This window comes from Lemur catta, chromosome 7 (assembly GCF_020740605.2).
Source record: "Lemur catta isolate mLemCat1 chromosome 7, mLemCat1.pri, whole genome shotgun sequence".
NCBI lineage: Eukaryota > Metazoa > Chordata > Mammalia > Primates > Lemuridae > Lemur > Lemur catta.
Window position 1 is genome coordinate 96,125,548 of NC_059134.1, and position 288,358 is coordinate 96,413,905.

General features: G+C 40.1%; 6 protein-coding genes and 2 long non-coding RNA genes across 9 annotated transcripts; 5 read left to right on the forward strand and 3 right to left on the reverse strand.

Annotated features, from left to right (window-relative positions):
• Positions 1-21,115: 21,115 nt before the first annotated feature.
• Positions 21,116-53,161, forward strand: LOC123641859 (fatty acid desaturase 2-like protein FADS2B). Its single transcript, XM_045556794.1, has 12 exons — positions 21,116-21,436; positions 29,049-29,159; positions 32,186-32,383; positions 33,713-33,814; positions 37,405-37,530; positions 41,043-41,103; positions 46,667-46,743; positions 46,939-47,036; positions 48,062-48,158; positions 49,946-50,025; positions 51,242-51,367; positions 52,700-53,161. Exons 1-12 carry the CDS (start codon positions 21,116-21,118, stop codon positions 52,749-52,751), a joined length of 1,449 nt encoding a protein of 482 aa, XP_045412750.1. The 3' UTR covers positions 52,752-53,161.
• Positions 53,162-67,152: 13,991 nt separating this feature from the next.
• On the forward strand, positions 67,153-70,095 carry LOC123641860. Its single transcript, XR_006736350.1, has 3 exons — positions 67,153-67,461; positions 69,095-69,175; positions 70,069-70,095. It is a non-coding gene; the product is annotated as an uncharacterized LOC123641860 (long non-coding RNA).
• Positions 70,096-94,713: 24,618 nt separating this feature from the next.
• LOC123641861 (fatty acid desaturase 2-like protein FADS2B) lies at positions 94,714-124,874 on the forward strand. Its single transcript, XM_045556795.1, has 12 exons — positions 94,714-95,364; positions 103,210-103,320; positions 106,180-106,377; positions 107,693-107,794; positions 112,831-112,956; positions 115,816-115,876; positions 118,873-118,949; positions 119,144-119,241; positions 120,266-120,362; positions 121,708-121,787; positions 123,010-123,135; positions 124,397-124,874. Exons 1-12 carry the CDS (start codon positions 95,044-95,046, stop codon positions 124,446-124,448), a joined length of 1,449 nt encoding a protein of 482 aa, XP_045412751.1. The 5' UTR covers positions 94,714-95,043; the 3' UTR covers positions 124,449-124,874.
• LOC123641862 lies at positions 122,144-125,003 on the reverse strand. 2 transcript variants are annotated; one of them, XR_006736352.1, is made up of 4 exons: positions 124,906-125,003; positions 124,217-124,435; positions 123,460-123,552; positions 122,144-122,447 (listed from the first exon to the last, which is right to left on the reverse strand). It is a non-coding gene; the product is annotated as an uncharacterized LOC123641862 (long non-coding RNA). The 2 variants fall into 2 exon arrangements; XR_006736351.1 differs by lacking the exon at positions 122,144-122,447 and having other exon boundaries at positions 123,332-123,552.
• A 12,913-nt stretch (positions 125,004-137,916) lies between these two features.
• LOC123641863 (putative olfactory receptor 5AK3) lies at positions 137,917-138,846 on the forward strand. The gene has a single exon (XM_045556796.1). The coding sequence runs from the start codon at positions 137,917-137,919 to the stop codon at positions 138,844-138,846; it is 930 nt and encodes a 309-aa protein (XP_045412752.1).
• A 10,624-nt stretch (positions 138,847-149,470) lies between these two features.
• Positions 149,471-150,403, forward strand: LOC123642132 (putative olfactory receptor 5AK3). The gene has a single exon (XM_045557043.1). It carries the CDS (start codon positions 149,471-149,473, stop codon positions 150,401-150,403), a length of 933 nt encoding a protein of 310 aa, XP_045412999.1.
• A 10,562-nt stretch (positions 150,404-160,965) lies between these two features.
• Positions 160,966-196,389, reverse strand: LOC123641864 (fatty acid desaturase 2-like protein FADS2B). The gene is made up of 12 exons (XM_045556797.1): positions 196,069-196,389; positions 186,897-187,007; positions 183,836-184,033; positions 182,415-182,516; positions 176,739-176,864; positions 173,368-173,428; positions 167,904-167,980; positions 167,611-167,708; positions 166,502-166,598; positions 164,043-164,122; positions 162,713-162,838; positions 160,966-161,385 (listed from the first exon to the last, which is right to left on the reverse strand). The coding sequence occupies exons 1-12, from the start codon at positions 196,387-196,389 to the stop codon at positions 161,334-161,336; spliced, it is 1,449 nt and encodes a 482-aa protein (XP_045412753.1). The 3' UTR covers positions 160,966-161,333.
• Positions 196,390-216,005: 19,616 nt separating this feature from the next.
• On the reverse strand, positions 216,006-220,173 carry LOC123642134 (olfactory receptor 1002-like). The gene is made up of 3 exons (XM_045557044.1): positions 219,886-220,173; positions 219,219-219,738; positions 216,006-216,061 (listed from the first exon to the last, which is right to left on the reverse strand). Exons 1-3 carry the CDS (start codon positions 220,153-220,155, stop codon positions 216,006-216,008), a joined length of 846 nt encoding a protein of 281 aa, XP_045413000.1. The 5' UTR covers positions 220,156-220,173.
• Between the last annotated feature and the right edge of the window lie 68,185 nt (positions 220,174-288,358).

Here is a 288,358-nt window from a genome sequence, read left to right on the forward strand (position 1 = left end):
GGAATAATAAAGCCTACTTGGGGATACACTTAAAGGAATAATGTGAAAACCAATGAGATGTTCAGCTCCTAACATTAGACATCAGAGAAAGGTTAAGGAGAGGAGTTCCTGTTCTTAGTGAATAATTAGTAACATCCTAATGTTATGAGGACACAATTCACATACGTGTGTATTAGTCTATTTCCTATTTCCCCTTATAAAAGGGTGTGTAAAAGATAATATACACCCTTGACTAAGAGGTGGTTCATTCTAAAGATTACTAGAAACAAAAGATAGTTGTTCATCCTCATAAAGCTCTTCCCTTAAAAAAGACAGAATAGATTTACTCTATGACAGATGTGAAGTCAAAAGAGGCTTGAAGAACCAAAAATATAATATGATTTACTGAAAGCAAAGGACAGGAAGCTAGAAATTTCTACCAATCACATAATTCCAATAAAGGAATGGCATGCCACGGAAGGAATTGAAAGGCCTTGCCTTTGAGATCAAGAGATCTGGCAAAGGTTGTACAGCAATTTGTGATGGAAATTATACAGAAAATTAACCATCTGCTGGGCTAAAATAACATAGAATTATTTTACATGTTTTTCCATATTTTATATAAATTTCTTTTAAGGCATTTATCCTGAAGTCTGAGGCAATATCAATTATGGTAATAATACACCAGTCTCAAGTGCATAATATTTCACACATGAAAAACCCTCAAGAAAATATTATCTTTGTGACTCATTAGTCAAAGAAGAACAAATAAAACTGGTTAAAATTTTAGAATACTATTATGTAGGATAATTTATAAGAAAATATCTGGTTTATACACCATCGCTTCAATTAATGTCCTCTGCAAGTAAAATAAAAACAACATGCAACTCTTGAGTTATGTGCTAATTAATATGTGAAGCTCAATATATATTTTGAAATAGTTAATAATAGTGACTATATCTATTTGATTTATGATTATTTTTATTGTCATTATTATTTGCTTCATGCTATGTGTAGTGTATTTTCAGCTGTCACAAAGACAATTCTAGGCTTATATTAAAAGCATTATTAATTTCAGAAGTGTTTTTTTTTTAACTTCAACAAACCAGAAGTTTACTAGGTTTGCATTTAAAAATGGACCGTCAACATTTATTAGATTTATATTAATATATTCAATAAAATATATTGAGCAGTGTACTGGTTCTATGTAGTATGGGATTATATGGAATGAGAAATGTTTTTGTTTATGCTCGTTCAAACATGCCTAGATAGGTGTATTACAATAAGGGGCAGTAATGACTTCTAGGTTTAGTCCAATCACTATTTATTACTTTATTTTATTATAAGTCATTTTGAGTCTTCTAGAAAATGAAGAGGCTGATCTTCATGCCTTTCAATATCTAACATTCTACAACCTTAAATTCTTCATGTAAATTACAGTATCTTTCTCTTTTTTATTTTACAGAATTATTTATTTTTAATTGACATATAAAAATCATGTATTTCTCATATATTAATACAACATAATTTTTTGAAATAAGTATACCTTGTAGAATTGCTAATTCAAGCCAATTAACTTATACATAGCTTCACATACTTATCTTTTTTTGTGTGAGAACACTTAAAATCTCCCTTAGCAATTTTTAAGAATAAAACACTTTATTATAAAAAGTATAGTATTAGAAAAAAAGAGGAAATTCAATGTTTAGTCTCACAAGGTGTGAACAAAATGCCAAAGTCTGCTCTCTTTATAGAACCTGATGTGGGAGGTTATGTTCCCAAAATCAAACTACTCCTGAGATTTCTCTACCATATTTCAAAAACTTCATGTTTATGTTTTCCAAAATGCAGTGTACTCACTTCTTTAAGGATATCCTTTATGTATATAACTGCTTAAAGGAAATGATCATTCTCCAGAAGTAAAGATGGAAAATTCAGCTTCCTTCATGGTGATAACCTTTCCCAAGAGGCACGACTTTCTAGGCACTTGGTGAAGAAGACAAAATTCCCATCTTGATGAGCCTAGCAGTTCAGAGGTACATTTTGATCCGCACATTGATTCACAGCCTCACAGAATAAGGGACATCTTCTTGGCAGTTTTCAGTAACTTAGAGTCAGGCCCCCAAAGTATTTAAACCTCAAGAGCTTCCACCTGAAGGGACTAAAGTAAAATGATCTCAGTAGCACTTGGGCCAAGTATAATTTCCTAACTGTATTTTCTCTCAAAGAAAGGATTTCTGGGAAAACTCCGTCTTTGTGTGTGTGTTGGCGGGGGGGGGGGTGTTCCTCTTTGAGATCCCCCATGTCGAAAGGAGCCCTTCAAAATTAAATCAGGGAGTCCACATTTTTAGCTCCTATTAAATATCTGTCTCAGAAAGTTGTCAACAGTGTAGTATATTTGTTCAATTAGATGAAAATGAACTCAAGAAATGTATAATTCATAATGTTTATGTTTAGCAATTAAAATTATACTATATACTGTTGATTAAACATATCAAGACAAAAGTATTTCTACCTGTTTTCCTGCTTAAACCTAATCAACTGAAACACAAATCAATGACTTCAGCACCCCTAAAGATATGAGGTCCTAATCCTGGAACCTGTAAATGTAACTTTATTTTGTAAATGAGTTTTTGCAGGTGTGATTAAAGTAACAATCTGAGAGAAAGACGTTATCCTAGATTATCGGGGTGGGGTGTAAATGCAATCACAAATGTTCTTATAAGATAGGAAGAGGGGAACAGGAGAAGAAAAGAGAGGGGAGGGAGAGAAGAGAAGAGGAGAGAAGGGAGAGAAGAGACAAGGAAAAAAAGAGAGGAGAGCTCCATATGAAGACAGAGGCAAAGTTTGGAAGCCACAAGCCAAGGATTAGTGGCAAAGCTGCAAGAGGCAAGGAATGAATTATTCCCTGCTGCCTCCAGAGGCAGTGTGACTTTGCAGCCCCCTTGATTTGGGCCCAGTTTGTGATGATTTGTTACAGAAGCCACAGGACACTAATACAAAGAAAAGAAGGAAATAATAAAAATAAGAATGGAAAACAATGAAAGAGAAAACATAAAAATAAGAGAAAAATCAATGAAATCAAAAGCTGTTCTTTGAGATCAATAAAATCAATAAACTTCTCACCAGCTTGATCAGCAAAAAGGTGAGAAGACACAAATTACCAATATCAGCCAATGAAGAGGTGACAACACTATATATTCTACAAATACTAAAAGGATGAAGAAATATTATAAACAATGCCATGCCAATAAATTCAATAACTTAAGTCAAATAGATAAATCCCTCCAAAGTCACTAACAAAGCTCACTCATGAAGATATAAATAACTGAACAGCCCTATATATGAAAAGAAATTGAATTTCAATATAAAAACCTTCTCAAAAATAACATTTCAGGTTCAGGCACCAAATGTTTAAAAAAGAAATAAAACTAGTACTGCATGTATTCTTCCAGAAAATTGATGAAAAGGAAATATTTATAAAATCACTCTATGCCAAAATGACTCTGATACCAACACCACACCAATACATTGTAGAAAAAGAAAACTACAGATAAGTGTCATTCATGGATAAAAACATAAAAATTCTTTACAAAATTTTAGCAAGTTGAATCCAACAATATAACCAACACATATATAGTCCAGGAATGTAGTTTCGCTATCACATTTGAATTTTTAAAAATGTAACTCACCATATTAACAGAATATAAAAAGAAAACATGGTAATTTCCATAGATGCAATAAAAGCATCGAAAATTCCAACATCCATCCTTGATAAAAACACTTAGCAAAATAAGAGCAGAAGACAACTTTCTCAATTTGATAAAGGCAATTTACAAACAAACAAACAAAAAACACCTACAGTGAACATCATACTTTACAGTGAAATACTGAATGATTTCTCCCAAAGATGTGGAACAAGACAAAGATACCTACTGTCATTATTTCTACTCAACATTACGCTTGAGTATATAATAAGTGCAATAAGTCAGAAAAGAAAAGCAAAGAAAGAAAAGAAAAGTAAAGAAAGAAAAGAAAGACACAACCATAGAGAGTAAATTGTCTTTATTTACAAATAATATAATCTTTCATGCTGAATATACTATGGATTCTATAACATATTAGAAGAAATAAATGAGCTACCAAGGTTGCAGGATACAAAAGTAATATACAAAATCTATTGTATTTCTATATATTTGCAACAAGCATCAAAACTGAAATTTTAAAAATACCATTCATAACAGCATCAAATATTTTCAATACTTAAGAATATATCTGACAAAAACTATTCAACATCTACACATTGAAAACTACAAAACATTGCTAAGAGTAATTTTAAAACCTATTGTATGGGTAGGTATACCATGTCCATGAAGTGGAAGATTCAATATTGTTAACATGTCAAATTAATGTATACACTCAATGCAATCCCAAACAAAATTCCAGCATTATTTTTTATAGATATTTACCCATTGATTCTGAAATTGACATCGGAAGCAAATGGCCTAGAAGAGCCAGAAGAATTTTTAAAAAGAAATAAGGTGGAGGAATCACACTTTATTTACTTGTGTTTAGGACTATGTTTTTTTTAAAATTTTTAATTAACAGATTATACTTGTAAACATTTATGGGGTACAAAGTAATATTAAGATATATGCTATATGAATACATTTTGGAATGATTAAATCAAGCTAATTAACTTACTCATCACCTAACCTATTTATCGTTGTTTTGTGGTGAGAACATTTTTAGCAATTTTGAAATATACACTATGTTATTATTATTTGTAGTAACAATGCTGTGCAACAGATCACTGACACTTCTCCTGTGTAAATGAAACTTTTCATCGTTTTACCAACACCTTTCCTTCACCCTCCTCCAGACCATGCTCTGTCTCTGCTTTTCCTACCTGTTATGATGCGAATATTTTCTCGGTCGTTCAGTATGCAGGAGTCTTTCAGCTAGCTTCTGCTTTCTCTCAGAGGTAGAGAGTGATCTATGTATGTTTATTAGATGCATCTGCCAGAAGGCAGATAGTCAGAACCCTCCTATTCCATCATGTTGCTCATATCATTCTCCCAAGAATTTATTATTTTACAGTTTTGTAAGCCAAAAGTCAGACACAAGGATCCACTGAGTTCTTACCAAGGTGCTGATGACAAGATTGCTCTTCTTCGAGAGGTTCTAGGGGAAAATCTGTTTCCTTGCTTTTTTCAGTTTCAAGAGGCCACACATATGCCTTGGTTTGTGGCTCCTTTCCTCCATCCTCAAAAATGGTAGTATTGCTTATCTCTGACCATTTTTTCCTAGTACATCTCCATCTCACCACAACATGGAAATGTTATCTGCTTTTAAAGACCTGTGTAGTTAGATAGGGCCCACAGGATAATCTGTCCATTTCAAGGTCCTTAGTTTAATCATATCTGCAAAATTCCTTTTGCAACGTGAGGTAACATATTCACAGGTTCCTGGGATTAGCATCTGGACATCATTGAAGACCATTATTATGCCTATCATGCTATCTCATCAGGTGCTATACTTTGTTCTCTCCTACATGAAACTTCATTCCAATCAACTTGAGTGCTATGTCCTCCCTGCCTGTGTTAATCTCCTTAGTCTTTCCTGGAATGCTTTTTCTCTAAACTATAGATAATCTCAATTTTATTTGTCTTTCCAAACTAACTCCTTCCATAAAATTTTTGCCAACCACTCCAGCTCACAATGATCAGTCCTTCTTCTAAAATCTGGTGGCACATTATGACATCAACAAAGCAAATGATACTTTGAACTGCAGGTTTTCTTTTTCCTTTTTTTAAAACAAAAGATGAACTTTATTAAGTAAGAAGAATTTTTTTATTTTAAAGCTTTTAATTGGAAAATAAAGATTACATATCTTCAAGGTATACAATGTGATGATTTTATACACATATACATTATGTAATGATTACTGCAATCAAATTAATTAACACATTCATCACCACCCATATTGTACATTAGATCCCCAGAACTTAATCATCTTATAACTTGAAGTTTCTTTCAATTTTGACCAACATCTCTCCATTTTCTCAACACCTAGTCTCTGGTAACTTCAATCTACTCTGCTTATGTGAGTTTGACTTTTTTAGACTTTACATATAAGTGAGATCATGAAGCATTTGTAATTCTGTGTCTGGTTTATTGTACTTAGAACAATGTCCTCCCAACACCCATGTTGTCACAAATAACAGAATTATTTACTTTTTAAAGGCTATATGTAATCTATTGTGAATATATACCACATTTTCTTTCTCCATTTATCCATTGATGAACATAGTTGCTTTGTTCATATTATAACATGCCATAAGATTTTAGAAGGATTGATCATTGAGAGCTAGAGTGGTTAGTAAAAAGTGTTGATTCCATGTCTTAGCTATTGTGAATAATACTGCAATGTATATGGGGGTGCAGATATCTCTTCAACACTCTGATTTGAATTCCTTGGGATATATACGTAGTAGTGGAATTGCTAGATTATATGGAAATTCTACTGTTAGTGTTTTGAGGAACCTCCATACGGTTTTCCACAATGACTGTACTAACTTAAATTTCTACCAACAGTGTACAGGGTTCTCTTTCCTCAACATCTTGGCCAACATCTGTTATCTTCCATCTTTTTGACAATAGCCACTCTATAAATTGTGTGGTGATATCTCTTTGTAGTTTTTAATTGTATTTTCCTGATGATTAGTGATTTTAAGCTTTGTTTTTCATGTATATGTTGCTCATTTGTATGTTTTCTTTTGAGAAATATCTATACAGGTCTTTGCCCATTTTTTTAATCAGGTTATTTGTTTTATTGTTATTGAGTTTTTGAGTTTCTTATATATTTTGGATACTAGCCCCTTATCAGATATATGGCTTGCAAATATTTTCTTCCAATCTGTGTGTTGTCTCTTCACTCTGTTAGTTTTCCTTTGCTGTTGTTGTTCTTTATGTTGTTTTGGGGGTCAGCTAAAAATCAGAAATGCAGAATGTTTTCAGTTTGATGCAGTCTCATTTATATTTGCTTTTGTTGCCTGTACTTTTGGGGTAATAGTCACAAAATCATTGCCAAGAACAATATAATGATGATTTTTCCTTATGTTTTCTTCTAGTAGTTTTACAGTTTCAGGTCTTACATTTAAGTCTTTAATCCACTTTAAGTTATTTTTGTATATTGTGTGAGTAAGGTCCAATTACTTCCTCCTATCTGTGAATATCCAATTTTCCAAAACCATTTATTAAAAAGACTGTACTTTCGCTATTGTGGGCTCTTGTCGTCTTTGTCAAAAACTAATCAACCATAAATGTGTGGATTTATTTCTGGGATCTCTATTCCACTGGTCTATATGTCTTTTCTACGAGAGTACCATGCTGTTTTTTTTACTATACCTTTGTAATATATTTTAAAATCAGGTAGTGTGATGCTTCCAGCTTTTTTCCTTTTGCTCAAGATTGCTTTATTTATTTGGGGTTCTTTGTGGTTCCATATTTGTCCATTTCTCTGAAAAATTCCATTGAAATTTTGATAGGCATTACATAGACATTTTAACAATATTAATTCTTCCAATTAAGAAACTTAGATATCTTTCTATTTATTTGAGTCTTCTCCAATTTCTTTTGCCAATGTTTTATAGATTTCAGTGTAAAGATCTTCCACCTTCTTGGCTACCTTTACTCCTAAGTATTTTTTGAAGGTATTATGCATGGAATTGTTTTCTTAATTTCTCTCTCAGATAGTTCTTTGTTGGTACATAAAAGTGCTTCTCATTTTTCTACGTTGATTTTTGACTCTCCAACATTATTGAATTTGTTCATTATTTCTAACAGTTTTTAAAGGAGTATTTAGAATTTTTTATAAATAAGATCATATTGTCAGCAAACAGAAACAATTCATTTCCTCCTTTGCTATATGGATGCCTCTTATTTCTTTTTCTTTCATAATTTTCTGACTAGGATTTTTTTGTGTGAATTTTCTTTTACAAATCTTATCACAACTTACACAGACCATCTAGGACATGCTTGGACTTTTTTGTTTTGTCCTAAATTTCCCTTTTGCTATATAACCAGTCATTTTGTTTTAGGACAAAAATTTACATGCAAGTGTTCTTAATACCAAATTATCTTCTTTTCTCTTTAATCCTCCTCATCAAAAAATACATCTTCACATCCAAAACTTTCTTGACATCTCTCTTCCTACTTTCTGGTTATTTTTTATCTTGTTTTATTTTTTTTCTAAAAATATGCACCCTGGGCCATTCATTTCAGTCTGTTCTAGGTACCTTATCTGGTAGAATTCAAATACACTGTGATGTTGTCTGGTGGAAGTCAAACCCACAAGTGCCTTGCTGCTGGGACTCGAACCCACAGCATTTAGGTCTCACAAGGGAGATGTCTTTCCATCTCCCAAAACTGAGTCCTCAGTCTCACAATGTAGCAAAGGGAAGGAAAGTACTTAGGGGCTTTAAATGAAGTTGCAAAGTCAAGAGTCAGGGTGTCAGAAGACGTTTCTCTGCCAGAGTTCAGGGGAGAGGTGAAACCAGATCCTCTGCCTGCTAGGGTGATCAGTCTTGGGGAGTCAATTCCCTTATAGACAACTTGCATGGATGAATATAAGTCAACTCAGTGAGAGACAGAGAAAGAGAATGTTCTTGTGATTATTAGACTTCCAGTCATGACACAGTTTGAGGTTTATCTCTCCATGAGTTTCATCAGTCCCTTGTTAGGGACAGCCTGTTTGACAGTGATCTGCACAGTGTAAGACAAGCCTCTCCTTGTCTTCTACTGAGCACCTCTCCAGGTAAAGCTGTTGCCAGCCAAAGGGAACACGTTCTCACAGTCTGAGAGGAATCAAGATATTTACTATTGTCTTGTAGTCACCTTTAAGTCTAGTTACCAAAAAGTGAGTAGGAGGGGAAAAAGATGCCAAATGGGTCCCATCTGGGTCGTGAGAAAATTAGATTATGGGCATAGGCCTTTGGGCTCTTTGAGCAATAGAAATTGACCAGAAGCTGAAGGAGTAACAGGTGAGGCTGTGTTGGGGCTTATGCTGGAGCACAAGGGCAGCAGCACAAAGGACAAAGTTTAGGATAGCTCCTGCAGTGGAGTTTGGAGAGAGTATTAAGGAGGCTAGATGAGAAAGGGGTGACATGTAAGCATGCAGAGGTAGAGATTGTCTCAAGCTTGAGCAGTTTTAGTACATGCTTCTTCATGGGTCTCATACCTCAGTAGCATGTTAAATCTCCGCCCTGGGCATGGTTTTCAGTGTTATCATGAGGGAATACGTCAGTACAAGGTCAGTGCTGGGGTCCATCTTGGTGCAGACCAGTCTTGTCTGATTCCAGCAGTGGGAGTTTCTCCTAATCTTTGGGTAAACTATCTGGTCTCTGCATTCCTGAATGATACAGTTTAAGAGATATATGGCCTTGGGCTTCCCATATAAGGGCATGTGCCAGATTCTGTGGCTGGAAAACTGGGTCTCAGCCCTCCGTAAATAGCTAACAAGAGTGAGGGGTCTGAGTGCAAGCCCTCTTCTCTCTCAAAAGGAAACAACTGAAAAATGAAGCACAGGTTTTTCTCAGAAAAATAAATATAACTGCAAACATAAGCATATGAAAAGATACTCATCCTTCTCATAACGTTAAAATTACAACTATACAGAGAAAGTATTTCTCACCTATTTGATCTGTGAAAGTTCAAATTTTAAGAAATTTGATGTGTAGAGACTTGCACTGTCTTACATTGCTGGTAAGCGGGCAGACTAATTCAGCCTCTAAGGCGTGCGGTTGTGTAATATCTACCAAAATTATAAATGCAAAATGGCTACTGACGGATGAGTGGGTAAAGAAAATGTGACTTATACGTAAAATGAAATATTATTGAGCCTTAAGAGAGAAGGAGATCCTGCCATTTGCAATAATGTAGATAGACCTGAAGGTCATATCCTAAGTGAAATAAGCCAGAGGCAGAAAGACAAATACTGCATGGTCTCACTTAAAGTGGAATCCATAATAGTCAAGCTCATAGAAGCAGAGAATATAACGGGGTTGCCAGGGGCTAGAGAGAAGGGAGAATAGGGAATTGATGGCTAAATGGTACAAAGTGTCAGCTATGGAGGAGGAATAGGTATTGGAGATCCAATGTACAGCATTGTGCCTATAGCTAACAGTACTGTATTGTACAGCAAATTTTGCAATGGGGGTAGATTGTAAGGTAAGTGTTCTTACCACACACAATAATAATAATAATAAAGGGAGCAGAATGAAACTGTGGGAGGTGATGGATAGGTGAGATCTTTGTGCCAAAGTAATTGATAAATGTTTCTTTATTGCCTTCCCCTGGGATAGTAAATTTTTGCACTCATTAGTACTTCATGAAGTATTTTCCCAAAAGACTACCACAGAAGTGCTTTGTAAACTTTTGTATGTTTCCCTTCGGATAGGTGAAAGTGGAATCTCTTCGCTGGTCTTAATTTGTGTCAGCTCTTCTTCCATTAAGGAAAAAAACCTTTTGTCTAGTATATGAGTTGAAATTTTCTTCTCAATTTGACATTGTCATTTGATTTTATTTACAGTGTTTAGGGGGTTTCTTTGTTTTGTTTTCTTTTGTTTTTTGCCATGTGTAAGATGTTATTTTCCCTTTTATTAGGTTATTTAGTGAAGTGTCCTATTTTCTTAAATACTAATTTTGACAGTTGCTGTCTCTGACATTTCATTTTGACACTTCTTGTTTTATTTTTACTGTAAATGTACATCCTCTTTCTTTCAAACACCCCATTTGACTTCTGATTATCTTTCATATTTTTAGAGCAATTATTGTGAAACCATGCATAAGTCAAAAATTCCTGTTATTTTTGACTATGAGTTCTGTCATAGAACCAATGCAGGGCAGACATCTAGAAATATCAACAAAGTGTTTGGGAAAGGTGTGGCTCATGAAGGCATAATATAAAGATGGTTTGAGAAGGTATGTTTTGGTGATCTATATCTCAAAAATGAACCACATGGGTGACCTGAGATCAAGGTGGATAATGATGAGCTGAAAGCTATAGTGGAAACGAATCCATCCCAACCTACGTGTGAATTAGCAGCAAGATTTGGTGTTATTACTCCAACAGTGCTGAACCATTTGAAACAAATCAGCAAGGTAAAGTCTTCTAAACACACATTTTCAACTAAATTGTGCTCATAAAGAATAGCATTAAAATACTATCAGAATGAAAAATAAAGTGAAATAAACAATGGGCACCATTAGCTTTTTTTGATGAATATTTGGTTTTGGACTGTGTTTCAGCACTTCATCTTTTTCTGATCATTGTGCCGAATGCATGTGATTGTCAAAAAAAATCCATTTTTCATCACACATAACAGTACAGTGTATATATGGTTCACTTGTACGCGTGACAGTAAAGAAAGGCAAGCTTCTAGACAATTTCTCTTCTGACATTCATTTAATTCATGTGGTACCTATCTATCCAGCTTCTTTACCTTGACACTAAGTGTCACAGATTTCGGGAGGGCTCTTGACAGACTGTTTCAGACAACTCCATTCTTCTCTAGCCTGTCCTAAGAGGTAGGAGCCTATGTGACCTGGGTGTGCAAAAGAGGTTGAGGCAGAGAGACTTAGCACCTACTCCAAGCAGCCTTCCCTCCAGCACAGTCATGGGATGGTGTGCTTGAAAGGCCCTTCATTTTCCATCAGAAGACCTGGGCTTTAGAGCTACTTTACACCCTTCCCAGCTGTGAGATTTGGACAAGACACTTCATTCCCCAGGATCTTTGTTACATTAACTCTAGGAGATGGAGGTTAGACCCTTTCTGCTTTGATGTTCTTAGTTGTTACTTATGGTCTTCAATGGTCCAGCCAGAACTTCAGTCCAGTGGTGTGTCTACCATTTGATCTATTTCTAGGTATAGAATAACAATAGCATAATAAGCATATGCTGCATACCAGGGACTGTCCTAAGCATGTTTCATGTATGAACATGTTTTACCCTCATAACAATACTGGGAGGTAGATATACCTATAACTCTCATTTTGTGGATAAGGAAACAGGCACAAAGCCCTCAAAACATACCCAAGATGAGGGAAGGTGTGATGGAGTGAATAGTGAGAGAAGAAAGATATAGCAGTTATAAAGGATTTCAGCAAAATGTCTTACTCTCTATAATCTCTACCCATTTTATGAGATAACGTGATTGAGATCTGTGAAATTTTCTCAGGATATTTTAAATTCTTCATTGGCCTCAGTGGAAGCTCGAAAGGGATAAAGTAAACCTTTAATAACTATAATTATACCAACTGGACCTTCCACTAGAAATACTACTTCTTGGAATGTCAACAAAAGACTTGAAGAATGATTCCTGTGATTGGATGAAGAGGTGAGGAGGTGTCAGCACCTCTCCTCTCCCTCCCATCTCCCCCATCACTCTAAGTAAGGTCCTCTTTGCCTCTCACCCAAAACTATTGCGCAGACCAGGTTGTTCTCGCCACCTCCAGGCCTCCCTAACTCCAGTCTTCCCTCCCCAGTCTTGCCCAAGTCATCACCTTTCAAGTGAAATTCTTACTAATAATACTTTATGTGACATAGTCTAAGGCTCTCTTACCAAATAAAATTGTAGAAATCTCTAGTTATATTAAATGCACATTTGGGAATAACACCAATTGGGTGTCAGGCAGATGTGGGGGGTGGAGGGAGGGGATGGGTGTATACCTACATAATGAGTGCAATGCGCATTGTCTGGGGAATGGACACGCTTGAAGCTCTGACTTGGTGGGGAGGTGAGGGGGCATGGGAAATATACATAACCTAAACTTTTGTACCCCCTTAATAAGCTGAAATTTAAAAAAAGAGCCAATTACCTGCACTTGGCATACACAGCCTTTGACCACTCAGTGCTGACATAGCTCTCATTTTATCTTGAATTCCTGTGTTAATTTATGCTGTGATTCAGAAATTATGAGCAATCCTCAATCCCACTCCATGCTCCATATCGTCCCAATTGTAGGTCTTAGTTCATCTTGTTACCTCTGCCCTCACGTCCTGCCCTGACCACTGCCATTAGAAAACTTCTCTATCTTTCATCATCTCTTTCAGTGTTGTCCCCTGTATGAAGCCTTCTTCAATCATGTCAAGTAAATGAGAATTCTTCCAAGTTCATCTGACTCCTTATGGAAGTATTAAGATGCTGCCTTCTGCCATCATGAATTGTGACATTATTTTGTTCCCATTACAGTTGTGAGCTCTCTAAGGGCAGAACTAAATTATCAAAGTTTTTACCTCTTGAGGGGCCTAATACAACTCCTGGGGCACACAGAGTGCTCATTACCAAATTTGATGAAAGGACAGGGAAAATATTCTTTAAGGTCCCTGAGTCCTCAATTTAAGAATAACTTTGTCTGATGCGATGCCTCCATGGGAGATGAGGATATGGAGACCCTGAAAGGGGAAGTAACTTTTTAAATGCACCCAGCTACTAAGTGCAGGGACTGGCACCCAGGTGCTTGACTCAGTGATTGCTGCATCACTGTCCAGCCACTGCTCCTCTGAACAGGCAGGCACCAGAACCATGACTTTGGGTTCTCCAAATACAGATCCAAATTTCGAACTACCTCCTGATTCACAATGCTGCAATTGACCTTCACAGTCAGAGTTTCAGTTTCTGGTTTATCTGCAGTATGTGTGTTTCCCACTTCTCTAAAAGTCTGAAAAGCAGGCAACAGGTCAGAATAAGTAACTCCAGCTTAGGGTAATAAAAATAGCTTTTTTCAAAAAAAGAAAACCACATCCTCTGACCCTCTCATACCAAAGAATTTGTGATTTCACACATATAGGAGAGATTTTTACTTACATTGTGAGGAAACAGTACCATGAAACTTCTGACTCTGAAGAAAAGATTGCTTTTCTTGTTCATTGAAATGGAATGGTAACTGCTTTCCTGTTTGGAAATTTTAATATCAGAGCAAACAATCAATTTGTGTTGTGTTTTATATATATTTGATAATAAATAGTCATGGAAAATAGGAATAAATGACTAACTGATATTATAAAAATGCCCACCGAATGCATAAGTAGCTTAGAAGTGGGAGGTGACTGAGCCACAGGGTGTGGGGATTTGTGGAAGTGAGTGTTCAGCAGAATCACCTGTGGAACTTTTTGAAAAAATGCAGACTCTGGAACACCACCCCCGTACCAGATTTCCACAGGAAGAACCTGACATTTAGAAAACTTTTCCAGGTCACTCTGATGATCATCGAGCCCATACAAATGAACTTGTGCCATATTTCCAGAGCGAAGGTCTAAGTTAAAATGATGTAATGAGGCTACTGTGGCCTAGAGGAAAGGAGTCACATTACAGGGGCATGATGTTCCCATGGACCTACGTCTTTGGAGAGGGGTTGAGGCAATTCTGTCAGAAAGAGATGACGAACAGACAACGCAATACATTTCAAGGGCACTTCTCTGAGGACATGTATGCACTTCACAACACGATTGCCGTGCCATTAGTTTGGGCTGCTCAGAGTTTTATTCTGCTTACTATCTGAATTTTGGCTCTATTCCGATAATTGAGGTTTTGTTTTGTTTTATTTTTTCATTCTTTCGTTATTCACTCATAAAACTTTTATTGGGCATTGATCTGGTCCAGATCTTGGTGTTAAGAAGAAGGAAAAAGAAGCATCACATTGTTCATCTGAGAGCTCACAGTTTAGTAAAGGAGGCAACATATACACACGTATTGATAATTTAGTATGAAAGAAGCAAGTACCAAGTACTAAGGAAGCCAAAAGGAAATTTAGGGAAATTCAAAGATTTTCCTAAATGGGTCCTAAGAGATACAAGAGAGTTTTCTAAGTTGGGTAGAGTAAGGAAGCTCCCAGAGTATATTATGAAAACAAAGTTAAGGTATTTGTGGCAGAATGAAGTCTCATGACTGAGAAGTGAATTAGTGACTACAGATGGACCATTAGGCAAAAATGTCACTATATAAGTAACTTCTCAGCCCTACTACATATGAGCTATGTAAACTTTGGCAAGTTAACAAAATTGTACTTACCTCATAGGATTATTGTTAGAATTAACTTTTCTAATGCATGCGAAGGGTTTAGAATACTGCTGGCATATCTTGAGTGTTTAGTAAATGTTTTATTATTGCTTTCATGATCATCATCATTATCATCATTATTTCAAACAACTGTGATACTCCCAGGTATGCTTATCAAATTCTACTTGTGAGAGGAGAGCCCATTTTGTTTATCATCACACCACAGAGGTGGTGATATGAACTTGGCCCAGGATAAAAAGTAGTAAGTTCAGAGATTACGTGCATTAGATTGCTGATAAGGCCATGGTAGCTTCCATAGGATTAGGAAAGAAAGTTCCACTATAGTGTGACCTCAGTACTCCTGATACCCGATCCCACACAGCAGCAAGTTCAGGTGAGGACACCTGCTACTTTTGCACAGTTACAGCCTCTGATCAGGAGATGCTGACTTCACTTTGTTTGGTAAAGACCATTACTGCATACACCAATCACTCAGCCCAGCCCCCACCATGAAGACTGTAAACTTGGATCTAACCATTGTCTTCCAGAAGAATGTTCCAAATATGAGCCAATCTTGAAGAGCACAACACCAATATTCTACAAGGAAGTAAGTATCTACTTCAGAACAATTGCCTATATGTTCTCGGGACACTGGCTCAAAAGGTGAGATCAATGCCCTTTCAGGTTTTGGTAGAAATTACAGAATTCTTTCCATTTCTTCCTCCCTTTTATCTTTTCAATCAATTACCAACAATAAAGACAGTGACATTTTGAACCAGCATGTCCATCCCAGAGCCACATTCTTTGCTCAATTCTATTCACATTTTCTCCCAGCTTAACCAAGGACCCCAACCATTTCCAGGCTGCTGCTTCTGCAAAAATAATGCTTTTGCTGCTAAATTCGTCCAGTCACCATATAGGTGGTTGGGAATACAGATGGGAAACCCATGGTTTCTGCCTCTAAGTGTGTATGTGTGTGTGTGTGGGTGTGTGCGTGTGTGTGTGTGTGTGTGTGTGTGTGCGTGCTCCTGTGTTTGTGGAGGAAGGGTGTCCTTGTGTGGCAGCAAAGCCAGATAAGTAAATCGGCACATGCAGTGTAGTAGAAACCAGCACAAGCTAGCACATAATAGACACTCCATGGTGTATGTTCAACCGATATGAATGTATTTGTTACACAGAACCCTATGAAACTAAAGATATTTGAATGACTTGACATGCAAAACTGTGGCAATTATATATGATTTAACCAAATACAGTTTCTGATAGGATTAAGCATTAGGTGTTATAGGAGTATAGTGAAATGATTACATGGACCAAGGGGCTGCCTTTTTAAAATTCAACTGTATTTTTTTTTTCTTATTAGAAAAGCAATATATCAGAGAAGCCTCTTGAAGGATGAATTCTGTTGTACAATCTCTCCATTTCCTCTGACACTCGCCTTATCCAATCTACCATCCCCTCTTGCCTGAAGCCCTGCAAGAGCTTCCTAGCTGGTCACTTATATTCTTCTCCAATCTCTTTCTACACCATTTCCACAATGAATGATCTTTGAAAATCTCGGATCAGATCATTTCCCTCAGCTACTTACAACTTCTCAGTGATGACCAGTTGTATTGATACTTCCAATAAAATCCAAACCCCATGAAGGTACCAAAGTACCAAGATACCAGCACAATCTTGCATCTGTGACCTCTTTCCTCTTTCCAAGCCACTGCCCTCTCTCTCTCTCAAAAACTCTGGGATCACAGGCCTTCATTTTCAGTTTCTCCCTGTAAAGAGCATATTTACTTGCACTCTTTTTGTCTGTGTGTTTTTAGTATATAGTTCTGTGACATATTATCACATGGGTAGACTCAAGTAACCATCACATAATCAAGGTACAGATTGTTCCAAATCCACAAAGAAACTCTTTCATGTTACCCCTCAATCGTCACATCCTTTTCCCAACCATAATCTCTGATAACCACTGATCTGTTCTCTACCACTATAATTTTATCATTTCAACAATTTTATATAAATAGAATCATATGGTACATAGCCCTTGTGGTTTTATTTTTAATTTTCACTCAGCATAATGCACTTAAAGAGTCATTCGTGTTGTTGTGTGTATCAATAGTTTATTCCTTCTTACTGATAAATAATACTCCATTATATGGATGTACCAAAGTTTATTTACCATTTACATATTGAAGTACATGTGGGTTGTTTCCAGCTCTTGATTTTTATAAATAAAGCTGCCATGAACTTTTGTATACAAGCTTTTTGTGTGAACTTAAGTTTTCATCTCTCTAGCACAAATACCCAGGAGTGTGATTGCTCACCATTCACATGGTAAATGTATATTTACCTTTATAAGAAGCTAACAAAGTGTTTTCCACTGAGTCTGCACAATTTTACATTCTCATCAACAGTATATAAGTGATCCAATTATAAGACAGGTGGTTTAACATGGAAAGTGCTATGTCTGAATAACCCAAATGAGACTGTTTTAATAACTAAAATGACTGCACAGCTAAGGCATTTGACTGCAATCATATTAATGGAACCCACTGCTAACCTGGAAAGAGAGGTTCCAAAGAGCACAGGAGACAGCAGATTTTAAAGAAGATACAACCAATTATTCCTATTCCTCAACAAGTAGTGACTCTCCAAATCAAGCATATCATATCATTAAATACCACTTTCTTTAAAAGGCAAATTTCTATTTCCAGTTTTTATTTCTGAACTACGTTAAGTTACTGCTATTTGGAGCTTCTGATTACCACGTGATAACTCATGGTATTATCCTAATTCTAACCAAGTGCAAAGAACCTGAACTGCTGACTTCCGATTGTAGGGGTATTTCTAAATAAAAGATGATGTATCCTTAGTGTAGAAAATTAGGTAGCCATTTAAAATTGTTTTTTGTCAAAGAATATTTTACATGGAGAAAGTGTTAAGAAAACATATGTTAGGTGGATATAAACAGGATACAAAACAGCAGTATAATTTAAGTTTTGCTGCTTATTTAAAATATATGAATATATGTGCATACTCTCGTATATATATTAACATGATTGCGTATGTGTGTGAATGTGCATGGGTCTAATGATCTACCTAAAAGGGAAGGGACCATCAATGTTTGCTGGAATTACAGGTCATTTAAAAAAGTGTTCTTCTTTATGTTTTCTATAGAGTCAGAGAAATATAAAGATGGCTAATAAGTTCCTATCCTTAAAAAGAGCTAACAGCCTGGCAGAAGAGATATAATTTACACATGACAAAATACAAATATAAAGCAGAATATAAGAACTAGATACCTGCTGTCTCATTCTCTGTTCCTCCACATATTTTCTGTTGGGGAAATACCTGTCCCTGATCAACATGGATGTATCTCAAGGGAGGTAACCTCATCAGGTGGCCTTGCAACTTTTTGGGCTCAGTTCACAAGTAGGGTCCATGATCCAGGCCAGCTATCCCAAAATCTCTCCTCCTTAGGCCACAGAATGAAAGTCAATCTTGTGTCCTTGTTTTCACTGCAACAAAAAGACTAGCCTTTTGTATGCGCTGAAAGTTCAAACGTCTAGCTTTTACCAAGGAAGTAATATTTCTGAGAATGAAGCCAACGTGGAGAAGAAATGAGGTGAACACTGAAAAGGGGAGATAAGAACGTTCTGAAAAAAAAAAAGATTTTTGCCAGCAACAGCCAGGCATCACTATCTACAGAAGACATGTGTAGTCCTGGACTTTTGTGCATTTGGACCCAATCAATTCTGTTTTACTTTCATTTTGTGAGACAGTAAACTCCATTTTATCTTGAGTCAATTTGATTTGCATTTTATCTTTCCACTCACAGAGTTATTATTGATACATATAGCATCCTCAAGGGTATAGTAGGAAGTTATTGAATCAGGAGAGAAAGAGGTCACTTCCAGCCTGGATGACTGAGAAAAGCTTCTCTGAGAAGAGGCAGTTTGAGCTGGATTACAAATGCAAGGTGTTTACTAAGAAGTTTTTAATGAAGTAGAGAGTTTGTGTTGGGAACCAGGAAGTGAAGTTGGCGGGGCCCACGTTGTAATTATCAGGCTGAGTTTAGAAATCATTCTATAGGCAAGGAAATATCCTTTAAACGTTTTGTAATAAGAGTGAGACCTGTTGAAAATCATCCTTCCAGAAAAGTAGATTAGTGGAAGGGCCATATCTAATGCAAGTGTAAACCTGCCACCCTTCCCACCCTTCTTTTCCTCCTGTGATCTCTTCCCAGGGAAATTGACTAGCTAAGCTCCTGCCCATCAATTTTCTACACTGACATATCCTCCACATGTTTTTTAGATAGCTCTTTATAAAATATGTCTAATTGTGACAGTTAAAAAGCCAGATGATTCTTAATGTACAAGCTGCAATATGGAGGAATCTCAAAATAATTATGTTCAGTGAAAGAAACCAAACCAAAGAAAAAAATACATAGTGGATGATTCCACTTATATAAAATTCTAGAAAAATGAGAGAAAACAGATTATTGGTGTCCTGGGGATGACGCCAAGACTGAGGAGGAGGAGTGGGATGTCTCTAAAAGAGGATAGAAGGGGACTTTGGGGGAAATAGCATGTTTACTATCTTCATTGTCGTGATGACCTCACAGGTATATACACGTGTCAAATTGTACACTTTAAATATGTTCAGTTTAGTGTATGTTGAATTGTGCAGTTCTACCTCAATATAACTTATACCTCAATAAAGCTGTTTTGAAAAAAAAAAAAAGAAGAAGAAAAGTAACCATGTGATCCAGTCTTAAAGTAGTAAGCAAAAGAGTACGGCAAAACAAAAAATTAGTTTTGGAAATAGTTCAAGTTGTTTTCTTGTATTTTCTGAAATCTATAGCATTAACTCTTGAAAACACCCTTATGTTTTTCTGATCCCACTTCTTCCAGATCCCTCCACTATTCCAACATCTTTGTGTTTTAAATTCCCTGAAAATGTCACCTTCTACACACAGCCTTAGTGAATACGTTCTGTATTTTTTCCAATCATAGTAAATCTAATTCCAGATCCTATATATTACCCAAAATGTGCTAAATAGGCATTTTGGCTGCTAATTCTGGCCCTATTGTGGTTCAAAAACCTCAGGATATTAGGGCAAAGAAATGATAGAAGATGCCTCCTCTTCATTCTGTTAATCATTCTGCTACACAAAACTATGTTTTAGCAGTCAGAATTCATTGACGCTTCAATTGTGCCAGTCATTAAACTAAAGGCATTTTCTTACTCCTCATAACAACTCAATAGGAAAGGTGCTAAATGACACCATTTTCTACTCACTTGCTGTACAACTTAGGGCCAGTCACATATCTTCTCTGATTACCATCTTTCAAAGAGAAATGAAAAGAAAAAAACCTATTTACATAGAGCTTCTTTTTGGGTAAAATAAAACCCAAATCTTTTTTTTTTTTTATTTTATATTTCAGCTGTTCATGGGGGTACAAAAGCTCAGGTTACCAAATCTTTCTTTAAAAAAAAAGTTTAAACGAATTTAAAAGCCCTTGGGAGAAATAACACCTGTCAAAAACACATTTCCCAAGTCCACCAAGCATTGGTGTCATCTTGAAGATGTTGAAAGCTTTTGCTCATATGTTGAAATAATACACTGAAACATCTCCATTCAGAGGCAGGTCAGGGAGCCAGTGCAGACAGCCCACCTCCACGCAGTGCAGGAGAATCACAGCGGCCAGACCTTAGTCCCTCCTCCCTCGGGGCTGGCCAATTAGGCCAGACTGTGACCAGCTCCTGCTCTTTAACAAGGGGCATTCTTGAAGGAGGATGCTGAAGAGGAGGCCAGAAAGTAGGGAGTGGAGTGAAGAGAGGAAGGTGGTCTAGCCTCCATCAGGGCAGGGAAGATTCAGGACAGACAGAGAAGTTTGAACCCGGAAAGCTGCTCACTACTAGGTCTGTGAAGAGACAACTTGGCTGAAAAGTGTTCAGTGCAGGGATCATACTGAAGTAGAGAGAAAAGGGAGAAAAGCCACAATCTTGTGGTCCAAGCAGAGGCAAGGGTTAGACATTTCAGGAGTTGACCCAGAAATCCTAGGGATTCAATGACAATGAAGCTCCAAGAAAAGTATGCGGTCAACACGAGCCTTGTGGGAAGGGGTCAGCCACACCTGGGTGAGGAGCATCAGGCACTCGGGAAAGCAGTGGCAAGTGCAGGGGCTGAGGTCTCTGGGAAGCAGGAGGCAGATGGGAAGCAGGAGGTTCCCAGGAAAAGCCTCAACACGTACACCTGGCAGGAGATCCAGAGACACAACCAGCGAGCTGACCAGTGGCTGGTCATCAACCGCAAGGTCTACGATGTCACTGGCTGGGCAGGCAGGCATCCAGGTGGGCGCCGGGTCCTCACCCACTATGCCGGGGAAGATGCCACGGTAAGAAACTCTCGCTCTCTTTCTCTCCACCACGCCGAGCTGCTAAGTGGCTGAGATCTTGGCTGTCTTTCCCTAAAGCATGTGAGTACATGCTCAGGCTCCATGATCACTTCTCCTCTCCCAAATCAATTTTTCAGGATTCCTATCTGTGAATAGCAAGAACTTGGAAGCAAATGAAGCCTCCAGGTCTGGTTATAAGCTGCACCCAGTTTGGGATGAGCTCAAGCATTAACAGTAAATCTTCCATTCGTGTATTCTGGGTTTTGTTTTATTCCTTGTATCTTGTTTGGCTTTGCTTGGAAGTGGAGTCACTGTCTTGTAAGAAGAAAGATACAAAGAGGTAAACGTAATATGGGGGACAAAAAAATCTACACCCAAGTAGACATTTCTGAAACTCTTACAGAGTGTCTAAAAGAAAGAAAGTAATCCATTCAGTCTGCTTCAAAATGTCATGAATAATGATGAAAGCCTACAATTTCCTAGGCTTTGAGAGCTTACAGAGCTCTTTTGCATCCTCAAACTCACTCCCTGGGATACAGGTGATACAACCCACTTTTATGGGCGCATTCAAATGCATCACCTTGCATAGACCTACCCAGAAGGAGGCTGACTATTATTATCATATTACAAATGAGAAAATTAATGTTCAAACAGGTAAATAATGTGTCAGACAGCCAGCAAGTGATAGTGCCACATTTTGAAATACACCTGGATCCTTAAGAAAATAACATTTTCACTGAATATTTGAAAAGGAGGTCTCCCAAAATCCTAAGTGCATTTTGGAATCCTTTTTAAAATATTCCATAGGAAGCTTGTTTTCTTCCTTTCTGAATACACCCAGGTACATCCCTACCATTTCTCTCAGATTTGATTTTTTTTAAACAAAGTTCAATCTTTTGTTTGGAAATGTGCATGAGCTTGTAGTAAGGGATTTTCCACACATATGTAGAAAGCTGCAGAGGAGAGAACAAAAGAATCAAGGTGAAGAACATTTGTGTGAGAGTAACAGCAGAAAAATTAACAAAAAGAAAATGAAAAATAGAACAGACCCCTAGCTATCCATCCCCTCATTTCCCCAACTCACAGAAAATATGGAGGAAGCTCTTCCAGTGTGAGTCACAGAATCACTTCAGAGGCCATGCTGGTGAGGACATGGGGCTCCAACCACCTTGGAAATAACTGATCACCTCACTGGGTTCAAGGCAGCCCGGACGATAAATCTGTAATTTGTTGGTGAATTTATTCTCAGAAGTCAGGAAAAGACCCTGGTGTCATATCCACCTATAGCCAAAGAGAAGGAATTAATGAATATAATAGAAACCATCAGGATCTTAGGAACAAATATTTATGACACCTTAGGATTCATATATGATTTTTTTTTGGGGGGAAACCTTTTATTTTACATGTTTCCATGTTTTTAAAAAATATTTTACAATAAGCAAATATTACTTTAATAATTAAAAGCCCTACTTAGGCCGGGCGCGGTTGCTCACGCCTGTAATCCTAGCACTCTGGGAGGCCGAGGCAGATGGATCGTTTGAGCTCAGGAGTTCGAGACCACCCTGAGCAAGAGTGAGACACCCCGCCTCTACTAAAAATAGAAAGAAATTAGCCAAAACAACTAAAATACATAGAAAATATTAGCCAGGCATGGTGGCGCATGCCTGTAGTCCCAGCTACTCAGGAGGCTGAGGCAGGAGGATTGCTTGAGCCCAGGAGTTTGAGGTTGCTATGAGATAGGCTGACGCCACGGCACTCACTCTAGCCTGGGCAACAAAGCAAGACTCTGTCTCAAATTTAAAAAAAAAAAAATTTTTTAATAAATAAATAAATAAATAAAAATAAAAGCCCTACTTGGAGTCTTTTATGCAACAAAATGGGACCTTTTCAAATCCTGTTCCGGTATCTAGATTTTGGTAGTTTTTTTTGTTGTATTGTTTTTTAATTCAGCATATTATGTAGGTACAAACATTTTAATTATATGAAATGCATTTGCCTCACCCAAGCTAGGGCTACAAGCGTGTCCTTCCCCCATACAGTGTACCCCGTTTCCTATAGCTGTGGGTTTACTCCCCGACCCCCTCCACAATGCCCCCCCAGCAACCCCCCCTATGTGACCGGCACCCACTAAGTATTGCTACCATGTGAGCACCTTAGTGTTTATTAATTAGTACCAATTTAATGGCAAGTACATGTAGTGCATGTTTTTCCATCCTTATGATACCTCACTTCGAAGGATGGGCTCCAGTCTATCCAGGATAATATAAGAGGTGCTAGATCACTATTGTTTTTTGTACTTGAGTAGAACTCCATGAGATATATATATATATATATACCATACCACATTTTATTAATCCACTCATGTATTGATGGGCACTTGGGTTTTTTCCACATCTTTGCAATTGTAAATTGTGCTGCTATAAAAATTCAAGTGCAGATGTCCTTATAATAGAATGTCATTTTTTCCTTTGGGTAGATGCTTAGTAGTGAGATTGCTGGATCAAATGGTATTTTTATTTTTAGCTCTTTGAGGTATCTCCAAATTACTTTCTACAGGGGTTGTACTGTCCCACAAGCAGTGTAAGAGTGGTCCTATCTCTTCATATCCTCGGCCAGCATTTATTATTTTGGGACTTTTTGATAGAGGCCATTCTCACTGGAGTTAGATGAGATCTCATTGTGCTTTTGATTTACATTTCCCTAATGATTAGAAATGTTGAGCATTTTTTTATATGTTTGCTAGCCATTAGTCTGTCTTCTTTGGAAAAGTTTCTGTTCATGTCTTTTGTCCATTTATTGATGGGGTTGTTTGATTTTTTTCTTGTTGATTTTTTTAAGTTCTGTTTAGATTCTTGTTATCAGCCCTTTATTGGATGTGTAGAAAGCAAATATTTTCTTTCATTCCGTAGGATGTCTATTCACTCTAATGATAGGTTTCTTGGCTGTGCAGAAGCTTTTTAATTTGATCAGGTCTATTTATGTATTTTTGTTGCTGCTGTGACTGCTTTGGGGGTCTTCTTCATAAATTCTCTGCCTAGGCTGATGTCTAAAAGGGTCTTCTCAACATTTTCTTCCAGAATTCTTAAGGTTTCATGCCTTGGGTTTAAGTCTGTTATCCATCGTGAGTTAACTTTTGTGAGAGGTGAGAGGTGGGGTCCAGTTTCAATCTGCTGCATGTGAATATCCAGTTTTCCCAGCACCACTTATTGAATAGAGATTCTTATGCCCAATGGATACTTTTGTCTGCTTTCTCGAAGATTAGAGGACAATATAAGGATGGTTTTATATATGGGATCTCCATCCTATTCCAAAGGTCTATATCGCTGTTCTTGTGCCAGTACCATGCTGTTTTGGTTACTATAGCCTTGTAGTAAAGTTTGAAGTCTGGCAGACTGATGCCTCCCAATTTGTTTGTTTGTTGGTTGGTTGGTTGGTTGGTTTTTTTTTTTTTTTTTTTTTTTTTACTTAAGATTACTTTGGCTATACGAAGTCTTCTCTGGTTCCAGACGAAGCATATAATTATTTTTTCTAAATTTGTAAAGAATGATGGTGGAATTTTGATAGGGATTGCATTAATTCTGTAAATCATGCTAGGTAGAATGGACATTTTAACAATATTGATTCTACAAATCCATGAGTATGGTAGAGACTTCCATCTATGCACACCTTCTACAATTGTTCTCAGTGTTTCATAGTTCTCCCTATGTATGTCTCTCATCTCCTTCATTAAATATATTCCTAAGTGTTTAATTTTCTTTGATACTATTGTGAAAGGTGTTGTGTCTTTCATTTGATTTTAGGCTTGACTGTTATTGGCATATATGAATGCTACTGATTTGTGTGTATTAATTTTGTATCCTGAGACTTTACTGAATGAATTCATTTATCAATTCCAGGAGTCTCTTGGTTGAATCCTTGAGATTTTCTAGGTATAATAGCCTATCATCAGCAAAGAGTGAGAGTTTGACCTCTTCTGTCTCCATTCAGAAACCGTTAATTCCCTTCTCCTGTCTGATTGCTCTGGCAAGGACTTCCAGCACTATGTTGAATAGAAATTGGAGAAAGTGGGCAACTTTGCCTGGTTCCAGTTCTAAGCAGGCATGCTTTCAATTTTTCCCCATTAAATAAGATACTGGCCGTGGGTTTATCATATTTGGCCCTAATAATTTTAAAGAATGTCCCATCTATGCCTATTTTGTTAAGAGTTTTTATCATAAAAATGTGCTGAATTTTATCAGATGCTTTTTCTACATCTATTGAGAGAATCATATGGTCTTTGTCCTTGCTTTTATTTATGTGGTGAATTACATTTATAGATTTGTGTATGTTGAACCAGCCTTGCATCTCTGAGATAAAGCCCACTTGGTCATGATGAATTATTTTTTTGATGTGCTGTTGGATTCGGTTTGCTAAGATTTTGTTGAGGATTTTTGCATCTATATTCATGAGGCATACTGGTCTGTAGTTTTCTTATTTTATAACATCCTTTCCTGGCTTTGGTATCAAGGTGATATTGGCTTCATAGAAAGAGTTGGGAGGACAACATTTATGAAGAAGACCCCCAAAGCAATCACAGCAGAAATAAAAATAAATAAGTGGGACCTGATCAAAGTAAAAAGCTTCTGCACAGCCAAGGAAACTATCATTACAGCAAACAGACAACTTACAGAATGGGAGAAAATATTTGCTTTCTACATATCTGATAAAGGGCTGATAACAAGAATCTATATAGAACTTAAGAAAATCAACAAGAAAATATCAAACAACCCCATCAATAAATGGGCAAAGGACATGAACACAAACTTTTCAAAAGAAGACAGAATAATGGCCAGCAAAGATATGTAAAAATGCACAACATCTCTAATCATTAGGGAAATGGAAATCAAAACTGCAATGAGGTATCACCTAACTCCAGTGAGAGATAGGAGCACTCTTACACTGCTGGTGGGACTTCAGATTAGTACAACCCCTGTGGAAAATAATTTGAAGATACCATAAAGAGCTAAAAATAGAAATACCATTTGAGCCAGCAATCCCACTACTAAGCATCTACCCAAAGGAAAAAAATACATTCTGTAATAAAGACATCTTCACTCAAATGTTTATGGCAGCAAAATTCACTGGTGCAAGGATGTGAAAAAAACCCAAGTGCCCTTCAATCCATGAGTGGATTAATAAAATGTGATATGTGCATACTATGGAATACTACTCAACTACGTAAAACAATGGTAATCTATCACCTCTTATATTATCCTGGATAGAGCTCGAGCCCTCCCTTCGAAGTGAGGTATCACAAGAATGGAAGAATAAGCACCACATGTACTCACCATCAAATTGGTACTAACTGATCAACACTAAGGTACTCACATGATAGTAATATTCACTGGGTGTCTGTCAGGTGGGGGAAAGGGTGGATAAACTCCCAACTAATTGATGTGATATGCACTGTATGGGGGAAGGGCATGCCTCTAGCCCTGGCTTGAGCGAGGCAAAGTAATTACTTGTAACCAAAATGTTTGCACCCCCATAATTTCCTGAAATAAATAAAAAAGAATATTATAGGACCACCTAACCGCCTTTGTTGTACTGCCTCATCAGTGCAAGCAAATGAGTTCCATGGAGCAGATCAATGCCTCCCATTCTGAAAAACTATAGCTCTGCAGTATCTATTGTCACAATACTGACCTGTGGACTTTCCTGGTAATCAGAAGAAACAATAACCCCAGAAGAATACTATTGTCAGGACATTGTTTCAGGGCTCTAGATAGCTGCTCAGAGCACAATGAAACTGCAAGAGATTATACTGTCCTGCACTTTCATCTTGATCCATCAGGTTGTTTTCTATCCTAATCTGCTCCAAAGCAACAAGCTGAACATGATTTCTCAATATGGATCACTCTGAGACACTTGAATCACCCCTTTAATCACTGAAACACTGCCTTCCTGCCTTCTTGGCTAGAAGAACTAAGTTTAGTATCATAGAATGTGAAAATTAGATAATACCTTTGCTGTCCTGTGGTCCAGCATTTTCCAAGGGGGTCAGAGGAAGTGTGCATAAGCAGAATGGACACCAGTGTCTGGACTGGTTCTAGAAGATAAAAGCCCATTTTGCATCTTTTCATCTAGGGACCCTTAGGTGAAATAAATCTGAGTAGATATGACAGCCTTCTAATGAACCTTGTTCATTATATAAGGACCTTCTTATAAGTAGGCTTGTCTATAGTTCTTGAATGTATCTAAAATTGCTTCAGGATTTGAAGATGTCAGATTCCATATATTCACTAACATAATTCAGAGCTCACTCCACATTAGGTATTGGTGTACAGGAAGAAAATCTCTGAATTGCTGTATTGAAGAGAAAGTAAGTAGTAAGTTCTTATCTCTAGAGGTATACATGTAAGAAAGATCTAATGTGCATAGAAAAATTAATCTATACTATTCAATATTCTCATTCGTTTATTTAATCATTGTAATAACTTTATGAAACGAGTGACTAGTATCATCATCCCCATTTAGGGAAGAAAATATAGATGTACCATGGACAACTTAAAAGACTTGTCCACAATTATACAGCTAGTGTGTAGCAAAGCCAGAATTTAAATGTAGGAATTCAGCTATGGGCTCCACTTTTTTTAATCAGTACTATGGAACAGCATCAACCCAGAGTACTTTGTATGGCACCTATGTCTTCAATGTACAAACTTGTTGATATTTTATCATCCTTAATCATCCACAAGCATAATACCAGGAAGTCCAGATCTTCCTTTTGAAGAATCTTTCTTCCATTCAAAAACTGTTTCAATCCATGAAAGTAAAGAATCTCTAACTTCCAAACATCAGCAGGATATAGGAACCACTGGTGCTTTTTATAGCCCATGGAATTGCTGCTTAACATGAACCTGAGATGAAAAACGTACAGTTGACCACCCCTATTCTGTGCCTGGCTGTTGCCTAGTCCCAGCACAGACAGCCACAGAGCTTTTTACAGAAGGTAAAGAGAGGGACAAACTTAGCTAAGAGTGTACTACTTCAGACAACCCAGGGATCAAGGGCTGTGCTCCCATGATTTCTCATGCTGCCTTTACCTTAAACCATCATAAACTTTAACCTGCCTTTGTCTAGAAATAACTAGAGAAGAAATAACTGGAGAAATAACATCCTCCTGGGCCTTGGCCAAGAACTGAGAGGGAGCCCTCAATGGAAGATGACCTCAATTGCTGCATGCCTCAGAGAGTATGAGCAACTTCCACAGCAAGACTGATGCTGGATTTAAAGACTCATCAGGGCTGATAAACTCAAGCAACTATTTCTCCTGGGTCTCCACAAAATAAACAGCAATCTTGTCAATGCTCCAGGGTAACCTGGTTATGTCATTGTGCCTAGAGAAGGATTGTGTACGGTGGGTGGGTTTCTAGCATGAGACTTTCATAAAGGAGCTCTCAAGGGCAATTTTGATCAATCAACTTGACGCACCAACCTGAAGTTAGATGCAAATGCTCTGTAATGGACTCTGTGCTGGTTGCCAGCATGGGCACAGGATCAGGTAGGCAAGGGACGATCTGTAGATAAGCTTGTCTCTTCTAAGCCTCTAACAGGTCTCTCTAATTTACAGGATGTCTTCAGGGCTGTACACCCGGAGCTTGACGTTGTGCAGTTGTACCTTAAGCCACTGCTCATTGGAGAGCTTGCCCCAGGAGAACCCAGCCAGGAGAGACACAAAAACGTGAGTGAGGTTTCAGGATCCAAGTGTGTGGAGACAAGGCGTAGAGGACAATTTACTCTTTTCTGTGAGAAAGCAGCTGCTGTGCCTGGGTGTGCCCACAACAGAGTAAATGAGTGGATTCTGTATATTTCAAAACAATGTCTTCTTCTTTTGTCCTCAGAACCCTCTGTGAAACAAAAGAATGGAACTTTTGGTCTTGTATCAATGAGTAATGTCATTGCTGTAAGCACCCACTTCATGCCACACAACTTACACATACAATTTTTTTTTTAGTGGCTGCTTGTGATTATTTTATGCCTGTGTCTATGTTCCCTGCTCAACTAAGTTCCATGACAAGAGAAAATATGCCTATCTGGCTTATTGCTGTGTCCTCAGGACCTCCCTGCACAGGATCAGACATGTCGTGTCTGAACTCCATGAATAGCCACTGAGTGAAAGATGTAAATATTTCCTAACTACAGCTCCTTTACATTTGTGGAAATTGACAGTCAGGGAGAATAAATTACTTTCAGAAAGTCCATGGCTTGTATATGAAAGAGTTGAAACTCCACATGACTTCTTTCTGCCTCTATCCCTTGGGTATTCCCAATGATGAATGCCATTCTTTCTTTAATAATTTGATTACATGAAGTATTGTCTTCACAGGGTCTGCATAAAACTAAAAATTCACTTGAATGGTTTTACATAAACCTTAAATGGATTTTACTTAATATGTAGCAATTCCATTTTTTGCAATTTATTTTTTATAAAAGCTTTCATTTGTCTGATTCTTAATTCTTTTGAAATAATTAGTACAAAACACTGGTCCATATACAACTATGAAGGAGAAATAGTGAAGATTTTATTCCCTCTCTAAGAAATGAGGAGACAGTCTCACAGACTGAGGCTCATCTGAGGACACACAGCTGGTTAGGTGCAAATCTGACTAATGCTTAGGGTCACTCCATGGGCCCATACGCATCCTGCAGCACAGCTCTGTTGGAAGGACTGGGCTCTGAGGGTGGACAGCCTCAACTCACCCCAAGCCTGCCATTCTCAGGTTGTGTAAGTTTAGGCCAGTTCCCAAAACTCTGTATGGCTCAGTTTCTCTCCCTGTAAAATAGCAACTACAGGACCAACCTGAGAAGAGTTATTGGGAAAATGACGGAAAGAAGTAAAGTCATTTGTAGTGCTTACAAAAGTCTCTCAACAAAATAAATGCTTGATAAACTTTAAATATCATCCTTATTATGAACCCAATGCTGATACTAGCAATGTACAAACTTCCAGATAGAGCTTCATCATTTGGGTCAGGTGGCACTAGGTTAAAAAGGGAAGATGACACAAAGCTCTATTGATTTTTCTAAAAATTCCCTGTAAGAAAAAATCCCACTAATGGCTGAGAGATATAAGGCAATCACTATATAAAAGACTATTGGTCTCTGGGGTAAAGATGTACTATAAATTTTTGTTTTGTACATCTATGGGGATTCTCAACTCACTATGTATAGAAAAATTAGTGTATGAGCATGAAAGTGGGTGTCAGGGGTGGGTTTAGGTCCAGCATCTGTCACTAACTTCCTTATGACTTCAGATCAGTCACTCTTCTGGGTTTTGATGACGGCCTACCCTGCAATAAATGGGCAGGAAAAAATGACTAGGTGGGAAGCAGCCTAGATATGACCAATTAATATTACTAAATTATTGAAATGATCTACGGTCACAAGAATTGCAAGGTGGATGGGGGCTTCGGTCAATGAACCTATCCAGACTTTTGCCAGGCATTGTGTCCTTTCAAAGTTGCATCAGGCTTGGCGTCACAGTGCATGCCTATAATCCCAGCATTTTAGGAGGCCAAGGAAAGAGGATCACTGGAGCCCAGGACTTCAAGGCTACAGTGAGCTACCATCATGCCACTGCACTACAGCCTAGGAGTCAGACCAAGATCCTGTCTTTAAGAATAAAATGAAATAATAGTTTCAGCAATGAATTTTGAAATGGTATTTTTGACTTCTATAGCTGTTTTCATAGCTCTTTTTATTTCTAGTTTCTCTCCTTTCTTATATCTGTAAAACCCTACTGTCTTTCTTATACCCTGGTCACTTTCTCAACTGTCTTGGTTTGAAACCCATTATACTCAATAAGCCAAGAGCTATTTCTTTCCAACTTTGCACACTCCCCAGTATGCCATGGTAAGCTTATAAACTAATGCTAATATTGTACATGAACATACACACATGCACATACACAAAGTGTACTTACACAGGACCACTCTAACCAGTAGATACACACTAATGCCACTGGGGATGCTGTCTCATTTGGGGAGATTTACTGAGTAGCTCTCAGAAAATTCATCCTTATAGCTACTCTAAGTGAACTACGTTGCTCTTTGTTCACCAACTTCTATGAAAGAGCCCTTTATACACATTAAATACTTGACTTGAACAGCACTTTGTAAATTATACCAGTAATTATGGTAACACAGAACCATATAGATGACCAAGTGCTCCAAAGCAAAACCAGAGCTTAATCAACACCTAAAATAATACCTACTGATGGCTTAAAATGCAACTGTTAGGCTTATGTATCCTTCTACCAAGCCCTTTTTCCCTTCCTCTTCCTCTGCCAAAACCTAATTCCGAGTTCCATAGCAGTTTGAGGACAGTTTGCAAGTCACTAATCATCTTTCTCCTCTCCAGGAAAAGAAAATTTTCATCACCTTTTTTTGAAAGTTTTGGTTACTGGTTCATTATTTGTTGTTTTTAATTCTGGAAAATTAAATTTGTTAATATTAAAAAAATTCTATTCAAGATTTGCCTGGGGGATGGACACACTTGAAGCTCTGACTTGGGTGGGGCAAAGGCAATATATGTAACCTAAACATTTGTACCTCCGTAAAATGCTGTAATAAAAAAAAAGAATTAAAAAAAATTCTACTGACAAAATAAATTCATCACAAATTAATAAAATATAATATTAATGATGTTAATTTCTATTCCCTTTTCCCTGAATGAACTAATTATTTTCTTTAAATACTTATTTCACAGGCCCAGTTGGTGAAAGATTTCCAAGAATTGCGGAATACAGTAGAGGCTATGAACATGTTCGATGCCAACCTGGGGTTCTTCTTCCTTCACTTAGCCCAGATCTTGATTTTGGAAGTCCTGGCTTGGCTAACAGTGTATCATTTTGGCAGTGGCTGGCGTGTTACAATATTCATTGCCTTTCTGCTCGTGATTTCCCAGGTGAGCAGATACCCTAAGCCCAGGCAGTGTCCTCACAGGATGGCTTGGATCCTTTTCTTCTCTCTTTAGATTGGTGTCAGCTGCTGTCTGAGGATTCTTGGCCAGATACTCATCACTGTCAGGCATTAAACAACAAGTTACAAAACGTCACTGGGCCCAGTTCTCTCATCTGTAAAATGGGGATAAAAATGAATATGAAATTATTCTGAGGACGACTGAACAAACTACAGTGTAAAATACCTAGCTTAGTGTAGGGCTTGTGGTAAATGTTTAATTAACGACAGTTGCTACTGGCTGTTCCATTTTATTCTCACAATTTCAGTAACTGAGGATCTGTCCTTGGCCATGTAACATTGACCTTTATCTTTCATTGATTAATGGACCAATATTTATCAATGCATCATACCATTAATTCTCCAAGGGCATAGAGTTTATCTTATAATATGAGAATAAGAACATATAAGTCCTTCTGTAAATGACAAACAGCAGCTGATACTTAGAAGAATATCTGAGAAATCCTTGTGGAATAAAGTACGGATCTCTGAACATGGCCTTCTATGAATGCTACACTGTGTTGTGAGTATGAAGGGAAATTCACATGCTTTCTGCTCCAGAGAAAGGAGACATCTAGTGGAGCAGAGAGTCACTCAATGAGCTAAACATACTGCATGAAAGGATGGTATTAATGCCAATGAGAGGAACAGTGTGTGCCCTTGGAGTACAAAGGAGCATTTCATTCTCATTGGGAAAAGTGCAGAAGGTTTTGTAGAGAACTAACAGCAATGTGTTACCAAATTATAGAATTTTGAATGTTAATTTTTTTTCCTGAAAAGCCATGATGCTTTATATCTTAAAAAGTGACTTTTGGAAACAACAGAAGAATCCAATAGTTGTTTGGTGCTTAGCAGGAGCTGGGCACTTTGCATCTATGTAAGTTGCACAACAGCCCATGAGTCAGGTATTAGTAACAATAATCAGATGAAGAATTGAAGGTCAGAGCTACCAAGTTACTTGCCCAGAGTCATAAAGCTCAACAGTGGTGAAGAACATTTAGAATCCAAATCTGTCTGACTCCCAAGACCATGGTCTTTCCAGTCCATCCTGGAAGATTTTGACAGTGGGAAGGGGAGCATTCAAGGCTGAGAGAACCACTTGCACTAGGGCACAGTGGTTAGAAAAAGCAGGCCAGGGTGGAAAATAAAAGCTTGGCTTAATCTCAGACGAAACCACCCAAAATTCTCAAATGGACTCATAAATGTACTATGGGGCTCATTTATTGATTTCTTCTGGAGTTCCCAACAACTCTAACAGCAACTTCCTCTCTCCTAGGCTCAGAGCATACTTTTGCAGCATGACGCGGGACACCTTTCCATATTTAAGAAGTCCAAGTGGAACCATCTGTTGCAAAAATTTTTGATGTGCCATCTCAAGGTACAGGCTGTCAGGGAGTATGATGGGGATTCTTGAATGTCATTTCCTCAGGCACTGGCTTTCACGTTTGTTTGACTGTGCACTGGTATCACTAAAAAATGTTTATCATACCCTACTAATAAATGTAAATGTGCTAATACTGTAGATAATATAAATTCTAATATGTAATGCAGTGTTATAAAATATGTGCTAAAATAAGAATTTTATGAGAAAAATCTTTAGTTTTATGATAGACTACTTGCCCCAATCCCTGGCACCTCTTTGCCCTAAGGAACCACCTTGCAGGAGAAAGTTTGTGCCTTTAGAAATGAAGATGTGCACTGTAACATCATGAAGGTGGATATTCTTAGAAGGGATTTGAACATTTATTGCTGGGAAGTTAGGGGATTTCAGCAGGCTTCATTAGTCCTTGAAGAGTGGGGCTGTCAAGAAATAAAGAAAAAGATGCAGAAGAACAGATAAAAGTGAAGAGAAAGAGAAAAAGTAGCCAGGGAAAGACAGGTGGCTCTGCTCAAGAGTTCAGGAATACACATCCCAGACCACTGGAAAAAGCAGAGAGTGATATGACAGCTGGTCTAATCCCCCCAGTATAAGCTAGGAAGCTCCAGGAAGCAAGTACACAGTCCTGTCCACCACTGCAATGCAGCACCTAGGAGAGTGCCTGGCACATAGTAGGACTTCAATAAGCATTGTTGAACGAATGAAGGAATGAGTCAGTGAGTTCATGAGCAGACAGGACTCCTAAGAGCAGCTTCCAGCCCCAGCTGTGACAATGCTCATGGTGTGGTCCTGAGTAAAGCATATTCTATCTCTGGCCATCTGTAATATTAGGAGTAAAACTAGATTTCTGCTTTTCTAGAACTTTCTAGGATTTGGTGACTCTGTCCTCTGGCCCAGAGGGAGGCCAGAGCCTTCCACTAAACAAGCCTGCATTCAAACAAGGGCCTCTTAAGGAAAACTGACTGACTCAGAGCCCATTTGTTCTTCCTTAACTCAGCAGTTTCCTATATGTTTACCTGTCTGGGTATCTGGCTCCCCCACCTGCAGTGGTTGGAAAGTGTCCCCTATAAAAGGGTGATAGGAACGCAGGGGACAGGCCCACAGAGAGCCATGAGCAGTAACCACTGCCAGCACATGGTGAGGAAAGGCAGATGGGACCCACGTCAGATGACAGCCTGCCACGTGCCAGGTTCAGAACAAGCCGCATTGGGCTATTGCCCCGTGTAATTCTCATGAGGTGGGGATTATAGCACCCCTATTTTTCAGCTGAGATTGATGTTCAAAGTGGTTAACTATTTACGCCAATGTCCACAAGCTGGTAAGTGGAAGAATTCTAGCACAGTATTAAATAGTGCAGGCTCTAGAGCAGTACTTTTCGTTTTTGGCTATCATTTGAAGTCACCTGAAGAAATTTAAAAAAAAGAAAGAAAAAGAAAAACCCTGATTCCTAGGCACCATCTCTATATATTTTGATCAAATTCATCTGTGGTGGGGCCTCATAGGGATGTTGTCATAATTATATACAATACCCATGTGTCATGCTCAACACAGTGCCTGGCTATGGAAAATGCTCAATAATGGTTAGCTGCTACTAATAGTAGGAACAAACTTCTATAACCAAATAAGGACCAAGAATCATGAAGACACCTGGTGTGAGGATGATAAGTCACAATATTATTGAGTGGCTAGACACTAGCCGCTGTTCTCATCTTACACTCTCTCCCGTTGAGCAGACTGAACCTTAAATAGATAAAATAACACTGATTTGGAATGAAATGTGTATTAGAGACATATCTGTCACTAAAATGATTAGAATGAATAATAAATTGTCATTCTATGTGACAAGTCTCACCTAACCAGAAAATTCCTGTAGGCACGTTATTCCACCCTTTATCCACCAGCGTTAGATAGATGAGGTGTTTCTGGATACCCTCAGAAACACCCCAGAATAAAAGCAGAGGTTTTTATTATATCATTGTGCTTTTCAGGTAATGCCCCTTCCCATTTTCCCTCCTCTGTTCTGACGAGTCAGGGGAAAGGCAAGGCTCACATGCCCTGGAGTGACTGGCAGTTGATTTGGTGCCAGTGTGTGGAATATTTTAGATCATTCCCGCCCTTGGGGGCACTTTTAAAAATCTCTACTATCCCATTGCTCCAAATTTAAACATGGTTCTTTGTATATAAATTGTGTCTCCAGAAACAATTTTGCACTAGCTGAAATGAATATAACCTTGATAACTCATGAGCAGAATAAGAAAATGGGAAATGGCTTTTAAAAGGAGTCGCCAAGAGAGGACTCTACGAAGAAGGCTATGGAAGGCAGTACTAACGCTCACAAAATTTCAAACCTAGGCATCCTTTCTCCCATAGATGTGTAGGGTCTAGAGAGGCATGCTCCAAAAAAATACAAAGCAAATCATGTAAAAATGACATATGCATTTTAAATTTTCTAAGAGCCACATTTAAAGGTTAATTATTATAGCATATATATTCAAAATAATTTCATTTCAACATCCAATCAAAATAAAGATCATTGAGATATTTCACATTCCTTTTTCTGAGTCTTGAAATTCCAGTAAGTTTTTTCTACTGACGGCTCATCTTAATTCCACTGGCCACATTTCAAGTGCTCAATAGCCACATGTGGCTTGGACATTGTTTTGGACAGTGCAGAGTAAAACACGTATAGACTGGTTACTAAGAGATGTCAGATATGCAATCAAAAACTACTGCTACTGTTTATTCTTCTGTAAACTATTGATGTGAAGGAGGTAAAATTGAATGTCTCAGTGTGCCAGCATTTCACATATAGCATCTCATGTCTACGCAAACAACCCATTGGAGGTAAATGTGCTTTTCCTGGGTGCGCTGGAGATGGAGCTGAGCCTCACAGAGGGTGGGTGATTTCCTCAAACCACACAGCAGTATTTGCACATCTACTTTATGTAACTAGGTTGTTGTGCCTCCAAATCCTTTGCTTTATTACAACTTTCAGACTTTCAATGAGAGAGAGAATCACAAACAAGCTAATCAGAGGTGATTCAAGCTTGGCATCAGCTAAAATATTTTTATTCTCACTCAAGTTGATCTGAAAGCATTGAAGCCCGAACATGCAATGATCTGAGCCAAACCCCACAGAGAGATCCCTTCAGATCCATTCTTTGAAATATTCATTGAAGTAGGAAACCTGGGGCCACTTCTTTTCTCCAGAACTAATTAAAGTCTTGGACCTGAGACTTCTTTACATGTTAAGCAGCAATAATACTGTCTGCCCCACCTACCTTCAGATTTTTTTGGTGGGGGAAATGAGGATCAAATAAGAGAAGGACGGAAAAACATTTTGTTTCAACAGGCTTCTATGATTGTCACTATCAGAAGTTGTTTTAGCCTGAAGTTATGTTTCTGGATGAGGAATTTTTTTGCTTCATAAGCTATGAGAGCCTCTGTCCATTCTGTGACCCAGCAGTGGGGACAAGATCAAGAAACTCAAATATCTTATTTTGACTTTGAGGGTGGATTCAGAAAACTCTGACAGTGAAGAGATTTCTGGAGAGAAGTCTTCCAACTAACAAGCCCTCTCTTCTCCTCAGGGCCTGTCAGGAAACTGGTGGAATTACCTGCATTCCCTACATCATGTAAAAACAAATGACTACACCAAAGACCCGGATGCCAGAATGGGCCCACTTTTTGTGCTTGGAGATTTGCAACCCGTCGAGGTACACTTAGAAATGCTGGCAGCTGAGAAATGTTCCTGGAAGTGATTCCTGCATAGGGTGACCTTTGGCCTTACCTTGGAAAGATCAAGCTGAAAGTTCTGGTTTCACACACAATCTGGGAGCATTGATCTTTCTTTTAGGTCCAAAATATAGACTTGAAATAACTGAACCTAGAGTTAAAATTTGGAATCATGACTCCTGGCTTTAAAGGTCATCTGGTCCAACCTCCTGCTCCAGGAACTAAAGAACCCACATCACTCTTTTTGAGCCATCCCAGTGACAATGGGTCCCTGCCCAGTGCCTATATCAATACCTCTGAGGCAACACCAGCCAGGAAGAGATAGTGGATCTAGAGGAGTGAGTTTGGCAGTGACTGTGCAGAGTTTAATGAGGTAATGGAGAAATGTTCACCAAGAGAATACAGGAGAGTATGTTCTATAAGCACTAGATCACAAATATCTAAATATCTAGTTATCCCAATTACTTCTAGTCCAGTTAAAAGAGACTGTGCGGTTATATTTAGTTCATATCAATTTTGGTACATTTATAAATAAACCACAGCCTAAATCCATCTTAACTTAACTAGAGATGCCATCTCTAAGCTTCTTAAAGTACAGAAAAAGGAGGAGAAAAGTCATCTTTAGAATTTCTCAGTTATTGATTCTTTTAACTTCAACTTAAAACCATCATGTTAAGTAGTACTTAAATTGCCAAGTATTTTAGGAGGGAGACTTCCTTAAACAAACTAGGTATAAGGATAAGCAAGGAAATGTATCTCTTCTCAAAGGGAAATGCTGGCTCCTGAATGTCAAGTACTTAGGCAGAGGTTGCTATCTCCTTCTGGAAAAACTTAGGAGATTTATAAAATAGCAGAGTATAGCTTTGTCAGTTGTCACCTAGGCCTATCCCAAAAATACTGGGACCTTTCAAAAATAGTTTTTCCCAGTTTGGAGAGACTCACCCTCTTCCCCAGCTGAAATAGCAAACAAAGTATCTTATTTCAATTTTTTAAAAAAAATTGTTGGCTGTGATCAGAAACCATTTGCTTTTGACAGTGACTCTCCAAACAAGTTGGACTTCCTGATGTTTGTGTTAGGGTGTGAGCTAGTGCACCCAGGTCTGAGAAAGATTTCTCCAGACAAAGGTTAGGATAGGAAGAAGTTTATTTACTTTTTCCTGGGTGGAGATGGGCCAGAGAAAGGGCCAGCAGGGAGGTGGGGAAAGGAAGAATGTGCTGGCCTTGAAAACCAGCTATTCCAACATTTTAAACAGGGAGGTTGTAAATCAGTGGGGTACAGTTGAGAAACTGCTGCATCTCCTGCTTTCTTTCTTCTCTATGACAAGATGATAACTGAAGGGGCAGCAGATGTCACAGTCTAAGATTTGGCTCCCCTGCCTTTCCTTGGAGAGAAATTACGTCAGGAGATATGACTCTGCCCTCCAGATATGTCTGAGGCCTGAAGTTCGCACCTGCTGTTCACTCTGGGACCTTTTAGGCAGTTAAAAAAAAAAAAAAACGAACAAAACCAAATTATAAGAGCAGTTTTGAAAGAGAGATATTTATAGTTAATATCTCTTTTCCATCTAGTCAGCTATTTTCAGAGGTTATGCCAAACAGAACCGATGGGTACCTGTTAGAGAGAACTCATATTATTGATCTTTAACAGTTACTAGGAAATTGCAAGATTAGATATTTTCCCGTTAATTTTGCAAGGACACCCCTTTCACTTTGTCAAGTTCTAGGCTTATCACTAGAATCGAGACATGTTAATTTCTCTAGTTTTTCCCCCACTGCCCAGAGCAAGGGACGTTGTCCCACTACAGTTCATGGAGCAGCCTGGCTCTCTCCCGCTCTGCCTTCCCTAGAGCTATGCTCAGTGCACCTGCTGCCTCTGCACAGATGAGGGAGGCCCCTCTCCAAGTCTGCATCTGCTCCGGGGACACATGACTAGAGCCTTAGAGTTCTATATAATATAGTTTCAAAACTACTGTACAGGACATTGTTTATACTCTGTTTAAATGCTAAAATTAGCTGGGCATGGTGGCACATGCCTGGTAGTCCCAGCTACTCAGGAGGCTGAGGCGGGAGGATCGCTTAAGCCCAGGAGTTTGAGGTTGCTGTGAGCTAGGCTGACGCCATGGCACTCACTCTAGCCCAGGCAACAAAGTGAGACTCTGTCTCAAAATAAATAAATAAATGCTAAAATTATTTAGATCCTAAAACTCAGCAGTTTCTCATCAAAAACATTTCTGATGAGCCCTGAGTTTTCCTTCCTTCCATCTTTACTGAATGTCTTTCCACTACTTTCTTCAGACATTAATTTCTTCAACAAGCATTTATTGAATCTTCTATGTCCTGAGCTCTCATCCTGAAAGACTTGGAATCCTCCTTTGAAGTGATAATCACAATCAGACCAATCACTTTCTACCTAGCCCCTTCTCCATATTTCCCACTACTGAAATATTTGGAGATTTGGGAGTAACTCCAAATAGCTATTATTACTTCATCACCATGACAGTTCTTTTAATTTGTAATAATAAGAGATGGAGAAACCAACCACACCATCCAAATAAGAGAAAAAATCTATCCATAGGAGGAAAGATACCTAAGGAATGGGGGAAACAAGAGTCAAACACTGTTTGTAGTGTTGCAACTCAGGAAACACAGGGAAAAATATGGAGTGGGTGTGAATTATCATTCATTCATTAATTCCTTCAATAAACATTTACTGAATGTCTGCCACATACTGGAGATATAACCATTACTTCTATTCTCCTCTCAAAGCATTTGCTGTTTTTGTGCCCTAAGCACAGCCAGATTAACTATGGGGACTTCTAGAAAAAGAATCAAATTCTCAATAGTAATGATAATATAACAATTATATGATAATATGTAATAAATAATTGTGCATAATATATAATAAATATTATGAATATTAGCATCATGCCTTAAAATAGTAACTCATAGTGTGAGATTCATGATGAGAACACAAAAGAAGAAAAATGAGATGGATTAGAGAGTCTCATGCCTATATCTTTTATCATGACCATTTGGTATTTGTTGAATGAATTAATGAAAATGGAGTCTGAGTTACAAACAGGATCCTAAATCACACAGTTGAAGAAGAGCTAGAAAAACTCATTAGAAATATTCCTTCTCAGTCACCATTCCACTTTACATAAGGAGAAAAAGTTTCAAAATGGTATTCATGGGAATAAAAAAATGATCACAATTCCCATAATCAAATGTTCACAAATCCCACAATCCATTTGTGCAAGAATTGCTCATGTGTAAAGCAAAAAGATGCCACAAGATTTACTCCCATCCCAGTTTTGATTCTTATAGTGACTCAGGTTTGACAGCTAACAAAAACTGATGGCTCTTTCTACAGAGATTTTAGACACAAACAGGCACACACTGACACACACACTCAGACACACGCATGTTCTTGAGTGTAATGAGCAGAAGCGTTTTCTTCTATTTCAGTTTTTTTCTCTCTCTCTCCATTCAGTATGGCAAGAAGAAAATCAAATACATCAACTATGAAAAGCAGCACCTGTACTTCTACGTGGGTGAGTCTGCCAGAGGCACATTCCTTACCATACCATTTCCTTGAAGCCAGCACTTGTCAGCCAGAAGGCTAACTGCAGTTCTCTCACAGAAACCCGCCAGGTCTTACTGTTACTGGGAAAAGCAGCATGTCTTGTTTCAGACTCACAAAGGTAGAAATCTGCAAAGGGAAATGGAAAAGCAAATAGAGGTTTTTAACCAGCATCTCCTCACTCTGTGTCATGAGCAGGGAAGGAGGGAGATACCCCAAGAGGGAGGGAAAGCAGCTTCCAGTCCAGGGGTCCTGCACCTGGGACTCTCATCCTGGAAAGACGAAACACTTGTCAAGAGAAAAGGAGAGGAGTATTTGAGCAGGGAGGGAAAGGAGGTGGAAAAACAATCCTGAAGCATTTAGTGTGACACCAGGAAAAGAAGAAGCCCAGGAATAAAAGGCATCTCCCGTGACCAATCACGTGATTGGTCCTGGACATTGTTTCTGCTGACTGGAGCTTATTGAAGATGGGCTCCCTCCTGCCCTCCCACACAGACCAGGACGCAGAGGCCTCGTCCTTCTTGATGACTGTGTCTCAGAGGGATGGCTTTCATGTCTCTGAGGAAGACATTTCTGGGAAGTAAGATTTTTTTATTGCTGCTTCAATGGCATTGCTCATTATTGATCTGTTCCAGAGTCCTAGTTCTTCCTGATTGAGTCTTTTTTTTTTTTTTTTTTTTTGAGACAGAGTCTCACTCTGTTACCCAGGCTAGAGTGAGTGCCGTGGCGTCAGCCTAGCTCACAGCAACCTCAAACTCTTGGGCTTAAGCAATTTTTCTGCCTCAGCCTCCCAAGTAGCTGGGACTACAGACATACGCCACCATGCCCGGCTAATTTTTTTTCTATACATATATTTTAGTAGGCCAGATAATTTCTTTCTGTTTTTTTTTTTTTAGTAGAGACGGGGTCTTGCTCTTGCTCAGGCTGGTCTCGAACTCCTGACGTTGAGCGATCCACCCGCCCTGGCCTCCCAGAGTGCTAGGATTACAGGCGTGAGCCACTGCGCCCGGCCTTCCTGATTGAGTCTTAGGAGGTTATGTGCTTCCAGAAATTTTTCCATTTCCTCTAGGTTTTTGAGTTTGTGTGCATAGAGATTTTCTTAGTATTCACACATAATAATTTGTATTTCTGTGGTATCAGTTGTGATATCTCCTTTTTCATTTCTAATTGAGCTTATGAAGTCCTTTCTCTTCTATTCCTGGTTACTTTGCCAAGATGTCTATCAATTTTGTTTATCTTTTCAAAGAACCAACTTCTGATTTCATTAATCTGTATAATTTTCTTATTTTCGATTTGGTTTAGTTCTGCTCTGATCTTAGTTATTTCTTTTCTTCTGCTGGCTTTGGGTTTGGTTTGCTCTTCCTTTTCTAGTTCCTTGAGATGTATCATTAGATTGTTAATTTGTAATATTTCTGTCTTTTTGTTATTGGTATTTTTGGCTATGAATTTTCCCTCAGGACTGCTTTTCCTTCATTGAATAAATTTTGGTAGCTTGTGTCTTCTTTGTCATTGAATTCAAGGAATCTTTTAATTCCCATCTTAATTTTTTCATTGATAAAATGATCATTTAGTATCAGGTTGCTTAATTTCCATGACTTTGTGTGGAATTGTGTGTTTCTCTTAGAGTTGAATTCTAGTTTTCTTCCACTGTGTCTGAGGAGATACATGGTATGATTTTGATTTTTTTGATTTGTTGAACCATGTTTTGTGGTCTAAAATGTGATCAGTCTTGGAGAATGTTCCATGTGTTGTTGAGTAGAATGTATACTCAATTGTTTGGGGATAAAATATTCTGTATATATCTATTAGGCCCCGTTATTTTATAGTCTCATTTAGGTCCAACATTTCTTTATTTATTTTCTGCTTGGATGATCTGTCCAGTTCTGTGAGTGGAATGTTGAAGTCCCTGGCAATTACAATGTTGCTGTTTATGTCTCCCCTTAGATCTAGTAGAGTTTTCTTTATGAATCTTGCAACAACAACAACAAGAAAGCCCTGGGCCAGATGGACTCATAGCCACATTGTATAAGACCCACCAAGAAGAATTTGTACCTATTCTGCAGAAATTATTCCATAGTATCAAGAAGAAGGGAATCCTCCACAAGTCATTCTATGAAACCGTATAACCTTGACATCAAAGCCAGGAAAGACACAACAAAAAGGAAAACTATAGACCAATATCCCTTATGAAAATAGATGCAAATATCCTCAATAAAATTCCAACAAACAAAACTGAACAGCATATCAAAAAAATAATCCACCATGAACAAGTGGGCTTCATCCCAGGGATGCAAGAATGGTTCAACATACATAAGTCAATAAATGTGATTCACCATATAAACAGAAGAAAAACAAAGATCATATGATCATCTCAATTGATGCAGAAAAAGCATTCAGAACACTTTCGTGATAAAAACTCTTAACAAACTAGGCATTGAAGAAACATACTCAAAATTATAAAAACCACAGATGACAAACTCATAGCCAGCATCATACTGAATGGAGAAAAGTTGAAAGCATTCCCACTAAGAACTGGAACAAGACAAAAATGCCCACTGTTGCCAATTCTGTTAAGCATAGTGCTGGAAGTCCTAGCCAGAACAATCAGGCAAGAGAAAGAAATTAAGGGTCCCCCAATGGGGAAAGACCATTTCAAACTATTGTTTTTTGTATCCAACATGATCTTACATCTAGAAAACATCAATAATGAAACCAAGAGACTCCTGGAATTAATAAATACATTCATCAAAGGCTCAGGTACAAAATCAACATATACAAATTAGCGCCATATATATACATCCATAACAATGAAGCTGAGAATAGAATCAAAGACACACTGCCATTCACAATAGCTACAAAGGAAATATAATACCTAGGAAAATACTTAACCAAGAAGGTGAAAGATCTCAACAAAAAGAACAACACTGAGGAAATATATCACAGATGATATTTATACAAACAAGTTGAAAAACATATCATGCTCATGAGTTGGTAGAATCTACATTGTGAATATGTCCATACAACTCAAAGTGATTCACAGATTCAATGCAATCTCCATCAAAATACCAAAATCATATTTCACATACCTAGAAAAAAAATATTTTTATGCTTCATGTGGAACCAGAAAATAGACCTAATAGCCAAAGCAATTTTAAGCAAAATAAACAAATCAGGAGGCATTACATTACCAGATTTAAAAGTATACTACAAGGCTGTAGTAACTAAGTCAGCATGGTATTGGCACAAAAACAGAGAAATAGAGCAATGGAACAAAACAGAGAACCCAGATATAAACACACCTACATATAGCTATCTGATCTTTGACAAAAGAGACAACAATCTACACTGGGGAAAAGAATCCCTAGTCCGTAAATGGTGCTTGGAAAATTGGTTAGCCCCATTCAGAAGAATGAGACAAGATCCATATCTCTCACCACTTACAAAAATTAATTCAAGATGAATAGAAGACTCAAATGTAAAGCATGAAAATTTTAGAATTATAGAATAAAATGTTGGAAAACTCTTCTGCATATTGCCATGCAAAGAATTTATGAAGAAGAATAAAATGGCAATCACGGGAAAAACAAAAATAAATAAATAGGACTCAACTAAATTAAAAAGCTTCTGCACAGCCAAGGAAATAATGAACAGACCAAATAGACAACCCTCAAAATGGGAGAAAATATTTATTTAATATACACCCAATAAAGGACTAATAACCAGAATGTACAGAGAAATCAAGCAAATTACCAAGAAAAAAATCAAACTGCCTTATTAAAAACAGTGCAAAATACCTCAATAGAAGTTTTTCAAAGAAGATAGACAAATGCCCAATAAACATATGAAAAAATGTTCAACATCACTAATAATCAGGGAAAGCAAATTAAAACCACAATGAGATTTCACCTTACCCCAGTCAGAATGTCCTTTATTAAAAAGTCCAAAAGTCCAGAACAATAGATGTCAGCGTGGGTGCAGAGAGAAAGGAATGCTTACACATTCTTGGTGAGAATGCAAATTAATACAACCTCTATGGAGAACTGTGCGAAAGTACTCAAAGAACTAAAAGTAGGCCTACCATTTGATCCAGCAATCCTACTACTGCATATTTACCCTGAGAAAAAGAATGCATATTATCAAAAAGACACCTTCACTCAAATGTTTATCACAGCACGATTCATAATTGCAAAGATGTGGAATCAAGCCAAATGCCTGCCAACTCATGAGTGGATTAATAAAATGTGGTATATGTATATCACAGAGGTACATGTATAAATGTGGTATAGGCATACCAGCCTTGAAGAGGGATGACTTAATGCCTTTTAGAACAATTTGGATGGAATTGGAGTCCATTATCCTCAGTGAAGTATGTAAAGAATGCAAAAACAAACACCACATATACTCACTATTAAATTGGAACTTATGGATGGCCACAAATGAGCACAGAGGGAAGTAAAACCCAATTGAAATAAGCCAAAGGGGTGGGGTGATGAGACGGGCAAAATCTGACATGAAGGTTACAATGACCACTATCTGAGAGTTGGGCACACTTATACCGCTGATTCAAGCATTAAAAAAGCAACCCATATAACCAAAACATATGTACCTCTGTAATATATTGAAATAAAAATGTACAATTTAATAAAATAAAATGGAATAAAATATACAAGAGGGAAAAACAGAAAGACATTTCTGGGTTATAGAAGATATATCTCAAAGCAAGAGAGGAAGGATTTAAAATTGTAAGTTTTCTAAAGTAAATGCTCTAAGAAAAGGAGATCAGGTGCCTATAGTTAGGTCTGGGCTGAAACAAACAGTAAATTTTTTGGCAGCATTGAGCTCTCTCAGGCTTAAAGGGGGCTGGAGTCTTCCTAGAGAGAGGACACTGAGCTTTGAAAAACAATGCTAGTGTTTATTCAAGTTTCTTAGTGTGTGGGTGCATGAAATCATTTGTGCTGAGAGTTTGCAGTCCTCATAAGACAACATTGAGAGCCTGTCCAGGACAAGACGGTTCAGAGGAGCCTGACTAGAGTTTGCCCAAGGAGCGAGTCTTTGTTGAAAGTGAAAGGGTCTCCATAAGACTCCTGTGAGATCTGGGCAGCCTCAACGGTGCTGGGGGAGAAGCAGGTAAATTACTCTTTGACCAGGAAACGAGCACATCTTCTCTATTTCCACCACCCTAACATTGTGACAGGGCCCAATCCAAAGGATTTTGGGAGACTGAAGGATCCCAAGGACCTTGAATATACTTGAAATCTCAGAGCAGAAGCTCTTTGGAGATGCTCCATCAAAAATGACTCAAATCTTGAAGCTTCCCTAGCCTCTGTAATGGAGCTAGAACCTGGAGCTGTTGACCAAATTCCTGGTTCAGCTTCGTGAACCTGGAAAGTCCAATGGAGTCCAGGATGTGGACTTGCATCCCTTCTCAGGGCCAGCCCTGCAGAAGTGACACAGTAAGGAGATGACACTCCTGTGGACTTGCACTGGGGTCACATTCTGATCATTTATTCACCACGTTTTTTGTTTCTTTTCAGTTATGCTCCCCCTCCTCATGCCTGCACATGCCAACCTGAAATCCTTCCGAATGATGTACCTTAAAAGAGACTGGGGGGTGAGTAACTTGGCTCATTCTCTGAAACCAGATCAACTGGAAGAGAGACCGTGAAAATGCTTGGATGCCTCCAGACATAGCTTCCTTGAGCAGCAGGGCACAAGATTTAGCCAGTACCTGAAGGGACCCCAGGCCAATGAAGAGCAAATGAAATTATGCTCAGGGCATCTAACTTTCAAGTGCTTTTCTCTGCAGGACATCGCCTGGGTTAGCAGCTTTTATATCCGACATTTCATCACATTTGGCCCTTTCTATGGAATCTTCGGAACCCTGTTGCTCATATACTTTGTCAAGTAAGAATACTCTCTTATTACCATAACCCAGGTGGCCCTCTTACCTTCCTTATCAGAGCTATTTGTCTTTAGCAGATGATGATGTCACCATGCCCCATTTCCTACAACTGAGGTATTTTCAAGCAAATGTGGAAAAAAAAAAAAAAAAAACAGTTGAAATAGTTGAACAAGAAGAGCTCCTTGCAAGAAGTGTCACCCTGATCTCCACTTTTTCCGACTGGCTTGATTCTAGTGAAGCATTTCAGGGGATGCCCAAGTCCTTACAAAACATAATCTATTGACACCCATCATCATCTCTGCCAAAGGAAATGACAGAACAGAAATATTTTAAAGTTCTTTTATGACTAGAGATTTTCCCAGAAGCAAAGTGACCTCAGACTATTCCTTTTGCCTTAATGGCCCTATACAACTTTCCAGTGTATTCCTCTCTCATTCTGTTGCATTATTATTCTCAATCCTAAATAGTTGTAAGGATAATGGTAGCTACTATGCTTCAGGCACATTGTTAAAGGCTTCCTATGTATTATCTTATTTGATGTAATCCCCTCGCAACCCTGTAAGGGAGTATCATCTTCATTTTTCTGCTGCAGGAATTGAAGTTCAAAGGGATTAAATGACATGCCCAAAGGTATGTAAGAGCAAGTTAGGGCTAAGGCCAGTGCCAAAGCAGAACTTCAACCCACTCTATCTGAGGACAAAGCCCAGGCTGTTAACCACTTTGCATATGCCCTGGAGTTCCCCTGGTGTTTGTGGTCTTTGCACCAGAACTACAGAAAACTTAAGAGGCACAGCTCTAGATGTCTGGCAGCAGGGCAGGTCATGTGGCTGACTCCTTCGTGTGTCATCTCTGGTTATAAAGGACACAAAGGGCTTTGGAAGAAGAAAAAGAATGAGCACCATTTTACTGGAAGCTTCAATTTTCCAATGCTCAGCCAGGTGTTCCAGGGGTTATGCAAGCCCAGTGATGTGCCTGCTACTGAAAAACCCCAGAGAGTCCTCACCTGCTCCTTTTATTTCCCCAAAAGGTTTCTTGAAAGTCCCTGGTTTACATGTATTACCCAGATGAGCCACATACCAATGAAAATGAGTGTAGAGGAGAACCAGGACTGGCTCACCACTCAGGTAATGGTGGAGGGAGAATCCTTCAAACCACACTGATTTAGAATCTGGTTACCTCAAAAGATAATGACTCACACTTAAAAAGTATGGGCAGGGGGCCAGGCACCATCAAGTGATTTGAATTTATCTACAGGAGGTATTATTTAATTGTAAAAAAATATGATTATTGTTACTTTACAGATGATAACTTTGAATAACTTATATAAGGTCACACAAGTAAGTGGTTGAAGCATATTTTAAAACCTAGGCAGTTGGATTATCAGGACAACTTATAGACTTCTCATTTCATTTATTTAATCATTAGTAGGTTGAATACTTTTCATGTATTTATCATTTCTTTGTATTTCTTTTTCTGTGAGTCACTTGCCAATGTCTTTAATCCATTGTCCTATCTGGGTATACATATGTTACTTATTGAACTTCAATTGTTCTTTATAGAGTAAAGATATCAACAGACTGTATGTAACGTGTTATAAATATTTGCCCAGTTGATTTTTTTGCCCTGTAATTTTATTGCGGAAAGCATTTATTAATATTTTAGATGGTCTTCCATGTAGGATCCTTGAAAATGTCTGTGATAGTGAACTGGTCAATCTTCTTTTTCCACACAGCCTACCCTGTGATGATTATGGCACAAAGTTATATTAGAAATTTAATTAAAATAATATAGTACTATATCATATCTGTAGCTTTTATATGATGTTAGCAGACCTCTTCACCAGCCTGCCAGATTCTTGGTCCTCAGAATGCCCTCCATCTCACTTACAATGACCAACGATTGTAGGACCACCTCACTCTCTTAAAAGTTGTTGAGAACCTCAAAGCTTTGGTTTATGTAGGTTATATTGACTTATATCTATTGAATTTGAAATTAAAATATAAATCATACAATCTGTATTTATTAATTTTAAATTAACAAAAATAAATTCAATACATTTTGACATCAAAGTGATGATGGCCATCCTATGTTCAGTTGCCTCTGGAAAATTCCACAATACAAGCATGAGAAAATGCGAATTAAAAAGTCAAATGACATCTTAGATTTATTATGAAAGTAGCATCAACTTGGCAGATTTCATTAAGGTATCCTGGGGAGCCTCAAGATTCTCTGAACTACATTTTGAGAAACACTAACATACAGCAATAGTAGATATAGTATTTAAAATGGCAACAACCCCAGCTAGAGTGAAACCTTTAAAAAAATTGAATAAAATGATATTCATAAGGGTTCTTAAACTTGGCAGCGTAGAGAAGCTACAAATTCCTTCCAAGGATAACGTTTTTGAGTGCATAAACAACATAAGGTTACAAAGGAAACTGCTTAAATTGGAATGCACTTCCATGCAAAAAATCCTTGGATAGAACCTTCAAACGAATTACTTGTTATTTAGAAGTCCATCAAGTCCACTGTATACAAATAGTATTCTACCCCTGCAATCCCTACCAAAATCCTACAACCCTACTTCCATCTGCCAATGCCCTCATTTATGATACCTCAGTCTTCCATATCTCCCTGTCAACAGAGAATTTCCCCTCAAATCAGACATACATTTTTATTAATATATGGATCGCCTTGTATGTACTTCTTAGCAAAACATCTAAATTTCTTCTTGAATTGTAAGCTCTTGAGACTAGGGACTGTGTATCTTCTATATACTTCATAGTTTCTCACAAAAATAAGTCTTCCGTAAGTACTTGATGAATGGTTCACTAAATAGAAGAACAAATAAACATTTTCTCTGTTTGACACTTGGGATCATTTATATCTAATATAAGCCTTTTCTTTGCAGGTTTTGACCACCTGTAATGTTGAACAGTCTTTTTTCAATGACTGGTTCACTGGGCACCTGAACTTCCAAATCGAGCACCAGTGAGTAACAGAAATAGTCCATGACAGGGGCAAGAGTAGTCACTTATAACAACCCAAATGCAGTCTAGAGCAGAGCCTTAGGCTCAGGACCTCAGAGGGGAAAAAATGAACGAGGATTCTCTAAAGGTTGCTATCTTTCTATTAGCATCAGTGGTAAGGGAGGGAAGAAAGGAAGGAAGGAAGGAGGCATTAACAATTCTGAGTATGGAGTGGAATCTTGGAAAAGTACCAGTGGCTCAGTTTTCAGACACCTGCAGGCTTAGGAATTTGTGATTGTTTTCTATATATTTGGTTTGTTGGTGAAACCACAAACAATCCCATCACTTGGGTAAACAAGTTGTCTTGAAATTTAATTAGAATTTAAATACCTGTCCCTTTAAAGCCAAAGTTACAAAATAATCAACAATGAAACCCAGTCTCTGATGCAATTTCCAAATGGTATCTGGCAATACTTCACCAATGGGTCAGGTATATGGACATGCAACAAAGAAAGAGAAAACAATGACACCTGGAGAGCCAATTTCTTTAGAGTATTCAGGGGAAGGACTTTTCACATCCTTTTTATCTAAGGCATATCTGGGAGAGGCAGAGAAGAAAAAAGATCTTTTAGCTGTGCACAGAGTTCTCTCATACTTTTTTTCATGTTAGTCCTTTGAAACCTCATCAAAACAATGAATGATTATTACCCATATTTTATCAAAAAGGAGGTTAAAATCCAAGAAGTTCACCTGGCTGATTAGTAGAAAATTTTAGTTAAGAAGCCATTACCGTATTCCTTTCCTAGGGCTTTTCCCTATATGCCATGACAAGAACTTATTGAATAGTCATTATTCATGGGGTAGGAGTTAGGTGGATAGAGAGAAAGAGACAGACAGAGACAGAGACAGGGAAGGGATTATCTCCAGCTCTCCTAACTAATTCAAAATGATAGACAACACATACCTTCATTTGATTTGGCCAAAAATAAACATATTCTATGAGCTAACATTCATTCTATTAGCATTGTTGAAATCTTTACCACTCATGTGGCTCACAGAGGTGCTAAGAGATAAGATGAGAGTATTTTAGTAAGAGTTTTTGAACTTCACAGAAGTATTATGCAAGGTCAAGGTTGGGTCTGCATTGGTGTTATAATTTTATTTGGTAATAGAGGAAAGAAAAGTCCTTTGGGCTTCTCTTCAGATCTAAGTTTTATATTTCCCGTCTGTTTCCCTAGCCTGTTCCCCACAATGCCACGCCATAATTATCACAAAGTGGCACCTCTGGTAAGGTCACTGTGTGCCAAGCATGGATTGCAGTATGTGAATAAGCCCATGCTGACGGCGTTTGGAGATATTGTCAGGTAAGAACATAATTTCTCTCGGCTCACAGCTGTCACTTCTCTTCACTGCCAGTCCCCAGACTACGCACTGGCTTGTGAATCATTCACCCAACACCCTGAGGGGCACCTGCGTAGGCAGCATGGACACAAGACTCTATAGAAAACCATCTCAACAACAAAGCTATCAAAAACAATAATAATACCACTCACCTGTTGCCTTCTACAGGTACTTCTTAGTGAAAATGCCTTATTGCTTACTAAATGTCAACTTTCTTGAAGCCAAATATGTGTGTTATGTGCTTTTCTATGCCCCACAGAGCTTTGCACACACTTTAGAACTTACGTGGTGGGAGGGACTGTGGAATCATCTGGTCCAGTGTTGCAAATGTAGATACCTCAGGGTCCAGTGGGACATAAACCTGTGAATCAGGCTGGGCTCACTGATTAAGAATAGCCAAGTGAGCAGGAACTGAAATCCACACTCATCCTTAGTTGTTCACATTAAATTACCTAGAGAACACTGATTGTGCTGATCAAATTAACAACTAGAGGTCTGGGTTTAATAACTTTCTCCTTCTTTTAGGATTGGAAACAAAACATATCTTGAATCAGGCTGGCAGCAGAGGCCTGGTCTGACGTTATCCCTGAATAATTATCCAATTTCAGACTCTCCACCACCACCCTCTCCCTTCCTGCCCTCTAGATATCTGGCCCACCTTCATTTGCTATAAACTCCCTGCCACCGGCCGTCTCATGCTTTTGCCATTTTTTCTTCCAAACCACCACCTCCCCTCACATCATCTCATCAATTCACTCTCCAAGTCTCATCTCAAATGCCTTTTCCCCATGTCAGTCTTCTCTGACCCCAGGACTAAATCCATCACATGCCTCTTAGCACCTGGTTCTCTTCGTTCGTGACCTGTATCACAATCATTTTTAAATAACATACTGGGTAACAAATTGTTTCACATGTGTCTCTCAAGCTAGACCAGGAACTCAGTGGACAGAACTTACACCTACCCTAATCATTACTGTACCCCTAGAGCCCAGAAAAATATCTTCCACCTTATAAAATAGGATAGGTAGGTGGATATAAGATGGGTTGTTATACAGGTATGTGGGCACAGCAGAAAAAAAAATGAAAGAAAATCTCAATCTCCTCCATAAAGGAAAGGTGAACTCACCTGCTAAAAGCAATTTGATGACTCATCTCCACTGGTGAACAGAGAATGACATTTATCAAATGTAGCTGGAAATGATGATATTGCCCTGAACCAGGCAGACGAGCAAACTGAGAAGCCCCTTTTACATTGCAATCTCACCTACTGATAATTTTATTTACTTCTCCCACAGGGCTTTGAAGAAATCTGGAGCTCTCTGGAAGGATGCTTACTATGAAACATGATGCATGCATGCAATTGCATCTCTGAAGGGGGGTGGTGGGTGCGCAAGAGCCCTTCCCTGCTTAACTAGAAATTAATTAGCACCACTCGCGTATCTGATTGTGCTAGGAATGTGAATCCCAAGGATAACTGATGACTCCTTCCCGAAGTTATTCTCTGCAAATAAGAAGCCAGGAAACACAAGATGACCTTGGCCAGGGTGACAAAAAGGAAGTGGGAGCCCAATGTTTCTATTGTTTTTATTTTTTCATTAGAATCTTAAACAATGTGTTGCTTCTTTAGGGATTCATAAACATATAGAAATGCTATAAGAAGATCAAGAGAATAGTAAAACAAAATTAAGGATCAAGAGGGAAAAAGGGTGCTAGGTAAGAATGGAAATTTATTGATGGAGTACATTTTAATTTGCTTAGTGGGTTGCTACTCAATAAAAATAGTCATTTTTCTGAATTCACCGTCTCAGTTGATTTGTTTCACTCACCCTGTGCTGACTCGTATTTGCACTGGTGAGACATTGACTGTATTTCCATTGCTTGTTCAACACACTTCCCAGAGGAGAAGAACCAAAGCCTGCTGCTTTCACAACCTCCCAGATTGCTGAGCATTGTGTTATATATAGATGACCTGTCCTGCAGGTCTTCTTACCGCTGTCCTTCATGCTGTGGGGCTTGGCTCCAAGGGTATATGAATAAAGGTGGCTTCATCAGCCAGGCTCCTGCCTCTTTACACTAAGTGACTTCCAAGAGTTATGTCATAGCCCTACCCGAAACTCTCCAGTGGATTCCCATGGCTCTTGGTATAAAGATCCAACCCTGAGACTGCCCCACCTGGTACCACTCTGGCCTTGTTCCCTCTGCTTCAGCCCATGGGCTGTCTTCAAGTCTTCATGCCCCCTTCTGCCACAGGGCCTTTGCATCTGATTCCAGTCTCAGAACCACTTTGTCACCCTCCCGGCCCTCACTCCCTCTCACCTGGCCATGCTGCCACTCACCTTTACATTCATTGGTATAATTCCTTAATTTGTTTGTCCTCCCCTGTAGCCTGCAATAGCCATGACAGCAAGAACTGCCTGACATGTGGTAGACTCTCAGAGAAGATGCACTCAAGGTACCTCTGACCTGTCTCCTCTCCTGCCTTCCACAGCATACCTCATTTTGTGTTTCCTGCCCTGCACTGCTGAGGGAGCTCCACAGGAACTGGGACTGAGCTGTGCAGCTCCATCTCCTTTAGGAAGTCCACAGAGCTCTTCCTTCCTGCTCCCTCTCTGCGTTGCCACCTGGAAACTGTCCTAAGGAAGTGAGCAGGGCAATTTTAGAGCTCATTTGTTTCTTGACTCTCAAGGTTTATTGTTCTTTATTGCTTGGTACACAGTGTCTTACAAAGTATTATTTCATATATTTTTGTCCAATTTTCTTGTTTTAGACAGGAGGGTAAATCCAGTTATTGTCACCCTATCTTGGCTAGAAGTAGAAGTCCTGGAAAGGATTTTTAACTGGATGAGTATAAGTGTTTTGAAGTTGTTCAAACTATTTTGTATCCAAGCCCCTTTGAAGCTTTACTTTGTGTTACCTACAGTGGAAAGTAAATAGCTTTGCAGTTACAAAGTTAGAGATAGCTAGGTTTGAATATTGGAAATACCATTTAGTTGGTGTGTAATCTTAGGCAAAAAAAGTAACTTTCCTCAACCTTAGCTTAATTTTTGATATAATCAGATTGAAAAAATTTAACTGAAATACAGGGGATTCCAGGCAGTATTGCTATGTAGCAAAATATTGGAAATAGACAAGGTGATGCTCAAATAAATCAGAATTAGTTTATCTTTTTTCACTTGCATTAAATAAGTACAATAATGAGACAGATCTATATGCATTCTTATGGGGAAAAGTTAATGAAATACTATTAATTGAGTAAAATATTTCACAAAAAAATGTATGAGGGTGAATCTATTTTAATTTTAAAAAACTCTGTGTGAGGCCGGGCGCGGTGGCTCATGCCTGTAATCCTAGCACTCTGCGAGGCCGAGGCGGGTGGATCGCTCGAGGTCAGGAGTTCGAGACCAGCCTCAGCAAGAGCGAGACCCTGTCTCTACTAAAAATAGAAACAAATCATCTGGCCAACTAAAATATATATATAGAAAAAATTAGCTGGGCATGGTGGCGCATGCCTGTAGTCCCAGCTACTCAGGAGGCTGAGGCAGGGGGATCACTAGAGCCCAGGAGTTTGAGGTTGCTGTGAACGAGGCTGACACCACGGCACTCACTCTAGCCTGGGCAACACAGGGAGACTCTGTCTCAAAAAAAAAAAAAAAACTGTGTCTGTGTGTGTGTGTGTGTGTGTGTGTATGCATGTGTGTTTATGTGAGGAAAATACCGTTTGGAAGGATACATGACAAATTTAAATGAAGGAATAGATCTGATGGTCCCTTTTAACCTTTAAAAGCAGCTGAATTTTAAAAAGTAATGAACTCATATGAATTAATTTTGCAATAAAAAGTGAATAATAAAAATAAGCTGGGTGGAAGAGGCATAGTAGATATACCCAGCACAATTCACACTGTTGATACCCAACAGCCAACCAGTGCCAGGAACACATGTGCAGTCTCATAGAGTCCGGCTCATTTTCTGGGCTGCAGCAAGATAGAGCATGCACCAAAGGGACCAGAGTGTTGGATAAGAGGAAATTGGGAAGGCCTGTGATAGGACTTAGATTTGTGCTGGATGATTCCAAGAAGGATTTAGGAAGTAGAGGGGAGTTCTGAATTGAGTGTTATCAAAAAATTGGTGATTGAATGTCTTGGTAATTCATGTCTAAGAGGCAGGAAAATTAAAGTAGGAAAAGAAGGAATATTTACTCATGTTCATTGCAAGAAGGGAATGCTTAGCTATTTTTGTGGGTTTCAAGAGTTCTTGTTCCTGTTTGATTTCACATATAACCACAGAGTAGAATTTTCTCTGTCTTGTTCCTTTCTGGTCATGGAGTAGCCTTGTCTAATTATTGCTTATAGTCTATAATGGTGATTTATGTTCAGCTGGGAATATTATGGATAATACACTAACTGCGATTTCCAGGGTGATTTTGCAATTGCTCAATACCATTGAGAGCCTCCCCTCTCCATTTATATTTTACTTCGCCAGACACAAGATTACTCTACCCAACCTTGGAGTTAATCATGCTGACATGCTGGCTCTAATTCTGTAGATTTGACTATGGTCCTCACATGTCAAAATAATGCACAGCTGAATAGGAAAAATGTAAATTTATTTATAGGAGATTTTCCTTTAAAATTTTTTTACAGAGTGGTGCAGACTGATTGCCCACCAAATGATTTCTCCACAGATCGTCACAGAGCATTTTTAGCTGAGGTCTATTGGATCAATACCAGTTCCCTTGGGGGTCTGTGGCTCTAGGTGCTGAGACAGGATCAAAGAACACAATCTATCTTTAGTTTTCTGTTGAAGGAGAGGAGCTTCCCAGAGGGGAAAAGTTTGCACATTAACAAATGTTAGGTGATTCGTATGGAGTCTGCATGTGGGCACGTGTGTGTTTGTGTGAGCATGTGATGAGGGTGTTCTCATAGTGTCTGCCACACCCATGTTGAAATCATATTGCTAATATTACTATTAACATTTATTGAGGGTTTATGATTTCTATACATTATCTTATCTATTCCTAACAGATAAGGAAATAAAAAAATTAAAACATTTTATGCAATATGTATTACTAGGAGAAACAAGGTCTTAAAAGCGCAATTACCTTGCAAAGAGACACTGCTGGTGAGTGGCAGGGTTGGGACATAAACCATATTCTAAGAGATTCCAAATCCTCTGCACTCTACCGCCATCCAGTGGAACATGTGGTTAAAGCAACATTCTGCATACAGAGTTACTTCTAGATATTGGGCTCCATCTAATATTACCGAATCAATATTTGCGGGGATGGGCTATCATTGTATACACTTTAAAAAAGTTTTCCTCGTCATTTGAATGCTGCTGTCCAGAGATTAATATTTAGAGACCACTAATGTAGCTACACACTCACCTGCCTTCCAGTTAGGGAGCTGTTCATATTATTCTCTGTTTTTCGTCACTCATTCATTCACCCATTCATTTAATATGTACAGAATATCTACTTTCTAAGCCTCTAAACCACATGTTAAGAGATCATAGAAAGAAAATGTATCTCAACTGCCTTATACACTGTAGGGAAGCTCTTCTACCTAAATAAATAACTGAGAGAGTGATAAATAATATTTATTTATACAGTTGTTAAGTACTAAGGGTATTCAGTTGAAGGAGAAATTATTTTCAGGGGTAGAGAGCTGGCAGGAAACAAACATTGACCTGGGAAAACTTCAGGGACAGACTGAATCTTGAAGTAGTTAAGTAGCAAGGTGTGGTTTTCACGTGGCAGATGTACTGATGGACTGTATGTGGCTTCCTGGCTGTGAAGAACAAGCTGCATTGTTGTGAGAAGGACTAGTGAGAGGGCCAGGTGGCAAAAAACTGAGGACAACCTCTAAGATCCCAGCGTGCCCAGCTGACAGCCAGGAAGAAGGCAGGGATCTCAGTTCTACCACTGCAAAGAAATGCAGTCTGCCAATGTGAGGGAGCTTGGAAGCACCTCCATCCCCAGGTGAGTCTCCAGATCAGAGCCTCGTCTTGGTTGACACCTTGGTTACAGCATTTCAGAGGGGGCTGTTATGCAGCCATAGATGAATAATACAGGTTTTGGAATTATGACAACACAGATTTATCTCCCTGTTGGGAGATATTCACTTTCTAGGTCTTGACTTCCTAACAATGCTACCATAAACATCCTTAAACATATGGCCTTGTAGACTGGAACTTTTATTCCATCAGTTTTCAGGGCTGAAATTCAGAATTGAAGTGTTTTTATTTTCTTTTAAAACGATATTGCCAGAAACCTTTTAACATAAGGTAAAACTTAAAGTGTTTATTAGCAATATGCAAGAGTATCCTTTCCTTACACCACAGCAAGTAATAGGCATTATCATTCCTTTTCAGTTTTTGTCGGCTATATTGGTATAAAGTAGTTATGTCATTGCCCTCTGAATTTTCAGTTAGGTAGTATATTAGGAAAATTGAAGAACTTGTCTTATGTTGTTTGCAGTTTGGTTTTTTTCTTAAAATTTGGCACTGTCTGGTCGTCTATAAGTGTAGAGAACCAGAAATTGAGGCTCAAACCAAAAGTGCTTCTTTCCTGTTCTTTTTAGAGCTTCTCTCACATTTTGGTTTCTCAGGTTGTAGAATGAGGGGTTTAGCATGGGAACCATAGTGTCATAAAATAGAGGTGCCACTTCTCCCTTCTCTTGAGACCCTCTTGGTCCCACAATGTAGACTCACATAAGAGAGTCCCACAGAAAATGGCGACTGCTGTGAGGTGGGAGGCACACGTGGAGAAAAGGCTTTGTCCTCCTCACAGCAGAAGACATCCTCAGGATGGCAGCCAGGGCACATTTGCAGGAAAAGACGACCACCACCACCGTGGTGGGATAGGAGTTTTCAGCCCTCATCCCCCACAGAAACACAGGTTGACAGCCACCCACAGAGGATAGTACCCTTGTTGGGGCCGGGAGGCCAACAGAGCAGTTCAAGAAGCCTGTTGGAGAAACATATCTGAGAACAGACACATTGAAAAGGGTAAGAAGAATAATTTCATTTTAACCACATCAGCCCTCTGGCAAGGCGGCACCACTCAGTGCCAGAGAGACCCTCTCGGGCAGCGCTTTCTCGCAATGGGGAAAGTGAGAGCAGAGTGAGCGACTGGCCTTCCCAGCCCAAGGCGCCCTCTTCTTCCTCGCCCCTCCTAGAACACTGAGGGGATCCGCATGCCTCCAGGGGCAACTAGGTGCAGGGTAAAAGGGCTGCAGTTACAGCAACAGCTTGTGGAACTTAAAGCGCCATGGTGTCTACTAATTGCCTTGCAGACTCCCCAAGAGGCCTGTCCATGAACCTCCTAGAACACCTCACCTGTGGACCCCCCAACAAGCCCACGTTTGTCCCCAGCACTCTGTCCCTCCTTTCCCGGAAGGCACCTGTAAGCAGCTCTGCAGGTCACACGTGAGCACACACAGACCCCCGAGTGGACTTTTCTGGATTAGGAGAAGATGCCTAACTTCAAACACTTCAGGCCACTGCCCAAGGAAAAATAAACAGGAGACTCTCAGTACTCAGCCTGGCTTTTCAGAATGAAGAAAAGGCGTACAATCCTAACCCTCCCCTCTCAAGGGGGAAAAGGGGGGCGGAGCAGGTGCTTTCTTAGAAAAGGCCTGAGATTCCATACACAGGAGTGAGATCATGCAGTACTTGTCTTTCTGTACTCGGTTTATTTCACTTAGCATGACGTCCTCCCAGGTTCATCCGGACAGGGTTTCCTTCTTTTTACGGCTGAATAATACTCCATAATGTGTGAACGTGTGTGTATGTGTGTGTGTCCCATTTTCTTTATCCATTCATCTGTTGACTGACACTTAAGTTGTTTCCATATCTTGACTCTTGTGAATAATGCTGCAATAAACATGCAGTGCAGATAATTTTTGGACATACTGACTTTATTTCCTTTCGATACATACCCAGTAGTGGGAATGCTGGATGACGTGGTAGTTCTATTTTTAACTTTTTGAGAAATCTCCAGAACATTTCCCATTAGGGCTTTACCAATTTACATTCCCACCAACACTGTACAAGGATTTTCTTTTTGTCACACCTTCCCCAATCACTTATCTTTATACCTTTTTAATAACAGCCATTTTGTCAGCCATGAGGTAGTATCCTATTGTGATTTTGATTTGCATTTCTCTGATAATTAGTGCTGTTGAGCACCTTTTTATATACCTGTTGGCCATTTTTATGTCTTCTTTGGAGAAGTATCTATTCAGCTGCCTCTTGATCATTTTTAAATCAAGGGTTTTTTGGTTATAGTTTTTGGTTTTTTGTTGGTTTTGCTGTTGTCATTTTGTTTTGTTTTGCTTTTTCTGTTATGCTGTTCTCTCATTTTGTACATTGCATTTTCACTTTGCTGATTGTTTTCTTCGCTGAACAGAAGCTTTTTAGATTGATGTAGTCTCACTTTTTCTTTTTTGTTTTTGCCTGTGCTTTTGATGTCATATCCAAAATAATATTTTCAACAGCAACGTCAAGGAGCTTTTCTCCTATATACTCTTCTAGGAGTTTTATAGGTTCATATCTTATATTTAAGTATTTAATACATTTTGAGCTAATTTTTGTATATGGTATAAGACAAGGTCCAATTTCACTCTAATCAATTGTGACACTTAAGTTTGCAGGATACAAAATTCTAGGTTGAAAGTTGTTCTTTTTTGTAGGATTGAAGGTGGGGCTCAAATTCCTTCTGGCTTTTAAGGTTTCCACTGAGAATTCTGCAGTTAGCCTAATGGATTTTCCCTAGTAGGTTAGTTGTTGCTTTCTGCTTGCTGCTTACAGAATTTCCTCTTTCAATTTGACTTTGGCCAGGTTGATTACTAAGTGCCTTGTATGTTCATCGGGATATGGCCTATAATTTTCTTATCTTTTAGTGTCCTTGTCTGGATTTTGTATCAGGGTACACTGGCTTCATCAAAATAGTTTGGAAATATTTGCAATATTTGCAATGCTAGCCTTGCAAAATACTTTGCAAATATTCCTTCCTTTTCAATTTACTTTCAATCTTTATCAGGTACAGGATAAGAACCAGTTCACATTCCCCTGGAAGAAATAGCAATATACATTAATAGTCTTGCTACATGGATATTTTGACTATCCTGCTATCATACACAGAATACTTTGAAGGAAACTTGATTTTCTGGGCATTCTACAAGAAATCATTATGCTAGAAGACAAGGCAGAAGTGAAAACTTCTGAGATGTTACAAATGGTTTGGCTGGTTGATCAAGTACCTTGGAAAAGCAAGATTGGAAGATCAGAGACAAAGAGATCTGAATGAGAAGCGTGTTGATGTAACTATGGATGTGTGCACAACACATGCAGATCTTGTTCTCTCATATCAATGCCAACCAATGCTGCTCCCTGGCAAAGGTACTGAACAGGTAGACACAATGACTCTACCAGTTGATGTCAGCTGGCCTTTGTCCTCAATCACCTCAGCGCTAGCACAATGGACCCATGACCAGAGTAACCATGGTGGCAGGGATAGAGGCTATCTATAAACCCAGTAGCAGGGGCTCTCTCTCACCAAGGCCTTGCTGATACTGCTGATGTCGCTGATGCTGAATATTCACCTTGTCAGTAGAAAAGACTGATTTAAGGCCTTCAGTATGGTTCCATCTTTTGAAGCTACACCATATTAAGCTACATCCCCTGAGCTACCCCATATTAAGTTGATCATAGCAGACCCCTTCCACATTGGAGGAAGCAATATTTTGCTCTCACTGGGCTAACACAAAGTGCAGATATGGATTTTCCCTCCCAGCCTATGACTCTTTGTCTGTTATTATAATCTAAAGCGTCACAGTTTGACATATCATCATGGGATTCCACCTAACCTCTCAGACCAAGGGATACAGTTCATGGTGAGAAAGGAGCAATAAGCACATGAGCATGAAACCAATATGCCCTCCTTTATGCCACGTCATCCAGAAGCGACTGGCCTCATGAGTAGTGTTAGGGTAACAGTTTGGGGGTGATGCCTAGCATTATCGGGACAGTGTTTTTTTAAGATGCTCTACATACTTTGAACCAGTGGTCACTATAGGGCGTGCTGCGTTCCTGATAGCAGGAATACATGGGTGTGGGATCCAAGAGATGGAAGTAGAAGTAGCCCCTATGATGATTATTCACAAAAACCCACTTGGGGAGTTTGTGTTTCCTGTGTTGCACATTTAAGACTGATAGACCCTGAATTTCTTTGCCTGAGGGCATTCACTGCCACCTGCCTGGCAGGCCCAATATGCAGGTAACTAACGATCCCCAAAAGCAGCCTTCCCTGTATGACTGATGAGAACTGGCATATAAGTGTCCCAGCTCACTCGCTGCTCAGATGGGTTAACTCTGAGACGTATGTCTTCTACAATCTCTCTCAAGCTGTTTTAAGTTCCAGTTGCTTACAGCATTAGCTGCCTTTTATTGGCACCTTCTCTTCCCTGTCTAATTTCCTCTCCCCTGTACTGGTGCTTCCTTCACCTCCCAAATAAATTATTCAAACTCGAATCCTTGTCTCAGGTTCTGCTTCTAAGAAACAAACTAGGAAACTATCCTGGACTGAAAATAAATAAAAGTAAAAATATTAAAGCTTAGATGGTTATGAAGAAACAAAACATCTCTGTTCTTTTTCTTTTGCTACGGTAGTTCCTAAATCTCTCACAAAGATAGTGCAGACTTCCTTTCTCTGACAGTTACAATGGAGCTAAGCTTTTGTCTGTTTATGTGTCTATGTTTGAGTATGTGTGTATATGAGTGTGTGATATTTAAGCATTAAATATGCCTTGTTGTGTGCTACCTACAGTTGACCTTATATCTTGGGGGAAAAAACAGATATACATTTTAAAATAATTAAATATTTAAAGTTATTTCTATTTGGTAAAATCACAGATTTATTCTCTTTTTTTCTGCTTAGATATATTTCACACAGATTTACGATAAGCATAATTACTTTTGTTATTTAAAATCAAATTTGAAAGTTTTTAAAATAGACGATCCCTAAGTAATGATTGAAATGAATGCTAAAGGAGTTATATCTATAAATGCAGACATTTTGGACTGAATGTTTGTGTCTTCCCCAAATTCTCATGTTGAAATCCTATGCCCCAACGTGATGGCATTAGGAAGTGGGGCCTCTGGGAGTTAATTATCTCAGGAGGATAGAGCCCTCATGAATGGGATCAGCGCCCTTCTAAGAAGAGACAGGACGGCTTGCCCTCATCCCCTCTGCTCTTTACCATGTGAGGTGAGGATACAGCAACAAAATGGCCATCTGCAAACCTGAAGTAGGCTGTCACCCAACGCCCCGGAGGGCCTGAGGTCACCCAACGCCAGAGCTTCAGGCATCTTGGACTTCCAAGTCTCCAGAACTGTGAGAATTAAATGTTTGTTGTTTAAGCCACCAAGTCTCCTGGTATATTTGTTATAGCATCTGAACCAACTAAGACAATAGACATCTAGTCCTGATGTGCTAAATCGCTATGTAATTACGGCGTAATGTTTCCTGAGTAAATAAGTAGGGCCTCTCTAATGTTTTGTGGCAGAAAGAATGGCGCCGATTCCTGCTAAGAAGATCAAAGTTCTGATAGTGGAAGGGCCCAGACTTCACCATGCACAAGCTTTGCAAAGGAGAAAACCACCATTCAAAGTAGTTATGACTTGGCCAAGGTCACAGAGCAAGTTAGTGGCATTGTTAGAACTAGAATCTATGCCTTCCTGATTCCTACCCATGCAAAAAAGACAGGAAGCCTCCTAAGATACCAAGAGAAGCGGGAAATCTGGATCCAGCTGAATTGAGTCTCCTGAAATAGCCTTCAAAACCTGGCCATTGACAAGAAACGACCAACAGGTGGCAGCACCTGCACATACAAAGAGGTCAGCTGCACTGATTTCCTGTCTGCAAATGTTTTCCTCTTCCTGTTCAAAATCACAACAGAAAACCTAGAACTTTATCATCAATATCGAGACCATAGCATAGTATCTCTTCTTCTTTTGTAAGCTTCCAATATCCTCATTATGAACTCTGTTACCAACTCGGAACAGAATCTCTCACAACAATTTGCTCCTGAAATCCTTCTTGTTAGTTAATTGATTTGCAGAACCAAAACAACCTTTTAAAAACTTAAGGAGCATCACTGCACCTAGGATGTAAGTAGTAAATCATTCTGGTGTTTATAAACTAGAAAATAATAAGTAGCTCATGGGAGAAACATTAAGGTGCCTCTTCTTAACTCCCACAGCCCCTACCCCTGCCAAAACAAATCTTTGAAATGAAAGGAAATTAGGGTTGCCCGTTTTTAGAATAAAACCACAACTGAGTGAAAAGTAATTGAAAACAAAAATATACAAAGTCACTTTGAAAGATCTGTTCTATTACATTCGACAGGAATAAGATTACATTGCTGCTTTAGATAAAGATCAAATCCATTAGCGGAAGAGCTTGCCAAATGGAACCATGAAAAAAAAAAAAACTCTGCAAACAGTAAAGGGTAAAAAGAATATGGAGTAAGAAACTCTGCAGTATTATTCTTAGAGCAGCTGAGCCAGTTGCTACCAAATATTCAAATTATGGCAACAGCTCCCATACCCATTTCATGTCTACACGCAAGCTTCACACTACTGTACACACGCTCCCTCATCCAGTGTAGATTTTCCCCAGGAAGCCAGAATAAATCACACTCATGTGAATGTGCATGCCTATGGAAACTACATACCTAAGATACCTGGCATTCTGCTTTTATGTATCATTCTCTTGTGAGCTTGGGGGCCTTTTAGGTATCATCATCTTGTGATATTCTTTGACTCAACTCAGCACCCTTAAATCCAAATACACTTGAGATAAAGATCCGTACTTAGAAACCTAACTACATTCTACAAAGTAAATATATTTTGTAAGTTATTTGACAACAACTTAGCTTCCCCTCATGACACTTGAAGTCCACAGGATTTAACCTGTCAAACATCAACTCATCTGCTTTGGGGAATATTCAGTTTTTCTTATATATACATATGCTCTTATTTTTGTCTTCTGCATGGAAATATTCACCTGCATACTTCATAGACTTAATAAAAGCTATTAAATCGCCATGTAGTCTCTTTCTCAGCCATATGAGCAATCAGATAATTGGATGATGTCAGAAAGGATACAAAGAACCAGTCGTGAAGTATAATCCAAGGGGAAGCAACTTTGGTGTAATATTGTTTAGGTCAAATAAAATGACAACTAAAAATGTAACACATTTTTTCCAATGAAATATTACTTGTTAATCCTCCATGTATGACTCCTTCCTTCCATTTGCCAAGACAGTGAAAGGTGATTGATCTCACTAATTTCACACAAAGCACTTCTTTCTAATCAAATATAAATGAGTGATTATTTTTCTCATGGTCACATAAAACATTTAGCTGATGGACATTTCAGAGATTATAGATTCCAACCTCTTATCTTACAAATAAGGAAATGAAGGTTTCACACAAGCAACTTGACTCATGGTCATGCAACTATTTGGTGGCAGAACCCCAGGCTGACCATAGTGGACACTGGTGCCATGTTAGAAATGACCTCAATAAAATAATAGGTTTGGCTGGGAGTACCAGGGACCCAAACTTAAACTAGATGAATATTCATTGACCATTCCAGGTTCAAAAGTGGATTTATGGTCATAGTAATCTACGTGGCATCATTCAACGTTTTTGTGTAAGTACCAGGTGGCTCTACTTTCAAATACATGCAAACAGCTGATCTGCCTGAGACACCTAGAGATTGGCAATGTTTGACATGCCATGATTAAAATAGCATCACTTTAGCTTAAGGTTTTATCCACATGTTCCATCTGGAATGCAAATACACCTGTGAGATATGTTAACAGAGTCAACACTTGAATAACTCCTCAAAGTACAACAACTACTTTCTCTCTAAAGAGCTGTTTGTTAATTCATTGATTGTCTTTTGATACTACATTTAATGAGTGCCTACTCCCATCAGAGACTGTGCTAAAGAGTCGGAAATGAATAAGATAAGACAGGTTGGCTGTCTTCACAGATTTCACAGTGTATATCAGGTGAGAAAATGATTTAATAGGATGTGATATGTCATAGAAGTTTTGTAAAAACACAGTCTGTTACTGCAGAGGACTAAAAACTAATTTTATTTAATGGGGATAAGGTAGAAGAGAATTAAGAAGGTTTCTTGGAGCAGTACCTCTGGGAAGGCATTGATGGGAGAATGTAGGAAAAATTATGAGGGCGTGCTAAACCAAAGGGGGATGGGGAGAAGGGAGCGTGAAGGAGAGAGAGTTGAAAATCTGATATTTGGGTTGCTCAATGGTTGACTTTGCCTACTGCCATTGGACCTAGTCCAGCTACACCTAAGACACTTGAGAGGTGAGCTGAGAATACATAGACGTTTTACTGTATCATATTCCAGAGTGAAAACAAAACTAGCATAATGCATCAATTACAGAGGGTTGGAAAGCTGAAATGACTTATGAGACTCCACAAGGTACACCCTTAATAAAGGCAAAGAATACAATAAAGCAGAAAAAAGGAAGCGCAGGCAAACATCAGAAAGGTCCAAGACTTCCAGATCCGGCTTCCAGACCCTGTCTCAGTTTTTTGGGATGTGCCTTGTAACTGAATCATGAACTACCAAGATACACACAAGTAACCTGGGCTCTGGAGAGCCACAGTTTTGTCCAAGGAGAGGTCTTTTACATCCATCTGGTCACACAGCCAGAATTAGGCTGCACGACCAAACTCAATACCTACTCTTCCTCCTGGAGCCAGACCTAGTAGTGACAATCACCGGTACATCCAACTCATGGCCGACCACTCTCTTCTCTGTTGCTGGAGCCAGAGGTTTCTCTCTTCAGCCTCAATAACTGTTGAGCATAAGAATAAGAATCACTGCCTCGCTCCCTGCCACAGGTGAAACCTTTTGATCTGCCACGGTTAAGGCTGGATACTCTGGGCCTTGGCTGCTAATTAATATTCAATTAGGTTCATATTAAGCTTTGGAGCCACTGGTATAAATTGCTTTCTACCCAGATTGCATGGATTCATGTGACAAACTTTCAATGGTAGAAATGGAAAGGACTTTGAGTCATGATTAGAACACGGAGTAGTCAGCACAAAGATGCACAGGTCCAGAGATGTCTCTGGTTTTGATAGTTTTCAAGGCCCTCTTCTAACAGCTCTTGATGGACTAGAATGCAATAAAACTCCTCCTTCTCTGAAAGACTGACTCACTGTCATAGAAACAATGTACATCAGGATGGACTGCAACTAGGATTTGGATGACAAGTTAGCAATTCAGGTCCTGACTTGAAAAACCATGATGGCACGCCATTCTCCAACCACAAAAACAATAATGCTTAGAATCTCATGAGCCAGAAAGCTGAGTTTTTGATTGAGCAATATACAGTCAGGACTCATTAAATGATGTTGGGAATTATCCCTATGCCAAAGAGCCAGCTGCTACTTGAATGTAAACATGACTTGGGTACAGAAGACGCGATTCTCATGCAAAACAGGATGCAGAACTGAGGAATAAAACTCAAGGAGGACCTGCAAGAGGAGATGAGTAAATGCCATCCCCATTCCACCGCCAGCCTGGCTACATGTTAGAGACTGCACACCCGGGTTCCCTCCTACACAGCACAGGAGGCCATAAAGGGAATGGTCAGAGTCACACGGGGATTTACACCCACGGTCTGACTCACTGGGAAGCCCAGAGGACATGGGCTAAATCTCAGCAGTGAGGAGCTGAAGATGGAGATCTAGTGGCTGCTTGTCTCTCTGCTCCTTTTCCTACTCACAGCAAAGCGCCTGGTCATGGAGAAGGAGACTAAATTCTATTCTAATGACTTTACTCTTGAACAAAACTGTTTCCTAGCCCGAGGTTTTTCCAGGGACTGTGAAGCATTCAGCCCGGCTCTGCCCAGCAGCAATTCCAGATGAAATCACACTTCAGTAACAGGCTACAGAAGCAAACTAGGTATGGATATCACTCCACAGGAATACACAAAGTTTGATCCTGGTGAAAGTTAGACAGACAAAAACTGTCCTTGTAGATAAATTTACAATTTTCTTCTCTCTTCTGCTCCCCAGCCCAGGCAAAGCATTTAGCCGTGGTCTATTTAGTGCAGTGGCCTTTTTCTTCACCCCAAAGAGAAAGGTCAGAGTAGTGTGCACAGACCCTTGCAAGGAGCAGTTGGAGTGGAAAATAAACTTCCCTCTCCAAGGAGCTGAAACAAGAAAATACATACATCATCTGAGCAGTTCATCGTGTAGAGGCAAGAAATACAGAAAGACAAAGGACACCAGGGAAGGGATTCCAAATGTGAAGGAAAATTCTTCGAAAGTAGAAAGCTGAGTGACTCTTGTAAGTTGAGAGTGTTAGAAAATAACACAGGACAGGCAGGAAATATGCACTTTGAATTTGGTAGGCTGTTGGTAAGCATAAAAAATATGGTTCCTTCCTTTGAAGGGCTGAAAATTTTAAAAAAGAAAGAAAGAAAAAAATTAAAAAGCAAGATGTTCACAACGTCTATTAACATGTAAAAAAAATGTGTTAAAACAAAATTGAGATAAAGAGGCATCATGTTTGACCTATAAAAATGTAAAATGGCAGCAAGGAACCCACAGAAGAGCTGCCCAGTCTTAGGAGGTTCGTGACTCTAACTAACTGCTGTGCTGTGTGACTACGTGGTTAATTTGCAGCCTCTGTCCTTCCAGCTAAAATGGCTAGACATGGAGGCTCTCGGCACAGATATAGACCCTAAATGATTAACACTAAATTCTTTACATCAGGAGGGGGATAATCGAAGTTTATAAGAAAAAAATACCCATTGTCATTTGGCAGTTTGTGAGATAAGCTCATCATACCCACTTTGAACACATGCTCCCCAAGAATACTGAGGTCCTTAGGCAATCTTACCCAGACTTACTGCCTGCCACCATCTTTAATTTTTTTCCATCATGAATTATCTCTCTGTATGTTCAAAGAGGATCACTTAACTAGTGATTATTAAGCTTTGCTGTTTTATCTTCATTGTGAATATTGTCACTCACATAAAGGGATGGATCTCTTTTTCTGGGGGGAGGGGATTGTGATTTTAAAAACTGCCCTGTGAAGAAAGCCAACTTCTAGCATTGGAGATGCAAATGAAGAGTAAGAAAGTAATTGATTCTCAAATGGAAAACAAAAGGTTTGCTTGAATGTAAAAGTGGAAAATCAAATTTAGTAATAGCTTGTATCTACAAAGTGAATGAGTCCAAATACTCTCTACACAGAAATAGCAGAAGAATTTAACAGAACTATTTTGGTAGTGTTCCTTCCTGTGAAAAAACTACTTGTGAAGTGAGAGGTACAACAGTAGTGACATCTAAAAAAGTGGTTTACTTTTCACACCAGGATAAACACAAAAAAACAAATGCCTCTTGGTAGAAATGCACTTCAGGACAAAGTCAGGACCTTGCAAATACACATTCTTAAACTACAAATACTAAAGGCTCCAGTGAGACTGCCCAACCAAAGATTACCATTGAGTAGAAGTTCACTACTGAGTTGGCAGGAGAATTTTAAAAACTGTTTTTCCTTGTTTAATATAAATTCAATTAAAGCCCTCTTTGATTTATCAGTTATTTTTCTTTTTATGTTTTCCCTTAAGTGAAAAGCTGGAATGGCTCATCGCAGAAAAGATTATAGGCCAGGATAAATGCTCAACACAGACAACATTTATCTATATTAGGTAAGTACACATTAGAAAATGCTTTGGCACAAAAAGACACCCAGGATAAATGAGCTTCTGGGTTTAAAGCAGGTAGGAACTGACTTATTTTCTTTAGGGCAATGCTGCAGGCTTCATTATTAACCCGGACTTGTTTCATCGTTTTAAAAAAAATCCCACATTAAGAAAGAACAGTAAGAACTTACTGCAGGCATATTGGCAGTATTTAAAAAAAGGGAAAGAAAGAAAAAGAAATTTAGTGCCACGTGGAATAAATTTTAGTAATATTCTTAATTTTAGTAAATTTACAGACTACTTTAATAACATATTATAGAATTATCAATGTCAAAAGTGTTGCCAGCAGTGGCCTTGGAGCAGTCTGTGCAACAGAAATTGACCAGAGGCTGAACAGAGTCACAGGCAAGGCTTTAATGAGGCTTATAGTGGAGCACAAGGAGGCAGCACAAAGGAAAAGTCTTCAGGATACCTCCTGGAGGGGAGCTTGGGGAGAGTTTTAAGAAGGCTTAGGTGAGAAAAGGGTGACATGTAAGCACTCAGAGGTGGAGAGTTTGTCAAGCTAACACAGTTAGCACAGTTTCAGTACATGCTTCTTCATGGGTCTCATGTCTCCGTAACATGTCAAATCTCCACCCTGGGCATGTTCAAGGTCAGTGCTGGGGTCCACGTTGGTGCAGATCAGTCTTGTCTGGTTCAAGCAGTGGGAGTTTTTCCCAGTCTTTGGGTAAATCACCTGGTCTCTGCATGCCTGTAAGATACAGTTTAAGAGATATATGGCCTTGGGCTTTCCTTATATAGCATGTGTTGGATTCTGGTGTCTGGTAAACTGTCTCAGCCCTCTGTAAATATCTGATGGGGTGAATGGCCTGAGTCTAGTCCCTCTTCTCCCTCAAAAGGAACCATTTGAAAAATGGAGAACAGCAACTTCTCAGAAAAATAAATACAACTTCAACACTAAGCATGTGAAAAGATACTCATCCCTGTCACAAAATTAAAATTAATACTATGCATCAAAAGCATTTCTTACCTATTTGATTGGCATAAATTCAAAAGTTTAACAACACATCAGCTGCCAGGGAAACTGTGTGGAAACAGACACTCTCTTACATTGCTGGTGCATGTGCAGAATGTTTCAGCCTGTAAGGAGTGCAATTGTGTGATATCTAATCAAAATTATAAATTCAACCAATCCATGAGTGGATTAACAAAACATGACATATGTGTGCAATGGAATACTACACAGCCATGAAGAAGGATGACTTACTGCCTTTGCAACAATTTGGATGGAACCGTAACAATTTGGATGGAACCGGAGACCATTATCCAAAGTGAAGTATGTAAAGAATGAAAAAAAAAAAACGCCACATGTACTCACTATTAAATTGGAACTAACTGATGAGCACACATGTGCACAGAGGGAAGTAAACCTCAACGGAAATCAGGCAGTGGGAAACAGGGAGGAGGAGATGGGAGAAAACCTACCTAACGGGTACAATGAACACTAACTGGGCGACGGGCACACATATATTGATGTCTCAAGCATTATAAAAGTGATTCATGTAACCAAAAATATCTGCACCCCCATAATACTTTAAAATAAAAAAAAATTATAAATTCAAAATGTCCGTTGATGGATAAATAAATGAAGAAAATGTGGCATATACATAGAACAAAATGTTATTCAGCCTTAAAAGAGAAAGAGATGCTGCCATTTACAACTTGGATAGACCTGAAGGTCATAAACTAAGTGAAATAAGCCAGATGCAGATGGACAAATATTTCATTCTCTCACATCTATGTGGAATCTAAATAGTCGAACTCATAGAAGCAGAGAACAGAATGGTGTTCAAAATGTTCTGTGTTCAGGAAAAGAAAATTTAAAAACATAGTAATAGAATGGTGGATGCCAGACGCTGGGGGAAGGAGAGATTGGGGAGGTGATGGTTAAATGGTACAAAGTTTCAGCTATGCAGGATGATTAACTGTGGGAGATCTCACAGAATAGTGCCTACAGCTAACAATACCATATTATATACCTAAAATTTGCAAAAAAGAGTAGATCTTAAGGTAAGTGTCCTTACCACACATCATCATCATCATCACCGTCATCATTATCATCATAAAAGGGGCAGAAGGAAACTTTGGGAGGTGATGAACATATTTATGGCCTGGGTGATGGTGATGGTCCCACAGGTGTACACACATTCCAAAACTTCTGGAGATGAATACATTAAATATATACATTTGTAAATATATATGGCAATCATTCATCCATAAAATGGTTTTTAAAATTAATATAAATGCATTTACACTTTGACCTTGGCATCTTACTTCTGGGACTTTACATGATAGATACTCCTGCACATGTACAAAATAACTTGTCAGTTATCCACTGCAGCACTATTCCTAAGAGAAAAAAATCAGAAACTTCCCAAATGTTCATCTGTAAGGGACTGATACCTATATTGTAATAAAAAAAAAAATGAATGAAGAAGCTGTCTACGTATTGATCTAGAAAGATGTCCAGGATATATTATTAAAAGTAAAGTCAAAAATTACAAACATACTATGTTGCATTTATATAAGAAAGAAGTGGGGACAAGCAAATAAATCCATGTTTATGTTTCCATTAAAGAAACACTGAACAGATTCTAAAGAAAGTAATATATTAATAACTTGTTACCAGTATGAGGTGTTGGGGTACGGGATGGAATAGATAGAAATAAAGCTTCACCTCAAAGAGCACATCCTGTGAACATGGGTCATGGGTAGGAAAGGGCAGTTATAGAATTTTTTCTCAGGACTTTTAGTTCCCTGGTCCTCAGGGCCTCCTTAGAATGCCTTCTCATGATATTATTCAAATCCTCCTACTAGCAGAAGTCCTGGTCACTCCCCCTAAATTCATTGACTAATGGAAGAATTTTCACCACCTCTCCTAACCTTCAACTCTCTACTCAGTATACTCAACTCAGTATAAGCTAGTTTGGAAAGAGTTGTTGTAAGATGGGGGGGAGGGTAGTAGGTGATCTCTTAGGACTAATGGTAGGAACAGTGTTAGGTCTAGTTTGCTTTAAATAATTAACGATACCGATCTTGTCTACAGACTGACCTGATAGATACCTGAACTCTCCCACATTCTCTGCACCTCTTCTTGTCACACCTGCTACTATCACCAGCAAGAACAGAGTGGGGCCTTGAAAACAGGGAAGAACACAGTGTCCTGCCTGTGCTGAAAGAGAAGAGACCAGGAGATCACCAGCTAAGGAACCAGGAGGGTGAGATACAACTAGGTTGGCAATGAAGTTACCATAGAGACCTGGGAAGCCAGAGGACTCACACATGAAGCCAAGAGACTGTCCCATTCCATTCACCACAAAGTCTCCTAACACCTTTCCCTATATCTCCAGAGGCCAACCTGGGGAGGAGTAGGGAGAAGAACGGGTATCAGGAATACAAGCTTTTGGAGATTACCAGCTCCATTGCATTTAACAAATTGAACTCATTGTAGTGGCCCCTACTATTCAGCAGTATGTGGGTTCTTAATGAAGATGAAATTATTAATAATTATAGATAAAAATTTTACATGCAGATTACTTGCACATCGGAGTGTAATATGAGTGAGTTTCCCTCCCCTGCTGCATTGGGGATTTGTAATCTGTTACCAACAGCCTGGATTTCTCAGGGGGATCCTGGTGGATTTTCTGTCTGGGTGTTCTTTGCCAGGCTGGCTTCTCCAGCCCAGAGGCATGGCACTCTGCTCTGGCCATCATTCTTTTACTCATTCATTCATTTTTCTTCCGATCGTTATAGTTAATGAGGACAGCTAAGGCAAAACAACAAGAGAGGATTCAGAGGCAGAAGTGCCAATGCCAGACTCAGAGTCAATCACTGTAACCTGCTCTGTTACTGTGGGCAACTCCTCAACTTCTCAGAGTCTGTTTCCTTATCTGTAAAACAGAGATATTGTAACTAGTCTTGAACAACTCACATTCGTATTAAATAAGATAATAAATGTGAAAGATCTTTGTGCATTTCAAAAAGCTTTGTAAACTTAAAGCATTGTTATTCTGAATACTAAAAAAAAATTACCACCAACTGACTGCCCACTAAATGCCACCGGAAGGTGCAAATTTGAACAAGACACATTCTCTGCCTTGAATTTCTGTAGTCTAATGCAACCCTGTCTTGGGCTCACCTTGCTTACTCTCTGTGTCCTGCTCTGCCTTATCAGAAATCAGTTTATTTCACACTGGGAAAGAAGGTTTAGACTGAGGAAAATTACAAGGTTTGGCTCCAGCACCTTATCCTGAAATGAGTCACTTGATTATCTACAGTTTGCTAATCCACAAATGCAGCACCTACACAAAGAGCCATTTCCTCAGGTATCAGGGACACAGGAAATATAACACAGGCACACACAGTGTCAGACGGGGCTAGAGACTGAAATGAACCTGGCAGAGAGCATGTGCCTCTCCAAACTCCCATCTTAGAAATCGCTGTTATGCTCCAAAGTGCAAAACAGAATCTTTAAAAATTCCCTTGCATGACATTTGTAATATTGAACCTAAATCTCCCGGCTTACTTACTTGATTCAGTCAGTATTTGTCCAGGTAAGCTGCTGCTGACATTAGGCAAGATGGTTGGAAAATAGTTTCTCTCTCTACCTCATTTTGTTAAAATCATACATACACATGCACATTATGTGTATGTAATTTTATACTATTATAATACGACATAATATACATTTTAAATTAAGCATGAGAACAAGCTTCCCATCAGTCCTGCTGTGCTTGGGTGTGGGAACAGTGAGTTCAAAGGAAGTAATATGTGAATTAAAGAGATCTTAACTGACATCACTGCACATGTGTTACATGTTAGGTTTAGGGGTCTAACCCCTTTATGCCACTCTAAATATCTATAAAACCAGAAAAACAGAGGTAAAAAAAAAAACTATTTGTACAAAATATTAAATATGTATATGTGTGTCTATGTCTGTTTGTGTAGTTTTTTCTCTCCAGCTTCCATACCCAAGATGAAATCAGGTTCAGGGCCGGGCGTGGTGGCTCACACCTGTAATCCTAGCACCTCTGGGAGGCCGAGGCGGAAGGATCGTTTGAGCTCAGAAGTTCAAGACCAGCCTGAGCAAGAGCGAGACCCCGTCTCTACTAAAAATACAAAGAAATTATCTGGCCAACTAAAAATATATATAGAAAAAATTAGCCGGGCATGGTGGTGCATGCCTGTAGTCCCAGCTACTCAGGAGGCTGAAGCCGAAGGATCGCTTGAGCCCAGGAGTTTGAGGTTGCTGTGAGCTAGGCTGACGCCATGGCACTCTAGCCTGGGCAACAGAGTGAGACTCTGTCTCAAAAAGAAAAAAAAAAAAGAAAAGAAATCAGGTTCAAAGATATTATTTTTCTCAAAAAGGAAAAAAAAAAGAGAAAACAGACAAGGAGTTTTCTCTCAAGAAACTTTGCCAAAGGAGGAGATAATTAGGCTTCTTCTCTCTGGTAAGACATGCAATTAGGAGCAAGGATCTGATGCTAAGGTACAGGCAGCTGCGGGGCCAGTTTCACTCTGAGACCACGTCTTAGGGAGGGCATGGGCCATGGGCTTCTGACTGTTATGGAATGAAATCAGGGTAAGAGTGTAACGAGGCTCAAACAGAGGTCTAATTAAATATTAAAAGCCAGTTCAAGGAAGAAGAGGGTAACCTTTCTTTCAGAAAGTCTTTCAAAATTATTTAATTCTTGCTCCAAATGCTATTCATATAAGTTAAATTTTACTGTTCAGGCTAAACAAAGAAATAAATGTATTCTAAAGATGGCTGACCAGAGACATCAGCAACTAGACCACTCGGAAAGAAGGAAAAGTTTTAGATAAAAACGAAAAAGAAAACATAGAACAGGTGTCATGCTGAGAGGAAAGTGCCGAACCTACCAGAGAGCCCACAGGAAGAAGTTGCAGAGCAGAGCAAGGAGCAAGATATCAGCAGAGATCAACCTCGCAGAGGACTGGATCCTGGCAAAAAGGGTAGGCGGGGGGCTTTGTTTCTCCCTCCCTCCCATCTCTGGCAGTCAGGAAGCTCTTGAGCTGCTGGAGAGCCTCTCTACCCTCATGAGCCCAAAAGCTGCTTCTGCCAGTGAACTGGGAGCTTCTTGAGGACAAAGCACCAAGCTGCCAGCCCCGCTGGGGTCACTGCCCAGCTCCACAGACCTGAGCCGAGATGTCAGGCACCATATTGCTTCTCCATCTACTGTGCACCTGTGTCCTCCCTAGGGACCTTCAGCCCCTCAGTTCTCGTCTAGCTCATCCCCACACAAACATTTACCAACTCTGGCCCAGACTGCAGGAAACGCAGGGGCCAGTGGATCCCTGGGGATCTGCATGACCCCAGAATTTGAACATTCTGGGTGGGCTGCCTTCCAGAAAGAGGGACAGAGATGGCCAGAGTGCTAGCTGTCCTCCTTTCAGACTCTTTGTCTCCCCTGGCCCTCCCCCACCTACAGTTGCTGAGAGAGGTGATTGAGCCGGGGCTGTGGGAGCGGCTGCTTCCCCTCTCTTGCTGTGTCTACCAAACCAAGGCTTCCACAGAGATGGGGCTCACACCTTTCCTCTATATTTTCACCAGTGTAGTTCATCTTGTTACCTCCGCCCACACATTCTGCCCTGACACTGCCGTTGGAAAGCTTCTCTGTCTTTCCCTGTCTCAGCCAATGTCACTGCCTTTATGAAGCCTTCCTTGATCATGTCAGACATATGGGAATTATTCCAACTTCATTCAACTCCCCATTAGGGATTGTTTATACATTTTCATGCCAGTTTTAAGATGCTGCCTTGTGTCATCATGAATTGTGATATTGTTTTGTTCCCATTATAGATTGTGAGCTCTCTGAGGGCAGAACTAAACTATTGATCTTTATAGCTCTTAAAAGGCCTAATATTAGTACAAGTCCTGGGACACACATAGTGCTCATTACCATATTTGACAAAAGGACAGGGCTGAGAGATCCTTAGTATTTAACTCCTTCATTTTAGAACCAGCCCATAACAAACAGATCAGGAATTGAAAAGAGATTCCTTTATAAAACATCTAAAACCTCTGCCCAAAAAAAGGAGGAAAGATGAAGGCTTATTAGGATACAGCTTGACAGTACATAAACATGCAATAAAACTAGTCATAGCTGGCTGACATCATGCCAAAATGGAAAGTGCTTCAGCAAGAAAACCAGCTACAAATATCTTAGAATTCTAGTCACTTTCCAGCTGTGTAACTTTGAACAATTTCCTGTCTACTCTGAATCTCACCTATAAAATAAGGCTACAAGTCAGCTGTAAAACCCGCTTTAGAAATTGCAATTAACATTTTGGAACATTATAGTTATTCAGTAAAGGGCAAAATGACTACAAGAATTAGAAAATCAACCACAAAGTTGAATGCGTATTACTGACCCTCAGCCTGCAGAGGCATGAAACTGCCACTTGACGTAAACATCTCTTAAAAAAAAGAAGCTTATGTTTTTATCTTGTCACCTGAAGGATTCATTAGGCCTTCAGAAAGCACCTTTTCCCCTCCATGAGAATTTCTTTTGCAGGCTGTGCAATTATCATCAGAGTTAAAGATGATAAAGCAAATAACAGGAGACTGTAAATAGCACATCCAAAGGAAAAAAAATTAAAAGGAAAGTATGCACCTAGAATGAAATACCTGATGATGCTTCTAATTAGAGAGGGAGGGAATAATCAGGGATGGTGCTGAAAGGAGGCATAGGGCCTGCAATTGCCACGATGAGAAGGGAGTTGGGGAGTTATTTTAGCTGAGACTTGCACCCATCCACCCAGCGCCCTCCTTCCCAGAGAATATATGGCAGAGTAGAGTGTGAACATCTCTGGACCTTAGTTAGCATTGAAATATTCATCACTCTGTAATCAAGTATTGAGCACTAGTTAGTTGCAGGTTTGAGAAATGGAGAAGTAAAGATCTTGGTCCCTGCCTTCAAACAATTCATAGTCTGGTGGAGAAACAATAAAACAGTAACAACAATGAAAACAAAGTATAACAAGAGCTATAATCACACCATGCCCAGGTACAGTAAGGACACAAAGAAGGAGTTCCAATTCTACTGAGGGTGTTCATGATAAGACAAAAGTTATGTTTAAATTGAATTTTGAAGATTGAGCAGGAGGTTCCTTAGGAAGGCAGGATGATACGGGGCACTCCAGGCAAGAGGAGCCATGCAAGCAAAAGTATGGTGGCCTCCCTGTGACCTCATGCATAGTCTAATTCCTGGCAAATGACATGAGCACAGAAAATGCAAGAGAGCAGCAGACAGCAAACCACATGTGGGCAGGGAGCACACACTCGTCCTTCCTTGTGTATCGTCCAAGCATTGTCTGGCACACAGCGTGTTCTCAGGAGATGAATGTTATTAAATCCCATGTTATCTGTAGGCTTGATCTCTCTGTCTCGTAGGGCAAATTCAGATGTACACTTTGTCTGTGGTCAGGAGGAAAAGACTAATTGCCTAAAGATGATCTAATAGCAGGGAAATCAGGTATGGGTAGAAGGAACTACACATATCCTTCTCTAATGTATTATTTCTTAACTTGGCATCCTCAATGACTATGAGAAAAAAAATGGATTTTATTCAAATTGTAAAAATAATAAGTATATTAGAATAACCACCCTTATTATCAAGTTTTATGATGCAATTTTGATAGTCAAGTTTTGTGTTTGTAATTTTGAAAATACTGATGTCAAATGATCAGCCAAAGTGGCAGCTTTAGACTTCTAATTCAATATTCTCTAAGGTCCCCAAGTCCTCAATTGAAGAACAACTTTGTCTGATGTGAGGCCTCCATGGGAGATGAAGATACGGAGACCCTGAAACAGGAAGTAACTGTGTAACGCATCCAGCTACTCAGTGCGGGGCCTGGCACCCAGGTGCTTGACTCAGTGGTTGCTGGATCACTGTCCAGCCACTGCTGCTCTGAACAGGCACCAGAACCATGACTTTGGGATCTCCAAATACAGACCCAAACTTGGAACTACCTTATAATTCAAAATGGTGCAATTGACTTTCACAGTCAGAGTCTCAGTTTCTGGTTTATCTTGGACTATGTGTGTTTCCTGCCTCTCTGAGAAACAGGCAGAGCAGGTCAGGATAAAGAACTCCAGCCTAGGGTAATAAAAATAGCGTTTTTAAAAATCGCATTCTCTGACCTTCTCATGGTATGGAGGGATTTTTACTTACATTATGTGGAAACGATACCATGAAACTCCTGACTCTAAAGAAAATACTGCTTTTTTGTTCACTGAAAGGGGGTAGGAACGGCTTTCCTGTTGGGAAAATTTAAAAGCAGGCAATCAATTTGTGCTGTGTTCTACATATATTTGACAGCAAGTAGTCACCAAATAAATGATAAATAACAAAATGATATTACATAAATGACACTGAATGCAACAAATAACTTAGAACTGGGAGGTGAGTGAGCCACAGGGTGTGGGGATTTGTGCAAGAGAATGTTCAGCAGAATCGCCTGAGGAACTTGTTGAAAAATGCAGACTCTGGAACCCCACCCCCGATGCCCACAGGCAGAACCTGACATTTATAAAAAGCTTTCCAGGTCATTCTGATGATTATCTTTTCCACAAATATGAACTCCTGCCTATTTTTTAGAGCAAAGGTTTCTAAGATAAAATGATGGAATCAGCTATGGCAATTATAATCCTATACAAAATGCAAAACCTCCCAAGATCAAGGTAATTGGGACCATCTGCCCCTTTCCTTCATCCAGCTGTTTCCTCTGTTTGACAAACTCCTTATTCATTCACTGAACATTGAACAAATGATCATTAAATTCCTACCGTGCTACACTTTGGGGTACAATAGTGAATATATGTAAATGGCCATTTTCTCATGGAGCCTGTATATCTGTCGCTGGTTTACAACAAGAGCTATATCCAGGACTTTTTTCTCAATTTATAAACTTGACTTTTTTTTTCCCCTGGCACCTCGTTTGTCACATTTGCTACAGACAAGCCTTCTTGGCTTAATGGGCCAAATGCTGGAAAATAACCACCACCAACAGCTCTGGAATTTACATCTCCTCCACTCACGACAGCAACCACTTCCAAAAGAAACTCACAGGCTCAGCGTGGGTGGGTACCTCTCCTGGACCAGCCACTGTGGCCTAGAGGAAAGGAGTCACATTACAGGGGCCTGATGCTCCCATGGACCTACGTCCTTGGAGAGGGGTTGGGGCAATTCTGTCAGAAAGAGATGACGAACAGACAACGCAATACATTTCAAGGGCACTTCTCTGAGGACATGCATGCACTTCACAACACGATTGCCATGCCATTCGTTTGGGCTGCTCAAAGTTTTATTCTGCTAACTGTCTGAATTTTGGCTCTGTTCAGATAATTGAGGGTTGTTTTTTTTTTTTTTCATTCTTTGCATTATTCACTCATAAAACCTTTATTGGGCATTGACCTGACCCAGATCCTGGGGGTAAGAATAAGAAAAAGGAAGCATCACATTGCTCCTCTTGGAGCTCACAGTTTAGTGGAGGCAGCAACATGCACACACATATTGATAATTTAGTGTGAAAGAGGTAAGTACCAAGTACTAAGGAAACAAGAAGGAAATTTAGGGAAATTCACAGATTTTTCTAAATGGATCCTAAGGGATACAGGAAGTTTTCTAAGTTGAGTCGAGTGAGGAAGTGCCCAGAGTATATTATGGAAACAAAGTTATATGTAGCAGAAGGAAGTTTCGTGGCAGAGATGTAAAGTAGTGACTACAGATGGATGATTAGGGGAAAAAAGGTCACTATATAAGTGAGTTCCCAGCCCTGCTATTTATGAGCTGTGTAAACTTTGACAAGTTACTAAAATTTTCTGCACTTACCCCATAGGATTATTGTTAGAACTGACTTTACTAATGCATGTGAAGTATTCAGAATACTGCTGGCATATCTAGAGAGCTTAATAAATATTTTACTGTTATCATAATCATCATCATCATGATTTCAAACAAATCTCCCACTCCCAGGTGTGTTGATAAAAGTCTACTTGTGAGAGGAGAGCCCATTTTGTTTATCATCACACCACAGAGTTTGTGACATGGACTTTGTCCATGGTAAAATGTAGTAAGTTCAGAGATCACACGCATTAGATTGCTGACAAGGTCATGGTGGATTTCATAGGATTAGCAAAGAAAGTTCCTCTGCAGCGTGACCTCACTGCTCGTGACACCCCATCCCACACAGCAGCAGGCCCAGGTGAGGACACCTGCTCCTTTTGCACAGTTGCAGCCTCTGATCATGAGACGCTGGCTTCACTCTGTTTGCTAAAACCATTACTGAGTACACCAGTCACTCAGCCCAGCCCCCACCATGGAGACTATAAATTCAGATGCAACCATTTTCTTCCAGAAGAATATTCCAAAGTATGAGCCAGTCTTGAAAAGCACACCACTCATATTCTTCCTACCTATCTACTGTGAAGAAGAAATAAAATAACAAGTGTGAAGCATATAGTCAATAGCAGAAATCCCATAAACATGAGCTGAATGTATTTTTCATTTTGAGTGTTTAGTCCAGGAGGTGCCCACGATGCAGAATTAAAAACCAACACTGGAAGGAGGCCAGTTTAAAATTCACCTGATTGTTTCCTCAATGCCTTTGAATTCTTTTTCCTTTTGAAGACGATAAAGATTTCAGATAGGTTAGTGATCATGTTCTCCTAGTTTTTTGTGCATAATTGTGTTTTTTTAAATTATTATGATAAAAGAAACACTCACTACTGGTAAAATTATCAAATGATAAAATAAGGTAGAAATTAGAAAGTAATAGATGCTCCCAGCACTCTGGGAGACCAAGGCAGGAGGAATGCTCGAGGTCAGGAGTTCAAGACCAGCCTGGAAAGGAGGGAAAATGGCAGACGAGAGGCAGCCTGCCAGCAATCCGCTCCCAAGGAAGGAAGTGAAAGGTGCAAGCAGCTGCCTAGATATGGATTGCTCACCCCAAAAGTAGCATTGTGAATTCACAGAGAAGCAACGTGGGACATTCAGTGTGGAAAGAAGGTGATGGGGTGATACAGACACAAAGATTAGAAAACATGAGGAGAGCAACAGATAATACAGCGTGGGAGCACCGTGCTCAACTTGTGGTCCCAGTGCGGTCTGACCTGCAAGAACGCACCCACCACCCCACAGACCTGCTACCTGCTCAGGCAGGGACACGCCTGGAGTCGGTGTGGAGCCGTTGCACCAGACCACAGGTGCTGTGGAGATGAGGCAACAGCTAGGGCCATCTTTGACTCTCAGGTGCACCATGCCAGGTCTACACCAGGCTGAGGAGGGACTGGACTGATCTGCGGCTTCCTTGAGCTGTGCCCTGGAATTTAGAACCAGGCACTTCACCCTTAGACCACAGCAGGTCCTGCGAGTGGGAATTGACTGGAGAGCAGCAGACACCGATCTGAGAGGCTCTGGGCCACCACTTCAGCAGGTTCTGGGTGGGCCATGGAGAGCTGCAACCCCTGCATGTCTGACCTGGCATCCGTGGGACCCTTGTGCCTAGGAGGCAGCCTGCAGCCTGCTTGGCCCCAAACCCATCCTCCAAGCCCCAGCCACCTCCTGCCTGTCTGGCCCTGACCCTGTCCTCCAGGCCGGGTTGGCCCTCCATCCACACTACCCAAGGCTTGGAGGCTCTGGTCAGAGGCCTATCTTCCAACTCCATTGCAGTCTTGGCTTGGAGGCTCTCATGCTGGGGAGCAACAGGCTCTGCCCTGAGAGCCCCCAGGCTACCCCTTCAGTGGGTCTTGGGTGGGACAAGGAGAGCTGCGACCTCTGTACACCTGACCTGGTGCCTGTGAGACCCTTGCACCTAAGAACCAGACGGCAGCTTGCCCAGCCTGAAACCATCCTCCACTCCAGCCACCTGTTGCCTGTCTGGCCCTGACTCTGCCCTCCAGGTCAGGCTGGACCACCATCTGCACGCTCCCGAGCTGCTGGGATGACCTTCTACCCACATGAACTGAGATATTGCTGCCACCAGTGAGTGGAGAGTTTCTTGGGCACAGGACACCAGCCTCCCAGCCTCTCCAGGGTGCCTCCCACCACACAGACCCAAGCCAGACAGCAGGTGCCATGTTGCTTCTCTACCCACCATGCACCTTTGTCCTCCCCATGGGGCTTCAACCCCTCAGGTGCTATCTTGCTCATCTCCACACAGACATTTCCCAACTCTGGCCCAGACTGCAGAAGTCACAGAGGTCCAGTGGGTCCCAGGTGATCTGCATGACTGCAGATCCTGGTCATTCTGGGTGATCTGCCTCCCAGAGAAAGGGTCGGAGATGACCAGAGTGTGGACTTTAATCTACCCAGACTCTTTTTGTCCCCTTCCACTCCCCCACTTGTGGCTGCCAAGAGAGACAATTGAGTTGCCACACACAGGCTTCCACAGGGAGCGGGTCTCAGACCTTTCCTTTTGGGATCCTGCAGCCTATACTGCTCAGGGGTGCTCAGACTGTGAGATCGCTGCCTGCAGGCCCTCCCTTCTCTTCTTGCCTGGCATCCCCATCAGACATGGTCACACCACGAGGCAGAGGGACATCAAACCACCTTGGGCACCTGTGAGTGACTCGAGACCAGTACCCTTTACCCTAGCACAGTCAGGGATTGATCTCCAGGGCCTGCAGGCCAGATCCTGTACACCCAGGTCTTGATCACCTTGCCCAGGGGCACAGAGGGGATATTTGTGAATTAGTCTCAGGAGGTGCAGGTGCCTGCAGGGCAGATCAGGGGGCAGAATGCAGTGTGGGTCCTAGCTACAGTGTGCACGTGGGGCACCCTCCTCCCACAGGAGGGCCACACTCCCAGTGTTAGGTTGGGACAAGGAGGAAGGGGAACAGATGCTTTGTCTAAAGGAGGTTTCTACTGAGAAATAGATGGCACTAGGAGATGCTTTGTCTACTAGAAGGAACAAATTAATCAGAAGGGGGGCTTCCAAGAAGGAACAGATGATCTGTGAAGGGATCCCCAAGGACTGAACAGATGTTTGGTCTACAATAGAGGGACTCCAAGGACTAACTGACCAGAAAGAGGTAGAAAGGCCACAAAGTGGAGATATGATGAAGGCCACAAACGAGGGTCTCTGGATCATGTGTACATGTATCCTCAAGTGACCTACCCTCATTAACATAGTAAAAATCACACCCATCTGCACCATGACAGTTTACAAATACCATGGCAACCCCCAGAAATTGCCTTACAAGGTTAAAAATGGGAAGGGCTCCCAGTTCTGGGAATTCTCCACCCCTTTCCAAGAAAACATGAATATTCCACCCCCACTTAATATAAAATTAGGGAATCAGGATAAAAGAGAAAATCCTCTTAAACTCAGGGTTTCTTCCATGTGAGGGGGTTGACTCATTCCTTCTCTGGAATGTACTATGCTTTAATAAACTTTGGCACTTTGCTTGCTTGCATCTGCTTTTTCTGTGCATTTGCTCTATCAGCTCAGTACCAGTAACCATTCTTTAGTACTGGAAACCAAGAACCGGGGAACACAGGGACCTGACATCTGGTCCCCACACCTGACACCAACTCAGGCCAGGATCCTGGGCAGGGAACCTCCTAGCCCCCAGCACAGTCATGGGGGAGCTCAGCTGGCTTGAAGGCCTGCCTGGCAGCAGAGGCCCAGCAGAAATCATGGAATAGGGAAGGGTGGAAAAGAGTGAGGCCTGCTCCAGACTGCTGGATTGCAGGTCTCAGACAGCCCTGCCCCCACACGCAGACTTTCTGGTTGAGTGGGGCCACTTCAGCCCCTCCCTGCAAGCTTTGCACAGAAGTGGAGAGCAGACCTTTTGACCTCTGCCAAAGCAGATCCCCTGCCAGAATTTGTGGAGCTTGAGGGCAGGCTTACCCAACAAAGCCCATCCCAGCCTCACTCCCCAAACTGCTTCTCCTGTGGTGGAGAATAAGGACTCACCTGGAAGTTCCAGGACTCCACCCACAACCTGAGGCATTAGAGTGCTTCTCCAGAGGAACTAGAGCTGGTCACAAGACCCAGAAACAGTATTGCAGCTTGTACCATCAGACAAGTGCCACCTACTGACACTGAGGTCAATCTGCACATCCTTAACAGTATTTACTGTCTCTATCATAGAGGGTGTGGTTGATTCTCACCCACAAGTACCACCTATGGACTCAGACATTAAATTGGGTGTGTCATTAATTAAATAAAAGAAAATCCAAAAGTAGGAAGCAACAGCTTCTCCAGATGACAAAGAATTCCAAAAGTATGAAGAATCAGAGTGAAAACACACCCCTAAAAGGGAACACCAGCTCTCTAGCAATGATACCATCCAAAAACAGAATATTGAAATGACAGATAAAGAATTTTAAGCATAGATTGTAAGGAAGCTCAATGAAATACAAGATAAAATAGAAACACAACATAAAGAAACCACAAAAACAATGCAGGAAATGAATGAAAAATTCACTAAATAAATTGAATTATTAAAGAAAAATCAAACAGAACTTCTGGAAATTAAAAATTCATTCAAGGAATTACAAAGCACAGTGGAAAGCCTGAAGAATAGGTTAAATCAGGCAGCAGAAAGAATCTCAGAGCCTGAAGACAACACCTTTCAATTAAATAAGTTAGTCACAGAGATAGAACAGAGAAATAAGAGGAACAAACAAAGCCTACAAGAAATATCAGATTATGTAAAGGGTCTAACATAAGAATTATAGGCATCCTTGAGGGTAAAGAATACAATACACAAGGGTTGGAAAATCTACTTAAGTGAATAATTGAGGAAAATTTCCCTGGCCTTGCTAGAAATCTAGATATACAGATACAAGAAGCTCAAAGGACTCCTGGGAGATTCATCACAAAGAAGAAAATATCATGACACAAAGTCATCAGACTGACCAAAATAAATATTAAAGAGGCAGTCCTATGAAATGTAAGGTGAAAGCAGCTGGTAATTTACAAAGGAAAACACATCAGACTAAGTGCAGACTTCTCAACTGAGACCTTCCAGGCCAGAAGAGACCAGGGCCCTATTTTCAGTCTTCTCAAACAGAATCATGGGCAGCCTAGAATGTCTTATCCTACAAATTAAGTTTCATATATGAGGGGGAAATAAAGACTTTCTCAGACAAGCAAACACTCAGGGAATTTTTCAAGACAAGACCTGCCCTGCAAAAAATACTGAGAACTGCATTATATGTGGATCAGCACAATAGACACCCACCAGTGTAAAATCATCAAAAAGCTAAGGGTCAAAGGCCACGTAACAACAAAGGCCCAAGAGATAAAACAAACAACAAAGTTCTACTCTACAGGATGAACAGAAATCCATGCCACATATCAATTCTTTCAATAAATGTGCATAGCTTTAACTCCCCACTAAAGAGACATAGGATGCATGAATGAATAAAAAAATACAAGCCAAGTATCTCTTTTCTCCAGGAAACATATCTAACCCACAAAGACTCATTCAGACCCAAAGAGAAGGGATAGAAAACAATATTCTATGCAAATAGAAACCCGAAGAAAGCTGGTACAGCAGTTCTCATATCAGATAAGTTCTCATATCAGATAAATAGTCTTTAAATCAACAAAAGTAATGAAAGACAAAGAAGGTCAATATATAATCATAAAGAAAACAATTCAACTAGAAGACATAACAATTCTAAATATTTATGCACCCAACACAGGTGCACCCAGATTCATAAAGCAAATCCTATTTGATCTAAACAAAATGATAAACACCAGCACCATAATAGTTGGGGATTTAAACACCACTCTGATAGAACTGGAGAGATCCTGCAAACAGAAAATAAACAAAGAAATAATAGACTTAAATAGGACTCTAGAACAAATGAGCCTAACAGATATTTACAGAACATTCTACCCCCAAACTCTTCAATATAGGTTCTTCTCATCAGCTCATGGGACATTCTCTAAAACTGATCACTTCCTAGGCTGCAAAACGTGTTTCAACAGATTTTACAAAATAGAAATTATATCATGCACTTTCTCAAACCACAGTGGGATAAAATTGGAAATCACCTCCAACAGAAACATTCACCTCTACATGAAGTCATGGAAACAGAATAACCTACTGCTCAATGATAGGTCAAGGAGAAAATTAAGATGGAAATCAAAAGATTCTTTGAATTAAATGATAAAGGGGACACAAGCTATTAAAATCTGTGAGATACAGTTAAAGCAGTCCTGAGAGGAATATTCATAGCCTTAAATGCCCATACCCAAAAGACAGAAAAATCACAAATCCACAATCTAATGAATTATCACAAAGAACTGAAAAAGGGTTTGCAAATAAATCCCAAATTCACCAGAAGAAAAGAAATAGCCAAGATCAGAACAGATACTAAATGAAGTTTATAATAAAAGAACTATACAGAAGATTAATGAAACAAAAAGTTGGTTCTCTGAAAATTAAACAAAATTGATGGGCCTCTTGCTAGGTTAACCAGAAGCAGAAAAGAAAGGACTCTAATAAGCTCAATCAGGAATGAAAATGGAGAAATTACAACTGACACCATGTAAATACAAAACATCATCTCTGAATACTGTAAAAATCTCTATGCACATAAACTTGAAAATGTGAAGGAAATGGACAAATTCTTAGAAACACATAGCCTCCCTAGGCTCAAACAGGAAGAAATAGAATTCCTGAACAGACTAATATTAATTACCACAGTTGAAGCTGCAATAAAAAATCTTTCAAAAAAGCAAGATTCCTGGACCAGATTGTTTCACACCCTAATTTTAACAAACCTACAAAAAGAATTGGTACCTATTGTGCAGAAATTATTCCACAACATTGAGAAGAATGGAATCCTCCCCAACATTTTATGAAGCCAACATCACCTTGATACCAAAGCCTGGAAAGGACTCAACAAAAAAAAAGAAAACTATAGACTACTATCTTTTATGTGTATAGATACAAAAATTCTCAGCAAAATCCCAGCAGACCAAACCAGCTGTTCATCAAAAAAATAATCCATCATGACCAAGTGGGCTTCATCCCAGAAAAGCAAGGATGGTTCAACATATACAAATCTATAAATGTAATTCACCACATAAATAGAAGCAAAAACAAAGACCATATGATCCTCTCAATAGACACAAAAAAAGCATTCAACAAAATTCAGCACCCATTTATGATAAGAACACTTAACAAAATAGGCATAGACAGGACTTACCTAAAAATGATACAAGCCATATATGACAAATCCACAGCCAATATCATACTGAATGGGGAAAAAATTGAAAGCATTCCTTCTCAGAACTGGAACCAGACAAGTTTTACCACTTTAACCACTTCTATTCAACATAGTGCTAGAAGTCCTAGCCAAACCAATTAGACAAGAGAAGGAAATCATGTGTATCCAAATAGGGGCAGAAGAGGTCAAACTATTGCTCTTTACTAATAATATGATCTTATATCTAGAAAACCCCAAGGATTCTCCCAAGAGACTACTGGAATTGATAAATAAATTCAGCAAAGTCAGAGTCCACTTGCTCAAGGTTTCCAAGGTGTGGCTCTGGGTAAAAAAAAAGAAAGAAAGAAAGAACAAAAAGAAAAAGAAAGAAAGAAATGAATTCAGCAAAGTCTCAGGTTACAAAACCAATGCACACAAATCAGTAGCATTCTTGCACACCAAAAGTCAAGCTGAGAACCAAATCAAGACTCAATAGCTTTCACAACAGAAACAAAGCAAATAAAATGCCTAGGAATATATTTAATTAAGGAGGTTAAAGATCTCTGCAAAAAGAACAACAAGCACTGGGGAAGGAAATAGCAGATGTAAACAGATGGAAAAGCCTACCATGTTCATAGATCAGCAGAATCAATATTGTTAAAATGTTTATAATATCCAAAGTAATCTATAGATTCAATGTAATCCCCATGAAAATACCAACATCATTTTTTGCAGATCTGGAAAAAATAATTCTCTACTTCATGTCGAACCAGAGAAGACCCTGTATAACCAAAGCCACTTTAAGCAAAAAGAACAAAATGGGAGGCATCAGTTTACCAGACTTCAAGTTATAATAACCAAAACAGCATGGTATTGGCATAAGAATAGAGACATAGACCAATGGAACAGAACTGAAAACCCAGATATAAAACCATCCTCATATTGCCATCTGATCTTTGACAAAGCACACAAAAACATGCACTGGGGAAAAGAATCCTTATTCAATAAATGGTGCTGGGAAAACTGGATAGCCACATGTAGAAGACTGAAACAGAATCCACACCTATCACTGTTCACAAAAATCAACTCATGGTAGATAACAGACTTAAACCTGAGGCATGAAACTCTACGAATTCTAAAAGAAAATACTGGAAAAACTCTTATAGACATTGGACTAGGCAAAAGAATTTATGAAGATGACCCCAAAGGCAATCACAGCAACAACAAAAATAAATAAATGTGACCTGATCAAATTAAAAAGCTTCTGCACAGCCAAGGAGAAACTATCATGAGAGCAAACAGACAACCTACAGAATGGGAGAAAATATTTGCTTGTTACACGTCTGATAAAGGGTCGATAACGAGAATCTATTTTGAACTCAGGAAAATTAGCAAGAAAAAATCAGACAACCCTATCAAAAAGTGGGCAAAGGACATGAACAGAAACTTTTCAAAAGAAGATAGACTAATGTATAAGAAACATATGAAAAAATGCTCAATATCTCTAAGCATCAGGGAAATGCAAATCCAAACCACAATGAAATATCACTTAACTCCAGTGAGAATGGCCTTTATCAAAAAGCCCCAAAACAACAAATGTTGGCATGGATGCGGAGAGATAAGATCACTCATACACTGCTGGTGGGCCTCCAAACTAGCACAACCCCTATGGAAAGGAGTATGGAGATACCTCAGAGAACTAAAAGAAGAACTACCATTTGATTCAGCAATCCCACTACTGGGTATTTACCCAAAGGAATAAAAGACATTCTATAAAAAAGTCATCTTCCCTTGAATGTTTATAGCAGCACAATTCGCAATTGCAAAGATGGGGAAATAACCTACATCTTGGGTTGGGAAACAACCCAAGTGCCCATCAATGCATAAGTGGATTATTAAAATGTGGTATATATATGCCATGGAGTACTACTCAGCCATAAAAAGCAATGGTGATCTACTACTTCTTGTATTATCCTGGATGGAGCTGGAGTCCATTCTTCTAAGTGAAGTATCACAAGAATGGAAAAACAAGCACTTCATGTATTCACCATTAAATTGGTATTAATCGATCAACAGTTATGAGTAGCACTTTGTATGAACTGAAAGCTCAAACATGTAGCTTTTACCAAGGAAGTAATATTTCTGAGAACGAAGCCAACATGGAGAAGAACTGAGTTGAACACTTAAAAAGAAAGATAAGAACAACATTCTAAAAAAAAATGACTTTTGCCTACTATAGCCAGGCATCACTATCTACAGAATACATGTGCAGTCCTGGACTTTTCTGTTTTGGTAGCCAATCAATTCTTTTTTTAACCTTCATTTTGTGAGATAGTAAACCACATTTTATCTTTAGTTAATGTGATTTGTGTTTGTCTTTCAACTTACGGAGTTATTATTGATACATATAGCATCTTTCAAAGGTATAGTACAAGTTATTGAATCAGGAGAGAAAGAGACACCTTCTGGCCTGGATGACTGATAAAAGTTTCTCAGAGAACAGGCAATCTGAGTTTATCCTTAGAGAAACAAAGAGGGGTAAGTGTAAGCACTAAAAGTAAGCTGGAGTTTACAGAGGTACAAATGCAAGGTGTTTGCTAAGATGCTCTTACTGAAGTAGAGAGTTTGTGTTGCAAGGCAGAAGCAACAGAGGTGGAGCCAACATTTTAATTATTAGACTAATGAATTTAGAAATTATCCTATAAGCAAGAAAGATCCATTAAAGGTTGTAATAAGGGTGTGACCTGTTGAAAATCATCCTTCCAGAAAAATAATTTAGTGGGAGAGCCATACCTGACAGAAGTATAAAATTGACATCGTCCCCACCCTTCTTTTCCTCCTGTGATCTCTTCCCAAGGACATTCACTAGTCTCCTGGCTTTCAATTTTTCTCTGGATTTTTTTTAGATAAACCTTTTAAAAATATGTCTAATTGTAGCACTTAAAAAGCCAGGATGTTTCTTACAGTACAAGCTGAAACATGGACAAAACTCAAAGTAATTATGTTGAATGAAAAAAACAGTCCAAAAAAAAAAATACATAGGGCGTTATTCCATTTATATAACATTCTAGAAAAATGAGATAAAGCAGATCAGTGGTGGCTTGGTGATGAGGACAGGGCTGAGGAGGAGGAGTGAGAGTGTCACTACAAGGAGACAGAAGGGGACTTTGGGGATGAGGGCTTGTTCACTATCTTGATTGTGGTGATGGTTTCACAGGTATAGATATAGACACATGTCAAATTGTACACTTTAAACATGTGCAGTTTAGGGTATGTCAAATTATTGTACAGATATATCTCAATATAAATTATATCTCAAAAAGCTGGGTTTGTTTTTTTTTTTAAGTGACCATGTGTTGAAGTCTTAAAGCAGTAAGCAAAAAAATATTGTATAACTAAAAATTAGTTTTTGAAATTGCTCAAGTTATTTTCCTGGATTTCTGAACTAACATTAACTCTCTAGAACACCCTTATTCTTTCTTGATCCCACTTCTTCTAGATCCCTCCACTATTCCCACACCTTTGTGTTCTAAATTCTCTGAAAATTTCACCTTCTACCACCAGCCTAAGTGAATACATTCTCTATTTTTCCAAGTCATATCAAATCTAGTTTCAGATCCCAAATATCGGCAAAACTGTGCCAAATCATGCATTTTTGTTCCTAACCCTTGCCCCATTGTGGTTCAACAACCTTAGGGAACTGGGGAAATGAAATGATGGAGGATGCCTCATCTTCATTCTGTGGTGGCCACCCTTGTTACTGTTCATCATTCTGCTGCACAAAACTGTGTTTTAGCAGTGAGCATTCACTGGTTCTCCCATTGTGCCAGGCATTAAACTAAAGGCATTTTCTTACTCCTCATAAAAATCTCATAAGAGAAGTGCTCAGTGCCCCCATTTTCTATTCCCTTGCTGTGTGACTTAGGCCTGGTCACATATCTTCTCCAATTACCAATTTTCTCTTCTAAAGCATGATGATAAAACTAGGTGGCTCTTCTAACTCTGACATTTGATTTTTTCTTTCTTTGCTGTGTATTAAAATATCAAACAAGGGCCCATAAAAAAGGAGACGGGAGGATTTGGTCCTGTAAATTGGGCCCATTTTTATGGACTGGCCCTATATGGACCTTTACTGGCCTAAAGGAGCTTTATCACTTATCCAACATACTCATAAAAGATTGTGAATAAAAGGAAAACTTTGAACAAATAGACACAATCAAAGTTCTTGGAGACCTCCTGGCTCCTGCTCCATTTCATCAGAATATTTATTTTGCCATCTATAATTCTTATAAAAGGTAAATTGTTTTGATATGATAATTACAAGATGCATAATATGTATTTTAACCCTGCTGAAATGAGGTTAAAAAAATGCTAGCATTCAAAAATAGCAATTATATGTATTTTCAAAAAAACTCCATAACCTCCCCTCTTCACATACCGTATAAATCACCATAGTAGATTTCTATCTTCACATTCAAATATCAGTCTATGTTTTGCTTGCAGAGCAACTTACTCTGGCCAGTTAATTCTTCCCTTCTTCACCGTGAAACACACACACACACACACACGTATCTGTGGTTTTAGGGGAAGTATCATCAAGATCTTGAGAAACACAATGCTACTTTTCCATTCATCTGAAGAGACATGGGGAAGAGAGATACTTTATTATTCTCTGAAGTCATCACGAAAAGGAAGAAAAAATCAGAAAGAAATAGGGAGATGGGAAGAAAAGAAGAGGATGGGGAAAGGTGAAGAAGGAGGGAAGGAAAAGGAGAGAAGAATCAAGACATAAATTGTGAGGATAGGGTCTGTTTCCATAAATCATCATGTTGCAATCATATTTGCCCATAAACTTGACCCCATACATTCACAATGCGCACGTACAAACAGGGTATAAATTCCTCTAGATGTGGCCTCTGCACCCCGGAGGCCAAATGATATTATAGAAGGCTCCTTAAACCTGGGATTGTGGGCCAAGGACATCATGAAGGCACAGGGTAAACCTACAGCATCTCCCAAAATTGAGGGGAGACTAACCTGGATATTACTGAGCAGGAAGCAAAATCGCTAGGAAGGTTCACAGTAAAACTGCACCAGCCAGGCATGTGAAGCCACTTGAAGCATGACCCCTACGGCATGCATTTATTTTCCTTGAATATTAGAGAGTCTTTACAAGGAAAATTTTAAGAAGCCATCTTAAAGCCACTTTTAAGCTCTCTGATCTCAGCATGATATTTAATCATGAGTCTGATTTTCCCTCTGTGAGAAGTGTCACTGATGACACTTATCATAGACTGCTACTGTGAGAATTAAGTAAAATGAGGTCAGCAAACATGAGGGATGCATGGCAAATGCTTGGCAAGTGTCTCTGCTCTTCACTTTCTCTCTACACATGGCATCCCTTAGACATCAGCCAAAGGTCACTGGCAAACCTGAAACTGAACTGTGTCCCATGCCGCTAGCCATTCATTCATGCATTTATTCATTTATCTAACAAATATTTAGAGAAGGCTTAATCCTATGCCAGACTCTGAGGACCCAAATGGAGTAAGGAAGATAACAGGCGAAAGTCCCTGCCCTCCTGGATGTTAGAATGTAATTCCCAGCCTTCTTCATCTCTTTTGTGATTAGTGGAGCCCAGAGTCTCAGGTGTTTCTGGAACTAGATCTCCATTTCTTTTTTCTCCCCGCAAGATAAGGCAGCCACTGAGACCACAAAAGTAAAGGATTGTGTTGATTCTGTGAGAAAACAAGGCCATACTGCCCTACTTGAATCCTGCTCATGGCAGAACCAGGACCAGCCAACCGCAGGCTGTCAGGGTGCCAACTAAAGCAGTCTTTCCTGAATGTCTGCCTTGAGACAATGAGATTCTTTTAAGCCAGGGCACCAGTAGCTAATTGGGATGTTTTTCAAACAAACTCTGTTGAATGAGAAAGCAGCACTTCAGAATAGTCGTCCTGGGAAAAATGGTTGTGCGGTGTAAACAGGAACTCACGCACACAGAGCCAGGGCTTGCCCCAAGTTAAACAAACCCATCTGGAGAGCAGATCAGCCCCAGATAATAGCTACACTCACATGCACTTGTATCATGTCAGACTTCAAGGAGATCAAAGCACTTTATAAATAGATAGATCATGAGTCAACAGAAGAATTGAATCCCCTTATGCTCAGTTCAACATTCTACATGGTTCTGTAGCTAAGAAGAATGGTTGTATTTTTCTGTGTGTGACACAGTGGATCCATTGGAATAGTTCCCATGGAAAACTTGGAAAATTTTACACTCATTGTAAAGTCACAATTATCATGATGATAACAAAATTCTGCATTAAAACCATATGTCTACCTCCATTATCTCTTTTGACACTCACAACAACCCTTTAAAGACAGGCAGAATAGGTATCATACCCAATTGAACAGAGAAGCAAACTGAGGTTCAGAGAGGACAAGTGCCTTATAAAAAGATGCACAGCTTTTAAGAAGGAAGTAGTGTAAAAGAGACACGAACAGTCCTGACGATGCTAAGACCAGGGTTCCTTTGCTCTTTGAGCTATCCTCAAAGATGATCTTCTTTCTCTGCTCATTGCAGAGCTTGGATCTACAGTACCTAAAAGTGGCATAGACTGGCATCTGAGCCTGTTGTAGAATCTCTTTTTAAGTAATTTTCCTTTTTTTTTTTTAACCTAAAAGAGTAATGCTCTGGTTTTAAGGGCATTACTATAGGATTGCTCATGAGCTTGACATTTTTGTGTCGGTTTATAACATTGCAGAGCCAGAGAATGTGCACTTATTGATTTAAAAGGAGACAAGGAGTCTGGGGAAGAGAGATTGAAAGCGATGCATGGCTGTGGTTCAGAAAACCAAGCACCTGTCAGTGGGAGAAGAAAAGATAAGCCTGATTCTTTAGTCTGAGATTTCCGCTTTGATACTTTTTCTCCCACTTCCTTCACTAGAAGAATATGTGTTTGTTTCTTTTTCTTGCTCATTGGCTGTCTTTACACCTCCATTAGGAACACCAAATTATTGTAATGGTGCAATACCTGGCAATTGCAGGTACTCATTGAATATTTGCTGTGGTTGAATCCCGGTAAATCTTCAATAAGTTATATAAAGAGAAAAAGGTCCGAAATGTTGAAAGCTTTTGCTCATATGCTGAACTAACCCATCCAAACATCTCCATTCAGAGGCAGGTCAGAGAGCCAGTGAAGCCAGCCCACCTCCACCCAGTGCAGAAGAATCACAGCAGCCAGAGCTTAGTCCCTCCTCCCTCAGGGCCTGTCAATCAGGCCAGACTGTGACTGGCCGAGGCTTTTTACCAAGGGACATTTGTTCGTGAAGGAAGTTGCTGAAGAGGAGGCCAGACAGCAGGGAGTGGAGTGAAGACAGGAAGGTGGTCTAGCCTCCATTAGGGCAGGAAGGATCCAGGACAGACAGAGAAGTTTGAACCTGGAAAGCTGCTCACTACCAGGTCTGTGAAGAGACAACTTGGCTGAAAAGTGTTCAGCGCAGGAATCATACTGCAGTGGAGTAAAAAGGGAGAAAAGCCATCATTTTATGGTGCAAGCAGAGGCAAGGGTTAGAAATTTCAGGAGTTGACCCAGAAATCCTAGGGATTCAACGACAATGAAGCTCGATGAAAAGTGTGGGGTCAACGGGAGCCTTGTGGGAAGGACTGAGCCACATCTGGGTGAGGAGCATCAGACACGCGGGAAAGCAGTGGCAAGTGCAGGGGCTGAGGTCTCTGGGAAGCAGGAGGCAAATGGGAAGCAGGAAGTTCCCAGGAAAAGCCTCAACATGTACACCTGGCAGGAGATCCAGAGACACAACCAGCAGGCCGACCAGTGGCTGGTCATCAACCGCAAGGTCTACGATGTCACTGGCTGGGCAGGCAGGCATCCAGGTGGGCGCCGGATCCTCACCCACTATGCCGGGGAAGATGCCACGGTAAGAAACTCTCTCTCTCTTTCTCTCCACCACACGGAGCTGCTGAGTGGCTGAGATCTTGGCTGTCTTCCCAAATGCATTCAAGTACGTGTTCTGGCTCCACGATCACTCATCTCCTCCCAAACCAATTTTTCAGGATTCCTATCTAGCCTTCATTTGGAAGCAAATGAAGCCTCCAGGTCTGGCTATTAGCTGCACCCAGTTTGGGATGAGCTCAGACACTGACAATAAATACTATATTTGTGTATTCTGGGTTTAGTTTTGTAGTTAGTATTTTGTTTTGCTTTGTTTGTAAGTGGAGTCACTGTCTTGTAAGAAGAAAGATACAAAGAGGTGAGTAAAATCTGGGATTAAAAAAAAAGAACATCAGCACCCAAGTAGAAATTTCTAAGACTCTTATAATTGCAGTGTCTAAAATAAAGAAAGCAATCCATCTAGTGGATATCTAAATGTTGTGAATAATGATGAAAGCCTACAATTACCTAGTCTTTGAGAGCTTAAAGAGCCCTTTGCATCTTGCAGCTCACTGAGTGTGATACATGTGGTACAACCCACTTTTATGGACACATTCAAATGCATCACCTTGCTGAGACCCACCCATAAGGAAGGCAGCCATTATTCATTCTCATATTGCAAATGAGAAAATTAGTGTTCAAGCAGGTAAATAATGTGTCACACAGCCAGCAAGTGATACTGCCACATTTTGAAATCAGGTTAGATTGACCACAAAGCTCTATATACCTAGATTCTTAAAAAATAAAATTTTCGCTGAATATTTGATAAGGATATCTCCCAAAATCTTAAATGCATTTAGGGATCCCTTTTAAAATATTCCATAAGGAAGTTTGTTTTCTCTCAATTGGGAATGCTATCTTTCACACTGTACAGATGAAGAAACCAAGGGCTAGAGGAACTGAACAACTAACCCAAGGTCAAAAAGTTAATATATGACAGAACAGAAATTTAAACCCCAGTTATTGCTTCTTTTTTTTTATTTTGTTGCTCTTGTTGGTTTCCCAGTTTAGCATATCACTTCTCCAACTGGTTTCAAAACATAAGATTGAAAACATCGCTTCACTAAGCACCATTTGGTAAATGGTACTTCACTCATAATAAGAGAATTTGCAAGTACCTGGTAAATTTGTAAAGTATGCAAAATGTTGTTTTTTGACTCTATGAGTATCTTCTCTTACTAAATCCTCATTTTTTCCCCCAATTTCAAATCTCCCTTCTCTGCCTAGGCTCTTGTTCTTCTACCATCTTCCTGTCTTGATTATACAGTGAGGTGAATGCCTTTCTGAACACACCCAGCTGCATCCCTACCATCTCTCTCAGATCTGATATGTTTTTAAAACAAAGTTCAGCCTTTTCTTAGGAAATGTGCATGAGATTATAGCAAGGGATTTCCACATACTACATAGAAATCTAGAGAGGAGAGAGTACAAAAATCAAGGTGAAGAGCATTTGTGTGAAAGCAGCAGGAGAAAAATTAATGAAAAGAAAATGAGTGTTCCTATCTCTCCGCATCCACACCAACATTTATTGTTTTGGGACTTTTTCATAAAGGCCATTCTCACTGGAGATAAGTGATGTCTCATGGTGGTTTTGCTTTGTATTTCCCTGATGATTAAAGATGTTGAGCATTTTTTCATATGTTTGTTAGCCATTAGTCTATATATTCCTTTGAAAAGTTTCTGTTCACATCCTTTGCCCACTTTTTGATATGGTGTTTTGATTTTTTCTTGCTGATTGTCCTGAGTTCTATATAGATTCTACTTAGCAGCCCTTTATCAGATGTGTAGCATGCAAATATTTTCTCCCATTCTCTAGGTTGTCTGTTTGCTCTCGTGATAGTTTCCTTGGCTGTGCAGAAGCCTTTTACTTTGATCAGGTCCCATTTATTTATTTTTGTTGTTGCTGTGATTGCCATTAGGGTCTCCTTCATAAATTCTTTGCCTAGTCCAATGTCTATAAGAGTTTTTCCAACATTTTCTTCTAGAATTCTTATAGTTTCATGCCTTAGGTTTAAGTCTGTTATCCACCATGAGTTGATTTTTGTGAGAGGTGAAAGGTGCAGATACTGTTTCTGTCTTCTACATGTGGCTATGCAGTTTTCCCAGCACCATTTATTTAATAAGGATTTTTTTCCCCAGTGTATGTATTTTTTTTTCTGTTTTGTCAAAGATTAGATGGCTATATGAGGCTGGTTTTATATCTGGGTTTTCAGTTCTGATCCATTGGTTTATGTCTCTGTTCTTGTGCCAGTACCATGCTCTTTTAGTTACTATAGCCTTGTAGTATAGCTTGAAGTGTGGTAAAGTTATGCCTCGCAGTATGTTCTTTTTGTTTAAGATTGCTTTTGCTATACAGGGTCTTCTCTGGTTCCATATGAAGTGTAGAATTATTTTTTGTAGATCTGTGAAAAATAGTGTTGGTAATTTAAAAGGGATTGCATTGAATCTGCAGCTTACTTTGGGTAGTATAGACATTTTAACAATGTTGATTCTGCCAACCCATGAGCATGGTATGGTTTTCCACCTGTTTATGTCCTCTGCTGTATCCTTCCTTAGTGTTTCATAGTTCTCCCTGTAGAGGTCTTTTGCCTCCTTAGTTAGACATATTCCTAGGTATTTTATTTTCTTTGTTGCTATTGTGAAGGATATTAAGTCTTTGATTTGGTTCTCAGTTTGACTGTTGTTGGCATATAGGGATGCTACTGATTTCTGTACAATGATTTTGTAACCTGAGACTTTGCTGAATTTGTTTATTAATTCCAGTAGTCTCGTGGCAGAATCCTTGGGGTTTTCTAGATATAAGATCATCTCATCAGAAAGGAGCAATAATTTGACCTCTTCTGCCCCATTTGGATTCCCTTGATTTCCTTGTCTTCTCTGATTGCTCTGGCTAGGATTTCCAGCACTATGTTGAATAGGAGCAGTGACAGAGGGCAACCTTTTCTGGTTCCATTTCTAAACAGAAATGCTTTCAATTTTTCCCCATTCAGTATAATGTGGGCTGTGGGTTTGTCATATATGGCTTGTAACATTTTTAGGTAAGTCCTGTCTATGCCTATTTTGTTAGGTGTTCTTATCATTAATGGATGTTGAATTTTGTTGAATGCTTTTTCTGCATCTATTGAGAGGATCATATGGTCTTTGTTTTTGCTTCTATTTATGTGGTGAATTACATTTATAGATTTCCATATGTTGAATCATCCCTGCATCTCTGGGATGAAGCCCACTTGGTTGTGATGGAGCATTTTTTTTGATAAACACCTGAATTCAATTTGCTAGGATTTTGTTGAGAATTTTTGCATCTATGTTCATAAGGGATATCAGTCTAGTTTGTTGTTGTTGTTGCATCCTTTCCTGGTTTTTGGTATCAGGGTTATGTTGGCTTCATAAACTGTGTTGGGGAGAATTCCTTCCTTCTCAATGTTGTGGAATAATTTCTGCAGGATAGGTACCAGTTCTTCTTTGTAGGTCTGGTAAAATTTGGGTGTGAAACCATCTGGCTCAGGACTTTTCTTTACACTGCTGGTGGGACTGCAAACTAGTGCAACCTCTGTGGAAAGTAATATGGAGTACCCCAAAGAGCTACAAGTAGAACTATCATTTGATCCAGCAATCCCGTTACTGGGCATCTACCCAAAAGAACAAAAGACATTCTATAAAAAAGACATCTGCACTAGACTGTTTATAGCAGCACAATTCACAATTGCAAAGATGTGGAAACAACCCAAGTGCCCTTCAATACATGAGTGGATTAATAAAATGCGGTATATGTATGCTATGGAGTTCTATTCAGCCACAAAAAAAAATGGTTATTATTAGCACCTCTTGTATTCTTCTGGATAGAACTGGAACCCATTCTACTAAGTGAAGTATCCCAAGAATGCAAAAACAAGCACCACATGTACTCACCATCAAATTGGTATTAACTGATCAATACTTAAGTGCACATCTAGTAATAACATTCATTGGGTGTCAGGCAGTTGGGAGGGGTGAGGAGGGGATGGGTATATACATACCTAATGTGTTGGGTGAGCACCGTCTGGACACACTTGAAGCTCTGACTCGGGTGGGGCAAAGGCAATGTACGTAACCTAAACATTTGTACACCAGTAATATGCAGAGATAAAAAAAAATTAAAAAAGAAAAAGAAAATAAAAATGAAAAATACAACAGACTGCTAGCTATCCATCCCCTCATTTCCACAACTCAGAAAAAATGAGGCTTTTCAAGTATGAGTCACAGAATCATCTCAGAGGTCATGCTGGTGAGGTCATGGGTCTCCAACCACCTCGGAAATATTTAAGATGGTGCAAAAGTAATTGTGGTTTTAGACCTGTGAATTTTACATTATTATAACTAGGCTCAAACAGATCTTCATTAATCAAAATAGGAAATATTACAATCGACTCATTTTTGCCAACAAGAAATAAATTTGTTTATTTGTATAGTGTAAAAATCCGTGCTTCAGGATGCAAAGAACTCTTGGAAAGCATTTTCTGCATCCTTCTGGTTGCCAAAGTGTTTTCCCTGAAAAAAGTTGTTGAAATGCTTGAAGAAGTGGTAGTTGGTTGGCAAGAAGTCAGGTGAATATGGCAGAGGAGGCAAAACCTCATACCCCAATTCTTTCAACTTTTGAAGTGTTGGTTGTGCGACGTGCAGTTGGGCATTTTCATGGAGAAGAATCACACCATTTCTGTTGACCAATGCTGGCTGACGGTGTTGCAGTTTTTGATGCATCTCATCGATTTGCTGAGCAGACTTCTCAGATGTAATGGTTTCACTGGGATTCAGAAAGCTATAGTGGATCAGACCGGCAGCAGACCACCAAACAGTGACAATCACCTTTTTTTGGTGCAAGTTTGGCTTTGGGAAGTGCTTTGAAGCTTCTTGGTACAAGCACTGAGCTGGTCATCACCAGTTTTTGTATAAAATCCAGTTTTCATCACATGTCACAATCTGATTGAGAAATGGTTCATTGTTGTTGTGTACAATAAGGGAAGATGACACATTGAAACAATGATGTTTTTTATTTTCAGTCACCTCATGAGGCACCCACTTATTGAGCTTTTTCACCTTTCCAATTTGCTTAAAATACCAAATGACCGTAGAAGGGTGGACCTTGAGTTCTCTGTCAACTTCTATGTAGTTGTAACAGGATCAGCTTCGATGATTGCTCTCAATTGGTCATTGTCAACTTCCGATGGCTGGCCAATGTGCTCCTCATCTTCAAGGCTTTTGTGTCTTCTGCAAAACTTCTTGAACCACCACTGCACTGTACGTTCATTAGCAGTTCCTGGGCCAAATGCGTTGCTGATGTTGTAAGTTGTCTCCGCTGCTTTATGACCCATTTTAAACGTGAATAAGAAAATCACCTGAATTTGCTTTTTGTCTAACATCATGTCCGTAATCTAAATACATACAAAATAAACAGCAAGTAATAAATCATTAGCAAAAAAAAAAAAACGGAAAGTGAGAACTGCGAATTAAAATGATGTATAACATAACCACATTTATTTAAAAATGTATTCCAATATCAAAGGGCAAATTTCAACAGTGCTAAAACCGCAATTACTTTTGCACCAACATAATAACTGATAGCTTCACTTGGTTCAGGGCAGCCCAGATGATAATCTGTAATTTGCTGGTGATGTTTATCACAGAAGTCAGGAAAAGATCCTGATGTCCTATCCAATTATAGCCACCAAGGAGGAATTGATGAATATAATAGAAACATTCATGCCACCTTAGGATTCATACATGTCAAGGAAAAAAAAATTATAAGTTTGGTCAGCTATATATGTTAGACTTTAGGAAAATAAATCCAAAAATGTTCAGAGAAAAGATCCTCCAAGGGAAGATGGCTTAAGAAGACTGGGAGGTGCCAGGAGCATCCACAGTACTCTGCTGGAGTTCTGCAATATCTATTGTCACAGTACTGACCTGTGCACCTTCCTTGTAATCAAAAGAAACAATAAACCCTGAAGGATATTATTGTCAGCCCATTGTTCCAGGGCTCCAGATAGCTGCTTAGAGCATGATGAAATTGCACTCTTCTGCACCTTCATCTTGATCCATCAGGATGTTTTCCATCCTAACATGCTCTGAAATAATAAGCAGAATGTTATTTTTCACTATGGATCACCGTGAGACACTTGAATCACCCCATTAATCACTGAATCAGTCTCTTCCTGGTTAGAGGATCTAAGCTTTAGTATCATAGAATGTGAAAATTAGATAACAACTTTGAAATCATGTAGTCCAGCATTTCCCAAGGTGGTCAGGAGAAGTGTGCAGAAGCAGAATAGACACTAGTGTCTGGACTGGTTGTAGCAGATAAAAGCCCATTTTACGTCTTTGCCTCTGGAGACACTAAGGTGAAATGAATACAAAGAGTTGATACTGCACCCTTCTGATGAACCTTGTTCATTGTATAAGTACCTTCTTACAAGTAGACTTGTATATAGTTCTTGGATACATTAATATCTAAAGTTGCTTCAGGATTTGGAGATGTAGGATTCATTATATTCACTAACATGGAGTGAGCTATGAATTAGGGTATAGGAAGAAAATTTCTGAATTTCTGTATTGAAGAGAAGGTAGGTAGTGAGTTCTTATCACTAGAGGTATACATACATATAATAAAGATATCTAATGTGTATTGAAAACTTAGTATATGCCATTCAGCACTTAATTAATTTCATTAATCATCATCATAACTTTATGAATTGCATGGCTATTATCATCACCTTCATTAATGGAAGAGAATATAGAAGTAGCATGGACAAGTTAAGAGTGTTGTCCACAATCATACAGCTAGTGAGTAGCAAAGCCAGTATTTAGGTGTAGGAAGGCAGCTCCAGGGTCTACTTTCTTGATCAGCAGTATGCAACACAATCAACGCAGAGTAATTTCTATGGCTTCCGTGTGTTCAATTTACAACTCTGGTGGTATTTTGTCATTTTTAGTCATCCTCAAATCGTAATAGCAGGAAGTCCAGAATCTCCTTTTTAAAGAATCTTTCTTACTTTCAAAAACTGTTTCAATGCCTAGAGGGGAAGAGTCTTCTCCTAACAAACATTAGCAGGATATAGGAACCACTGCTGCTTCCTACAGCCACATGGAATTTCTGCTTCATGTGTACCAGAGATGAAAAAAATATAGTTGCCCACCTCTATTCTGTGCCTGGCTGTTGCCACTCCCTGCATAGAATGCCACAGAGTTTTTCACAGAGAGTGAAGAGAGGGGAAAACTTAGCCAAGAGTGTTCACACAACCCAGGGCTCCGGGGCTGTGCTCCCATGATCTCTCTCATGCCTTTGCCTTTAGCCATCATCGACTTTAACCTGACCTTCTCTAGAAATAACTAGAGAAATAATGTTCTCCTGGGCATTGGCCAGAACCAAAAGGGACCCCTAAATGGAAGATGATCTTGATTGCTGCATGCCTCAGACAGTCTGAGCAACTTCCACACCAAGACTGATGCTGGATGTAAAGACTCATCAGGGCCTATAAACTCAAGGAACTATTTTTCCTGGTTCTAAACAAAATAAACAGTGAGGTTGTCAATGCTCCAGGATAACTTGGCTGTGTCATTGTGCCTAGAGAAGCATTGTGTACAGTGGGTGGGTATCTAGCATGAGACTTTCATAGAGAGGCTCTCAAGGGTAATTCTGATCAATCAACTTGAAGCATCAACCTGGAGTTAGATGCAAATCCTCTGTAATAGACCCTGTGCTGGTTGCCAGTGTGGGCACAGGGTGAGATAAGCAAGGAGACGATCTGTAGATAAGCCTGTCCCTTCTAAGCCTCTAACAGGTCTCTCTGATTTACAGGATGTCTTCAGGGCTGTACACCTGGAGCTTGACGTTGTGCAGTTATACCTTAAGCCACTGCTCATTGGAGAGCTTGCCCCAGGAGAGCCCAGCCAGGAGAGACACAAAAACGTGAGTGAGGTTTCAGGATCCAAGTGTGTGGAAGGATGGAGACAAGGCGTAGAGGCCAATTTACTCTTTTCTGTAAGAAAGCAGCTGCTGTGCCTGGGTGTGCCCACAACTGAGTAAATGAGTGGATTTTGCATATTTCAAAACAATGTCTTCCTCTATTGTCCTCAGAACCCTCTGTGAAACAAAAGAATGGAAGTTTTTGTCTTGTATCAATGAGTAATGTCATTGCTGTAAGCACCTGCTTCATGCCATGCAACTTACACATATAATTTTTTTCAATGGCTGCTTGTAATTATGCATTTTCTGCCTGTGTCTATGTTCTCTGCTCAACTAAGTTCCATGAGAACAGAGAACCTGCCTATCTGGCTTATTGCTGTGTCCTCAGGACCTACCTACATAGGATCAAACATGTCATAAGAACTCCATCAATAGCCGTTGAGTGAAAGATGTAAATATTTCCTAACTACACCTCTTTTACATTTGGGGAAATTGTCCTTCAGGCAGAATAAATTACTTTCAGGAAGTCCCATGGCTTGTATATTAAACAGCTGAGACTCCAAATGACTTCTTTCTGGCCTATCCTTAGGTATTCCCAAGGATGAATGCCATTCTTTTCTTAATATTTTGAATGCATGAAGTATTGTCTTCACAGGGTGTCTATAAGACTAAAAATTCACCTGAATGGTTTTACATAAACCTTAAAGGAATTTTACTTAATATGTAGCAATTCCATTTTTTGCAATTTATTTTTTATAAAAGCTTTCATTTGTCTGATTCTTAATTCTTTTGAAATAATTAGTACAAAACATGGGTCCATATACAACTATGAAGCAGAAAGAGTGAAGATTTTATTCCCTCTCTACAAAATGAGGAGACAGTCTCACAGACTGAGGCTCATCTGAGGACACACAGCTGGTTAGGTGCCAATCTGACTAATGCTTAGAGTCACTCCATGGGCCCATGCGCATCCTGCAGCACAGCTCTGTTGGGAGGACTGGGCTCTGAGTGTGGACAGCCTCAACTCACCCCAACCCTGCCATTCTCAGGTTGTGTAAGTTTAGGCCAGTTCCCAAAACTCTGTATGGCTCAGTTTCTCTCCCTATAAAATAACAAAAATAGGACCAACCTGAGAAGAGTTATTTGGCAGATGACTGAAAAAAGTAAAGTCATTTGTAATGCTTACAACAGTGTCTGAACATAATAAATGCTTGATAAACTTTAAATATCATCCTTATTATGAATCCAGTGGTGATACTAGTAATTTACAAACTTCCAGATATATCTCTATAATTTGGGTCAAGTGGCCCTAGCTTAAAAGGGAAGATAATGGAAACCTATATTGCTTTTTCTAAAAATTCCCTGTAAGAAAAAGAAAATCCCACTAATGGCTGAGAGATATAAGACAGTCACTATACAAAAGATTATTGGTCTCTGGGGTAAAAGATCTACCATAAATTTTCTTTTGTGCATCTATGGGGATGCTCAAGTCACTATGTTAGAAAATTAGTGTTTGAGCATGAACCTGGGTGTCAGGTGTGGGTTTAGGTCCAGCATCTGTCACTGACTTGCTTATGTCTTTAGCCCAGTAACTCTTCTGGGTTTGGATGACCCCCTACCCTACAATAAACGGGCAGAAAATTATGACTAGGCTGGGAGGCATCCTGGAAATGACCAATTAACATTAGAAAATTATTGAAATGATCTATGGCAATAAGAATGCAAAGTGGATGGGGGCTTGTGAGATGAACCTATCCAGACTTTTGTCTGGCATTGGGTCCTTTCAAAGTTGCATCAGGCTGGGTGTGGTAGCGCATGCCTATAATACCAGCACTTTGAGAGGCTGAGTCAGGAGTATGGCAGGAGCCCAGGAGTTCAAGGCTGCAGAGAGCTACTACCATGCCACTGTAGTCCAGCCTGGGCAACAGAGCAAGACCCTGTCTTTAAAAATAAAATAAAAGTTTCATCAATGAATTTTCAAATGATATTTTTGACTTCTAGAATTATTTTCATAGCTCTTTTTATTTCTAATTTCTCTCTTCACTTATATCTGTACAACCCTACTTTTTCAACTGTCTTGGTTTCAAATTCATTATAGTCAATAAGACAAGAGCTATTTCTTTCCATCCTTGCACACTACCCAGTATGCTGCAGCAAGCTGATAAACCATTGCGAATACTGTACATGAACACACACACATGCACATACACACAGTGTACTTACACAGGACCACTCTAACCAGTAGATACGCATTAATACCCCTGAAGATCCTGTCTTGTTTCTGGAGATTTACTGAGCAGCTCTCAGAAAATTCATCCTTAGAGCAAATCTAACTGAACTATAATGTTCTATGTTCATCATCTTCTATGAAAGTGCCCTTTGCAAACATGAAAAAATAACTTACACAGCACTTGGTAAACTATGCCAGTAACTATGGTAACACAGAATCATATAGACGACCAAGTTCTCCAAAGCAAAACCAGAGCTTAGTCAACACCTGAAATAATAATGATGCCTTTAAATACTGTTAGGCTTATGTATCCTACTACAGAGCCCTCTCTTTCCTTCTCCTCTGCAAAAAACTAATTCTGAGTGTCATAAAAGTTTGAGGATAGTTTATAAGTCACTAACCATCTTTCTCTACACCAGAAAAAAAATTATCATCACATTTTTTCCAAAGTTTTTGTTTTCTGGTTCATTGTTTTTTGGTTTTAATTCTGCAAAATTAAATTTGTTAACATTAATAATTCTATTGACAAAATAAATTTATCACAAATTAATAAAATGTAATATTAATGACATTAATTTGTATTCCCTTTTCCCTGAAGGAACTAATTTTTTCTTTAAATACTTATTTCACAGTCCCAGTTGGTGAAAGATTTCCAAGAATTGCGGAAGACAGTAGAGGCTATGAACATGTTCGATCCCAACCTGGGGTTCTTCTTCCTTCACTTAGCCCAGATCTTGATTTTGGAAGTGCTGGCTTGGCTAACAGTGTATCAGTTTGGCAGTGGCTGGCGTGTTACAATATTCATTACTTTTCTTCTCATAATTTCTCAGGTAAGCAGATATCCTAAGGGCATGCAGTGTCCTCAGAGGATGGCTCAGAGTCTTTTCTTCTCTCTGTAGGTTAATGTCAGCTTCTTGGCCAGATACTCTTCACTGTCAGGCACTTACCAGCAAGTTACCAAACCTCACTGGGCACCAGTTCTCTCATCTGTAAAATGGGGCTGATAATGAATATGGAATTATTCTTAGAAGGACTAAACAAACTAATTGTAAAATACCTAGCACAGTGCCAGGCTTATGGTAAATGTTTGATTAATGGCAGTTGCTACTGTTTGCCCCATTTTATTTCCACAATTTCAGTCACTAAAGTTCCGTCCTTGGCCATGTAACACTCATCTTTATCCTTCATTCATTAAGCAACCAAGGTTTATCAATGCATCAGACCATTGATTATCCAAGGGCAGAGACTATACCTTCTTATTATATATGAGAATGAGAACATATGAGTTCCTCTGTAAATGACAAACAGTAACTGGTACTTAGCAGGGTATTTGATAAATCCTTCTGGAATGAAGCATGAATCTCTGAACATGGCCTTCTGTGAACACAACACTGTGCTGTGGATACGAAGGGAAATTCATGTGCTCCCTGCTCCTGAGAATGGAGTCAGCTAGTGGAGCAAAGAGTCACTCTAGCAGCCAAACATACTGCATGACAGAATGGTATTAATGCCAATGAGGGCAACAAGCATGTGCTCTTGAAGCAGAAAGGAACATTTAATTCTCATTAGAACAAGTAGGAAAGGTTTTGCAGAGAATTAACAGCAATATGTTTCCACGTTCCAGAATTTTGCATGTTGATTCTTTTGCTTGAAAAGCCAACCTGCTTTATTTGTTGAAAAGTGACTTTTGGAAACAAAAAAAGCATCCAGCAGTTGTTTGGTGCTTAGCAGGAGCTGGGCACTTTACATGTATGTAAGTTGCACAACAGCCCATGGGTCAGGTATTAGTATCCCTGTTTATCAGATGAAGAACTGAAGGTCAGAGCTACGTAATTTGCCCGGAGTCCTGAAGCTCATAAGTGGTGAAGAACAGTTTAGAAACCAAATCTGTCTGACTCCAAAGCCTTTCCACTCCCTACTAGAAGGTTTCGACAGTGGGAAGGGGAGCATTCCAGGCTGAGAGACCCACCTGTGCAAGGCACAGAGGTTAGAAATAGCAGGACATGGTGGAAAGTAGAAACTTGTCTTGAAGTCAAAAGAGATCACCCAGTATTTTCAAACGGGCTCATGAATCTACTATGGGGCTCATTTATTGATTTCTTCTGGAGTTCCTAGCATCTCTAACAACAACTTCGTCTCTCCTAGGCTCAGAGTGGATTTTTGCAGCATGACGCGGGGCACCTTTCCATATTTAAGAAGTCCAAGTGGAACCATCTGTTGCACAAATTTTTGATGTGCCATCTCAAGGTACAGGATGTCAGGGAGTATGATGGGGATTCTTGAATGTCATTTCCTCAGGCACTGGCTTTCACGTTTGTTTGTGCACTCATATCAGTAAAAAATGTTTATCATACTCAACTAATAAATGTAAATATACTAACAGTGTAGATAATATATATAACATATTACCTGTTATTATATATTACACATCTACACTGTTATATATAACTATATATATAACAAAATATGTGCTAAAATGAGAATTTTAAATTTTTTACAAGGAAAATATTTAGTTTTATCGAGAAGTTCTTACATTCTTCATTACCCTGATAGATTATTTGCCTCAATCCCTGGCACTGCTTTCCCCTAAGGAACCACCTCACAAGAGAAAGTTTGTGCCTTTAAAAATGAAGATATGCACCATAACATCATGAATGGGAATATTCTTAAAAGGGATTTGAACATTTATTGCTGGGAAGCCAGGGGAATCCAGCAGATATAACTAGTCCTTGAAGAGTGGGGCTGTAAAGAATAAAGAAAAAGATGCAAGAGCACAGATAAAAGTGAAGATAAAGAGAAAGAGTAGCTAGGGAAAGACAGGTGTTTCTGCTCAAGAGTTGCGGGTTGCACAACCCAGACTGCTGGAAAAAACAGACAGTGATACGACAGCTGGTCTAATCCCCCCAGTATAAGCTAGGAAGCTCCAGGAAGAAAGTACACAGTCCTGTCCATCGCTACAATGCAACAACTGGGAGAGTGCCTGGCACATAGTAAGCCTTCAACAAGTATTGTTGAATGAATGAATGAGTGAGTGAGTGCATGAGCAAACATGACTTAGAGCAGCTTCCAGTCCCAGCTGTGACAATGCTCACTGTGTGGTCCTGACTAAAGCACCTTCTATCTCTGGCCCTCAAGTTCCCATCTGTAATATTAGGAGTAAAATCAAATCTCTGCTTTTCTATAACTTTCTAGGATTTGGTGACTCTCTCCTCTGACCCAGAGGGAGGCCAGAGCCCTCCACTAACCAAGCCTGCATTCAAACAAGGGCCTCTTAAGGAAAACTGACTGACTCAGAGCCCATTTGTTCTTCCTTAACTCAGCAGTTTCACATGTGTTTACCTGGCAGGGTGTCTGGCTGCCCCACCTACAGTGGCTGGAAAGTGTCCCCTACAAAAGGGTGAAGGGAATGCAGGGGACAGGCCCACAGAGAGCCATGAGCAGTAACCACTGCCAGCACATGGTGAGGAAAGGCAGATGGGACCCACGTCAGATGACAGCCTGCCACGTGCCAGGTTCAGAACAAGCCTCTTTGGGCTATTGTCTCATGTAATTCTCATGAGGTGGGGATTATAGCACTCCTGTTTTTCAGCTGAGATTGGTATTCAAAGGGGTTAACTATTTAAGCCAATGGCCACAAGCTGGTAAGTGGAAGAATTCCTACTACAGTATTAAATAGTGCAGGCTCTAGAGCAGTGCTTCTCATTGCTAGCTGTCATTCGAAGTGACCTGAAGAACTTACAAAAAAAAAAAAAACCTGATGCCTAGGCATCATCTCTAGATATTTTGATCAAATTCATCTGTGGTGGGGCCTGGAATGAGACTCCCATTACCTCTGCTTTTCAAGTAATGCCCCTTCCCATTTTCCCTCCTCTGTGGTGAGGAGTCAGGGGAAAGGCAAGACTCACATGCCCTGGAGTAACTGGCAGTTGATTTGGTGCCAGTGTGTGGAATATTTTAGATCATCCCCACCCTTGGGGGCACTTTTAAAAGTCACTGCTATCCCATTGCTCCAAATTTGTACACTGCTCTTTATATATAAATTGTGTCTCAGGAAACAATTTTGCACTAGTTAAAATGAATATAACCTTTATGATTCGTGAGCAGAATGATAAAATGGGAAATGACTTTTAAAAGCAAATCATGTGTACTCTGCGTTTTTGCAACCAAAACCAGTGATTCATGAGTAAAATGAATGTAAGCTTCAATGATGGTCAGGAGAGAACGTTACCTGTGGGTAGGACATGACACAGAAAATTATAACATAAACAGCAACATCTCCACCTTATACATGCATCACAATTTTCAATTCCAAAACTTAACTTCATATAAATTACCTCTTCACTCCCCTTCTCTGTAAAAGGCACAGATATTGAGATTCTTTGGAGTTTTCATTTACTAGCTGTGCAAAAATATATATGTCTGGTCTTTGCAGTGTTTGTGCAATAAGAGTCCTTCTGAAAATAAACCATGAAATGTCTGAATACATTTTGGACTTTTGTGCAATGCTAAAATCAAAATGGACTCTCTCTGTAGCATATTTTTATAACCCCCAGAATGCACATTTCAAAAACTGTAAGAATTGAATCTCACTATAGGGATAATAAGAGAGAATATTTGAAATTAAGATCTTCCTAGAAAATCTGGCCTATACTGATTCCATGACTACAGGCTAAAACATTTCATTTGGTGGGAGAGGGAAGGTGTCAAACATGTTACTTCCTCTAATCCTCTCAGAAACCTCATCCATTCCAGAGATGAGGAAATTGCGCAAGATCACACACCTAAATAGGTGGCCAAGCAGGGATTTAAATTCAGGTAGGTTTTAGTCCAAAGCCTGGGTTCTTTCTACTGCACCAAAAAAAGACCTAACTTGGAAATGAGACGTGACTTAGGTTGGTTCCCGTTTAGAACTCGGTGCGCAGGCAGCCTGTTTGGGCAGTGAGTTTATAACCCACACTTGCAGGTGAAGTGTCCTCGCCTTTGTCTCCGGTAATAGCGGCTTCCAGACAGAGGAGCCATGACGGAGCCAACTAGTTTAGGTCACACCCATAATTATTCTGATCCTTATTCTAAGCTTTATCTCTTAAGATCTGCTCCCTCAACTATCGGGAATCAAAATCTGTCTCTCATATTACCGGTTACCACAGGTAGTCATTGGCTAAAAGAGTACAGTCAGCTGGTGGAAGTGGCCAAAATGTTGGCTTCCGAAGGACTTAATTAAAAAAGAGAATCAGTCCTTATCACATTGGCTGCACTTGGCTGTCTACTGCTCTTATTAGATTGTATGTTTCATAAGAGTGAGAACCCCATTTTATCACATTTATCTTCACATTCCAAATGCCTAGCTCATTATCCGACACATGGGACATACTTCAAAATAAATAATGGATGGCTGAATAAATGCACCATTGTAAGACTGAGTGGGTCATCTGCAACTTTTAAAATATTTCTCTCAGTGTCTTTTCTTAGTTTTATTTTATTTATAATTGACACATAATAACTGTGCATATTTATGGGGTACAATATGATGCTTTGATGCATGTATACATTGTATAATGACCAAATCAGGGTAAGTAGCATATCCTTAAACTTTTATCATTTCTTTCTGGTAATATTCAAAATCCTCTCTTCTAGGTATCTTGAAATAAACAATATTTTATTAGCTGTAGTCACCCTACTGTGTAATAGAACACTTGAACTTATTCTTCTTGTTTAGCTGTAACTTTTGTATCCATCATATGGAATTTGATGGGGAAAATGAAGAAGGGCTCCAGAAGGGGAATAGAAATTGTTGAATATAGTTTGGGACATGGTGAGTTTGAGGCATCATGAGACACCCAAAATAAAGTATTTGGAAAGTGCCCATTCAGGCATGAGATTAAGGACAGGGATCTGGGCTGGAAGGAAGAATTCCACTGAAAAGATGCTGGGGAGTGTTAGAAATGAGAGGAGAATACGGCTCCTGTTGGTTGAGGGTGGGGGAGTTGCTAAGAGAGGACTCTGCAAAGAAGGCTGTGGAAAGGCAGTGCTAACACTTACAGAATTTCAAACTTACACATCCCTGCTGCCGTAGATGTATAGGGTCTAGACCAGTACGCTCCAAGAAAAATACAAAGTCACGTGAAAATGACATATGCATTTTAAATTTTCTAATAGCCACATTTAAAGAGTAATTTTATTATCCCATATATATTCAAAATACTATCCTTTCAACATGTATTCAATGTAAAATTACTGAGATATTTCGCATTCTTTTTTGCATACTGAATGTTCAAAATAGAGTATGTATTTTATGCTGACAGCCCACGTTAATTCGACTGGCCACATTTCAAGTGCTCAAGCCACATGTGGCTAATGGCTGTCGTACTAGACAGTGCAGAGTAGAACATGGATAAATTGGTTACTAAGAGATGTCAAATACGTGATAAAAACTACTCTACTGTTTGTTCTTCTGTAAATATTAATATGAACGAGGAAAAAATGAATATCTCAGTGTGCCAGCATTTTACATACAGCATCTCATGTCTCCCCGAACAACCCACGGAGGTAAATGTGCTTTTCTTATGTTTACTGGAGTTGGAGCTAAGAGGGTGGGTGATTTGCTCAAACCACACAGCAGTATTTGTACATCTAGTTTATGTAACTAGGTTGTTGTGCCTCCAAATCCTTTGCTTTATTACAACTTTCAGACTTTCAATGAGAGAGAGAATCACAAACAAGCTAATCAGAGGTGATTCAAGCTTGGCATCAGCTAAAATATTTTTATTCTCACTCATTTTGATCTGAAAGCATTGAAGCTGGAACATGCAATGATCTGAGCCAAACCCCACAGAGAGATCCCTTCAGATCCATTCTTTGAAATATTCATTGAAGTAGGAAACCTGGGGCCACTTTTTTTTCCAGAGCTAATTAAAGTCTTGGGGCTGAGGCTTCTTTGCATATAAAATAGGAATAATACTCTCTGCTCCATCTACTTTCAGATTTTTTTTTTTTTTTTGGTAAATGAAGATAAAATAACAGAAGGATAGAAAAACATTTCATTTCAACAGGATTTTATGATTTTCATTATTAGCCTGAAGTCATGTTTCTGGATCAGGGAATTATTTCTTCATAAGCTGTGAGAGCCTCTGTCCAATGAGTCATTCTGTGACCCAGCAGTGGGGGCAAGATCGAGAAACTCAAATATCTTATTTTGACTTTGAGAGTGGATTCAGAAAATTCTGACAGAGAAAGGTATTTCAGGAAAGAGTCCTTTCAGCTAACAAGCCCTCTCTTCTCCTCAGGGCCTGTCAGGAAACTGGTGGAATTACCGGCACTTCCAACATCATGTAAAAACAAACATCTACCCCAAAGACCCGGATATCAACATGGGTCCGCTTTTTCTGCTTGGAGATTTGCAACCTGTCAAGGTACGCTTAGAAATGCTGGCAGCTGAGAAATGTTCCTGGAAGTGGTTCCTGCAGAGGCTGACCTTTGGCCTTACCTTGGCAGGATCAAGCTGAATGCTCTGGGTTCACACATGATCTGGGAACATCGTTCCTTCTTTTAGGTCCAAAACATAGACTTGATGTAACTTAACCTGGGGTTGAAGGTTTGGAATCATGACTCATGGCTTTAAAGGTCATCTGGTCCAACCTCCTGCTCCAAGAACTAGAGAACCCACATCACTCTATTTGAGTCACCCCAGTGACAATGGGTCCCTGCCCAGTGCCTGTATGAATACCTCTGAGGCAACACCAGCCAGGGAGAGACAGTGGATCGAGACAAGTGAGTTTGGCAGTGACTGTCCAGAGTTTAATGAGGATGTGGAGAAATGTTCACCAAGAGAAGACAGGACAGTACTTTCTATAAGTACTAGATCACAAATATCTAAATATCTAGTTATCCCAACTACTTCTAGTCCAGTTAAAAGAGACTGTGCTGTTACAATTAGTTCATATACATTTTGGTGCATTTATACATAAACTACAGCCTAAATCTCTTGTACCACAACTAGAGATGCCAGCTCTAATTTGAACTTCTTCAACAACAGAAAATGGACAAGAAAAGTTATCTTCAAAATTTCTCAGTGATTGTTTTGTTTTAACTTCAACTTAAAACTACCATGTAAAGGACTATTTAAATTACCAGTCTTTTTTAGGAGGGAGTCTTCCTTAAACAAAGGAGATATTAGGATAACCAAAGAAATGTATCTCTCCTCAAAGGGAAATGCTGGCTCTTGAATGTCAGGTCTTTAGGAAGAGGTGTCTATCTCTTCTGGAAAAACTTAGATTTATAAAATAGAAGAGTTGTTCTCTGGGCCTACCTGGTATAGAAATGAAAAATCCTGCAACTTTTTGAAAATAGGTTTCCCAGTTTGGAGAAACTCACCCTCTTCCTCGGCTGAAATAGGAAACAAGGTCTCTTGCTTCAATTTAAAAAATAAATTGTTGGCTGTGATCACAAACTATTTGCGTTTGACAATGGCTCCCCAAACAAGTTGGACTTCCCTGATGTTTGTGCACTTCTATGCTTATCACTAGTATTGTGGTGTGTTGATTTCTCTAGTTGTTCCCCCCACTGTCCAGAGCAAGGGAAGTTGTCCCACTACAGTTCATGAAGCAGCCTGGCTCTCTCCCGCTCTGCCTTCCCTAGAGCTAGGCTCAGTGCACCTGCTGCCTCTGCACAGATGAGAGAGGCCCCTCTCCAGCTTCTGCAGCTGCTCCTGGGACACATGCCTAGAGTCTTAGAGTTCTCTGTAGTATAGTTTCAAAGCCACTGTACATGATACTGTTTATACTCTATTTAAATGCTAAAATTATTTAGATCCTAAAACTCAGCAGTTTCTCATCAAAAACATTTCTGATGAGCCCTGAGTTTTCCTTTCTTCCCTCTTCACTGCCAGTCTCTCTACTACTTTCTTCAGACATTAATTTCTTCCATAAACGTTTATTGAATCTTCTATGTGCTGAGCCCATGTCCTGAAAGACTTGGAATCCTTCTTTGAAGTGATAATCAAAATCAGTCCATTTAGATTTGTCAACTCCCAGGCAGTTTCCACCTAGTCCCTTTTCCGTATTTCCCGTTACTCAAATATTTGGAGATCTGGGAGTAACTGCAAATAGCTATTATTACTTCATCACCATGACAGTTCTTACGATTTGTGACAATAACAGAAGGCGGGACCAACCGCGCCAATCAAATAAGAGAAGAAATCTATGCACACGAAGGAACTTATCAAAGAAATAGGGGAAGCAAGAGTCAAACACTGCTTATAGCGTTGCAAATGAGTGAGCACAGAGAAAAATATGGAACAGGTATAAATTATCATTCATTTATTAATTCATTCAACAAACATTTATTGAATGTCTGCCAAGAATTGGAGATATAACCATTAATTCTATCTTCCTCTGAAAGCATTTTCTGTCTTTGTGCCCTGACCACAAGCCAAATTAACCAAGGGTACTGTTAGAAAGAGGAATCAAATTCTCACTAGTGAGTGTAACATAATACTTATATTATTATATATAATAAATAATTTTATATGAAATATAATAAAAATATATTAGCATCATGCCTTAAAATCACAGTGCGAGATCCATGATGAGAAAACAAAAGAGGAAAGATGGGACAGATAGGAGGGGGCCATGCCTATATCTTTTATCATATGATCATTTGGTATCTGTTGGAGGAATGACTGAAGATGGAGCCTGATTTACAAACAGAATACTAAATACCACAGTTGAAGAAGAGCTAGAAAAACTCATTAGAAATGTTCTTTTTCAGTCAGCATTTCACTTCATATAAGGAGAAAAATTTTCAAAACGATTTCCATGAGAATAAAAAAAAAATGTTAACAATCTCCATAGTCAGATGATCAGAATCCCCATAATCTATTCGTGAAAGAGGTGCCCACATTTAATTAAACCAAAAAGATGCCACAATATTTCCTCCCTTCCCAGTACTGGTTCTTCTAGTGCCTCAGGTTTGACAGCTAACAGAAACTGATTAGATGGCTCTCTCCATAGAGACTTTTTTTTTAATTTTTATTTCAGAATATTACCAGCGGATGGGAGAGGGTAGGAGGGGATAGGAAAATTCACACCTAACGAGGGTGGCATGCACTGTCTGGGGATGGAAACGCCTGTAGCTCTGACTTGGGTGGTACAAAAGCAATATATGTAATCCATACAGATATTAAACACACATACACACAAACACACATCCTTGAGTGTGATGACCAGAAGCATTTTCTCTTATTGTAGTTTTTTTTTTCTCTCTCCATTCAGTATGGCAAGAAGAAAATCAAATACATCGACTACAAAAAGCAGCACCTGTACTTCTACATGGGTGAGTCTGCCAGAGGCACATTCCTTACCATCCCATTTCCTTGAAGCCAGCACGGGTCAGCCAGAAGGCTGACTGCAGTTCTCTCACAGAAACCCGCCAGGTCTTACTGTTATTGAGAAAAGCGGCATGTCTTGTTTCAGACTCACTAAGGTACAAATCTGCAAAGGGAAATGGAAAAGCAAATAGGGTTTTTTTTGTTTTTGGTTTTTTTTTTTGAGACCGAGTCTCGCTGTGTTGCCCGGGCTAGAGTGAGTGCCGTGGCATCAGCCTAGTTCACAGCAACCTCAAACTCCTGGGCTTAAGGGATCCTACTGCCTCAGCCTCCCGAGTAGCTGGGACTACAGGCATGTGCCACCATGCCCGGCTAATTTTTTTCTATATATATTTTTTAGTTGGCCAGATAATTTCTTTCTATTTTTAGTAGAGACGGGGTCTCGCTCTTGCTGAGACTGGTCTTGAACTCCTGACCTCGAGCGATCCACCTGCCTCGGCCTCCCAGAGTGCTAGGATTACAGGCGTGAGCCACCGCGCCCGGCCACAAATAGGGGTTTTTAACCAGCACCTCCTCACTCTATGTCATGAGCAGGGAAGGAGGGAGACGCCCCACGATGGGGGGAAGGCAGCTGCCAGTCCAGGGATCTTGCATCCGGGACTCTCATCCTGGAAAGACGAAACACGTGTCAAGAGAAAAGGAGAGAGGTGTTTGGGAAGGGAGGGAAAGGAGATGGGAAAACAATCCTGAAGCATTTAGTGTGACACCAGAGAAAGGAGAGGCCCAGGGATAAAAGGCATCTCCCACGACCCCGTGTGGAAGAAAGCTGGCTGCTCCATGGCCTACATACAGCTGTAGAAGGCATGAGACCTGCACAGCTGAGTGTGAACACGTAGGCCAGGCCTGAAAGAAAGTAAGGTAGCTGAGTAATTCTGATGCCAAGAGAAGAACATAATGAGTGAGAAGCCTTTGCTCTTGACCAAAATCAAACTCATAGCAGCTCACAAAGAGAGTTTTCAAAGAATCTCAAATCTGCCCATCTAAAACATGCAACACACTTGGGAAGTAAACCAAAACAGAGGAGGAAACAAACATTTGCTGTAGATCAGTGGGTCTCAACCAGGAGCAATTTTGCCCCACCCCACCAGAGGACATTTGACAGTGTCCAGAGTCATTTCTTGGTTATCACAACACAAGTGGTGGGTGGTCCTGATATCCAGTGGGCAGAAGCCAGGGATACATTGTAAACATCCTACAATGCACAAGACAGCTCCTCATAACAAATAATCATCTGGCCAAAATGGCGACAGTGCTGAGGTTGAGAAATACTGGTGCAGGTGATCTCACTTGCCCAAGTGTCTGCCACTAGGGGCCACCTGTTACACGCCTGAGGAGGATGATGGTGGTGGGTGAATCTTTTGAACGGTGCAGCTGACCATCCCTGCTGGCTCCTCCACAGCTGGAATCCAACTTCCCCAACCCCGCACTCTCTGCTCCTTTTTTTGCAGGAATGAGGACATTGGTGCCCCATTCTGAAAGGTAACTGGTCCGTAGCCTACATAGATGTTCATTTGCACAAGAAACATCTGTTGGAGTTTCTTTAATGAACTTTCCAGAGAAATGCGTGTTTACCTCCCCTGTCTGCAGTGGGGCAATATGCCCTGAGCTAATGAAGAAAGAGTGAATGATGTGGATTCACTGCAGAATGCCCACCACACAAACCACACTGCCCCCCAAGAGCTGTCCCTGCAAATGCCAGTTTAGCATCTTGGGTGCAAATGAGCCCTACTCAAACTGTCTAAGAGAAAGAGAATTGGATATTTATTAAAGGCAGCAAGACAAATTTTATTCATGCCACTACAGCAGGGGAGAGAGACATCAGTATAAGGTGAACTTAATTCCGCTGAGACAAAGGTGAAAGAGAGGCTATTTAAATGCTGGGGCAAGCTAAAGAAAAAGTACTGAAAGATGTTGGTGAATTGGGTAGGGGTGGGGGAGTTGGTCCATGTGATTAGTCAGGCCATTTTGTCTGCTGACTAGGGCTTATTGAAGTTGGGCTCCTGCCCTCCCATAGAGACAGGGGGACAAAGTCCCTCTCTTTCTTGACAACTACATCTCAGAGGGATGGCTCCCAGTCCTTGAGAAAGACATTTCTGGGTTACAGAAGATATATCTCAAAGGAAGAGAGGAAGGATTTACAATTATAACTTTTCTAAAGTAAATGCTCTAAGAAAAGGAGGTCACGTGCCTAAAGTCAGGTTTGGGCTGGAATAAACAGTAAATTCTTTTGGCAGCATTGAGCTGTGTCAGGCAGAAACTTAAAGGAGGCTGGAGTCCTCCTATGGACAGGACACTGAGCTTTTAGAAACTATGCTAGTGTTTGTTCAAGTTTCTTAGAGTGAGATGGATGAAATCATTTGTGCTGAGAGTTTGCAGTCCTCAGAGGCAAAGGTTGAGACCTGGTCAAGGAGAAGAGGGCTCTGAGGATCCAGACTAGAGTTTGGCCAAGGAGAGAGTCTTTGCTGAAAGTCAAATGGTCTCCATAAGACTCCTGTGAGATCTGGGCAGCCTCAACGGTGCTGGGGGAGATGCAGGTAAATTACTCTTTGACCAGGAAATGAGCACACCTTCTCTATTTCCACCACCCTACCATACTGTGACAAGGCCCAATCCTAAGAATTTTGGGAGACTGAAGAACTCCAAGGACCTTGAAAAAATTTGAAATCTCAGAGCAGAAGCTCTTTGGAGATGCCTCCATCACAAATGACTCAAATCTTCAAAGCTTCCCTAGCCTCTGTGATGGAGCTAGAACCTAGAGCTGCTGACCAAATTCTTGGTTCAGCTCCATGAACTTGGAAAGTCCAATGGAGTCCAGAATGTGGACTTGCATCCCTTCTCAGGGCCAGCACTGCAGGAATGGCATGATAAGGACATAACACTCTTACTGACTTGCACTGGGGTCACATTCTAATCATGTATTCACCATGTTTTTGTTTCTTTGCAGTTGGGCTCCCCCTTCTCATGCCTGTATATTTCAACGCGAAATCCATGGAAATGATGTACCTCAGAAGAGACTGGGGGGTGAGTAACTTGGCTTATTCTCGGAAACCAACCAGGTAGAAGAGGAAAAATGAAAATGCCTGGTGCCCTCGAGATATATCTTCCTGGGGTAACAGGGCATAAGATTTAGCCAGTACCTGAAGGGACCCCAGGCCAATGAAGAGGAAATGAAATTATGTTCAGGGCATCTAACTTTCAAGTGCTTTTCTCTGCAGGACATCGCCTGGGTTAGCAGCTTTTATATCCGACATTTCATCACATTTGGCCCTTTCTATGGAATCTTTGGAACCCTATTGCTCATGTATTTGGTCAAGTAAGAATATTCTCTTATTACCATAACCCAGGTGCCCCTCTTACCCTCCTTATCAGAGCTATTTGTCTTTAGCAGATGATGACTCTGTGCCCCATTTCCTAGAACAGAGTGTTTTCAAGCAAATGAGAAAAAAAAAAAAACAGTTGAACTAGTTGAACAAGACAAGCTCCTTGCAAGAAGTATTATCCTGATCTCCACTTTCCACTTTTTTCCTACTGGCTTGATTCTCAGTGAAGCATTTCAGTGGATGCCCAAGTCCCTTAAAACTGTAATCTATTAATAGTTAGATATCATAATCTGTAGCAAAGGTAATGACAGGGCAGCATTTTTTTAAAGTTCTTTTATGACTGGAGATTTTCCCAGAACCAAAGTGACCCCAGACTATTATTTTTGCCTGAATAGCCCTCTACAACTTTCCAATGTATTCCTCCCTCATTCTGTTGCATTATTCTTCTAAATCCTAAATAATTGTAAGGATAATGGTAGCTACTATGCTTCAGGCACTTTGTCGAAGGCTTTACATGTATTATCTTATTTGATGTAATCCTCGAACAACCCTGCAAAGTAGATAGTATCATCTTCATTTTTCGGCTACAAGAATTGAAGTTCAGAGAGATTAAATTACATGCCCAAAGGTATTTAAGAGCAAGCTGGGGCTAAGGCCAGTGCCAAACCAGAACTTGAACCCACTCTATCTGGGTCCACTTTGCATATGCCCTGGAGTTCTCCTGGTGTCTGTGATCTTTGTACCAGAACTACAGAAAACTTTAGAAGCACAGCTCTAGACGTCTGGCAGCAGGACAGGTCACGTGGCTGAATGCTTAGTGTGTCATCTCTAATTATAAAGGACATAAAGGGCTTTCAAAGAGGAAAAGGAATGACCACCATTTTACTGGAAACTTTGAGCCTTTTTCATTTCCTCCAATACCCAGCCAGCTCTTCCAGGGGTTATGAAAGCCTAGTGATGTGGTTGCTACTGAAAAGCCCCAAAGTGTCATCACCTGCTCCTTTTATTGCCCCCAAGGTTCCTTGAAAGTCCCTGGATTGCATATGTTACCCAGATGAGCCACATACCAATGCAAATGAGCACAGAGGAGAACCGGGACTGGCTCAGCACTCAGGTAATAGCGGAGGGAGAATCCTTCAAACCACACTGATTTAGAATCTGGTTACCTCAAATGATAATGACTCACTCTTAAAGAGTACGTGCCATGGCAGGGCCAGGGACTGGCAAGTGCTCCACATTTATCTACATGAGTTATTATTTAATTATAAAACTGAATGATTATTCTTACTTTACAGATGATAAAATTGAGGCACGAAGAAACTGCATAACTTATATAAGGTCACACAACTAAGTGGGTGAAGTAGGTTTTAAACCTAGGCAGTTTGATTATAGGTCCTTTCCTCTAAACCAAGGGTCAGTCAGCTCCACTCCAGAGGCCAAATCTAGGCCACTGCTTGCTTTTGTAAATACAGTTTTATTGGAAGGCAGCCATGATCACCCATTTAATACTCTTTGTCACTGCATTCATGCTGCAACAGCAAAGTTGAGTAGTTGTGAAAAATTTTACTGACTAGTACTTTATAGAAAAAGTTTGCTGACATGAAATCAAAACATGTTGATATCAGAATGATTGCTATCTCATGTTTAGTAGCCCCTGGAAAATTCCACTGTACAAGCATGAGAAAATGAGAATGAAAAAGCCAAATAATGTCTTAGAAGTATTATGGAAGTAGTTTCAACCTTGTAGATTTCATTAAGGCATCCTGGAGAACCTCCAGATTCTCTGAACTACACTTTAAGAAACACTAACAGAACAATACCAGATACAGCATTCAAAATGGCAACAATCCCAGCCAGAATAAAACCTTTAAAAAAAACATTGAATAAAATGATATTCATAAATGTTTTTAATCATGGCAGCATAGAGAAGCTATGAACTCCTTCTCAGGATAATGTTTTTAATGCATAAAATATATAAGATTACAAAGGAAACTGCTTAAATTGGAATGTACTTCCATGCAAAAATCTCTTGTGTAGAACCTTTGAACCAATTACTTCTCATTTAGAAGTCCTTCAAGTCCACTGTATAGAAATGGCATTTACCCCTGCAATCCCAACCGAAATCCTACAACCCTACTTCCGACTGGCAATGTGCTCATTTATGACACCTCAGTCTTCCATATCTCAGGGTTGATAGTGACTTTTCCCCCTCAAATCCTACATACTTTTTTATATAGATTTCCCTGTGTGTACTTCTTAGCAAAATGTCTAATTTCCTTCTTGAATTGTAAATTCTTGAGATTAGGGACTCTATCTTTTATATTCCTCATAGTTTCTTACGTAAAGTAGGCACTCACTAAACACTCCTCAAGTGATTGACTAAACAGAAGAATAAATAAACATTTTCTCTGTTTGACACTTGAGCTCATTTATATTTAATGTAAGCTTTTTCTTTGCAGGTCTTGGCCACCTGTAATATTGAACAGTCCTTTTTCAATGACTGGTTCACTGGACACCTGAACTTCCAAATCGAGCACCAGTGAGTAACAGAAATAGTCCATGACAGAGGCAAAAGTAGTCACTTATAACAACCCCAAATACAGTCTAGACCGGAGCCTTAGGCTAAGGGTCTCAGATGGGAAAAAATGAATGAGGTTTCTCTAAAGGTTGCTATCTTTCCATCAGCATCAGTGGTAAGGGAGGGAAGAAAGAAAGGAAGGAAGGAGGCATTAACAATTCTGAGTATGGAGTGGAATCTTGGAAAAATACCAGTGACTCAGTTTCCAGACACCTGCAGGCTTAGGAATTTGTGATCGTTTTCTAGGTATTTGGTTTGTTGGTGAAAACCGAGAAAAATCATACCACTTGCATAACCAAGTTGTGTTGAAATTTAATTAGAACATAAATACCTGTCTCTGTAGAGCCAAAGTTACAAAATAATCAAAATGAAACCCAGTCTCTGATGCAATTTCCAAATCGTATCTGGCAATACTTCACCAATGGGTCAGTTATGTGGACACACAACAAAGAAAGAGAAAACGATGACACTTGGAAAGCCAATCCCTTTGGAATATTCAGGGGAGGGGCTTTTCCCATCCTTTTTATCTAAGGTATATCTGGGATTGTCAGAGGAGAAAAGAGATCTTTTAGCTGTGCAAAGGGTTCCCTCATCCTTTCTTTCATGTTAGTCCTTTAAAACCTGAGGAAAACAAGAAAGCATTATTATTATTCATATTTTACCAAACAGGAAGTTAAAACCCAAGAAGTTCACTGGCTGGTTGGTAGAATCCTTTAGTTAAGAAGGCATTATCTTATTCCTGTCCTAGGATTTTCCATATATACCCTGACTAGAACTTATTGAATACTCATCTAGTCATCTGTTCAAGGCTCAGGAGTTAGATGGATAGAGAGAAAGAGAAAGATAGAGACAGAGACAGGGAAGTGGATATCTCCAGCTCTCCTAGCTAACTCAGAATGATAGACAATCCATACCTTCATTTGACCTGGCCAAAAATAAACGTATTCTATGGAGCTAACATTAATCTATTAGCATTTTCCAAATATTTACCACCCACGGAGCTTGCAGAGGTGTTAAGAGATAAGATTAGACTATTTTAGCAAGAGTTTTTGAACTTCCCAGAAGCATTGTGCAAGGTCAAGGTTGGGTCTGCATTGTTGTTGTAATTTTATTTGGTAACAGAGGAAAGAAAAGTCCTTTGGGCTTCTCTTTAGTTCTAAGTTTCTATTTCCTGTTTCCCTAGCTTGTTCCCCACAATGCCACGCCATAATTATCACAAAGTGGCACCTCTGGTGAGGTCACTGTGTGCCAAGCACGGATTGCAGTACGTGAATAAGCCCATGCTGACGGCGTTTGGAGATATTGTCAGGTAAGAACATAATTTCTTTCGGCTCACAGCTCTCACTTCTCTTCTCTGCCAGTCCCCAGACTACTCACTGGCTTGTCAGTCATTCACCCAACACGCATTTATTAAGGGGCACCTGTGTGCTCAGCATGGACACAAGACTCTGCAGGGAACCATCTCAACAACAAAGATATTAATAACAATAACAATACCACTCACCTGTTGCCTTCTACAGGTACTTCTTAGTGAAAATGCCTTACTCCCTACTAAATTTCACATTTCTTGAAGACCAAGATGTGTGTTATTTCCTTTCCCCCCCCAGAGCTCTGTACATACTTTAGAACTTACGTGGTGGGAGAGACTGTGGAATCATCTGGTCCAGTGTTGCAAATGTAGATACCTCAGGGTCCAGTGGGACATAAACCTCTGAATCAGGCTGGGCTGATTGATTAAGAATAGTGAAGTGTGCAGGAAACAAAAATCCAAACTCATCCTTAGATGTTCACATACAATTATCTAGAGAACATTGATTGTGCAGGCCTGATCTGATCTAATTCCTGACTAATCCTCCAACTTCAGACTCTCCATCACTCCCCTCCTCCCTCCCTGCCCTCTAGATACCCACCTTCAGTTGCTACAAACTCCCTGCCACGGGCCATCTCATGCCTTTGTCACTTTTTTCTTCCAAATTATCATCTCCCCTCATATCGCCTTGTCAATTCCCATTCACTTTCCAAGTCTCATCTCAAATGCCTTTTCCCCATGTCAGTCTTCTCTGTCCCTCTGGACTAAATCCATCACATGTTCTTGGAGCACCTGGTTCTCTTCATTTGTGGCCTTTATCACAATAATTTTTAAATAACATCAGGGTAACAAATTATTTAACATGTGTCTCTCAAGCTAGACCAGGAACTCTATGTGGACGGAACTTCAATCTATCCTAGTCATTGCTGTATCCCTAGAGCCCAGAAAAATTTCTTCCACCTTATAAAATAGGGCAGGTGAGTGTATGTAGGATGAGTTGTTATAGTGGTGTGTGGGGGCACAGAAGAAAATTAAATGAAACAAAATCTCAATCTCCTCCATAAAGGAAAGGTGAACTCACCTGCTAAAAGCAATTTGGTGTATCTGACCCCTCTCCACTGGTGAACAGAGAACGGCATTTCTCAGATATAGCTGGAACTGATAGCATTGCCCTGAACAGGGCAGAGGAGTAAATTTCATGGAGAAGCCCCTTTTACATTACAATCTCGCCTGCTGATGACTTCATTTACTTCTCCCACAGGGCTTTGAAGAAATCTGCAGCTCTCTGGAAGGATGCTTACTACGAAACATGATGCACACATGTAATTGCAACTCTGAAGGGGGTTGGTGGATGTGAAGAGCCCTTCCTGCTTAACTGGGAATTAATTAGCAGGACTGGCATATCTGAGTGTGCAAGAAATGTGAATCCCAAGGACACCTGATAACCCCTTCCCTGAAGGTCTTCTGCAAATAGGAAGCCAGGAAACACAAGAGGACATTGGTCAGGGTGACAAAAAGGAAGTGGAAGCCCAATGTTTTTATTTGTTCATTAGGATTTTAAACAAGGTGTTTGTTGTTTAGGGATTCATAAACATGTAGAAATGCTATAAGAGAATAGCAAACACAAAATTGAGGATCACATGGGTAAAAGGGTGCTAGGTAAGAACAAAAATTTACCAGTGGAGTACATTTTAATTTGCTTAGGGTTGCTAGTGAATAAAAAGCATCATTTTTCTGAATTCACCATCTCAACTGATTTTTCTCACTCACCCTTTGGTGACTGCTATTTGCACTGGTAAGGCATTGACTGTATTTCTCTTGCTGGTTCAACACCCTTCCCAGAGGAGAAGAACCGAAGACTGCTGCTTTCATGGCTTCCCAGACTGCTGAGCACTGACTGAGTTAGAATTTGAATAACCTGTCCTGCAGGTTATCTTATCACTGTACTTCGTGCCTTGGGGCTCGGCTCTATGGCATATGAATGAAGGTGGATTAATCAACTAGTCTCCTGTTTTTTACACTACACGACTTCCAAGAGTTATGTCATAGTCCTACCCAAAACTCTCCAGTGGATTCCCATGGCTCTTGGAATAGAGAGCAAACCTTGAGACTGCCCCACCTGGTACCACTCTGGCCTTGTTCCCTCTGCTTTTGCCCACGGGCTGTCTTCAAGTGTTCATGCTCCCTTCTGCCACAGGGCCTTTGCTCCTGATCCCAGTGTCTGAACCACTTTGTCACCCTCCCTGCCCTCACTCCCTCTCACCTGGCCATGCTCATCTTCAGATGAGCACTCATCTTCAGATCTTAGCACCCTTATCACGTCTCAGCATAGCTTTACCCCCCATCCCAGGGACTCTGCCCTGCTGAGTCAAGGCCTACTGTGGTGTGATCTGTAGCAAGTACCACAGGTATAATTTTACATTCATTGGTATAATTTCTTAATTTGTTTGCCTTCCCCTCCAGCCTGCAATATCCATGACAGCAGGAACTGCCTGACATGTTGTAGACACCCAGTGAAGATGCACTCAAGGCAGGAAGGGAGAAATGCATGGATGGATGCCAATCCTAAGGGGCTACAACTAAAAAAGTCCTCACTGGCCCCTCTCATGGAGACACATCCTTTTGTTTAAGAACTCACCAGGAAGTTTCTCCTGATAACTAGAAAAACTTTTAAAGTTTTCTATCATGAGAATTTTCTGATTATGAAAATATATTAATGTAATTCTTTCCAGTTAGGTAGAAAGATAAGTTTTATCAAATATAGGAGGAGCACTTCTATATTCTAATTATGATTTTTTTTGTTTTATTGTGGTAAGAACACATCATGAGAGCTACCCTTTTAACATATATGTTAAGTGTACAAAACAGTATTGTTTTCTGTAGGTGCAGTGTTGCAAAGCAAATCTCTAGACCTTATTCATCTTGCATAACTGACATTTTATACCTGTTGACTAGCAACTTCTATTTTTTTCTTCCTCCAGCCCCTGGCAACTACCATTCTATTCTTTGCTTCTATGAATTTGGCTATTTTAGATACTTCATATAAGTAGAATCATGCTTCACATAATGTTTTCAAGGTTAATTTATGTTATTGCATATTGCAGGAATTCCTTCTTTAGGCATGAATAATATTTCATTGTATGTATATATCACATTTTTTGTCCATTTATCCACTGATGGACATTTAGGTTATTTCCACATCTTGGCTATTGTGAATATTGCTTCAATGAACATGGAAGTGCTAACTCTTTGAGATTCTGATTACAACTTTTTTTAACACATACCCAGAATTGGGATTGCTAAGTAAAATTCTTACAAATACTATGACCATGTATTATTAGTAAGTTTTGAGCTACATCCTTCATGGATATTATTCCATTTAATTTTTATAACAGGACCATGGGACAGGTGCCATAAATAACCTCATGTTAGAGATGAAAAACCTTAGGTTTAGGAAGGCTAAGCAATTTTCCTGATGTCACAGGTAAGAACTGGTGGAGTAGAGTTCCAGACCCAGGGATATCTGAGTTCACAGTCAAAGCTCTTTAATTCCCATGACAGGAAATACAAACTAAAGGAGAATTAAATGGCAGGAATTCAAACCAGGGGAAATTCATCTTTCCTATGGCTATATTTCTATGGCTTTCCTTGATTCCCTATTTCTTCTAAAGTTTTACTCTTATTGGCAAAATTGCAATGAGAATTTGCCTGCACTTTCAGTTGGCCATTAAATAAGAGTGACTGGATTAGAAGTCAGGAACCTAAATTTTAATTTCAGCTTATTAATTTAGTGCCCTAAAATGAACTTGGCCAGGTCAGTTACACACTTGATACCTCAATCCCCATCTTTGTATAGGGCTGGGGCATAATATTGCATGGTCTGTGTGCATCATTGCATGTTGTGACAATGAAATGAAGTAAGGCAAATGGAATGACTTCATAAGCAGGAAACACCCATTCAGATTCTAATTATTGTCATTATTATTGTGATGAGAGTTCCTCCCCTCCCAGAGCCACTAAAAGCAAAAAAATCCACAGAATGACACAGACCCACAGAATGGGCATCTTTCCTCAGATGAAAGGCTTATGAGTCACAAATGGAAAAAGTGACTTCTCCTGTTGCAACAAGTAACGCCCATGAATCACATTCCACTTCTGAGTGTACTTAATTCCCTGGGACCAGAATCCAGCTCTCTGGCTGGGGAGGAGGGTAGAAAGCCAGGGTTCTAGTTATCCACACTCCTGGCTGATCATGGAAGTGTGCAATTCTTATTGTTGAAAATCTTACTAATGCTATACAACATAAGTATATTTTTGTTGCCTAATCAGTGTATAATACAGGAATCTCTTGACTGCTTCCTTGTTTGTCATCCACTCTCCTAAAAGTGCAGAAAGTATAGGAGATTGAACTTAAATTTTGTAGAAGGCAGGGATACACTCAGGTACTCTTTCTTTCCGGCATTATTTCTGAAACAGACAGGAAGGTTTAAAGAATTTTAACAATTCCATCCCCCAGATGGTGCGTACCACACCCATTAGGTGTGAATATCCCCATCCTCTCCTCCCCCCTCCCATCTGCCTGACACATGCTAAGTGTTACTAATATACGTGCATTTAAGTGTTGATCAGTTAACACCAATTTGATGGTGAGTACATGGGGTGCTTGTTCTTCCATTTGTGTAAAAAATAAAATAAAAAAATAAAAAATAATAATTTTACACCAGACAACAATATAGCAATCAGTTGAGTTCAACATTAACATTTTAGTAAATTTGCTTCATCCCATATATATTTATCTATCCATCTTTTAATTTATCCAGTAATTTATTTCATTTTTTTATGCAATGTAAGTTTCCTGGGGCTTATTTTTATAATTAAAACTCAGATTATGCAGACAACAAAGAATATTTCTCCTCTTCAATAAGGAATTGGTGAAAATTGTGTATGGCAGCTTCATCTCTAAGGGAATATAATGTAGTTACCATTTCTGCAAAATTATTAACTCAAAACAGAATAAACCTTTTCTCACATATATGTCTTGCATTAATTTTCATTTATTCATGTAGCCTTTATGTTCATGATTCCCTTTCATCTGCACCACTTATTGAGCACCTACCATGAATCCGTCACTGGCCCGGGTGCTGTGACAAGAGGCAGAAGCCCTACCTCTAGTTTGCATTCTCATGGAGAAGGCAGTCAATAAACAAGCAAATGGAAGGAAAACCAAGATGATTATGTATAATTATGCGAGAGAGGATGGTAAGCAGTGGACTAGATTACTCAAAGGAGTCAGGAAAAGGTGAGTCTGTGAAGAATGTTGAAGGAGGCTGCCGTGACAGCCTGACGAGCAGGATCATCAGAGGCAAGTGCAAAGGCCCTGAGGCAGGAACTGTTCAAAGAACAGAGCAGGACACTTGTGTGACTGTGGAATAGTGTGCAAAGTTGTTTCCTCACTATCTCACTTAAACTTCATTTCTTCATGATTGATTATGGTTTGCTTTGCCTTTCTGACAGCATTCAAAATAATTTTCTATTATTTACACAAGCATAGTTTTCTCTAGGGAGTCTTCCTAGACTTAAATTACCAGATTAATTCTCCCTTTATAAGCTCCTTTGCCCTGTGCACCTCACTGACACAGCTGATCTCTTCCTAGGCCAACCACTAGACTTTAAACTCCTTGAGGGCAGTGACTCTGTATACTGTTTTTCATTAATGTTTCTCCAGCCCTTAGTCATTATTTGGCATAAAGTGGGTGTTCAATAAATGTTTTAATAATTAGTTATTTATTTAGAGCAACAGTAGAAAAGCCTGGAAAGTTAAATTGGGTTTATATTTTTTTAAAAAATCATCTAAAATGCTAGGCTGGAAAGTATATGCTTGATTTCATCACCACATGAGTCCACAGAAAAGAATGTGAAGGAAACTGTCATGAGATTCAGATGGGCAGGATCACGACAGGCAAGTGCAAAGGCTTTTGAGCTAGGGAGTGGAGCAACTGGAATTGACTCCAGAAAGACCCATCATAAACCACACAAAGGAAAGAGTGGAAGAGGGAGTAGCACAGAGGTGGGGAGATCAGCTAAATGTCTATTGCAACAACCTGGGTGAGAGAAGACGAGAACCTGAGTTCAGCTGGTGGTACAAATATGAGATGTAAAGTAATAAATAGAGACACACCATGGAGGCTGGAACATGATAAGGAATTAAACAACTGGGGAACCTAAAGACAACTCAAAGTTTGGATTGTGGGTGCTGAAAAAGTAGAGGAGAAGGAAAAGTAGATGATGGAACAAACACAAAGCGTTGCTTTCAAAAGTCTTGAGCTTAAGAAAACTTAAAAGAGATGTCTAGGAGGTAATTAGAGAAATGTCCTTCTGGAACTTGGAAAGGAAATCAGGATAAAATAAGAGATACCAACTTGGACATACTCTCCAGAGAGTTCATCAAGAAAAAAGTATATATAGAGAGAGTTGATTTGACAGAGAATCTGAAGGACGTCTTCACTACAAAGGAGAAAGGAAAAAAGGAGTCCAGAAAAGATTTTTAAAAAAAGATTGGCTGAGACCTAGAAGAAGAAACAAGAGAAGATAGGAGGCAGAAGGTGGGAGAGGAAACAGGTCAGAAGTGGCTGATAAACAAAGACAAATACTGAGACAAGGCATTGTAGACACAAGGCTATTTAATTTTGTGTTTGACTAACTTTGTTGAATTTGAAAAAGTTGAGTTGTGTTAATATCAAGAAGGAACTAAACACCCAGGCTGAAGAATGTACTGAAATGTTGCCACTATGTTCTGAAAGGATTATTTTGCTAATGTTTAAAAGTATGTTATTATTTTAAAAAACACAGATAAGGATCTTATATTTGTATACCACCAAAGTATTTTTCTAAAATGGCACAAACATAAAATTTTAAGATTTCTATAAAACATAAAGCTACATGGAATAGGATTCTCATCCTCCACAGTGACTGACCCAGGAACTACAGCTGCCCCAGGCCCCACCTGGCTACAATGGAGAGAGGAGGGGATCAATATCTCAGCACATCATGGTGTTCCAGCACACGGGTTGGAAGCTCTGGCTTCTAGTCTACACCACTGACAGGGCACCTGTCTGAATTTCACTGCTAGTCCTACGGGCAGAGATACTATTCAGACAGTTTACCTCTATCAGTTATTACAACATTGAGATACTACCATGTTAGTCAGTAAATAGCCACTCCTCTAAGTCCCACAACTCTCTCTCCCCCAGCCCCACCCCCACCAACCTGCCCCTTCTGCCCGGACAACCCCAACCCCACCTGGCCTGCCCCAGAATTGGGGTGGGTGGAAATTTTCCATACCTTTAGGCCCTTCTTCAATGGACTGAGAAAGAAGCTCATTTACAAAAGACAAAAATGCTGTCCAAAATCAAATTTAAAGTCCAGGCCTTGGATAATTTGACCTTGACCATTTTAACACAGTCTATAAAGCATCCCAATTGAGAGCAACAACCATGCCACAAAACGTCACTATGTAGTAAAGGAAACAATAAATAAACCTTTTTCTCATGATGAAGCGTTCCCCAAATTCCTGGTAATTGCTACCCAGGATCCAACTGTCATTCAGAGGCACTCTGCTCAGGGGGACCAAGAAAATGCCTCAGCAAATGGAATTTTTAAAGCCTGTAATTTGAAAGCTTTGTTTAGTCAATTGAGGAAGTTTTCACAGGAGCAATGTGGGTCCCCTTCTCTTTGAAACAAACCCATACATTGATTCACACCAAGAGAATGTGCATGATGACACATGCTTTATTGGGGAAAAACTAGGCAGAGCTGAAGAGACAAATGAGGTTGAAATGGGAGAATTTCTAGCCATGGGGTGTAGTAAGCAGAACCCCGCACTTGGGTTCTCTTAATGGTTATACCAGTTAATGCTCCTAACTCAACGTCTGGGCAAAATTGCTGTCCGGAGACACCAGGTGCCAGAGCATCTCAGCAAGAAGGAGAAGTTTTGGATGAAAAAGAAAAAACAGACAGAGAAACATAGATTGTATGTGAGTCTGAAGGAGGGATGCCAGAGCCTTTGGGAGACTCCACAGTATGAAATTGCAGTGCAGAACAAGAAGGATCGAAGTAGTGGCAAAGACAAACCCCCAAGAGGCTTGGAGTCCAGCAAGAAGGGTAGGGGGAGCGGTTTGTTTCTCCCTCCCTTGCATATCTGACAGTCAGTGGGATCCTGAGCTGCTGGAGAGATATTCTGTCCCCATGAACCCAGGGGCTGCTGCCACCTGTGGGCTGGGAACTTCTTGTGGACAGAGCACCAGGCTCCCAGTCCCCTGGGCCACTTCCCACCACCACAGACCCAAGCTAGGACAGCAGACGCCATATTGCTTCTCCACCCACTGTGTACCTTTGTCCTCCCCAGGGGGCTTCAACTCCTCAGGTTTCATCCTGCTCATTTCTACACAGACATTTCCCAACTCCTGCCCAGACTACGGGAGCCACCAGGGTCTAATGGGTCCCACGTGATCTTCATGACTTCAGAGCCTGGACATTCTGGGTGGACTGCCTCCCAGAGAGAGGGTCAGAGATGACCAGAGTGTTAGCATTCCTCCATACAGGCCCTTTTCCTCCCCTTCCTCTCACCCACCATGGCTGTGAGAGAAACAATTGTGTCACCACACCGAGTCTTCCACAGAGAGTGGGGCTCAGGCCTTTCCTCTTGCTGCCCTGCAGTGATCTGAGGGGTGCTCAGACTGTGAACTCGTTGCTTGCCAGCCCTCCATGGTGATTCTTGCCTGGTAACTCCATCAGAGCAGGGCATGCCCCGAGGCAGAGGGACATTGATCTTGCTAAGCGCCCCCATGGATGACTTGGGACCAGCACACTTCTCCCTGGCAAGGTCAGGGATTGATCTTCTTGGTCTCAGAAGGTGAGGGAACCTGCATGGGCAGATCTTGGGGGAGGGTTCAGTGTGGGTCCCAGCTGCGGCATGTTCATGGGCCACCCCTTCCCCCATGGGAAGGCCACACTCTCAGCTCAGGCTGGGATACTGGGTGGGGAAACTCCCAGCCCACAGCAAGTATTGGGGGAGCTCAGCTGGATTAGGCTCCTGCCTACGGGCAGGACTTAAAGAAAAACTATAGAGCAGAGGAGGGGGGAAAGGAGCGACGCCCACTGCAGACTGCCAGTTTGTGAATCTCAGATGGACTTGCCTCCACAAGCGGACTTTCTGGTTGGGTGGGACCACTTCAGCCCCTCCCTGGCAGATCCGCCCAGAAGCTGGCAGCAGACATTTAGTCACTGCCAAAACTGCTATGTTGCCAGCTTTTGTGGAGCTTAAGGGCAATCTCACCCAACCCAGCCCTGCCCAGCCAAATTCCCCCACCCATCTCTGCTGTGGCAGAGAATAAGGACTCGCCAGCAATTTCCAAGGTCCCACCCACCACCTGGGGCATTTGAGTGCTTCTCTGGAGGGAAAAGAACTGGTCACAGGACCCCAAAACAACATTGCAGCTTGTTCCTTCTAGCAAGCCCTCGTACTGACAGGGAGGTCAATTTCCATGCCCTTTAGAGCATTTACTGACTCAATTTTACAGGGTGTGCAGGAGACAAAGGAGTGTCCATTTGGGGGAGCACCTATCCCTCCCCATAGAAAAATTGCACTACTGGATAAGGGCAGAAAGAACCCAGCCCACGGTCTTGGCACAGAAGAATTTAGCCCCCTCTTGTGAACAGCTCTGCTGGTTTGGAGAGCTTGTCCTAACCCTCCTACCAGCAGCTCCTCCTAGTGGCATTAAGAGCAACTTCTGTGCCCTGCTGAGGCTCTGCAAAGCCTTTCGGGCTCCCACAACCTGGCCACAAACTGCCTTGCTCCACCCACCGCCTCAGTGGTGGTGAAGATCAAAAAAACCCTGGGAGCTACAGGGTCCCCCCTAAATCTTGGGACACTCAAGTGTTCCACCTGGGGGACCAGAGTCTACCACGGACACAAAAGAACATAGCAGCAGCTGGCTCTATCACACAAACATCAACCCATGAGAGGGAAAACAATGATACAGTTCATCATAGCGTCTTCCAACTCAAGTAGATGAAGTGTGGCTGATTCTCATTCAAAGGTACCACACACCATCACGGGGAGCAAGCTGGGGGACCTAACTCACTACACACTGGTGGGAAGAGGTGAAACAAGTAGGTGAGAGGTAACCCGAGAGGTACACCAAACCTGCTGGAACACACCACAGGCAACTCAGGACCAGCACTCTTCTTCATGGCATGCTCACGGATCAGTCTTTGGGGACCTGGAGACAGGCCCATAGGCCAGGCCTAGCACATCCAGGTCTCAATTTAGAGGCCAGAAGAGAAGGAATTAGCAAAAGAACTATGGAAACATGAAAAATCAGAGCAAAAGGAATGCCCTCCTCTTGTTTAGCCTATAATTAAATGACTGCTTAAATTAGAGAAGCCTAAGGAATCATGCGGGCTGGTTCTCCTCCACAGGGAGAACTAGCCTCTACTCCATCTGTGAAGTAGATTTTCTATGCTTTCTGAATAAAATTCACTTTCACTTCACACTGTCAGCTCGCTACTGAATTCTTTCTTGTGTGAAGCCAAGAACCCATTTGGATCTCAAGTGATTTTCAGCATTAGGAGTTACTTTCCTGTGCCAGCAGGAATATAGAATATAAATATAATATGTTTGGAAATGCAATGCAAGGCTTATATCTGGAAGAATAACGAGAACTTGTAGCCATGGTGATCTCCAGGGCAGGAAGCTGGGGAGAGGGAATCAAGGGTTGGAAGGGGATGTGGTTTTTACTTCAGGCAATTCTGTGCTTCTGAATTTTTTACCATATGCATGGTTTGTTATTCACCCAAGAAGAAAAAGGAAAGCAAGGAGGCAGGCATGAGACAGAGACGGACCAGGGAGGCAGGAAGGGAGGAAAGAAGAAATTTGTCAATAGTAGAAAAATTCTCAAAAACAAAGCAATAAGTCCCTAATGGCAATAACATAAAAATAAATTTGGTTCCCTCTGGAAATCTTAAGTTTTCCTCAGCAAGGAATAACGAATGAGTGTTATTTTTCAAATTCCATCTCAGCCCCTGAGACTGCAGGTTCTCAAAGGAGTGACTGTTAATCCCTTAGGCCCCAGCTATAAACTCCCTGATTAGAAGGAACCACAGAGAGAAACCTTGGTGGGCAATCACCTTGCACCAGTTATAGAAAGAATCTGGAGGCAATTCCTATATAAGTAAAAAAAAAAAAGAAAGAAAGAAAAGAAAGCAAATTCCATTTTCAAAATCAGCTGTGTATCATTGCAGAGTGTGCAGGAAGTGGCAAAGCAGAAGAGTCCCTGGGACCAAGAGGAATCATGTCAACCCTGGTGATATAGTGGAAATGGATTAAGGTATTTGAATTGGGCTGAGTGTTACCTGGGAAGGGAAATGAATAAAAAAGTAATTGAATTAATCAATCACTTGATCAATCAATTAATATTATACACCTTTAATATATTAGTCATATGTGTTATTAGTGCCATTTGATGAGCACCCATTTAATGCCTGCCCCTGTGCTGGGAAGTTTAAGTAAATCTGCTCTCTTGAACTTCACATCACTTCAAAGCAGGTTCTAATACGTCCTCCTCTTCATTTCTTTTTCCTTTTTATTTTGAAATACTTATAGATTCACAGGAAGTTGCAAAGATTGTACAGAGAGGTCCTCTGAACCCTTCACCCAGTTTTTCCCCAATGGTTACATCTTATATAATTACATTATGACATCAAAACCAGGATTTTGATATTAGTACTATGCATGTGTCTATTATTTTATCACTTATGTAGATTCATGTAACCACCATTATAACCAAGAAGTAGACCCATTTCATCATAGATCTCAGATTCCATACAGATCTCTCTCACTAACCCTGACAGTCACACCACCCCTCCCCCTACCACCTCTAAGCCCTAGCAATTATTAATCTGTCCTCCATCTCTATAATTTTGCCATTTTGATAATGTTATACAGATAAAATCATACAATGTGCAACTTTCAGAAATTGTTTTTTTGACTCAGCATAATGCCATTGAGACCCATCCAAGTTGTTGCATGTATCAATAGTTTGTTCCTCTTTATTGCAGAGTAATATTGCACGTTACAGTTGTACCAGTTTGTCTAACCAATCACCTATTGTAGAACATTCTGGCTATTTACAGTTTGGAGCTGTTACAAATAAAGCTGTTATGAAAAACTATTTACCCATATTTGTGGACACAGGTTTTGTGAAAATATACTTGCCCAGAAGTGTAAGGACTAAACTATATGGTAAGCACATGTTTAGATTTTTTAAGAAACTACTGAACTGTTTCTCAGAGTGACTGTACAATATTACATTCCTATCAGCACTGTATGAGATATCTAGTACTCTGTCTCTTTCCTTTCATTTGGTATTGTCACCATTTTTACTTTAGCCATTAGGATACATGTGTGGTAATATTTCATCATGTGTAGTGTAGTGATATTGCATCATGTTCTTAATTTGCATTTCTCTAATGATGTTAGATATTTTTTCATCTGCTTATTTATCATGCATATAGCCCTCTTTCATAATTATTCAGTTACATCTTTCACCCATTTTCCAATTCGATTTTTTTAGATATTGAGTTTAAGAGCTCTTTACATACTCTAAGAGTTCTTTGTCAGATATGTGGTTTGAAATACTTTCTCTCCATGTACCACGTGCTTTTTTCCCCTCTTATTTGGGTCTTTAACAAGCAAAAGTTGTAATTTTGATGAGGCTCTATTTATTTACTTGACTTTATTAACTGTGCGTTTGATGTCATGTCTAAAAACACTTCACTAAGCTCTAGGACCTGAAAATTTTGTCCTCTCTTACCTTCTGAAAGTTTTATAGTTTTATATTTCACATTTAAATCTATCATCCATTGTGAGATAATTTTTGTGTAAGTTGTGAGGTTTAGGTTGAATTCGGGTGGTTTTTTTTGCCTATGGATATCCTATTGCTCCGGTGCCAATTATTAAAAATATTATCCTTTGTCTATTGAATGTCTTTTGCATTTTCGTCAAAAATCAGTTGGCTGTACTTGTATGGCTCTATTTCTGGGTTCTCTATCCTGCTCCATTTTTGTGTCAATCCCTCCACCAAAACTGCAGTGTTGATTACTACAGATGTACAGTGATGTATGTATAGCAGTGGTCCCATAAGATTATAGTGGAGCTCAAAAATTCTTATTGCCTAGTGACATCATAGCCATTGTAACATCACAGTGCAACACATTACTCACATGTTTGTGATGATGCTGGTGTAAACAAACCTATTATTCTGCCAGTCATTGTAACATATACAATTATGTACAGTACATAATACTTGATAATGATAAAAAATGACTGTTACTAGTTTATATATTCACTATACTTTTTATTATTATTTTAGAGAATAATCTTTCTATTTATTAAAAAAGTTAACCATAAAATAGCCTCAGGCAAATCCTTTAGGAGGTATTCCAGAAGAAGGCATTGCTATAGGAGATGACAGCTCCAGGCATATGTGCCTTCCAGTGGGGCAAGATGTGGAGGCAGAAGACACAGATACTGATGATTCTGACTCTGTGTAGGTCTAGGCTAATGTATGCATTTTTGCCATAGTGTTTAACAAAAAAGTTTAAAAAGTGAAAAAACAATTAAAAATACAGGAAAGCTTCTAGAAGGATATAAAGAAAGAAAATATTTTATAGAGCTGTACAATTGTTTACATTTTAAGCTTGACGTTTTGTGTTCTTATAAAATAGTCAAAAAGTTTAAAACATTAAAAATTTTATAAAGTAAAAACGTCACAGTAAGCTAACATTAATTTTATATTGAAGAAAGAAAAAAAATTTATAGATTTAGTGTAGCCTAAGTATGAAGTGTTTATAAAGTCTACAGTAGTATTTGCAGGGAGGTGGTCCAGGCCTAGAAGTAGCATGCATTATATTTGCCTGTGTTCCAATGGTCAGAAAATGATTTCTTGGCCACACATAAGCACGTTGGTTGGAAGTATGCTTTACTTCTCTGACTAGAAGAAAAGACATATGTGTTGATGGACAGGAAGCCAATTTCTGCCATACCAAGAATCCATGATACATTTCTCCACAATGGGCAGTACTTAGCAATATGGAATGGTGTTTAAGAATAAAGGCACTAGAATCGGAGAGTTAGAGGGCTTGCAGTATATGGAAAATCATGAATGAATACACCTCAGCTGTATACATAGCCAGGTACAAAGTGAGCCTCACTCAGAAGTAGAAAAGCAAAGAGATTTATGATTTAAAATAAGCTATCATTATGTATTAATCAAACTGTTACCAGATGACGGTTTAAGCTAGGCTTAAGTTGTGCTTAAGCTAGGCTGTAACTAAAAAGAAAAACAATGCCATGCTAGAAAGGTAAAAAATTGTGTAGGAATATTTGCCTTATGCAAATATGAATACCTGTTTAATAAGATAAAAAGTATGCTAATCTATGTTTCTTCATATCACATAATAAAAGTATTCTGCTATGAAGTATTCTTTATTTTAAAGTAAACTCATGGCTCACATATCATTGTTTATGTCATGGCTTCTTATGGAGAAAATAGAAAAAAATATTTGGAAAGCAATAAACCCTGTTGTGAGTGTTTGCCATGGAAATCCAAGTGAAAAAATGTGACATCAAATGTGATAAGCTTTTTATTTTAAGACATCACAGAGATTTCCCTTTTCTTCTTCTTGGTCCTTCTCTTGGTCCTTTCTAGATTTTTGGTAGCCATGACACAAGGAAATGGCACTGAAGTGACCGAATTCTTTCTTCTGGGATTTGGTGCCCAACATGAGTTTTGGTATGTCCTCTTCCTTGTGTTTCTTCTGATCTATGTCACCTCCATGGTGGGTAATATTGGCATGATCTTACTCATCAAGACAGATTCCAGGCTTCAAACACCCATGTACTTTTTTCTTCAACATTTGGCTTTTGTTGATATCTGTTACACCTCTGCTATCACACTCAAGATGCTCCAAGACTTCACAAAAGAAAATAAGTCAATATCAGTCAGGGGATGTGTGCTGCAGTTACTGATTTACGCTACATTTGCAACAAGTGACTGTTACCTCCTGGCTGCTATGGCAGTGGACCGTTATGTAGCCATCTGTAAGCCACTTCGCTATCCCATAATCATGTCCAGAACGGTCTGCATCCAATTGGTGGCTGGATCGTACACCATAGGCTCATTAAATGCCTCTGTACACACAGGTTTTACATTTTCACTGTCCTTCTGCAGGTCTAAAAGCATTAATCACTTTTTTTGTGATGTTCCCCCAATTCTCGCCCTTTCATGCTCCAACATTGACATCAACATCGTGTTGCTTGTTGTCTTTGTGGGATTTAACTTGATGTTCACGGTGTTGGTTGTCATGTTTTCCTACATGTACATCCTGGCTGCCATCCTAAAGATGTCTTCAACTGCAGGGAGGAAAAAAGCCTTCTCTACATGTGTCTCCCACTTGACAGCTGTCACCATTTTCTATGGAACCCTCTCTTATATGTACTTACAGCCTCATTCTGATCATTCCCAGGAGAATATGAAAGTGGCCTCTATATTTTACGGCATTGTGATCCCCATGTTGAACCCTCTGATCTATAGTTTGAGAAATAAGGAGGTAAAAGAAGCTTTAAAAGTGGTCAGAAAAAAGTTCTTTTAGATTGGACCCAATTATTAAAATTCAGCACATCAAAGCATTCAGTATAGACGTTCTACCAAAATTTAATGTTTCTAAAATAGGGAACGTGTTCACATCATATACAAACGCTACTTCTTTCAATAGATAAGTTCTTAGATTATGAGAAATATCAGAGAAACGTCTCCTGGAACTGAAAAATGTTTCTTAGGAGATACTGACACTTTACTCGTTTTAAAGTTTCTGACTTCACCGTTCAGGCATAAAGGAATTAAAAGAGACTGTTCCCTCTGTAAGGATAGTTGGGGAAATGCCTAATTGCCCAGGAAATGCCATAAGGTCCTTCTTTCTTTCTGATGGTTAATTCCATTCCTTTTTGGCTTTGAATTATGGTGCAATCCATCAGGAAAGACACATGTTCCCACCAATACAGAGACGTAAAGGTGAGGAAAATAACGTGCTCAACATTGGATTTCCAACATTCAGCATATTCTTAGCACATTGTAGTAGCTCAGTAAACATTGTTGAGAAAATGAATGAACGAAGGAAAGCAGAATGGAAAGACCAGAAATCTAGACAGAGCACTCTGACAGGAGTTGGAAGTAGTAAGCTGCAGTCCAGCACAGCTCTTTCTGGGTTGAAAAGGGAAGCAGGAGCTAGAGCTTTGCTGACATGATTGGAAGAAGCAACTGCCTGTAACAACATCAAAGTGGTATTGTAAATAAAAGCACAGAAGGAAACTTCAAAGTACATGCCTGTCCTTTTATATGCAGAAGGGTAAAATGAAAGAGTAACAGGACACAGTTGATCCATCCCCTCAGATCTTTAGTGTCTTGACATCAGTTTTTTCAATACACAGGTTATGGAATAAAATATGTGAAACCAGCTTGGTAACTTGAGCAAGCCATCAGGGATCTCCAAGAATTGTTTATTTTTTTTTTATTAACGGTGTTCTTTTCTTTTGGTTTTTGAGGTCAAGGATGTGAGAGAGAGAGAGAGTATGTGTGTGTGTTTATGTCACAGAAGACATATGGGCAGAGTATCTAATGGCATAGGGAAACTATAGACACTACAGAGAGTATGGACACAGCTGTCATTTAGACCAGAGGAGTAAAGGGCAATTCTGGCAGTGGATGCATGAAAGGTGTCTCCATCATTCCCCACCAGAAAAACTATACATTTCATGTATTACTCCTCAACACCTGGTATGATTTTTTGTATAGATAACTGATTAGCATGGTTGAGAAAAAGGTCAGACTACTGCCAAATATATTGGTGCTAAGAGGAAGAAGATAATGGTTACCCACTAAAGGGGAAGGGTTTTGGAGGGATAGTAAACATGACAGTATCTCAGAAATAGCCCAAGTGGAGTGTAAAGCACTGGAATGGTGCCAGTCCCTAAGACAGGTTATGCTAAGGTGGTGGTCCTCATCATATCCCTCTTTAATTCATCAGTCCAGGACCTGAAAAACCCAAACAGTCTATGGCAGTTGGTGGACTACCACAATCTGAGCCAAATGGAAGTGCCAATCTCAGCTGCTGTGCCGGATGTGCTATCATTCCTAGAACAGACAGCCTCAAGTACCAACCTGCCAGAGGGCCCCTCCACCACTGCAGGCCTCTGGACTGATGCAGGGAGCTGCCTGGAGACTGTGCAGCAGCGCTGCACCAGGGCGCAGGCACGGCGGGGTCCCGCTGCCTTCCCATCCCGGATCATTGCAGCTGATGTCCTTCTCAGCTCTCAGCTTGGGTGGAACTAGAGCCCATTATCCTAAATGAAGTGTTTCAGGAATGGAGAAACAAACACGTTTTCACTTATAAGTGGGAGCTAAACGATAGGTATACATGGTCATAAAGTGGTGTAATGGACATTGGGAACTAGGAAATGCGTGGGGAGGGAGGGGTGTTAGAAATAAAAATTTACCTATTGGGTACAATGTGCACTATTTTGGTGGCAAAACAGTGTACATGAAAAGCCCTGACTTCACCATTATAATACAATTCACACCTGTAAAAAAAAAATACTTATAACCCCTTAATCTATTGAAACTTTTAAAAATTTAAAAATGTTTTTAAAAAGAAACACATTGAATCTCTGTAAAGGCATGATAATTTATAGTTTGCTCCTTATTGTATCCCCAGTATCTATTGATTGTCAGGAATCAGTATATTAGGGGTTCATTAAATAGTTGCTGAATGAAAAATGAAGATTGCACAAAGAAAACTTGCCTGTGGACACCGAAATGAGAAAGAACACCAGCTACAGCACAGAACAGATAACTGCTCTTGTTGCCTGTGCTTTATTATACTTACCGGGTCCAGGACCCTTATCTAAAACATTATGATAGAGGCTCAGTTCTTCAGCCAAAATTTGAAGCCAATGATTAACAAAGACGGTTAACTTTACAAAAAAATTTTTTTACTCTAAACCATGATGGTAGAAAATACATCATCACACACCAAACAGGTTGAGATAAGGACAGCATGGAGAAGAAAATATTTATAGATAATGAAAGACAATTTTTTCACCATTACATATGTGTTTTCACTAGCTGTGGCAAAAGACGGTGGATCGTCTATCCATGATTCCTTTTTCTCTTACTCCTTCCTAAAAGAACTACTCTCTTGTAGTGAAGGCGATTCAGCTAGATTTCCAAGCTTCCACTGCAGCTGTGGTGGCATGTGTCTTAGTATGTATTTCTGAGGTATTGCCTTGAGTAAAGGTAACGTATGTCGGGGTGTGTAGTGAAGAATTATTACCTAAAAAAAGATGTGGCCTTTGACCTCAGCTACTGAGAGATGATCTCTAAGTCCCTGGAATGTCCTGCCTAAGAGGAGGTCTTTGTTAATCAAGAGGTTTTGGCTACTGGACAATCTAACAATATGATTGGGGCTTTGGAACATGCCATATCAGTTCCAATATTCCAGAGAACTGGAGGCAAAGGTATTATGCTGAACCTCCAGAAGGGCTAGGAAGCAAACATCAGCTACATGAGCAGTATGTGATGGAGCCCTAATGAAAGCTCTGGACACCACAAGTTCAGATGAACTTCCTGGTTTGACAATTCCATGCACATTGCCACACATTGACATCAGGAAGGTAATTCTTGAGAACAATGGAAATTTTATGTTTCCACCCCTCACAGACCTTGCCCTACGTATCTCTTTGTTTGCTGGTTTAATTTGTACTCTTTGGCTATAATAAATCTATGATTATTTGTATAGTGCTTTCCTAATGTCTTAAATCAATTCAGGTTCTATAACAAATTATCATAAAATGGGTGACTTATAAACAAAAAAATTTATTTCTCACAACTCTGGAGACTGGAAATTTATATCTCACAGTTCTGGAAATGGGAACCATTCCATCCTGACTCCCAAAATTCAAATCCTTCTTGCATGCAAAATACATTCATTCCTTTCCAACAACCTTAAAAGTCTTAATTCATTCTAAAACTCAAACTGTCATCTAAATATTGTCTCAATGAGATATGGATAAGACTCCAGGTTAAATTTATCCTGAGGCAAGATTCCTCAACAGCTGGGAACCTGTAAAACCAAACAACTCATGTACTTCTAAAATACAATGTAGCACATACATTGGACAAATATTTCCTTTCCAAAAGAAAACCCACTAGGCAGAAGATCCCCCTTCCAGATTCATTGGGGTGGCACAATCCCCCCACAGCTTGGTGGGGCACTGCCCCTGATATTCCTCTTTGCTGTGGCCAGTCATGCTTCAGTTCTATTGGGATGGGGATTATGCCACCACCAGGATTCAGCCAGCTGGCCCCACCCCCATGATTTCTCTAGGCATTGGTCCCATGCTTTGGCAATTCTGCCTTCGGGGCTCATGCATTCTAGGCCTATAGTGGGAGTGGCAACACTGATGATTTCTAAATTGCCCTCGAGGTCCTTCTTCCCTTGTCTTAAAGAATACCACATGTATGCACCCAGATAATTCTATGGTTCGGTCCTATAGGGTCTAAGAGTCTAAGAGTCTAACAGTCTGACAGACTTTGCCCCATTTTCTCTGTTTTATTAGCCCTACCTGGCAGTACTTCTCCTGATATAACTCCATCTCTATTCCTGGCTCTTCTTGAGATGGTTGATTAAGTCTGTGGTTCACATGCACACTAATCTCCTTATCAAACGGTCACTTGGCCACACCTGTAGTGTTCTCTCCCAAATATACTTTTGCATTTTTGTAATGTGGATAAGCTGAGAATTTGATTTTCCAAATCTTTAAGTTCTGGTTATTTTTTTGCTTAATAATTCAATCTTTTTTTTTAATATAAAAGGTAAACATGTTTGAATTGTTCTAGGGTGTGAGAAAAATCTGTCAAAAATTTCATGGTAGAAAGAAGGACATACAAATGTATTATTATACTCTAATAATATTTAAAAGTGCTGGTATTGGAAAATTTAAATAAACTTTTAAAAATATGTAAGTTCTGGAGATATGCTGATCTCTTTCATAAGAGGTGCCTTATGCAGGAGTCCAGAAAACACGTTTACCATCTCGCAGTGCACTGTGCAGTCTGGCTCACTGTACGTGTCTGCTGGGGCTGCCATAATGACTAATTCTATCTTAAATATAATACTTTCTTTCTTTTTGCATTTCACTCTAAGCAATCAGGAGGAATCAAGCTGCTCCTTCAGTGTTTTGTTTAGAAATCACTTCAGCAAACTATCCAATTTTATTGCTCTCAACTTCTTCCTTCCACAAAACCCTAGAACACAAACACAAGTCAGCAAAGTTCTCTGGCACTTTTAACAAGGATCTCCTTTTCTCCATTGTCAATAATATATTCCTCATTTCCATCTGAGATCTCACCAGAAGGGCCTTTACCTTCCATATTTTTATTGACCATTTTGTTCATGGTTACCTAGGTATTCTCTACAAACATAGAAACTTTCTCTATATCCCTCCTCTTTCTAAACCCTCATCAAAATCCCTTTAAAGACGGGGCACAGTGGCTCACGCCTGTAATCCTAGCACTCTGGGAGGCCGAGGTGGGCGGATCCTTTGAGCTCAGGAGTTCGAGACCAGCTTGAGCAAGAGCGAGACCCAGTCTCTACTAAAAAATAGAAAGAAATTAGCTGGACAACTGAAAATATATAGAAAAAATTAGCCAGGCACAGTGGCACACACCTGTAGTCCCAGCTACTCGGGAGGCTGAGGCAGTAGGATTCTTGAGCCCAGAAGTTTGAGGTTGCTGTGAGCTAGGCTGACGCCACAGCACTCACTCTAGCCCAGGCAACAGAGCGAGACTCTGTCTCAAAAAAAAAAAAAAATCCCTATAAAAGTTTATTCACATAAATCAAAGATTTTTTTAAGATGCACCTACTCTTCCAGCATCTACCCATTTCCCAGGTCCAAAGAAGATTCCACAATTTTAAGTATTTGTAACATCAGCACCCCATTTCTTACACCAATTTCTATTTTAGTCAGTTCGGGCTGCTATAAGAAATTATCATAGACTGGGAGGCTTATAAACAACATAAATTTATTACTGATTCTGGAAGTAGGAAACCCAAGATCAGGATACCAACATGGTCAGACTCTGGTGAGAGCCCTCTTCTTGGTTTTAGATTGCCCAAAAAAGAGGGGGTGGCTGGAGAACTCTCCATGTTCTCTTTTATAAAGAAGCACATACTATTTGGAACAGCTCCATCCTCATGACTTAGTCACTTCCCAAAATCCCTACCTCCTAAATTACCACATTGAGGTTTAAGGTTCAACAGATGAATTCTGAAAGGATACGTAACAGCTGAGTTCTTTGAGTCATGCTAGTGAATTATCAAACATGAGGGTGAATGAGTAGTAAGAGTTGTTCCCTCAGACTTTACAGTTTGCTAAAGTCCTTGAAGGAGGTCTCTAAGGCAGCAGAGAGAGGGAGCAGGGATAGAGATATAGAAAGAAAAAAGCCAGACATTGGTGAATTACTTAGCTGGTATACAATCTGGGAAACTGAAACTCAGTCACATAGGGTACTCTGATGAACTCTGTGGAACGTCCTCCAAAATTATTCCTCTGAACACAGGAGGTTAAGGCATTTATTCAATTTCCCTCACCCGTTGGTGTGGAATTGCTCAAGAATCTTAGCATCCTCAGACATCTGTGGGGACCCTGCTGAGTGATCTTCCATGTTTTCAGAGACATTCCTGAGGCAGAGAAGCAGAGAGCTATCACAGAGGATGGGCCACTAGCAACACAGTCAAAACTGTTTGCCACAGATGCACCGAAATCAAGTACTGAGGAAAAGCAGTAGAAGACATGAAGATTTCAGAGAATTTATATAACACAATTCCAGCAAATGAAATGTAAGTGAAAATCTTCTGGGGGGTTTAGGAAAAGCTTTTGTAGTCCTGATCAAGGATATATATGTGTGTGTGTATATGTATATATGTGTGTGTGTGTGTGTGTGTGTGTGTGTGTGTGTGTGTGTATAGTGTCCCCCTACCATCCTCACCTCTGCTTTTCCTGCTTTGAAAGGGAATGTGATGTCTAGAGCTATAATAGACATGTTAGACTATGACAGAACCAGCACGTGGAGAAGAATAAGAAAATCACAAAAGTGCTAGTCTTGACTCACAAACTATTATGAAGAGAAAATACATCTCTATATTGAAACTAGAGTAAGTTGGGTTTTCTTCACTAGCAGTTGAATATGTTCTTAAGACTCTGGTCATGCAATAAGTAAGGTTGAATGTCAATTCACCAACCTCCGGCAATAACTCACCTTCATATGTTTGCTAGTTAATCAAAAAGCTACAAACTGACCAAATCTAGCTTTCTCCTTTTATACTGATTAAATTAGAGATTTAACCCTAGTGGCTTTGTAGCCAAACATAATTCAAAGTCTTTTACTCCACAGATTTTTACCTGAAATAATCTGATGTAAACTGCAACTAGAATAAAGGTTGTAGGGCTGATTTTTAAAATATATGAATTTTTAGAAAAATAAAAAAGAGATCAAGAGTATATTTTTTCTTTAAATAAATAAGCAATGGTCAATGTGATAAAATAAAATATTAACATGTTCAAGCAGCATTATCTCCATTTGTCACACTAGGGACCATATGCTCTTAAATTTAAGTTGGATTCAGATATTTCTCAGAAAACTATGCTTATTGCTGACTGCAGGATAATTAGCTAGGTCTAAAAATTGGTTCTTAGATAAATAAAAATATGTTCAATTCATTCATAACAACATAAAAAAAGAAGCTATTCTCTAACAAGACAATTCTTTAAAAAGAAGGAGGAGGAGGAGGAGGAGGAGGAGGAGGAGGAGGAGGAGAAGGAGAGGGAAGAAGAGGTCCCTAATGATGATAACATGAAAAAAAAATGTCCCCTCCAGAAACCTTAAATATTTTTCAGCATAAAATAACTAGTGAACGTTGTTTTTCCCAATTCTATCTCAGTCCCTGGAACCTCAAGCCTCAGGGGAGTGAATATTGATTCCTTAGGTTCCAACTATAAACTCCAACAGGGAATAACCACATAGAGAGAGACCTTGGTGTGCAATCAGCCTGTACCAGTTGCAGAAAGAGAATCTCAGAACAACTTTGGTATAAGTTAAACAAACCAAATGCCATTTTCAACATAAGCTGTGTCTCAATGCAGCAAGTGCAGGTAATGGTGGAGTAAAAAATCAGAGCCAAAGTTCCAGCATGTTTAACCCCAAGAGCAGGAGGAATCTCTTCATCTCTGGTGATGTAATGGAAATGGGGTAAGGAAACTGAATAGGGCACAGTGTTGTCTGGGAAAAATGTGAATGAACATATGATTGATTGATTGATTGATTGGATGAATGAAGAAATATAACATGCCCTTAATGCAATATTTGCACATATTATTATGACTAATTTTTGAGCACACATTCCATACTGGCCCTGTGCTTCGAATTTTACATAACTCAGCTCATTGTCATTACCCTAATCAGTGTTCGAGTTTAAGTGGACCCTGACCTACTCTAGTTCCTCTGACAAGTGCTTTTATTCACTAGATGGAAACCCCCCTGAAAGATCTGCATCTCATGGATTTTACAACAAATTTACATGAGGAGGCAACTTACACAAACTCATTGGCCCTCAACCTTCAGTAAATGCAGAACTGAAGAGAATTATTTCTTGTTTTTTATTCCACAACTACAGGGTTAACACACTCTGCTTATTTCTCAAGGTGCTGGAAAGAACCAGAGAAGCCCATATCAACAGCAGACTTAGTTTGCTCTACTCCCCACCAATAAAGGCACGTTTTTACCTAAATCCAACCCCTTTGTCTTTGGAGCTACAGCTCCCTGTGACATTACTGACATGAGAGAAAATGAGCCTGATGCTGATATATTGGAAACGTAGTTTTTTTCTTTTATGACCAATTTCTGCTATTACACTCTATTTAAGATGTACAAAAATATTTTTTAAATAATGTAACCATTCATGTAGCTACCCATCTAAATTCTGTAACTTGCCTTTTATTATTCAGCATTTCATTTGAGAGATTTATCCATCTATATATGTTGTACAGTTTACTAATTTATTTAGTGCTTTGTATTTTTTCTATGACTGCTACTATAAACATTCGTGTGTGTATATGCATGATATACATATATTCAGTATACATATATGTGTATATTCTTGTATATGTAGTCATGAATTTCTTTAGAATATGTACCTATACTGGAAATTTTGAACCATAAAGAGGCATGTCCTTATTTTTTCTAATATATTCAAATTTGTCTCCCATATAACTGTACTAATTCACCTTCTCAGAGATATATGTGAGTCCTTGTGGCTCCACATTCTCACCAAAATTTGGCATTTTAGACTGATGAGCATAAAATTTTATTTCAATGAAGTATTAATATGTGATGATGTGATTGATAGTGATTTGTTTCTCTTTTCATACTTCTATTGATCATTTGGTTTTCCCTTCTATTACTATCTGGTTTATGTCCCTAGTGAATTTTTCCTTTGGATTAATTTACAGAAATTATTTATATACACTACATACTAATTTTTAGACATTTATGTGTGTTCAAAATAAATTTACCTGAGGAAATTTCTGGTTGGTATCCAGTCTTTTTATAATGTTGATATTTTTATTTTAATATAGATGAATTCTCAATGTTTTGTGATTTGTGCTTTTATGTCTTCTTTAAATTTTGTCTGCATACCTAAGTGATAGATGTTCAACAGTTGATTCTAGTATTTGGTGAGTCAATTTTAAAATAGAAAATAAGTCATTTAATGGTTTTTAAATATTTAAATATTTGGTGCACACACCGACTTCTGTCGATCTCAATTCTCTTAGTATTCTTTTTAAAAAACATTTGGAAACCACAATAAACATTTATCAGTTTATATCTGTGGTAGAAAGTATCATGACTCAAAAAGAATCATAACGAGCAACCCACTATCAGGAGGAAATATGTTTCATTATTGCAATTGTATCTACTGGAGAAGTGAACTGGAGAAAGAAATGGACTCAAATTTTTTCAAAAGAATAAACCATAAAGCAAAAAATGATAATTATTTCAAGTTTAATGATTTCTTCTCTATAAAGGATACCATAGGCAAAGTTAATAGATGACAGAATGTTTGAAGGTCTTTGTCAACAACTGACAAGGGACTCAAATCCAGGATTAATTAAGAACATTTACAGATGATCTCAATAGAAATATTTGCAAAGAATATGAACAGAAAAATTATAGAAAACAAGAATCCTAAAGTTCTATGACAATGATCAAAATCATATGTAATTAGATAGAAAAAATAAATATGAGATATCACATCATACCTATTTTCCTGGCCAAAAAGAAAAAATGGTAAAATACAAATGTTCACAAGGAAGTGAGGATATAGGAAACCCCACACACAGTTACTAGGACTGTACACTGGTGCATCCATTAGAGACTGTACACTGCCATGGCAATACTTGCTCAAGTTAAATGTGGACATACACTCAGATTCAACAGTTTTATCCCTAGGAATGTACTCCAGAGATTTTTCACACTGACATAATAGTATTGGAAAACAGTTGTAGACAATCTGCTATGTATCACTAGGAGACAACTGATCAAGAATTAGTAAAGGAATGTGATCACTGGCATAGACACTTGGATAAATACTTCCCACGAGAACTCTACACAGCCATGAGTCAGGATGGCCATGGCAGTTAGTAAGAAGGGACAAGGGAAAAAGGAGAATATGGAGATAAGTTGGAACAAGATCAGATAGGACCCTAAGGAGAAGTCAGTATTTTCAGATATAAAATTACTAGTTAGGCAAATTGGGGTACTTTAATTTAAATACATACTGCATAAAAGAAAGTATAATTAAATAAAAATATGTTTCATAGATTTCTTAATTGATATATTTATGAAATGCCAATCAGAGACTGCTCAATGGATATTTGTCCAAACTGTAGATGAAATTCTAAGTCCAATTTGGGTGTCAAGTTTCAGCCTTTAAACTCAAAGTAAATTTTGTCACAGAAGTATATTCTGACCCCACTATGAAACCAATTATTATATTATTTCCAATTCTGGGGAAAATTAAAGGATCAAAATGATCTCAGTTTTCTCTTTCTCTTCTCTTCTTTCTTTGCATATTTTTAGCTGATATTTAATCTATGCTAGCCATGGAACAAAACAATGGCACTAAAGTGACGGAATTCATTCTCCTGGGATTTGCTGGTCAACACAAGTATTGGCATATCCTCTTTATAGGATTTCTAGTGATCTATGTGGCTACCCTAGGGGGTAATATTGGAATGATGCTACTCATCAAGATTGATTCTTCCCTTCACACCCCCATGTACTTCTTTCTCCAACACTTGGCTTTTGTTGATCTCTGTTACACCTCTGCTATCACTCCCAAGATGTTGAAAAACTTCACAGGGACAAAACAATCCATCTCATTCATAGGATGTATGGTGCAATTACTAGTCTACGGTACTTTTGTAACAACTGACTGCTACCTCCTGGCTGCTATGGCAGTAGACCGTTACGTGGCCATCTGTAACCCACTCCGCTATCCAGTTGTCATGTCCAAGAGACTCTGCATTCAGCTGTTAGTTGGTTCCTATGTCATTGGTTTCCTGAATGCCTCTGTAAACGGAAGTTTTACTTTCTCTTTGAACTTTTGCAAATCCAATACAATTAATCACTTTTTCTGTGATGAACCTCCAATTCTTGCCCTATCATGCTCCAGTATCAACTTCAACATTATGCTGCTAACAGTGTTTGTAGGATGGAACTTGATGTGCACTGTAATGGTGGTCATCTGTTCCTACATATATATCCTGGCTGCCATCCTGAGGATATCTTCTGCTGCGGGGAGGAAAAAAGCCTTCTCCACATGTGCCTCCCACCTGACAGCAGTCACCATTTTCTATGGGACTCTCTCTTACATGTATCTACACCCTCACACTGATGAGTCTCAAGAGCAAGAAAAAGTGGCTTCTGTGTTTTATGGCATTATTATCCCCATGTTAAACCCCTTGATCTATAGCCTGAGAAACCAAGATGTGATTGAAGCCCTGAAAAGGATAAGAAAGAAGTGTTTCTATTAATAATTTGAACCTCAATTTCCATTTTAACATGGTTCAACAACCAAACCAACAATTATCTCTTATTTCTCAACTTCATAGAATGTAACAAATGTTTGTGAAACAACATGGCAATATGTAAGTATACCAGTAGCATATGAAAGATATAGAAAACATCTTTAATGATTAATTAAATAAATGTCTAATTCATGTGTTTCTTAAAGAAAATGCCTCTGAAAAGATGTCTTTGACATTGATTTTTGTACAGTTTGATGAGTTTTTTTGGGAAATATTTTCCATCAGAAAAAAAGTAAAATTAATCAAAGAGAAGTACACAATCAACGTTGTATAAGTACTTCCATTAAATAGAGTATAAAGATTCATGTAAGGGGGAAACTTTTTTGATCTTCTCTTGAAAGGAACTGCTACTCTTGCTATTTCTCTACTGTGAATCTATTTCTTATTGTAAAGCAAAATTTGAAATACCATTTCTTTGGATAATACGTTTAGAAAAGAAGAGGAAGAAAGAAAGAACAATTGAGTAAATTCTCATAGATATTAGGACATTAGGGACCAATTCCATCCATTCCTAGTTTCCCTAATAATTAGGAAGTTGACACAGGAGTCAGGAAGCTATGGATCATATCAATTTTATCATTGATAAATATAACTTGAATATTCAGCTATAAACTCTTGCAGGTGTATATCTTAGGGAAAAAATAAATCCAGTGCAGAGTGCAGAACTACAGGGCAGACCCATTTACCCAGAATTGACGCCATATATTCTTCAATTTCCAAAAATGAGATTTGATGCATCACTCTAGTCCTAAATCTAGGGCTTAAATATGGGCTGAAGCCCCAGTTTGTTCACCATTTGGAAGCAAAATAAAAGAAATATATGAATATATATAATATGTAAAATATATATGTATATCAAGCACATGCCCATCCACCAATGTAAACAAAACAGCTGAGAACACATTTACTAATTCTTCCAATCTCATTAGTCAGTTAAACCGTAGGAAGGAGTGAGTGGGAGGATTAACAGGATGGAGTTCACCACTTTTCTCAATGTTTTCAGGAGGTCCAAACCCATGGGCTGAGGCAGAAACATGGGGAAAGGAAGCTAATCATAACCCAAACAATACCAAGAGAAACCACATGGTACCAGTCCCTGCAGCAGGGTGCATCAAAGGAGAGAACTAGAAAAATTAGGAAACTCTGAGCTTATATAGCATTGCTGGTGACCTGCCCATCCTTTCCTCCTGCTCTGAAAAGTAAGCAAATCTTCTCCAGTTAGGGAAAATCAAGTCTTTGTTTATATCCTGGACTATCTCTGGGGAGGCAGACATCTCTAAGTTTTACTACCCTGATATGTCTCCTTACAAAACATTCTTAAATGTAATGGCTGTAAATACCGGTGCTCACAGGAACTAGACTGTGGAGAAATATGAAATATTCATTGAGAATCTATGTACCAGTAATATAGCTTTAATAGTCACACAATGAAAAATAAACAGAAAACAAATGGACAAAAGAAACACAATAGTAATAGTAAATATTAATTCATCTCTTTCAGTCCATGACAGAGAAAGTTGAGAAAAAAATTTAAAAATAAAGTTATAGAAGAGTGATTCCACATAATTAGTAAAATGAATCAAATTCATATATAGGAAGTCTACTTTGTTAAAATCCACTGACCAAAAATGGCCAGAGTCAAAAATTTAGGTTTATCTTGCTTTTACAGTATACACTCTACAGAAGCTGTGGGTATCTCAGTAAGAGGGATGGATGAGGGACATTTTATAGGATATGGGCTTTGCTGAATGAATCCAAGCATAAACTAAGAAAGCAAGAGCTCTCTCCAGATTTGGATACTATTAAAGCTCAGGGAAAGATTAGCAATTAGATATTCCAATAGACATTGCTCAAGAGGTGGGCAGAAGAAAATAAAAATGATCATGTCATTGCTAAGAAAGGAATAATCGTTCAAAAAAAGGGTGATATCAAAAGCAAAAAATGTCAGGGCAAAGAGGTGTAAAAGTACAGAGTTTTAGAATGCAACTGGAGTTACATTGTTATAAGTTTAAATGAGAATATTACAACTATAAGATGTTTTATGTAAGCCCTTTGATAACCACAAAGAAATCTCTCTAGCTATAAAAATTATTTTTTTAAAAAAGGAATCAAAGCATACCAGTATAAAAATTCACCAAATCACAGTGAAATACAGCAAGATTTAAAGATAGGAACAAAGGAACTAAAAAATAGTCAGTAAATAATCAACAAAATAGCAATAATAAGTTCTTGCCTATCAATAATTACTTTAAATGTAAATGGATTAACTTCTCTAATCAAAAGAGTGATTGAATGGATAAAAATATAAGATCTAATAATATGCTGCCTACAAGGGACTCACTTTATACTAAACAACCCACAAAGACTCAAAGTGAAAGCATGGAAAAAGTTATTCCATGCAAATGGTAAATAAAAGAGAGCAGAGGTAGCTATACTTATATCAAACAAAATAGACTTTCAGTCAAAATCTGTCATAAGAGACAAGGAAGTTCAATATTTGATGATAAGGGATCAATTCACCAAGAGAATATAAAAATTATAAATATAAAAGCACCTAACATTGAAGCATCTAATTAAAGCAAATATTGACAGACATGAAGGAAGAAATTGCAATACAATAAGAGTAGGGGATTTCAGTACCCCCATTACCAATTATGGATAGTTTATCCAGGCAGAAAATCAGTAAGGAACAGGTTTCTGGGCCTGAACAATATTACGGACCAAATGGATATAATAGACATATACAGAGCATTCAATCCAACAAAACTGGAATATACATTCTTCTCAAGCACATATATAACATTCTCTGGGATGGATCATATGCTGAGCCACAAAACAAGTCTTAACAAATTTAAGATGATTGAAATCACCTCAAATATCTCTTCTGACCACAATAATATAAAACTAAAAATCAACAGCAAAAGAGATTTTGGAATATTCACAAACATATAGAAATTTTAAAACATACTCCTATCAACCAATGGGTGAAATTAATAATCAAAAGGAAAATTTTTTAAAATATTAAAACAAATGGAAATAGAACACAACATACCAGAACTTTTGGGATGCAGCAAAACCAGCACCAAGAGGAAGTATATAATAATAAATATCTACATTAGGAAAACAAGAAAGATCTCAAAAACCTAACTTCATACCTCAAGGAACTAGAAAAATAAAAACTAAACCCAACATCACTAGAAGGAAAGAAGTTAGAGCAAAAATAAATGAAATAGAGACTAGGAAGACAATAGAAAAGATCAACAAAACCTAGTTGGTTTTTTGAAAAGATAAACAAAATTGACAAAACTTCAATCATTTACAAAATCATTTGACAAAATTCAACAACGTTTTATGGTAAAAATGCTCAACAAATTAGGTATATAAGCAATGTACTGGAAAATAATAAAAGCCATGTATGACAAACCCATAGCTAACATCATACTTAATGGTGAAAAGCAGAAAGATTTTCCAGTAAGATCAGGAACAGGAAAAGGAAGCCCATTCTTGCCACTTATATTCACCCACAGTACTGGAAGTTCTACCCAGTGCAATTAGGCAAGAAAAGGAAATAAAATTATCCAAATCTGAAAGAAAGAAGTACAAGTATCTCTGTTTGCAGAAGACACAATCTTATACATAGAAAACCCTAAAGACTTCACCAAAAGAACTGTTAAAACTTATAAATAACTTCAGTAAAGTTACAAGATGCAAAATCAACATACAAAAATCAGTAGTGTTTCTATACACTAACAAAAAACTATTCAGAAAGGAAATTTTAAAATGATTCCATTTACAATAGCATCAAAAGAATAAAATATTTAAGAATAAATTTAACCAAGGAAGTGAAAGATCTATACACTGAAAACTATAAGACATTGATGAAAAAATTAAAGAAGCCACAGAAAACTGGAATGATCTCCTGTGTGCAAGGACTGGAATAATTAATACTGTTAAACTGTCTATACTACCCAAAGAAATCTACTTTCAATGCAAATCCCTGTCAAAATTCCAATGGAATTTTTCACAGAAAGAGAAAAAACAATCTTAAAATTCATTTGAAACCACAAAAAGAGCTTCCCTACAATGTATAAGGTAGTTGAGATACACTTTCTATAATCTCTTAGCATCTGGTTTAGAGGCTTAGAAAGTAGATATTCTATACACATTAAATGAATGGGTGAATGAATGAATGATGATAAAGAAACAATAATATGAACAGCTTCCTAACTGGAAGGCAGGTGAGTCTGTAGCCTACATTAGTGGTCTCTAAATACCAGTCTCTGGACAGCGGCATTCAAATGACCAGGAAAAGTTTTTTAAAGTGTATATAACAACAGCCCATCCCTGCAGATGTTGATTCAGTAATATTGGATGGAGCCCAATGTCTTTAAGTGTCTCTGTGTGCAGAATGTTGCATTAACCACATGTTCCACTGGATGGCGGTAGAGTGCAGAGGATTTGGAATCTTAGAATATGGTTTACGTTCCAACCCTGCCACTCATCAGCAGTGTCTCTTTGCAAGGTAATTGAGCTTTTAAGACCTTGCTTCTAATAATAATACATATCTCATAAGATGTTTTAATTTGTTTATTTGCTTGTTTGTTAGGAATAGATAAGATGATGTATAGAAATCATAAACCCTCAATAAATGTTAATAGTAATAAGTATTAGCAAGATGATTTCAACATGGATGTGGCAGACACTATGAGAGCACACTCATCACACACAAGCCCACATGTGCACACATGCAGACTCCATACGAATCACCTAACGTTTGTTAATGTGCAAACTTTTCCCCTCTGGGAAGCTCCTCTCTCCTTCAACAGAAAACTAACTCATGAAGGCTGTTTTCCTTGGTCCTGTCTCAACACTTACAGCCACAGATGCTCAAGGGAACTGGTATTGATCCCATAAAGCTCAAGTAAAAATGCCCTGTGAAGATCTGTGGAGAAATCATTTGGTGGGCAATCAGCCTGCACCACTCCGTAAAAAAATTTTAAAGGCAAATCTCCCATAAATAAATTTACATTTTTCCTATTCAGCTGTGCATATTTTGACATGTGAGGACCATAATAAAATCTACAGAATTAGAGCCAGAATGTCAGCATGATTAACTCCAAGGTTGGGTAGAGTCATCTTGTGTCTGGCAAAGTAAAATATAAAATGAGGAGGGGAGGCTCTCAATGGTATTGAGCAATTGGAAAATCTCTTAGGAAATGGCAATTGGTATATTATCCATAATATCCCCAGCCGAACATAAATCACCATTATAGACTATAAGCAAAAAATAGACAAGGCTACTCCATGACCAGAAAGGAACACGACAGAGAAAATTCTACTCTGTGGTTATATCTGAAATCAAACAGGAACAACAACTCTTGTAACCCACAAAAATAGTAAGCATTCCCTTCTTGCAATGAACATGAGTAAATACTCCTTCTTTACCTACTTTAATTTTTCCACCTCTTAGACATAAGTTACCAAGATATCCAATCACCAAATTTTTTGATAACACTCAATTTAGAACTCACTTCCACTTCCTAAATCCTTCTTAGAATCACCCGGCACAAACCTAAATCCTGTGACAGCCCTTCTCAATTTCCTCTTATCCAACACTCTGGTCCCTTTGGTGCATGCTCTACCTTGCTGCAGCCCACAAGATGAGCCAGACTTTGTGTGACTGCACGTGGGTTCCTGGTGCTGGTTGGCTGTCGGGCATTGACAATGTGAATGGTGCCAGGCATAGCTATTATGTCTCTTGAACCCAGCTTATTTTTATTATTCATTTTTTATTGCAAAATTAACTCATACGGATTCATTACTTTTTAAAATTCAGCTGCTTCCAAAGGTTAAAAAGGACCATCAGAATTATTCTTTAATTTAAAATTGTCATGTATCCTTCCAAATGGTGTTTTCCTCACATAAACACACATACATACACACACACACACACACACACACACACACAGAGGTTTTTTAAATTAAAATAGATTCACACCCTACATATTTTTCTATGAAATATTGTATTCAATTAACAATATTTCACTAACTTTTCCCAATGAGAATGCATATAGATCTGGCTCATTATTTTAGTTGTTAAATGCAAGTGAAAAAGATAAACTAATTCTGGTTTATTTGAGCACCACCTTATCTATTTCCAATATTTTGCTATACATAGCAATACTGCCTGGAATCTCCAGTATTTCAGGTAAATTTTTTCAATCTGATTATATCAAAAATTAAACTGAGGTTGAGGAAAGCTACTTTTTTTGCCTAAGATTACGCATCAACTAAATGGTATTTCCAAGATGCAAACTGAGCTATCTCTAACTTTGTAACTGCAAAGCCTATTTACTTTCCATTATAGGTAATACAAAACAAAGCTTCAAAGGGACTTGGATAAAAAATAGTTTGAACAACTTCAAAACACTTTTTATTCATCCAATTAAAAATCCTTTCCAGAACTTCTACTTCTGGCCAAGATAGAGTCACAGGGACTGGATTTACCATTCTGCCTAAAGCAAGAAAATTCGACAAAAATATATGAAATAATAGTTTGTAAGACACTGCGTATCAAGCAGTAAAGAACAATGATCCTTGAGAGTCAAGAAAGAAATGGGCCCTAAAGTTGCCCCTGCTCACTTCCTTAGGACAGTTTCCAGGCGGCCACGCAGAGAGGGAGCAAGGAGGGAAGAGCTCTGGGCTGTCCTAAAGGAGAAAGAACCGAATGTCTGCAGGAACCAAGGCAGGTAGAGTTTACAGCACAGAATCCTAGAGAAAACGAGCTGTGCAGAGAAAGAACCCCTAGACCTGCAGAGGATACCCCTGGATTATTTACCTGAATGCTGGTCAGTACTCACAAGTACAGAAACAACCAAGGGCACGGGAAGGACACACTGAAAGGTTAAAAATAGCAATGCTCGATGCTCGTGTAAGCCTGGGAATGTGCCTGTTCTCACCAGCCAGACTGAAAACCTCAAGATCCATGATGTATTGGGTGGAGCAGACGGAAAGGACTTGCCCCAGTAGTGGGAAATAGTTAGCCCTACACAGAGGTCTGCTTCAGTTCCAACTAACAAATCTACAAAACAAAACTCAAAAGGATCACATACTTCCCCAGTAACTGAACTGTGCTCCATACCATAGTCACAGTGTTTGTCATCGAATCAAAAATTATTAGGCATGAAAAAAGTAAGAATACATGACCATGATAAGGAGAAAAATCAGTAACTAAAACTGACCAAGAATGACCAAAGGTGTTACAATTAGCAAAGAGCAGTAAAACAATTATTATAACTGAACTCCATATGTTCAAAGAAGATACATAGAGATGTGAAAGATAAGATGAAGACTAGTCTGATGGTTAAAAAAATGGATAAGAGTAGCTACCAATTAAGCATAATGCAAAATAAATAATTAGTGACCTTGCAGACACAGCAATAAAAACTATGCAAAATGAAAGAAAAATGAATCAAAAACATAAATTAACAAACAGGGCATCAGTGAGCTGTGGAACACCTTTATGCAGCCTTAAATAGGTGCAATTGGAGTTGCTGAAGGAAAAGAGAAATAGAGCTGACATTAAAAACTTTTTTGAAAAATAATGATCAAAATTTTGTTAATTTTATAAAAACTATTAGCCCACAGATTGAAGAAAGAATCACAAGAAACCCCAAGCACAAGAAACATGCAAAAACTACATCAAGAAACATCATAATAAAATTGCTCAAAACCAGGAATAAAAGGAAAATTTCAAATCCATCCAAATAAAAAAAGACTTGTTATGAAGGACAGAACAAAAAAAGAATAAAAGTGTATTTTTGGTCTGAAACCATGCAAGCGAAAAGACAGTGGAGCAGCATTTCAAAGTACTGAAAGAAAAAGTCCTTTCATCATAGACCAAGTAATTTTATATATCCATCCTTTTCTTAACACACATATACTTATGATGTTGTGATACACCTGAAAAGACCCATATAATGTTTAACCATTTTTCACCTTTTATTTAAGTTGTTGTCGGGTTATTTAATTTCAGATTGGTTAAAGGATTTTCTTCTTTTTATAACTGAATAATATCCCATTCTGTGTTTGTGAGAGAGACAGAGAGAGAGAATAACATTGTCTTTGTTCGTTTATCCATTGATAGACATGTAAGTTGTTTGCATGTCTTGGCTATTTTGAATAATGGTGCAATAAACATGAACATGCAATATCTCTTTAAGGTAAAGATTTACTTTCCTTTGAATATATACCCGGAAGTGGGGTTGCTGGATCATAGGGAGGTTTTATTTTTAATTTTTAGAGAAACCTGCCTACCATTTCCATAATGGCTATACCAATCTACATTCCCACCAACATTGTGCGAGGGTTCGATTTTCTCCACATCCTTGTGTCAGGCTAAGCCAGACTCCAAGTGTGATAAGAACCCAAGTGGAGAAATCTTTAGTCTTCTTGAGAAGAACCATAAATTCAGTGATTCTCCATTAAATTTTCTATGTTAACTCACCAGAGCTCTAGGTAATTACAACAGACATTATTAACACCTGTTATGTGCTCAACACTCATCTAGGCATTGGGAACACACAGGCAACAGGAATATGTGGCTCTGACTCGTAGAATTTGCCTTCTAGTGTGTGCATGGAAACAGAGCAAAAACAAGTAAATCCATCAATAAGTAAGACAATTTCTGATGGGGGTAAGTGCTCTAAAGAAAATAAAATACAGAGGAATGATAGTGACTGAGAGGAGGCACAACCTCAGACAAAAAAAGAGGCCTTCTTATCCAGATGACCCTGTGGGAAAAGCAAACCCAACTGAGGTAAAAGATGGTACAAAATCTTTAAAATGGTGATTGGCATGACCTTGGCTTGTGTTTTCCAAGTCCAAAAAAAAAAAAAAAAAGGCTGGAGGTACTGAAAGGGAACATTTTACATGTCTGGGCAGAGACCCAAGCAAGGGTCTTGTGATATAGATAGAGCCTTTGGGGTTTTGGTGAGGAGTTCACATGTAATTATAAGTATGGTAGCCATTGTAGGATAAGTGGGGGACGTGACATTAGACAGAGAATTCTTGCCACTGACTGGAGTACAGATTATAAGGAAAGAAAGGATGTCAGGGGACTATGTACAAGGCTCATGCAGTTCCTCGAACTGAGAGATACCAGCATCTTGAATTAGGGTTCTGTGTGAGGGAAAAGGAGAGAATGGCACTTAACTGCATGACTTTGAGAAGGTAGAGTTTACCGGATTTGCTTTTAGATTGAATTTAGGAAGTGAAGAATTGGAGTTTGCCTCCTAGATTCCAGTTCTGATTGCTTGTATGAATGGTGGTGTCATTCAACTGTGATGGGGAAGATAGAAGGAGTAGGGTAAAGTGCAGATAAATCAGATAAGGCATTACCAAACACACACACACACACACAAAAAAAAAAAAAAAACAAAAACAAAAACAAAAGAACCTCAACACCTCAAACACAAACCTCAAAAACACCTTCCACCACCACCAAATCCCCAATCCCCATAATTGAAACATAAAACACATTTAAAAAGGCTCTATACGGGACTTTGTCAAAACTGAGAATGGAGAAAAGCTGCTAGCAGAGTCTAGAGGGGTCTCAGGGGTCCAGAGAGAGAAAGACTGGATTTCTTTGGCCCTGTTAGGAATTTCTGCACAGCTCAGTCCCAGTTCCTGTGGAGCTCCCTCAGCAGTGCAGGGCAGGAAACACAAAATGAGGTATGCTGTGGAAGGCAGGAGAGGAGACAGGTCAGAGGTACCTTGAGTGCATCTCCACTGAGAGTCTACCACATGTCAGGCAGTTCTTGCTGTCATGGCTATTGCAGGCTACAGGGGAGGACAAACAAATTAAGGAATTATACCAGTGAATGTAAAGGTGAGTGGCAGCATGGTCAGGTGGGAGGGAGTGAGGGCAGGGAGGGTGACAAAGTGGTTCTGAGACTGGAATCAGGAACAAAGGCCCTGTGGCAGAAGGGGGCATGAAGACTTGAAGACAGCCCATGGGCTGAAGCAGAGGGAACAAGGCCAGAGTGGTACCAGGTGGGGCAGTCTCAGGGTTGGATCTTTATACCAAGAGCCATGGGAATCCACTGGAGAGTTTCGGGTAGGGCTATGACATAACTCTTGGAAGTCACTTAGTGTAAAGAGGCAGGAGCCTGGCTGATGAAGCCACCTTTATTCATATACCCTTGGAGCCAAGCCCCACAGCATGAAGGACAGCGGTAAGAAGACCTGCAGGACAGGTCATCTATATATAACTCAGTGCTCAGCAATCTGGGAGGTTGTGAAAGCAGCAGGCTTTGGTTCTTCTCCTCTGGGAAGTGTGTTGAACAAGCAATGGAAATACAGTCAATGTCTCACCAGTGCAAATACGAGTCAGCACAGGGTGAGTGAAACAAATCAACTGAGACGGTGAATTCAGAAAAATGACTATTTTTATTGAGTAGCAACCCACTAAGCAAATTAAAATGTACTCCATCAATAAATTTCCATTCTTACCTAGCACCCTTTTCCCCTCTTGATCCTTAATTTTGTTTTACTATTCTCTTGATTTTCTTATAGCATTTCTATATGTTTATGAATCCCTAAAGAAGCTACACATTGTTTAAGATTCTAATGAAAAAATAAAAACAATAGAAACATTGGGCTCCCACTTCCTTTTTGTCACCCTGGCCAAGGTCATCTTGTGTTTTCTGGCTTCTTATTTGCAGAGAATAACTTCGGGAAGGGGTCATCAGTTATCCTTGGGATTCACATTCCTAGCACAATCAGATACGCGAGTGGTGCTAATTAATTTCTAGTTAAGCAGGGAAGGGCTCTTGCGCACCCACCACCCCCCTAGAGATGTAATTGCATGCATGCATCATGTTTCGTAGTAAGCATCCTTCCAGAGAGCTCCAGATTTCTTCAAAGCCCTGTGGGAGAAGTAAATAAAATTATCAGTAGGTGAGACTGCAATGTAAAAGGGGCTTCTCAGTTTGCTTGTCTGCCTGGTTCAGGGCAATACCATCATTTCCAGCTACATTTGATAAATGTCATTCTCTGTTCACCAGTGGAGATGGATCATCAAATTGCTTTTAGCAGGTGAGTTCACCTTTCCTTTATGGAGGAGATTGAGATTTTCTTTCATTTTATTTTCTGCAGTGCCCACATACCTGTATAACAACCCATCCTATATCCACCTACCCACCCTATTTTATAAGTGGACAATATTTTTCTGGGCTCTAGGGGTACAGCAATGATGAGGATAGATTTGAGTTCTGTCCACAGAGAGTTCCTGGTCTAGCTTGAGAGACACATGTTAAACAATTTGTTACCCAGTATGTTATTTAAAAATGATTGTGATACAGGTCACGAATGAAGAGAACCAGGTGCTGCAAGAGCACGTGATGGATTTAGTCCTGGGGTCAGAGAAGACTGACATGGGGAAAAGGCATTTGAGATGAGACTTGGAGAGTAGATGGGAATTGACAAGGTGATATGAGGGGAGGTGGTGGTTTGGAAGAAAAAAAGTGGCAAAGGCAGAGATAGCCGGTGGAAGGTGAAGGTGGGCCAGATATCTAGAGGGCAGGGAGGGAGGAGGGCGGTGGTGGAGAGTCTGAAACTGGAGCATTAGTCAGGAATTAAGTCAGACCAGGCCTGCCCTGCCAACCTGATTCAAGATATGTTTTGTTTCCAATCCTAAAAGGAAGAGAAAGTTATTAAACCCAGACCTCTAGCTGTTAATTTGACCAGCACAATCAATGTTCTCTAGGTAATTGTATGTGACACCTAAGAATGAGCACGGATTTCAATCCCTGCACACTTCACTATTCTTAATCAGTCAGCCCAGCCTGATTCACAGGTTTATGTCCCACGGGACCCTGTGGTATGTACATTTGCAACACTGGACCAGATGATTCCATAGTCCCTCCCACCACGTAAGTTCTAAAGTGTGTGCACAGTTCTGTGGGGGATAGAAAAGGGAATAACACATAGTCTTGGCTTCAAGAAAGTTGAAATTTAGTAAGGAGTAAGGCATTTTCCCTAAGAAGCACCTATATAAGACAACAGGTGAGTGGTATTATTATTAATATCTTTGTTGTTGAGATGGTTCCCTGCAGAGTCTTGTGTCCATGCTGCGCACACAGGTGCCCCTCAATAAATGCGCGTTGGGTGAATGACTGACAAGCCAGTGCGTAGTCTGGGGACTGCCAGTGAAGAGAAGTGACAACTGTGAGCCGAGAGAAATTATGTTCTTACCTGATAATATCTCCAAACGCCGTCAGCATGGGCTTATTCACGTACTGCAATCCGTGCTTGGCACACAGTGACCTCACCAGAGGTGCCACTTTGTGATAATTATGACGCGGCATTGTGGGGAACAGGCTAGGGAAACAGGAAATATAAAACTTAGACCTAAAGAGAATCCCAAAGGACTTTTTTTTCCTCTATTACCAAATAAAATTAGAACACCAATGTAGACTCAACCTTGACCTTGCACAATACTTTTCTATTTGCGAAGTTCAAAAATACTCTCATCATATCTCTTAACACCTCTATGAGCCAAGTGAGTGGTAAAGGCAATGCTAATAGAGGAAATGTGAACTCCATAAACTATGTTTATTTTTGGCCAAATCAAATTAAGGTATGGGTTGTCTATCATTTTGAATTAGCTAGGAGAGCTGGAGATATCTGCTTCCCCGTCTCTGTCTCTGTCTGTCTCTCTCTTTCTCTCCATCTAGCTCCTACTCCATGAATAGATGAGTATTCAATAAGTTCTTGTCATGGTACATAGGGAAAAATTCTAGGATAGGAATAAGGTAATGGCTTCTTAGCTAAAGGTTTCTATTAATCAGCCAGGTGACCTTCCTGGGTTTTAACCTCCTCTTTGATAAAATATGAATAATAATCATTTATTGTTTGGCTGAGGTTTTAGAGGACTAACATGAAAAAAAGGATGAGAGAACACTGTGCACAGCTAAAAGATTTCTTTTCTTCTCTGACTACGCCAGATATGGCTTAGATAAAAGGATGCAAAAAGCCCCTCCCCTGAATATTCTAAAGAGATTGGCTCTCCAAGTGTGATCGTTTTCTCTTTCTTTGTTGCATGTCCACTTAACTGACCCATTGGTGAAGTATTGCCAGATCGGATTTGGAAATTGCATCAGAGACTGGGTTTCATTTTGATTATTTTGTAACTTTGGCTCTACAGAGACAGGTATTTATGTTCTAATTAAATTTCAACACAACTTGGTTATGCAAGTGGTATGATTTTTCTCGGTTTTCACCAACAAACCAAATACCTAGAAAACAATCACAAATTCCTAAGCCTGCAGGTGTCTGGAAACTGAGTCACTGGTCCTTTTCCAAGATTCCACTCCATACTCAGAATTGTTAATGGCTCCTTCCTTCCTTCCTTTCTTTCTTCTCTCCCTTACCATTGATGATAGTAGAAAGATAGCAACCTTTAGTGAATCCTGCTTCATTTTTCCCCTCTGAGACCCTGAGCCTAAGGCTCTGCTCTAGACTGTATTTGGGTTGTTACAAGTGACTACTCTTGCTGCTGTCATGGACTATTTCTGTCACTCACTGGTGCTCGATTTGGAAGTTCAGGTGTCCTGTGAACCAGTCATTGAAAAAGGACTGTTCAACATTACAGGTGGCCAAGACCTGCAAAGAAAAACCTTATATTAGATATAAATGATCCCAAGTGTCAGAGAAAATGTTTATTTATTCTCTATTTAGTCAACCATTCATCAGGTACTTACGGAGGACCTATTTTATATGAGAAACTATGAAGTATATAGAAGATACACAGTCCCTAGTCTCACAAGGATACAATTCAAGAAGGAAATTAGACATTTAGCTATGAAGTACATACAAGGCAATCTATATATTAATAACAATGTATGCAGGATTTGAGGGGAAAAGTCTCTGTTGACACGGAGACATGGAAGACTGAGGTGTCATAAATGAGGGCATTGTCAGATGGATGTAGGGTTGTAGGATTTTGGTAGGGATTGCAGGGGTAGAATACCATTTCTATGCAGTGGACCTGAAGGAATTCTAAAAGACAAGTAATTCGTTCAAAGGTTCTATCCAAGGGTTTTGTGCCTGGAAGTACATTCCAATTTAAGCAGTTTCCTTTGTAATCTCATGTATTTTATGCATTAAAAACATTATCCTGAGAAGGAATTTATAGTTTCTCTATGCTGCCCAGATTAAGAACCCCTATAAATATCATTTTATTCAATGTTTTTAAAGGTTTTATTCTGGCTGGGGTTGTTGCCGTTTTGAATGCTGTATCTACTGTTGCTCTGTTAGTGTTTCTCATAGTATAGTTCACAGAATCTTGAGGTTCCCCAGAATGCCTTAATGAAATCTGCAAGGTTGATACTATTTTCATAATAAAACTAAGACGTCATTTGACTTTTTCATTTGCATTTTCTCATGCCTGTACAGTGGAGTTTTCCAGAGGCAACTAAACATGCGATGGCCGTCATCACTCTGATGTATGCATTGACTTTATCCTTGTTAATTTAAAATTAATTAATAAATACAGATTGTATAATTTATGTTTTAATTTCAAATACAATAGATATCAGTGGATATAACCTACATAAACAAAAGCTTTGAGGTTCTCAACAGCTTTTAAGAGTGTGAAGTGGTTCTACAGTCTTTGGTCACTGTAAGTGAGATGGAGGGCATTCTGAGGACCAGGAACCTGGCAGGCTGGTGAAGAGGTCTGCTAACTTCATGTACAAGCTACAGATATGATATGGTACTTATTATTTTAATTAAATTTCTTAATATAACTTTGTGCCATAAGCATCACAAGGTAGGCTGTGTGGAAAAAGAAGATTGACCAGTTCACTATCACAGACATTTTCAAGGATCCTACATGCAAGACCATCTGAAATATTAATAAATGCTTTCCACAATAAAATTACAAGGCAAAAACTCAACTTGGAAAATATTTATAACAAAAATTACATACAATGTGTTAATATCCTTACTCTACAAAGAACAATTGAAGTTCAATAAGAAAAGTATGTGAATACCCAGATAGAACAACAGATTAAGAACATTGGCAAGTGATTCACAGAAAAAGAAATAAAAAGGAGTAATAAATATATGAAAAGTATTCAACCTACGAATGATTGCATAAATGAAACAAGAAATCTGTAAGATCAAAAAATAAGTGGTTCTGTGACTAAAGTGTTTGAGAAACACTCTTCTGTGCCTTATCGAGAGGCCACTTAGTTTGGGTGTCAATTGGGAGAAGGAAGCAGGATCATGGTTCCCTGTTAAGCATAGAACGGCCAGTGGGGGAAATTTGGCTTGGAAGGCTGCAGTGTTCTATGTTGATCTGATTATAGCTTTTCTAAGAATTAGTGGCATGTTTGGAGAGCATGCCATTTCCTCTCTCTGGGACGCTCTACCCATACAGTGAAATATGATTTCCATGGTTCTTACAGGCATAAAATTCATTCTGTAACTCTAGAAGTCTCAGCTTCACTTGAAAGTCTGTGTCACGCTAGAGTTTAGAGCAGGGCAGGGGTCAGCAAACGTTTTCTATAAAGTGCCAGTTAGTAAATATTTCAGTTTTTCACAACAAACCAATTGTGCTGTTGGAGCATGCAGGCAGTCTCAAATAACATGTCAATGGATGATCATGGCTGTGCTCCAGTAGAACTTTATTTACAAAAATAAGCAATGGCCTGGATTTGGCCTCTAGAATACAGTTGACTGACCCTGGGTTTAGAGTAAAGGCCTGATAATCCAACTGCCTAGGTTTTAAAATATGCTTCAACCACTTACTTGTGTGACCTTATATAAGTTATTCAAATTCATGCCTCAAATTATCATCTGTAAAGTAAGAAAAATCATACATTTTTATGATTAAATAGTACCTCATCCAGATAAATGTGGAGCACTTGACAGTCCCTGGCCCTGCCACGGCACATACTCTTTAAGTGTGAGTTATTATCATTTGAGGTAACCAGATTCTAAATCAGTGTGGTTTGAGGATTCTCCCTCCACCATTACCTGAGTGCTGAGCCAGTCCCGGTTCTCCTCTATGCTCATTTTCATTGGTATGTGGCTCATCTGGGTAACACATGTTATCCAGGGACTTTCAAGAAACCTTTTGGGGGAATAAAAGTAGCAGGTGAGGACTCTCTGGGGTTTTTCAGTAGCAGGCACATCACTGGGCTTGCATAACCCCTGGAACACCTGGCTGAGCATTAGAGAATTAAAGGATCCAGTAAAATGGTGGTCGCTCTTTTTCCTCTTTGAAAGCCCTTTAGGTCCTATATAGTCAGAGATGACACAATAAGGATTCAGCCACATGACCTGCCCTGCTGCCAGACATCTAGAGCTGTGCCTCTTAAGTTTTCTGTAGTTCTGATGCAAAGATCACAAACACCAGGGGAACTCCAGGGCATATGCAAAGTGGTTGACAGCCTGGGCTTTGTCCTCAGACTGGGTTCAAGTTCTGCTTTGGCACTGGCCTTAGCCTTAACTTGCTCTTACATACCTTTGGGCATGTCATTTAATCCCTTTGAACTTCAATTCCTGCAGCAGAAAAATGAAGGTGATACTCCCTTACAGGGTTGCGTGGGGATTACATCAAATAAGATAATACATATGAAGCCTTTAACAATGTGCCTGAAGCATAGTAGGGACCATTATCTTTACAGTTATTTAGGATTGAGAATAATAATGCAACAGAATGAGGGAGGAATACACTGAAAAGCTGTAGAGGGCTATTCAGGCAAAAAGAATAATCTGAGGTCACTTTGCTTTTGGGAAAATCTCTAGTCATAAAAGAACTTTAAAATATTCCTGTCCTGTCATTACCTTTCGCAGAGATTATGATGGGTGTCAATAGATTACACTTTTAAAGGACTTGGGCATAAGCTGAAATGCTTCAACTGTGAATGAAGCCAGTGGAAAAAGTAGAGATAAGGATAATACTTCTTGCAAGGAGCTTGTTTTTTTCAACTATTTCAACTATTTTTTTTTAACATTTCCTTAAAAACACCTCAGTTCTAGGAAATGGGGCATGGTGTCATCATCTTCTGCTAAAGACAAATGGCTCTGATAAGGAAGCTAAGAGGGCCAGCTGTGTTATTGTAACAAGAGAATATTCTTACTTGACAAAATGTATGAGCAACAGGGTTCCAAAGATTCCATAGAAAGGGCCAAATGTGACGAAATGTCGGATATAAAAGCTGCTAACCCAGGCGATATCCTGCAGAGAAAAGCACTTGAAAGTTAGATGCCCTAAACATAATTTCATTTCCTCTTCACTGGCCTGGGGTTCATTCAGGTACTGGCTAAATCTTATGCCCTGCTGCTCAAGGAAGCTATGTCTGGAGGGGTCCAAGCATTTTCATTTTCTCTCTTCTACGTGGTCTGATATCAGAGAATGAGCCACGTTACTCACCACCCAGTCTTTTCTAAGGTACATCATCCGGAAGGATTTCAGATTGATATATGTAGGAATGGAAAAGGGGAGCATGCCTGAAAAGGAACAAAAACACGGTGAATAGATGAGTAGAATGTGACCCCAGTGCAAGTCAGCAGGAGTTTATCTCCTTATCATGTCACTCCTGGGGTGCTGGCCCTGGGAAGGGATGCAAGTCCACATCCTAGACTCCACTGGACTTTCTAAGTTCAAGAAGCTGAAGCAGGAATTTGGTCAGCAGTTCCAGGTTCTAGCTCCATCACAGAGGCTAGAGAAGCTTTGAAGATTTGAGTCATTTTTGATGGAGGCATCTCCAAAGAGCTTCTGCTCTGAGCTTTCAAGTCCATTCAAGGTCGTTCAGTCTCCCAAAATCATTTGGATTGAGCCTTGTCACAATGTTAGGGTGGTGGAAATAAAGAAGATGTCCTCATTTCCTGGTCAAAGAGTTATTTACCTGCATCTCCCCCAGCACCATCGAGGCCACCCAGATCTCACAGAAGTCTTATGGAGACCCTTTGGCTTTCAACAAAGACTCTCTTCTTGGCCAAACTCTAGTGAGGATCCTCTGAACCCTCTTCTCCTGGACAGGGTCTCCATGTTGTCTTATGAGGACTGCAAACTCTCAGCACAAATGATCTCACCCATGCCCACACTAAAAAAATTGAATAAACACTAGCATTGTTTCTAAAAGCTCGGTGTCCTCTCTCTAGGAAGACTCCAGCCCCCTTAAGTTTCTGCCTGAGAGATCTCAATGCTGCCAAAACAGTTTACTGTTTATTCCAGCCCTAACATGACGATAGACATGTGACCTCCTTTTCTTAGAGCATTTACTTTAGAAAACTTACAATTGTAAATCCTTCCTCTCTTGGTTTGAGATATATCTTCTACAACCGAGAAATGTCTTTCTTTCTTTCCCACTTGTGTAATATTTTATTTCATTTTATTTTACTGTATTGTATTTTTTTATTTCAATATATTACAGGGATAGATATGTTTCAGTTATATGGGTTGCTTTTATAATGCTTGAGTCAGGGGTATAAGTGTGCCCAACTCTCAGATAGGAGCCATTGTACCTTTCATGTCAGTTTTTGTCCATCTCCTCACCCCACCCCTCTGGCTCATTTCAGTTGAGTTTTACTTCCCTCTATGCACTTTTGTGCTTATTCCTTAGGACCAATTTAATAGTGAGTATATGTGTTTTTTGTTTCTCATTCTTTAGATACTTCACTTAGGATAATGGTCTCCAATTCCATCCAAATTGTTGTAAAAGGTATTAAGTCATCCTTCTTCAAGGCTGGTTTACATATACCACATTTATACATACACCTCTATGATATACATATACTACATTTTATTAATCCACTCATGAATTGACAGGCATTTGGGTTGATTCCACATCTTTGCAATTATGAATTGTATTGTGATAAACATTCAAGTGAAGGTGTCTTTTTGGTAAAGTGCTTTCATTTCCTTTGGGTATCAAGAGTGTATAAGCATTCCTTTCTCTCTGCAGCCACACTGACATCTACTGTTTTGGATTTTTTTAATAAAGGCCATTCTGACCAGGGTAAGGTAAAATCTCATTGTGATTTCAATTTGCTTTCCAAGGTGATTAGTGATGTTGAATCTTTCTTCATGTTTAATAGCCATTTGTCTGTCTTCTTTTGAAAAGCTTCTGTTCATGTTTTTTGTATGCTTTTTAGTGGAGCAGTCTTTCTGTAGAGATGTTTCATTTTCCTAGGTATTTTATTTCCTTTGTAGTTATTGTGAATGGTATTGAGTCTTTGATTTGATTTTCAGCTTCACTGTTACTGTTGTATAGTTATGCTACTGATTTGGGTACATTGATTTTGTAAACTGAGCCTTTGATGAATGTATTTACAAATTCCAGAAGTCTCTTGGTGGCATCTTTGTTGTTTTCTAGGTATAAGATCATGTTGTCTGCAAAAAAGCAATAGTTTGAAATGGTCTGTCCCCATTTGGGGATGCTTTATTTCTTTCTCTTTCCTGATTGCTCTGGCTAGGACCTCCAGCACAATGTTGAATAGAATTGGTAACAGTGGGCATCCTTGTCTTGTTGCAGTTCTTAGTGGGAATGCTTTTAACTTTTTTCCATTCAGTATGATGCTAGCTGTGAGTTTGTCATCTATGGCTTTTATAATTTTGAGTGTGTTCCTTTGATGCCTAGTTTGTTGAGAGCTTTGATCATGACAGTGTTCTGAATGTTTTTTTCTGCATCAGTTGAGATGATCATATGATCTTTGTTTTTGCTTCTGTTTAGGAGGTGAATCACATTTATTGACTTATGTATGTTGAACCATCCTTGCATCCCTATGATGAAGCCCACTTGGTCATGGTGGATTGTTTTTTTGATATGCTGTTCAATTCTGTTTGCTGGGATCTTGTTGAAGATATTTGCATCTATTTTCATAAGGAATATTGGTCTGTAGCTTTCATTTTTGTTGTGTCCTTTTCTGGTTTTGTATCAAGGTGATACTGGTCTCATAGAATGACCTGTGGAGGATTCCCTTCTTGATTCTATGAAATAATTTCTGCAGAATAGGTACCAATGCTTCTTGGTGGGTCTCATACAATGCGGCTATGAGTCCATCTGGTCCAGGGCTTTTTTATTGTTGGTGGTGGTGGAAGATTCGTAAAGCAAACCCTACTAGCTCTAAGTAGACAGATAAACAGCAACATTGTAATTGCCAGGGACTTCAACACCCCACGGGCAGAACTGGACAGATCATCCAAGTAGAAAATAAATAAAGAAACACTGGACCTAAATGTGACTATAAAACAATTGGCCCTAACATATATATACAGAACATTTTATCTCCAAACCATTGAATATACATTCTACTCATTAACACATGGAACATTCTACAAGATTGATCATATTTTAGGCCATAAAACATGGTTCAACAAATTCAAAAAATCAAAATCATATCATGTCTCTTCTCAGACCACAGTGGAATAAAACTAGAAATAAACTCTAAGAGAAACACACAATTCTACACAAAGTCACGGAAATTAAACAGCCTTCTGCTGAATGATTATTGGATCAATGACAAAATTAAGATGGAAATCAAAGGATTCCTTGACAAAGGAATGACAAAGAGGACTCAAGCTACCAAAATATATGGGATGTAACAAAAGCAGTCCTGAGGGAAAATTCATAGCCATAAATACCAATAACAAAAAGACAGAAAAATGATATATCTCAAGGAACTAGAAAAAGAAGAGAAAACCAAGCCCAAAGGCAGCAGAAGAAAAGAAATAACTAAGATCAGAGCAGAACCAAACAAAATTGAAATTAAGAAAATTATACAGATCAACGAAACTAAAAGTTGGTTCCTTGAAAAGGTAAACAAAATTGATAGACATCTTGCCAGATTAACCAGTAATAGAATAGAAAGGACTCAAATAAGCTCAATTATGAATTAAAAAGGAGATATCACCATTGATACCACAGAAATACAAATTATCATATGTGAATACTAAGAAAATCTCTATATGTACAAACTCAAAAACATAGAGGAAATGGAAAATTTTCTGGAAACACACAACTTCCCAAGACTCAATCAGGAAGAACTAGCACTCCTGAACACAACAGTAATGAGCAATGCAATTGAAGCAGCAATAAAAAAATCTTACAATCCAGAAATGTCTTTCTCGAGGACATTAGAGCCATCCCTCTGAGACATAGTCATCAGGAAGGGCAAAGCCCCTGTGTCCTGGTCTGTGTGGGAGGGCAGGAGCCCATCTTCAATAAACTCCAGTCAGTAGAAACAATGGCCTGGACTAATCACATTGACCAGCCCGCCTACCAAAACTCGAACATCTTTCAGTACTTGAGCTTGACCCAGCATTTGAAAAATCTCTCTCCTGCCTTTTGTTTCAGCAGAATTAAGCTCATCATATACTGAAGTCTCCTGTACTTCAGTAGCCTGAATAAAATTTGTCTTGCTGCCTTTAACAAATGCCCAGTTCTCCTTCTCTTTGACATTTGAGTAGGAATGATTCACCCCCAAGATGCTAAACTGGCATTTTCAGGGAAAGGCCTCAACGAAACAGCTCTTTGGGGGCAGTGTGGTTTGTGCGGTGTGCATTCTGCAGTGAATCCACACCATTCACTCATTCCTTATTAGCTCAGGGCATATTGCACCACTGCGGATGGGGTAAGTAAACGCACATTTCTCAGGAAAGTTCATAAAAGAAACTCCAACAGCTTTTTCTTCTTCAAACACTCATTTAGTTAGGCTGGGGATCTGCTACCTTTCAAAATAGGGCACCAATGTCCTTATTCTTGAAGAGTAGGGAAAGGTGACCAGTGAGGGATGGGGGAGGCTAGAGTCCAGCTGTGGAGGAGCCAGCAGGGATGGTCAACCCCACCGTTCAAAAGATTCACCCACCACCATCCTCCTCAGGTGTGTAACAGGTGGCCCCTAGTGGCAGACACTTGGGCAAGTGAGATCACCTGCACCAGTGTTTCTCAACCTCAGCACTGTTGCCATTTTGGCCAGATGATTATTTGTTACGAGGAGCTGTCCTGTGCATTGTAGAATGTTTACAATGTGTCTCTGGCTTCTGCCCACTGGATATCAGGACCACCCCCCACTTGTGCTGTAATAACCAAGAAATGACTCTGGACACTGTCAAATGTCCTCTGGGGGACAAAATTGCCCCTGATTAAGAACCACTGATCTACAGCAAATGTTTGTTTCCTCCTCTGATTTTGGTTTATTTCCCAAATGTGCTGCATGTTTTAGATGCTCAGATTTGAGGTTCCTTGAAAACTCTTTGTGAGCTGCCATAAGTTTGATTTTGGTTAAGAGCAAAGGCTTTTCACTCATTATGTTCTTTTCTTGGCATGAGAATTACTCAGCTACCTTACTTTCTTTCAGGCCTGGCCTACGTGTTCACACTCAGCTGTGCAGGTCTCATGCCTTCTACAGCTGTACGTAGGCCATGGAGCAGCCAGCTTTCTTCCACACGGGGTCGTGGGAGATGCCTTTTATTCCTGGGCCTCTCCTTTCTCTGGTGTCACACTAAATGCTTCAGGATTGTTTTCCCATCTCCTTTCCCTCCCTTCCCAAATACCCCTCTCCTTTTCTCTTGACAAGTGTTTCATCTTTCCAGGATGAGAGTCCCGGGTGCAAGATCCCTGGACTGGCAGCTGCCTTCCCCCCATCGTGGGGCGTCTCCCTCCTTCCCTGCTCACCACTCAGAGTGAGGAGATGCTGGTTAGAAACCCCTATTTGCTTTTCCATTTCCCTTTGCAGATTTGTACCTTAGTGAGTCTGAAACAAGACATGCCGCTTTTCTCAATAACAGTAAGACCTGGCGGGTTTCTGTGAGAGAATTGCAGTCAGCCTTCTGGCCAACAAATGCTCGCTTCAAGGAAATGGGATGGTAAGGAATGTGCCTCTGGCAGACTCACCCATGCAGAAGTACAGGTGCTGCTTTTCATAGTTGATGTATTTGATTTTCTTCTTGCCATACTGAATGGAGAGAGAAAAAAAAAACTGAAATAGGAGAAAACACTTCTCATTACACTCAAGGACATGTGTGTGTGAGTGTGTGTGTCAGTGTGTGGATGTTTGTGTCTAAAATCTCTATAGAAAGAGCCATCTCTATTCAGTTTTTGTTGGCTGTCAAACCTGAGTCACTAAAAGAATCAAAACTGAGATGGGAGTAAATATTGTGGCATCTTTTTGCTTTAATTAAATGTGAGCAACTCTTGCAGGAGTGGATTGTGGAGATTGTGATCATTTTTTTATTCCCATGAAAATAATTCTGAAATTTTTTCTCCTTGTGTAAAGTGGAATAGTGACTGAAAAGGAATATTTCTAATGAGTTTTTCTAGCTCTTCTTCAACTGTGGTATTTAGGATCCTGTTTGTAACTCAGACTCCATTTTCATTCATTCATCCAACAGACAGCTAATGGTCATATGATAAAAGATATAAGCATGACTTCCTCCTATCTGCCCCATCTTTCTTCTTTTGTCTTCTCATCATGGACCTCACACTATGACTTGCTATTTTAAGGCATAATGCTAATATTCATAATATGTATTACATATTATATACATTTATTTATTATATATTATCACATAATTGTTATATTACACTCACTACTGAGAATTTGATTTCTTTTTCTAGGAGTCCTCTTAATCTGGCTGTGCTTAGGCCACAAAGACAGCAAATGCTCTTAGAGGAGGATAGAAGTAATGATTATATCTCCAGTACCTGGCAGACATTCCATAAAAGTTTATTTATTGAAGGAATTAATGAATGAATGATAATTCACACACATTCCATAGTTTTCCGTATGTTTACCTAGTTGCAACACTACAAGCAGCATTTGACCCCTGCTTCCCCCATTCCTTAGGTATCTTCCCTCCTATGGATAGATTTCTTCTCTTATTTGGATGGTATGGTTGGTTCTTCCTTCTCTTATTTTCACAAATTAAAAGAACTGTCATGGTGATGAAGTAATAATAGCTATTTGCAGTTACTGCCAATCTCCAAATATTTCAGTAGTGGGAAACATGGAAAAGGGGCTAGGTAGAAAGTGATTGGTCTGATTTGGGGAATCACTTCAAAGGAGGATTCCAAGTCTTTCAGGATGGGAGTTCAGGACACAGAAGTTTCAATAAATGCTTGTTGAAGAAATTAATGTCTGAAGAAAGTAGTAGAGAGACTGGCAGTAAAGAGGGAAGGAAGGAAAACTCAGGGCTCATCAGAAATGTTTTTGATGAGAAACTGCTGAGTTTTAGGATCTAAATAATTTTAGCATTTACATAGAGTATAAACAATATCATGTACAGTGGCTTTGAAACTATACTACAGAGAACTCTAAGACTCTAGGCATGTGTCCCAGGAGCAGCTGCAGAAGCTGGAGAGGGGCCTCCCTCATCTGTGCAGAGGCAGCAGGTGCACTGAGCGTAGCTCTAGGGAAGGCAGAGCGGGAGAGAGCCAGGCTGCTTCATGAACTGTAGTGGGACAACCTCCCTTGCTCTGTGCAGTGGGGGAAAAACTAGAGAAATCAACATGTCACAATTCTAGTTATAAGCCTAGAAGTGCACAAAGTGAAAGGGGTGTCCTTGTAAAATTAACAGGAAAATATCCAATCCTGCAATTTCCTTGTAACAGTTAAAGATCACTCGTATGAGTTCTCTCACTAACAGGTACCCAGCAGCTCTGTTTTGCATAACTTCTGAAAAGAGCTGACCAGATGGAAAAGAGATATTAAATATAAATCTCTCTCTTTCAAAACTGATTGATAATCTCCTTTTTTACTGTCTAAAGCGTCCCTGAGTGAACAGCCGGTGCGAGCTTCAGGCCTCAGCCATATCTGGAGGGCAGGGTCACATCTCCTGCATAATCCCTTCTCCAAGGAAAGGCAGGGGAGCCAAATCTTGCACTGTGATATCTGCTGCCCCTTCAGTTATCATCTTGTCATAGAGAAGAAAGAAACCAGGGGGTGCAGCAGTTTCCCAACTGTACCCCGCAGATTTACAACCTCCCTGTTTAAAAATTCTTAATAGCTGGTTTTCAAAGCCAGCACATCCTTCCTTTCCCCACCTCCCTGCTGGCCCTTTCTCTGGCCCATCTCCACCCAGGAAAAAGTAAATAACCTTCTTCCTATCCTAACCTTTGTCTGGAGAGACCTTTCTCAGACCTGGGTGCACTAACTCACAACCTAACGCAAACATCAGAAAGTCCAACTCATTTGGGGAACCACTGGCAAAAGCAAATGGTTTCTGATCACAGTCAACAATTTTTTTAAAAAAAATTGAAATAAGAGACCTTGTTTCCTGTTTCAGCTGGGGAAGAGGGTGAGTCTCTCCAAACTGGGAAAAACTATTTTTGAAAGGTCCCAGCATTTTTGGGATAGGCCTAGGTGACAACTGACAAAGCTATACTCTGCTATTTTATAAATCTCCTAAGTTTTTCCAGAAGGAGATAGCAACCTCTGCCTAAGTACTTGACATTCAGGAGCCAGCATTTCCCTTTGAGAAGAGATACATTTCCTTGCTTATCCTTATACCTAGTTCGTTTAAGGAAGTCTCCCTCCTAAAATACTTGGCAATTTAAGTACTACTTAACATGATGGTTTTAAGTTGAAGTAAAAAAAAAAAAATCAACAACTCAGAAATTCTGAAGATGACTTTTCTCCTTCATTTTCTGTAGTTTAAGAAGTTTAAATTAGAGCTGGCACTTCTAGTTGTGTTAAGAGGGATTTAGGCTGTGTTTTAGGTATAAACACACCAAAATGGATATGAACTAATTGTAACAGCAAAGTCTCTTTTAACTGGACTAGAAGTAGTTGGGATAACTAGATATTTAGATATTTGTGATGTAGCGTTTATAGAACATACTGTCCTGTCTTCTCTTGGTGAACGTTTCTCCACATCCTCATTAAACTCTGCACAGTCACTGCCAAACTCACTTGTCTAGATCCACTGTCTCTCCCTGGCTGGTGTTGCCTCAGAGGTAATGACAGGCACTGGGCAGGAACATATTGTCACTGTGGTGACTCAAATAGAGTGATGTGGGTTCTCTAATTCCTGGAGGAGGAGGTTGGACCAGATGACCTTTAAAGCCATGAGTCATGATTCCAAATCTTAGCCCCAGGTTCAGTTACATCAAGTCTATATTTTGGACCTAAAAGAAGAAACGATGCTCCCAGATTGTGTGTGAAACCAGAACTTCCCGCTTGATGTTCCCAAGGCAAGGTCAAAGGTCACCCTCTGCAGGAACCACTTCCAGGAGCATTTCTCAGCTGCCAGGATTTCTTAGTGTACCTTGACAGGTTGCAAATCTCCAACCAGAAAATATGGGTCCAATTTGCTATCCGGGTCTTTGGGGTAGATGTTTGGTTTTACATGATGTCGGAAGTGCCCGTAATTCCACCAGGTTCCTGATACGCCCTGAGGAGAAGAGAGGCCTTGTTAGCTGGAAGAATTCTCTCCTGAAATACCCTTCACTGTCAGAGTTTTCTGAATCCGTCCCCAAAGTCAAAATAAGATATTTGAGGGTCTCGATCTTGCCCCGACTGCTGGGTCACAGAATGACTCATTGGACAGAGGCTCTCATAGCTGACGAAGAAATAATTTCCTCATCCAGAAACATAACTTCAGGCTAAAACAACTTCTGATAGTGACAATCATAAAAGCCTGTTGAAACAAAATATTTCTCCATCCTTCTCTTATTTGATCCTCATTTCCCCCTGCCAAAAAAATCTGAAGGTAGGTGGGACAGTATTATTGCTACTTAACACATAAAGAAGTCTCAGGTCCAAGACTTTAATTAGTTCTGGAGAAAAGAAGTGGCCCCAGGTTTCCTACTTCAATGAATATTTCAAAGAATGGATCTGAAGGGATCTCTCTGTGGGGTTTGGCTCAGATCATTGCATGTTCCAGCTTCAATGCTTTCAGATCAACTTGAGTGAGAATAAAAATACTTTAGCTGATGCCAAGCTTGAATCACCTCTGATTAGCTTGTTTGTGATTCTCTCTCTCACTGAAAGTCTGAAAGCTGTAATAAAGCAAAGGATTTGGAGGCACAACAACCTAGTTACATAAACTAGATGTACAAATACTGCTGTGTGGTTTGAGCAAATCACCCACCCTCTGTGAGGCTCAGCTCCATCTCCAGTAAACATAAGAAAAGCACATTTACCTCCGTGGGTTGTTCAGGGAGACATGAGATGCTGTATGTAAAATGCTGGCACACTGAGATATTCAATTTTACCTCCTTCACATTAATCATTTATTCTTCACAGAAGAATAAACAGTAGTAGTAGTTTTTGGTCGCATATTTGACATCTCTTAGTAACTAATCTATACATGTTTTACTCTGCACTAATACAATAGCCATTAGCCACATGTGGCTATTGAGCACTTGAAATGTGGCCGGTGGAATTAAGATGGGCTGTCAGTAGAAAAAACACACTGGAATTTGAAGACTCAGTTAGAAAAAAGGAATATGAAATATCTCAATAATTTTTATATTGACTGCATGTTGAAATGATAATATCTTTAATATGTGTGCTGTAATAAAATTACCTTTTCAATGTGGCTATTAGAAAATTCAAAATGCTTATGTCATTTTCACGTGACTTTGTATTTTTCTTGGAGCGTACTGGTCTAGACACTATACATCTATGGCAGCAGGGATGTGTAAGTTTGAAATTCTGTAAGTGTTAGCACTGCCTTTCCACAGCCTTCTTTGCAGAGTCCTCTCTTAGTAACTCCCCCCACCCTCAACCAACAGGAGCCGTATTCTCCTCTCATTTCTAACACTCCCCAACATCTTTTCAGTGGAATTCTTCCCTCCAGCCCAGATCCCTGTCCTTAATCTCATGCCTGAATGGGCACTTTCCAAATATTTTATTTTGGGTGTCTCATGATATCTCAAACTCACCATGTCCCAAACTATATTCAACAATTTTTATTCCCCTTCTGGAGCCCCATCACTGCTCTTCATTTTTCCCGTCAAATTCCATATGATGGATACAAAGTTACAGTTAAACAAGAAGAATAAGTTCAGGTGTTCTATTACACAGTAAGGTGACTACAGGTAATAATAAAATATCGTCTATTTTACAATACCTAGAAGAGAGGATTTTAAATGTTACTGCAAAGAAATAAAACAGTTTGAAGTTATGGATATGCTATTTACCCTGATTTGGTCAGTATACAATGTATACATGCATCAAAGCATCATGTTATACCCAATAAATATGCACAATTATTATGTGTCAATTTTAAATAAAGTAAAATTCACAAAAAGAAAAGACACTGGGAGAAATATGTTAAAAATTAAAAATGACCAACTCAGTATTACAATTGTGCATTTATTCACCCATCCATTGTTAATTTTGAAGTATTTACCATGTGTCAGACAATGAGCTAGGCATTTGGAATGTAAAGATAAACGTGATAAAATGGGGTTCCCACACGTATGAAACATACAGTCTAATGAGAGCAGTAGACAGCTATGCTCTGTCAGTGTGATAAGGAATAATTCTCCTTTTCAATTAAGTCCTTCAAAAGCCAACATTTTGGCCTCTTCCACCATTCACTGCACTTTTTTAGCCACTGGCTACCTATGCTGTCTGGTAATATGAGAGACAGGATTTGATTCCCAGTGGTTCAGCGAGCAGATCTTAACAGATAAAGCTTAGAACAGTGGTGAGAATAATGTGTGGTCTAAACTAGTTGGCTCCTCCTCTACCCTCTCCGTCTGGAAGCCACTATTACTGGAGAGAAAGGAGAGAACAGTTCATGGACAAGTGAGGATTATAAACTCTGTACCAAATAGGCTGCCCCTGCACCAAGTTCTAAACATGAACCCACCCTAAGTCATTTCTCATTTCCAAGAGAGGTGTTTTCTCAGTGCAGTAAAAACCAACTTTAATTGAAATCTCTGCTTGGCCACCTGTTTAGGTGTGTGATCTTGGGCAATCTCCTCATCTCTGAAATGGATGAGGTTTCTGAGAGGATTACAGGAAATAACGTGTTTGACACCTTCCCTCCTCCCACCAAAATGAAGTGTTACAGCATGTAGTCGTGGAATCAGTATAGGCCAGATTTTCTAGGAAGATCATAATTTCAATATTCTGTCCCATTATCCCTATCATGTGATTTGATTCTTATAATTTTTAAATGTGCATACTGAGGGTTATAAAAATATGCTACAAAGAGTCCATTTTGATTTTAGCATTGCACAAAAGTCCAAAATGTATGCAGACATTTCATGGTTTATTTTCAGAAGGACTCTTATTGCACAAACACTGCAAAGACCAGACATATATATTTTTATGAAACCAGGAAATGAAAACCCCAAAGAATCTCAATATCTGTGCCTTTTATGGAAAAGGGGAGGAAAGAGGTAGTTGACATGAAGTTTTACAATTTAAAATTTTGAGAGATTTATAAGATGGAGATATTGTTTACATCATAATTTTCTTTGTCATATCCTCTCCACAAGTAATGCTCTCTCCAGCCCATCATTGAAGCTTATATTCATTTTGCTCATGAATCACTCATTTTGGCTGCAAAAATGCAGAGTACACTTGATTTGCTTTTAAAAGTCATTTCCGATTTTATCATTCTGCTCACTAATCATCAAGGTTATATTCATTTCAACTAGTGCAAAATTGTTTCTGGAGACACAATTTATATATAAAGAGCTGTGTACAGATTTGGAGCAATGGGATAGCAGTGATATTTAAAAGTGCCCCCAAGGGTGGGGCTGATCTGAAATATTGCACACACTGGCACCAAATCCACTGCCAGTTACTCCAGGGCATGTGAGTCTTACCTTTCCCCTGATCCCTCACAACACAGGAGGGAAAATGGGAAGGGGCATTACCTGAAAAGCACAATGACATAATAAAAGTCTCTGCTTTTATTTTGTGGTAAGTGTAAACACCTCATCTGTCTAACACTGGTGGAAAAAGGGTACAATAGTGTGCCTACAGGAAATTCTCTGGTTAAGTGAAACTTGTCATATAAAATGACAATTTATTATTCATCCTAATCACTTTGAGGGACATATATGTGTCTAGTATGGATCCAAATTCAAATCCATGCTATTTAATCTACTTAAGCCTCAGTCTGCTCAACGGGAGAGAGTGCAGATAAGAACAGGTGGTTCCAAGTGTCTTGCAACTCAGTGATATTGTGACCTATGGGCTACTTCCCTGTCCTCCTCACACCATCATCATTAAGCACGTGTCTTTGTGATTCTGGGTCCTCATTTTGATTACAGAAGATTGTTCCCGCTATTGGTAAAAGCTAACCATTACTGAGTGTTTCCCATAGCCAGGCACTATGTTGAGCATGACACATGGGTATTGTATATAATTATGACAATGTCCCTATCAGGTCCCTAAGCTCATTTTACAGTTGAAGAAACAGAGGTTCAAAGACATTAAGAAGGCAGGTCTGCTGTTAAAGCAGCAGTTCTCCATCCTAGCTGCAGGTTAGAATGGCCTTGAGGAGATTTCAAAACCATGCTGATCCCAGGCTCCACTGCAGATGACTTTAATCAAAACATCTAGAGATGGTGCGTAGGCATCATTTTTTTTTTTTAAGCTCTACAGGTGACTTAGAATGACAGCTAGAAATGAGAAGCACTGCTCTAGAGCCTGCACTATTTAATACTGTAGTAGGAATTCTTCCACTTACCAGCTTGTGGCCATTGGCCTAAATAGTTAACCCTGTTGAACATCAATCTCAGCTGAAAAACAGGGGTGCTATAATCTGCACCTCATAAGGATTACACGAGACAATAGCCCAAAGGGGCTAGTTCTGAACCTAGCACATGGCAGGTTGTCATCTCATGTGAGTCCCATCTGCCTTTCCTCACCATTTGCTGGCAGTGGTTACTGCTCATGGCTCTCTGTGGGCCTGACCCCTGCATTCCCTTCACACTTTTGTAGGGGACACTTTCTGGGCTCTGAGTCAGTTTTGCTTCAGAGGCCCTTGTTTGAATGCAGGCTTGGTTAGAGGAAGGCTCTCGCCTTCCTTCTGGGTCAAAGGACAGAGTCACCAAATCCTAGAAAGTTCTAGAAAAGCAGAGATCTAGTTTTACTCCTAATATTACAGATGGGAACACTGAAGGCCATAGATAGAATGCGCTTTACTCAGAATCACACAGTGAGCATTGTCAGAGCCGGGGCTGGAAGCTGCTCTGAGAAATCATGTTTGCTCATTCACTCACTCATTCATTCACTCATTCATTCATTCATTCATTCAACAATGCTTATTGAAGGCCTACTATGTGCCAGGCACTCTCCTAGGTGCTGCAGGACAGTGTACTTGCTTCCTGGAGCTTCCTAGCTTATACTGGGGGGATTAGACCAGCTGTCCTATCACCGTCTGCTTTTTCCAGCAGTCTGGGTTGTGCAATCCACAACTCTTGAGCAGAAACACCTGCATTTCCCTGTCTACTCTTTCTCTTTATCTTTACTTTTATCTGTGCTCTTGCATCTTTTTCTTTATTTCTTCATAGCCCCACTCTTCAAGGACTAATCAAGCCTGCTGAATTCCCCTGGCTTCCCAGCAATAAATGTCCAAATCTCTTTTAAGAATATTCACATTCATGATGTTACAGTGCACATCTTCATTTTTAAAGGCACAAACTTTCTCCTGTGAGGTGGTTCCTTAGAGAAATGGGGTGCCAGGGATTGGGCAAAGTAGTCTATCAGGATAATGAAGAATATAAGAACTTCCTGAATAAAACTAATCATTTTCCCCATAAAAATTTAAAACCCTCATTTTAGTACATATTTTATAACACTGCATTACATATTAGTATATATATATTATCTACAGTATTAGTACATTTACATTTATTAGTGGAGTATGATAAATATTTTTTACTGATACGAGTGCACAAACAAACGTGAAAGCTAGTGCCTGAGGAAATAACATTCAAGAATCCCCATCATATTCCCTGACATCTTGTACCTTGAGATGGCACATCAAAAATTTGTGCAACAGATGGTTCCACTTGGACTTCTTAAATATGGAAAGGTGCCCCGCGTCATGCTGCAAAAATCCACTCTGAGCCTAGGAGAGACAAGGTTGTTGTTAGAGATGTTGGGAACTCCAGAAGAAATCAATAAATGAACCCGATAGTAGATTCGTGAGCCTGTTTGAAAATACTGGGCGATCTCATCTGACCTCAAGCCAAGTTTTTATTTTCCACCATGTCCTGCTTTCTCTAACCTCCGTGCTCTAGCTCAGGTGGTTCTCCCAGCCTGGAATGCTCTCCTTCCCGCTGCCAAAATCTTCCAGGATGGAATAACGAGCACGGACTTTGGAGTCTGACAGATTTGGATTCTAAACTGTTCTTTACCACTGTTGATTTTCATGACTCTGGCAAATTCTTTGGTAGCTCTGACCTTCAGTTCTCCATCTGATAAACAGGGATACTAATTCCTGACTCATGGGCTTTGTGCAACTTACATAGGTGCAAAGTGCCCAGCTCCTGCTAAGCACCAAACAACTTGGACTCTTTTATTGTTTCCAAAAGTCACTTTTTATGATGTAAAACAAGATGGCTTTTCAAGAAAAAAATTAACATGCAAAATTCCATGATTTGGTAATTCATTGCTGTTAATTCTCTACAAAACCTTTCCCACTCGTTCCAATGAGAATTAAATGTTTGTTTCAACTCCAGCAGTGCACAATTGTTCCTCTCATCAGCATTAATACCATTCTGCCATGCAGTATGTTTAGCTAATTGAGTGACTATCTGCTCCACTACATGACTCCTTTCTCAGGAGCAGGAAGCATGTGAATTTCCCTTTGTATCCACAACACAGGGTAGCATTCATAGAAGGCCGTGTTCAGAGATCCACACTTTATTCCACAAGGATTTATCAAATACCCTGCTAAGTATCAGCCGCTTTTTGTCATTTACAGAGGAACTTATATGTTCTTATTCTCATATAATAAGATATAGCCTCTGCCCTTGGAGAATTAACGATCTGTGATAAATGTTGATTGGTTAATGAACAAAGGAAAAAGATGAGTGTTACATGGCCAAGGACAGAACTTCAGTTACTGAAATTGTGAGAATAAAACAGGGCAAGCAGTAGCAACTGTCATTAATTAAATATTTACCATAAGCCTGACACCGTGCTAGGCATTGTACACCTTAGTTTGTTTAGTCCTTCTCAGAATGATTCCATATTCATTGTTAGCCTCATTTTACAAATGAGAGAACTGGTGCCCAGTGAAGTTCGGCAACTTGCTGGTAAGTGCCTGACAGTGATGAGTAGCTTTCCAGTAATCATCAGGCAGCGGCTGACACCAATGCCAGGAAAGAAAAACCTCTGAACCATCCTGTGAAGATACTGCCCGCCCTTAGGATATCTGCTCACCTGGGAAATTGTGAGAAGAAAGGCGATGAATATTGTAACGTGCCAGCTGCTGCCAAACTGATACAGTGTTAGCCAAGCCAGGACTTCCAAAATCAAGATCTGGGCTAAGTGAAGGAAGAAGAACCCCAGGTTGGCATCGAACATGTTCATAGCCTCTACTGTCTTCCGCAATTCTTGGAAATCTTTCACCAACTGGGACTGTGAAATAAGTATTTTTTTAAAAAATTAATTATTTTAGGGAAAAAGAAATACTAATTAACATCATTAATATTTTATTAATTTAGTGATAAATTTATTTTGTCAGTAAAATTTTATTAAGATATTTAAACTTAATTTTCCAGAATTAAAAACAAAAAGTGATGAACCCAGTAAACAAAACCTTTGGTGAAAAGGTGATTATAATTATTTTTTTTCTGGAGAAAAGAAAGATGATTAGTGATTTGTAAACTGTCCTCAAACTGTTAGGGAACTCAGAATTAGTTTTTTGCAGAGGAGGAGGAAGGGGAGAAAGGCTTGGTAGAAGGATATATAAGCCTAACAGCTGCCTTTTAAGCCATGAGTATTATTTCAGGTGTTGATTAAGCTCTGGCTTTGTTTTGGAGAACTTGGTCATCTATATGGTTCTGTGATACCATAGTTACTGGTATAGTTTACAAAGTGCTGTGAAGTCAAATTTTTAATGTATACAAAGGGCTTTTTCATAGAAAATGGTGAACATAGAGCAATGTACTTCACTTAGGTTAATGCTAACAATGAATTTTCTGAGAGCTGCTCGGTAAATCTCCAGAAACAAGACAGGCTCTCCAGTGGCTTCAGTCTGTGTCTACGGGTTAGAGTGGTCCTGTGTGGTACACTGTGTGTATGTGCATGTGTCTGTGTTCATGTACAACATTAGCATTGGTTCATAATTTTGGCGCAGCATACTGGGGAGTGTGAAAAGTTGGAAAGAAATACCTTTTGTCTAATTGACTATAATGGTTGGAAACCAAGGCAGTTCAGAAGGTGCCTAGGATATGAGATAGTAGGGTTGTACAGATGGAAGAAAAGAGAGAAATTAGAAATAAGAAGAGCTATGACAATAATTCTAGACATCAAAACTATCATTTCAAAAGTCACTGAAGAAACTTTTATTTTATTTTATTTTATTTTATTTTATTTTATTTTATTTTATTTTTAAGACAGGGTCTTGCTCTGCCACCCAGGCTATAGTGCAGTGACGTGATAGTAGCTCACTGCAGCCTTGAACTCCTGGCCTCAATCAGTCCTCCTGCCTCAGCTTCCCCAAACGCTGGAATTATAGGCATATGCTACCACACCAAGCCTGATGCAACTTTGAAAGCACCCAATGCCAGATAAAAGTCTGAATAGGTTCATCTCACAAGCCCCCATCCACCTCGCCATTCTTATGGCCATAGATCATTTCAATAATTTTCTAATGTTAATTGGTCATTTCCAGGATGCCTCCCAGCCTAGTCATAATTTCCTATCCATTTACTGTAGGGGAGGGGGCCATTGAAACCTAGAAAAGTGACTGGCCTGAAGTCATAAGCAAGTCAGTGACAGATGCATAGTGACTTGCGTATCTACACAGATGTGCAAAAGAAAATTTATGGTAGATCTTTACCTCCAGAGACCAATAGTCTTTTATACAGTGATTGTCCTATATCTCTCAGCCAGTAGTGGGATTTTCCCTTTCTTACAGGGAATTTTTAGAAAAAGCAATATAGGTTTCCATTATCTTCCCTTTTAACCTAGGGCCACCTGACCCAAATGATGGAGATATAGCTGGAAGTTTGTAAATTCCTAGTATCACCATTGGATTCATAATAAGGGTAATATTTGAAGTTTATCAAGCATTTACTGTGTTCAGACACTGTTGTAAGCACTAGAAATGACTTTACTTCTTTCAGTCATCTTCCCAATAACTCTTCTCAGGTTGGTCCTATTGTTGCTATTTTACAAGGAGAGAAACTGAGCCATACAGAGTTTTGGGAACTGGCCTAAACTTACACAACCTGAGAATGGCAGGCTTGGTGTGAGCTAAGGCTGTCCACCCTCAGAGCCCAGTCCTCCCAACAGAGCTGTGCTGCAGGATGAGCATGGGCCCATGGAGTGACCCTAAGCATTAGTCAGATTTGCACCTAACCAGCTGTGTGTCCTCAGATGAGCCTGGCTATGTCTGTGAGTCTGTCTCCTCATTTCTTAGAGAGGGAAGAAAATCTATACTCTCTCTGCTTCACAATTGTATATGGATCAGTGTTTTATACTAATTATTTCAAAAGAATTAAGAATCAGACAAGTGTAAGCTGTTACCAAAAATTGCAAAAAATGGAATTGCTCCATATTAAGTGAAATCCCTTTAAGCTTTATGTAAAACCATTCGGGTGAATTTTCAGTCTTATAGAGACACGGTGAAGATAATGCTTCATGTTGTCAAAATATTAAAGAAAGAATGGCATTCATCCTTGGGAATACCTAAGGGATTGGAGCCAGAAAGAAGTGATTTGGAGTCTCAGCTCTTTGATATACAAGCTGTGGGACTTTCTGAAACTAATTTATTGTCCCTGAATAATAATTTCCCCAAATGAAAAAAGGGGTGTAGTTATGAAATATTTACATCTTTCACTCAACACGGAGTTCCTACTACATGTTTGACCCTGTGCAGGTAGGTCCTGAGGACATAGCATTAAGCCAGATAAGTACATTCTCTGTTCTCATGGAACTTAGTTGAGCAGGGAACATAGATATAGACATAAAATACATAATTACGACAGTCACTGAAAAAGAATTATATGTGTAAGTTGCCTGGCATGAAGTAGGTGCTTAGAAAAATGACATTATTGTTTGATGCAAGGACAAAACTTCTATTCTTTTCACAGAGGGCTAAGAGTTCTGAGGATGTAAAGAGAAAGATACTGTTTTGAAATATGCAGAATCCACTCATTTACTCGGTTGTGGGCACACCCAGGCACAGCAGCTGCTTTCTTACAGAAAAGAGTAAATTGGCCTCTATGCCTTGTCTCCATCCTTCCACACACTTGGATCCTGAAACCTCACTCACATTTTTGTGTCTCTCCTGGCTGGGTTCTCCTGGGGCAAGCTCTCCAATGAGCAGTGGCTTAAGGTACAACTGCACAACGTCAAGCTGCGGGTGTACAGCCCTGAAGACATCCTGTAAATCAGAGAGACCTGTTAGAGGCTTAGAAGGGACAGGCTTATCTACAGATCATCCCCTTGCTTATCTCACCCTGTGCCCACACTGGCACCCAGCACAGAGTCCATTACAGAGGATTTGCGTCTAACTCCAGGTTGATGCTTCAAGTTGATTGATCAAAATTACCCTTGAGAGCCCCTCTATGAAAGTCTCATGCTAGAAACCCACCTACTGTACACAATGCTTCTCTAGGCACAATGACATAGCCAGATTATCCTGGAGCATTGACAAGATCACTGTTTATTGTGTTAAGAACCAGGAGAAATAGTTGATTGAGCTTATAGGCCCTGATGTGTCTTTACAGTCCAGCATCAGTCTTGGTGTGGAAGTTGCTCACACTCTCTGAGGCAAGCCCCAGTTGAGGTCATCTCCCATTGAGGGGTCCCTTTTGGTTCTTGGCCAAAGTGCAGGAGAACATTATTTCTCTAGTTATTTCTAGAGAAGTGCAGGTTAAAGTTGACAATGGCTTAAGGCAAAGACATGAAAGATCATGGGAGCACAGCCCTGGAACCCTGGGTTGTCAAACCCTCTTGGCTAAGTTTGTCACTCTCTGTAAAAAAATACTCTGTGGCATTCCATGCAGGGAGTGGCAACAGTCAGGTCCAGAATAGAGGTGAGCAACTGTGTTTTTTTCATCTCAAGTGCACATTAAGCAGCAATGCCATGTGGCTGTAAGAAGCAGTAGTGGTTCCTATATCCTGCTGATGTTTGGAAAGAAGAAACTCTTTCATTCCAGGGATTTAAACAGTTTTTGAAGGGATGAAATGTACTTCAAAAGGGAGGTTCTAGACTTCCTGGTATTATGCTTTGGGGATGATTAAAAATGATAAAATATCACCAAAGTTGTATATTGAAGACATGGGAGCCATACAAATTACTCTGGGTTGGTGCTGTTGCATAGTACTGATTAAGAGAGTGGAGCCCATAGCTGAATTCCTACATCTAAATTCTGGCTTTGCTACACACTAGCTGTATAATTGTGGACAAGTCTCTTAACTTTCCATGCTACTTCTATATTCTCATTCTTAAATGGGGGTGATGGTAACAGCCACTCAATTCATAAAGTTATCACAATGATTAAATAAACTAATTAGAATGCTGAATGGCATATACTAAGGTCTCGATACACATTAGATCTGTCTTACAAGTATAATTTTAGTGATAAGAACTCAATACCTACTTTCTCTTCAATTCAGAAATTCAGAGATTTTCTTTCTGTACCCCAATGTCTAACATGGAGTGAGCTCTGAGTTATGTTAGTGAATATAACGAATCCCACCTCTTCACATCCTGAAGCAACTTTAGACGTATCCAAGAACTATATACAAGCCTACTTTTAGGAAGGTACTTACGTAATGAACAATGTTCATTAGAAAGGTGCAGTATCAACTCCAGATTCATTTCACCTTAGTGTCTCCAGAGGCAAAGACGTAAAATGGGCTTTTATCTGCTACAACCAGTCCAGACACTAGTGTCCATTCTGCGTCTGCACACTTCTCCTGACCACCTTGGGAAATGCTGGACTACATGCTTTCAAAGTTGTTATCTAATTTTCACATTCTATGATACTAAAGCTTAGATCCTCTAACCAGGAGGAGAGTGATTCAGTGATTAAGAGGAATAAGCACCACATGTACTCACCATCAAATTGGTTTCACTGATCATCACCTAAGAGCACATTTAGGACTAACATTAATCGGGTGTTGGGCAGACATTGGGGGGGAGGGGATGGGTGTATACGTACATAATGGGTGCGATGCGTACCGTCTAGGGAATGGACACGCTTGAAGCTCTGATTCAGGGGCTGAGGGGGAGCAAGGGCAATATACGTAACCTAAACTTTTGTATCCCCATAATATGCTGAAATTAAAGAAAAATATTTAAAAAAAAGAGGTGATTCAAGTATCTCATGGTGATTCATAGTGAAAAATCACGTTCTGCTTGTCATTCCAGAGCAGGTTAGGATGGAAAACATCCTGATGGATCCAGATGAAGGTGGAGAAGAGTGCAATCTATTGCAGTTTCATCATGCTCTAAGCAGCTATCTAGAGCCCTGGAACAATGGGCTGACAATAATATCCTTCAGGGTTTATTGTTTCTTCTGATTACCAAGAAGGTGCACGGGTTAGTACTGTGACAATAGATACTACAGAGCTACAGCTTTCCAGAAGGGGAAGGGGGGCATCAGCTGCTCCGTGGAACGCTTTTGCTTGCATGGCTGGGGGGGTTGGGGTGGAGGAAGGCAGTAAAACAAAGGAGGTGAGGTAGTCTTAGAATATCCTGTTTAAATGAATTTTCTAATAGAACCTGGATACTCTGTTGTGAAATTTCCTTCTTGAAAGGCCTGCAATCAGGTCCTGTTACCAACATTCCTGAGCAAGTAAATTCTGCTGAAGGAAGGGGAGAGGGTAAGATAAAGAAGAGAGGGACTAGTGCTCATGTTTATAAAGTGTGTCCTATGTACAAGGAGCTTTATGGGCCAACTCATAGGCATCGTCTTAGTTCTGTGAGCTTCCATCGCTTTTGTTGTACAAATAAAGTCATTGAGTCTCAGAGAGGAGAAAAGTTTTGCCCCCAAATGCCACAGACAATAGCAGCATCAGGATTTGAACTCAGAGCTACGTGAGTCTAAAGCCATGAAGCCCTAAAGGGCCATTCCAGCCTTAACATGTATAATTCTTTTTCTGAAAGGCCTCCCAAGAAAGGAGCAAAGGCAGGTTGTTTTGTGATGATGCTAAAACTAGTAGGTACCTGCTGGGCAGATGGTGATGGTCTCTCCTCACCTTGGGTTTTAGTCACATAAAGCACTTTCCCGCTGGCCCCAAACTGCCTCCCCAGACTCACATTCTCCACACCCTTCACGCACAACCTTCTCTACTGACACCTCCCCATTCAGTGCTCAGTCCACGCCCCTCTGTGCTTCTGAACCTTTACACAAACTGTCCTTTGCCTTGACTTCCTTCTCCTGTTTTCTCTCCGTAAAATCTACTCTCACACTTGAAGACCCATATTAATTATGTCTCCCTGGGTCGCTCGGGAAAGTTATTCCTGATTGCCCCTGGGCTCACATGACACTTTCCTACTAGAGATTTTCAAATTACGTTGTAATGAATTTACATACTTGCTTCTTCTTCAGTGGTGTGTAAGCTTTTTGAAGACTGGATTTATGTCTTATGATTGATCACTGTACACTTAATGTCTATTGGTGTTCCTGGAATATGGTATGTAATCAATAAATGCCTGATGAATAAGGGAAAGGGTGAATGAGTGGATGGATGTAGCATTTCTATAAGGAGGAGATGGGATTGTCAAAGTGTGGTGCTCAGAGAATACAGCATCTCTACCCTCAGCATCTCTATTCTCTGATCTTGCTAATTTAGCATCTCGCATTTCATGTCAGCCTTTTGACTCCCTTCTCAATAGTCTTCTCTACTCTTTAACTTACTCATAAATTTATACCATAACTCCTCTTGAAGTTGATTATTTCCAGAATAGTAACATGAGAAAGATGTGATTATTACTTTGCTTTTACAATTGACTTGAAAAGTCTGCTAACTTTTTATGCTATTTGGGGTGATGGAGTGGAGTGATGTGCATTATTGTTAAAGCAGTATAATCCCTAATGGAAGAGACAAGTATGTAAAGTCAGAGACCTGAGACAAAATCCTGTTTTTACAACTTAAATGCTGCATACAGATTGTGCCCTTCAAAAGGGCACTCAGCGGAGAGGGCAACTGTGGCCTGACTTCCAGCAGACACTCCATTTACCAAAACTTGTGCCTATGGGGCTACAACCACCCAAAGAGTGTGCCTTTCCTAATTCACACTAAGGCACAGTATAGGGTAGCTGAGGAGTAGGCTGATTCATATGTGCAAATTGCTTAATTTCTCCGAGCTTTGGGTTTTTTCCTAAACGTAGATAATACTAACTATTCTTCCTCATGGACTCAGTAATTCCTTCCTTCACTTATTCAGTCATTCTAAAATCTATCAAGGACCTAGCCTACAGGCTAAGTGGTTAGGCTTTGGAATCAGACATCAGCAAATGACCATGATTGTATATTATTATTGTTTAGTTCATCTGTGGTGGGTTGAAATTTCCCAAAAGAAATTTACTAAGAAACAAACATAAATTGAGAAAACGATCATGGAGAATGTGCATATGTAGTCACAAAAGAAGATAACTAAAATGCAGACCTTGATTTACGCACCTCACAAAAGCACACGAGACTATTCTACGAAGACCCCACTCCCACACCTTTGAATATTTCCTCTTCTGTTTCCTCCTCAGATTTCACCTGTTCTAAGGCAACGGCTAGAACAAGTCTGCACATGTTTCAGCAGGAGGGTGGGTTCTGAGTAGGCGGATCTGTGGGGAGCATGCATCTTTGCCCTTGCTCTGCAAGACAGCAGCTTTAGAATGGAGAATGGCCACATTAAGTCACCAGATTTCTCTTCACCCACAGGGATGGGCAAAGCATTATTTTTCCACTCCAACTCATTCTATTGTTTGAGAACTTTCACTATTTAAAGACTTGCTTATACTGAGAATTTTTCCTATGATAATTTCAGCCAAGCTCTAGCCCAAGCTCTAGCCCAACCCCCATGTCTCCATTCTCTCTTTCAAACCTATGCATCCTCCTGACTTCCCTATCCTGTATGGATAGCACCATCTAGTCCCCCATGCGAGATGTTAATAAGTCAGCTTAGATTCCTCTATCCTGCTTATTTATCCAGTCACTCATCAAATATTATAAAGGCTGTCACCTGAACATCCTCCCCACCCATTCCCTCGTCTCCATTCCTGTTGCTAACACCCTGCTTACGCCTTCAGCATGTTCCCTGGACTCCGCCCTTGTCTTCCTTCATCTTGACCAGCTCTTCTCAATTTCATCCTTCACTTATCTGACAGGCTGAGCTTGCAGAAATGCAGAGTCTCCCCAGAGCCCCTTTTTCTTCTGTTATCACTTGAGATCCCTTATTTCTCGTCTCCTCCATCTATTTCTTAACTAAATCAATCAGATGATAATCAAATTATTTATACAACTTTGACAACCCAGGAAAGATGCAATTATTACTGATTATTACTTTCCTTTGATCAACAGCTTAGACATGCTAGGTGGTTTTGTTGTGATGATGAGGGTGGGGGATGCTGTGCTGGGGAAGTGTCCTCACGGGTGGAGGAAGGAGAGGCAGCCAAGCAGCGAGGGTCAAATGCAAACTCCTTAGCTTAGCACTCAGGATCCTTCTCTCCCTCCTCATTCTCTTTTCTCTCCTCCTGTGTCTCCTCTCCCTTCATTGTCTCTCTGCCTTGTCCTCTTCTCATCACCTGAAACTTCCTGCTATGATTGTCACTGACATTAATTACTTCTGGCCAATATTTTTTTTTTTTTTTTTTTTTTTGAGACAGAGTCTCACTCTGTTGCCCAGGCTGGAGTGCCATGGCTTCAGCCTAGCTCACAGCAACCTCAAACTCCTGGGCTCAAGCAATCCTCCTGCCTTAGCTGCCCCAGTAGCTGGTACTATAGGCACTCACCACCATGCCCAGCTCAGTTTTTTGTTTGTTTGTTTGTTTCTATTTTTAGTTGCCTGGCTAATTTTTTCTATGTTTTGTGGAGATGGTGTCTCGCTCAGGCTGGCCTCGAACTCCTGACCTCAAGTGATCTTCCTGCCTCAGCCCCCCAGATTGCTGTGATTACTGGCATGGACCACCATGCCTGGCCACTGCTGGCCAGTATTGTGCTAAGTAGAGGAATTGTCTAGGCTGGGATGCCCATTCTGGCTGGGTGCTTACTCAGGACGTGGGTCATATCTGGGCTCCACCTCTGCACACTTCTCTTCCCCCTGCCCCAGCCTTGCATCTATTGGCTCTACTCATCCCCAACCAGTTGGGATGCTTCCTTCTGGAGCTGCACACATCTCTACCTTCTTCCACGTAGAAGTCCTCGAAATAATTGAAACGGACTCGCCGTATTTCCTGTAGGCCTTTGTCATCCTTCCCCTGTCATGCTGGCCTTGCACCCTCATGGGAAAGAACTGGATTTTCTCAATGTCTCTGCTGCAGTGTGTGGCCCAGAGATAAAACAAGGGCTGCTCTGCCCACAGGATAATAAACCTACTTTCTTTGTTCTGAACATGCTGCTTCTGTGAATCTATCACAAGATTGCATTTACTTTTCTTTTTTTTGTGGAGCTGGGAACATACTGTTGTTTCATACAAAACTTGTGGCCAATTATTTCTTCATATGTATTTTATATCATCAAAATGCTTTGTAATCCTTATTTTAAATTGAGGGTTAGTCATATTACAATCATATTATAATCTATGCAATCAATTCTTCTTTTTGGATGTACAGGTTGTTTCTGGCTTTTTGCGGGGTGAGCTCTTACAAGCAAAAAAAAAAAGCTAGGCTTAAACTCTAGTTATTAGGGTACTGACATTAGTTTTAAATTATACAGTTTCAGTACAACCAGATAACTCATATGTGCAATAACAGGAGTTTATGTGCCAACATTTTTATAGATTTATTTTTCTTAGTAAAGTTCCTGGGAGGAAATTAAAAGCCTTCTCAGAAGAATGAAATAATAATAAAAAACAGGAACTGCCATTTTTGAGTATTTAATCTGCACCAAGCAGCATAATGAGCACTTCATTTTATCTCTGCTGACTTTCACAGCAATGCTAAGATGAAAGTATTATTATCCCCATTTTCTAAATAAGGGAGCTAGACTTCAAGAGCTTAAGCAACCTCGTCAAGACGTTTCTGGTAAATGTGGAGCCCAGATGCAAAGCAGACCAGTTTCATTCCCATTAGGCTGAGCCCCTAACATGGGTTTTAGAAGAACTGACTGCATGAATGAATGAAGGACTCCATGTGATGGATTACTTAAGTATCACTATCTAACTTTAAGGGGAGGCTGGGGGCTGGAAAAAGCTACTATGTAAATAAGAAAAAGGTGCCCCCCTTTGGGCAGGTGCAGCCTTGGGCCCAGGGCTGGGACACAGAGACCGGACTTTGGGACACACTTGCCATGCAGGGGCCCAACCTGCAAATGCCTCGTAAGTTACAGAGTGAGCATTTCGCCTCAGGTCCTCTGACTTTATGTTCCGGCCTCCTTCACTAGAAAGCATGATGCTTCTCCATCATATACCCCTCTTTTCCCAATCAGATCACCCAAAATATACCCAGGATTTCTAAGCTGGTGGAGAACAAACAGAGAGTAATAACTGTATTTCTGAGGACATGGATGCTGGTGATATGAATACTAATAGCAGCAATTGAATGAATTTTTACCAAGAGTCCAGCATTATGCCAAACACCCTATACACATTAGTTCCATTTACTGTAAACCACAGATGGCTCATCTCATTGTCATTCTGCAGATGCAGAAGCTGAGGCTCAGAGCATTTCAGTAACTTTCCCAGATTCGCATCACCGATTCCAAGGCTCAGGCTCCCGCACTCTGAGTAGCCCTGGAGTATTGTGGATGCTCCTGGCACCTCCCATTCTTCTTAAGCCATCTTCCCTTAGAGTATCTTTTCTCTCAACATTTCTGTAGTTATTTTACTGAAGTCTAATGTACATGGCTGACCAAGCTTAGGATTTTTTTTCTTGACATGTGTGAATCCTAAGATGGCATAAATATTTGTTCCCAAGATCCTGGTGGTTTCTATTATATTCATCAATTCCTCTTTCTTGGCTATAGTTGGATAGGACATCAGGGTCTTTTCCGGACCTCTGTGATACAAACCACATGCAAATTACAGACTTATCATCTAGGCTCCCTTGAACGGAGTGAGGTTATCAGTTATTTCCAAGGTGGTTGGAGACCCATGTCCTCACCAGCATGGCCTCTGAGGTGATTCTGTGACCGACACTGGAAAAGCTTCCTCCATATTTTCTCTGAGTTAGGGAAATGAGGGGATGGATAGCTAGGGGTCTGTTCTATTTTTCATTTTCTTTTTTTTAAATTTTCTGCTGTTACTCTCACAGAAATGCTCCTCACCTTGCTTCCTGTAGTCTCTCCTTTGTAGCTTTCTACATAGTGTGTGGAAATCCCTTACTACAAGCTCATGCACATTTCCTAAGAAAAGGTTGAACTTCATTTTTAAAAATATCAAATCTGAGAGAAGTGGAAGAGATGCAGCTGGCTGTGTCCAGAAAGGAAGAAAAAAAACTTCCTTATAGAACATATTAAATAGGATTCCTAAATGAATTTAGAATTTTGGGGGATCTATTATCAAATATTCAGTGAAAATGCCATTTTCTTAAGGATCCAGGTATACAGAGCTTTATGGTCGATCCAACCTGATATCAAAATGTGGCACTCTCACTTGCTGGCTGTCTGACACATTATTTACCCCCTTGAACATTAGTTTTCTCATTTGTAATATAAGAATAATAGTCACCCTCCTCCTGGGTAGGTCTAAGCAAGGTGATGCATTTGAATGTGTCCAAAAAAGTGGGATGTATCACCTGTATCCCAGGGAGTGAGCTGCAGGATGCCAAAGAGCTCTTTAAGCTCTCAAAGACTAGGTAATTGTAGGCTTTCATCATTATTCACGACATTTTGAAGAAGAATGGATGGATTACTTTCTTTCTTTTAGACACTCCAATTGTAAGAGTCTTAGAAATGTCTACTTAGGTATCGATTTTCCCCCCATATTATATTTACTTCTTTGCATCTTTCTTCTTACAAGACAGTGATTCCACTTCCAAACAAACCCAAACAAAACACTAAGAATAAAACAAAACCCAGAATACACAAATGGAATATTTACTGTTAATGCTTGAGCTCATCCCAAACTGGGTGCAGCTAATAGCCAGACCTTAAGGCTTCATTTGCTTTCAAGTTCTTGCTATTCACAGATAGGAATCCTGAAAAATTGATTTGGGAGAGGAGAAGTGATCATGGAGCCTGAGCATGTGCTCACATGCTTTAGGGAAAGACAGCCAAGATCTCAGCCACTCAGCAGCTCAGGATTGGGGGGAAAGAAAGAGAGAGAGGGAGTTTCTTACCGTGGCATCTTCCCCGGCATAGTGGGTGAGGACCCGGCGCCCACCTGGATGCCTGTCTGCCCAGCCAGTGACATCGTAGACCTTGCGGTTGATGACCAGCCACTGGTCGGCCTGCTGGTTGTGTCTCTGGATCTCCTGCCAGGTGTACATGTTGAGGCTTTTCCTGGGAACCTCCTGCTTCCCATTTGCCTCCTGCTTCCCAGAGACCTCAGCCCCTGCACTTGCCACTGCTTTCCCGAGTGCCTGATGCTCCTCACCCAGGTGTGTCTGACCCCTTCCCACAAGGCTCCCGTTGACCCCACACTTTTCTTTGAGCTTCATTGTCATTGAATCCTTAGGATTTCTGAGCCAACTCCTGAAATTTCTAACCCTTGCCTCTGCTTAGACCACAAGATGATGGCTTTTCTCCCTTTTCTCTCCACTTCAGTATGATCCCTGCACTGAACACTTTTCAGCCAAGTTGTCTCTTCACAGACCTGGTAGTGAGCAGCTTTCCGGGTTCAAACTTCTCTGTCTGTCCTGAATCTTCCCTGCCCTGATGGAGGCTAGACCACCTTCCTGTCTTCACTTCTCTCCCTGCTGTCTGGCCTCCTCTTCAGGATCTCCTGCACGAACTAATGTCCCTTGGTAAAGAGCATGAGTCAGTCACAGTCTGGCCTGATTTGCCAGCCCCAAGGGAGGAGGGACTAAGCTCTGGCTGCTGTGATTCTCCTGCACTGCGTGGAGGTGGGCTGGCTTCACTGGCTCCCTGACCTGCCTCTGAATGGAGATGTTTGGATGTGTTAGTTCAACACATGAGCAAAAGCTTTCAACATCTCTGGGATGACACTAGTGCTTGGTGGACTTGGGAAATGTGTTTTTGACAGCTGTTATTTTTCCCAAAGGCTTTTAAATACTTTTAAACTTTTCTTAAAAGAAAGACTTAGGCTTTATTTTACCAAAAAAGTAGATCAATATAATCAGTTTTCTCTCTTTTCATTTCCCTTTGTAAGCTGGTAATCAGGAGCTTGGTGACTAGCCCTAATCACAAAGCAAGGGAGTAGAAAATGGGAGCATTTAGCACCTTTCTTAGGGGGTTGTTATCAGGAGTAAGAAACTGCATTTAGTCTAATGCCTGGGACAGTGGAAGAACCAATGAATGCTGACTGCTAAAACATAGTTTTATGTAGCAGAATGACCAACAGTAACAAGGGGGGCCACCACAGGATGGAGATGAGGCATCTTCTATCATATCTTTTCCCTGGTATCCTGAGATTCTTGAACCATAATAGGGCAAGGGTTAGCAGCAAAAATGCCTGATTTATCACCTTTTTGCTAATATTTTGGATCTGGAGCTAGACTTAATATGATTTGGAAAAATACAGAATATATTCACTTAGGTTGGTGGTAGAAGGTGAAATTTTCAGGGAATTTAGAACACAAAGGTGTGGGGATAGTAGAGGGATCTGGGGAAGAAGTGGGATGAGAAAAAATAAAGGTGTTTTAGAGAGTTAATGCCACAGAGTTCAGAAAATTGAAGAAAATAACTTGAACTATTTCCAAAACTAATTTTTAGTTTTACTGTACTTTTTGGCTTACTGCTTTAAGACTGGACCACAAGATCACATTGTTTTTTTCTTTTTTAAAAACATAAAAAATGGCTGTATTGAGGTACAATTTATATCGAGATAGAACTGTACAATTCGACATACACTAAACTGAACATATTTAAAGTGTACAGTTTGGCACATCTATATACCTGTGAAACCATAACCACAATGAAGATAGTGAACATGCCATTGCCTTTGAAGTCCCCTCTTTTCCTCTTCTAGAAACAATCTCACTCCTGTTCCTCAGTCCTGTCCTCATCCCCAGGCCACCACTGATCTGCTTTCTACCATTTTCTAGAATTTTATATAAATGGAATCATCCACTATGTATTTTTTTCCTTGCTTTTGTTTCTCTCATGCAACATACTTATTTTGAGATTCCTCCATATTGCAGCATGTACAGTAAGAAACATTCTGGCTTTTTAACTGTCACAATTAGACATATATTATAAAGTTTTATCTAAAAAATATGTGGAGGATATGTTAGTATAGAAAATCAAAAGCCAGTAGATTAGCTAGTGAATTTCCCTGGGAAGAGATCACAGGAGGAAAAGAAGGGTGGGAAGTGTGCCCAGTTTACACTTGCATTAGATATGGCCCTTCCACTAAATTATTTTTCTGGAAGGATGATTTTCAACAGGTCTCACTCTTATTGAAAATATTTAATGGATCATTCCTTGCTTATAGCATAATTTCTAAACTCATTAGCCTGATAATTACAACATTGGCCCCACCAACTTCACTTCCTGCTTCCCAACACAAACTCTCTACTTCATTAAAAACTCCTTAGCAAACACCTTGCATTTGTAATCCAGCTCAAATTGCCTCTTCTCAGAGAAGCTTTTCTCAGTTATCCAGGCTGAAGTGACTTCTTTCTCTCCTGATTCAATAACTTGTGCTGTACCCTTGGACATGTTATATGTATCAATAATAACTCGATGAATAAAAAGACAAAACACAAATCAAATTGAGTCAAGATAAAATGGAATTTACAGTCTCACAAAATGAAGGTAAAAAAGAATTGATTGGCTCACAAAACAGAAAAGTCCAGGACTACATATGTTTCCAAGGATGTCTGGCTATAATAGGCAAAAATCATTTTTTTGGAATATTGTTCTTATCTCTCTTTTTCCATGTTCAACTTGGTTCTTCTCCATGTTGGCTTCATTCTCAGAAATATAACTTCCTTGGTAACAGCTAGACGTTTGAGATTTCAGTTCATACAAGGTGCTACTCTTTTTGTTACAGTGAAAAAAAAGGACACAAGATTTACTTTTGTTCTGTGGCCCAAGGAAGAGAGATTCTGGGTTAGCTGGCCTGGATCATGGACCCTATCTGTGAACTGAGCCCAGAAAGTTGCAAGGCCACCTGATGAGGTTACCTCCCTCGAGACACATCCATGTTCTACACTAAGGATGTATCATCTTTTATTAGAAATGCCTGTATCATTGGTTAGGTGATCCTCAAATTATTTCCATTATTAATAATGCAGTATTGAAACCCTTTAGGCTAATATTTATTTGCATTATTTTTGTAGGAGAAGTGCCTTGAGTAGAAATGTTAGGTCAGATGATTTGATTGTTTTTAAAGTTATTTACCTGCTTTATCAACTTTGAGAATTTACACTGTCATTAAAAGTATTGTTAAATGTTTAATAATTACAAAGTCAAAGGAGTGAACATGTCTAAGGTTCTTGATCTGTGTTGCTATACATCTGCTCCTAGATTACTCTCCAGAATTTACCACCTTATTAACAGATCCACTGGTTGATGACTCTGCCCCTCCCCAGGGTTTGGGTTGGTGCTGAGCTTCCAGTAGGTGCTCATGAGATCCCTGTGGATTTATTTCTGTTGATACTGCAAACGTTGCTCTAACCAGAGGAGATCTTAAAGAAACAAACAAAAAGAGCTTATATGTTTGCTATGTGGGATGGTATTTCCTAAGCAACATTTCCAACAGTACACTAACCAATATGACTCAACAAATAATAAAATAATTTTAAAATAATGTATAAGAAACTGTGAGTAGGTCTTGAACCTTAATGGGGAACATCTTTTACTTTCTAATTTCTACCTTATTACAGCATTTGAGAATTTTACCAGTGGCAAGTGTTACTTTTATCATAATAATTTTCAAAACCCAACTTCACACAAAAAACTAGGAGAGTACGGTGACTATCCTATCTGAAATCTTTATGGTCTTCAAAGGAAGAAATAATTCAAGGGCATTGAGGGAACAATCAGGTGAATTTTAAACCAGCCTCCTTCCAGCACTGCCTGTTAGTTCTGTGTCTTGGGCACCTTGTGGACTAAACGCTCAACGTTACAAATACATTCAGCTAATGTTTATGGAATTTCTACTATGGCCTATGTGCCTCACATTGGTTATTTTTATTTTCTTCTTCACAGTAAATAGATAGGTATTTTTATTTCATCTCACAGATGAGGAAATTGAAGTAAGTATTCACTATGTCTCAGGCATTGTGTTAAAAATGCTTTACATACTTTACCAAATTTAGTAAAAAGTACAAGGTAAGAAGTATTTGCTATAATTTACGGTAGATTGGGGAGGGTAAGTCACCTACCTGCTATCATACCCATATCGTTAATTGACAGATCCAGCCATTTCTGGGTTAGTTAAAAAGACTGTTTTTTCATATAAGGTCAACTGGGCTCACTAGGAAGTCAGGTTCTTTGCACTTGGCTGTAATTAGGGTAATGCCATGAGTCATCACGTGGTACTCAAAAGCTCCAAATAGCAGTAACTTATGTCCTTAGGAAACAAAAGCTGTAAATAGAAATTTGCCTTTCAAAGAAAGTGATATTTAATGATATAATATGCTTGATTTGGGGAGTCTCTACTTTTTGAGGAGCAGCAATAATTGGTTTTATCTTCTTTAATATCTGCTGTCTCCTGTGCTCTTTGGAACCTCTCTTTCCAGGTTGGCAGTGGGATCCATTAATATGATTGCAGTCAAATGTCTTAGCTGTGCAGTCACTTTGGTTATTAAAACAGTCTCATTTGGGTTATTCAGACACAGCACTTTCCATTTTAAACCACCTGTCTTATAAATGGATCACTTATGCATTGTTGATGAGAATGTAAAATTGTACAGACTCAGTGGAAAACAGTGGGTTAGCTTCTTATAAAGGTAACTATACACTTACCATAAATGTATAAATATACATTTATAGAGCACATTTAGGAATAACATTAATGGCGTGTCGGGCAGATGTGAGGGGGAGGGGATGGGTGCATACATGCACAATGAATGCGATGCACACCGTCTAGGAGATGGACACACTTGAAGCTCTGATTCAGGGTGGGGGGCAAGGGCAATATACATCACCTAAACTTTTGTACCCCCATAATATGCTGAAATTAAAAAAAAAAGAGATTGGAGAAGAATATAAGTGACCAGCTAGGAAGCTCTTGCAGGGCTTCAGGCAAGAGGGGATGGCAGATTGGATAAGGCGAGTGTCAGAGGAAATGGAGAGATTGTACAACAGAATTCATCCTTCCAGAGGCTTCCCTGATATATTGCTTTTCTAATCAGAAAAAAAATAAAGATGAATTTTAAAAAGGCAGTTCCTTGGTCCATGTAAGCATTTCACTGTATTCCTACAATACCTAATGCTCAATCCTATCAGAAACTATGTTAGGTTAAATCATATAATTGCCACAGTTTTGAATGTCAAGTCACTCATATATCATTAGTTTCATAGGGTTCAGTGTAACAAATAAATTTACATCGGTTGAACACATACCATGGAGTGTCTATTATGTGCTAGCTTCTGCTGGTTGCCACTTCATTGTGTATGTCTCTACTTGTCTGGCTTTGCTCCTGCAGAGGGACACGGTCTCTACACACACACACACACACACACACACACACACACACACACACACACTCTTATGGGCAGAGACCATGACTTTCCCATCTGCATTCCCAACCACCTATATGGCGACTGGACGACTTTAGCAGAAAGAGCATTATTTGTGTAGAAGCAGCAGCCTGAAAAAGGTTGGGTCCCTTGTTAAGCCAGGAGAAAATGCGACTAGAATCAGCAAAGAATCTGGCTTTGAGATGGATATTCTGATTCAAACTGTTACTGTCTTCATTGCTGGTAATTGGTGAAAAGATGCAAGAGGAAGAAATGGAAAGAATTCCATAATTCCTACCAAAACCAAGAAGGGCATTGATCTCATTACTTGAGCCAATGTCCCAAGAACATACAGGAAATTGTTCTGCAGTTGAAATTTACCTCCTTATGGAATGTAGTTGTTATGCTTTTCACAATTGGCTCATACTTTGGAACATTTTTCTGGAAGAAAATGGTTGTACCCATGGTGGGGGCTGGGCTGAGTGACTGGTGTACTCAGTAATGGTTTTAGCAAACAGAGTGAAGTCAGCATCTCATGATCAGAGGCTGCAACTGTGCAAAAGCAGCAGGTGTCCCCACGTGGGCCTGCTGCTGTGTGGGATGGGGTATTACAAGTAGTGAGGTCACGCTGCAGAGGAACTTTCTTTGCTAATCCTATGAAATCCACCATGACCTTGTCAGCAATCTAATGCGTGTGATCTCTGAACTTACTACTTTTTATCCTGGGTCAAGTTCATATCACAATCTCTGTGGTGTGATGATAAACAAAATGGGCTCTCCTCTCACAAGCAGAATTTTATAAGCACACCTGGAGGTAGGAAATTTGTTTGAAATCATGATGATAATGATAGCGATCATGGTAGCAATAAAACATTTATTAAACACCCAAGATGTGCCAGCACAATTCTGAGCACTTCACATGCATTAGAAAAGTTAATTCTAACAGTAATCTTATGAGGTAAGTGTAGAAAATATTAGTCCTTGCCAAAGTTTACACAGGTCTTAAACAGTATGGCTGGGAAGTCACTTAAATAGTGACTTTTTTTTTCCTAATTGTCCATCAGTAGTCACTACTTCACCTCTTGACCACAAAAATACCTTCTGCTACACATACCTCAACTTTGTTTTCATAATATACTTTGCTTGGGAGCTTCCTCATTCTACCCAATTAGAAAACTCCCTGTATCCCTTAGGACCCATTTAGGAAAATCTGTAAATGTTCCCAAATTTCCCTCTTGTTTCCTTAGTACTTGGTACTTGCTTCTTTCACACTAAATTATCAATATGTGTGTGCATGTTGCTGCCTCCACTACACTGTGAACTCCAAGAGGAGCAATGTGATGCTTTCTTTTTCTTATTCTTACCCCCAGGATCTGGGTCAGGTCAATGCCCAACAAAGGTTTTATGAGCGAATAATAAAAGAATGAAAAAAATCCTCAATTATCTGAACAGAGCCAAAATTCAGATAGTAAGCAGAATAAAACTCTGAGCAGCCCAAACGAATGGCATGGCAATTGTGTTGTGAAGTACATGCATGTCCTCAGAGAAGTGCCCTTGAAATGTATTGCGTTGTCTGTTCGTCATCTCTTTCTGACAGCATTGTCCCACCCCCTCTCCAAGGACGTGGGTCCATGGGAGCATCAGGCCCCTGTAATGTGACTCCTTTCCTCTAGGCCACAGTGGCTGGTCCAGGAGAGGTACCCACCCATGCTGAGCCTGTGAGTTTCTTTTGGAAGTGGTTGCTGTCGTGAGTGGACGAGATGTAAATCCCAGAGCCATTGGTGGTGGTTACTTGCCACCATTTGGCCCATTAAGCCAAGAAGGCTTGTCTGTGGCAAATGTGACAAACGAAGTGCCAGGGAAAAAAAAAAAAGAGTAAAGTTTATAAATTGAGAAAAAACTGGATAGAACTCTCACTGTAATCCAGTGACTGAGATAGACAGGCTCCAGGAGAAAATGGCCATTTATACACGTTCACTATCGTACCCCCAAGTGTAGCATGGTAGGCGTTTAATTGTCATTTGTTCAATGTTCGATGAATGAATAAGGAGTTTGTCAAGCAGAGGAAATAGCTGGATGAAGGAAAAGGGCTGCTGATCCCAATTACCTTGATCTCGGGAGGTTTTGTATTTTGTATAGGATTATAATTGCCATAGCTAATTTCATCATTTTATCTTAGAAATCTTTGCTGAAAAACATGGCAGGAGTTCATTTGTGTGGACTGGATGATCTCTGAGTGACCTGGAAACCTTTTATAAATGTCAGGTTCTGCCTGTGGAAATTCAGGCGGCAGGAGGGAGGTGTTCAGAGTCTGCATTTTTCAAAAACTCCCCAGGCAACTCTGCTGAACAGACAGTTCCACAAATCCCCACACCCTGCGGCTCAATCGCCTCCCACTTCTAATTATTGCATTCAGGGGGCATTTAGGTAACCACAATTTGTCATTTACTCATTTTTCAGTGAAAACTTACTATCAAATATATTTAAAACACAGCACAAATTGATTGTTTACTCTGCTTTTAAAATTTCCTAACAGGAAAGCAGTCACTACCTCCTTTCAATGAAAAAAAAAAAGCAATATTTTCTCCAGAGTCAGAAGTTTCATGGTACCATTCCTCACAATGTGGGTAAAAATCCCTCCTATGAGTGGGAAATCACAAATTCCTTGGTATGAGAGGGTCAAAGGATGTGGTTTTCTTTAAAAAAAAAAAAAAGCTATTTGTATTATCCTAGGCTGGAGTTCTTTATCCTGACCAGTTCTGCCTGCTTCTCGGATTCTCAGAGAGGCAGGAAGCACACATAGTCCGAGATAAACCGGAAACTGAAATTCTGACTGTGAAGGTCTGTTGCACCATTGTGAATTATGAGGTATGTTCCAAGTTTGGGCCTGTATTTGGAGATCCCAAAGTCATGGTTCTGGTGCCTGCTCAGAGCAGCAGTGGCTGGACAGTGATCCAGCAACCACTGAGTCAAGCACCTGGGTGCCAGGCCCCGCGCTGAGTAGCTGGATGCGTTACACAGTTACTTCCACTTTCAGGGTCTCTGTATCCTCATCTCCCATGGAGGCCTCGCACCAGACCAAGTTGTTCTCAAACAGAGGGCTCGGGGACCTTAGAGAATATTGAATTAGAAATCTAAAGCGGTCATTTTGGCTGATCATTTGAGGTCAAGATTTTCAAAACCAGAAATGCAATATTTGACTATCAAAATTGCATGGCAAAACTTGATAATAGGGATGATCATACTAATATACATATTATCTTTATAATTTGAATAAAAACAAATTTTTTCTTGTAGTCATTGAGGATGGTAAGTTAAGAAACAATACGTTAGAGGATTAATTATCTGCAGTGTCTTCTGGCCATATCTGATTTCCCCACTAGTAAATAATTTTTAGGCAATTAGTCTTCTCCTGACCATAGACAATTCAAAAGTGTGCTTTTGAATTTGCCCTACCAGATACAGAGACTAAATCTACAGATAATATGGGGCTTAATAACATTCATCTCCTGAGAACACGCTGTGTGCCAGACAATGCTTGGACGATACACAAGCAAGGACGAGTGTGTGCTCCCTGCCCACCTGTGGTTTGCTGTCTGCTGCTCTCTTGCATTTTCTGTGCTCGTGTCATTTGCCAGGAATTAGACTATGCATGAGGTCACAGGGAGGCCACCATACTTTTGCTTGGGTGGCTCCTTTTGCCTGGAGTGCCCCGTACTGTCCTGCCTTCCTAGGGAACCTCTTGCTCAATCTTCAAAATTCAGTTCAAGCATAATTTTTGTCTTATCATGTACACTGTCAATAGAATTGGAACTCCTTTATGTCCTTACTGTACCTGGGCATGGTGTGATTACAGCTCTTGTTATACTTTGTTTTCATTGTTGTTGTTGTATCTTTTCTCCACCAACCTGTGAATTGTTTGAGGGCAGGGACAACATCTTTACTTCTCCATTTCTCAAACCCACCACTAACTAGTGCTCAATACTTGATTACAGAGTGATGAATATATCAATGGCTAACTAAGGTCCAGAGATGTTCACACTCTACTCTGCCATATATTCTCTGGGAAGGAGGGCGCTGGGTGGATGGGCGCAAGTCTCAGCTAAAATAACTCCCCAACTCCCTTCTCATCGTGGCAATTGCAGGCCCTATGCCTCCTTTCAGCACCATCCCTGATTATTCCCTCCCTCTCTAATTAGAAGGATCATCAGGTATTTCATTCTGAGTGCATACTTTCCTTTAAAGTTTTGTTGTTTTTGTTTGGATGTGCTATTTACAGCCTCATGTCATTTGCATCTTCTTTTGATCCCATGATAATTGCAGAGCCTGCAAAACAAATTCTCTTGCAGGGGGAAATGTGCTTTCTGAGGGCCTAATGAATCCTTCAGGTGAAAAGGTAAAAACCCAAAGCTTCATTTTTTTAGGAGATATTTACCTCAAGTGGCAGTTTCATGCCTCTGCAGGCTGATACTCAGTAAAACACATTCAACGTTGTGGTTGATTTTCTAATCCTGTCAGTTGTTTTACCTTTTACTGCATAACTATCATGTTCCAAAATGTTAATTGCAGTTTCTCAAGCAGTTTTAAGAGCTGACTTGTGGCCTCATTGTACAGGTGAGATTCAGAACGGACAGGAACCTGTTCAAAGTTACACAGCTGGAAAGTGACTGGAATTCAAATATGTTTGCAGACCTTCCTAGCTGAAGCTCTGGCATGGTGTCACTTGGCTATGACTGGTTTTATTGGATATCTATTTACTGTCAATCTATACTCTAATAAGCCTTCATCTTTTCCCCTTTGGGGAGAGATTTTGGATGTTTTATAAAGGAATCTGTTTTCAATTCCTGACCTATTCTCTCTGGGCGGTTCCTAAACCGAAGGCGTTGAATACTAAGGATCTGCCAGCCCTCTCCTTTTATCGAATATGGTAATGAGCACTGTGTGTGCCCTAGGAGCTGTATTAGGCCCTTTAAGAGGTAAAAAGATCAATATTTTAGTTTTGGCCTCAGAGAGCTCACAATCTATGATGGGAATAAAATAATGTCACAATTTATGATGACACAAGGCAGCATCTTACAAGTGCCATAAAAATATATAAGTAATCCGTAATGGGGAGTTGGATGAAGTTGGAAGAATTCTCATTTACTTGACATGATCAAGGAAGGCTTCATAAAGGCAGTGACGTTGGCTGAGACAGGGAAAGACAGAGAAGCTTTCCAACGGCAGTGGTCAGGGCAGAACGCGTGGGCAGAGGTAACAAGATGAACTGAGGCCCACATTTGCAAAACTGTAGAGCATGGAGTGGGGTTGAGGAAGGTTCATAATTTCTGAATCACGCTTGGATTAATGCAGGAATCTGAAAGAAGATGAAAATTATAATGTAAGCACTGGCGGTCAAAGGCCAAGCGTGGGTAATTGGATCTTAACACTCTTAGAGATTTTGTGATTTCTATAATGTCGGGTAGGGGAGCCTCAGACTGTGTGAAGTAAAGTGTTTTTAGTAAGAATTTTACTTGAAAGGTGATGAATTGGGCAAGACTGTGGAGGGAACTCAAGTGGGACAGGCCTGGAGGCAGAGAGAGCAACCTGGTCTGTAGTTTCAGGTGAGAGGTGAGGAGGACCTGAAGGTGATGGGGGAGGTGGGGAAGGAGAGTAGAGGTGCTGACACCCCCTCACCTCTTCATTGAAACACAGGCATCATTCCTCATCTCTTTTGTTGAGATTCCAAGAAGTTGTATTGCTAGTGGAAGCTCCGATTGGTAGAGTTATAGTTAGGAAAGTTTTACTTTTTTCCTTTCCACCTTCCCCTGAAGCCAATGAAGAATTTAATACCCTGAGAAAATTTCACAGATCTCAACCTCGTTGTCTCATAAGATGGGTAGAGATTACAGAGAGTAAGACATTTTGCTGAAATCCTTCATAACTGCTGTCTTTCTTCTCTCACTGTTCACTCCATCACACTTTCCCTCATGTTGGGTGTGTTTTGAAAGTTTTGTACCTCAGTTTCCTTGTCCACAAAATGAGAATTATAGCAATATCTACCTCCCAGTATTGCTGTGAGGGTAAAATTGTTCATAACTGAAATAGGCTTAGAACAATACCTGGTATTCAGTATATGCTTATTATGCTATTGTTATTCTATACCTAGAAATAGATCGAATGGTAGACATACCACTGGACTGAATTTCTGGTTGGACCATTGAAGACCATAAGTAACTATTAATACTAAGAACTTCACAGCAGGAAGGGTCTAAACGCCACCCCCTGGAGTTAATGTAACACAAGCCCTGGGGAGTGAAGCGGTTTCTCCAAATCTCACTGCTGGGAAGTGTCCAAAGCCGCTCTACATCCCAGGTCTTCTGATGGAAAGTGAAGGGCCTTTCAAGCACACCATCCCATGCCTGTGCTTTACAGGAGGGAAGGCTGCTTGGAGTAGGTGCTCAGTCTCTCTGCCTTGACCTCTTTTACCCACCCGGGTCACGTGGGCTCCTACCCCTTGGGACAGGCTAGAGAAGAATGGAGGTGTCTGAAACAGTCTGTCAAGAGCCCTCCAGAAACCTGTGACACTTAGTGTCAACAAACTAATTTTGGATAGGTTAGATTTTAGAATTTGAGTAGGTTTCATTTGGAGGCTACTGCCTGACTTTAGGGTACAGCCAGAGAGCACAGGCAGATCTGAATTCATATCCCAGTTTTTGGAGGTTATATCCGTACCTCATTATCATACATAAGAATAAATTCTAGATGGTAGAATATTTATATAAAAAATAAAGGCAAAATATTGGTGGGAGGATGCATGTGTGAATTTTTCAATAATCTTGAATTGGAGCGAGCTTATGTAACTATAACAAAAACATTGATACACTGTAAAAGAATGATTGCCAAATTTGATCACCTTGAAGAACAAAAACATAATATGAAGCAATATAAAGTCTTACACACGGCAAAACAAACAAAAAAAAAAACAAATTAAAAATCCCCCACAAACACCATAAATAAAATCAAATGACAAATGTCAAATTGAGGAAAAAATCTCAATTCATATCCTAAACAAATGGTTATTTTCCTTAACATAAAGGGCTTGCTGCCACACATTTAGACCAATGCAGAGATACCATTTTCACCTAACTGATGGGCAAACATACAAGATCTATGACAAAGACATCTGCACTCGAATGCTTATGGCAACACAATTCACTATTGCAAGGATGTGGAAACAACCCAAATGCCCTTCAATCCATGAGTGGATTAATACAATATGATGTATGTATACTATGGAACACTATTCAGTTACAAAAATCAATGGTGATCTAGCACCTCTTATATTATCCTGGATAGAGCTTGACCCCATCCTCCGAAGTGAGGTATCACAAGAATGGAAGAATAAGCACCACATGTACTCACCATCAAATTGGTACTAACTGATCAACATTAAGGTACTCACATGGTAGTAATATTCATTGGGTGTTGAGGGGCTGGGGGTGGGTAAATTCACCACAAATGGATGCAGTGAGCATTGTATGGGGGAAGGGCATGCCTCTAACCCTGGCTTGGGTGAGGCAAAGTCATAACTTGTACCCAAAATGTTTGTGCCCCCATAGTATCCTGAAATCAAAAAACAGTTTACAAATCACTTCTCTGATGATCTTCTGGGAAAATACTTCATGAAGTGTTAGTGGGAGTAAAAATGAACTCCCCTTCCCAGGGGAAGGTAATAAAGAAACATTTATCAATTACTTTGACATAATGATCTCACCTATCCATCACCTCCCAAAGTTTCATCCTGCCCCCTTTATTATTATTATTATTATTATTATATGTGGTAACAACACTTACCTTAAGATCTACCCCCTTTGCAAATTTTAGGTATACATTACAGTATTGTTAGCTATAGGCACATTGCTGTACATTAGATCTCCAATACCTATTCATCCTGCATAACTGACACTTTGTACCATTTAGCCATCAATTCCCTATTCTCCCTTCCCTCTAGCCTCTGGCAACTCCATTATATTCTCTGCTTCTATGAGCTTGACTATTTTAGATTCCACTTTAAGTGAGACCATGCAGTATTTATCTTTCTGCCTCTGGCTTATTTCACTTAGGATATGACCTTCAGGTCTATTCACATTATTGCAAATGGCAAGATCTCTTTCTTCCTTAAGGCTCAGTAATATTTCATTTTACATATACGTCACATTTTCTTTACCCACTCATCCATCAATGGCCATTTTGCATTTATAATTTGGTAGATATTACACAACTGCACCCCTTAGGGGCTGAATTAGTCTGCCCACTCGCCAGCAATGTAAGAAAGTACATGCCTCTATACAGCAAATTTGTTAAAATTTGAACTTTTACAAATCAAATAGGTAAGAAACACTTTTTCTGTATAGTCTCAATTTCAATTTTATGAGAGGGAGGAGTATATTTTCATATGCTTATGGTTGCAGTTATATTTATTTTTCTGAGAAGATGCTATGCTAAATTTTTCCTTTTGAGGAAAATTGGTTCCTTCGGAGAGAGAAGAGGGATTGGACTCAGGCCCCTCACCCTTATCAGCTATTTACAGAGGGCTGAGACCCAGTTTTCCAACCACAGAATCTACCACATGCCCATATAAGGAAAGCCCAAGGCCATATATCTCTTAAACTGTATCATCCAGGAATGCAGAGACCAGATAGTTTACCCAAAGATTAGGAGAAACTCCCACTGGAACCAGACAAGACTGGTCTGCACCAAGACAGACCCTAGCACTGACCTCGTACTGACCTATTCCCTCATGATAACACTGAAAACCATGCCCAGGGTGGAGATTTAACATGCTACTGAGGCATGAGACCCATGAAGAAGCATGTACTAAAACTGCTCAAGCTTGAGACAATCTCTACCTCTGCATGCTTACATGTCACCCCTTTCTCAACTGGCCTCCTTAAAACTCTCCCCAAACTCCACTGTGGGAGTTTGTCCTTTGTCCTTTGTGCTGCTGCCCTTGTGCTCCAATAAAAGCATAAGCCCAAATAAAGCCTCGCCTGTGACTGTCGTTCAGTCTCTGGTCAATTTCTATTGCTCAAAGAGCCCAAAGGCCTGTGCCAATGACGTAATTTTCTCGTGACCCATTTGGCATCTTTTTCCCCTCCTACTCACTTTTTGGTAACTAGACTTAAAGGTGACTACAAGACAATAATAAATATCTTAACTCCTCTCAGGCTGTGAGAACGTGTTCCCTCTGGCTGGCAACAGCTTACCTGGAGAGGTGATCAGTGGAGGTGGGAGAGGCTTGTCTCACACTGTGCAGATCACTGTCAAACAGGCTGTCCCTGAAGCCAGACTGATGAGACTGGTTAAGGGATAAACCTCAAACTGTGTCATGACTGGAAGTCTGATAATCACAAGAACATTCTCCTTCTCTGTCTCTTACTGAGTTGACTTATATTCATCCATGCCAGTTATCTGTAAGGGGATTGACTCCCCAAGACTGATCACCCTAGCAGGCAGAGGATCCGGTTTCACCTCTTCCCTGGACTCTGGCAGAGAAACTTCTTCTGACACCCTGACTCTTGACTTTGCAACTTCATTTAAAGCCCCTTAGTGCTCTCCTTCCCTTTGCCACATTGTGAGACTGAGGACTCACTTTTGGGAGGTGGAAAGACATGTGCCTTGTGAGACCTAAAGATTATGGGTTCAAGTCCTGCTTTTGAATTTGCCCTACAAGATATAGAGATTAAGTCTACAGATAACATGGGGTTTGATAGCATTTTGCAGATCTGGACATAAAAATTCTAGAGTCGTTTTTCAAGTCAAGACCTGAATTGCTAACTTGTCATCCAAATCCTAGTTGCAGTCTACCATGATATACATTGTCTCCATGACAATGAGTCAGTCTTTCAGAGAAGCAGGAATTTTGTAGGATTCAAGTCCAACAAGAGCCATTAGAAGAGGGCCTTGGAAATCATGTCAAACAGGGACATCTCTGGACCGGTGCATCTTTTTGCTGACAGCTCTGTGTTCTAACCATGACTGAAAGTGCTGTCCATTTCTACCATTGAAAGTTTGCCACGTGAATTCCTGCAATCTGGATAGAAAGAAATTTATGCCAGTGGCTCCAAATCTTAATATGAACCCAATTCCATATTAATTAGCAATTAAGGTCCAGAGTATCCAGCCTTAACCATGGCAAACCAAAAGATTTCACCTGTGGCGGGGAGAGAGGCAGTGATTCTCCTTGTGCCTGAGAACAGCACAGTTATTGAGGCTGAAGAGAGAAACCTCTGGCTCCAGCAACAGAGAAGAGAGTGGTCGGCCATGAGTTGGATGTATCGGTGATTGTCACTACTAGGTCTGACTCCAGGAGGAAGAGTAGATATTGAGTTTGGTTGTGCGGCCTAATGCTGGCTGTGTGAACAGATGGATGTAAAAGACCTCTCCTTGGACAAAACTGTGGCTCTCCAGAGCCCAGGTTACTTGTGTGTATTTTGGTAGTTCATGATTCAGTTACAAGGCACATCCCAATAAACTGAGAAAGGGTCTGGAAGCCGGATCTGGAAGTCTTGGACCTTTCTGATGTTTGCCTGTGCTTCCTTTTTTTCTGCTTTATTGTATTCTTTGCCTTTATTAAGGGTGTACCTTGTGGAGTCTCACGAGTCATTTCAGCTTTCCAACCCTCTGTAATTGATGCATTATGCTAGTTTTGTTTTCACTCTGGAATATGATACAGTAAAACGTCTATGTATTCTCAGCTCACCTCTCAAGTGTCTTAGGTTTAGCTGGACTAGGTCCAATGGCAGTAGACAAAATCAGCCATTGAGCAACCCAAATATCAGATTTTCAGTTCTCCTCTTCCCTTCACACTCCCTTCTCCCCATCCCCCTTGGGTTTAGCAGGCCCTCATAATTTTTCCTACATTCTCCCATCGATGCCTTCCCAGAGGCATAGCTCTGAGAAACCTTCCCATTTCTCCCTTATCCCATCCCCATTAATTAAAATTAGTCTTTAGTCCTCTGAAGTAAAAAGACTATGCTTTTGCAATACTGCCATGACACGTCCCATCTTATTAAGTGCTTCTGTCACCTGATATACACTGTGAAATCTATGAAGACGGTCAACCTGTTGCATTCATTTCCAACTCTCAGCACTGTCTCTGATAAGAGTAGGCACTCATTAAATGCATCATTGAAGAAACCAATGCATTAACAAATACCTCTTTAGAGAGAAAGAGCTGTTTTACTTTGATAAGTTATTCAAGTGTTGACTGACTGGTAACATGTCTCACAAGTGTATTTGCATTCCTAATGGAATAGGTGGATAAAACCTTAAGCTAAAGTAATGCTATTTTAATCATGGCATGCCAAATGTTGACAGACTCTACGTGTCTCAGTTGGATCAGGTGTTTGCATGTATTTTATTTATTTATTTTTATGTTTACAATACTGTATGATGAATTTTTAATATGTTACATCTATGTAATCAGTCTCTAGTTCAATGTCTACAACACTTTATCACTCTTAGTTTCCCATGTGCCCCTTCTCAGTCAATTCCTTCCCTTTCCCTCCCCAGAAGAAATGATTATTTTGACTTCTATCACCATGAATTAGTTTTGCTTGTACTTAAACTTCCTAGAAACAGAATCATACCATATATATACTCTCTTGCATCTGACTTTTTTCCCTTAACGCCATGTCTATGAGATTTATCCATGTAGTTGCATGTATGAATAGTTTCTCCATTTTTAATGCTACATACTATTCCTCTGTATGAATATATTGCAATTTATTTATCCATTTTCCTGTTAATGGATATTTTGGTTGTTTCCAGTATTTGACTATTATAAATAAAGCTGCTAAGAACATTCTTGTATATGTCTTTTGGTGGACATTTGCATTCATTTCTATTTGGTATATATCAAGGAGCAGAATTGCTGAGTCATAGCGTAGGTGTATGTTTAACTAATAGATATTACCAAACAGTTTTCCCAGAGGTTTGAACCAAATTACATTCCTACAAGCAGTTTCCACCAGTGATGACACTTTCAGTTGCTGCACATCTTGGTCAATACTTAGTATTGTGCTGACAGTCTTGTTAATTTTAGTTATTCTGGTGGGTATTGGCACACTGGTTTTAGCTTGCATTTCCCTGGCAAGGAATTATTTGAGCACCCTTTCATATACTTATTGGTTATTCGAATATCTTTTGAGAAGTATAATTGTTCAGCCTTTTAATTCATGTTTTTAATTCGGCTGCTTGCCTTTTTGTTATTGATTTGTCAAGTATGCCTATTGCAAATGTCATCCCCCAATGGGTGGACTGCTTATTCACATTCTTTATAATGTCTTTGATGAATAGAAGTTCTTAGTTTTTTTAATTTCATAATATTACACAGGTATAAATGGTTTTGGTTACATGTATCGATTTTGTTATGCTTGATTCAAGGTTATAAGTATGCCCATCACCCAGATAGTGTTTGTTGTACCCATTAGGTAGGTTTTCACCCATCCTCTTCATGCCCCTCCCCTTGCTTGATTTCCACTGTGTTTTACTTCCCTCTGTGCACACGTGTGCTCATCAGTTAGTTCAAGTTTAGTAGCACGTACATGTGGTGATTGTTTCTCCATTCTTTACACATCTGCAGTATGGATACCAGTTATTCTTTGTAGGTCTAGTAGAATGTGGATGTGAATCCACCTGGTCTGGCTCTTTTTTTGTTGAAAGGATTTTTATTACTGATTCTATCTTGCTGCTTGTTATTTTATTTCAAAGATTTGTTTTGGCAGGGGCTAGGGGCTGTCGGAGTTAAGAAGAGGCATCTTAATGTTACTCCCACGAACTACTTATTATTTTCTGTTTTATAAACACCAGAATGATTTGCTACTTACATCCTAGGTGCAGTGATGCTCCTTAAGTTTTTAAAAGGTTGTTTTGGTTCTGCAAATCAATTAACTAACAAGAAGGATTTCAGGAGCAATCTGTTGTGAGAAATTCTGTTCTGAGTTGGTAGCAGAGTTCATAATGAGGATATTCAAAGCTTACACAGGAAGATGAGATACTGTGGTATGGTCTGGATATTAATGGTCGCATTTGAGGTTTTCTGCTGCGATTTTGAACAGAAAAAATTTGCAGACAGGAAATCAGTACAGCTGACCTCTTTGTACGTGCACGTGCTGCCACCTGTTGGTCGTTTCTTGTCGATGGCCAGGTTTGGAAGGCTATTTCAGGAGACTCAATTCAGCTGGATCCAGATTTCCCGCTTCTCTTGGTATCTTAGGAGGCTTCCTGCCTTTTTTGCATGGGTGGGAATCAGGAAGGCATGGATTCTAGTTCTAACAATGCCACTAACTTGCTCTGTGACCTTGGCCAAGTCATAACTACTTTGGGTGGTGGTTTTCTCCTTTGCAGAATAGCCAAAAAAAAATTGATCATTATAGCCTAATATTTGTTCTGATTACAATATATTTATTAGATAAATTATATCTGTTATATGACTAAAGTAAAACAATTGTTTTCATTTGAAATTAAAGAAACTATGGCAAAGAGAGAGCACATAACCTGCTTGGTAATTGGCAGAGCTGGGATTTGAACTCAGGAAATTCTGACTCAAGAACACATATCCTTAAACATTATGCTAAACATGTTTTACAAGGACTTTTTTAGCTCTGGTTTTTCTATTTCTTGTTTTCTGAATGAATTAATTATAACAATAGCAAACGCTTATTGAAAACTTGGTATTTGATAATGCACTAAGATTTTTACTCTAAGTTCCTTCATGTAATCATTGTTATAATTCCATGAAGTAGATAGTTATCATTTCCATTGTATGCACCATGAAACTAAGTCTTAGATTAGTTGATTTCTGACCTCTTTGTTTGTGGTGGCCCAATCTTAGTTTATCTTCCTGCAGTAACTGATACTAATATGCTACAAGTTGTGTAAGAATGGTACCTGCCAAATATATAGATAGATAGATAGATTTTTATTTATTTTTTTGAAGAATGTGTCAGGCATTATAGGGAGTGGAGATAAAGTGCTTATTCCAGTATAGGTCCCGGCCTCAAGAAGAATTCTACGTAGTACAGAACTGTGCCTTGTAATATCATTTTCATTTTTGTTTTTGTTTTAAGACACTGAGTTTCACTCTGTCACCCTGGCTGAAGTGCAATGACTCAATCACCGCTCACCGTATCTTCTACTTCCTGGGCTCAAGTGATTCTCCCACCTCTTTAGAGATCATCCAGTGTCTCTACCAGTGTCACAGCACAATGAAGAATGCTCCAGATCACAATCTCAGGCTGAAGGAGGAGGAGAGACTCTTTTCCTTTCAAAGAGCTCCCGTACCTCTCCAAACCTCTGTATTTATTGCAGAGAAAGGCATTCAAGGTCAAAGCAAAGAACATACAGAGAGGATGTTTGGAAAGAACATATAGATAAAAATCCCCAGTGCCAGTAAACACAATATTCTAAAGAAATCTAGTTAGTGATATGCAACATATCCATATTTATCTTGGGATTCCTTGTGACTCCTTAAGGCTATAAAGAAAAGGGCAAGGATCCAACATCAGTCACACTCCCATGCATTCCAAAGCCTGCTGTATGCAGCTGGCTGATAAACGTTCATGTCCCAAGTCCTGTTTGCAGGACTGCCAGATTTCCACCTTTCTCACAGTCCCTTTACACAGGTCTCTATGCCTTTTCTAATATCCTCTACAACCTCAGCCTCCCCAGTAGCTAAGACTACAGGCACACGCCACCATGCCCTGGTAATTTTTCTTTTGTACCGACAGGGTCCTGCTATGTTGCCCAACTGGTCTTAAACTCCTAGGCTTATGTGATCCTCCTGCCTCAGCCTCCCAAAGTACTGGAATTACGGGCATAAGCCAACATGCCCAACTATTATATATACTTGTGATGTCTAAAATGAGAGAGGTCTGGCTAAAACATCAAGGAGTCACCCATGAATGTTATTACTATATGTGCATTTAAGTGTTGATCAGTTAAAACCAATTTGATGGTGAGTACATATAGTGCTTGTTTTTCCATTCTTGTGATACTTGACTTTGAAGAATGGATTCCAGCTCTGTCCAGGATAATACAAGAGGTGCTAGATCACCATTGTTTTTTGTGGCTGAGTAGAACTCCATGGTATACATATACCACATTTTATTAATCCATTCATGTATTGATGAGCACTTAGGTTGTTTCCATATTAGCAATTGTGAATTGTGCTGCTATAAATATTTTAGTGCATATGTCTTTTTTATAGAATGTCTTTTGTTCTTTTGGGTAGATGCCCAGTAATGGAATTGCTGGATCAAACGGTAGTTCTACTTGTAGCTCTTTGAGGTATCTCCATATGACTTTCCACAGAGGTTGCACTAGTTTGCAGTCTCACCAGCAGTATAGGAATGTTCCTATCTCTCTGCATCAAAGCCAACGTTTATTGTTTTGGGACTTTTTGATAAAGGCCATTCTTACTGGAGATAAGTGATATCTCACCCGTCATTTTGATTTGCATTTCCCTGATGATTAGAGATGTTGAGCATTTTTTCATATGTTTGTTGGCCATTAGTCTATCTTATTTTGAAAAGTCTCTGTTCATGTCCTTTGTCCACTTTTTGATACAGTTGTTTGATTTTTTTCTAGCTGATTTTCCTGAGTTCTATATAGATTCTAGTTATTATCAGTCCTTTATTATATCTATAACATGTGGATATTTTCTCCCATTCTGTAGGTTGTCTGTTTGCTCTCATGGTAGTTTCCTTGGCTGTACAGAAGCTTTTTAATTAGATCAGGTCCCATTTATTTATTTTTTTTGTTGCTGTGATTGCCTTTGGGGTCTTCTTCATAAATTCCTTGCCTAGACCAATGTCTGTAAGAGTTTTTCCAACATTTTCTTCTAGAATTCTTATAGTTTCATGCCTTAGGTTTAAGTCTGTTATCCACCATTAGTTTATTTGTGTGAGAGATGAAAGGTGAGAATCCTGTTTCAATCTTCTACATGTGGCTATCCAATTTTCCCAGCACCAGTTATTGAATAAGGATTCTTTTCCCCAGTGTATGTTTTTGTCTGCTTTGTCAAAGATTAGATGACTATATGAGGATGGTTTTATATCTGAGTTCTCAGTTCTGTCGCATTGGTCTATGTCTCTGTTCTTGTGCCAGTACCATGCTGTTTTAGTTACTATAGCCTTGTAGTATAGCTTGAAGTGTGGTAAAGTGATGCCTCACAATATTTTCTTTTTGTTTAAGATTGCTTTTGCCATACAGGGTCTTCTCTAGTTCCATATGAAGTGTAGAACTCTTTTTTGTAGATCTGTGAAAAATGATGTTGGTAATTTAACAGGGATTGCATTGAATCTGTAGATCACTTTGGGTAGTATAGACATTTTAACAATGTTGATTCTGCCAACCCATTGAGCATAATATGGTTTTCCACCTGTTTATGTCCTCTTCTGTTTCCTTCCGCAGCATTTTGTAGTTCTCCCTGTAGAGGTCTTTTACCTCCTTAGTTAAATACATTCCCAAGTGTTTTATTTTCTTTGTTGCTATTGTGAAGGATATTGAGACTTTGATTTTGTTGTCAGTTTGACTATTGTTGGTGTATAGGGTTGCTACTGATTCTGTACATTGATTTTGTAACCTGAGACTTTGCTGAATTTGTTTATCAATTCCAGTAGTTTCACGGCAGAAAGAAAACTACAGGCCAATATCCCTTATGAATATAGATGCAAAAATTCTCAAAAAAATCCTAGAAAACTGAATTCAGGTGCTTATCAAAAAAATAATCTATCAGGACCAAGTGGGCTTCATCCCAGAGATGCAGGGATGGTTCAACATATGCAAATCTATAAATGTATTTCACTACATAAATAGAAGCAAAAACAAAGACAATATGATCCTCTCAATACATGCAGAAAAAGCATTTTGCAAAATTCAGCACCCTTTTAAGAACATTTAACAAAATAGGTATGGACGGAACTTACCTAAAAGTGATACAAGCCATATATGACAAACCCACAGCCAACATCATCCTGAATGGGGAAAAATTGAAAGCATTCCAACTTAGGACTGAAACCAGACAAGGTTGCTCTCTATCACTGCTTCTATTCAACATAGTGCTGGAAGTCCTAGCCAGAGCAGACAAGAGAAGGAAATCAAGGGCATCCAAATGGGGGCAGAAGAGGTCAAACTATTGCTCTTGGTCGACAATATGATCTTATATCTAGAAAACTCCAAAGATTCTGCCATGAGACTACAGGAATTGTAACAGTTTATATTTTAAAAGATTCAAGGCTAAAGTCTCATGAAATTAAGGAAACCCAGCAATCCATAATCCAAAACTGAGGTACTACTATTAACTTCACTGGTTATAATTTTTCCACTTACTCAGAATTTTTAAAAGAACCTCTTATTTCTTAGTGACCAAACTTGAGAATATTTTCTAAATTTCAGGGTTTCTATAATCCACCCATCTCTGTTTAATGTTCCAAATCTCATTTCTGCTGGATGAGAAAATCAAAATGATAAAATTTCTCCTGAAGACTTTATGTGACCTACCAGTGATACACAGTAATAAAGAGTGAATTGCAACTTAAATGTAGGTCTTCCATCTCTCAGTGTGGTGTCCTTGCTTCTATATGTTGATATTTCTCAATCTGCAGTACAATTGGTATCCTGGGTCACCTACCTCTAAGAAACTTCTTCCTTTCAATCTTTCTTCTGAATGAATCTTTGACGTCCTTATTTCTCAGGCTGTAGATAAGTGGGTTCAACATGGGGATCACTGCTGTGTAGAACAAGGAAACCACTTTGTTGATGTCCAGAGAGAAACTAGAGCTTGGATGTACATAGATAAAGAAGAGTGTTCCATAAAGGATGGAGACAGCTGTCAGGTGGGAAGAGCAAGTAGAAAAGGCTTTGCGCCTCCCATCAGCAGAGCGGATCCTGAGGATGGCCATGACAATGTTAATGTAGGAGACCAAGATAATCACACCACTGAGCACTCCCAGGGCTCCAGCAAAAATGAAAAGCAAAAATTTATTTACATGGGTGTCTGCACATGCCAGGGAGAGAACAGGAAGCAGGTCACAGAAGAAGTGATTGATGATATTTGGACCGCAATAGGGTAGGCGGAAGGCGAAAGTCGTATGAGTCAAGGTGCTAATAAGGCCCATGGCATAAGGTCCCACCACCAGCTGCACACAGACCTGCTGGGACATAATGAGTGTGTACAACAAGGGCTTACAGATGGCCATATACCGGTCATATGCCATGGCAGCAAGAAGGTAACATTCAGTTACTACAAAATGACAAAAAAAACATAACTGGACAGCACAACCAAAGAAAGAGATTACTTTTTTGTCCGTGAAGATATCAGTCAACATCTTGGGACCTGTGACAGAAGAGGAGCAGACATCCACAAAGGACAAGTGGCTGAGAAAAAAGTACATGGGGGTGTGGAGTCGGGAATCCATCCAAATGAGAGTGATCATCCCCAAGTTCCCCAGAAGGGTGACAAGATAAACAAAGAGAAACACCAGAAATAATACAACCTGGTACTGGAAGTGATTTGTTAATCCCACGAAAAAAAATTCAGTGACCAAAGTTTGATTTCTGTAAGCCATTTCTCTGATTCAATCTGTTATGAGAAAGACAAAGAATTTTTCTATGCAATGCATTCATAATTAAAGGCTACTTAGTTTCACATCTGAATTTAACTTTTATGCTTTTTTAAAGTTACATAGCAAAGGCTGACAGCCAAGTCTTGAGTTCTACTTCTGGTGGTCCTGCTAACTCTCTGGTAACCATCTGGATCATACTGAGTTGTTCTCTAAACCAAACTGAGCACTTCAGTTTCTTCCTTGGTCAAAAGAGGATTTTTGTACAGAATCAGAATTTTAGACCTAGAATTGAACTTTGGAGATCATCAAAGGCAAGTCTTCTTAACTGTGCCAGCTTACCTTTCTAAAGACACCTGTCTGTGAACCAAGAGTGTTTTCAGAAACATTTCATAGAAAAAGGAATTATGTAAATTCGATGAATTCAGGCTGATACTTATCCTCACTCCAGGTTAATAGTAAACCACTGTTAAGACTGTAACTTCCTCCTTAATTCACTTAGATACTATAGCAACAGTTAGTTATATTGTCTATGAGAAAGGAGGGAAGGCTGAAACAAAGAGACCTTGGCTTTGGAATAGAAATCAAAAACTCAACAATATCTTGTTTGTGACTCTTCCTCAGATCTGCCTGCATTCCCTCACACCATGGGTGTATATACTCATTAATCCATTCATTCTCCATTGAGTTTTTATATCCATCAAAGTGAGGACAATTTCTCAAATATTGAGCAGGTTCTGTGACCCATTCAGTTTTCCAGGTGCTTGGGAAAGAAAGACAAATATTGCAAGAAAGAAAAGAGGCACTCCTGGCCACTCATCCCAGACAAGTGAAAACATAGGTTCACACAAAAACATATACAAGATTGTTCATAGTAGCTTTATTTATAATAGTCCAAAATTTGAATTAAAAGTTCCTAAAATAGGTGAATGGTTAAACAAACAGTGGTACCATGAAATACTACTCAGTGACAAAGAGGAACAAACTATGACACAAGCAACAACTTGGGTAGATCTCAAGGACATTATACTGAATTGAAGAAAGCCAATACCAAAATGTCACATACTCCATAATTTCATGTATATAACATTCTCAAAATGACAATATTATAGAAATGGAGAACAGGTTAGTGTTGCCAGGGATTAGGAATGGTGGGAGAAAGGGTGGTGGCGTGATTATAAAAGAGTAGCACAATGAGATCTTTGTAGTGATGGAAGAGTTGTGTATTTTGATTACAGTGATGGTTAAAAAAATCTACACATCTGATAATATGATATGGAACTCTACATGCACATCATATTACTATCAATCTCCTGGTTTACATGTTGTACTGCAGTTACATGAGACGTAACCATTGGGAAAGTGGATGAAGGATACATTAGACCTCTTTGTGCTTCCTATGAATCTATAATTATTTCAAAATAAAAATTTAGAACAACAGCAACACAAAAGAACAAACGGGAAGGGAGAAGAAGGGAAAATGAAGACAGTAGAAAAGAAGGAAAATTGAGGAAGGAAGGCATATATTTTGTATCTTGAAATATTCATAATGATTCCAACAGCAAAATGAAGGGAAAATATTCATGCTATGTGTGGCAGAAGTACGAAAAAACATCTCTGAGCATTCTCCTGTGGTCAAAAGTTTAAAAAGTGTTGTAGTTACCTGCAAATTCATAAAGGGAAGAGCTGTCGGCCTTTTGTTGTCTCAGAGGCAAAGGAGCTTGGAAAAGAAAAGGCCTTGAGAGATGTAATTTAAGATTAGTAGGAAAAAACTATTACTTTAGTACTAAAATGTTTGAAGAATTCTATATTTTCTAAACATAGAAACTCATCGCCATTTATTTATATTTTTATTATGTATTACACAAAGAAGATAGAAACAGCATTTTAAGTGTCAAAATAAATTTAAGTGTGGAAAAATTTTAGAAGGCTGAAACTGGAATACACACATTGATGATGACCTCAAATAAACCCCTCTGTAAACACAGGTAGTGAAGTACTTACACCATTGACAATTGCTACATTTTTATAATTGTTATTAAATCTGAAATCCTATGTGAAACAATGGTTGTTGGTTGTGGAAACGGCTATGAAGCTCTATTTTTCCCAGCCTTACCCAAGCCAAAGATGGTAATCAAGAAAAAACACACAATACTAGGCATGCATGTGACTTTGAGCATAACCAGAACAAGAGTTCAACTCAGCTGACCCAGAAGTTTGTGTTCTACCAAGTAAAGCGAAGTAATTAAGACTCAGAGAAGCCAAGTCCTCTTAATTCTCACATTCTATGAGCCCATAAACCTTCCAGCACATTTCACTATCTCTAGGGCAAACACAAAATTCAACCACAATGTACCTTTAAGTTAGGTCACTGAAACCAAAAGCAAAACTAAATACTCTACTTGTACCAAGTTCTTCATAGTGGCCTTAGAGATGATATTTTCCCAGGCTTCCAAAGTCCTTTTTGCACACTTGGCCTCGGGAATACAATGTAGGTCATCATGTAACTCACCCATCTGAAGAAACAAGCCCTCGACTCTTTGCCTGCCTATGCCAAACTGAATTACAAAACCCACAGTTTCTGACAAGAAAATAAATTACCCTATAAATTTTCCTTCTTCTCAGCTTCTTCAGGTGTCCAAACAAGAAATAATGGAGTGACACCATCTTGACAATTGAGCCTTCCAATAGCATTTTTAAAAAGACTTCATTGACTCAATTCTGCACAGCACACGGGAGAGATTGTTCTAAAGAGATTTTCAGTAAATTGGTACCAACTCCCTCAAGGAACCACGAGCTCAAGCAAGCAGGTCCACAGGGAAGATAGCGAAGTTTTTTTCTGAGAAAACAATTTTGGTGATTTTGGATTAATGGTAATTACACAAATAAAGCTCTCTTGCTCCCTGTCTCTCTCTCTCTGTCCCAAAAAGAGAGATAATTTTTCTAGAATTTCTCTAGAAATGCATATTTGAGAACTCTGAAAGAGAGTCCTGCTTCAGAAAGATTATATACAGGAGAATCTGGGTGCACAGCAGCACTAGGGACCCAGTCGTTGGGGCAGGAGTTCTAAGTAGGTCAGATCCCCGCAACCAGAAGGGTTTGTAAATAATCTTAGGGAGGTGGTAAAGCTCAAAGGGAGGCTAAGATACACGGGATTACAAATAAAGTGGACTGGGGGCTTCTGTGCACCAATGGACAGCCATAAATCTGGACAGCATCTTTGAGAGATAAAGAGAGTCCACATTGGCCGTATGAAATTTTCAAATGTCAGGTTTGAAAACATATATTTGGGTTTAAACTTTGTATACATTTTAACATTACGCAAAGGAGTTTGAATTTTTTTCTGTAAATATTGAGGAGTCCTGCAAGGTATTTCGGAAAAGACATGACATTTATTCACGTAAAAGTTGCCACAGGACATTAACCTTACCACTAGTGGTGTTTTTACTGCATGTGGCACACACTTCTAAGTGCTTTGAGAAAATTAACTTGTTTGAATGACAAAAGAACCCAATGAAGTAGATTGACAGGAAAGCCTAGCATCTCCTCCTCTCCTCCTTCCCTCACTCCACCTTCTTCTACATATGAGTGCAGGTACCTTTTGGATGCAGTGACTTATTTTCCTTTGTATGGGTACTATTAGGGTGTGACGTTTGTAAACAGCAGAGAGGGGCAGATTTCTCACACAGTGATTAGGATATACAGAAGTAAAAATTTATTTATTGTTCATGTTATTCTGATGACAGAAGCAGTGGTGAGTTGCTGCAGGTGTTCCTTTTGGCTTATCTGAGTCGTTGGCATCTGGTTTTTGGCAGGAACTGAGGCAGAGAGTTGGAATAGGGAGCTCCACTTGGGGCTCTTCAAGGCTGAAAAACAACCCTTAGAGATAATAAGTTAGCCCACAGGTGTTTAACTAAGCAAAACAAAGGAGGTAGTTGTGTTGTGACTTGATTTTTCTCTGTTAGGTTATTAGTATGACCACTTTGTATTCCCCCCTGCTTAGGTTAAAATCAAAATTTCTATTTAATGAACTTAGAAGCTGGGGAATATGAATGAAAGCCTCATTTTCTTTTGTATTTCTTTCCTGCTGGACAAGGGTGAAGCATGTTTTTTATCTGGGAGAGTTTGCGTGAGTTTCAAAGGGAGAGGGGTTGAAAACGGCACATTTGGGAGTAACACCAATTGGGTATCAGACAGAGGTGGGGGGTGGGGGGAGGGGATGGGTGTATACCTACATGATGAGTGCGATGCGCACTGTCTGGGGAATGGCCATGTTTGAAGCTCTGACTGGGGGTGGGGAACGGGAGGGGCATGGTCAATATATATAACCTGAACTTTTGTACCCCCATAATAAGCTGAAATAAAAAAAAAAAAAGGACAGGAATGTTAGATGGAAAACACAAGGGCTCTATTTACCGTTTTTGTCCTTCAGTGTTCTCAATTCTGAGAACACTATATTAGAGGAGTTTTTACGAGTCTTAAGTCAACCAATACTGTAAATGACCTGTTTTAGGTCCAGATGGCATAAAAGTCCAAATGGCAGAGGATTTCCAGTGTGTATACACACACATTTAGAGTCAGTGAACATGTTAAGTATTTTTGAAGAGCCTGAGAAAGGAATCGTGTGGTGTCCAAGGAGTTAGTGGTCTAACTTAACTACAAGACCTTTTCCTAGCAAGGGGTGGGGCAATGGGAAAGTATTAAAGGGAATGAAAAAAGCCTTGATCTCCCAGCGAACAAAGAAGTTGTGGAATATACAGGGGGTTAGTATTTTGCTTTTCATTCCGACAATGGAGATAAGGGAGGGAAATAGAGGTCCCCAAAATTCAGGAAGAGTGGAGTGAGTGGCTCAGGTGTTAGCTAAAATCAATTTGCTTACCTGGGACAGAGAGATTTACCCTAGGCTCGGCCATCTCGGTATTGCGAAGTGGAGCTGGGTCCGAAGCTGGGGTGCATCAGGCAGACTGAAGCAGTCCCAGAAAATCCACGGGCATGGACGGAGTTGGCTCAGGGGGGTCCACGGGGTCCAGGAGACAAGTGCGATTTCCCATTTTAGGAAGTGGGGCGTTCGCTCTTCCATTCCCCCTCCTTTTTACAGTTAGGGCACAATCTCAGTGGAGCCCGCTTTTGGAGCACTCCTTACTCTAAAGTCCTAATTGATTGTAGTTAAAACAGGGCCTAGTTCCCAGAGCAGGGTCTGGTCTTGATGTCTTCTTGTCTAAGCCTCTAGGGTACCTTTGTCTCTGAAAATATTTTCCCACAGTGGTAGCCACCATTTGAAAAGCTTTATTCTGTTCTAAGACCCTTTGTTGGTTTCTCTTTCGTTCCTCCTTCCTCCTTGTCTCATCTCGGTTAGTAAAGACTTTGAAGACCAGGTCTAAAAGCTCTGCCTGTGGAGTGTGAGGCCCCTTTTCAAGTTTTTGAAGTTTATGCCAAATATTGGGGGCTGACTGGGCTATGCAGTGTATTGCTAAGATGGTTGCTCCCTCACTGGTGTCGAGATCTAAACAGTAAAGAGGTGAAAAGCTTTAGATAGTTGCGAAAGGAAAAAGCGCTGGATTTTTATGTTAGCTCTGAGCAATTTCCAATGCCTTGTGACCCCACAGTGTCCCGGACAGGGAGCTGGTGTACAGGTGGGGAGGGAGTTTGGAATAGCAGGCCTGAGTGAATGTGGCTGGGCAAGAGCGGTGGAGGCAGAAAAGTGGAGGAAGGAAGGGAAACAGGGGGAGCCAAAAGAGAAACCTTACCTGGAAAGTGAAGACGGTGAGAGACGTAGGAGTAAAAGGTAACATGTGGCAGGCAGAGTGAAGATCAAGCATTTCTGGCAAGCTTAAAGAAAACCTGAGTGTAAAATATTTCAGACTTCTCGCTGAGTCAGTGGATATTGAAGTCAAGTTATAGGATGATTAAGAGATCCATTCTTGGGCTAAATTTTATTTAATGCAATGTCGTCCTTGACAGCAACTAGGAGAAAGAAAAGGGGAAGGACTTTAGGGATGGTCATACATTGAGACACTAACACTCAAGGTCTGAGTGGGACATCCCCCACTAGACGACCTTTGAGGTGCTTATCAGACACTGAGCGTCTCAAGTTCTGAGTCAGACCTGAAACACAATTTAGGGTGCTGGCTAGAAGGCGGGCAACGCTGAGTCCTGGCCTAGACTGAAATCTAGAGAGGAGCTTTCCCAAAACCAGGCACCCTGGGACTAGGGGAAGTCTGGGAAGAGGTGGCTATGAAGAGTCCTTCCCAGGCACCTTTCTGAGAGTGATCGTCCAGTGCCGGAGTTTTAACCACAGAGCTGTCAACTTTTTTTCTAGTGTGTGACCATTTGCAAAGCCCTGGAGACTTACCGAATTCTGAATGAGAACACCAAGAACGAAATACCGGGAGCTGTACAGCACAGGAAAGAGCAGTCTAGAAACGGAGGCAGGAAAGTGAGCTCTTTGTACGGAGGTAGAGAAGTGACTCAGTTTCCCCTTATAACCAGGATTCAAGCATTACAAAAGCAATCCATGTAACCTAAAACATTTGTACCTCCTCAATATTTTGAAATTTTAAAAATACCCACTCTTAGATTTCAGCAAATTGGGCATAAAAGGGAACTTCCTCGACCTGATGAAGGGCATAAAATAAATGAGAGCTAATTACGTGCTGATGTACTTTCCCCTTAAGATCAGAAACAAGGCAAAAAAGTCGACTCATACCACTTTTAGTCAATATTATACAGAGAATTCTAGCCAGAGAAATAAGAAAAAGTAAAAAAAAAAAAAGTCTCCTAGAAACACAAATTTATATATACTATCATTAATGATGAATGTTGCCTTAACCATATATGTATATTTATGTGTGTGTATTTACACTAGTGTATATGTATTAAGTGTAAATATATATGTATGTGTATATATATGTGTATATATATTTGCACTAATATATAGGTTTTTACACTATATATAATTATATATGCAAAAAATAAAGAAGACTCAAATAAACAAAATCAGAAATAAAAAGGGGGGCATTACAACTGATACCATGTAAATACAAAGGGCAATAAGAGACTACTATGAACAATTATATGCCAACAAATTAGATAACCTATGAGAAATGTAAAAATTACTTGACATATACAACCTACCAAGGTTGAATTATGAAGAAACAGAAAATCTGAATGGACCAATAATGAGTAAGGAGATTGAATCAGTAATAAATAGCACCCCCCCCCAAAAAAAAAAAGCCCAGGACCAGATGGTATCACTGCTGAATTCTACCAAACATTTAAAGAACTAATACCAATTCTTCTCAAACTTTTCCAAATTATTGAAGAAAAGGGAATATTTCCAAACTCATTCTACAAAATCAGCATTACCCTGATACCAAAACCAGAAAACGACACAACAAAAAAAGAAAACCTCAGGCCAATAACCCTGATGAATATAGATACAAAAATCCTCAACAAAATACTACCAAACCAAATTCAACAGCACATTAAAAAGATCATTCATCATAATCAAGTGGGATTCATCTCAGGGATAAATGGGATGTCTCAACATATGCAAATTGACAAACATGATGCATCACATTAACAGAATGAAGAACAAAAACCATATGATCATTTCATTATGTTAGGTAAAATAAGCCAGGCACAGAAAAACAAACACCATGTGATCCCACTGTGGAATCTAAAAAAGTCCATCTCATAGAAATAGAGGGTAGAACAGTGGTTACCAGAAACTGGAGTGGTTAGAGGGCAGGGAGCTGAAGAGACGTTGGTCAAGGGATACAAACTTACAGTTAGATAGGAGGAAAATTTCAAGAGCTCTATTGTGCCTATAGTTCATGACATATTGTATTCTTGAAAAATGCTGAGAGAGTGGATAAATGTTCTCACCACAAAATGATAACTATGTGAGGTAATACATAAGTTGATTACCTAGATTTAAGCATTCTACGGTGTTTATATACTTCAAAACATCACCTTGTACATGATAAATACATATAATTTTATCTGTTAATTTAAAAATAGAAAAATAAATTAGGGGAGAAAAACAGTATGTGATAACTCGGGCTGGCCATTACACACAATTTACCTGTTCTGATGAATTCCTAGTCCTTGAAAACATTTATTACTGCTATTATTTACTAACTTTAATATGAGTCAGTGTTCTCTCCTGCCTAAGGGAAGTGGAGCTTTGTAAACATTTTCTGGAATCTCAGCTCATGTTTACCCAAAGAGCGGAAGTGAATTCCAGATTTGGAACTTCAGTTCCAGGAACGATCAGTCATTTCTACCCATCACCCATCCCTGACCACACCAACCCTGTCAGGACAACACCTATGGGCTGAAAATAGCCCAAATGTTACCATCTGTATTAGTTTGCTAGGGCTGCCATCATGAAGTACCCAAAACAGGTGGCTTAAAGCAAAGAAATTTATTATCTCACAGTTGTGGAGACTAGAAGTCAGAAATCAAGGTGTTGGCAGGGTAAGCTCTCTCTGAGGGCTGTGAGGAAAGGATTTGTTTCAGGCCTCTCTCCTTGGCTTATAGATGTTCATCTTCATGTTCACATGGTGTTTTCTCTATATACATGTTAATCTTCAAATTTCCCTTTTTATAGCTACATCAGTCATATTGGATTAAGGCTCACCTTAATTACCTTACTTAGCTTGATTACCTCTGTAAAGACCTTCCTGCCAAATAAGGCCATATTCTGAGATACTGGGATTTATAAATTTAACATAACCCGTATGGTAACATAACCCAATTCAATCCATACCGCCATCTATTGTAAACATTTTTCAACTGTTCAGAACTCTTAAGAATCTTATAAGCATCTAAACCTAAGGCAAACCCAGATCACTCCTTTATTCCGTCTTCCTCTCTTGGTGGTTGAGTCTTAGGTGGTGATTTGGAGCTGTTGCAACATTCCAGAGTTATTGGATTGCATTTTCTCCTGGCCGGATGCCTCTCACACCCTTCAGAAAGTCCTGTGCTCTGGTTAACGCGTCAGGGCTGAAGAACCAGAGAGAACTGAGCTCCCATAAATTCTCAGGGGTATGACTCAAATACAAGGAAGATTATAAATAGGCAAGAGAGACTGTTCATATAAAAAACCTCAGTTTCAAGTGTAGCCATAGCCTCCAATGGCACAAAACCTGAAATCCAAAACTTCATAATAACAGCCAATAATGGTGATAATTTTGGCAAACATTTATTAAGCTTTTACTATGTGCCTGGAATAGGTACTTTACAAGCATATTGTTCATCTTCACAACCACTATATGAGGTTGATGCTTTCAATTAAATTTGATATATAAGTAAAGAGCTTAGCACAGACTCTGTCATATGCTAGGTATTCAATAACCAAAAGCTAACATTTGTCCCCATTTTACAGATGAGAAAACTGAGCTTCAGAGACACCTAGGATTGCACTGGGAGTGAGAGGTGAAGGCTATATTTGAATCTAGGCATGTTAGCCTCCAAAGCTTGTGATATCTACTCAATGACACTGCACCCCATTCCTATCCCTGTGACACAGAATTCCAAGATTAGATGAAGCCCCAGAATTATCCATCATGTCCTCTGCCCTTTCTGAGTTACTAAAACCTTTTATGGCTCTCCCATTTAGTCTTCAGACCTTGAGAATTACTTTCTCAGGATTAAACTTAGGACTTCAGAAACAGGACTCATGATCTTTCTTTTTTTCTAGGATCCCTTCTCCCCAGAAAGCTCCAGAAACCCTTTATAGGCCACAAAGCATGGTCCTAGCTGTCTTTCATGAGCTTGGGTGTCCTACAGCCACCTGTTTCCCAAGAGTTAAGTGGCTGGTGAAAGAGGATCATGCTCTGGCTCAGAGAAACCCAAGTAGCTACTTTAACCATATCTATTTCACATTTGTCAGCAGCCAGCAGCCCTGGGGGCCACAGACCCCAACTCTGCACTTGCTCTGCATGCCCCTTTACACCAGGATCCTGCAGTGAGGAAGTCCACAGAATATTGTGACCTTACCTCCCTACACCATTGCCTCCTACAACTCCAGTCATCAACAGGAGAAACCCTGTGGCCAGCCCAACAAAACATGGGAGAATTTCAGAGATGCATGCTCTTACATCAACTCGTGAATGTACAAGGTACAACCTCAAGATCTCCCAATAAATGACAAGCAAGTGATTGATGAAGGACACTCTACTTGGCTAGTTTCCAAATCATATGACACTCCTTCAACTCACATTAGAATAACTATTTTCTTTCCTCAATTTCTGCATCAGAGATATGTTGTATGCGCAAAAACATGCAAAGTGCTTTTGTATACATTATCTTATCTGACCCTCACAGCAACTCTATGAGTCCATTCTGGCCACTTTTACAGATAAGTAAAATGGTACTCAGAGTGGTCAAATGGCCTTGCCAAGATCCCTCAGCTAGGGAATCACAAGCTAAGATAAGCATTCAGGTTTATGTGGTGTTCTTGTTGTTGTTTATTTTGTTTTCTTTCCACTGTATCCCATTGCATCTCTGTTTCTCAATATTCTCTTTCAAGTCTAGTGTTTATAATTATATTACAGAAATCTTACGTGACATTCCCTATTCAATTTTCAAAAATTAACTTCTTCAATAAAGGTTTTTGGGATGAATGTTCTGTGCCAGACCCTGGGCTAGTGAGGACACAAAATTGAGCAAGACAGATGTGACTTCTTCCTCTGCGGAGGTTACAATCTAGCATTACTGGCTCAACCAGTCCAGAACATAGCTGAAGATGCCAAAAGCAGTGTAACAAAAGGGATATTCAAAAATAGGGCATAAAAGGCCTTTTGTAAGGAAGGTAAAAGGAAGTCAGAGTTTAATTCCTGGAAGTATCCATTAGGAAGACTCTTGGTTGCCAGGAGAAGAGATTCAAAGGGCTAAAGTGAACCCATTTTAAAGAGGACCCCAAGCCTTCTGTCGGCAGCAGCTCAGTGTGTAATGATTAACTCATTAGGGAACATTTATATCTTTCCTTTTAACTTGTCTATTCTCCGACTGAGCCAGACACAGTAGTTGCTGGGGTCTGCGTTTTTATAACAACTTATAGAGGCAGATCCACAGCCAGTCTGACTAATGCAGCCAAACCACTGTCTACACTGAAGAACAGGCCCCAGGCCCAAATCTGGGTTTGGACCTCGTTTCAGCCAGTCCCTACTCTAAATCTCACAGGACTGTCAAGTCCTCATCTGTAACATGGGGACTGTAATAACCTATCGAAAACGATTGTTAAGAAGATTCTTTGATAAAATATTGTCAAATGTGCCATGAAACTAGTATAGCGTCGAGAGCCATCTTAGCCTGCAAGACTAAAGTCATGCATGAGGATGGCAAAACGACAAGGTAGAAGGATCCTTCACCAACACAGTGGACCCTTGACTGCCTGTGATCAGGGACAGGAGTAATTTTCTATGTTCTTTGAGTCACTGTTCAGGTGTGGCTTTGCTGTAGTAGTTGAATCTACATCTGAATCTATAGAGATGTTAACTAAGCTGTTTCATAAAGTAAACCAGCTATATCGTTAGCAGAATTGTGTCCACAAATATGTTTCCTTACAGAAAGTTTTTTCCCTCCAACTGTATGACTATAAATTATTTTGCTACTGAGAGATTTATATATGTGTGTTTTTTCCAGGAATTTTCTCAAGATGCATTGGCAGCCTGAGGGTTTTTGTTTTCCTTTACCCTCTCGCGAAGGAGGCAGATTCAGCTAAGGAACTGGATTTGACACAACACAATCTGCTCTCGATTTTCAGCCTCCCACCTGTGGTCTCCTTTAAAATTAACAATCCCAAATTTGAGACATGTGTGGTTTGGGCCACTGTGATTATTTTCTTGGAGCCTCGAAAGTCAGCAACACTCGGGGGTGACTGGTAGGGTTTCTCCAGGAGAGAATGGAAAACCCTCTTGTCAAACACCTAAAAAGAGAGGAAATAAAGCTTCCCTTAGGTGGGGTAGGAAAAGAACAAATTTGTCCTCTCTCTGGCAATCGCAGTCAGCTGAGGCTAGCAGTAGTTGGACTATTCCCGGAGATGGGGAGCTCTTTGGCTCAACAGGGAAGCAGACGCAGATCTGAGTAAGGAGCAGCCCCCTAGCACCTGTGAGGTCCGACCTGGACCAATGAGATCTCAGATCAGCTGTCAGCAGCTCTGTGCGGCGCTGTGTACTTCCACTGTCTCTGTAATGGTTAATTTTCTGTATCACTTTGCCTCTGCTAAGGGTTGCTCATATATCGGATAAAACATTATTCCTGCGTGTGACTGTGATGGTGTTTCCAGAAGAAGCTAGCATTTGAATTGGTGGACTGAGCAAAGAAGATGACCCTCACTCAGCAGGGAGTGTGGACATCATACCATCCATTAAGGACATAAATAGAATAAAACGGCAGAGGAAGGGTGAATTCCGTCTCTCTTCTCAAGCTGGGCCATCTTTCTTCTCCTGCCCTTGGTCACAGGTGCTCCTGGTTCTTGAGTCTTCCGGTTTGGACTGGAACTACACCAGGTTCCTGAGCCTCCAGTTGGCAGATGAAAGATCGCAGGACTTCTTAGCCTCCATAATCCCATGAACCATAATCCCTCACAATAATTCTCTTTCTATGTTTCTGCATGTATCTTATTGGGTCTGTTTCTCTGGAGAAACCCTGACTGATACAGTGTCTTAGCCGTCAGTCCTAATCATTCATTCATTCATTCATTCAACAAATAATTAAGCACTGGGCATTGTTCTAGGTACTTGGAAGACACAACGAACCAAACAGACAAAAATTCGTGCCCTTTGGAAGTTGTAATCTAGCAGAGAAAGGCAGCTATAAACATGAAAGGCAATAAACAAATAAAATATATAGTCTGTTTAAGGTGTCTGTGCTATATTAAAAAAAGAAAACAAAAAGCAGGGTAAGGGTAAGGAGGAATCAGAAGTTTGGGGAGGAGGTGGTGTGGGTCGCAAGACTAAACCTCACTGCAGTGTAAATCTCATTGAGAAGGTTCACTGGAGCAAAGACTGGAAGGAGGTGAGGGAGCTAAAGGAGGAAAGGGTTTCAGGCAGAGGAAATAGTAGGAAAAATGACCCCAGGTAGGAGCACTTCTTGCTTGTTTTAGAAACACTGAGAATTCACCGGGTGGCCAGAGTGGAATGAGGAATGGGCGTGGGTGGGGAGGGAGTTCACTGCAGGCCAAAGCACGCCGAGCCCTGCAAGGCATGATAAGGGCACTGGTTTTTCTCAGCCCCTATGAGGAGTTATTACACGGTTTTGAGCAGTAAGTAACATGATCCAGCTTCTGTTTTAACAGGATCACTCCAGGTTATTGGCTCAAGTAGCCAAACACTCCAAAGATTGAAACTGGCTTCAGTCGTAGTTAGACCCAGAGGCTCAAATAATAACGTCCAGGCTGAGTTTCTTTGCATGTCTCAGCCCAGCCTCCTGCATGTGTCGTCCCCAGCCTCAGGATGGTCCCCCTCCTGCTAGCAAATGGCTGAAGCAGCTCCAAGCCTCACACAGCCAAATCCAGGTGGAGGAGAGAAAGCCTTTCTTTCCAGAAGTCCCAGAAAATACCTCTTCAGGGTGCATTGATTCTGCTTGGGTTGTGTGCCCCTTTCTGAAACAATGGCAGAGGGTAGCGACAATCCGCACATGCCCCTAAATCTGGAGACGGGGCCAATCCTACCCAACCTCAAAGCGGAGTGGGTAGAGTGAGTTTTTAGGGGAAATTCAGGGCACTGTTACCAGAAGGAGAGAGACTGTATGTTGAACTACAAAGGTTAGATGCCCACTTCTTTGGGGGAAAGAGAGATTCTTATGGCCATCATTTTAATGTAAGGTAGATCAAGATTGGCTAAGCAGAGGTGTGGGACAAAGGGCTTGTGCAGAGAGAGGCTGATACTGAAGGGGAGTATCTGGGTAGGTTGCTTAGACTTGTGCACGACTCTTGATTCTGCTGCTAACACAGTGGGGCTGGTCACTCAATTTTGTCTTCACGGGCCCTGGGTTCCAGCTCGAACTCCGCCACTGATCTATCATGCCATATACTCGGTTCTCCGTAGAGATTCCTTGCCAGAAAATAAAAGTGGTAGTCTTAAACTCTTAAGCTCTTCCAGCTCTGACCTTGTAGGATTCTTGTTCTGGCCTCTGCTGTTGGCATCCTCCTCCCTCTCCCTTGGGTCCCCTGACAACCAAGCACCCCTTCACACCATGGTGCCTCAGCCGGTCCTACCTTCTCTGGCTTCTGCTCCAGCCCCTGACACCAATCAGCCATTGACTGTCCCGGCCTCTCCCAGCTGAGTGATAAAGGGACCTCATCCTGGGATGCTTATTTCCATTTTGACAGAAGCCTTCTAGAACTCATACTTTAACACCTCAGATTTATTAGAACAATTGAAATTTAGGTACTTTTTTTTCATCAAGTAGGGCATGAGGCCTCTCCAAAAACATCTCGGGGACTTGGGTGCTTCAAATACAGTGAACGCTAGAATAATTAGAAAAGAAACAGATTTAAAGAAGCCAACCTTTCAGACTTCAGTGGTCATATAATGTATTGGGTAACAGATATATTGAAAATTCTTTTGTACGAGTGTTTGAAATTCCTCTTTGACATGGGAGCTCTGAGTTGGCTCTAAAGCCATTTGCCTGAAGCAAGCATGGGGACACTGAACTGTGTACAATTACCAGGTCATGCTTCCACCATGACACATTGTCTGATGTGGCTTGGAGAGAACATGAAGAAATCATGGAGGGGATGTGGCAGGAACCCTCATCCCAAGTCACTTTTACAATATCTCTTTGACCTTCAGGGTTGACCTTCAGCGTGGCCTCCTCAAGACACGCTCCGGCCTTCCCCACCTCTGGGCCTCTGTCCACACTGTCCCTCCTCGTGAAATGTCCTTCCTCCCCTCCCTGCTCTGATCTCTCTACCATCCTCTCTTTCTGTCAAATCCCATTTCAAATGTTGTCCCCTCTAGGGAGTCTTTCCTGACCTCTCTGCTAGAAATGATTCAGGTCACCTCTGAGCTCCCACAGCACCCCCCATCCCCATCTCCACTACGACAATGATCAGAAGGTGTTAATACACAGCTAAAGGAAGTCTACACTCAAACCCTGCAGGTTCAGGTAGGGGCTTGGGTACCACGTGACTCTAAGCCTCATGCTGGACTGATAAAATATGTTTTAATATTTTTATATCTTTAGCACCTTCATGATTCTACTTGCTGGCCCATCAATTCAGATAAATGCATACTTCATATTAATAAGTTTGAACTATGAGAAGAGGAACAAAGTCTATTCAAATCTATTCAAATGTCCTAAGTCAGTTGGGAAGTAAAGCTTGTTATGAATCCAGAAAACTCCCAAGAGAACCATCCGGGGGCCTTCGCTGACATTTGTAATGTCCTTTTCACCTATTCATCATGTTCTTCCACAAGCCCCAGCATGACCATCACTGGCAAGTGGCTCCGGTTGCTGAAAAGCAGGGGGCCCAGCCCTTTAGGAGGGTCCCCAGGGTGATGCTTAACTCTTAAAGGTCACAGCTGCTGCTGGAAGAAGAAACGCTATTGTCACCAACAGTGACTCTATTAATATTTCATCCAAGCCCTGCAAGGCTTCCTTCTGTGTCTGAATTCCTCATTGGTTTGGTTTGACATTAGGTCAATTCACTTCAACCTTCACATTCTTAAAAATTAACCAATCTGTTTTCTTAGTCAAACCAACACTAAAAGCATTTATTGTGTATCTATCTGCTAGGTGCAGTGGGAGTTGTAGAAAAGGAAAAGACACAAAGATAATGAAAACACAAGATGATTCCCAAGAATTCAAATGAGTCTGCACAGCCCTGAAAAAAAAGGTTCAGAAATAGCTCTGTGCTCAAAGACCTCAAATAGCACTGGAGTAGGAGACTGGGGACCTGAAGTATTGATTCCAGCTCTGTCACTGGACACTGTATGTGCTTGGCCAAGTTACTGTTCTTCTCTTACCCTCGATTTTCTGATCTGCACAAGAGAGAATTTCTATTATGGCCCCCCAAGACTCCTGCCCTCAGGTGTACACACCCTGTGTAATGAGTGTGGGTTGGACCCATGTGCATGATGAGATTTTGCTCCCATTATTAAGTTAATATGTTATAAAAGTGAAGAGATTTTTGCAGATCTCATTACAGTCCCAAATTAGTTGATTTTGAATTAAAAGGGAGATTATCTGACTTAATCAGATGAAAGCCCTTAAAAGAGGGACCAATCCTTCCTGAAGGTGATCCTGCAGGCCTGGGAGGTGTGAGCTGGCCTCTGGAGGTGAGAATGACCCCCAACTGACATCCAGCAAAATAACAAGGTCCTCACTCTTACAACTACAAAGAAATGAATTCTCCCATCAACTGCATGAGCTTGAAAGACGACCCGAGCTCTGGAAAGAAACATGGTCCAGCTACATCTGGATAGAATCTTGTGGCACCTTGAGCAGAGGACCCAGTTAAGCCTCACCCAGACCCCTGACCCTCAGAAACAGTGAGATAATAAATAAATTTATGTTGTTAGAAGCCACTAAACTTGTGTTTATATTTTATAGTAATAGAAAACAGATATAGATTCTAGATGAGTTCCATCTTGCTTGCTAACTCTAATGATTGACAATGTCTGCCTGGAGCATTATATTATAAAGGATTCTAAATCTGCACCCAGGATCAGCTACAAAGAGTGTCATAATTGATTAATAATATCTACCATGGATATTTATCGGTTAGGACTCCTCTGGTTGCAAGCAACAGAAAACACCACACAAATTAGCTTAAGGGGAAAGGGGTTTTTCGTCCTATAGAACCCAAGTCTGGAATTGCACTGAAAGGGCTGTCAGGAGAGTTCCCACAAGGGAGTGCCCCAAACTGTCTCGAGATGTGGCTGGTTGAGATTCCAAAGAAAGATGCACTAAACACCAGGGTGATCAGTTCATAGCATTTATTAGGGGAACATAACTTACAGAATGCTGCAGCCATCCTTGTGACAACAAGAGAAAAGGGGTGTTCTACCTGCCTGTATCTGCAACAAGGGGGTCGAGGTACATTTATATGAGGGCTTAAGGAACTTGGTTCAGGGTCAGTTTTTTTCATTGTTTTGGGCAACAACCTAGACATGTATATCAGAGCCTGGAACTGTTCAAGTTTCCGGTTTGGGTTCAAGCCTGCTGGGACAAACCTGCAGCTGGCTGTGGCACAGAGCAGTCAAGGTACTCTGCGATTTTTGGTCAGGACACAGAAAGAAAGTGTGGGAAGTTGGGAAATCCATTGCCATTTATTCAACAAGTGTTTACTGAACCTCTACTACGTGCTGAACATTGTCATAAGCACTGAGGTTGCAACAGAAATGAAATCCCAGCCTTCACAGAGTTCACATTTCAGTGGCTTTATGGAAAGGAAATGTCCTGTGATAGATTTGGTTTCAGGCAATGACTGGACTTCAATGTGCTATTTCTGTGTTATAGCCCCTTTGGGCGCCAGGTTTGCATCCTCTCTGCTCCACATTGCATGGGAAAAGATTATTTTTTATGTGGTTATTCAAGCACTAAAGAAAATTCCCTCTTTGCTGGTCCTGATTAGATAGGCTCAGGTCACACACCCATCCCTAAACCAATCTCTGTGTCCCAGAAAGAGTGAAGGCCCAATCCCTGAAGTGGGCTCAACACCCAGCCCTGAGGGGAGGCGGAAGTCTGCTCCACCCACCCACTGCACCTGGGCTGGGGCTGTAGGAGAGATGGTTTTTGAGCAGGAAATCAGGGTGTTGCCACCAGAGAAACAAAAAATAATCAACACTCACCACAGTGAAGGAGCGAGGGGTGGCTGGAAGTTCACTACGTATTTGGTCTCTGAGTGCAAGATGATCCCGAAAGTCCTTTCAAATTCTGAAATTGGATAATAGTTATTCTTCTATTGTTATTAAATGGTATTGATTTGTAATGTCAAATGAAATATATGTTCAACATAATAAAAGAAAAATCAAGTGATGCAGCAATCTACAAAGCAGATGGCAACGTTCCCCAAGAACCTCCACTCTCTACCCTCCCCCCATCCTGAAAACTTGCCTGTCCTTCCTAATGCTCTAATTCTTCATGCCATGTTTATTTGGCTTTAGGGTACATATAGACTTCTGGAAGAGGGGTGAGGATAGAGACTCAAGTTCTGGAAAAGAGAATCTAAGCCCTCCATGGCAGGATCATGAAGGAAGCCATAATAACATTCCCAGGACCACATCAAGGCCAAAGGGACCCCTGTCTTTCCACCAAATGCCCATCAGCTCCTCCAAAATTTAAGGAATCAGGGTGGCAAGAATCTCAGACCCAAGGTGCCCTCTCTGGTGATTGCATGGTATGATGAAAAGGAAATAGACAGTAAGGTCAGCCAGACCCAGGCTCGAATTTTGGCTCTGCCACTAACTAATTGTGAGATCACAGGAATTTACCATATTCCTCAGAGGCCAAGTCTCCTCATCTATGAAAACTGGTGTAATGACATCCACCTACAAGTCCTCATGTGATGGATGAGACAACAGCACAGGTGGCTGGCAATACCTGACAGGCACTTAATAATGAAAAGAATTAATAGAGATTAAGCCCACATCATGGTGTGGAAAGCACACTGGACTAAGAGTCAAGAGTCCTAGGCATAGTCCATTTATTATTCAAGAGCCACTGTATAGAGCAGTTAAGATCGTGGATCCTGGAGCCAGACTGCCTTGGTTAGAATCCCAGCTCCGCCATTTATTAACTGCATGACTTGAATTTTACAAGTTACGTGAACTTTAAGCTACTTAAATATTCCATGTCTTAGTTTGCCTCTCTGTAAAATGACAATGATAATAATAGTCCTAACTTCATAGGGTTGTTGTGAAAATTAAATGAGTTCAAATAGATGTGAAATACTTAGAATAGTATCTGACACATAGTTCATACTCGATGGATGTTGACTATTATCATTATTCATTCATTCAACATATATTTGTTGAGAACCTATGTTAGGTGCTAGAATTATATCAATGTATATATGTCAGTCTCAAAACAAACACATAAATAGATTTTTTTATTGCACAGTGAGACCGTAATCACAATAACAGAAGCATAATGAACAAATGCCACGGGAGCCCAGAAGAGGGAGCCTGACATTGGAGGAACCACGGAAGACTTCACAAAGAAGGGAACATTTAAATTGCACCTTATGCTGATAGAGAAGCATTGTGCCAAGTGAAAAAAAAAAAAAATAAGAACAAAAGTTATAACACTGTACAATTTCTGTAACACACAGACTTACACACAAAATGACAACCTGCATTTTGCAAAAGCACCTACAAAAATAAACTAAATGGAAGTGGAGCATTAGGATTTTAAGTCATAATTCAAATTTAAAGAGAGAGAAAGCAAGACCATGCACACCCAATAGTGATAATGTACCATGTACTGAAAGCCGGAGAGGGAGAGAGGGAAACAGAAAGGGAGAGAGGGAACAAAGAGACCAAACACAGAATATGTGAGAATTTTCCAGCAGGCTAGTGCACCTGAAATTCTGGAAGGGTCCGATCACTGCTGGTAGAATGAGAAATCAGGTTATTTGATCAGAATTCTCACAAGTAGTGCTAGAGGCAGTTTTACACATGCGCGCACACACACGTTAAATGTGGGGAGCAGCATAGGCTCAAATGAGCTAGGAGGAAAGGTGGTGATTTAAGCCTACACATGTGCCCTTATGAATTAGAAATAGATATCTCTTCCCCGGGACAGACACAGCCTGTGACAGGGCACACAGCTCAGCCAGCAGAGCACAAGCTGGATTGCAGTACCATTCACGCCCTCAGCAGAGCACCCTTGTGCAGGATGCAACTGCACAACTCTAAGAGGTGGTCCCGTTGTGGTTATTCTCTTTCATCAAGTCTCCAGAAAAAGAAGAAAATAAAAACAGCCCCAAACTACACACAAAATGAAGAAGCAAAGGCACAGAAAGTGCAGATGTTGAAAGCATCCCCTGTTGGCTAATCTGAGAGCCCTAAGCCTCAGAGTATAGGCATTAATGAAATAATTGCCAAAATAAATATTGTGAATTTTTCTAAATGCTACAAAATGACACAGTGCCAAAAGATTGAAACACTGATCTAGTCTGGGGAGATTTTGTATATGGGAGATCAAGAAACCATTACCATTTAAAGTAAAATTTGAGTTGAGAGCTGAAAAATGAACGGAGGCTAGCAGGGGGAAAAGCCCTCTAAGGAGAAGGGTCAGCACGTAAATGGTACAGCCCAGGAGCTAACTGATGAGTGGGGCTAAAGTATTGAGATAGAAAGGAAGAGAAGTTCAAGATGAAGCTAGGCTGAATAGGCATACAGTCTAGGGGCAGTACCTTGTGGGCCATGGTGACCATCAATGAGAAGCCACCTAATTAGGGTTAGCTAATTAGGAATTAAGAAGGAGTGAGTGGGACAAAGTATGGGTCCTGCTACTTGTGTAGAGAACAGATGAGAGGTAAATGTAGAGTGGGAAAATTGTACTGGGAAAATTGTTTTGCAATGATTACAGTAGTCCAGCCTAGAGCCAATGATGGCTTGGGATGGCAACAGAGAAAATGGCACAAAGTGAAGGTACCTGAGATCTATTTAGTAAGCGGAGTTGACAGGACTTTAGGATGGATTGAGTGTGAAGGATAAGAAAGAGAAATGCCAGGTTTCTGGAAATGCCAGTCACTTGAAGATCTCCCAATTTAGGGGAAAAATAATACATGAATTTCTTTGTGGCTAAGTCAAGGCTAAGATCTCTTTGGATTTTCTAGGCAGAGATTTCATGCAGATACATGTTTTTGGAGCTCAGAGAGAGGTCTAGGTTATGGATATGTATTTAATGGTCATTGGCATGTAGATGGCATGAATTAGATCAAGTAGAATGAGGCTATAGAATAAGGTTTTTGGCGGGGGGTGGGGGGTGGGGGGGAGGCTTAGGGGCTTAAGACAAAGCCTTAAGGAATTCCAACATGATTAGGCTGTGGAGTATAGTTCTAATGTAATAATAAAACCCAGAATACATAGAGTAAGAGAAGCCAAGAGAAGAGAGAGTTTGAAGACGTCAACACATATTAAACTCGTATTAAACACACGCAGCTAAGAATTATGCAAATTGAGTGCCATAAATCACAAGTCCATTTGTTAATCAGCAGCTTAGAATTTCACACCCTTCATCAAGATAGAAAACAATTGTAAAACTTTAAAAATGGAAATAATTTGCCTAAGTTGATGCAACCAGGAGGTGGTGGGCAGAGTTTCAACCCAGATCTAGCACCAGAGCCCTTCTGATGGAGGTTCTCTTGGCCTCTATTATCTTCCTTAGTTGGTAGACATAGCATTTCCTCACCATGGCACTATGACTTGCAAAACTGGAGGAAACTGACACTGAAAACTTGGCAGCAACTTCTGTCCCCTCTCCTCCTAATAGACACATATCTCCTCGGCAGAAGAAAACCACTTGTCTCTAGATCAGTAAATGATGGAGGGAATGCCAAAGGCATGATAAAGGGTACAAAGGGATTGTGGCATATGCCAGGATTTAACTCAGCTGTAGCTCTGACTTCATCTTGAGCTAGACTGGGAACAGGTGCATCTGGGAGACTGGTAGAACATCTGACTGCAGTTTCTTTGCAAAAGGGCTGCAGAGAATGCTGGAGAGAGAGATTTAAAGGGGAAGAAAGAGCCCATTCCAAAGTACTTGCCTCAGAAACAAAGTCTTATTCATCAGGATGAAGTCACAATTCTGAGTTCAGCATAATAGTTTTTACTCAAATCCATCTTCATCCCAACTTGCTAGGTCCCAAGAAAAGAAATGACTGGATGTCAAATTTGAAGAAACTATTTTATAATCTTTCCCTCAACACTGATATTATAGCTTCTCTCTCAATCCCTGCCTTAGGACTGCTGAGAGTCTCTTATTGGCCAGGGACAGTGGCTCACACCTGTAATCCCACCATTTTGGGAAGCCAAAGTAGGAGGATTACTTGAGGCCAGGAGTTCAAAACCAGCCTGGGCCAATAATGAGTGCTGGTGAGGATATGGAGAAAGAGGAACTCTCATACACTGCTGGTAGGAATGTAAATTAGTGCAACCACTATGGAAAACAGTATGGAGGTCCCTTAAAAAACAGAAAATAGAACTACCATAGGACCCAGCAATCCCACTGCTGGGTATATATCCAAAGAATGGGAATTCAGTGTATTGAAAAGATATCTGCACTCCCATGTTTATTGCAACACTAAGATTTGGAATCAACCTAAGTGTCTATTAATGGATGAATGGATAAAGAAATTGTGGTACATATATACAATGGAATATTATATAGCCACAAAAAAGAATGAAATCCTGCCATTTGAAAAAACATGGATGGAACTGGAGAAAATTATGTTAAGTGAAATAAACCAAACACAGAAAGACAAATCTAGCATGCTCTCACTCGTATATGGGAGCTAAACATTAAAAACAATTGATCTCATGGAGACAGAGGACAGAATGATGATTACCAGAGATTGGGAAGGGTAGTGGGACAGGGGGGATTAAAAAAAAAAACCAACCTGGGCCACATAGTGAGACCTTGTCCCTATGTATTTATAAAAAAATTAAAGTATAAAAAGTATTTTATCTTCCCTGTTCATGTCAGTCACCTCATGAAGCCCAAGACTCCAGCTCACCCCCATTCACTAACCCACAAATTCTAGTCCTTGTATGGCTCCATCAGGTTTTAGGAATTCATCTTCCATCCTTCTCCTTTTTCTGAAATCATTTCACTGACTCTGGAACTCAAGTTCTCTCAGCAGGAAATTTCCCTATGTCCTCAAGCTCTTCTGATAACATTCCCTTCACCTTCTTGCTCTCACTGAGCCCTGACTCTTCCCTGGGGACACTGTAGCCCTCTCAAGTGGTGGCTCTCTTCTCCTCCACCTCTCGTGCCACTGGACCTGGACTGGGGGTAGACACACTCCTTACTGCTTCAAGGATGCTTTGCAACCATTCTTCTTCCTTCCTCACACAAAAAAAAAAAAAATCAAAGCTTTGAATCTCAGAAACGCTATCTCCCACTACCCCTATTTGTTGCAGTCCCTTAACTCACCCATCCAAAGTCAAATTACTACCTCTCAGTTCTCAAAGGTGTTAGCTGCTGGATGACTATCATTATTTCCAACACAACTCCTGTCATACACCTGATAGGTCAATATGCCCACAGAAAATCCTGTCCATGCGCATGTTCTGGCTCCTCAATATTTTGACCTCCTCTCCCCCACCAATCTTCCTTTCTGGTCCTACTCCAGGTCTTAACATTATCAATAATTGCAACCCTTGCATAACCACAAATTCAAACTTTCCCATCTCTAACCACCACCTTCTGAACCCAAACTTCAACCATTCTTTGGTTGCTCCTGGATCTTCAATCCATTTATCTTACCAGCTTTCCACTGCCCCTCACGTCTTGTTCCCTCCTTACTTAGCTTAAATTCCATGGTCAGTTGTCATCGTCATCCGTTGCCCACATCCTCAGCTCCCTTGCTCCTATCCTGCATTGTCCTTTTCACTTGGTGAAATCGCCATCTAATTCAACCCATTCTACTGGCTTCTCTGCAGTAGCACTCATTCAGCTAACGGAAAAAAACATGCTACCATACTGGCTGGTCTCACCTTATCCTCTCATTATCCTCAAGGCCTAATTACTATCCAGCAATCATACTGTATTTCCTTAGCCTATCCGCTCTTCTAGACAGCTATTTTATCCTGTCTATTCTCTCCTCAAACCGCTCACACTGCTGCTCATCCTCACTCACAGCTAATGAACGTGCTTGTTATTTCACACAGAGAATTGAAAAGGACCCCCCACAACTTTTCTCCACCACATCTACCCACTTGCCTGATTCTGTGCCCACCTCTCCGGTACTCATGTTCCTATAAAGACCACCCCTCTATTGTACACAAAATCCCATCTCTTTGCCTAGTCAAAGGCATTACTCTTCTAATCTTCCTCTCTCTTTATTACATTTTCAGCTTCCCCCTTTCTACTGCATCATTCCCATCAGCATACGGAGATATACTGTTTCTTCTCCAATATTAACATAATGACCCAAAAAAGTCCTCTCGAGTCCATTGCTTTTCTTCTCTTTACAGCAAAACTCATTGAAAGAGTTGCCTAAATTCAATGTGTCTAAATTCTCTTCTCACATTCTCTCTTAAATTCACTTCAATCAGGCTTTTGTCAATGGCTTTCATCAAGGTCACCAGTGACCTCCATGGGGCTAATTCCAGTGGTCAATCCTCAGTCCTGATCTTACTTCAACTTTCATTAACACTTAACACAGATAATGATTCTTCTTTCCTTTAGACACTTTCTTCACTTGCACTCCAGGACTCCACACTCATTTTGTTTTCTTCTGACCTCTCTGGCTACTCTTTCTCATTCTGCTTTGGTGGTTCCTTCATATGTCTCTGACCTCTAAATGAAGGAGAATCCTGAGGCTCAGTCCTTAGACCTCTATTTTTATTCAGTAATAGCATTCAGATGTCTGTGACTTCCAGATTTATATATCTAGCCTTGACCTCTTTTCTTTATTCCAGACTCTTAAACCCAACAGCCTATTCTGCATCTCTACTTGAATGTCTAATAGATGTCTCAAACTTAACATATCTATCATAAGTCCCCTGAGATCCCCCCTAAAATCTGCTCTTCCTACAGCATTTCCCAACTCATTTAATGATGAGTCCATCCTTCCTGTTGCTCAGGTCAAACATACTAGAATCATCCTTAAGTCCTTTCTTTCCTCACATCTAATATGTCAGCAAATCCTTTCAGATATATCCTCTTCTTTCACCTATATCTTGGTGATATATCCAGAATTCTATTGCTTCTCACCATTTCCATTGTTATGACCCTTATCTGAGCTGTGCTGCCGTCACCTCTTGCCCTGTATTATTGCAACAGCCTCCTAGCTGGTCTCCCTGCTTCTGTGCTTGTCCTACTACAAGGCATTCCCCACACGGAAGCCAGAGAATCATGTTAAAACAAAAATCGGGTCTTATCTCCCTCTGCTTAAAGCTCTCCCATGAGTCCTAGGCTGAGGTCCTCACCACGTGCTCCAGGGTTCTGCAAGGCTAGCCCACCACCTCTCTGACCCCGGCACTTTCCCCCTCCCATGCTCCTCCAGCAATGCTACTACCCTCCTTGCTGTTTCCCTGATGTGCCAAACTTGCCTCCACCTCCAGGGCCTTGCCCTTTGCCTGGAATTATCTTCTCCCAAATACTAGCCATGCTCACTCCTTCATATCTTCAGATCTTTAATGTTGACTTCTCGTTGAGGCTTGCCCTGGACACCCCATCTAAAATTCACCCTCCTACACAAACATTTCATCTTCCCGTTGCTCAGAGGAAAATAGCTGCAAGTTGCTGTGTGTTTTAGTTATGTTAAACATTGAGCTTGACAAAGACAGGGATTTTTGTCTGTTTCCTTTACTACCCTCTCTCTGGAACCCTGAAAAATGTCTGGTGCACAAGAAGAGCTTAATAAATGTGTTAAGTGAATGAACAAATGAATGAGTGAATAAGTAAATAAGGAAACTAAGTCTCCAGGAGATTTAGTAATTTCCCCAAATTAAAATTTGGTAACTAGTAAGCTGTCAGAGCCGGAAGACTCAAGCCTCTTGTCAGTATCTCCCTGCTACCAAGATGGCAACTTGGAACACTCTCCATCCCTGTCGGGAGGAGGCTTTTCAAGATTCCTCTTCCTCCTGACTTCTCATAAAATATTCATAATCCCACATGAAATGAGATTTCTCAGTGCCACTGCTGGGACTTCCTGCTCATCTCTAATTTGGTTAATTCAAACAAACAGGACCGAAAAGGAGCTTCTGACCCATGAATAGAGAAGCAAGTAAACAACTCCCTAAATTTCAAGTTGCAATTAGCAATTCCAGAGAGCAAAGGGATTTTAGATAAATTAAGATAGGCCATTATTGGCCCTGTTGCAATATTAAGGCCAGGAAGAAGAACATGCCTGATCTCAGCACACAGGGCCACTGGGAAATAAAGGCCCATTCATGAATACTGAACTTGATATAACCCTCCTCTTTAGGGCACAGTTACCTAGAAATTCAGTGCTCTGATTGGCTGAAAATTATATATTCAAACAAATAGAATCAACATCTTTGCTAAGCACTAAACTGTGTGCTAGATACTCTTTTCTGTTGAGAAAGATGTAAAGATAAAAATAAGAAAATAGCCGGGCGCGGTGGCTCACGCAAGTAATCCTAGCTATGGGAGGCCGAGGCGGGTGGATCGCTCGAGGTCAGGAGTTCGAGACCAGCCTGAGCAAGAGTGAGACCCCGTCTCTACTAAAAATAGAAAGAAATTATCTGGCCAACTAAAAATATATATACAAAAAAATTAGCCGGGCATGGTGGCTCATGCCTGTAGTCCCAGCTACTCGGGAGGCTGAGGCAGTAGGATCGCTTAAGCCCAGGAGTCTGAGGTTGCTGTGAGCTAGGCTGATGCCACGGCACTCACTCTAGCCCGGGCAACAAAGTGAGACTCAGACTCAAAAAAAAAAAAAAAGAAAATAACATCATTTTTGAGCAGATATTGTTGAACATGAATTAACGGTCTTACAATCAATATATCATTTGATTCTTACAGCAATTCTGCAACATGGTACAATGTCCACATTATGACGGAGAATGCTGGGTTTGTTCACCTTCCTAAGGCCTTAGAACTAATAAATATCACAGTGGAAATTCCAATCCAAATCCCTCTGATGCTAAAATTTAACCAATGAGTCAGACCACCTTCAGTTAAAAAGATGACTCAGACTCACCTCTTGCATCCAGGAGCTCATATTGTCACCAGAAAAATGGGATAACACCTAACTCTGGCTTTGAAAAAAAATGCTAATTGCTGGCATGATAGATGCTAATTAAGGAAAAATCCATTCTGAAAGGAGTTAGCTAAGAATCCTCTATGTTTGAGGCAGCTGAATCATGTTTGAATTATAAGTAAGGTTTAAGAGGTTGATACGGCAGGGTAAAGGGAATTCTAAGGGGAAGAGATTTTACTCTAAAAAAGACAAAATCTTGAATGAATTAAAAAGGCAATAAACTACAGTAACATTCCCAGTCTCCAGAAGAGATCAATAACTGTACCCCAAAAGGGAAAATCGAATACTAAACTACACATGCTATCTGCTTGAAATAGTTAAAGGAATGCAGAAAAAGTGGCCAACCCCAAAGCTCTCCTCTACTTGGCCTGAAGTTCTCCAACTCCTTATCTTCAAACATAAAATTCTGCCAGGCTAATAGTCAATGGGTTAACAACCTGCTTCCAAAAGCTAAAAACCCCAGGAAAATTACAACCTATAAATCAGACCTCACTCTATATTGATTTACTCACTTGGCTTCTTCCTAACCCAGTTGAGAGCTCACATCTGATGCACAAAGAGTATTGACATAAAGGGAGGATGGAGGAAGAAAGAAGAAGTAATTCTAGAAACTGGGGTAGAGCCCAAGGGGCAGGTTTGAGTGAAGTCCTAAGTGCTCAGACTCAGGAAAGAATGAGGCAAAAGGTAGGAGGAAGGAGCAATTATAAGGGACAGAAACCCAACTCAAACTGGCTTAAACAAATCAGGAAATCGATTGGATCATGTCTCTGGACTAAATGCAAGCATATTGTACAGCAGCTAAACTTGAGGCTTTGTCATCACACTGCCTGAGTTCACATCTGTTTTCAAATCCTTACTCATTGGAAAGCCTCGAGCAAAAAAGTTATTTAATTTCTCTGAGCCTTACTTCCCTCATCTGGGTGAAGGGACGATGATAATAATCCTACTGTACCTACTTCGTATTAATAGTTTTGTTGTGGGAATTGAGTGAGTGAATGCATGTGTTACAGGTTGAATTGTGTCCCCCAAAAAGATATGTTAAAGTCTTAATCCCAGGTATCCCGGACGGTGACCTTATTTGGAAGTAGGATCTTTGCAACTGTAATTAGTTAAGATGTGATTATATTGGGCTAGAATGGGCCGTTAATCCAATATAACTGGTATCCTTTTAAGAAGAGAAAATTCACAGAGACAGATTCAAGGGGAGAATGCCATGGGATGATGCAGGCAGAGATTACAGTGCTGCAGCTGCCAGACGGAATGGCTGGGGCTACTGGCAGCTGGAAGGACTCTCCCCTATGTTTTGAGGGAGTGTATTAGTCCTGAAAACCCAAAATAAGTGACTGAGGCAAAGATCTTAATCAATGGAGGTTTATTAAGCCAAAGTTTGAGGACATACCTTGGAGAAAAACAAACCACAAACAAAATCTGTGACTATTTTTCTGAAACAGAATTTGGAAACTTTGGTATTTAAGAGAAGGCATACAGAAAAAAAAAAAAAAGGAGGGAGGTAGACAGTGAGACAAATGATTACGTTCTTGTGAGGCATGAGAAATCTATATTTTACATACAATAAGGCAAATGTGAGAAGAGAAAAAGGGAGTGAAGGAACCATCAATTATGTAGCTGTCCCTGGGTAGGCAGAAGAACATTTGATCTTGTCTCTGTTTTGTACCTGAGAACATAAACTTGTAATGGAATAGGTTTTGGAGACAGACTTTGCCTGAAGGCTCAAAGTTACAATGTGCATGTCCTTGCTTATAGGAGGCCAACAAGGAATTTCCTTATGAATGACCTATCAGGGCAGTCCTTGTAGATGCCTGAGGCCTTTTACCTTCCCCTGGGGATCTGGCTGATGCATAATGTTAGTAACAGCTATTCATTTGGAAGTGGGTGTTACATGACTCAGCCTCCAGGCTTGACATTTCCTTTTGCATAAGGGGTTGGAGTGGGGGGTCCTGAGATTTTTATTTTCCTTTACAGTCTGTTTGAGCTGCCATTAAAAAAAAAATACTATAGGCTGGGCAGCTTAAACAACAGAAATATATTTTCTCATGCTTCTGGAGGCTGGAAGTCCCACATGAAGGTCTGACAGGGTCAGTTTCTGGTGAGGGCTCTCTTCCTGCCTTGTGGGTGGCTACCTGCTGGCTGTGTCCTCATAGGTTTGGAGGTGGGGTGCGTTCTGCTGTCTCTTCACATAAGAACACTAACCCCATCAGTTCAGGGCCTCACCTTTATGACCTCATTTGACCTTAATTACTTCCTGATAGGCCCTATCTCCAAATACAGTCACACTGGGAGTCAGGACGTTAACATATGAATTTGGGAGGAACACAATTCAGTCTATAACAGGGAGGGTGACCCAGCCAACACCTTGAATTTGGACTTCTAGCCTCCAGCATTATGAAACGGGTAGATTTCTGTTGTTTTAAGCCACCCAGTTGGTGGTAGTTTTGCTATGGCAGCCCTAGAAAACTAATACAATATGAAAAACATATACACCAATGCCTGGTATATAGTAAGTATTTAATGTACGTCAGGTGTTATTACAACTCAGGCACAATTCAATCCAGGTCCTCAAGCTGTGCCATCAGGAATGTCTTTCTCTTCCTCTCTCAGCTTCGCTTTCCTCTGCAGTGGCTGAATTCTCAGGTCAACTCTCCCTCATGGTGGCCCCTGGGAACTCCAGCCTTATTATGCTACCAGCTTAGCAGCCCCAGCAAAAAGACACATCTCTTTTCCAGTAGTTCCAGCAAGAGTTCTGGAACTGAATCTCATTGGCCTGCATGAGGTCATGTGTCCATCCCTGAACCAATCACTGAAGCCAGAGGACCGCAATGCTTTGCCCAGACATGCCCACCCTGCAGACTAAGGGTGGAGATACGTGGTTTGGAAAAGGACAATCAGGCTGTGAGTACCAGAAGAGACACCAGCATTCTCAGGAGAAATAAACAACACATAATCGCGACATGGAATTTCAGCAAACTGAAGCTTATCAACAGAATCTGTAGATCCTGAAGTTCCCACAACGTTCTTGCCAGCATACTGGTAAGAATTAATGATTGCAGTTGCAAGCAACAAAAACCAAGATTAATTAACTAAAACAGAAAAATTAGTTTTTTGGAGAGTTTCTGATATCTTACAAAGCTGAAAAAAAAGCTGGAAATCAGGCTTGGGCAGGAATGAGCAATGCTAATCCTAGCCAAGATTTTTCCTGGGCTCCACCAGCCAGAGGACAGGGAATATGGATCTCTTTGTGTCTCATCCTGCATCTGTGGCAAGAGGTGGGACCCTCCTACCGGGGTCTGCCCCAAACAAGTAGGATGTTTGGATGTTGGTTTGACAAACAGAAAGATTTACAATGGTTTTCTACTTAATGGCAGTGAGAAAGAGGTTGTAAATAGAACAAGACCTTATGGTCTTTCAGAACCTGCGACCAAGGTGGGCAGTGACTTCCTTAGAACCAACACTCACCCAAGGCTGAGTGCTCAAACTCAAACCAAGCCCATAAGATTGTCATTGACTGAGGGAATTGGGGAAAGTTCCACAAGAGAAGTGTCAGCAAAAGAACGGGGATGATTTTGACAGGAGCAGAAGAGCAGGAGTTGGGATAGAAAGAGAATTCTAGCAGAAGTGATAATGTGAGCAAAGGCATGTAGAGAAATAAAATCCAACACATAAAATAAGGAAGACTTTTTTTGAATTCAAGAAATTTGTTTTTATAGCAGCACTTCGGTGCCTCAAAGATTATCTTTAAAAACAGCTGTTACCCAACAACTACTTAAGGCTTGAAATAAAAGAAAACATTCCCACGCCAAATCTGCACGCTAAATAGAAGCTAAAAAAGACACAAAAATACCAAGGCCACTATGGCAGCCTGATTGGAAGCTTTTTATAGAACAAAAAGCTCTGTGGGCTCCCGAAGGGCTCACTCCTCCTCTTCATACCACTGTTCAGTCTCTCCTGAGCCCCCACTGCCAGGGTGGCCAGGAGGGAGCCACGGACGAGCAGCCATCTGGAGCCAGAGCCGGTCTCCAATTCCCCTGCACCCATGCAAGCTTGCTCTTCCCAGGGACGACAACTGTAATAAAATAACATAAGTTGTCGCTACTATTTATTGAGCATTCAACATAGCTAGAAGTATATCAAGAGCTTCCCACGGGTTCTATCTTTTCCAACAACCCTATTAAGTAGGTGCTGCTCTAATCCCCATTTTACAGGTGAAGAAACTGAGGCAGAGAGAGGTTAAGTCATGTGCCCAAGGTCACTTATGGTGCCCTATCATTCTCCCTCTCACACTGCACAAAAGAATAGTAACTGAAATGTCTGCAGCGTTTTAGAGTCTGTAAAGGCCAGTGGAAAGACAGGGAAGGAGCTGACAGTTATTAAATAACGGCCGTGTGCCAGATTTTGTGCAAAGTACCCTATAGGTCCTAGAAAATAAAAGCAAACAAAAATCTATTGAGTAAATGCACAACGTGAATGCACTTAATGCTAATGAACTGTACCTTTAAAAATGGTTAAAATTATAGATTTTGTGTTATATATATTGAACCACAATGAAAAAAAGAAAGGTAATACTATGTGGCATGCGGATACTCTACAAGCATTAGTTCATTTAAGTCCTCTCGGTAGCCCTCTGAAGCAGACACCATTGTCATCCCCAGTTGACAAATGAAGAAATGGGAGCTCCCAAAGGTTAAGCAATTCACCTGGTTGGGATCCCCCATCTAGTACATGCCTTCAAATGGTACTATTAGTAATAATATTATTAGTGTTGTTAGTGTTAATTAGTATTACTACTTATTGGTAATACTATTATGAGAAATAATATTATAAGTAATAATACTCTCAATACTATTAGCACAGGTTTTCGAGGCAGCCAATGTGGTTTTGAATCCCAACTGTGCCATCTACTAGCTGTGTCAACATGGGCAGGTTAGTTGACTTCTCTGTGCATGTGTGTTCATTCATGAAAGAGGGATAGCAGTAGTGCCTCTTTCATAAGGTTGTCAAAAGAATTGAAATGAGATAATTGGTTACAAGGGCTTAGAGCAGCACGGGGCAAATCATAGGTGTTAAATAAAATATTATTGGTACTAGTAAGCATTTTCAAGAGGGGAATTGAGCTAAGGGGCTGGGCAACTTGCCTGAAGCCACACGGCTAAAGGGAAAGTGGAAAGCGAGTCTTACAGCTTTGCTGGCCAGCGTGGAAGAAGATGGGGATTCACAGAGGACAGCAGCGGCACTTCTCACAGCCTCCGAGGACCTTTACAGAGGGATAGCTGAAAAGATCTTAAATCAAGGAAGGCTCAGACACCTTACTGGGTAAGGACCTCTTTGATAAATCTAGAGAAGGTTAAAGCAATAGGCATTCTCCCCAGAAAAATGCACACATGTGAAATGAAATAAACTTACAGAAAAATTTCCCAAGATTTTTGGATCCCCAAGCGACTCCCTCCCCTTCCAGGGAATCCTCTGGTAAGAACTTTTACCCTGCATTGCCCAGCCCAAGCCCCATGCCCATGGTACTGATTTAGAAAGACAACTCTCAAAGAGATTATAGCAGTAGTTCTCCCTTCTGTTTCTAATTCATTAAGTCCGGAGCAAGATGCAGGAATATGAATTTTTAACAAGCTTCCTAGAAGATTCTGATGCAGGGAGCCACAATACTTCAAAAACCACAGCTTTGTGGGACTTGCCCAAAGCCCCCCAGGTAAAAGGAGATCAAGACAAGATTGGCCCCAAGAAATGATTTCACCTGAGAAGTCCAGACTCCGGAGAATTCTTTCTACCTTTCACACAACCTAAAAATATTTTCAAATGAATTAAATTTTTAAAACTTTTCAAAATACCTATATAAAAAAAGAAATTCCACATAGAGAAAACTAGAGGCAAATATACCAAGATATTAGTAGTCTCTGGGAAAATGGAGTTGTAACCATTTTTCCCCTTTTATCTACTTTTTTACATTTTTCAACTTTCACACAATAAATCTGCATTCTATATAATGCGATATCTTTGAAAATAAACCTTATGTTTAACATGTATTTTTATATTTTTGTTTCAAAGACATTGAATTTATAACATTAACCCACTTATCTTTTTCCGGACTTTTCACTTTAAAAAAAAAAAACAAGATTAGTTCAGGAACCGAAATAAATCTACTTGAAAGTGAACCAAAGTAAAGACAGAAGGGAAAATGTAGTGCTTGATTAGCAACTCTGTGAGGAATTATAGACATAGACCTAGAATTTCTGGGCTACTCTATCACCCTTGAAGAGAAAAAGAAACGAAGAATGCAGCCTTGGATGACTTAATAAGGCATATGTTTCCAGATGTGCTGTGCTTTTATAAAAATGCCATTAGGAAGAAGGTCAGGAAGACAGAAAACGCCTGCATCCTGGGAGTGTGATAACAAAAGACTGATGAGCAAGCCTTACATCTGTCCTGCAGTTACCAGTGTTCAAAGCCCATTTATAATAATTAGCAATTGGAAAGAACCCAAATGGGCAACAATAGGGGAATGGCTAAACAAACAGTGGTCGATTAACTCAGCTGCAGTACTTCATAAAGAGAGACAATGGTGAACTTGCAGACCGAGCTGATTCTGGAAATGTCTATATGACCTCATGTTAACTAAGAAAAAAGTGAAACACAAAGTAGTGCCTTGGGACTTCAAGAAGGCATTTTAAAAGGTCCATTACATTAGCTTCTTGGACGAGATGGAGAAATGAGAACTTCATTGTTTATTAGAGAAAACAGCTGACATCGAATTCTGGCTCCTCCAGAAACTAGCTGAATAGCATTAGAGAGGTCAAAGGCAATTTATTTATATAAGTAATGCATTTCTGATTTCAAAATCTTTTCAAAGCCTGAGTTGGGAAATTAACTTACATGTCCTTAAGGAGGATTTTTTTCTGAGATTAAAAAAAAAATGTAAAATCCCTAATACATCTTGCCTTCTTGAGACAATCTTTTCGGATTTGCTTCTAGCAATTTATATAATCTTTAATCTGACTCTTTTCTTTCCCATTGAATGTGAAGTGTGAAGGCTTTAAGTCCGAAGAGAAGTCACCACTTTTGGCATTCCCAATCAGTTTCATTTTAGTCTCAATTTGCATTGAATATTAAATATTACGTTCATTATCACCAATATTAGAACTTAAATTATTTCCAGTTTTCACACAAATCTAGTAAACCACGAGGCAGGCACTGTGTTGGGAGTTCTTGCACCTGCTGCCTCGGCCTTGCTGTGCATAGCATTTCTATCTCAGAGATGCAGCATAGGATAAAGTCAAATGCATATAAAAGCTCTTGACACAATAGCTGACACATAATCTGTTCTCAATACATGTTTACTAAATTTTATTTTGGACGCTAGCATGTAGTATAATAACAGTGAATAATGGTACACAGACGTTGAGGGTTAGGGTCCAGACATGAGAACCCCAGGAGTGGGACAGGACTTTGCCAAAGAGCAACCTGTGGATGTCAGTTCACTGAAGCCTGAGGCAATGTTCCTATCTCTCTCCTCAGTTCATGTCTCAGTAAATAAGGAACTAGATAAGGTAGACGTGATCTCTTTTCTTCCCGTTTAGATTATATGCCCTACTGCTAACTGATGAGCTTTTCACGTGAAATCATTGTAATATATAACTTGAAAAAGAGAATAAACGCGGTGCTAGACTTCAGTCAGCACCACCTGGCTCACGGGAATGCTGGTGGTCCCCGGCCCTCCCCACACCCTTTCACCTTACTTTTTGTCGGTGCCTTTGTCTCTCCCATCTCTTGCAATGCATACTGTCATGGGACCCAGTTATATCGGGGACATCACAAACCCCTGATACACAGAGAATACTATTTAAAAAGTAGAATGGTGTTTACCTAAGAAGAGGCCTCTGCTAACAAGAAGCAGGGCTCCTGGCTTTGCTTGCCAATAAGATTTTTATCACTGCCTCAAGTGGTGCTATAGAGAGTCAGACCACCAAATTTGTGAATGGCAAAAAGCCAAGAAAGGGAGCAAATATTTGGATCATGGAATAAAAATCTAGGATAATTTTGCCAAGTCCTAAGCTGTGATGTAAATATACCAAGATGGGAGTTAATACAGGGAGCCATGCACGGTAGCATGCACCTGTGGTCCCAGCTACTTGGGAGGCTATGGTAGGAGGATCACTTGAGTCCAGGAGTCTGAGGCCAGCCTGGGAACATAGAGAGATCCTGTCTCAAAAATTTAAAAAAATTCAGTGAGGAAAAATGTAATGTAAGACCTTCCACTTAGATCCAAAAAGACTAACTACCCGAAAATAGGTTGGAGAAGATATAACTTACTCTAGTGTGTATGAAAGGGATTTAGGGGATTTGGTTAACTGGAAGTTCACTGTGAGTTAAATACAATATTAAAATTTTACTCCACAAAAGGCAAATATGATTCCAGACTTACATTTATAGAATTATAGAATTTAGAATTAGAAACAAGAACATATTGAAAGTTTTGAATTTAGTTCTTTTCAGCTTACTTTAAGAAGGATATAAGCAGAATAAAATATGCGTTTGGAAGACAGTAGACTCTCAACCTTATCATCTGCAGAATTTTTGAAGGTTCTGGTCACAAAAATAAGTCTCTGGGGGATATGATAGCCTGCTTCAGATGCTTCTAGCTACGGATAAAGAATTAACATTTATGGTGAACCATCAAGTAGGATCAAAGGGTAGAAGGTAAAGCAAGATGACTCAATATATGGAAATTTTCTAATCATCAGAACTTCCCAGAGATGAATCACATTTGTAGATAGTAAGTTCACCTTCAATGGAGGTGTACAAGCTTAAATTGGAGTGTCACCTGGAAGAAAGTAATAGAAAGTTCATAAACATACAGTGATGAGAAGGCAGGAACCCCTTCTAATCTCTTTCCCTATTCTATTCCTGTGTCTATGCCGCTTTGAATTCAAGCATGTGAAAATAAGTGAGCGCAAAACTAAAACTGGAATCAAATATGGAAAGATATGAACAGTTGAGAGGTTAATGTGCTTCAGGTTCCTACTTCATTTATACATACTCCCTCAAACCATGTAAGAAGTATGTGTGTGTGCATATATGCATAAATAATAATCTAGACCAAAGAAAATAAAAATTAGAAAAGATCATTTCTGAGACCAAAGAGTAAGGAACTATACTCAAATGCAAGTCACCTAAGGTTCTGTGAAGATATTAAGTGAACCATTGTTTGGGGAAAAAATCCCAAAACGATATAGAAAAACCGCCCCCCAAATTTAGATGGAGCCAAGAAACCAAAGAATGATACAGACAAGTCCAGCTTGATGAGTTAGATGAGTTTACTAGAGGCTACTTAAAGGGTTCTTGCTCCTGGGCAGCATAGGAATTCTTTTCCACAGGAGCTTCCTTGCATGCAAAATCCACATATGCCCACCCTGTGATACTGCCTTAAATCCCTCCCTAATAAGTGACTGTGAGCTCTTACATTGTATCATTGCTTGTTTATGGTGAAGAAAATCAAGCATGTGCAGTACCATCATCATGCTCTGTCATATAACCCACGTATGTTAATGATATTATAATTCTTCACTAGGCGGGGATTTTTGTATTCCAATTACCTACGGGGCAGTACAGGACAACTAAAACTGTTCTGAATGAATCAGGGCCAGTCTAAGCTGGCCACTTCAAGGCAAGAAAGTGCTGAGGCGCCCAAGAAAATGCTGTGTACTTTTCCTGTGCCCAGCAGTTATCTTGGTACTTGTTTAATCTACTTTGAAACAATCTTGTTGAGCACTCCAGGCTAGCACAGTGTGTCTGTTATGTCGTGGGGAACTTGCCTTTCTTTCCTTCGATCATGAATTTGGCACTGAGCTTCCTAGCTGCCAAAGTGAAAAGAGGAATTGCAATCAGTCATGCTATTCTCAATGTTCAGAAAAGAAAATATTTCGGATCTTCAGAGAAATAAAACTTCTTCTGACACTTAGCCTTGAAAGGAATTCCTCTTGTGGGGATACTGATCAATGTCCTGTACAGTGTCCTTAATAAAATCTCTGCAGCAAATACAATAATGTGGGCCTTCAAGCTGTTTCTTGTTTTTTTGTTTTGTTTTTTCTTTTTAAATAAAAAAAGTGGGATTTAGTTGTAGAAAAGTGGCAACAGTGGAGGACATTATAGCAAGAATCAATGGTATATTATCTGAATTTTGTCCCTATCTTGACTTTGACTTGTTTTCCTATAGTAACAACAACAGCAAACACTCATTTGTCTCTTAATGTGCTGGCTACTGTTCTAAGTTTTATATACACAAACTCATTTAATCTAGCTGAGGGTAGGTGTTATAATCCCCATTCTATAGGTTGGGTAATTGAAGCACAGAAAGTCAAGTTATTTGCTGAAAGTTGTGCAGCTAATAAAAGGAAGGAGCCCAGTTGGAATGAAGTCCTAGAATCTCAGCTCTTACACACTTTCTATTTCTTATGCAATTGCTTTTTTTTTCCCAAAATATTAAGAGGGTACAAATATTTTTGATACATGGCTTAAGTCAGGGCTGTAAATGTGCCCATCACCTGAATAGTGTTCAATGTACCTATTAGGCCTGTTTTTGTCCCTCCCCTCCCCTCCTTCTGCTTGATTTCCTATGATTTTTACTTCCCTCTGTGCACGTGTGCCCATTAGTTAGTTCCAATTTATTAGAGAGTGTATGTGGTGTTTGTTTTTCCATTCTTGAGATACCTCACTTAGAATAATTGTCTCCAGTTCCTCCCCAATTGCTGAAAAATGCATTAATTCATTGTTTTTATGGCTGAGTAGTACTCCATGGTATACATATACCACATTTTGTTAATCCACTCATAAATTGATGGCCACTTGGGTTGATTCGACATCTTTGCAATTGTGAATTGTGCTCTAATAAACATTTGAGTGCAGGCTTTTTAATAAAAGCCATTCTAACAGGAGTAAGGTGATACGTCACTATGGTTTTATTGTTTTGGTTTGGTTTGGTTTTTTGTTTGTTTGTTGTTGTTTTTTTTTTTTTTGAGACAGAGTCTCACTCTTTTGCCCTGGCTAGAGTGCCATGGCATCAGCCTAGCTCACAGCAACCTCAAACTCCGGGGCTTAAGTGATCCTTCTGCCCCGGCCTCCTGAGTAGCTGGGACTATAGGCATGTGCCACCATACCCGGCTAATTTTTTTTTTCTATATATATTTTTAGCTGTCCAGATCATTTCTTTCTATTTTTTTTTAGTAGAGACAGGGTCTCGCTCTTGCTAAGGCTGGTCTCGAACTCCTGACCTCAAGTGATCCTCCCGCCTCGGCCTCCCAGAGTGCTAGGATTACAGGCGTGAGCCACCACACCCGGCCCATCACTATGGTTTTAATTTGAATTTCCCTGCTGATTAGTGACCCTGAGCATTTTTTTCATATGTTTTTTGGCCATTTTGAAGCTATTTCTTGACAGTGCTCCTTGACGAAAACGGAGGGTGTAACACAATGTGTCACATACATTGAGCCCAATATGGCAGAAACACTTCTCTACAGATAGAGAAAATATGATCTGAATTTTTAGTAGTCTAAGTAGATCTAAAAATTAATACCTAAAATATATTTTAAAAGTTGAATGGATGACATAGGTTTCAGACAATCCTTTATGAATATGACTTCTCTAAAACAATTAGAGAGTTTGAGCTTATGCTCTGCAATGAGCCCTATCGTCTTTAAATTGGTAAGTATTTTTGTTGTGCTTTGACTCTTTTCCTGTAATGCCCAGCACATTGTGCAGGGCCCCTCCCTGCCTCCAGGGCTGCTCCCCTTCTCCAGTCTGTCACCTACTATCTCTATATACAGCTCACTTTTCCCTTCGTGGTGCCAGGCAGTTTGTGTGACATGTATCCTCCCACTGGGAACCAAATTAAGACATCAAAATCTTGTCACATCAGGCACCTAATAATCACTAGTTGTTTGCTAGCACTGTTCATGTGGGATGAATTCGAAATTCTGAGCCTGAAAGAAAGCTGCCAGTTTCCATTAACAGACACGGTCCATTGAAAGACCGCGCCTGGGAGCGAAGAATAAAAAGCTAACAGGACAAAGGCCATGCTTTTGGCTAATGGGACTGAAACTAGAACACCCCCCAGAACTAGCATATACTGCTTTAAAGCTTGGTGATGTTTCTCTTTAACGTCCTACTGACCACTACGATGAGCTCCACTAAACAGAAGACCTGAAGGGGCAGAGGAGGCATATGACAACAGCCTGGAAGTCCCTCCATGAACTGGTCCCAACCCCAGCTGGCACCTCTCTCCCACTCATTCTTTCATCTTCTTTCTGATCTTAAAGTTACCTTTCTTCTTCTCACGTGTTTATGGTCTGACTCTACCCACTAAAATATAAAATGTAAAATCTATAATTGCAAAGATCTCATCTATCTTATAAACCCCAGGGTTTAGAACAATGTCTGTCACTTAGTAGACATTCAATGAATATCTTCTGGGTTGGCTGGATGAATGACTTAATAACTGTGAAATCTCCCAGCTGGCAAGGAGATGGAAGTGAATCATTTTCCCCCCTATGGGCTTTTGTTTCTTCCTCTTTCAAAGGAGGGGTTTGGGCCAGTGTGGCTGAGATTGCCGGCTATCCACCAAAATGTGTGCTCCCCTCCTTCCATGGTAGGAGAGCTGGACAAACATGTGGCTCCCCAGCAGCTGGGTGGCTATGTGGCTGAGTTCCCGCCAATGGAACATGAGTGGAAGTTATGTGTTCCCTCTGTACAGGAACATTCAGACAACAGATGTACCTCCTCAATGTTCTTTCCTCTCCTTTCTTCCAACTGGGCATGACAGCCACCCATCCTCTAGGATGCAGGGAATGAGGATACCCAGAAGGACATAGAGCTCTCCAGCTAGCCTGGACAACACATGGAGCAGAGTCCAACTACTCAACCTGAAGAGAAAAATGAGCCGTTGCATTTTGGGTTCTCTTTGTCAAAGCATCTTAATTTCCCCTCTAGTGACTACAACTGGATAATCTCTCAGGACTCATGCTGGCTTAGAAGGGCTTGATGGGTAACTGACTTCATCACATATAATCACTGACTTCCTTTGAGAAACCTATATACTCAGGGACTCTCATCGTATTAAAAGGATGCTCTTAACCTTTAGTCTTTCCTTAAGATTTCTTTCTATGTATGTAGATGTGTGTTTCCCAGAGATAAAATTTAGTTTGCACTTTTGAAACAATCACTTATGCCAATCGGATGGATCAAGGATTGAATGCTTGGCTTCTTTTTTAGTCACAAAAAGTACAGTTGTAATAATCCTACAAATCACTATCATTTCTACATGTTCTTTCACAGTTTAGAATGTTCTAGCACCTTATGCTTCCAAAAGTATGGCAAGTATACCAGGAATGGTAGATGAAATGTTTTTGTCAGGATATGAACCCTTTTTTCATTTAATATCTATGTGTCATTTTAATGGGTATTTAATTCCCCTTCTATTCATGGCAAATTATTTCTCAATTAATGAGAAAGTATAGTTTTTCTCAAGTATAAATTTATGTGAATAAAAAGTGACTCTTTAGAGAAAAAGCATGAGTAGTATAGGAAAGGACAAAAGTTGTGAGGGTGGTATGCAAATGACTGAAACTGAAAAATTCAACCATAATTGCAAGTAGATTCGATCATGTTTGGATAGTTTCTACTGCTATGCTGTCAAGTTTTTAAATTTCTTCTTCCGTGTCTGATCTGCTCTTAGTTACATCCAGTGTATTTTTCATTTCAGACATTATGTTTTTTTACCACTGAAGGTTAAATTTGGGTTGTACTAAAAAGACTGTCTCTCCTTAACATGTTACTGCTTCCTCTATCTTCTTGAATATGTGTTATATAGTTTTAATCACTGTTTTATGGTCCCTGTCTAATAATTCTATCATTTATTCATTTCTGGAGCCATGTCGATTGATTTTTTTCCTTATTATAGGGCATATTTTCCTACTTTTATATTTTTATTTTTTGGTATGACTGCTAATTTTGATTGGATGCCAGACTTTGTAAATTTTAGCTTTTCAAGTGTTAGATATTTTTGTATTCCTTTAAATATTCTTGAGCTTTGTTTTGGATGCATTTAAATTACTTAGAATTGATTTAATCCTGTTGAGGCTTGCTTTTAAGCTTTGATAAATGGAACTAAAATAGTCTTTAGACTGAGGCTAATTTTACCCTATTATTGGGGCAATACCCTTCTAAATACTTTTCCCAACTCCCCTTATTACAAAGTGTTTCCACTCTGGCTGGTGGAAACATAAACTATTCCTGGTCTTAGGTGAACCCTGAGATAGTTCTGCCTACTCTTTTCCAGTGGTTCTTTCCAAGGCCCCACATGTATGTGCACAGCAATACTCAGCTAAAAACACAAGAAGAATCTACAGCTCTCCAAAGGTTTCTCTCCCTCCATGTGGATGTGTGTGTGTGTGTGTGACAGTGTGTGCGTATGAGCAACTCTTCTCCTCTCTGTGCAGCTCTCTCCTCTCCGGTGCTCTGTGCTGTGAATTCTAGCTGCCTTGTGCTCGTTGAATTCTTAACTCCATCTCTTCAACTCAGGAAGATAAACAGTTCTGTTTAAATTCCCCCTCCTGCGGTCGTGCCCTGGAAACTCTCTCCAGGCATTAAACTGAGACAACCAAAGGGGTCAACTCATTTATTTCCCTTCTTTAGGGGATCATTTTCCTATGCTGCCCATTGTCCAATGTCTGAAAACCACTGTTTCGTATGTTTAGTTACTTGTTTTAGTTGCCTAAAGCGGGATGGTAAATCCAGTCCCTGTTACTTCAAAGTTCAGTCTTGAACATGTTGAGTGTGAGATGTCTATTGGACCTCACGGTGGCGATGCGGGCTTGCTAAAACGCATCTGACTCGGCCCTATCTCCAGAATTTCTGGGTCAGTAGCCCTGAGGTAAGGCCCCAAAATCGACATTTCTAACAACTTCGTAAGTAATGCTGTTGCTGCTGCTGGTCAGGAACCATACTTTGAGAACCACTGATACACTATAATTTTTGCCCCACAATGTGGCTATTTTTTTTATATATAAAACAACAATCAGAGAGTTACTTGCCTGCTAGAAATCTTGAACAGCTCCAGAGATCTGTAACCTTTGCGATTGGGCTTGCCCTAGCCAGTCTGTCCAACTTCCCTTCCCTGCCTTCCTGCAATCCCCTGTGCTCGGAAAGTCCCACAGTGTCCTGACCGTGCCCAGTTCTCATGGCTTCGCCTGATGCCTTTGCACTTGCTGCAGCCTCTTTCCAGAAGATCCTCCTTCCACCATGGTCAGCAAGAAAGATCCAGGTCATCATCCAACATCAGCTTTGGCATCACTCCTTTGTGAGACCTTTGCTGGACCCAGGTGGAACTGGGCCTCCCTCTTCTGGCTCCCCTCACTCTGCCAGCACATAGCACAGAGTTTCCTAACAACTTGTTCACTTGTCAAACTTCCTCATTATATTTGGAGAGCCTTAAGGAGAGAGATTTTTTAAGTATTCTTTGTTTAATCCCATTAGCTTTGTTCCTAATTGAATGGTCAGGATCCCTAAGTTCTTTTTTTAAACTTGCAGGAACATTGTTAGTGACCCCAGTAACTGAGGGGACCCTGCCAGCATTTAGGGAGCATGGGTCACTAAAGCCAAAGCATGGTCCCCCACAAGCAAGAAGAGTCAATGTCCAATGTCCCTCGTGATTTTCAAATGTCTTTCCAGATATCACATAAGTGAAAAGCCTGTTTACCATTATCTGAGCATAGAACTTAACTCTGTGTTATAATAAACATAAAGTATTTTTTGTACAATTTTACAATGCAATGAATTATCTGGATTACAACTACCATGTAAATGGAGGAAAGGTTGAACTTCATTATGCTGGGAAATTTATCAAGAAACTTTTACCACTTGGAGAAACTATATGACCAACTCAACATTCCCGTTGTGCTTGAGTCCAATGCATGCAAATTATATCAGTCTGCAGTCCTAGCTGTTACATTCATGGCAACACACAGATACAAGCATCTAACTATTGTATTATGTTTTCTACAGTAGCCGTGCTTAAGCATCTTAAATGTTAAATACTTATTTTTTAAGTTACTTTCCTTTCATTTTTCCTTTACTGTTAAATGGTGAATTGATTTTGCTTTAAAAGTGGGTCTGTCATGCTATCTGTAAATTTTATTTCAAGACAATAAACAATGTATTTGTAATTACTTATAAATTGTTATCAAAAGGGTTATTTGGGGCTGGGCACAGTGGCTCACACCTGTAATCCCAACACTTTGGGAGGCAAAGGAGGGAAGATTACTTGAGATCAGGAGTTCAAGATCAGCATGGGCAACGTAGCGAGACTCTATTTCTACAAAACATAAAAAATTAGCCAAGCATGGTGATGCATGCCTATAGTCCTAACTACTCAGGAGGTTGAGGTGGGAATATTACCTGAGCCCAGGCATTCAAGGTTGCAGTGAGCTAAGATCAAGCCACTGCACTCCAGCCTGGACAATGGAACAAGACCCTGTCTCCTTAAAAAAAAAAAAAAAAGTCATTTGGTATGATAAAGCTGTGACCATCATCCTATAGAATCAAATCCAGATTCCCTAGCATGGCATTTAAAATCCTGCATAATTTTGTTCTAGTGCATCTTTGCAATTCCATTCCAACCTCCTCCCACCTTACCTTCTCCAGCCCTTGGACTTTTTGGTTGCTCCCAAAGCATCCCATGTTCTCACCTTTTCCATATCTGGGCTTCCTCCACCTGGAGTTTTCTTACCTCCGTCTATTGACTTTCCCACTGGTGTTTTAAAGCCCTGCTTAAATATCACTCCAAAATCTTGCCCAGCCTCTCTTTGGGCTCTCCATGGCCCATTGTTCATACCACTATTTGTAAGCACAAACCACCCTCACCATAATTGCTAGTTTGCATGTATTTACCATCAGTCTGCAGACTCCTCAAGGACAGCATGTTCACTGAGAGCTTTGGTTTTGAAATCAGCCAGCTGGGTTCAAATTCACCCCGTGAAACATTCTGTTGTGTAATCTTAATAACTAACCCTTCTAAACCTCAGTGACTTCTTCTGCAAAATAAAGGCAACATCTCTCAAGGAGTTTGAAAGAATTAAATGAAATACTGCACATGCAACACCTAGCATAGTCCCTGTTCTTAGCATACAATAAATAGTGGTTATTGCCATAGTTATTATTATTCATTCCCTATACCTATCATATTACAGAGCACATAGTGAATGTTCAATAAACATTTGCTGAATGAATTCATTTGGTTCTAATATACTACCCCTCTGAAAAAAAAATTATTTTTAAGAAAGAACCTCTAACGGAGGAATACCTAACCTCAGAGAAAGCCATTGAGTGAGATATTGGAGCAGGGCATTTTTATGAGGTCCTCAAATCACATCATGTGGACAATTATCCTAGCCAAGCCCAGCCTATGCCTCTGGACAATTTATAATTAATCTGGATGAAACAAATCTTAGATGAAGAGAAAATAGTCAGGAAAATAGAGATAGTTGCTCTTTTTTCAAGCTTATGTGCCAGAATATAGATAATCCCTTTAAAAGGAATTTTTAGACTGTGTGGGAAGACATGCCTCATACTCTGCTCCAATTTAAAACAAGCACTGGGGTTGGAGCGGAGCCAAGCGCTCTGACACTGACGGGGGCAGAAACGAGCGTGCTCACTTCCCCATAGAAATGGAAGGAGCAGCCGATGTTCTCTGCATTGACAACCACCCAAAAGGAGATTTGAGGGAGGAAAGTGCGTTCAATCACAATAAATAAAACCAGAGAGATTTTCCTATTGCCATGCACATTAGCAATTACCATGATGCTACTCCAAAGTTCTTCGATAGAACTAAAGTATGTATTTGGATGATGGGAATTTTTTTCACTGAATTACCTGGAAATGTCAACCGAGAGTTGGTGTTATTGAAATAATTTTTGTGTTGTACTATAATACAGCCTAGATTTGCAGAAACTTAGAAAGGTCACATTTTAAAGTTAAAAGAGTCTCGAGTGATTACTTCTCTCTGTTACTGTCTTGATGTTTAAATGTCACCTAGGCAACATTTTCTACAGTTACCACTACACGTTTGTTAAGAATGACTTTTTTGGAAAACCCATTTGGAATCTGATTAATTTTTCAGATGTCCTATACCAGCAGTTCAACTGATACACAGCACACACACAGTGTAGGTGTCAAGCTAACTTAGACCAAGGGAGCTCATCCAGGTGGTTTTTGTTTCCTATTAAAATATAATTTGTTGCAGGTATTATTTAGCTGTATTTTTTATTTGCTATATAAAGTATTTACAGTTGACCCTTGAATAACATGGGTTTGAACCGCAAGGGTGCACTTATAAGCAGATTTTTTTTCAATAAAAGTTACACCAAGTGTGCCTGCCTCCCCTTCTACCTCTTCCACCTCTGCCACCCCGGAGACAGCAAGACCAACTCCTCCTCTTCCTCCTCCTCCTCCTCAGCCAACTCAGTGTGAAGACAATGAGGATGAAGACCTTTATGGTGATCCACTTCCAATTAGGTATTTTCTCTTCCTTATGGTTTTCATAATAATATTTTCTTTTCTCTTACTTTATTCTAAGAATACACGTAATACATACACAAAATATGTATTAATGAACTGTTTACGTTTCTGGTAAGGCTTCTGGTCAACAGTCGGCTATTAGTGCTTAAGTTCTGGGGGAGTCAAAAGTTGTATACAAATGTTCACTTGCTCAAGGGTCAGTGCTCCTAACTCCTGCGTTGTTCAAGGGCCGTCTGTACTTTCTTTAATGCAAACATCTAAACGTAAAACAGCTTTGCATCTCAGAGTAAACTGGGACCCATAATTAATTAAGTAACAATTTATTTCCTTATTTACTCTTAGGGAAAGGCTTTCTGTCTCCCATGTTGATACTTTGGATCTGTTCACATTCCACTTGCTTCTTTTCCTTGAATAGCTAAAGAGGCAGACTCAAAATGAGTTTTTATTTTGAAGTCCCAAAATAAAAAGTCCTAAACTAAAACCAACCACAGTACTTCTTGGCCTCATGAGCCTTCCAACCCCCTCATAATCTGGCCTGTCTTCATCGCTCCAGTTCCAGCTCATTTTTTTTTTTCACTTGCCATCCTTTTCTAGCCATATCACATTCCTTTAAGTTTCTCAAACATGTCTTGCTTTCTCATTTCCAGGCTTTGTACATGCTGTCCTCTCCGCCTGGGGCACTGTTCTTCCCTTACTCATTGCTAGAAGTCTCCATTTAAACCTCACTGCCTCCGGAAGGTCTTCCCTAAACCCTAGACTGCGTAATCTGTAACTGCGGTGCATCCTCATAGCACCCTGTATTTCCCCACGTAGGTCATTTTCTGTTTTCTCCACTGCATAATAAGATTCACAATATCTATCTTGGCTACAAGCTTCTCCAACAACAAGCATGATGCGAATACTCAGTAAACATTAGCTGAATAAGTAGACTGATGAACGCATCAACTGTTCCAAACACCTTCACATGGTAAGACAATGTTTCCTTTCACATATGAATTAACCAAGTTCTGATGAGCTTAAAAGATTTGCCCAACACCACTACAGGATTTTGGCATCAGAACCCATACTCAAATCTCCCACTCCCAGTGCAAGATTATTTTTATTATTCCAAAGATTACAAGCTAAAATGTCCTCTAGAGTCACCATATATGGATATAAGACCATACGCGGCAGAGGGGACTTAGACAAACTGAAGAATACGTCCCATTTGAAGAGAGTACCCAGTGTTCAGATTCGGCCAATTGTTGCCGTAGAAGAGGGTCTAGTCTTGCCAGATCTTACTTCTTTTCTTTCAGAAGAATGAGAAATTTACAACTTTATGTGAAATATTCTGCTTTTTAACACTGACAAAATTAAATGTATTTAATGTAATACATTTTGCATCCTAAACAAAATACTCATGGGCTAGGCATAGACCCTAAGCCCCAGTGTGCTGTCTCCACACCACACTGAGCTTCTCCTTTCTGCACAACCCAGACCTACCTTTGGAGAGATCTTCCCTTGTCCCAAAAACCAGCCCTTGGGCAAGTCTGCATTCACCTATTATGGGAAAATGAGTTCCTGACAATCAGAAAATTCAATAAAAGACAATTACCTTTTAAGAGAGACACTCAGCTCTCCAATTGCTTTAGAATTGATCAAACCTCCGCGGCATTCAATTCAGCTCCCACACAGGCTACCATAACTCTTAGGATCTCACAAAACAGAGACCAAAAACTCTGCACAAGTGGAAGACCAATTTTTTTTCCAGGAGATAACAAAGCATCACTTATACAAAGATACAAGACTGAGTTTTATTTCTGGGGAAAATGGTACTAAAGTTTCCACTTTCCTCCTCATTCCATTAGGACTAGTGTGTGGCAATAGAGAAAATTCCGGGGTTAAGACTCAGGGGGTTGGGTTTGCAGTCTGGCCCTTGCACTTGGAGCTCTGTGATCTCAAGTAAGTGGTGACCTGTTGGGAGCCTCAGTGTCCCCATAGATAAAATGGGAAGAGCTTCCTCCTCACCTGGCTGGGATGGAAGGGACAGGCAAGAGGCAGGTAGAAGGGCCTCACCACCTGTCGTATATCACACCAGTGTTAAGAGCTGCTTCCTGTGAACCTATTCTAGGAAGGAATGCTGGTCCCAAAACTCCTTCTCTGGACCTGAAAGTGGTCCAGTGGAACGGCAAGGTCAAGATGAGAATTAACTCACACGGAAGGGAAACCCTAGTTTTGAATTCCTGTGCCTATCTGTCTAACTTTCATCCCATCACTCTCCTTCTCATTGAAATATCAAAAAAGGTCATGGGTGTCCCCCATTATTGCTTCCCACCAACTTCTCGGTAATTTTTTAGGAGCCCTAACCGATGTCTGTTAGGCTCTCACAGGCAGCATTTTCTGCACTTACCTGTATTAATAATATTGATCCATTTGATCCTCGCATCCAAGCAATCGGGTCAAAATCCCAGTGATAGGGCTGGATTTCATTTCTGCTCCTTTGGCTCCAGATAATTTCCCCCTTGACCCACTGAAATCTGGTTTTGTCCCCACCATTCATTAATTCATTCACTCATTCAACAAATCTGGAGTGAATGTCTACAGTGTGCCAGACCCTCGTGACACTTACATTCCAAAAGGTAGAAAAGATCAAATGAGTTAAATAAGTAAAATATAAATACAGTAGGCAAGCTAGTAATGAATGCTAAGGAGAAAAAAATTGAGAGAGAGGCAAGGGCAGGAGAACCCAGCCCAGCGGCTGGAAGGTGAGATCCACGGGCAGCTACAGCGCTCGGTGGATCAGCACGAGGAAGACAGTGCACGCAAACCAACAGAGCATCGCAGGCTGTAGGAAAAGGACCGTAACCGTTGTTAAGCCCCAACTTTGTGCCAAACACAACATGTACCACGTAAGTTGTCTCCTTTGTCTTCTATCCATCTTATTTATCTGAGGTATTATTATAGCAATTTAACAAACCAGCATTGTTAATAACTTTGTTTTAGATTATTAATGCTAACATGTACCAGGCCAAGTTCTAAGCACTTTGTTATATCTCATTTGAGCCTCTGAGGAAAGTGTTGTTACCCTCGCACATGATGAAAGGAACATCAGGAGGTTACCCGGTTTGCTCAAAGTTACCCAGCTAGTAAGCCGCAGGGACAAACATGGGCAGGACTTCAAACCGGAACATCTTTCTTCTAAACTGCTGCATGGTGCAGCCACATAAGCTGCCTTAGAGAAGTCGGTAAACAAGGATCCAAGCTGGAAAGCAGTGACAAGGAACGTGGCAGCCAATGGCAGCAGGTGTGTTTCTCTGCCAGGGCTGCCATGACAAAAGACCACAGACTGGGTGGCTGAAACAGCAGAAATTTATGTTTCACAGTTCTGGAGGCTGGAGGTCCAAGACGAAGGTGTCAGCAGGGTTGGTTTCTTGTGAGGTCTCCCTCCTCGGCTTGCAGATGACCGTGTTCTCTCAGCCTCATCGCACGGCCTTCCTCAGTGCATGAGCGTCTTCGCTGTCATTCTCTCCTCCTCCAAGAGCACCAGTCATATTGGACAAGGTCTCCATCCTTGTGACCTTGTCCAACTTTGATTACCCCTTTAAGGCCTTATCTCGGAATAAAGGGCTTGGGGCCCTCCCAGACCTCACCCTGCGTACGTTTTCATCTGTCTGTTCATCTGTATTTTTTGTCATGTCTTTTATAACGAACTGATACACATAAGTGTTTTCCTGAGTTCTGTGAGCCATCACAGCAAATTACCCACCCTGAGAAGGGGGCTATAGGAACCCACCCCCACCCCCACCCCCCTGTTTACAGCAGGTCAGTAAGAAGGAAAGGAGACCTGTGCTTGGGGTTGACATGTGAAGTGGGGGCAGCCTTGTGGGACTGAGCCTTTAACTGCTGGGATGTGGTGCTAACTCCAGATACAATGTATCGGAACTGAACCACAGGATACCCAGCTGGTGCTGGGAGGATAGGAGAGTTGGTCGGTATGAAAACAAAACCCACACACCTGGTGTCAAAAGTGAAGTGTTCTGGAAGTGTTGAGTTGTGTGAGATTACAGAAGGAAAAACTGTTTTTCCATATAGGTAGGGACTACTTTTAGTCCCACTTAAAGAAGGAACAGGGGTTAAAAGTTTAAGTGACTTGGGCAGAGCCACTCTGAGATGATGCTGGTATGTGAAACCTGTTTGGCCTGAGATCCTTGCTCTTATCCACACTGTACCAGAAACTCCGAAAAAAACAGAAATTCTCTAATCAGCCAGAAACTTCCCAGGGGGTTATGGGAAAAAAAATCCTTGACCATTCAGAAAGCCTCAGCTTGAGAAATCTATCTTTTCAGAATCTCTTAAAAACCTTTAAATTCTAAATTGCTGCAAAAATGTTAGGAAAGACTGACGAGCAACAAATCTAGTACCGTACTTCGGGTTCTTCAACCAAGATGATAAATCCTCAGCTAATTTTCACCATCTTTTCTCAAGATGATTGCACCATTTTCCAAACAAAATGGAATTATACATTGCTTTTTTTCGATAGCCCAAAAGTACATTGTTTCTCCCTCTCTTTTTTTTCTTCAGCTAATTTTTGGGGAGTGTTAAGGAATTTTTTTCATCATTCAATAGGAAAAAATTATAAATACTATGTAGAAGTTCCTGAAAAAAAGAGGGCAGAATATAAAGAAGAAATGATCTATCACAGAACAACAATCATTGGCCTTGAAATGTAACAAAAGATATTTAGACTGGTCCTGAAATAGGACTTTCTAACCAGAAGAGTATAAGATAACAAAAGTGGGCCAGGCACAGTGGCTCATGCCTATAATCCTAGCACTCTGGGAGACTGAGGCAGGAGGATTGTTTGAGCTCAGGAGTTCAAGACCAGCCTGAGTAAGAGCAAGACCCCATCTCTACTAAAAATAAAAAAATTAGCCTGGCATGGTGGTGCGTGCATGCAGTCCCAGCTACTCAGGAGGCTGAAGCAAGAGGATTGCTTGAGTCCAGGAGTTTGAGGTTGCTGTGAGCTAGGCTGATGCCACTGCACTGTGGCCTGGGCAACAGAGCAAGACTCTGCCTGAAAAAAAAAAAAGAGAGAGAGAGAGAGAGATTGAAAGTGTTAACGACAAAGCATATGATAGAATCTTTCACAAAGTTTCCCAAAAAAAACAGGTCTGGGAATTTTAGGTGCAACTTTTCTTGATTGTGCAGGAGTAAAACTAGTTGTTTTCTGACAGTTTGGTTACAAAGAACCTATTGAAACTAACTTAAACAGAAGGAGTTTACCAGAAGGGTATAGGAGTGTTTTATATAAGCCAAGAGCAGGAACACCAAAGACAAAAGTCATTCGGGAGCCAAGGCCATCCCTCCTCTCTTCCTCTTCCTTTCTTTTTTTTTTTTTTTTTTTTTGCTTCTCATTCTCTTTTTTTTTTTTCCACACTCTTTCATTGCATGGTCATTCAACTTATTTTTAATCTATTCTCTCTACAAATGAACTATCTCTGCTCTTCTTGCACCTGTCCTGTTATGACCCAAGATGGCCCCTTCAGACCTCAGTCCTGAATCATCTGAGAAGGTCAAGACACACAGCGAGCTAAACAATCCTCTCTGTAACCAAATTCCAGTTTTTCTGGGGAGCGTATGACTGCACCAGCCCAGGCTCTGGGTCGGTTTTCCTGAGCCAGGTGTCTACCCCTTGCCCAGTGAGCTATGACTAGAGAAGTAAGAATATGTCCTAAAAACACAGCTACTAGACTCCATTTCTGCAGGTGTGGGATGGGGATACCAAGGCAGAATACGTGTTCTCAGATTAGACACTAGGAGCTGGAAGAGCCCTCCAGACACTGTCTGCTGCACGTGATCTTTGGGGCTTTCTTCCACCACGAAATTCTCTTTTCAGGTAATTTTAATGACGCCATTGTTTTACCCGGCCACCCCCTCCACTTCTGCAAACAGGCAGGAAAAAGGGACACAGGGAGGCACCTGGCCCTGCTCTTCAGTCACAGAAGCTGGGCCTTAGGGTGGTGTTTCCTCCCAGGAGAAATATGAGGTGGAAATCGTATCTTATCTTCAGCCTAAGCAAGGAAGCACAACCTCAGTAATTTCCTGGACACTTGCCCTCAGCTAATTAGCACTTTCACCCATCAGGCTCAGCTCAGCCCTGAAGTTAACTCTGTACCCTCCCCATCAGTCCTGGTGGCTCCGGTTTCTACACTACCTACCCTCAACACACACACACACACACACACACACACAAACGTGTAGCGGGAGTGGAGCAGTGCTCTACTCAAGCCACTGGCCTGAGTCCATCATCCACACTAGCTACAGAAAGAACCCTCTAAAATGAAATCGTCGCTGTGGCACTCCCCCGCCCCAAATCCTTTACTGAATCCCCTCTGTCAACAGGACATGGGTCCCTGATCCAGACTGCAGGACCCTGCAGGCACGGCCTGGCATGCCCTGCCAGCCTTGTCTCGTGCCCGTCTGCGGCAGGTGCGGCCCATGCTCCAGCCCTCACGGAACTATCTGCAGTTCCCTGACCCACAGTGTGCCGTTCCCGTCGCTGCACGTTGGTACCCAGCCTTCCTCCCACCTGAACAGCACCTCTCCTCCTCGGGTACCGCAGCTAAGCTCTTGCCTCTGCGGTGGCCCTGTGGCACCAGGAGGAGGTCATTCGGGTTCGTGTCCACTTCTCCCTTTTGAGCCATTAGCTCCTTGAAGGCAGGGACTCTGCTCTGCTCAGGGACACATCACCCCGGCCAAGGGGGCTGCTAGTGCATCAAAAAAAAAAAAAGAAAGAAAGAAAGGAAAGAAAGAGAGAGAGAGAGAGAGACAGAAAGAGAGAAAGAAAGAAAGAAAGAAAGAAAGAAAGAAAGAAAGAAAGAAAGAAAGAAAGAAAGAAAGAAAGAAAGAAAGAAAGAAAGAAAGAAAGAAAGAAAGAAAAGAAAATTTGAAAGCAGAACATAAAGGAGAATGCAAGTGGGGAGAATGGAAGAGAAACAGGGAAGGAAGAAAGCTTTCTTCCCCTTTAACAATCCCCTGACCCGGTGAAAACAAAGGCAGGTGCTTTTCAGACAGAGCAAATTTCTCCCATCTATTTCAGGCTTTAAGGCTCCCAAAGCCCTACCGCATACAAAATCTCATTTGATCCTCACACTTCCCTGACAGCCATTATCTCCATTTTACGAAAAGTGAGATTTCACTAGAGAAGTGAAATGACTTGGAGTCCTTTCCCCCAAGATGACTCCTCCCGGTTAGCAGAGACTCAGCCCTGCAAGAGACTAGTGGTCTCTGCAGTGTCGCAGGCTGGAACAGCCTGGAGACAATCGCACTTGGAGCAGCCACCCAGGAGCCGGGGTCCCACTCGCTGCCCGGTTCCCGCCACAGTACAAACATCACTTTATTCCCCTGGGTCTAGCAGCCTGACGCCGGCTCAGCTTCCTTCTGGCCCCTGTCGCTGTCCTACATCTGGAGAGACAGTGAATAATCCTTCCTTTCTTTCTAGAGCTTGTTGCCTCCATGGTATTTATAGACTGTTCCTGCCCCCCCCCCCACCCCAGGCATCTTTTCTCTCCTGTTTAAATTTAGCTCCCTTTGTCTTCTTTACCCTGACTTATCTGCTGATCCCGCCTGGGTTTCTTCGACTGCCTTTGTTCTCCCTGTGTTTGTTCCACATCTTCTTTCATCCGCTGAGCCGAAACAATCTGGCCAAAGAGTTTCTCTGAAGCCTTATATAACTTTCTCCTCCATGCTCAGACCTCTCCAACAATCCTCTCTGCCCACTTTCCACTTTCTCTTGTAGCAGGTTTCACCTTTATCTTCCCTCAATCTAGCCCATTTGCAAAAGAAGAAAATGGGCATAACCAATTTGCAAACAGCCGGAACCAAAGACTTTCCTATCTTCTCTGCCCAAAGCCATTTTTACTTAAAAAATCCTCCTGGATTTGATACCCCTATCTTGAGTCTCACGTCCCAGAATCATGTTGTCTTCTGTATGCCAAGATATGTCAAAGTCTTGTGCATCTTTGTTCTTTTAGGCCTTGAAACGGACCATAAGACAACCTTGTCTTAGCGCCAAAAAGAGCAATTGCTCTCAAAATCCAGAGAAGGAAATTCCACTGTTTTGCCTCTAATAACATTTAATAGCTATAAGTCCAAACCATAACAGGGGTCTCCAATTCTATGGCTCCGGGATTAGGGCAGTAAACAAATAAATGAAGCAGGACTGATCACAGGCGGTAGGGACCTGCAGCACGTACACTGTCTAAAGGGAGCAGCGTGCTACATCACTCACAGCTCCTGATCTTTTCCAGAAATGTCAAAAATCTGAATTTTTAAATAACAGCAATTAATGCAAAATTTTAAAAAACATCATGTGATCAGAATAGGATGCAGACCACAGGTTGTGGCCCCTGTACACCACCACCCTCCTTCCTCTTCATATGGTGTCCCTGCCCTGCACCACCTCCCGGCACCCCCAGTTCCATTTAGCCTCTCAACATTTACGGCTCTATTTGTACTCCTCTGCTACTCTTAAAACTGGATTCTGAACCTTTAACAGCAGGGCTTTGCCTCTAACTTGAGCTCTTTGTGCTTGGCAAGAGTGACGTTCATTTTCAGAATCATCTCCCAGAAGATCTTCTATGGTACATCAGTCAGGATGAGCTAGGTTTTGCTGTAGAAACAAACAGCATTAAAATCCCAGTGGCTTAAATCACAAAGATTCACTGCCTGCCGGTGCTACAAGTTCACTGGAGGTCAGCAGGGGGCTCTGCTCCAAGCCACTCCGGGACACAGGCTGGGGGGGCAGCTACCATGTGAAATGTTGCCATCATCATGACAGAGTATGACAAGTTGCACACAGGTTCTTAAACCTTTTCCCCAGCCGTAACACTTATATCCCTTCCACTCACAGTTCATTTCCCAAAGCAGATCATACAGTCGTATTTAATTTCAAAGGAGGTGAAGAAATGGCATTTATCATGTGCCTGGAAGGTGGGAAGATGGAAATATTTGGTGAGCAGCACTAACTGACTTCCACATATGGTATTTTCACTTCGGGGCTGGGGTGGTTTTAAGTTGCTTCTATTCTATGGTCCTGAATTTGTTCATTTATTCATTGAACAGTAATGACTGAGCAAAGCCCTGAGGTGAGCAATTCAAGGAAAGGAATAAGAACTGTGCTCCATCTTCAAGCAGCTCTGACTTGCCTAGGGAGCATCCACAGGTCTGTGCCAATAATTTGGAAACAAGGCACATCACAGGAGGTGCCTCAGGTGAGTGTAAACAAAGTACTGAGGCTGGAGAAGGCAGTAAACAGGGAGAAGGTGGTATCTGAGCAAATCCCTGGACTAGGCGAAAGGCAGACATGAGCGGGAAGGATCTGTCCTCTCCCCTCCCCAACACACAGGTAGCTGCACTGCCCGTCCCAAGCTGAATCCCTCCACCCCAATATTTGTGACCACAATGGCAGATCAAAGGACCAAACAGGTACAACTTCCTGAATAACTAGTCTTATGCCTGTGCATAGAATGCAGACAAGGAGAAATGCGTGTCACACCCAAAGCAGCTCCCACCCCTCCCTGTGGTTCCAAAACCAGACTGGAGCCAGTTGCTCAGATTCAAACTTCAGCTCCTCCACCAATTTCCTAGATGACCTTGGACAAGTCATTGAACTACCTGTGTCTGTTCTCCCATATGTATAACAAAGGAGTATTAATAGTACCTACCTCAAGTAATTGACATGAGAATTGAATGTGTTAATACCAATAATGTAATAAGTAAAACTGGGCTAAGTGGGCTGGGCACGGAGCAGACATCACATCACATACGTGACAGCTAGAGCATCCTCATCTTGCCCCTGTGGTCCCAGTCTGGTTGTCATCTTGTTTCTTCTTCCTTCAACATCTCTGTCGCCTGACTGCAATTCCTAAAATGTGTGCTGTCGTGCACTGATTAAGGCTGTTCTCAAGTGCTCCTTGGAAGGAGATTTCATTTACAAAAAACACTAAGCAGAGGAAAGAGGGCTCTACGCCTTCAGGGGCAGTCCGCCTGCGCACTGGTGTGGACCCCATCTCTGCCTCATCACCAACGAACTCCTCATAAATCTGTTTTCATATACCCTCCACCCCCAAATACTCTGTGAACGTCTACCCAGTGTCATATTTCCATAGGATGAGCCACGGAGCACAAATCCTAGCAGACGGATTCTAACGGAACAAAAGACCATGCTGCTCATGGGATACTCCCTTGGAGATAAGCAAAGAACAAGGCAAAAACTCCGTTTATTTTTTTATTCCAGCATTTTCTGAGTTAAATTCTGATCATGATAACTTTATCTTGCACGTTATACATTTTGGAAAATATTCTGCAAAGGCAAGAACTGTTTCTTACTCATCCACTCGTCCGCAGAACTGTGGATAATGCTTGGTGTATAATAGGCAGGAGAAAACAGTCAATAAATTGAACTGAAGTTGTTATGTAACCCTAGGAAAAATATTTCCTCCCTGGCTTCAGTTTCCCCAATTTTTGAAAATGAGGGAATTAAACTAGAGAATTGTTAAGATCCTTCCTATCCTCAGTGACTACCCTGCCTTTCATGAGACGTTTTTTCCTTGCCCTCTGCCTGGTCATTATTGAGCCTCATTTTACTCAAGATGGGAGCAAAAGCAAGACTGTCAACCCCTGTGAACAGGAAGCTTCCAGAGGAAGGAGCCAAGCTGACGTTTGCTGTATGCCAGCCACTCTTCCGCGTGCTTTACAGGGGTTGCTGCACCTTGTTGAAACAAGCCCGTTGGATAAGTACTGTTATTAAAATCATTCCCATTTTACTAAGAAAACATTGAGACACAGAGAGACTATGCTGTTGCTTAATTAACCCTACCTACTTGGCAGAGATTGGATTTGAACATAGATCATTGGACTTCAAACCCCATCCTCCTAATCATTAGGCTACACTGCCTTCAGGGAGGCATGAGGTGCAGGAGCACCCCAGATCCAGAGTCCAACCCGCTCTGCTTTACTGTTAAGAGAGAATAAGAAGACCTAAAGATTTGCTTAGTTTCTTCAAGTGGATATATGTTGGCCAGTGTGATATTTCTCCATCCCTTGATTTCACCCTTCTTTTAGCCCCAGCTTTCATGAAAGAATAAAAGAAATAGCAATATTCCGTGCATTTATTTTTTATCAATTATCATCATAATAATCATCACCTGCAACATTTCTAAGATGCTCTTTCTTCTCCATTATTGAATATGATTATGACACAAGCCACCTGAGGCACGCAGAGAAAAAATTACCACATTGATTTTACAAACAAAGAAACAAGCTCCAAGAGGTGAAGAAGTTTGCCTAAGACTCCACACCAGTAAATAAACGGTGGATCCTGGATTTGAAGCTGATCTTTGGACCTCAGCAAGAAAGCACTCAGGGGCTCAACAGGATCCAGGGCGCTTGGCTCCCAAAGTCAAGCCCGGGTTGGGGCTTGGGGAGTAGGCAGAGCGAGTGAAGATGCACGTGTGATCTCAGAGGGAAAGGGAGAGCCTGCAGCCAAGAAGGGAAACCCAGCCTGACAACAGGGGGAGCGGGGTGAGGAGCATCCCACTGTCTTCCTTGGTGTCGGAGAGGGAGGGAGAGGGCATGCTACGGGCTTAAGGTGACTTCCTTGCACCTGCTCTTTTGTTGCTTCCTTCTCTCTAACCTTCTGACTTGTCACTATCCACCCACCTTCTCAGCCGCCTCCAAAATCGTGGACCTGGGACAGTTTGTGCCTTGCCCCACAAACATTCACTGAGCACGTACAACATGTCAGCACTCTGAGTCAGACACGAGAGACACTGGGATGAGATATGTACAAACTGCTGGACTCCAGAGACGGCGCGACAGCGTCGGGCTCGGGAAAGACCTGCAGAGGTGGCATATCTGATCTGAGTCTGGATGGGTCTGAGGAGCTCTCTAGAAGGTTACATGGGCTACAGCCAGGGTGGGGAGCGGAGTATTCTAGGCAGAGGGAACAATGTGAGCAGAGATTTGGATGCTTTCTGGTTGAAGCACAGGATGCCGAGGTGGGAAGAGTCAAGAGCTGAGTCTAGAAAGCAAGGCCTTGAAGTCCCACTGACGCCATTGGACTTAATCTTCCAGCCAGTGACGGAGCTTTGACTGCCGGGAAGCTTCCCCTGTATGATAGGGATCGCTTTGAATCCATCTTTTTGTCCTGCTTTTTTCATACCAAGTCCTCCAAGGACTCAGAAACTAATTCAGAAATGTTCATTGAAATTAGAGAGAAAGGTGAAGATCAAAGAAGAGAGAAAAAATATCACTTCCTTTAGTCAAAAAGGTAGCCAGAGCTTAAGGAGCAGGTGCATCGCGCCCTGGAGTAGGGCCAGCAGAGGTAGGCAGAGGTCTCCACCCCTGGCCCAGAGCCCGGGAGGCTGGTAGAGGCAGGTCCTCAAGACAGACCCTCTCCGTCCCCTCAGTGTGACTCTGTAAGTGGAACAGAACATGACTGCTCATTGTGAATGAGGCCACTCTCCCCACCTGAACAAAAGGAGTGAATGAGGATGGTGAGCTTCGTGGAGCGGACTGCGCTCCCTGCCCCTCCAGCCACGGGGGGAGCAGTTATGCTGGGTGCTACGCACGAACCTGCCACAGGGAGGCAGTGTGGGCTCATGGTCAGCGTCAACCCACACACCTTAGAACAGGGAACTGGGGGACAAAGGAGGGAAATGGACCCAGATAACAAAAGTGGAAGGAAAGGGAAGGGAGTTTCTGCTTAAAATATGTATTGAACTGTTCTCTTAATTAAGAAGTCTCCCATTAGGAAATATGCCATGAATCCAGTTCTTTCAATTTCACAACAGGCCCTTGACAAGAAAAACTTTGCAAGTTCTCAGGCCTTGCTGGTTTCCCTGGACGGGTGCTTGTCACCCACTGCCACCGGTCCCGGCCTGCTTTCTTTCACATGCAGCGTGCTCGGGCCAGTCTCTCTTCCCCGTCCAGGCTCTTGTCTCGTGTCTCTGTCCACACTGTTCTCTCCACCTCGAACAGCTTCTTTCAAAAAACCTCCCCCCGTCATTTCTGATCTAAATCAAATGTTGCCAACACCATGAAGCCTTCCCTGATGTCCCACGACCACTACCAAGCCAGAATTCAGTGTGCTTCAGTGCATGCTTTCTCTCTTTCTCTGTCCTCTTCCCCCTTTCTCTCTCTCATGCTTCCCAGAACACTCTCCGCTCCTCTCTGCCACCTGCTACCATCTACCTTATAGGGGAGTCATTTGTATATATGGGCAGGAACCCTACCTCAGTGGTTCCACACAGTATTCTGGACGTGAGCCCTGCTCACGGTAGCTGCCCAATGCAAGTACAAAACAGGAAGTTAAATTCTGTCTGAGGAAAGGCCAGGGATGCCCTGCTTTTTCTAATCTAGAGAAGCTTTAAGAAAAAAGGGGTAGACCAATGGGGGATTGGTGAACTAAATTATGGCATAGAGGCATACTTCATTTTATTGCACTTCACTTTATTCTGATTCTTAGACATGCGTTTTTTTACAAATTGAAGGTTTGTGGCAACTCTGGGTAGAGCAAGTCTATAGGTGCCATTTTTCCAATAGTAAGTACGTGCTCACTTTGTGTCTCTGTGTTGCATTTTGGTAATTCTAGCAATATTCAAACTTTCTGTTTGTTCTTATATCTGTTATGGTGATCTGGGATGAGTGATCTTTTATGTTCCTATAGTAATTGTTTCTGGGTGCCAAGAGCCACACCCATATAAGATGGAGAACTTAATCCATATAAGTTGTATGTGTTCCCACTGCTTCATCATCTGGCTGCTCCCTGCTTCTCTCCCTCTTCTTGGGCTTCCTTATTCCCTAAGAACCAGTAAAAATGAAATTAGGCCAATTAATAACCCCATAATGGCCGCTAAGTGTTCAAGTTAAAAGAAGAGTCATATGTCTCTCACTTTAAATCAAAAGCTACAAATGATTAAGCTTAATGAGGAAGACACGTCAAAAGGCAAGGTAGGCCAAAAGCTAGGCCTCTTGTGCCAAACAATTAGCCAAGTTCTGAAAGCAAAGAAAAAGTTCTTGAAGGAAATTAAAAGTGCTACTCCAGTGAATACACAAATAATAAGAAAGCAAAACAGCCTTATTGCTGATATGGAGAAAGTTCTCATGATCTGGATGGATGGTTGAACCAGCCACAACATTCTCGTAAGCCAAAGCCTAATCTAGAGCAAGGCCCTAACTCTATTCCATTATGTGAAGGTTGAGAGAGGTGAGGAAACTCCAGAAGAAAAGTTTGAAGGTAGCAGAGGTTAGTTCATGAAGTTTAAGGAAAGAAGCCATCTCCATAACATGAAAGTGCAAGATGAAACAGCAAGTACTGATGTAGAATCTACAGCCAGTTATCCATAAGATCTAGCTAAGATAATTGTTGAAGTCAGCTACACTAAACAACAGATTTTCAAAGTAGACAAAACAGTCTTCTATTGGAAAATGATGCCATCTAGGACTTTCATAGCTAGAAAGGAAAATTCAATGTCTGGCTTCAGAGCTTCGAAGGACATGCTGACTCTCTTGCTAGGAGTTAATGCAGCTGGTAGTTGAAGTTGAAGCTAATTCTCATATACCATTCTGAAAATCCCAGGACCCTTAAGAAACATGCTAAATCTACTCTGCCTGTGCTCTATATATGGAACAAGAAAGCCTGGAGGGCAAGCACATCTGTTCACAGCATGGTTTACTGAATATATTAAGCCCACTGTTGAGACCTGCTGCTCAGAAAAAAAAGATATCTTTCGAAATATTACTGTTCATTGACAATGCACCAAGTCACCCAGGATGGCTGATGGAAATTTACAAGGAGATGTATGCTGTTTTCATGCCTAGTAATACAGCATCCATTCTGCAGCCTGTGGAGCTATATCTCACCAAGGCAGATATGGGAGTTCTGGGCAGCTGAATCATCTTGAATTTGCAGGGTTGGACAGCTCTGCAGAGGAAGTACCCCAGACATCTCTGTGGACACTCATGGAAGGTTCTGAGTGGCATGTAGGCTGTGTATGCATGGGAAAAATCTCTGCAAGGCCAAGAAAAGATTGTCTGTTTAGGGGCTAAGAGCTGAATGGGGATGCTAAAGTGGAGGAAATTTGCTGAAATTTCAGGCATTCGGTTAAGACCTGAAAAAACCCAGGCCTTAGAAATGAGACCTTAGAGCTAAGTTCAAAAATGAAATGGACCCACCCTAAGGAAAAAAAAATAAAATCAAGCCTAGAAGGACCAAAGAGATTCACTAATAATCAAACTGCTTTGCACAACAAAAGTTGACACTCTAATGAAAATGACCTAATATAGATTCTATATAATACATCATCCAAAATGGTCAGTATACCATAAAAAACTATTACATGTATGAATAAAGTAGGAATATGTGAACCATAATCAAGAAAAAGCAGTCAGTTAAAACAGACTCCATGATGACACAGATTATAGAATTAGCAGACAAGCATTTTAAAGTAGCTCTTATAAATATGTTCAAGGACTTAAAGGAGAAAATGATCATAATGAGTGAAAAGTTAAGAAGTCACAGTGGAGGAATGAAAACTATTAAAAATAGAAACTCTAAGACAGAAAAGTACAGTATAATACCAGAAATAAAAAATTCACTGTCACAGAGAAAACAAATATTTTTTGAATGTACATAATCCCAGTGCCCTATGGAATGATAATAAGCAGGTGGATATATATGTAATTGGAGTCACAGAAGAAGAGAAGAAAGTGAGGGTAAACAACAAAAAAAAAAGTTTGAAAAAATAATGAACAATATTTTCCCAAACTTGATTTTTTTAAATCAACTTATAGACCCAAGTAATTGAGCCATCCCCAAACAGAATAGATGAAAAGAGAACCATACCTAGATATAGCACAGTTGCTATGAAAATTAAAGACAAAAAGAAAAATTTTAAAGCAGCCAAAGAAAAAAATAAGAAACAATACAAACATCAAATAACTGCTCACAATAAACAAGAGAGGCCAGAAAACAAGGCTATGACAACTTTAGAACTTAGAAAGAAAAAAATTTTCAGCCTAAATTGTATAAACAGTGAAAACATCCTTCAAAAATTATAGTGAAATGAAGTTATTTTTAGGTAAACATAATGTGAGAGAATTTACTGTCAGCATACTTGCACTACAAGAAATGCTAAGAGAAGTTATTTAAGCTAAAGAAAAATAATACCAGATGAAAATTTGGGTCGACAAGAAAAAAAATAAAAAGTTTATTGTGCAGTATATTACATGTGTTTATTTACAGGCATGCCTCAGAGATATTACAGGTTTGGTTCCAAGCCACAATAAAGTATATATCATGATAAAGTGTGAGGCACCTGAATTTTTTGGTTTTTCAATGCATATACAAGTTATGTTTATATTATACTTTACTAAATTGGCAATATCATTATGTCTACAAAAACAATGTATATACCTTAATTTAAAAATACTTTATTGCTAAAAAATGCTAATGGTCCACTGAGCCTCTAGAAATTGGAAAAGGCAAGGAAAATTAATTCCTCTCTAGAGCCTCCAGAAGGAAATGTAGCCTTGCTAACACTGTGATTTTAGCCCAGTGAGACCCCTAGAGGACTTCTGATCTACTGCAAGATAACAAATTTATGTTGTTTTTAGCCACTTAGTTTGTGGTGCGTGGCGGTAATAGAAAAGCTACTACACAGTGTTTGGGCACAACCTATGATCAAACACTGGTTGACCACTAAACTATGAAGAAACAGAAGCAACCCCTACTTACAATAAACAACCCTGACTTACAATAAAAACAGGAATTTTTAAAAACTGAAGAGAGACATCAGTAGCCACATATCACAAGGGAGCGGTATCCACAGATTTAGTACAAGTAAGTTACTAAACAAACAAACTAGCAGCAACAACAGCAATCCTTAGGAGAAATCACAATCCAGAATTGCTATTAATACAATATATTACCTAAATTATCCAGTTCTCAACAACAAAAAAATTGTAAGACATGCAAAGATATAGGAAAGCATGATCCATACTGGGGGAAAAAAATAAGCTGCCAATAGGCATGATCTCTGAGTGGACCCAGATGTGGGATTTAGCAGATAAAATCTTTAAACCAATTAAGTATACTTAAAGGACTAAAGGAAACAATGTTTAAATAATTAAGAAAAATTTCATGGCAATGACAATAAATAGATAATCTTAATAAAGAGATGGAAATCATTAAAGAGAACCAAATAAAATTGTAGAGTTGAAAAGTTCAGTAACTTTCTGAAATGAAAACTTCACTAGAGAGGTTTAATGACAGATTTTAGATGATGGGAGAAAGAACCAGTGAACTTGAAGATAGATTAATAGAAATGATCCAATAAGAAGGACAAAAAGAAAAAATATATTGAAGAAAGATGATGAGCAAAGCTTCAGAAACCTGTGTATTCTTTTCACACGGCTACTCCAAAAAAACATCAAACACTGGATGGCTTAAAGTAACAGAAATTTATTAGCTCACAGTTCTGGAGGCTGGAAGTCCAAAATCAAAGTATCAATGGGCCTGTGCTCTCTCTCTGAAGACTCTAGGGAAGAATCCTTCCTTGCCTCTTCTAGCTTCTGGTAGTTTCTAGCAATCTTGGTATTCCATGGCTCGTAGACTCATCACTGCAATCCCATGTTGTTCTCCCCATGTGTCTTCATGTCATCTTTTCTCTGTGCATGCCTTTGTGTCCAAATTTCTCTCTTCTTTTAAAAACACCAGCCTTTGGATTAGGGCCCAACCTAATCCAGTATAACCTCATCTTTACTTGATTTACATCTGCAAAGACTCTATTTCCAAATAATATAACATTCTGAAGTTCCAGGCAGGCATGAACTTCTGGGGGACACCATTTAGTCTAATAGGAACATCATCAAGCATCCCAACATACTGTCAAGCAGTCCCAAAGCAGCAGCACAATGGCTAACAGGGATGCAGGAGCCCTACTGCAGTTTCTAACAATTTCATAAATTAGGCCAGTAAAGAGACAACAAGCCCAAATGGATTCAAATAGTTTATTGCTCATACAGAAGCAAGATCAGCCAGCATGTTATTGGCTCCCTATGTCCCTAGCTCCACAGGACACCGCCAAGCCAGAGGGCCAGATGACAGGTTGCTCAGGCAGTAGGCTTCTCTGCCATTGAAGAGCTCCTTAGAAACTATAGCCAGCAAATTAATAAACATACACAGGAGTCAGCAGCTCTTCCTCAAGTGGGTCAACATGGAAAGTCCCATGCTCCACTGAAACAAGGGGGTGGGTGAGGACCAGCCTGTGGTCTTCTCCTGCAGGTTAGGGAGATACATGACAAACTTTTTCCTAATAGCTCCCCCAAAAGACTGCTTATCTCCCTCATTACATGAGGAACAGCAGGGTGTTTTACCAAGATGGATCAAATTATGCTTAAACTTTGCTTACTCGGTCTATAAGGGCATACACCAGGATATCAGGACACAGCAGCACAGCTGTTCCTCTACATATAGATATAATGGGAGCCCCAGAATGAAAAAAGAGTGAGAAATATGCAGAAAAAAATGTTTTAAGAAATAATGAGCAAAACTCCCCAATGGAAGCCTACTAGGATAACTACAAAGAGATTCATGCCTAGATACATCATAGTCAAATGGTTGAAGGCCGAAGACAGAGAAAATCTTGAAAGCAGCAAGAGGAGTAATTTTACTCATAACATGCAGAAGAGCAGTAATATGACTAATGACAGATGTCCCATCAGAAACAGTGGAAGCCAAAGGGCAGTGGAAAGACATATTCAAAGTACTGAAAGAAAAACAACTGTCAATCAAAAATTCCATAACCAAGTAAACAATCTTTGCATGTTGAAGATGAAATGAAGACATTTCCCAATCATAGAAGCCTGAGAGAACTCATTGCTAGCAGACTTGTCTTACAAAAAAAAATTAAAGATAGTCCTTCGGACTGAAAGGAAATGGCTCCAGATGGTTAACTAGAAGCTACAAGAAAAAAATAAAGCACTAAAAATGGTAAGTATATAAAAGATATATATATAAAGCCAAAAGTACACAAATATTTGTATAAAAGTATGCATACATTTTTCTCTTTTCTTAACTTCTTTCCAAGACATAAGATTTTATAAAGCAATAATTACAACACTGAATTGTTGGATTATAACATACAGAGATGTCATACCTGTGACAATAATAGCACAAAGGAGGAGAAGGATATGACATTATATTGGAAAAAAGTTTCTATACCTTACCAAAATTAAGTTACTATTAATCTTGAGTTTTCATTAATGTGTCATGTTATTATTGCAACAAATTAAGATTTATGTTATAATCCCTAGAGGAACCACTAAAAAAAAAAACACACACAAAAATAGCTTTTTTAAAAATCAACAAGAAACTCTCTGCCAGTTACAAGGCAGATTGGCAGGTTGGTTAAAAAAACAAAATCCAGCCACATGCTGACTGCAAGAGGTGCACTTTAAATACAAAGACATATTATTTATAAGGAAAAGGATGAAAAAGATATGAAGTGCAAATACTAAGTATAGCAAAAGTTCTGTGAGTATATTAATATCAGACAGAATAGACCCAAATATTACCAATTCTCATTTAGGGGTAAGAGCCTGTGGATTAGAGGCAGTGAGACCTGTGTTTGAGCCCTGCTCAGCCCCTTACAAGTTGGGAGACTGGGGAAAAAAATGATTCTAGAAGCTATAGTATGCCAAGCTCTTTATATAAATTATCTCTGATCCTCACAAACCTTGTAAGATCAATATTATTATCCCCATTTTTACACTATATAACTGCTTAGTGGATAATAGACACACAATTACTTATAGTAATAATAATGATTATTATTATTCCTGATTGTTCAGTAAATTCTTATTATGTGCAAAACAGTCTCCCAGAATACAGTGATTACTAAGACAGGCAAAGTCCCAGTCTCATAGAGTTTATTTCTAGCAGGATGGAAATAGTAAAAAATAGTAATAATTTTAAAGCTGGGTGCATTGGTTGTGTACCTGTAGTCCCAACTACTTGTAGGGTAAGGTGGGAGGATCATTTGAGCCCAGGAGTTCAAGTTGAGCCTGGGCAACACAGTGAGATCCAAGCTCTAAAAAATAACAACAGTAATAATAATTTTAATCAGACACTAATAATTACAATGCAGAGATCGAAAGTAAAGTGATGCAGTAGAATGGGTGGGTAATCCAGTTAAGGAAGTGATATTTAAGCGAAAATCTAAATTACATGAAGAGACAGCCATGTGAAGATCAGGGAGAACAGAAGTACAGGCAGAGGTAAGAGTGCAAAGGCCCTGGGGTAGGAACAAGCTTGGTATATTGGAGAAAAGGTCACTGTGGCTGGCGGGATGGCATGGTCATCAGGAGGAGGAGTGTGCCGTGTGATGAGAAAGGCAGTGTGCGAGGCTCTGTAAACCAGAGCGGAGCGTCTGCATGTTACTGTACGCAATGGGAGGCCACTGGAGGGTTCTAAGTCAGTTGGTGACTTGTGATATACATGTTAAAAGAACATTTTCACTTCAGAAAGAAAGCGTACAGAGCAGCAGGAACAGAGGCAAGGAGACCACTTGGGAGTCCCTGTGGCAGTCCGGAAGAAAGGAGTGGCAGGTCAGGTGGAGACAAGTGGAAAAATTCGGAATGGATTTTGAAGGTAGAGCTAACTCAGTGATAGCCTGGACTTGGGGCGGGAGAAGAGAAAGAGAGGAATCCAGGAGGGCTCCTAGGTTTGGAGTTCGAGCAACTGTGAGCGGCCAAGAAGTGCTGTTTGCCAAGAAGGGGCTTGCTTAGAAAATAGGGCAGAGGCAGGGCAGGGTGGAACCGGGGGTCCTGTTTTAGCTCTACGAGGTTTGAGAGGCTTCTCAGACTTCTTAAACTACTTACTATGTCTCGTCAATGATATAAAGATGAATAAGACAAAGTCCCCATTGTCAGGAACTCACAAGTCTAGCAGGGGAGGAGAATGAATACATAAGGATCCAAGAAAAATCTGTAGATACTTTTTAAAGAAGACACTATGTAAGCATGGGCTAATACGCAAGTGGAGTCCAACAGATTGGCGGGGCACAGACATCTGGGAAGACTCCACAGGGCAGTAAAGGAGCTCAGGAAATTTCACCCCAAAATATAACTCCTTGGTATAAAGAGTATTTTGAATTAAACGCCCTTAGAGATCAACAAGCATTGGAAGGGGCTTTCCTTCTTTCTTCCTAAAAAACTAGACGCATCAAAAAAAAAAACAACTGCCTTCCCTTCCCCTCCCTGTTATCTCAATATTTTGCAGGAAAGATCAAGAATGCAACCAGACCTGGCCGAAATCATTTTAAACATAATACCTCTCAGGTTAATTTAATTTCCCAAGAGAATCATTTACAAGTCAATCTCTTTCGCCCCATCCATTCATTCTCCCAAGTATCTATTCATCCTCCCTAGTCACCATTTATTGCCCCTAAACAGAATTACTTATATTCCTCATCTCCTCCTCCCCTCTAAAATGAGGGTGTATAAATTTCTGGACCCCACTAGGATATGGGGGAATCACTCTGTGATTCTCCCCCTGCACACAGTTAATAAATCTCTTTCTCTTATTAATCTGCCTTATTGTGAGTTGATCTTTCAGCAAACCTTCCAGGACAAAGAGGAAGTTTCCCCTCTCTCTCCCACTGGAGGAAGGTTTGGAGTTCAGATTCCAAGTGTGGATGAATTTGAACAAGCAGCACTGGAGTGAGGATAGATTCTAGGCAGAGGAGAAAAACTTACGCTGAGGTTCTCTAGAAGCGAGCCACGCTCAAGGAAGATGGAGAAGACGAGTGTTATTGAGGTTTGGTGCGAGTTAGTGGCGGATGATGGGAGACCCTGGAAAAGCAGGTTAGAATCACATTTTAAAAGCCTTCAAAGACAGGCTGGGGCAATGGGTTTATCTTGTGGCCTAGAGTGGATGGGGAGATATAGAAGAACTTTAAGCAGAAAAGTGACTTTCTTAGAGATATGTGTTAAGGTCACTCTGGCAAAGTGTTTGGAAAGTCGTGGTGATGGATGGCAGAGAGGAGGACACGAGGAAGAAACAAAGCAGGAAGCCAGTCCAGAGATTATCCTACGGTCTAGGCGAGGGGTTAGGAAAGCCTGCAGGAAAGCGTTAGTAATGAAAACGAGGAGGAGACAGGAGGGAGGCTTAGTGACAGGGTTTGATGATGGATTGGATGTGAGAAGAGAAGTCCAAGATAACGCTGAGATTGAGCATGAATGTCTGGGAGAATCATGGTGCCAGGGACCAAGATAAGGGACCCAGGAGGAGGAAGAGGATGAGGAAGAAAATGCAGAGCAAGGGGGATGATGAGTTTAATTTTGATCACATTTAGTTGGAGATGCCAGTGGGACGTCCGTTTTCAAGTAGAAACGATCAATCAACAGGTGGGCATTGGCCCATGCTCGGGAGATGGCTCTCACCTCAAAGTAAAGAGATGGGAGTCCTTGGCACCAGGAAGAACAGCTTGTCGTGCATCAGGAGCTGAGTTAAATCCTTTGCATAATTATCTCTTTTCCTTCCCCATGACAGCCCCAGGGGGTGGGGGGGGTGAGTACTATTATTATTGCCGTTTTTCAAATGAGGAAGCTGACGGTCAGGGAAGTTGAGCCCCTTGCTCAAAGTTACATGCAAACTTAGTG

Excerpts from the sequence above, each read along its gene's own strand:
- LOC123641863 (XM_045556796.1), top strand. The coding sequence starts at position 137,917 with ATGACACAAGGAAATGGCACTGAAGTGACCGAATTCTTTCTTCTGGGA.
- LOC123642134 (XM_045557044.1), bottom strand. The coding sequence starts at position 220,155 with ATGGCTTACAGAAATCAAACTTTGGTCACTGAATTTTTTTTCGTGGGA. Across the intron at positions 219,739-219,885 it reads ATATCTTCACGGACAAAAAA|GTCTGTGTGCAGCTGGTGGT; the intron begins GTAATCTCTTTC and ends ATGTCCCAGCAG. Across the intron at positions 216,062-219,218 it reads AAGGAAGAAGTTTCTTAGAG|CCTTAAGGAGTCACAAGGAA; the intron begins GTAGGTGACCCA and ends TTTTCTTTATAG.
- LOC123641864 (XM_045556797.1), bottom strand. The coding sequence starts at position 196,389 with ATGAAGCTCAAAGAAAAGTGTGGGGTCAACGGGAGCCTTGTGGGAAGG. Across the intron at positions 184,034-186,896 it reads GCCAGGAGAGACACAAAAAT|TCCCAGTTGGTGAAAGATTT; the intron begins GTGAGTGAGGTT and ends CTTATTTCACAG. Across the intron at positions 182,517-183,835 it reads TTCTTCTCACAATTTCCCAG|GCTCAGAGTGGATTTTTGCA; the intron begins GTGAGCAGATAT and ends TGTCTCTCCTAG.
- LOC123642132 (XM_045557043.1), top strand. The coding sequence starts at position 149,471 with ATGGAACAAAACAATGGCACTAAAGTGACGGAATTCATTCTCCTGGGA.
- LOC123641859 (XM_045556794.1), top strand. The coding sequence starts at position 21,116 with ATGAAGCTCCAAGAAAAGTATGCGGTCAACACGAGCCTTGTGGGAAGG. Across the intron at positions 33,815-37,404 it reads TTTTGATGTGCCATCTCAAG|GGCCTGTCAGGAAACTGGTG; the intron begins GTACAGGCTGTC and ends TCTTCTCCTCAG. Across the intron at positions 47,037-48,061 it reads TTGCTCATATACTTTGTCAA|GTTTCTTGAAAGTCCCTGGT; the intron begins GTAAGAATACTC and ends TTTCCCCAAAAG.
- LOC123641861 (XM_045556795.1), top strand. The coding sequence starts at position 95,044 with ATGAAGCTCGATGAAAAGTGTGGGGTCAACGGGAGCCTTGTGGGAAGG. Across the intron at positions 95,365-103,209 it reads ATGCCGGGGAAGATGCCACG|GATGTCTTCAGGGCTGTACA; the intron begins GTAAGAAACTCT and ends TCTGATTTACAG. Across the intron at positions 103,321-106,179 it reads GCCAGGAGAGACACAAAAAC|TCCCAGTTGGTGAAAGATTT; the intron begins GTGAGTGAGGTT and ends CTTATTTCACAG.